This window comes from Eschscholzia californica, unplaced genomic scaffold (assembly GCF_041429995.1).
Source record: "Eschscholzia californica isolate CP2 unplaced genomic scaffold, dmEscCali1.0.p SCAF_5, whole genome shotgun sequence".
NCBI lineage: Eukaryota > Viridiplantae > Streptophyta > Magnoliopsida > Ranunculales > Papaveraceae > Eschscholzia > Eschscholzia californica.
Window position 1 is genome coordinate 45,481,810 of NW_028238472.1, and position 226,109 is coordinate 45,707,918.

At 36.0% G+C, this 226,109-nt stretch overlaps 22 protein-coding genes, 1 long non-coding RNA gene and 2 pseudogenes across 48 annotated transcripts; 15 read left to right on the top strand and 10 right to left on the bottom strand.

Moving 5' to 3' along the window:
• Positions 1 to 212: 212 nt before the first annotated feature.
• On the top strand, positions 213 to 5,200 carry LOC147539690 (VIN3-like protein 1). 3 transcript variants are annotated; one of them, XM_086642637.1, is made up of 5 exons: positions 213 to 464; positions 1,135 to 1,193; positions 2,114 to 2,756; positions 3,334 to 3,644; positions 3,774 to 5,200. In XM_086642637.1, exons 2-5 carry the CDS (start codon positions 1,163 to 1,165, stop codon positions 4,943 to 4,945), a joined length of 2,157 nt encoding a protein of 718 aa, XP_086498763.1. In that variant the 5' UTR covers positions 213 to 464; positions 1,135 to 1,162; the 3' UTR covers positions 4,946 to 5,200. The 3 variants fall into 3 exon arrangements, with proteins under 3 accessions (XP_086498763.1, XP_086498761.1, XP_086498764.1); XM_086642635.1 differs by having other exon boundaries at positions 323 to 711; XM_086642638.1 differs by having other exon boundaries at positions 440 to 769.
• Positions 5,201 to 6,442: 1,242 nt separating this feature from the next.
• Positions 6,443 to 13,036, top strand: HCF101 (ATP binding protein). Its single transcript, XM_086641198.1, has 16 exons — positions 6,443 to 6,710; positions 6,807 to 6,923; positions 8,003 to 8,145; positions 8,223 to 8,273; positions 8,426 to 8,581; positions 9,090 to 9,233; positions 9,313 to 9,455; positions 9,544 to 9,613; positions 9,835 to 9,930; positions 10,549 to 10,638; positions 10,755 to 10,808; positions 10,971 to 11,094; positions 11,683 to 11,807; positions 11,906 to 12,028; positions 12,583 to 12,651; positions 12,789 to 13,036. The coding sequence occupies exons 1-16, from the start codon at positions 6,641 to 6,643 to the stop codon at positions 12,792 to 12,794; spliced, it is 1,581 nt and encodes a 526-aa protein (XP_086497324.1). The 5' UTR covers positions 6,443 to 6,640; the 3' UTR covers positions 12,795 to 13,036.
• A 2,203-nt stretch (positions 13,037 to 15,239) lies between these two features.
• LOC147539692 (uncharacterized) lies at positions 15,240 to 24,213 on the bottom strand. The gene is made up of 5 exons (XM_086638839.1): positions 23,870 to 24,213; positions 21,357 to 23,642; positions 16,654 to 18,387; positions 16,164 to 16,419; positions 15,240 to 16,013 (listed from the first exon to the last, which is right to left on the bottom strand). The coding sequence occupies exons 2-5, from the start codon at positions 23,622 to 23,624 to the stop codon at positions 15,418 to 15,420; spliced, it is 4,854 nt and encodes a 1,617-aa protein (XP_086494965.1). The 5' UTR covers positions 23,625 to 23,642; positions 23,870 to 24,213; the 3' UTR covers positions 15,240 to 15,417.
• Positions 24,214 to 34,628: 10,415 nt separating this feature from the next.
• LOC147539693 (2-oxoglutarate (2OG) and Fe(II)-dependent oxygenase superfamily protein) lies at positions 34,629 to 40,470 on the top strand. The gene is made up of 15 exons (XM_086643859.1): positions 34,629 to 34,915; positions 35,037 to 35,114; positions 35,801 to 35,850; positions 35,929 to 35,982; positions 36,146 to 36,198; positions 36,679 to 36,751; positions 37,537 to 37,598; positions 37,805 to 37,873; positions 38,313 to 38,418; positions 38,644 to 38,714; positions 38,929 to 39,029; positions 39,561 to 39,656; positions 39,746 to 39,813; positions 39,932 to 39,977; positions 40,312 to 40,470. Exons 1-15 carry the CDS (start codon positions 34,847 to 34,849, stop codon positions 40,390 to 40,392), a joined length of 1,077 nt encoding a protein of 358 aa, XP_086499985.1. The 5' UTR covers positions 34,629 to 34,846; the 3' UTR covers positions 40,393 to 40,470.
• A 4,765-nt stretch (positions 40,471 to 45,235) lies between these two features.
• On the top strand, positions 45,236 to 49,391 carry LOC147539694 (Leucine-rich repeat protein kinase family protein). The gene is made up of 2 exons (XM_086642639.1): positions 45,236 to 48,590; positions 48,718 to 49,391. Exons 1-2 carry the CDS (start codon positions 46,253 to 46,255, stop codon positions 49,035 to 49,037), a joined length of 2,658 nt encoding a protein of 885 aa, XP_086498765.1. The 5' UTR covers positions 45,236 to 46,252; the 3' UTR covers positions 49,038 to 49,391.
• A 1,908-nt stretch (positions 49,392 to 51,299) lies between these two features.
• On the bottom strand, positions 51,300 to 63,755 carry LOC147539695 (GPI transamidase component Gpi16 subunit family protein). 6 transcript variants are annotated; one of them, XM_086642642.1, is made up of 9 exons: positions 57,774 to 57,957; positions 55,497 to 55,609; positions 55,245 to 55,387; positions 54,969 to 55,071; positions 54,624 to 54,879; positions 52,857 to 54,119; positions 52,356 to 52,505; positions 52,092 to 52,272; positions 51,300 to 51,707 (listed from the first exon to the last, which is right to left on the bottom strand). In XM_086642642.1, exons 5-9 carry the CDS (start codon positions 54,834 to 54,836, stop codon positions 51,523 to 51,525), a joined length of 1,992 nt encoding a protein of 663 aa, XP_086498768.1. In that variant the 5' UTR covers positions 54,837 to 54,879; positions 54,969 to 55,071; positions 55,245 to 55,387; positions 55,497 to 55,609; positions 57,774 to 57,957; the 3' UTR covers positions 51,300 to 51,522. The 6 variants fall into 6 exon arrangements, with proteins under 6 accessions (XP_086498768.1, XP_086498769.1, XP_086498770.1 ...); XM_086642643.1 differs by having other exon boundaries at positions 55,245 to 55,381; positions 57,774 to 57,885; XM_086642644.1 differs by lacking the exons at positions 55,245 to 55,387; positions 55,497 to 55,609; positions 57,774 to 57,957 and adding exons at positions 63,159 to 63,248; positions 63,533 to 63,755.
• Positions 63,756 to 67,251: 3,496 nt separating this feature from the next.
• Positions 67,252 to 74,733, top strand: LOC147539696 (ARM repeat superfamily protein). Of its 3 annotated transcripts, none has more exons than XM_086642646.1 (16): positions 67,252 to 67,367; positions 68,508 to 69,317; positions 69,417 to 69,593; positions 69,675 to 69,799; positions 69,893 to 70,028; positions 70,649 to 70,798; positions 70,881 to 70,934; positions 71,651 to 71,746; positions 71,851 to 71,910; positions 72,033 to 72,107; positions 72,191 to 72,244; positions 72,603 to 72,704; positions 72,794 to 73,480; positions 73,638 to 73,772; positions 73,961 to 74,068; positions 74,375 to 74,733. In XM_086642646.1, the coding sequence occupies exons 2-16, from the start codon at positions 68,916 to 68,918 to the stop codon at positions 74,522 to 74,524; spliced, it is 2,511 nt and encodes an 836-aa protein (XP_086498772.1). In that variant the 5' UTR covers positions 67,252 to 67,367; positions 68,508 to 68,915; the 3' UTR covers positions 74,525 to 74,733. The 3 variants fall into 3 exon arrangements, with proteins under 3 accessions (XP_086498772.1, XP_086498773.1, XP_086498774.1); XM_086642647.1 differs by lacking the exon at positions 67,252 to 67,367 and having other exon boundaries at positions 68,600 to 68,782; positions 68,868 to 69,317; XM_086642648.1 differs by lacking the exon at positions 67,252 to 67,367 and having other exon boundaries at positions 68,642 to 68,782; positions 68,859 to 69,317.
• A 933-nt stretch (positions 74,734 to 75,666) lies between these two features.
• On the top strand, positions 75,667 to 77,749 carry LOC147539697 (uncharacterized). The gene is made up of 4 exons (XM_086642649.1): positions 75,667 to 76,023; positions 76,689 to 76,823; positions 76,991 to 77,098; positions 77,432 to 77,749. Exons 1-4 carry the CDS (start codon positions 75,898 to 75,900, stop codon positions 77,579 to 77,581), a joined length of 519 nt encoding a protein of 172 aa, XP_086498775.1. The 5' UTR covers positions 75,667 to 75,897; the 3' UTR covers positions 77,582 to 77,749.
• A 643-nt stretch (positions 77,750 to 78,392) lies between these two features.
• Positions 78,393 to 82,243, bottom strand: PPD5 (PsbP domain protein (Mog1/PsbP/DUF1795-like photosystem II reaction center PsbP family protein)). Its single transcript, XM_086640786.1, has 11 exons — positions 82,079 to 82,243; positions 81,788 to 81,987; positions 81,449 to 81,572; positions 80,442 to 80,491; positions 80,292 to 80,359; positions 80,107 to 80,205; positions 79,633 to 79,692; positions 79,452 to 79,511; positions 79,320 to 79,374; positions 78,871 to 78,920; positions 78,393 to 78,705 (listed from the first exon to the last, which is right to left on the bottom strand). Exons 1-11 carry the CDS (start codon positions 82,156 to 82,158, stop codon positions 78,607 to 78,609), a joined length of 945 nt encoding a protein of 314 aa, XP_086496912.1. The 5' UTR covers positions 82,159 to 82,243; the 3' UTR covers positions 78,393 to 78,606.
• A 1,127-nt stretch (positions 82,244 to 83,370) lies between these two features.
• On the top strand, positions 83,371 to 84,751 carry LOC147539699 (HXXXD-type acyl-transferase family protein). The gene has a single exon (XM_086643163.1). The coding sequence runs from the start codon at positions 83,372 to 83,374 to the stop codon at positions 84,749 to 84,751; it is 1,380 nt and encodes a 459-aa protein (XP_086499289.1). The 5' UTR covers position 83,371.
• A 1,668-nt stretch (positions 84,752 to 86,419) lies between these two features.
• LOC147539700 (thionin-like protein 2) lies at positions 86,420 to 86,878 on the top strand. Its single transcript, XM_086643164.1, has 2 exons — positions 86,420 to 86,738; positions 86,823 to 86,878. Exons 1-2 carry the CDS (start codon positions 86,420 to 86,422, stop codon positions 86,876 to 86,878), a joined length of 375 nt encoding a protein of 124 aa, XP_086499290.1.
• Positions 86,879 to 92,337: 5,459 nt separating this feature from the next.
• Positions 92,338 to 92,916, top strand: LOC147539701 (uncharacterized). Its single transcript, XR_015226353.1, has 2 exons — positions 92,338 to 92,662; positions 92,770 to 92,916. It is a non-coding gene; the product is annotated as an uncharacterized LOC147539701 (long non-coding RNA).
• Positions 92,917 to 116,351: 23,435 nt separating this feature from the next.
• LOC147539702 (uncharacterized) lies at positions 116,352 to 118,889 on the top strand. Its single transcript, XM_086643335.1, has 3 exons — positions 116,352 to 116,991; positions 117,287 to 117,714; positions 118,204 to 118,889. The coding sequence occupies exons 1-3, from the start codon at positions 116,827 to 116,829 to the stop codon at positions 118,643 to 118,645; spliced, it is 1,035 nt and encodes a 344-aa protein (XP_086499461.1). The 5' UTR covers positions 116,352 to 116,826; the 3' UTR covers positions 118,646 to 118,889.
• Positions 118,890 to 118,966: 77 nt separating this feature from the next.
• On the bottom strand, positions 118,967 to 120,400 carry LOC147539703 (F-box protein At5g49610-like). The gene has a single exon (XM_086643336.1). It carries the CDS (start codon positions 120,366 to 120,368, stop codon positions 119,154 to 119,156), a length of 1,215 nt encoding a protein of 404 aa, XP_086499462.1. The 5' UTR covers positions 120,369 to 120,400; the 3' UTR covers positions 118,967 to 119,153.
• Positions 120,401 to 124,195: 3,795 nt separating this feature from the next.
• Positions 124,196 to 125,410, bottom strand: LOC147539704 (F-box protein At5g49610-like). The gene has a single exon (XM_086643165.1). It carries the CDS (start codon positions 125,408 to 125,410, stop codon positions 124,196 to 124,198), a length of 1,215 nt encoding a protein of 404 aa, XP_086499291.1.
• Positions 125,411 to 129,367: 3,957 nt separating this feature from the next.
• Positions 129,368 to 134,887, bottom strand: LOC147539705 (centromere protein C-like). 4 transcript variants are annotated; one of them, XM_086638761.1, is made up of 13 exons: positions 134,480 to 134,887; positions 134,073 to 134,278; positions 133,905 to 133,993; positions 133,712 to 133,814; positions 133,400 to 133,599; positions 132,599 to 133,308; positions 132,409 to 132,511; positions 131,951 to 132,036; positions 131,720 to 131,819; positions 130,521 to 130,603; positions 130,227 to 130,335; positions 129,982 to 130,089; positions 129,368 to 129,739 (listed from the first exon to the last, which is right to left on the bottom strand). In XM_086638761.1, the coding sequence occupies exons 1-13, from the start codon at positions 134,630 to 134,632 to the stop codon at positions 129,609 to 129,611; spliced, it is 2,181 nt and encodes a 726-aa protein (XP_086494887.1). In that variant the 5' UTR covers positions 134,633 to 134,887; the 3' UTR covers positions 129,368 to 129,608. The 4 variants fall into 4 exon arrangements, with proteins under 4 accessions (XP_086494887.1, XP_086494886.1, XP_086494885.1 ...); XM_086638760.1 differs by having other exon boundaries at positions 133,905 to 133,996; positions 134,480 to 134,843; XM_086638759.1 differs by having other exon boundaries at positions 131,720 to 131,831; positions 134,480 to 134,795.
• An 856-nt stretch (positions 134,888 to 135,743) lies between these two features.
• On the bottom strand, positions 135,744 to 140,318 carry LOC147539706 (E3 ubiquitin-protein ligase At1g63170-like). Of its 2 annotated transcripts, none has more exons than XM_086642593.1 (5): positions 139,946 to 140,318; positions 137,682 to 138,545; positions 136,877 to 137,002; positions 136,498 to 136,792; positions 135,744 to 136,354 (listed from the first exon to the last, which is right to left on the bottom strand). In XM_086642593.1, the coding sequence occupies exons 2-5, from the start codon at positions 138,359 to 138,361 to the stop codon at positions 136,193 to 136,195; spliced, it is 1,263 nt and encodes a 420-aa protein (XP_086498719.1). In that variant the 5' UTR covers positions 138,362 to 138,545; positions 139,946 to 140,318; the 3' UTR covers positions 135,744 to 136,192. The 2 variants fall into 2 exon arrangements, with proteins under 2 accessions (XP_086498719.1, XP_086498720.1); XM_086642594.1 differs by having other exon boundaries at positions 137,682 to 139,632; positions 139,946 to 140,098.
• Positions 140,319 to 149,327: 9,009 nt separating this feature from the next.
• Positions 149,328 to 153,180, top strand: LOC147539707 (palmitoyl-acyl carrier protein thioesterase, chloroplastic-like). Of its 2 annotated transcripts, none has more exons than XM_086640406.1 (7): positions 149,328 to 149,692; positions 150,158 to 150,772; positions 150,899 to 151,032; positions 151,304 to 151,417; positions 151,603 to 151,774; positions 151,872 to 151,940; positions 152,630 to 153,180. In XM_086640406.1, the coding sequence occupies exons 2-7, from the start codon at positions 150,269 to 150,271 to the stop codon at positions 152,903 to 152,905; spliced, it is 1,269 nt and encodes a 422-aa protein (XP_086496532.1). In that variant the 5' UTR covers positions 149,328 to 149,692; positions 150,158 to 150,268; the 3' UTR covers positions 152,906 to 153,180. The 2 variants fall into 2 exon arrangements, with proteins under 2 accessions (XP_086496532.1, XP_086496531.1); XM_086640405.1 differs by having other exon boundaries at positions 149,356 to 149,692; positions 150,176 to 150,772.
• Positions 153,181 to 156,321: 3,141 nt separating this feature from the next.
• On the top strand, positions 156,322 to 157,866 carry LOC147539708 (uncharacterized). The gene has a single exon (XM_086643166.1). The coding sequence runs from the start codon at positions 156,322 to 156,324 to the stop codon at positions 157,864 to 157,866; it is 1,545 nt and encodes a 514-aa protein (XP_086499292.1).
• An 802-nt stretch (positions 157,867 to 158,668) lies between these two features.
• Positions 158,669 to 161,448, bottom strand: LOC147539709 (serine/threonine-protein phosphatase 7 long form homolog). The gene is made up of 6 exons (XM_086638756.1): positions 161,345 to 161,448; positions 160,664 to 160,866; positions 159,881 to 160,596; positions 159,624 to 159,793; positions 159,137 to 159,547; positions 158,669 to 159,055 (listed from the first exon to the last, which is right to left on the bottom strand). Exons 4-6 carry the CDS (start codon positions 159,714 to 159,716, stop codon positions 158,801 to 158,803), a joined length of 759 nt encoding a protein of 252 aa, XP_086494882.1. The 5' UTR covers positions 159,717 to 159,793; positions 159,881 to 160,596; positions 160,664 to 160,866; positions 161,345 to 161,448; the 3' UTR covers positions 158,669 to 158,800.
• A 1,282-nt stretch (positions 161,449 to 162,730) lies between these two features.
• On the top strand, positions 162,731 to 163,916 carry LOC147539710 (F-box protein At5g49610-like). The gene has a single exon (XM_086643168.1). The coding sequence runs from the start codon at positions 162,789 to 162,791 to the stop codon at positions 163,914 to 163,916; it is 1,128 nt and encodes a 375-aa protein (XP_086499294.1). The 5' UTR covers positions 162,731 to 162,788.
• A 3,484-nt stretch (positions 163,917 to 167,400) lies between these two features.
• LOC147539711 (auxin-induced protein AUX22 pseudogene) lies at positions 167,401 to 168,490 on the top strand (annotated as a pseudogene). Its single transcript, XR_015225510.1, has one exon. The product of XR_015225510.1 is annotated as an auxin-induced protein AUX22 pseudogene (transcript).
• Positions 168,491 to 169,943: 1,453 nt separating this feature from the next.
• LOC147539712 (auxin-induced protein AUX22 pseudogene) lies at positions 169,944 to 170,738 on the bottom strand (annotated as a pseudogene).
• Positions 170,739 to 196,585: 25,847 nt separating this feature from the next.
• LOC147539713 (uncharacterized) lies at positions 196,586 to 203,772 on the bottom strand. 11 transcript variants are annotated; one of them, XR_015226458.1, is made up of 9 exons: positions 201,181 to 203,541; positions 200,964 to 201,063; positions 200,140 to 200,249; positions 199,717 to 200,048; positions 199,363 to 199,511; positions 198,527 to 198,583; positions 198,022 to 198,275; positions 197,302 to 197,365; positions 196,586 to 196,672 (listed from the first exon to the last, which is right to left on the bottom strand). XR_015226458.1 is itself a non-coding variant. In XM_086644921.1 (8 exons), exons 1-5 carry the CDS (start codon positions 203,749 to 203,751, stop codon positions 199,472 to 199,474), a joined length of 435 nt encoding a protein of 144 aa, XP_086501047.1. In that variant the 5' UTR covers positions 203,752 to 203,772; the 3' UTR covers positions 196,940 to 197,365; positions 198,022 to 198,275; positions 198,527 to 198,583; positions 199,363 to 199,471. The 11 variants fall into 11 exon arrangements, 2 of the variants coding, with proteins under 2 accessions (XP_086501047.1, XP_086501048.1); XR_015226454.1 differs by lacking the exon at positions 196,586 to 196,672 and having other exon boundaries at positions 196,940 to 197,365; positions 201,181 to 202,700; positions 202,911 to 203,541; XR_015226455.1 differs by lacking the exon at positions 196,586 to 196,672 and having other exon boundaries at positions 196,940 to 197,365; positions 201,181 to 202,473; positions 202,609 to 203,541.
• Positions 203,773 to 214,713: 10,941 nt separating this feature from the next.
• Positions 214,714 to 217,102, top strand: LOC147539714 (auxin-induced protein AUX22-like). Its single transcript, XM_086644438.1, has 3 exons — positions 214,714 to 215,323; positions 215,455 to 215,545; positions 216,779 to 217,102. Exons 1-3 carry the CDS (start codon positions 214,945 to 214,947, stop codon positions 216,888 to 216,890), a joined length of 582 nt encoding a protein of 193 aa, XP_086500564.1. The 5' UTR covers positions 214,714 to 214,944; the 3' UTR covers positions 216,891 to 217,102.
• The last annotated feature ends 9,007 nt before the right edge of the window (positions 217,103 to 226,109 follow it).

Sequence of the window (226,109 nt, forward strand, 5' to 3'; positions counted from 1 at the left end):
ATTTGGAGTTGTACGTGGTGTGCTCCATGGCGGTGACGACGACGGTTTTTCGGTCACGGAGGCGGTTTTCCGGTCAAAGAGGCGGTTTTCCGGTGACGGCGACGGCGGCTCTTTTGATATTTTCCTGTTTTTTGTTGACCTTTAGGGTCATTTCATCTGTGATCTTTACGATCCTTTCATTTTTCGACCTTTAGGGTCATTTATTGAGTCGGTGTCTAGTCTCATTTCTTTCTCTTCATGAGGCACTTTGCATTTAAAGGTATGTAACTCTCATGAAATTTTCAGAGGAGAGAAATAATTATGATCATCCATGTAACATTGTGATTTAATCACTTATCAATCATAATTAGTTAAAAAAATAAAATAAATGGTTGCAATTGAAACCATCCACGTCTCTCTTCTTTTTGTCTCTCTACTTTCTTTCTCTAGGATTCTCTCTATTCGATGGAGCAGCGACTAACAAAGTAAGACGACCTTTTCAGTTGTTCACCACCTACCTATAAACCCCCACATTTCCCTTTTCTCTCTCTCTAAAAAAAATATTTTCATTTCTTTTCTTCCCCTCGACGCTCATAACAATCAAGTAGAAATCTTACCTTAAAAAAAAACGTTCTTAAACTTAGGTGTATATATATATATATATATTTCTAGGGTTTTGTTTATTCCTAAACCTTCAATTTCGTTATTCTTTCCCCTGTTGCATTTTACAGGGTACGTACGTAACGTTCTTCTCATCGATCCCCTTCTTTCTTACAACTTCTTTATTTAGGTTTTCATCTCTGTAGATCCATTTTTCTATTTCTTCATTTTTCCTGAAATTGCTTAACTTGATTTACTCATCTTTTTTGCTGTACTAGTATGATAATGTTGGTGATGATTACGATGTTCTTGATATATTCTGATTTTGCTTTATTTGATTCCTTTTTTAACTTTTTATCGAAATCGATTTTTAGCATTGTTAGGAAGAAATTCATTGTTTGAGCTTCAATTCAGCAGAAACTTGGGGTAGTTGTTAGCTTAGAACTATGAAAATGATCATTCTTGGATTGCCTTTTTGTTATATAAGACATGCAAACCCAGAGTCACTGACTTCTATTCGGCTTTATAGATCTTGATAATGAAATATTGTCACAGGAATGGTAGCTTGAATACCCTCTAGAGAATGGATTCCGAAGATAGAGCTCTTGCTAAAGGTATGGTTAGGTTTTGTCTTCTGTTTCGTTATGCTTTTTTCGTGTCTCCCGATTGATTTACTGATATTCAAAAGCTCTTTTAAGATTCTGAATTGTCTGTATCTTATTATATGGTTAATATGTTTCTCGACATAAATTGAGGTATCTCGCTCTTAATCTTCCCAAGAAGGACTCAATTTTGGGGTGTTTTTTTTGGTTTATGTGACACTATTAGTTTCTGGAGGTAAAAGTCTGTTTAGGATAAATAGTCTAAAGAAGCATATACTGAACTTGGTTGTTTCTCGATAGTATAATATCTCGTTGAACCATGAGTTTGGCTTGGTATATTTACTTGCTTAACTTCTGTTTAGACACAAAGCCTGCAAATGATTTGTCTTGTGCTTCTTTTTCAGTTACTTCCCTTCTTCTTTTTCAAATTATGTTTCCGAAACGATAAAGTGGTGTTGCTATTAGAGTACAGCTTGGCATCATCACATCTACAAGCTTGACATTGCATGATATTACACAATATGGAACTTTGAGACATAATAATGTCTCAAGAAGATTAGGAACCTATGAAAGGTAGAAGTCTACATGATTGGGTCGCTGGAATTACCGAATTAGAGATGGATCAAAAAAACTTATGCTACGTTGCCCTTGTCTTGCTAATTCTATCTTTAACATCTACAAGTGCATAAAATTTAGACATTTACTTTTATTGGTGTTTGACCAGTTATGCGGGATTTTAGTGTATCTTGTGTTAGAACTTAGGAGTAGATTTTGTTCCTTTGAAATTTTCTGCCTCTGCTATTTTACAGTATCCTTACTTCTCATTGAATTTACTAGTTTTTTTTTATTGTTTGTTGGTGAGTAGAGATTTTCCTAATGTACTATCTAAAATTTATCCCATTACTAAGTAGTTTCTTATTTCTCTGGGTTAGTGTTTGGAGTGCAAACTCCTTCTTCTAGTAGTCAAAGCACCCCAGAGGCAAGAGGATGCCAAAATGATGCTTCAAAAGGTGTAGATGTCTTCCAAGAATATATCAAAACTGGTTCAAAGAAACTACTCCGCACGTGCTTTGATAAAGAAAAGAAACAGTCTGTCTCTTCCAAGTTTAAAAGTTCAGAGAAACCTCCAAAAACAAGTAATAAAGGTAAAAATCAGGAAGGCAGAAAAACTTTGAGTCAGTCAATGTCGACCGACCATCAAGTTCCTAAGAAGCAACAAAGGAAGAGAGAGAATCCTGTTAGACTACTGACGCCTAGTGAGCTCTCTTCAGATGTTGGTTGCGCAAATACTTGGATGTGTAAAAATTCTGCATGTAGGGCCATTTTAACTTCTGACAACACATTCTGCAAGAGGTGTTCGTGTTGCATCTGTCACTTGTTCGATGATAACAAGGATCCTAGTCTTTGGTTGGTTTGTGCATCTGAATCTTCTGCAGGGGATTCATGTGGATTATCTTGCCACATTGAATGTGCACTTCAACGCCGAAAGGTAGGAGTTGTGGATCTTGGGCAATTGATGCAGCTAGATGGTAGTTATTGTTGTGCTTCTTGTGGAAAAGTCTCAGGGATACTTGAGTGAGTAATTTGATTCCAATTTCATTATTAAAAGACCATAATAATTACTTCACCGTAGATTCTCGCTATTGGAGGGGAAAAGATTGACCTTCTATTGTGGCGGACTTATTGATTCGAGATAGAGTTTAGAATGTTTGCTTTTCATCTGACTCTGGCTGTTTAGGTTGCATTTAAGCTAGACATGGAATAAGTCTGAAGTAAGAGCCCATTGTCTAAAATAACCTGAAATTACTAATGTGCCCATGACTAAAACAAGTCAGACTCAGTCTGCTAAGATTAAGACAAGTCAGGCTCAGCGATTGAGGTTCAGACAATAAAAAAACAAAAATCACCTTAGATGGTTTTAACAGCGAGAATGATGGTTTAGTTTACCGTATCAGATCAATACCGCAGTCGGGTTATTTTTACCGATATTAAAAACATGCAACAAAATTGCGCCTTGGTCTGTAAAGCTTTTTCTCCACTGTTGAGATTTGGACATTAATGTGGAAAAGTAATTCCAACTTTGGTAGTATAGAGTCTATAGACTGTCGACTTCTTATGTTTTCTCTATTATTTGGGTTTAAATTTACTGCAGATGTTGGAAGAAGCAGTTGGTGATAGCAAAAGATGCTCGGCGAGTAGATATTCTCTGTCATAGGATATCATTGAGTTATAGGCTCTTTGATGGAACTTTGAGGTTTAAAGAATTGCATAAAATAGTAGGAGATGCTAAGGCCAAACTTGAAAGTGAGGTTGGTCTCCTTGATGGAGTATCGGCAAAAATGGCCCGTGGAATTGTTAGTAGGCTTTCAGTCTCTGCTGATGTGCATAAACTTTGCTCTCTTGCAATTGAGAAAGCCGATTCATTGCTAAAAACGTTTTCAAACACCAATCCCTTGCAAAGAGGTGATTTATGAAAACCTTTCTTAATTCTGTTTTTTTTCATTCGCTTGCTTGCTAGTAATTTCTTATACCTTCCTTTCTTGCTGCCCTTTTAATTCCAGAGATTAAAACTGTTTTTTGTTTCCATGCCAGAGGATTCACTTCCTGCTGCTTGCAGATTCCAATTTGAAGAAGTGGCATCTTCATCTCTCATAATTGTCTTGAAAGAAATCTCTTCTTCATCATCAGATGATATCAGAGGTTACAAGTTATGGTATTTCAAAACTAGAGAGGAGTCCTTCCATAGAGAACCTATTAGCATTTTCCCGAAAACTCAAAGGAGGGTTCTGATATCAAATCTGCAACCTTGCACAGAATACACCTTCAGAATAATCTCATATACAGATTCAGGAGACTGGGGTCATTCCGAATCCAAGTGTTTCACCAAGAGTATCGAAATACTCAAGAATTCTAGTTCACCTCCACCCATGGAAGAACGTAAGAATGAAAGTTCAGGCGTTGAAGGAAGTTCTAGTCCCAAAGGATATATGAAATTTAAAGAAGCTATTGATTCTTCTCATTTCAAGGTTCGAGATCTAGGAAGAATTTTACATCTTGCTTGGGCACAAGAACAAGGTTACTTAGATGAATATTGCAGTGATGATATAGAAGAATGCTTTGAGAGGATACCTTCCATGAAACCCAAAACAGCCGACAAAGATCAACACCGTCCATTTGTTGCACGTGAACTCGATCTAAATGTGGCAATGGTTCCTGATCTAAATGCTGATATAACTCCTATTGAAGACTTGGTAGATGAAGACATCGGGTGCAACTCAGCGCAAGTTGATGATGTGATTTATCAAGGGATAGAAAGTAACAGTCTAGTAAGATCAAATGGAAGTGGTAACTCACAAACATGGTCAGTAAAACCAATAACGGAAGTCCCAGTCGTTGAATCTCGAACAGAAATAGGAAAGAAAAATGGAACGACTAGTAACGAAGACTCTGATAGTACTCTAATGAATGGTTCGCCTTTACGAATCTCAAATGGGTCTCGTAAATTGGACGAAAGTTATGAGTATTGTGTGAAGATCATAAGGTGGCTTGAATGTGGAGGGCATATCGAAAAGGAATTCAGAATGAAATTTCTTTCATGGTTTAGCTTAAGATCGACAGAGGAAGAACGAAGAGTTGTTAACACATTTATTCAAACACTGATTGATGATCCAAGTAGTTTAGCAGGGCAGCTGATAGATTCCTTCTTAGAAATTGTATGCAGCAAACGACAACGAATCGGTATTTGCAGTAAGCTTTGGCACTAAATTGAGCAGACATCGATCGTTGTTGCTATTTTTAGCCAAAATATTTTTCTTCCAGAGTTCCAGTATTAGTTATGACTATGGGAACTTTGTACAGGGATTTTCTTATTCGGCTTGGGAATGATTTTTCAGGGCCAGCTCTGGGAACAAGTAACCTAATATAAGTACATGTTAGGATCTAAGGTATTTTATTTGATTTTTAGACGAACTGATTTTACATTGATGATAAGTTTATTAATGCAGATCATTTTACTTCAATTGAGATTAGTCTTGTACAACCTTGTTCACTTTTTCATCTTGGGAACTTTTTGTTTGTGCATAATTGAATCTGTGGAGCTAGGATTCTACCGAAAACAAGTATTTCTTTTTTTTTTCACTTTATGTTGACACGTATGGTCTCAAAGTAAAAATTTGTGGTAACCTGGATAGACAGGATCTGATACAATCACTTCGAGTTTGACTCAGAGACAGAGTAAAACAGTAAGTCTACAGATAGAAGTGGTGCTTATGGGGATGGTCTGGGCGTTAACCAGGGCCTACCAAGCCCAGGTTGAAATACTGTTGGTCCGGGCTGGTCCAGTGAGCCATATCCTAGTCTAGTACCGGGTTGGTTCTGCTAAACACCAGGCTGGCTCTGCCCGTGGGGCAGGCCTAGTCAGACCGTGCAAGGTCGCCCTGGCTGCCGGGGCACTGAACCGGTCCGTTAGTAAATTTAAAAAAAAAAAAATAAGTTAGAAACTTTCAGTTTCTTCTTTAAAACTCCAACTTTCTTCTTTAAAACTTCAAGTTTCTTCGTTAAATTTTGTTATAGAAAGAGAAATGAAAGAAAAGTGAAACGAGTACAATTATTCACAAGAGAAACTTGTCTCTGGATATCACTAAATTTCGTATCGAACATCTCATCCAAATTAAAGGAAAAACAAAGAGACATGAACTTATAAATACATAAATCGGAAAAACAAAGAGACATGAACTTATAAATACATAAATCGTTTTTAATATTATAAGTGTCTGGGAAAAAATTGACGGGTTGGTCGGGCCGACACACTAGGCTTTGCCTCAACTCAAGCTCACTGTCCAGTCACGTCAGACAGGCATGCCAGGTTCAAAGTGAAGTCCAGTATGGGACTGGAATATTACTCGGTTGGCTTGACTCGAGTATTGGATGGGGCGAGGAGACGCCTTAAACGGGCCAGTTTGGGGGCGGGGCAACCATAGATGGGACCATTATGAGTCGGATCGGTCCGACAAACACCACTACCCAGTAGTAGGAGATATTCACAAATACCAATTCTTTATTAATCATTAATCAAGCTAAACGACCCGAAAAATAGGCGGACCACAAGCAGATAGCCCATGTGGACGGTTCTCATTGGAGGGGATGTTTCTCTCTCACCAAGGCCTGCCCGATGGGAGCTTACCAGATCGGTTTTCGATCTATGGCCGACCCGACCTATAGTCGTCCCATCTTTTGGGGCCGTTTAGCATTTTTCATTATTTAGACGGATAAAAAACTTTATTAACGGTCAATAACAGCATCTAAGGGGTTACCATTTGTCTCTAAGAAGATTGGCTTGTGGATGAACATGTCATATTATCCTGACGTCAGACTCAAACTTGAGGTTCAAAAACTCTTCCCACTAAAACCTTTCCATCTCTCCAATTCTCTCTCTCTCTCTCTTTCTCTCTCTCTCTAAAATGCAAATTCTACAAGTTCCATCTTCTCCTAAATTGCAATTTCTTATCTCAAGATCACCTACTAATGGAGGTACTATATATATAATCATCTTTCTATACACTTAAATTTTTGAATTTCCCACTTTCTTGGGTTCTTTTCTAATTTGTTTTTTTGTTTGCAAATTAGGATTTTTCTTACCCAAGAAATCTTCTCTTGTGTCCCAAAAACATGAAAGATTTAACAGCCTCTTACTTAGTAGCTCAGTCTCAAGCTCAATTTTAACAAGAGCAACTTCTATTGAAGGTAACTTTCACTTCCAAAGCCTAACCTAGTATAATTTCAAGCTTAATTAATCACTCTTAATGTGGGTAGTGATTATTTTTTGGTTTTCAGTTCTTGCTTGGTGAACACCAAGCTATAAAGATAAATAGATAATGGTGAAATTATGACTGATAAATGAAAGTTAGTTCTTCAATTCCTATGTGATATACCTTTATGAATTATTATTATTATTATTCTTGAAGGTAGATTAAGAATCAACATTAGGTTCGTCGATGGTGATTTGTACAAACATTTGCTGCACTACTATTATGAGAATAGTCCCACATGGAGTACCCTTGCCTGAATTCCCATTGGCTTTGAGTTGGACGGCCATAAACTTAACAAAGCTAGTCGGTGTGTGAGAATAGTACCACATGGATAAATAATACATTCGTACCCAATAATAAATATCTCGGTCCTCTCCACCCATTTCCAAAATGTATTGAGTTCGATGACCACACACTTAACAACTACTCAAGATATCATGAAGAAGAAGTTTAGACTTTCTGGTTCTGGGTGGCATTCCTTGAAAATTATTAAGCCCCTCTGAGTTGTATATTTAGGTGAACTATATTCTTTAGAAAGCAAGGAACTTGGGCAAAGAAAGTGTGAATATTTTTCGTTTTAAAATCACTGAAATTTCACATACCCTTTTTTGCTAATTCAATGTGAGATAAATAGGAATACGTTCTAGTTGAGGACACAAAACCAATTAATTTTAGCACAACTTGGGCCTTACAGTGCATTAGTGCAAACATGAAACATTTGTGGAAGGATAGTTTTCTTTTAGAACTTACAAGTATTTGATAGTAGTGGATCCGAGCTATTCTTGTGTTAGGTTGTTGATGAATCGGTAAAAATCACGGTTTTGGTACTTTAAACAAGCTAGTAAAAATGAAAATTATTCGCATGGTATGATTTGTAGCAGAAACAACAAGAAATGATAAGTGAGCTCAGGTCAAAGGTTGCTATTTTAGCTACCGTGTCTTTTGATGGTTCGGTATCAGGTTGCTTCATATATTTCTTCACTTTTCTCTAATGTATTACTTCTTCTTTCGAAGCGAACGGTTCATCAACATCAACAGGCACGGCCGAGAAAGATGTATTAACAGCCTTGTCACAGATCATTGATCCAGACTTTGGAACAGACATTGTCTCATGTGGGTTTGTGAAAGACATGGATATCAATGAAGCAACTGGAGAGGTAATTACAAACAATTTGTAGGACATACTTTCCATCATATGTTTCTTATCAAAAGTTTCCTAGTTTCTTTGTCTCAGGTTTCGTTTCGGTTGGAGCTCACTACACCTGCATGTCCAATAAAAGACTTGGTAAGTACATCACAATAACCATTTCTTTGGCTGTAGAAAATCTTTCGTTTCGACTGTTGAAACTTTTTTCCCCTATAATCCTCTTGGTAAATCTGTAATTTATATTTGATTTCATTTTTAGAGACTATTAACCATCTCTTGTGCATTTCTAGTTTGAGAAGCAGGCAAATGAGGTGGTAGCAGCTCTTCCTTGGGTTCGGAAAGTCGATGTCACAATGTCGGCACAACCTGCAAAACCTATTTATGCCGAGCAACTCCCGATGGGGCTGCGAACTATATCAAATATCGTCGCTGTTTCTAGTTGCAAGGTAGATGTTGTAAAACTTTTTTGTATCACAAGCACTAATTTTTGTACTATTGAGTTCTCGCTACTAAGGTTGTGGGCGTCCAACTCAAAACCAATTAGGAGCGGAAACATCTAGGCCATTGTTACTTGGTATGTTGGTCACCAGTCTTCCTTTGTTCACGTCGGACTATTCGTTCACACCCTCGTGTGTGGCATGCTTTATTGCTTTGGGCCTAACTCCTGCCTTTTGCTGGTAAATGTGGAGCACGTGCAATTACGTGTGGGCTTAGCTCCACAACCACCATATCAAGTTTGTGTGCGCCAAACTCAAACCTGATCGGCAATGAGTGGAGAATCAAGGATATGATTACTTGGTCATGACATGTGGGACTATTGTTACACTCACTAGTATCTTCATGTTCATCACATATGCCCAATTCTTAAATCCCTCGCCTCACTATGCTCTGTATCTCGAAAACATTCATGGCTAATGTGTAGCCTTCTCCTAGTTCTTACTCTAAGCTTTTCAGGGTGGCGTTGGAAAATCAACTGTTGCTGTAAACCTTGCATATACTTTGGCCGATATGGGTGCTAGAGTTGGCATCTTTGACGCAGACATTTATGGTCCAAGTTTACCGACTATGGTCTCCCCTGAAAACCGGCTACTAGAAATGGTAATGGTATATGTGCTTAATTGATATCAAATGCAGTAAACAGAAGTTTCAATTATGATCCTGAACAAGTTTCTTATAGAATCCAGAGAAGAAAACCATAATTCCGACTGAATACTTGGGCGTCAAGTTAGTTTCGTTTGGGTTTGCTGGACAAGGACGTGCTATAATGCGAGGTCCAATGGTTTCAGGGGTTATCAACCAACTACTGACTACTACAGAGTGGTGAGTTACCAGTCGTTATTTTATTATTTTGTGAAATCTGATAACTGAAGTGAAGTTACAAGAATCCTGATGATTGTCAAATATGCAGGGGAGAGTTGGATTACCTTGTTATTGATATGCCTCCAGGAACTGGAGATATTCAGCTTACTTTATGTCAGGTGTTTCTTACGTTTTCTCATATTGTGAAATTCTCTGATTTAAAGCATTGATACCCTTCAATCTACGTTCATACTTCAAGATTCGAGAATAGTTCTTTTAGCTTTCTCTTAGAGTAAAACACTCAAATTATGTAAACCCTGTTCTCATTTACTCTTTGGAAATCAAGACATTTTTTCTATTCAATCTTCTTATTCTGACTTGAGTTTGGCATATTTAACAGGTAGTTCCCTTAACGGCTGCTGTCATTGTTACCACTCCTCAGAAGCTAGCGTTCATTGATGTTGCAAAAGGAGTCCGTATGTTTTCAAAGCTTAAGGTGTGCATGCTTTTTGATGACCACCCAAGTTTTATTTGTATATTCAAATCACTCGAGGTCAGGGGTGGAAGGAGAACTATCGAGCCATTGGTTCGGTTCTGGTTTATGTAGACTACTCTGGTAGATAGATTGACCGGGCTAATCAGTATAAACCGGAGCAAAATTTTACCTGTTGAGCCTTTCCAAATAAAAAGTAGCATATGCAGGGTTAGCCTACCAGCGGTTTCGACCATGCTCAAGGCTCAAAGCCTGCTAGTGGTTTCCTGCTCAAACCTCAGACAGTACTATACAATCACCCAACTAGTGGTTTTTGCCCTGCTCAAGGCTCAAAAGCTACTATTGGTTTCGGCCCTTCTCGACTAAGGAATTAAATTTCGAAATATTTCGGCCACTTCCATGCCTACTGAAATTTCATTCCTTGTTCTCAACACTCAAAAGCCTACTAGTGGTTTTGGGCCTTTCAGCTCTACTCAAGGCTCAGAACCCTTCTATTGGTTCCGCCCTGCTCATGGCTCAAATAATATAATACGATAACCGAAGACATTATTGGAAAATAAATTTGTGCAATAACTGTGGTTTGTGAGAATACTTTGTTTGTTCTTCTTTTTTCTTCTTCAGGTTCCATGTATAGCTGTAGTTGAAAACATGTGCCATTTTGACGCTGATGGAAAACGATACTATCCATTTGGTAGAGGTTCAGGATCTCAGGCATGCAAATTATCTCAAACCAAGCAATTTCTTTTCACATCAGAATCATATCAAATTATGATTTATGTGTTTGGATACTTCATGAACTATTTTCTTTCTCTGAATTATCTTTGTAGGTTGTCAAACAATTTGGAATCCCTCATCTCTTTGATATGCCCATCAGACCAACTGTATGTTTCATACTAAATCTTCTTTACATATTAATCGTACAAATGTACTTATCACCTGCGCTTAATATATATATATATATATATATATACACACAATGTGTGTGTGTATAGAGGATGTTTCTCGAAGGTTCATATGTTCATTGTAAACCTTCGTAATTGTAGCTATCCGCTTCAGGAGATAGTGGGATGCCTGAAGTAACATCCGACCCTCAAGGAGAAGTTGCAAAGATATTCCAAAATCTCGGAGTTTGTGTTGTTCAACAATGTGCGAAAATTCGCCAACAAGGTAATTCTGCCTTTATTTATTATTTAATTTTGTTTCGGAAAAGTCAATATTTTGGAAAACCAAAAGACAGCAAAAAGAAAAAAGAAATAACAACTATCTGTCTGTACATACACACAGCAGACATCCAACACCACCCCCAGATGATAAAAAATATAGGTTATTATGATAGAATCACATTGATGTATGTCAATTAGTTTTGAGGGACCCCATTGTGATTGCTTTCATTAAGACTACTGATAGATATGAGAATAGTCCCACATAGACAAAGGAAAGTCTCATGACCAAGAATAAAATATCTATGGCCTCTCCACTCACCCCCAAATGGTTTGGGTTTTGATATCTGCAACCTAATACAATACCAGAGTTAGGCTCACACATGAGGCCTCAACAGCTTCACGTGATCCACGTCACCTGGTCGCGAAAAAAAGGCTACATGTGAAGGTGCGGGTGAGTATAGTTCGACGTGACCAATAAGAATATAATATTTGGTAGCTCTTCAATCGTGCCAATTGGTTTTGAGTTGGTTGCCTACAAACTTAATAGTCGACGAATGTATTAAACTAGTCAAGCTCTTTTTATGTGTTTCAGTATCAACAGCAGTAACATATGATAAATCCGTTAAAGCAATAAGAGTAAAGGTGCCAAATTCTGAGGAAGAGTTCCTTCTGAATCCTGCTACAGTTAGACGGAACGATCGATCTGCTCAAAGTGTTGTATGTAGTTCTTATCACTGTATACATCTATCTGAGTGATGTTCCTGACTTCATTGTTTTCATATATGTTAATGAATGGATCATTCTTGAAAATACAGGATGAATGGACTGGGGAACAAAAATTGCAATATAATGATGTTCCTGAAGATATTGAACCTCAAGATATTCGTCCAATGGGGAACTATGCTGTTTCCATAACGTGGCCTGATGGATTTAGTCAGGTAATTTTATTATAAATGATCGTCTGTGGGGACTAGCAACTAGACTGTCATCGATACAGTTTGTTTTCCAAGGAAAAAAGATGCACTTAAGAATATGAATCAAAAATGCACCTAGGCTGTTAGCCAGTCTATTTTGACCTCGAATCAAATTTCAGATTTGACTTAGAAAAAAGAATAACAGATACAGTGAAAATAGTCTCACATAAGAGAAAGGTGATCTAGTAATCAAGAGTATCTAGGTCTTCTCTGCTCATTGTCAATTAATTTTGAGTTGGTCCTACTAGCTGACATGGAATGTATGTCAGCTACCGTGTCATGCAGTTCTACAATTATTTGCAGTCTTAATATCTTGACCCTCGACACAAAACAATCAATCAGAAATAAATAAATATATACCGTACTTTTCCCCAGTATTTCCGTTTCAATGTTCACTATATATAATCTCAACAAAAAAAACAATGTTCACTATATATAGGTTTAATATTTAGAAAAAGGTTTATCGTCGATTAATTTGTTTAGTATATGCAACTCATACCTTGTGTTTTTTGTGGAAGATCGCCCCGTATGACCAGTTGCAAACCATAGAGCGGCTAATTGATGTTCCCCAACCAGCTCCTGCACAGGTGAAAGAGTTCTCCTCTCTTCTTTGCACGTATTAGTTCGTGAATATCAAATTAATAGACCATTAAAACCGAGATAGTTGTACGAAATTATTATAGATTTTCATATAAAAACATTTTAAATTCTTTCTCTAATACAGGCATAAATCTTAAGCTAAAGTCAGGACCAGATGAAGCTTCTGAAGTGAGAATTCTTGTCCCTTCTCTTCTTTTTTCGTTTTTTTGTTCATATAGAGATAATGTATATACAATTCCATAATGAGTTTATTCTAAATATCATGAAATGCATTTTAGTGTAATTTTAGAACATGAAAGCTTCAAATTCAACTCATCATATCCTATTTGGTTCATGAACAAAGAGTTTATTTATAGGGAAGATCTGTTTTTTATTGTGAATTTGTGATTGGAATTTTGTCCATGGTAATGCGGTAAGAATTTTTTTTGTGTGGAAATAGGGTAGTGGTTTCCTCAATAATTATCTATTATTCCCTTCTTTATTTTGTCTATTTTTACTCTCCAAAAACAACCATTTTTCTTCCCAACAAATATACTTCTTACCTATTCCCAAATTACAGAGAGATATTATCCAAGAAGTCCAAAAATTTATTACTAATGGGTATGCAATGTTGGGATAATCCCACACTGGGAAGGGGCAGGGATTGAGTTAATAACTGTACGAGAAGTCTTACCTCTTGAGCTAGTTTTTCGGTTGGGAGAGGCCCAAGACCACTTAACACTTATATCAGAGTTTGGATATGACGAATCTTAGTCCAATAACTATTGAAGTTAAGAGTCATGTGCGAGGGGGGGATTGTTGAGATAATGCCAAATGGGTGGTGGAAAGGGTCGGGGTTGAGTTTGTGTGTGAATAGCCTTGCCTCTTGAACTAGCTTTTGGGTGAGAGAAGCCCAAAACCAGCCCAACATGCAATCTAAATTTAAGAAAAAACGTGTTGCGAAGTCCAGAAGTTTTTGTTCTCCATTGAAATTATGAAGTTACAAGAGTTTCGTTCAATTACTTTTTACATATGTTCTACATAGTCCTTACTATGGTCTACGTTTTGAGTTGTATATACTTCACAATTCGAAAAATATAGACCATAATTAAAAACGCAATCGACAATCATGAAAAATGTTAAATCTAAGAGAAACGCTTTACAAACATAAAAAAAAAAAAAAAAAAAAAAACATTTTACTTATTAATGTTCACAAATTGTAAAATGTAATCACAAACTAAAAAGGTAGTTCACACATTGACAAATGATATCTATTGACACGTTTTTTTGGGCTTTTCCGGTACATGTCAGTCAAAATCATTTATTTTTAGACCTGCAATTTATTTTTCTTGTATTTTTAAAACCAGATGTCTATTTTCCTTTCTAAGAGCATCTCCAAGGGTGAAGCACCTAATGCCCCTCCAAATTGGCATCTTATCTTAATCTGGGGTCTACTTTCGGAGTTCCACTCTAGCAGCGAAACACTATTCATTATCATTCCTCTAAACCACTTTAACTTGTTAGTTTAATGTATTATTTTAACAACAAATCATTATTATAAATATATTATATTAAAACGACTTGATAATTATATTAAAAATCACAAATATATTAGATTAAAAAACATTACATTGAAATTATATTACATAAAAAATAATGAATTATGTTTTTTTAATTACATTATAAATATATAACTTGAAATGAGACATAATTGTATTATCTATCTAGATAATAAAATTAAGGACTTAAACTCAATTACATAATAGAATAGAGACTTGAAATAACAAAAATAAGAACTAAAATGATAAATTTGGACTTAAAAATTAAGTGCAGAGACTCAACACATTGAAAAAAAAAAACTTGTCAAAGAGAAATCTCCCTCTAAATTTGGAGGGGTGCCTTCAATTTTCTTTCACTTCCTTTTCTTTTGTGTTAGATTGATTTTAATGACAGTTAAAGGTAACTAAGTGAAAACAACATTTTTATAGTTCAAAATTTATTGAAGTGTGATCTTTCCACAACACTGGAACATATTTGTGACCTAGGTACAAAGTATTCCATGATTTAATAACTACAAAAGAATCTTCCACAGTGGTCTTAAAGGACATTGAAGAAGGCTAATCAAGTTTCTTGTACTACTATATAACTCAACCTAGCAACAACATTGTCGTATCCACTATATAACTCAACCTAGCAGCAACATTGTTGTATCCGTGGATTAAAGGCTAAAATAATCATTGAAGCAAAGCGAACAACAAACATTCGTCAGTTCACTCATTCAGAACTTGTTACTGAATACTCTAGATAAGTTCTTGAACTTACTACTAGGACTTCATCAATGTTGATTTAGGGCAGAAAATAGTTTTCTTTGATAAGATCTTGTATATATCAAGTTTTGTTTTATTTCAAACAACTCGTTTGTTGCCTGCCCCTAAAGATTAAAGATGGGCAGCTACAACAAATAAGTAGCATGGGGGGTGTATGTATTCTTGTACAAGAACCAAAGCTCTGCACACATTCGTTCTCCAGCATCCATACACCCAAACCTAAAAGAGAAAAATCTCAAAGCAGCAAAAGGATTCTTTGCACCAAAATATGACATAAGATATGCTTCTTTTTTTTTCTTCAACAACAAACCTAATTCGGAGACAATCCCATATCTACAAAATGAAAGATATGTTGCTACAAATAGTCAAAACTAGTTTTCTTTTTTTGGTTCATTATAATATTTTGCCTCAATCATCTCAGACGATTGAGAAATAGTTCAAACTAATCTATCTGTTGTCTGTCAATTCCTTCACGGCCGGAGCTTTTATTGCTCCAACAGGAGCTTTTATTGCTTCGGCGATCATAAGAGCAACAGTAGCCTTGTGAACTGCAACATCTGCCCGGTACAGTAATTTCTGAGCTCGTTCACGCTTGAGTTTAGCCATGATTGATGCATGTCTTGCTGCTCCTGATGCATCTCTCAACTTGAACTCGTCAAGATCCGAATCATCCAATTTTTCAACTCTTGGTCTCCTGTTTCTTTCATTAGATCCTTCTGATAAGCCCAAAGTGGATGGGTTGATTCTCTTACCTGTTCTTTGGTTATAAGACATTCCCATGCTTCCATTTCTCTTACCTGTTCCTGGATTGTACATTGTCATCATTTCGGATTCGTTTGTGGATAACAATGTGTTCATCTTCCTCACTTTGTTTCTGTGATAATTATAACGCTGATTCTTCTCAGACCCATCACTGCTCATTGATAAGTATCCACTGCCAGATGCATCACGAGGTGATGAAACCCTTCTTGATGTTTGATGCCAGTGAGATGAATCTGAAAAATCATGAACTCCCCTCTCTTCAAGCCCATTTGATCTCCTTCCTGGTACAGCAAAAGAAAGGAAATTAGAACGTATATATCTTCATCTTTTATAACCCTATGTTCTTCCCTGCTTGTCTGGGTGCCCTGAACAAGGACGAACTCGGTTTCTTTTATTCCGTTAACTAAGGGAACAGATGGGGGGAAAAATACCGGTAAAATGGATCCCATCCTGATCTCGAGGAAATACATAGCTTTGACCACCAGATGTGAGCTTCCTATGCGACCTAGGTTTTGAACCCCTGTAGGAAATTCTCAAGCCTCGTGGTTTGAGACAGAAAGCGAACATAGCTGGCTTCTCTAGCGGGACGACTGTGTTCTCCGTGCATCCATTTGGAAGGTTATGGATTTTGTAGTTTGACATTTCCCACTCTTTCAGTTGCTTCTGGTACCTTTCCCAAGCTGGAGGCTGAAAACACAGCAGAAAAGAAACTGAGTGGCCAAGAAAAACATTAGGCGTGAAAAAGAGCACGATAAACAAGAATTCAGTCAAATTCCGAAATATGTCTTTAAGCAATAACAGACTGGACAATGAGTAATATCATATTACACACCCTTATCACAACTTAGTCCCAATATATCATTAATTTCAAAAGCAAGATTGCAAAACACTTGGATCATTAGTCCAGATGTTCATATGTACCTGTAAATGCCGAATCAAAGGCATCCCTTTTGTTTGCCTCTTGTGCTGCCAATGCTCGTGGATAGCTTTAATCACATCAACGGGTCCTAATTCAACCGTGATTTCTTCAATTTCCTCGAGAGCGAAGTCTTCACGATGTTGGAGATATGCAACTCCCTCAAACAAGTACATTACCCTCTCAAACATCTCAACTGAAACCTCTGATATGTTGCTACTGCTGAACTCGGCAGAATTTCTATATCTTGATACCCACTGCTCATCATCACTATCCATGTCATACAAGACATGAGAAGGATCTAGAGCCATCTCTATATCAGTCTCAGCCTGCATATAGTACTTGGGAGCACACCGAACAAATGGTACCCCTAAAGCAACATCATCACTCTCCTCAATCAGTCGAACCCCAGGTATAGGAATGGTTTTAACAGAAGTAGACCGAATATTACGATCATAGCACTCTTCATAAATTTCCTTGAAACGGGCCCATTGGCTCCTATCCGGAAATTCCAAGATCCAATCTTTCTCCCCTTTCCACATCATAGCATGAGTATGGCGGTTCACCGAACCTGGCTGCAGAAACTGATGAGCTTTATGTGAATACTTTGTAACACCTGACAGTTTCACTAGGATTTGCCAATCTTTATGATCGACAAACTCTAACACTACTTGTGCCCCATATTCTCTCCATCCTCTGTCCCCGTTGGTAATCAAGACATTCGAATCACATGATAAAAACTCTGGAAGTATCCGTGGGCTTCTAGAACTGGACACTGTTTTCTCATTATCTTTACGGGTTTTCTTGTGAGACCGTCCATTACGTTGATGACTTCTGGGTTTTGAGCTGAGATCATAACCTCCAATCGGTAATAAACTGGACACACGAGATCGGTGATTTTCAGAACCATTATCAAGGTCATTACAGATCAGATCTGATCTTTCATCTGGCCTCGTTTTTAATCGTGACCCGAAAGATGAAGAACCTAAGTTATGATTGTTACGATGCCACATACTTCTGTGTGCAGTTGGGTTTGGGCTGCAAGAATTACTTTCATTCATGGGCGATACAAAATCGGAAATGGACTGCTGGGCCCTTAGTCTTCCCCTGTCCAATGATTGAGTCCCTGATTGGATATCTTGTGGTATCTGAACAGTGATACCACCAAACTGAGAAAGATGCCCACTTTCAGACTTCTTCCCGGAAGTATGATCATCGGAGGCTGATGGGCACAACTCCATTTTAAACTGCTCGGACCCTGAATGGTCAGGTGACTGACATCCTAAACTGGAAATGAGAACATTCTTGCACTTGCCTAATTCATGGTCATCTGAAGAAACTGTAGTCACATTATGCACACTGTTTAGGCGACTTTCAGAGGACTCTATCCAATTGTCTCTGTTGCTAATGGAGAGATCATCAATCTCTACTTTTGACCTTACTTGATCAACAAGTTCCTCAACCGCGGGATTGCTCTGTGTGAGATGGTCTTCTGAATCCTCCACCAAAGAGATAGAATGGCGTTTCTGAAAGCTAATAGAAGCAACTTTTTTTTCCATCAGCAGCTTGAGGTGCAGGCTGACAAAGAAACTAGGTGCAGCTGCAAATGGAAGAACAAATGAAGGGAATTTTCTGCTCTTCTCGTCAGAATTAGAAGATGAACGGCCTGTACTAATATTAGCAAATTCTTTCGAGAACCCTATATGCATAATATTCTGTTTCAACCTTCTTCGCGAGACCTGATTGACAACAGAGATACGTGGATTTCAATATATATGGCAAACACTGACGAATAAAGTATTAGTTGGCAACTAGCGTAGACATGAGAAATACAAATCGTTATTAAAAGGTGAGGAAGGAAACTAAAAACAACATGTTCTGAGACTACAGAATTTATCCAACATGGTCATAACACTTCCAGAGATTTTTGCCGTGTTAACGAGACAAGTTTGTCAGTACTACCATTAACACCGTCTCGTTATATGAGGTGGCTCATGTATATCTAATTAATAGTTTTTGCATTTTTGTAGGGAAAGGATCTCAAAGCAAAAAAATGGCATCCCCTAGTCCCATAGAGGAAACAAGTGAATTAAACATACTTCAAACATACAACAAAACCAAAATAATTTTTTGCTCAAAATTGGAATGCCCTTCCTAATCAAAATTTTGTTCACCCTATTCATTAAGACAAAAGAAATATAAAGTAACTAATGATGACATCGTGATGATATCAAATCCAATCACGGGGAACGAAGGAGAGTTACCTACCAAAAGAGAACTCCTTTACTTGGTAAAATAGATTTGATAATATTCTACCCCGTGCCGAAATAGATTGTTTAACAACGTGGTTTCCAAATGGTTTCAACCAAATCTTGGATCCATCTGAAAAGAGGGAGCAGCCTAAACTCAGGGGGCGGAACTATCGCTGGGCCAGTCTAAGTTTTAGCTCGCCTAGAAGCTAATACTTGTAAGATTCGGTATTATAGCATGCAATTTAGGTAGCTACGCTGGTATAGCCCCCCCCCCCCCCCCCCCCCGGTAGAAACCTAAGGCACGCTAGGTCGAATCCACCGTGATGCATCATTTCCTTTTATTTATTAACTATTTAACTTTCACACTGATGTGCTTCGTGTGAGGAAATCTATTCTAGTTTGCTATTTTCTTATTAAAATGTTTCACACGCATGTGTTTGGTGAGAGAAGCTACTATAATTTTTGTGGCCTTAAGTCGAACATTCACTTACTCGAGTTTTAGATGGACTTATGAATGTTCACACAAACTCGAAGAGTTATGTTTCTTCTTCTGAGCTCTCAAAGTGATATTTCATCTCACGCTTCAAACCAAATCAGTAGAAGTTCTATTTGCATACAAATGAAGATTGTACTCTCCACAAATAAGTAAATAAAGTTTGGGCATCAATCCCTTCGACTTCCTTTCATATTTAATTATTCTAAATTCTCAATCTTTCCTTTTGTACCAGAATCCTTTTTAGTGGTAAAAAGCAACTAAGACCGTATTTTCAAACCAGAATCTACTATAGTAATAAAGCATCCAAAATTGTAACTTTCTAAACCATCATAATTAGTGAATGTTCGGATTTGAAAGATATGGGCACAAATGTTAGATAATCAAGAGTGTAGTGACAATATACAAACAAAAACACTTCTTAAGGTTATCCCTTGCAAGCACTAGGGATGTAACTAGAACTCGTAACTTACAAAATCTTAACATCATTTAAGCCCTCCCGATATGATATCCTGGCTACTCCCCTGCCTAATGATGGACTAATACGGTAGCCATGAGGTTTTTGGAGGCGGAACTTCTAGAGCAAATTAGGATCAGCCATGAAAGCAAGTTCTGGAGGTTTGAAGTGAGAATTTCACAGACGCAGCGGAATCTTCACCACTTCTATTGTTTTGTTATAGTTTTCCCTCTATGAATTATATGGCAAAATTAATTGTGTTCTGATAGCCTGACTAGCTAACAACTTCCATTTTGTAATGTGTAGACTATAGAGATGAAGCTTTGGTCGTTTGTTCTTAACTTTGATACCATGCTTAGTAACTTCGAATATATATGGTTGGTTTTGATATGCTTAGTATTGAAATGCAATTATTAGGGTACCGTAGCATATAAAGTGGGGGAGTGCTACAATAATTTGGAGTTTCACTCAATGCATTGACCGCAAAGTTTGTACCTTCGATTTTGAATCATTAAGATTTCCAAACAATTGTTGATCGAAGTATGCAGTCATCAGCTTCTAAGTCAAACTCGGACTAAAACTCTAAGGGAAAGAAGCAGTTCTGTTCCATGTGAAGTTGTTTACTGATTGTAGACTTGTAGTATTAAAACAATGATTTTCAATGTTTTATCTTCGGAATATTGGAGATCAATGCTACCATTTTTTGAGTGATAAAGAGAAAGATAATAATAATAATAATAGTAATAATAATAATAATGTTAAAATTAAACTATATATGATTGCTAAGTAGGATTCCGATGCCTTAAGACTTTCCTCCCACCACATTTATTAAAATAGTAGTTTTTTTAGCTTTAAATATTTTTCCTATTTATTCTTAGTTGACAAAAATATTTCCAACAATTCGGATATTATCTTCACTAATTTATGAGCAACTGTAGGTTTAGGTTTAGTTCCGAACAAATTCTCGACTCTCGAGGATCTACTTCGTGACATGTATCATATTTAAATACTGTTCATGCGAGTATCATGATTTGAGTCTGAGCCAATTAGCCTATCAATTAGTTTGGCTACATTTCATAACAAAGTTCTTGTCCCGATGTGTGTATCAGACACTTGACAACATTAACACCTCACTACCTACATCAAATTTAGTTGTACAGCCGCGTTAAGATTTTTTTCCGTGCTAATATCTTGAATGTTGTCAAAATACTACTAACAATCAAAGCACAAAACAGTTAAGAAAATAACAAATGATACTACTCTATTGTGCCATTGCCTATCATGTTGTGTAACAGAAAAAAAAAAAACATATTATAACAAAAAATGAAGAAAAATAAATTAGACAGAAGAAATAAGTTTATAGCATTGGCTCTGTTAGTCCGTGTTTTGGACATTGTAATCTCGCTAAATCTGACATAATTATCAACATCAACACTGACAAGGAATCAATGTTATGTAGAAATTAAACAATATAAGAGTGAAAAAAACAGACGGAAAAATAAATACCTGAGTTGTACTTGGTCCCAAAAAGAGTGAAGAAGCACATAACTGATTGCTCCTACTTTGGATGACCTTAATATTATCAAGTGTGCAATCGTGAAGTGGGAGCTGCTTCCTGATAGAACAATATCGATTCAGTTTCTCATCAAGTTGCTCCCAATTTGAATCATCTAACTCCAAGAAGCTGTAAGACACAAATATAAGATGCCTTTCCAGGTTCCCAAATCCTGAAAGTTTAAATCTAATAGATGTAACTGGCAACTGCAAATCAACAAATTTTTCGCGGCCATTAGGTTTGTAAAATATTGCCAACACAGAACAGACAAGAGATACTGCCTGCATCATGCAACCTTCAAACAACATAAACCTCAAACCGACAACATTATCAACAAAAAGCATTTCTAGTCGAACTTTTGGCCACACTGTCATCATGACAAGGTGGTGCTTCAGTAGTAGAAGCTTGTCGAAGCACACGGAGTCGGCTCCAAAAATGACCCAGTAGGCACATTTGAGCGAGATTCGCAAGTTCACTCTCACTTTTTCCATATCCACCAGCGAAAAACAGAATCTCAAACACCCAAGATCTTTACCAGTCCAAAATCCATAGTTATGGTCCGGACCATAGCCACAGAGAGAAGTATCAAATTCTTCGAGCACATTGTCCAGAAAGGTATCAGAAGACAAATGAAATCCAGCAATACTTTTGCCCCAAGAACTGTCCTTGGATTTACAATCCAATCCATGTGGTTTCTTGCGCAATCGCCTCCTGGAATAGACAAAAGGAAGCTTTCTGTCCTTCCATGATGTGTTATGACTGATCAAAGATTTTTCAGCCATATTTCCATCCGCTGATATTTCTCGGGTGACATCCTCACCAGATAAACAATCTGCATCTGCTGCAAATGATCCAGCAATTAAACAACCACTTGGAGTAGCAACTGAATCATCATAAGAGATTATTGACTTGTTATTTTTAGATCCAGATAAAGTTTTCTGTCTCTTCACAACATCAAATGGAGAAGACTTGTTCCTATGAGTTAACCGAGACAACCATGTGACGATGGGCTCTGAGTCCAGCAAACCACAATCATCATCCTCGACATCCATGTCACCTTCTCCATTTACCTGTTTACCTTCTGCTGAAGTTTCTAACCAAGACTTATGAGGAACTTCACTTGGGAGTAGCAAAAGCTTAAATCTTTCTCTTTGGAGGTCAATCCACTCTTCATCACGATCGTCATACTTAATATGATGCAACTTTTTCTCTGGATCATATTCTTTTACAATACCAAAATACCAAATGTTATCCAACGGCCAAAAGACCTTGATTTTCCTGTTTACCACCCAACGTGCATCCAAGTCTTTGAAGAGGAGCTCATAAAAGTGGCGCCTCTTTCTCACATGACCCTTCTCTTTGTATTGCATTCTAGGTCTCAACACTCTTCCAGCAGCATCAATAGAGTTGGACTCTGAACCAGCAGAAAGGTCTACCCTTGTACTAACAACTCCAGAAAAAGAGGGTTTCATGGAATTATCATTCCCAGATGGAGAAGCACTAAAATTTCGAGGAGAACCAGAGAAGCTTGGATCAGCACTATGCGCAAGGTTTCCTTCATCATCTTGCACATTCGAACTAGTATTTCCGGAGTCACCAACAGAAGAATCGACTTCCTTCACAGAATTTCGACCTAGTTCTTCCTTCCCACTATTTCTACAATTCCTATTCTTCGTTGAATCACCGTTTGCAGTCTTACCAGAGCTATTCCTTAAACCTTCGGACGAAACTAGAGAAATCACAGACTCACCAGTAAACTTAACTATCTGAGCCTCAGAAGAAATGTTTTTAGAAGATACAGCGGTATCGTCTAAGACAAAAACATTTTGTGACTTCTTTCGCCTCGACGTACCCCGAGGCCTCCTTGGAACAGGTACGAGATTATCGTCCAATTTTAAAGAGAAGTTGTTCTCTTTAACATCACTAAACTTGATCACATCAACTGCATTTGGATCATCTTCAACCTTTTCCGGAGTTACTGAATCAAAACTACTGAGACATACTTGCTTTCTGTGCTTCCTTTTGGTCTTCCATTTATTAAGATTCTCCTCTGTCTCTGTTTTCTCCTCCACTAACAATCTTCGTTTTCTCCTCAGAGCTTTGCTCTCGCGTTGCCCTAGCGAAATCATTGATTTCTCATCATGAACACTCTGCATGTCCAATGACTTCGATCCTTCAGGAATTTCACATGCATCTGACTTCCTTACGCTATTTTCCATCTACAGTGACTCGATCAACTGAAAAAAAACCAAATTCCCCAAATTTCATCTCCAATTATGCATGTTTCTCAACTCAAAACCCTAATTTCAGATCTGAACCAAAATTTCACCATAAAATTAACCAAAAAACGCCCCGAGTCAAATCAAAACCAACACAAATCGTACTAATTTTGTTTTCCTATGAAGATCCTTACTCTTTTTGATACCGAAATCAAAACTGTCATGAAATGGAAATAAAAACTTACCTGGATCAAATTCACCAACTATGGAACAGATCCATCAATCCAACTTCCTCAATTTCAAAGAAATTACTTTCTGATCCCCTTAGGGTTTCTCCTAAAATCGAATTGTTCGTCGATCTAGTTAGGGTTTTTTTTACCGTGGGACACGATGTGCTAGGTTTGTTTGGTTTCACGAAAGTTAGGGTTTAGACTTCACAAAATTGAAAAGAAAAAAACTGAAACATTGCGAAAAAACACAAATTTGTGCATTTTGATATTATCCGTTGGATCTTGATCTGACGGTTTAAATACTTCTGTCATATTAAGATCCCGAACAACATTTAGTGGGACCTCAAATATTTCGGAGTAAGCGAGGAAGATATGGACGTCTGATATTGTTTGAACGAATATTTAGACGGCTGAGATCAAAATAAATTTACTAAAATGCCATTGTCCTTTTTTGAAAAAGTATATACTATTCCTATCGCGCCACCAAACTAGGTAAAATTGAAACTATTATGGGCTAAAAAACAATAAAGGAAAAGTTAATTAGTCATACGTCCCTTTAAGGGATAAAACTTCCTAACGGCCATTAATTCTTACAAGAATTCTATTGATACCCCTTTTTATATTATATTTTGGTTTAGATCCTGTTTGACTTTTCAAATTTGTGATCTTGCCTTTAAATAGGTCGAAGAAGGGGACTTGTCTTTCACCAGTTGGACCCCTATGTCTGTTGTTTTTCTCTAAGACTTGTTTGATGGAGGTCTTAACCATGGGAGAGAGGCGTAAAAACGAAGAAACACGAAAAAATAAAACAGATAAAAGATAGAAAAAAAAAGAGAGAAAATAGAATAATTTGACAAAAGGTATGTTTGAACAAGAGAGAATTTTAGATGTGAAATTTTTTCCAATGCGAAAGAAAAATCAAAATTTTCATGTCTGAATGAAGTTTTAAAGTGTTTGGTGGGGTTTTATGAAAATGGTGGAGTGCCTTTAAAACTAGTGGTCTTTTCTTTTATTCACCAATTCACTAAAGGGTGTCTTTGGAAAAGTCGTGATTGATTATTTCCTGGTGGTAGGATGCACGAATTCCCCACAAATGGATGTCATGGTTAAAGATGAAGATGATGATCAGTAACAAAATTATGGAATTCAACGAATTCTCACATCATGGTACAAGTCTCCCTTGCGTGCAAATATCACATGGTGATCGTCACTATGTTTGGCTAATTTCACATTCGGGTTATACAGAACCAAATATGGAAGGTCGGCATGAGCCTCCTAGACACATTGAACCCTTCTCTGGCTTAGACGCAAGCCAATGAGAAAAATCAGGTCTAGTAAGAGCTTTGTCATGGGCCTCATAATAGAGAGAGGGAGAGATTAGCGGAAATCAAATTAGCAACTTGAGCCACGTAATGTCTCGAGGCAAGTGGAAAGGTGGATCCAGGATGAGGTTTACCAAACATGAGCCTCAACCAGGTCAGAGTCTCGGAAGCATAGAGATCCTTTGAAACGCATAGAGATCATCTGAAACGAGTTCGGTTCTCCCGAGCTCATATAAACCTAAACTGAAGAACCACTAACGTGGAAGGCCAGATAGAGCAACTGATCTACTTTTCAATCGATAAATGACAGAGGATTTGTTAAAGTCAGAAGATACAAACTCATCAGAAATTATCCTCCAAACGGTCATCGACATGTGGCTCTCACCAAGATCGGTGTCTTACACTGCATCGTCTCAATCGAGTAATGTTACTGCTCATTTAAACTTATATAAGCATATCAATTTTGTCTCTGTATGGGGATTGAAGATCATCTTTTAAACTCAGACTTTGAATTCTTTCCTTAAACTGCAAAAAACATCTCGTTGTCTTGAGCGTCAGAGTATTTTCTTTGCTTTTTGAAGCCTATGTTTCACTAATTACTTAAGGTCCTCATCAAAAAAACATATAGACCATAAGATATTATCCTCAAAGCGACCATAGTCATGTGGCTCTCATCAAAATTGGTGTCTTGCCACCGCATCAACTTAGCCGAGCAATGCTACAACTCATCCAAACCTATATAAGTTATTACGGTTGCCCTACAAGGAGATCGAATATCATATCTTAAACTTAGACTTTGGAATTTTCCCTTCAACTGCAAAAAACGCTTCACTGAGTTGAGCATCAGAGTATTTTCTTTGTTTTTTGCAGGCTTTGTTTCATCAATTACTTAACGGAAATTCACCGTCTGACCTTAGTTTTGATAGTCGAAAAGATAACTAACAAAACCATTTTTCGACATTATCATGTTCACTCCCAATTTCAAATTAGGGTATCAAATTATCCCAATTCCATATTATACTTCATACTTGGAAGCAATCTTAACCCTGGATTTTAGCCTAATTCAGCTTCTTTAATCTCTTGTCATTATCCCTAGTTAGATAGGAGAGATGATCTTCAGCATGGTGTTAATTTGAATTCTCATATTATGGGAGTTTTATGTATGGTACAAAGACGGAAATGATAATCATCATCATGGTGATGAAAATTTTGAAGTAGATGCTGGTGAAGAAGATGTATTTGATATTGATGTTGATGCTGAGGATGACGAATTTGCACTAGAAGTTGCTCAATCGGCCTATAGAAGTGAGTGGCTTATGTAAGAACTCTCAGAGAGGCCAACTGAGTAAAGGAGATGGACCTAAGTTATAGAAGATTGAGGGGAAGGGGGATGAGGGTCACTTGCAGAGAGATAGAGAACGAGAGATACGAGAATAGACAGGGATGAAAGAGAGAGGAAAAAAATAACGAGGAAGATAAAGAACGAGAGGAAGAAAGCGAAAAATTAATTTTACCACCTTTTTGGTGATAAATTTTTTAAAGTATTCTTCCCACTTCTATTTTACCACTTGAAAATGATTTTCGCATTTTTTTGTCCAACTAAACGGCAGAAAATCGATTTTTCTGCAATAACAACTTTTTGATCCTAGTTTCGACGTAACAAACAAATCTTAAGGGAAGGGTAATTCTGAAAAGCAAAAGTTAAGTTAAAGCATCCCTAAAAAAGGGGTTGAAAATCATACTTGTCACGCATAGATGGACATATATTTATCCTGCTTTATATTCTTGCGACCCATATCATAAGTTATTGAAATCAGCCGAAAAAAAAAATCAAATTGTTGAACCAAAAATGAAGTTGTCGATTCTCCTGAGCAATGGAACGTCCCAAAATTTTTTTATCATGGAGGGTTTTTGTTTGGTTATGCTAGTTTTTACGATCTGGTGGTCTATTTGGAAGAAACATAATTACAAGATAGTGTTTTCTCCAATTGATTAGGTGTTACAAGTTTAAATTCTTCTATTATTTTTACTAGAATAGTTCCAGATCACGTTCTATATTTTACCTTTAACACATATTTCCCGCGCTTTTCAAAAAATTTGAAATCCAATATCTAGATATGTAGTTACCCAATTTCAATCTAACTCTTTAGATCTTCATCCTTGTAGTTTTGTCAATCTTGATCTTACAATTTTGTCTAAGAAACAATTTGTAGATAGATTCGAGAAAATGTTGGATCTGGAAAATTGCCTAATAATTACATATTTGGATTCACCTATTATTTTTACTATAATAGTTCTAAATCACGTTTTATATTTACTTTTAACACATCCCGCCCTTTTCAACAAATTTGAAACCTAATATTTGGATCTACAGTCACCAGATTTTGATCTAACTCTTTAGATCTTGATTTTCATAGTTTGTCAATTTTGATCTTACAAGTTTGTCTAAGAAATAATTTATATATCTAAAAAAATGTTAGATTTGGATAATTGACTAATAATTACAAGTTTAGATTCACCTATTATTTTTTTCTATAATAGTTTTAAATCACGTTTTATATTTTACCTTTAACACATATTTCCCGCGCTTTTCAACAAATATGAAATCCAATATTTGGATCTATAGTCACCAGATTTCGGTCTAACTCTTTAGATCTTAATTCTCATAGTTTTGTCAATCTCGATCTAACAAGTTTGCCTAAGAAATAATTTGTTGATAGATTCCAGAAAATGTTGGATCTGGATAATTGACTGATAATGACATGTTTAGATTCACCTATTATTTTACTAGAATAGTTTCAGATCACGTTTTATATTTTACTTTCAACACATATTTCAGGCGCTTTTCAAAAAATTTGAAATCCAATATCTGGATTTATAATCACCAAATTTTAATCTAACTCTTTAGATCTTAATCTCATAGATTTGTCAATCTAGATCGCCAATTTGCCCAAAAAAAAAATGAAATCTTCCGATTCAAATGTCTTTGACTATGACTAGTTAATTGACTTTGAAGAAATATTGTATGAGAAAATCTAGGAACAAATATAAAAAGGTTCAAGAGAGGAAGAAATGATTAAAGAATAGGAAAAGGGGAACAAGAAAATACTACCTGAAATCTCAGGGGGTAACTTGTGCTGGTATTGATGTGGGCGTCTTCCCCAATGCGTCTGCTGCCTCTCTTATTTGAGTTTCCGGGACAACTTAAAAGAACGTGAGAAGAAGAGGCTCACTAGGGTTTTTTATAACGTTACATTTATGGGTTGGTGACTTGGTGGAGAAGGGTCCACCATCCACTTGGCCGAATCGGAACCAAACCGAACCAACCCGATTGGTCTTCTGGCTGAACCACATGTAGCCTCACATGTTAGGTTTGGGTTCAACTCAAAACAAGCTAAAAGGTGACCCTTAGACCTTAGTTTAGTTTAAGCAGAACCAAAGCTCGCCTAAATTGGTCGGTCTTTTAGTTCATAGATTATAGGGTGAGACATGTTCTGATGGGGACTATATGGTGGATCATCTCCCTCTCTCTCTCTCGTGGGAAGTGGTATCTACCCTATAAATTACCTCTAACTGTCCCTAAATACTAATTGCCTATCAACAATTATTTTAGTGATTGTCTTATTGATATATCTCATGTTACATATATCAATTTAAAGATTGATCTGATTTAAGTTTATGGCGTTTCATTAATTCCTATTATGTATTGTTTACTTCCAAAGGTTTCAGTTCATTTGGAACACGATTTTTTGGAATATATGATGATCCACATATTACAGTAGTTAAACGGTTTTAACGGCCTACTGCATAACTGGCAACATCGTTAAGTTCAATTCATGCATGGACGCTACTGAGAACGTACTTCAAATGTGTGTGGATAAATAATTAATACGTAGAATTGTGTTCCAAAATAGAATTTAGAATAATCTTTTGGTTTTCAAGTAGTGACGTGAAACGGGTGGATCGAAAAAAAAAGTTTCTTCGCCTTATTACTTGATCGTTACTACATTTGCATAAGTTATAAAAACATAATATTCTATTTTGAAAATAAAAAATAATTCTTTTGGCCCTCTAAAGATGACCGTTCTCCAAAATGTCCCCGTAAAGATGACCAAATGTCTATGTAAAAATGATGAACTTCTATTTTAGCCCCTTTTTACATTTTGCTTTAGCCGACGATCCTTCTCAGGTGAACATAAAAAATAACGGATAGATAGAGAAGAATTTATGAAAAGAACGGTAAAAAGGTAAGCAAACAATCAACTCGTAAGGTTGATTTGTCACAAATGAGACCAAAATAAAAGTTTGGTCATCTTTAGAGCCATTTTATGTGAGTTTGACACATTAGAGCATCTCCAATGCAAGACTCAAATAGAAAAACTTAGAGTGCCACCTAGGATTTTTTGAGTTTTCTGTAAAAAATTCTCTCCAATGCAACACTCAATTTAGATCTCAAAATAATGTGGCATCATTTAATATTTAGATATCTCAAGAAGAAACTCAATATTTGAGATTTCTTTTGAGGATCTCAATTGGTCACTCAACATTAAAACCAAATCTAACCATCTAGGAAATGACACCTAAGTTATTTTTAGGTTTTTAGAGTGTTGCATTGGAAATGTCTTTTGAATTGAGGATCTCAACATTGACATCTAGGAAAGAGAAACTCAATTGAGCTTTGACACATAGGACTATTTGATTTTTTTTTGAGTTTTGCATTGGAGATGCTCTAAATAAAGGAAACAACATTTAATTCTATAATTGATTAAATAACAATTTTTGTGAATTCAATATGGATCAAATCCCACTTTATCATTACGAGACTTTATATACCAATTAACTTATGACTTATTATTTTGTTTAGTCTGCCCTTTCTAATCAGGGTGAAGTAAAATATACCTTTCTTTAGAGCATCTCCAATGGGACACTCTAATAAACACTCTAAAAATCTAGTTGTCAGGTGTCAAATAAAGATCCTCTTTCCTAGTGTCAATATAGAGACAATCTACATTTGTTTGGTCTCCAATGAAGATCTCTAAAATCTCTTACTTAATACACTTGTCCCTCTTCAATTTAATAGATAAAAAGTAGTTGAAAAAGCAAAGTTTTTTATTGGTTGGAATTATAAAGTAACACTTAGAGAGTCTCAAGTAGACACTCTCATTTTAGAGTTTCTCTCTCTAGACACTCTATAATAAATGTGTCCAACTCATAATAGAGTGTCTAACAAAGTGTTCCATTGGAGATGATTTTTTAACAAAAACCCCAAAAAGTCATACGTGGCACTCTAAGTGTTAGAGATTGAGTGTCCCATTGGAGATGCTCTTAATTTAACTATTTTTGATTTCAATGAAGATTTTCTAATTAATTAAGAAACTTAATTATAGACTTATCAATATAAGAAAATTATATATGATTTAATTAAAATCTAAGTAATTAAGGATATATCTTTATGCTATTAAATTTCAAATAAATCAACTCGATGATACCGCTCTGCCTCCAAACTTTCTGTCAAACTTCACATTTGCCCTCCTAATTTATAAATTTTAGATTCACCCCTTATGTTAGTGTTAGAAATAAAAGTTTGCGGAAGCTATCGAACCTATTCTAGAAATTGATCCGACTACGAAAATTAATCGAGAAGCTATGCCAAAATTAAATATGTAAACAGAAATCTAACGAGGTTCGGCCTAAAGCCTACGTCCTCGGGCGAACAAGAAATCTTTATTGAAGGATAGACGAAGACGACTCACACAACCCGCAAGTTCGTCCCAAGATGGTACCGTATAGAAATTAACCTTCTATACTAGATCTTCGACGACCGAGAACTTAAACACCGCTCAAAACTATGAACAAAATTTCTCTCTCACTTGCTCTCTCTTTAGCTCTCTCTAAAGAAGAGTTGTTGTGTTTTTTGTTGATGTTGTGTACAAAGCACTCAAACCTTTATTTAAATATATTATAAGCCGACCATAATAGGGACCAATTCAAGAAACCGCCTACAACTAAACCGCCTCCAATTGAAAATTGAAAACCGCCACAAGCCATCTTCTTTCTCAATTTGGAAACTGCCCTCTTACAGTTAGTGTTTCATCCAACTTTTCGGAGTTTTTCTTTGGTCTAAAGAATTACTTATATATCTTTATTTATCTCTTTAATTTATGTTCCGTCTCTTCTCTTATCAACGTTGCCTTACCATCTCCTGCTATTGTGTTTCTTTCATTCTCTCTTGTCTTTTTCATTAGACTTCAGTAAAGATAAATACAAGTTTCAACTTAAGAACAATCACATTCCCCCTCTATATATGAATTGGGATAGTCCTCTTCCATGAACGAAGGATATTCTCTCTTTCGTTAGAGAAAGTGATTGTTTCTCATCAGATTTTTTTCTATTTTAATAGAGAACTAGGGTTTACGGCATGAACAAGAGAACGAACATTTTATTTGTGGAAGAAGAGAGTGCAACAAGAAAAGAAATAGCTGAATTAGGGTAATAGGGACAAAAAATAACTCTAACAAAATTTGGACAAAACCCCAAGAGATGATGGTTTAATTTGAATTTACAAAAAAATATAGAGTGAAAAGTAATTGGTTACAAAATAATGGTTAGATCCTTGTGTAAATAGAAATAAAGGTTTGATCCCAAATTAGTTATGGCTTTTCCTTTCATTTGTGCTGATTGATAGCAAATGATAAATCTTCAATTATTTCTAATTTTAACCATGAAATTTTTGAAATCCTTATAAGCAGTGAACTATTTAACATTTATTTGGCAATAGAAATAATTTGTGATGATTGAAGTTATATATTGAGAAAACCCATTAATTAATATATCATTTGGACGGCTAGATATTTTCCTATAATTGTTTAGAAATATTGTTTACTTAAAATAGAGTCCAATTAAAAGGCAAATGGATGATTAAGAAAACAAATTTGCAGAATTAGGAAAATGGATGATTTAGAAATATTGTCCTATATGACCCCTGCATGGTCCTTTATTTTTCACAAAATGCCCATATGCCCATTTTTATATTATATTAAGGCTAGGTAATTTTACTTCCCAATATTACCCCTGCCTTTATCTTATCCTATTCAGATCGTCTCCTACTATAATCTTCATCACATAGATCATCATTCACAAAAATTCTACAGATTTATATTTCATCCCGTTCTTTATCCCACATTCATATTCATCTTCTTCCAAAATCTTTTTCTTTCTCCCATGAAACCTTCATCCAGATATGATATGGGTAAGAGAGTTGTCATTTCACTATAAGAGAAATCGCAATTTCACCCATATCTAGGTGAGGGTTTCATGAGAGATGAATATACGAGGGAGAGAGATTTTTGATCGAGGAGGAAATTTTGATTAGGATGAAATTAGAAAAAAAGAAAATGGTAGAGAACAAAAGTTTGTGAAAGTCCTTTTTTAAGGCAATGACGCAGAAGATGACAGAGATGAAGAAGGTGATTAAGATGATGATGATGACAGAGAGAAACGATAGATGACAAGATAAAAAGAAACCACAAATTTAGAAGGGGTCATTCTGGAAAGCCAAAACTTAATTTGACTACCGGAAAACATATTTGCAAAAAAGAATAGGGTTAATTCTATTTTGCCCCTTAAAGATGACCAACTGACCAAAATGACCCCCTAAAGATGTCCAGCTTCTAATTTGACCCCCTTTTTCATATTTCCGTCAATTAACTGTTAGTCAACTTTAACATCAGACTTTGTTTTTCTTTTTTACCCTTCTATTCAAGATTAATTACCTCATTGTCCTTGATCATTTTTATTGCCGGAAAATTGTCTCCGAGGGTTGGTCGGTCGGTCGGCCACCTGCCGGCGAACATAACTGATTTTTTTTCCTTAGCTTCTCTTCTTCTTCCACCAGAACCATCACCACCACCACTAAACTAGTTAAATAAATCTCTTATTCTCTTTCTTTGTCAAAAACCAGTTTATTCTTAAGAAATATATGGTAGAGATAAATTAATCTCTCTCTTTGTCTCTCAATCACTCTCTCTCTCTTACACAACCAAATTCAGATATGTGATTTGGTCCCAAATTTTTCTTGGATTTGGTTGAACTAAATTCCAGCGGCGATTTGGTTGAACCCTAAATCTCAGACGCGGGATTTTCATCAGAAGGGGTGATGATTCAAAATCATAGTTCAAGTTTACAGATTTTACCTTGGTGTGATGATCATGACGACGACGACTCCTATGATGATGCTACGATAACATCCATGGATGGATTTGAAGCAGATCGAGTTGTAGCAGGGAAGATAATATGAATGGATTCAATCAATTCAAGATTTCTGAGTTTGAAATTTGATTTTGGCTCAACCAAATTCCAGACGACCTAGAGAGAGAGAGAGAAAGGGGGGGAAAAAACATGATAAAATTCCCAAGAAATTGAAACAACAACATATCTCTTCAACTCCATTAAAATCACTATAACCAACAAATATTAAACTTCAATTCCACTAAAATCACTTTTCTTTACCTTCTTCAAACTCTAAAAATATCTCTTATTCGTTAGAACAACAAAACTCGATTTCAATCTTCAATCCAAATTTAAACCAACCCAAATTTAAACCAATCTGAATTGTGAAATGGAACACTTGATTGATGAACTAAGCATTTGATTCAACCGAATCCCACCCAGGTCTAGAGTGAGAGAGATGAGGTGATAAAGTGGTGGTGGTGGTGATGATGGAGGATTTCCACCCAAACCTCACAAATTTTGTCTGGGAGAGGGACTTCCACCCAAATTTCAGATTTAGGATTTAAGAGGATTTTGAATGAAAGATAAAAATGAAGAAAGATTGGAGAGAGAAAGGAGAACAGTAAAATCAAAAGAAAAGAGATATGATGAACTTAACCGAGGAACTTGTAGAGAGAGAAAAAAATTTTAGATAGAGAGAAGAAGATAAGGTTGTGTGGTTATGGGTGGAGGAAGATGATTCTTACATGAAGCAGAGAGAAAGTTAGGGGTTGGAAAAAAGATGTCAGAATTGAAAGGGAAAGAGAAATTGTTTGGAAAAAAAAAAGTTTTCTTTTTTTTATTCTGGTAGATGGGTCGCCGACGAGGTGTCTTCTCGTCGTCGCCGGCGATCCTACTCCGACCACTAAGAAAGAAAAGATAAATATGAAATAATATGTGAAAGCAGGGTACATACGGAAAAAACTTGTCAACTGTTAAAGTTGACTGAATTTGACTAACGGACAAACTCAAAAGGGGGCTATATTGGAAGCTGGTCATCTTTAGGGGGCCATTTTGGTGAGTTGGTCATCTTTAGGGGGCCAAAATAGAATTAACCCAAAAGAATAAAACCGGAAAAAGTATATAAGAGAATATGTGGGCATTTGTGGAATTATGCCAATAAACTAGGGGGTCAAAAAGAAAATAAGAAGAACCAAAATTAAAAAGGAGTTCCAAATTGTTCCACTTCCTAAATAAACGGATAATTAGATCGAATATATATTCTCGCCTTCTCGGAGATGGGCGGGAAATTAGAGGGAAATAGAAAATCTTCTTCCTTGTTTTCTATCGAAACCAAAATCACAGAAAACCAGTAGATAATTTTCTCATAATTCTCTTCCTTTCCTTCGTTTATTCTCCTTTCTTTCTGTGATTTTCCCGCCATATTTTCGCACTTAGAAAGATGTCTTCTGCTATTGAAAATGTTCTTCTAACAAGGCCAACTGTCACTATCTCCTATTCTGAACTCATAGTAAGTTTTAGTTTGATTCTGGGGTTTTGTTTATCTTTGATTTTGACTTTTTGGGTTTTGCTTATTTATTTAATTTGAATTCTGGGGTTTTGTTTATATTTGGTTTTTGATCATTTTTCAGGATAAGGATGCGGATTTGTCTATGAAGATTGAAGAAGGGTTTGGATCAAATGGGTTGGGAATTTTATCTATTTCAAACGTATGGTTGGTTCGAATTTCTCACTTAGATTTTGTTTTCCTTAATACTGATCAACAAAAATGGGTTGTTATTTGTGTTTATAATGAGTTCTTAAATAAGGATTTCGTTTTTGTTGGTAATGGAAAGGAAGGTTTTTGTAGCCCACAAGTGAACTTTGTGATTTTAAAGGAATTCAGTAATAGCTTTTGATGTACAAAGTTTAGGTTAGTAAATAAAATGGAGCAAGTATTTGTCGATTTTGGGGCCAACTTCTGGCTTAGATAGTTAATCACTCATTGGTTTTTCAATTAGGGTTTTTTCAGTTCATGCATCCAACAGAAAGTTTTTATTTAAAAAAACATTAGTTTACAGATCAAACTATATGTATCTACAAGAATAGATATGCCACGATTTTGAATCAAAGAACTTGTTGTTGGCGGTATAAATATTGTTTTGTGTACTTCTTGGGTCTTTATTTGGTGTAAACTTAGCTCCATATTTTGTTAATTGTAGTTTTTCCCACAACTTATTTTGTGATTCTCATTCTAAGTCTATGTTAACGATTTTTCGTGTTGGGTGTTTGTTAAAGAGAGAATAGGTTATTGTTTTCCATTTTCATTTTTCGCTGAAAAACCACTGAGATTCTTTTTTCTTCCTCCAGTATCCTTTATGAATTTGGTGCCAATTTCTTGTTTCTTTTATTATAGGTACCTGAACTTTCTTCTCTTCGCCAAAATCTTCTTCGTCTTGCTCCTAGGTATGAGTCTCTAGATTGATATGTAGAGTAGGTTTGTTCAGTTTTATAGGGGAAGTTGATGCACTCTTTTCTATTTAGATTAGCGGGCCTTCCTGAAGAAACGAAGAAGGAGCTTGAAGATCCTAACAGCCGGTAATTGGTTTTGCTTGAATAGCTTTCTGTTTTAGGCATTTATGGTGGCCTCTTATTTCTCAGTGTTCAATTTCAGTATTGGCGCTCCAATTTTACTATATTGGTCACAAAATTACCTATTATCATATCAGTATTCCAACTTTTTTTTCGTTCCCCGTTACAGTTATAATTTTGGGTGGAGTCATGGGAAGGAGACGCTTGAATCTGGTAAACCTGGTAAGTTCTTATGCCTCAACTTCGTAAGATTTACATTAATGAACTTTTGTTGAAGAATGAAGTCAAAGATATCCTTAACTAACACATTTAACAGTTAATATTTCTACGAATTATATACTATTAAAGAAAGGGAAAATGGTTATTTTATATGACAACTCCAACAACCTTTCGTATTGAGAAAAGTGACAGTGATTAATCCTTAATAATCTGGTAATTTTCGAAAGACTTGTCAAAGTGATGCTATGACGCTTGCCACTAAATGTCGTGTTGAAATATGAGTTTCAATAATCCAATTTACGTGTTTTGTTTCTTCGCAAAAATGGAGAATTGAAATAAATATGTTTTTCCTCTCCTGGTTAGTTAATCTATCCTATGGTTTGAAGGCATTTACGCTTGAGCTCTGCTTTGTTGGTTCCTTTATTCCAAGTCGCAGATTTACTTTGTTGTGTTTACCAGCATCTCTTGCTTTCAACTCTGCAGATATGATGAAAGGTTCTTACTATGCAAATCCAGTGTTAGACTCACCTACAACGGATGATTATCTTATCCGGAGGTAATATAATGTTGCATATGTTTGACTTTGTGAATTTTCGTTGAAACATAGTGGGCCATTTCTCAAAGTGCTTCCCGTTAAGATTTCTTCTACGGGCCTATATTCTTTTTCATGTTGACTGTCTTTATACTTTTATACTTTATTATAAGAACAATATTCATTTAGTTCGCTTTGTTAGTTCAATAGCTATCTATATTAGGTTATTAGTGAATCCTGACAGTATCTAAAGCTTCAATTCTCAGTTACTCCTTTGTCATCTTCCTTGTCCGAATTCTAGGCTTAGGAGCATTTTTCAACAATACAAAGGCTTACTGTGGGTACAATTAATTTTAGTCAACTTTCTATTTACCTTTCTTCTGTGAGAACACAATCCCCAATTACTGAACCCGAACACAGAAAACAAGTAAAGGGAGAAAGTATATATAAAATGCATCCACACCCTTGTGCCTGTTGCATCTCCTTTTCATAATCCAAACGTGTTTGCTAGTTCTATCTTCTTTTCTGTTTTGCTTTCTTGATTTGGTAAATGTGTTGATAAGTAAGAGTTCCCACTTGTGTGTATGTACATGTTATTTGTTGTATGGATGGTTAATTATTTTGCTTGGGAATCTGGATTTTTGCGCTTCTTTTCATTTTTATATTTTACTTTTGTATATCAAGAGTAGGATAGTTTCCGAATGAGTAACAATGATTCTTTCATACGCATAAATGGTAGTACTTATTATGTATACATTTGTGCATATGCCAAGATTGTATGATATGAATATTGTTTCTCTTATGTCCAGGTATCCATCTTATTGTCAGCCAAATATATGGCCTAATAACGCTTTGCCAGAACTCGAAGGAGGTATGTCCACATCACCATTAGCAAATGTCTTCGTTTGGTTTCTCCGGTGATGACTTTAAATCGACCACACCAATTCATCTGTATTTCTATTTCTTTAGTATTTTGAGATGTTTAATTCTAAGTGGGAAGTGCCTCAGGATGTTTCTTTTCGAATGTTATCGTTTTTTCAACTAACCAAAGTTGTTATGTCGTTGGTAATTATGCAGCTTTCAAAGCTCTTGGGAAGCTGATGGTGGAAGTTGGTCTGATGTTGGCATATCATTGCGACCGATACGGTATGTAATCACCATCTTACAGATAATATTTTACATAGTTGTATCGATATGGATAGAGCTGATTCTCAATGTATTAAGAGCAGATTGGGAAAGCCGAAGTGCGTAAGTCCTGACTAATCATTAATATCCAATAAAAACTTACAGAAAAACAAAAGAAACACCACTTAGATTGTATATGGTTCTCATAAAACCCCAACAGGATCTAGTCTACTGAAATAACGACAAGTCGACAAGCACTTCAAACTATGATCTGGAACCCTGTACAGGGCAATAAAAATAGCAAACACCATGCCTGATTTGATTTCAGTCATAACTTTGTCTGTTGCTTGATTTCTTAACTCATCATTGTAGTTGCGTGATAGAATTTTTCTGCAGTTTTCCATTCATTCAAGGTGCGCTTTTGAGTTATACCACTCATTCACTCAATTATCTTTAACAGTATCCAAGTGTGCAACATTGAACGAAGACGAAAGCCTTGAGAAGATACTTTTGCGTTCTCGAAGCCACAAAAGTCGCCTATTATATTATTATCCAGCACAGGAAAGGTGATTATCGACTAATATATTCTATTATATAATCTTTATCTATATTAGTTAGTATTGCATAGAGTTTGTTCTTTGTTTTTTGTTCAGACTGATACTTGATCTTATCACAGTAATGATCGTTGATTAATAATCTTGATCTTAAAAGAAAGATCAAGTCATGAATAAAGGCTGATCAATTCAAGTATTTCTGAAACCTATTTGAGAAATAAATAGCTTATTTTTCAGTGATTCTACCGAGGATGCTAGCAACATGTCTTCATGGTGCGGATGGCATACAGATCATGGCTCTCTCACAGGTTAAACCCATGTTTCCTTTTTTTCTTTTGTTATTTTCAACTAAAATTAGTAAAACAGAAAGATAGCTAATATATTTAACCGTCTTTCTTAGATCTGTTTTTAAGTTGAAAACATTTTAATTTTCATCCAATATGTTATTTCTTTAGGGATAATTCAGCACTTCATATAATCGTTTTGGAGAGGTATTGAGTTTGTGTTGAATTCCTCGTGCAGGTCTTACATGTGCCATTTTTACAAGAGATGGTGTTGAAATACCTTGCCCTGATAAATCTGCCGGCCTCTATGTCAGAACTCGCGCTGATCAGATAGTGAAAGTATACCTTCTCTCTCTTGACACTTTAGTAACGAGATACCCGATATTTGGAGCCCTTAATGCTCCGCTAGTGTTCATTGATCATCGCATGATCGATACTTTATTTTCTGATTATTTAAGTGGGTTTGCTGTTTCTCGATTACAACTAAAAAACTTATTAGAAGTTCAAATTTGTACCAGATACACGTATAAGATGATCATCGATCTCTGATCTTATTTTTCTACATATTTTGCTTGAGGAACAATCTCAATCAAACATAATCAACTCAGGTTAATCTATAATGTTGATCTTGTTGGTAAAAGATTGTGAAATCTAGCCATACCTGCTATGAAGATGATGAACGTTACAGTTGATAAATATTCAATATAAATGGTTTCTAGGATCTACTTCTAGTATTTGATTCTGCATGCATGGATTTGATTGGAATATGAAATGACGGAAAAGTAGGAGTATTTGCCGATTCATCTCCATAATTTTGATGTGATAAACTTTTTATTCGTGGAGAAGTACTTAACTCCACCATATCTTTAGGTTATCTTTGGGAAAGATGAAATCGCTTACCAAATTGGTGAAACAACTGAAATTCTCTCCGGTGGTCGTCTTTGTGCAACTCCACATTGTGTTCGGGTACTTGCCTCTAATGATCTTATCGTTTTTTCAGTAACATTTTGTGATCCATACTTTTATGCAAAAATATCATCATTGTTGTTTGTTAGGCACCTAAAGGAGAGGATGCTCTTGGTGTCGACCGCTCTACTTTTGCAACCTTCATGCAACCTGACTGGTACGCTCACAAACATAATCTCTTAAAGTTGTTATGTACATCGCTGCAGACTACCCAAGTACCCATGTTTCCTCTCCTCAACTATTTTGCGATATACTAACACTCTGCACTCTATCAGGGACGAAAATCTTAAATTTCCAAGTGAAGTGCATCTACATAAGGAGGTAAGTTCCTGAATCTGTATTGACTATTGACACCTTATCATTATATCGTTTTTGAGCATTCAGCCGAACAAACCTAAAACTTGGGCTCGTTTTAATCAAAGAGAAGGAAATTGATTTTCATATATGTTGAATCTACGTAGTTGGGGACGGGGTTAGCTCGTTCGAGATGGGCTGATCTCTGGTACGGCCGATCTGGCCGAGTATCTCTGCCGAGCTTTCACAAACTCTATTATATACACATATATTCACCCAAGTTACTCGGGTAGATCAACCAATCCCAACTACTTTGAGTTGATTATAATGTTTTACTGAATCTGTTATTCTGTTTCAACAGTTAAGCCCGCCGAGTGGAACACTTACGTTTGGGCAGTATTCAGAGAAGCTCCTCGATAAGTATTATGACCAAAATTCTTAAGTGTTCGATATCATTTTTATGAACTGAACATAAATTATGGACTACAAAATCAATAAAAGTTAAACTTTAACATGCTAAGCTTGATCTTCCTTGCTAATAATTGCTTGTTTTTTATTTTTGTGAACTTTGGATGACCCAATCTGCATAAGTTTTTTGGTTTTTACAAATTTTCATTTCGAATCCAGAACTGTAAATGCTGATGGTGGATGAAGATCCATTTTAAAACAGCTAACTCAGTTAATTGGTATGCTCAACCTAGTGTGGCCGGGCCCGAAAGCAAAAATATACCTAGTGTGGCCGTGTCCGAAAGCTGCCCAACCCAGAGAAAATTGTAAAAATAACTTGGTTTTTTTATTGCAAGTAAAAATAACTCAGTTAATTGGTATGCTGTAAGTTTATTATCTTTTGACCCCATCCTCCCAAGTCCCATCCCCATATCTTGTCCCTCATCCTCCTAAGCCCCATCTCTATATTTTTTTAGGGTTAGTTTTATTTTGGCTTTGTGCGATCAAAATGTCTTTGGGAACAGTAGATCGAGAAACTTGGCTAGGCATTGCTCGAATTACCTCTGACTACTTTCATATTCAGATTATTAACAAACATCTCAGGAGGTTTTCTTTTTTGTTGAAAGAACATCTCACGAGGTTGGTTCATCTACTATGTTAATCCATCAATTGCTACCCATATGGCTTTAACCTCTCGATCGCTGTCAAACGTTGTGTTTCTAGCTTTGTTTCTACCATTGAATCAAGAGAAGTTTTATTCAGATGTCAATTGACACATGGAAAAACTTGATAAAATTTTAGAACGTCCCCTAAAACTCCCAAAAGTTAAAAAACTCTCAAAGATACAAAAACTATTGAAATTTTATTATCTAAATTGAATTTTTTTTTTTTTTTTTTGTAATGGTAAGCGGGATTTAAGGGCCCCCTAAACAAAACCTATAATAGTTACAAGCATTGCAACCATAAGGAGCAACAATCCCACAAACAACAGAACAAAATTACAAAGAAATCAAGTAGCCTTAGGCCAATGTCTTCGTAATCTAATCACCCCTTCACGATCCTCCTTCAGAATGATTAGCAACTCTGAAGGCAAGTGCATAACATCAAGGAGCACTGTACCCGTAGTCTTCATCTTAGAGAGATAATCAGTAGCCTGATTAACCTCCCTATAAGTGTGGTTACAACTGCACTCTTTAAAACCCAACATAAGAGTCGTAATATCCTCCAACAAGCTCTTGATTCGCCAAGAAACAGCACCATTATGAGTCTTCAAAACAGCAACCACAACAGTAGAATCAGTTGCAATAGCCTCTAAATTGAATATTTAAAACTTGTAGAAGAAAAGTGATTAGAGTTTAGTGGAAGCGAAAGCTGTTATAAGAAAACATTGTTTTACATTTACTGTTCGAATTTCATGTAATTCCAATTTTGGTTTATTTATTTTTCTTTATTTTTGTGATGCATCAATCCTACATGATGGACAATGGCCCACCTTTTTCAAAAGGGTGTAATTCTTTGAGAATGTCCGACCAACAAAAAGTAAGATATCATATCATATCCACATATGCAACCTCCATAACTTTAAGGTTTTAACTAGAAGAGTATGTATATTCTTTAACAAGAAAAAGAAGCCTATGTATATATATATATATTTATATATATATATGTATAAAGTACTGCATAAAATGTTATCAATACCACTTTCATGGGTTCAATCTTGCAACAAGAAAAAAGTTTCATTAGTTCAATCTCACTCATTTGCCCTGATTGGTGGCACTGGGTCTTGTAAAGAAATCCAATACAATAATAAAGGCTATGGTTTTAGCCATCTAAGGGAGATTTGAGGGAATATCGACTTCGTCAATCAAAATTGACTTCTTCAATCTGACGATTAGATGCAGGAGATATTTTATTTTTGAGTTAATTCTTATATGGCCCCTTATTTTGTGACCAGCTTTCTTTATGGTCCCTTTTTTTTCGTAAATTCAAATATGGCCCCCTTTTTTGAGGTAAATGTCCTGATTACCCTTCTTATTAATATTTTTTCAACATAAAAAAAAAAAAACTTGAATTCCACCTCACTTCCTACTCCCCCACACATATCTCTCCACATCATCTCTCTCTCTCTCCATCTCACCTCTCTCTCCAACTCACCTCTTTCTCTCTCTCCAACTCATCTCTCTCTCTAACTCATCTCTCTCTCTAACTCACCTCTCTCTCTCTCTCCAAGTCACTCCTTCTTCTCCGTCGAAGGTCGCCGGCCGGAAAATTTTCCGGTCGGCGACCTTAAAAAAAAAAAAAAAAAAAAATTTACCCTCATCTCTCTCTCTAGAAACTCCGGCGAAGGAGTTTCCCCTTCGCCGGAGTTTCTAGAGAGAGAGAAAAGAGGTAAAAATATATATATATTTTTTTTAAGGTCGCCGACCGGAAAATTTCCGACCGGCGACCTTCGTCGGAGAAGAAGAAGTGACTTGGAGAGAGAGAGAGGTGAGTTAGAGAGAAAGATGAGTTGGAGAGAGAGAAAGAGGTGAGTTGGAGAGAGAGATGATGTGGAGAGATATGTGTGGGGGAGTAGGAAGTGAGGTGGAATTCAAGTTTTTTTTTTTTTATGTTGAAAAAATATTAATAAGAAGGGTAATCAGGACATTTACCTCAAAAAAGGGGGCCATATTTGAATTTACGAAAAAAAGGGGGTCATAAAGGAAGCTGGTCACAAAGTAGGGGGTCATATAGGAATTAACTCTTTATTTTAGCCTAAAAATAAATCTGATTGCTTTTTTAGCCCTTTATTTTGATCTTCATCTCACCTCTTTCTACAAATTACACCACCACAACCATAAGTTACGACCACCACCACCGTCCTATTTTCTTTCCTCCTCTTCCTCTCTTTCTCTCTCAATTTCTCATCCACTCCCTCTCTTTCTCTCTCAATTTCTCATCCACTCCCTCTCTTTCTCTCTCTTAAAACCCAACAGATTTGATGGTTCATCTTCTCGGCGAGTTGAAGAAAATAAACCCTCTTCTTTGTTGGGGTTTTTAGAGAGAAAGATAAGGAAAAGATGACAAAAAGTTAAAGGAAGAAAACAAGAAGAAGAAGGGAGAGAGAGAGAGTGAAAGAGGACATAGAGAATAAAATGGTGATGGTGGTTGTAGTTGGAAATTCTGGTGGTGGTGGTGGTCGGAATTTTTCGGTGGAGGTGAGATGAATATAAAGGGGTAATTTACAGCTGTAAGACTTATTTTTAGACCAAAAATAAATATACCTCCTAAGTCAATCTTAATTGACTACGTCCTTATTCTCTAGAGACTATTTTGGATGCTCCAAAGTTGTTGTCATGTTAAATCGTGGCCCCAAAGCCACGACCATATTAAATTGTTGTACCAAATCCTACCGTACGACACCAACCAATAACACTGCCATCAAGATCACAACCTTTGTAAAGTAAATTTGAACAATAAAAGGATTCTAAGCAAGTTAATGGGTGAATTTGAAATTCATAGTTTTGGTGTTCTAAATAGAGAGGTTGGGTCTAGTATTTGTTAGAAGTGGAATCGATTTTGAGTCGGTTAGACTCGTCAAACTCGATATACACACAATTGCGTTTGAGTCTTCGAGTAGGGCCAATAATTACTTAAATCCTATTTCGGATGAATGAAACATTGTTGCTCAAATTTTTGGATTAAAAAAAGGTCTCTCATGGACATTAGATTAGATCTAATGAATGCTAAGAGGAATTGGTTGTAAACTCGATGTCTAACTCGCATTTCTGGTGGAAGTCATGATGATATGACGCTCCAGGTTGATGTCTTCAAAGTGATTCTAAAGTTTGTTAAGATTTAATGGGTGTTCAAAGTGGATATCAAAGTCCGGCTTCCTTCCACCTTGGGCACTTTCCGGACACACTCGAAGATCTAACAACATATGTTTGTTAGCCTATGGTCTTGAAGGTCTAAACATGAATTCGCAACCTACCAAGAATTTGAAGGAAACATCACATTTCTTTACAAGCTGTAACGTTCACAGACACGCCCCTAATGGCAACAATTGTGTCCCAAAGATATGCATCTATTCAATTCCATTAAATAGGGCTCATTTCAACTCCAAATTTAATTCTGTTTTTCAAAGCATTAAGCACCAGTCTGAGTTTGTTGTGAAGGGTCAGATGGACAAAATTTTTGGGAAATTTATAAAAGCAAGTTCTGTTTGAATCAAAATAGAGGCTAGCCTACTTTCATGTTAGGTTGTTTTTTTATTAGACATACTCTACATACTACCAGGGACGGATCCAAGGAGTGCCAAGGTGTGCGGCCGCACCCCCTACATCTACCACCCAAAAAATGTTAATAGTCATTTTAAAATTGAAGTTTTTTTGCTACGGTTCTCATTCGCAGCAAATGAACAAAATCCATAGCGAATGAATGAAATTCCATAGCAAATGATCTTCAGCTATGGCATATAGCTCCTAACCAATACTAACATTGCAAATGGCTTTAACTACAAACTTTTGGTTAAGGAGTAATTTACAACTGAAAAATAGACTCTTTGTTATGACTTTGGTCGTGACAAAAGGTCATATTAATATAATCAATGTTTTTTTATCGAAATTAACAATGCATCAACTTTACTAACATTTCAAAACATAAACTCTCATGGAGGTAAATTGCGTTTATAGTTTTTGATATGTTAATATTCTTAACGTATATAAATATTTTGTGTTTGTGTGTTTTGCAAAAAAAAAAAAAAAAAAAAGTTTAGGTATATAATTTCCCTTCCTCTGAGTCAGAAATTTTAAATTCATCCCTATAATTCTAAACTTGGGGGCACCTAACAATTCACCTTATTTAATTTATATAACTTGATTACAAGTTTTTCCCTGTTACAAGGTAGTTTTGGAAGATATAAAGAAAAATTGTTTTCATGTGATAACTATTAATTATACCTTAATTAATACAGTAGATAGTAATCAAGTGGAAGACCAAGATTTCATTTAGGGTGACTAGTTAATTAATCATCTTCATTGATTACTGCTGTTCATTAATTTCCCATGAAAGGAATTTTTAGCTTAACAAAAGGTACTACTAGCCTAGCCTGCCATGTCTTATTTTATTGAAGAGAAAAGACAGACATACAGACAGACTCAAAAGAAAAAAATAAAAATAAAGTAAACAAAAGAAAAACATCTTGTCTGTCAAACCAAACACTATCTCTTCATCATCTTCACACTTGATGTTATTCATCTTTTCAGGATTTCTTCTACCCATTTTCTTTTAACACTGACCAAGAAGAACAGAGAATAGTAAAGTTTTAGGTTTCTCCTTATCTGGGTTTTGAGTTTTGATGATAATTTTTTTAGTAGTCTCTTTGAAATGAAGAGATGGGTAAGTTTTAAAATGCTGGTTTTTTGAGAAATCTGAAGTGGGTTTCTTTTTCATTTAGGATTTGAAGCTCAAAAACTTCATTTTTATACTCAATAGTATACCAGAACCCAGGTAGTTTTCACCTGAGTTCTGATCCTTTAAGAGTGAGAAGCTTGGGAGTTCAGTTGATGAGCTCAAGTTGTTTGGTGAAAAGGGGCAAAGATAGAAGAAAGATCTAGGCTGTAAAGTTTCAAATTTTCTTCATTTAAAGCTAGAGTTTTGGGAAAACCCATTAATGGTCATTTGGTTCTTCTCCAAGAAATTTTGATATTAAGACATAAAAAGTAAGGGTGTTGCTTTCCTATTCATGCTTAATATACTTTTACAATAATTTCATTGATACCCAGAAAATCAAAATCTAGTTTTCTGGACAATTTCATCTTTCATTACCTAAATCCACTCAAAAAATTGATTTATCTGCTAAAGAAACACATTTAATGGCTCCTTTTAGCAAAATTTCTCTTTGGGTAATGACAATTTTGTGGAGAATTGAGGTTATGGTAGCTCAGAATGGTGATCAGTTGATAATGGTGTCTTTAAAGAAAGAACTTGTTATTTCTGGGTGGAGTTCTAATGATTCTAATTATTGTTCTTGGATGGGTGTTACTTGCAATTCAAATCATTCAATGGTGGAAATGCTTAATCTCTCTCACCGCGAAATCCGAGGTAATGTTACTTTAATCTCTGAGCTCAAAGCTCTGAAGCACTTGGATCTTTCTTATAACAATCTTCAAGGTTCAATTCCTTCTGCTTTAGGTAATCTTGTTGAACTTGAGTTTCTTGATTTGTCTTTGAATGAATTTGGTAGTTCAATTCCTCCTGAATTGGGTAAACTTATAAATCTTAGATCATTGAATCTTTCCAATAATTTGCTTGTATCTGAAATACCCAATGAACTAAAGAATCTAGAAAGGTTACAAGATCTTCAAATTTCAGGAAACAGATTGAATGGTACTATCCCTTCTTGGATTGGAAACTTTAAGAACTTGAGAAATTTTGCAGCATATGAGAATGTATTAAGAGGAAAAATTCCGAACAATCTGGGTTTAGTTTCTGAGCTTCATTTGTTGAATCTTCATTCGAATCTTCTCGAAGGACCCATACCTGAAAGCATATTTTCTTCTGGGAAGCTTGAAGTTCTGGTTCTAACCATGAACAAATTGGTTGGAAACCTTCCTGTTTCTGTTGGGAATTGTAAAAGCCTATCGAATATTCGAATTGGGAACAATAGACTTATTGGAAGCATTCCTAGTTCTGTTGGGAATTTAAGTAGTCTTACATACTTTGAAGCAGATTATAACAATCTCTCAGGGGAGGTTATTCGAGAATTTTCTCAATGTTCTAATCTTACTCTCTTGAATTTAGCCTTTAATGGATTTACGGGAACTATTCCTTCAGAGTTCGGAGAGCTTTCAAACTTGCAGGAATTGATTCTATCTGGTAATAGCCTAATTGGTGAAATTCCAAAATCTCTCCTTAGGGGCAAGAATATTAGCAAACTCGATCTTAGCAATAACAGATTTAATGGCACAATACCTAAAGAAATCTGTAACACGCCAAGATTGCAGTTTCTTCTTTTGAGCCAGAATTCATTAAGAGGGGAGATACCTCACGAGATTGGAAACTGCGTAAAACTACTTGAGTTAGAAATGGGTAACAATTATCTAACTGGAAATATTCCGGCTGAGATTGGTCAGATCAAGAATTTGCAGATAGCTCTGAATTTAAGTTACAATCATCTTCATGGATCGCTACCCTTTGAGTTAGGGAAGCTCGACAAGCTAGTTTCCTTGGACATCTCGAATAATCAGCTCTCTGGGAGTATCCCGTCGGTTCTCAAAGGTATGCTGAGCTTGATACAAGTAAATTTTTCTAATAATATGTTTACTGGTCAAGTACCTGTTTTCGGACCGTTTCAAAGGAGTCCAAATTCGAGTTTCTCAGGAAATAAAGGGCTTTGTGGAGATCCCTTAAGCACCTCTTGTGGTAATACTTTTGGATCGGATCATGTTTACCATCACAAGGTTTCATACAAGGTCATATTAGCTGTTACTGGATCTGGTTTAGCAGTTTTTACGTCGGTATCAATTGTCGTTCTTCTATTTATGATGAGAGAGAAGCAAGAAAAAGCTGTCAAAGATGAAGGAAACATAGAGGAGAAAATTGCCGATCCAGCATTGATAATAGCTGGAAACGTATTTGTCGATAATCTCAAGCAAGCAATAGATTTTGATTCCGTCGTTAAAGCAACTTTAAAAGAGTCCAACAAACTCACATCTGGAACTTTTAGTTCTACATATAAGGCAGTTATGCCTTCTGGTTTGATTTTATCAGTGAAGAGACTGAACTCCATTGATAGAACAGTAATCCATCATCAGAGCAAGATGATTAGAGAGCTCGAAAGATTGAGTAAGCTCTGCCATGATCATTTGGTAAGGCCTGTCGGATTTGTGATTTACGAAGAGACTGCTCTTTTACTACACAATTACTTACCAAATGGAACATTAGCTCAACGCCTTCACGACTCAACTAATAAAATGGAGTTCGAACTAGACTGGCCAACAAGACTCTCAATCGCCATTGGTGTTGCTGAAGGTCTGGCCTTTCTTCACCACGTAGCCATTATCCATCTCGATATCTCCACAAGTAATGTTCTCTTGGATTCAAACTTCAAACCTTTACTTGGGGAGATTGAGATTTCAAAGCTCTTAGATCCATCAAAAGGTACTGCAAGCATCAGCGCTGTAGCAGGATCCTTCGGTTATATTCCCCCAGGTACCCAATATAATTTCGCCTTTTCAGTGCTATTTCATGTTCGGTTCATTTTTAGACATCTTATGAAGTTTGCAGATTTTCTTCATTTTGTTCTTACATGTGTTATGTTCTTATCTCTTTCAATCAGAATATGCATATACAATGCAAGTTACAGCACCGGGAAATGTTTATAGTTATGGAGTTGTTTTACTCGAGATTCTCACAACAAAATTACCAGTTGACGAGTCCTTCGGTGAAGGGATAGATTTAGTGAAATGGGTTCATACTGCACCTTCAAGAGGAGATACACCTGAGCAAATATTGGACGAAAAGCTAAGTACGGTTTCCTTTGCTTGGAGGAAACAAATGCTCGCAGTTCTAAAAGTCGCCTTACAGTGTACTGACACAACACCAGCGAAACGACCTAAAATGAAGAAGGTGGTGGAAATGCTCCAAGAAATCAAGTAAATTACACTTTTCCGAAGTTCACTATATCATGAATCTAGTAACAGTGAGGTTCTTATATCATGAAAGATATATTATATTACGCTATATATGAATGACTAGTAGTTATTTAGGTGTCCATTTCCTTCAAGAAAGGAGTTGATGTTCAAGTGTGATTTTGCCTATTTAATGTTAGTCCCGATAGTCGAACTACTTGTATGATAAGGCTTGACTAGATGAAAGGAAATTGTAGTTCTTATCGAATTGGATAATGAATTCGGAGGTGCTATCTTACACCCTGAATGTTTTCCAAAGTTGAACTTCGCTTGTGGTTCTTTGTGCATGAAAGGGAAGTATCCTAAATGTTTGCTTGATTAATGTTCTCTCACTATATGCATATACAAATCATTTGCATGTTTGCATGAACTAACAAATAGACTCAGAATAGATCTTGTTTCTGCACATTATAGCATCTGATAATGTCAAACAGTGGTTTCATTAGGTCATTTAAACAGATAATACGTATTTTATTGTTCGGTTTGGTCAGGAATAGTAATGGTAGAGATTGATTTTGTTTGGTATTTCCTCTCTTAGGAGGGATCCTTTTTGCTTGGAATGCAATTCTTGATGCATTCAACTGAATTTTCTTTTTCCTATTTTTTTGGAGAAATCGACTACGATCTACGTAGTCGGTACAAGTCATTAATACATCGAGACAATGTGATAAGCACGATAACTGCTGAAATACTACGGAGTCTAAAATCCGACGAATTAAATAGCCTAAAGCCCAACGAATTAAATGTCCTAAAGCTTACATAAACTACTTTATTTTATACCCAAGTTCAATATTCCTGAATTTACACTTCCATGAGATCGAACCTTGGACATCTGCATTACAGAGTATATGCACTGACCAAGTGGGCTAACAGTCGTTGGCCATTCAACGGAATTATTGAATTTGATTCCTTGTATATGTATTTTTTTCGTGGGCACAAAACATGGACTAGGGATCTAGGTTTTATAAGACATTTATTTAGGCAGATTGGTCAACAAGATATCACTTTAAGTTTACTCAATTGAGACACTATGAACCTGGATATTGTTAAATTCTAAATTACAATATTCGCCCGAGTAGTTATTATTTCGGTTACATCCTTCGCTATTGGATATTTGTAAAGTAATACTATTTTATGGGTTCATCTAAGAGGAAAGATCGAATTGAAACTAGGTCAAATTCATGACTCTAATTGCTTCCTAAGTAACCAAGTATTATATCTTTCGTTGATATCATCTTTGCACGGAATGCACATGTAATAGTGCTTGTCGTGTTGTTAAATTTGTGGACATCCAAATTGTGACTATAGAGTACAGAATAACAACACCCTCTCAATTGTTGTATTTTTCGAACCTAACACGACTACAAATTAGCGCGTCGGATGTGAGGCATCTCATGTATTAGTCGGACTTTAACACGGTACTGAGTTTTGGGTTGTAACAAGTTGTATCTGATATATTAGACCAAACATAGATTGATATATAGAGATTGGTTTAGGGAACACTTGTTCAGCTCTTAACTCCTCCCTCCCTGTATCCTTGTTAACTACTACATTAGTTTTCTTCGGTTTCGAGTCATCTCTATCACATCACAAGCAATGCTTTGATGTTAACCTAGCTGCTTGCAGCGGCTGGTTCAGATTCCAATCTTGGTACTCCACCAGGTAGAACTTAGAAGTGTAGAACATGTGTATTTTCGGGTATTTGGACTTCTCTCCCAACTTGTAAATCAACTCCTTCAGGATTCCTTCAGCCAAGATAGATTCTCGTTCCATCGAAGTACCATTATCCATTTCATCACTTTAGAATGGCATATACATCACTCATCCAGGATCTATCTGAAGACTTTCTAGCAAGTCATTGCTCCATTATATAGATCAATTGTAGTCCAAGAGATGGTTTTAGCCTATGCAAATCTTATACCTTTTATTCGATAGTAATGTCCTCCGAATTCATCGCCATTCTATATAAATTGCTTTGCAAAATAAATCACACATTGGCAAGTCATGAGTAGTACGATTTAAGGGTTTAAAATAACTGTTGCTTTTTCTTTATGTTTTTATAGTGGAGCTCTTAACGAAGTTTGAACCCTTAACCTCTAAAAGACAACACCGATTAGTCTTTTTCTAAACATAGCATGTAGACAGTTCTCTTTCTACGGTTCCAACCAACAGCAATGACTTTTTTTGGGTAATCTCGGTGAATATGAACATAATTTGGTTACGCTTTGTGTTTTAGGTAATATCGATGAATAATGAGCATTTCACAAGACAAGAGTTTCCGCAACTACATAATGAATTAACAACTCAAAACGCAGAAATTAACAAAACTACGAACAGAACAAATAGATGCAATGGGCGAGGAAATATTCTTGAAACAAATTGCTAAATTACAATTATGTTCTGTTGAGCAGATATTGTACAGGAGAATACCTGTGTGTCCCTACTTTCGACAGTCACTCAGAATAGTAATGCCAACCAACCGCAGTCCCAGCTACTAATATGATTTTGAGTATTAGCTTAGGACCTAGTAAAGGTGATGATGACGACGGAGATGATTGAGTAGGTTCCTCTTGTTTCCCTCGTAGCTTGGCTGATATCTTAGAAAGGAGATTAGGAAGTAGACGGATTTGATTGGCATCTGCAAGTAGAAAATGAGAAACGAAAATTTAGACATCAAGGCCTAAAGGACGTTGTAGCAGATAATAACACGGAACGGGCTGACATTTATTGTAAGTCTAGTCTTTGTAGTGCTTCTTAGCAATTTATTCCTACTGCTGTCAAACTTGGCATCTACAATGAACTCTATCACTAGCTTCGTTTTCGGACAACCCAAGACATGAGAACCAAATAAACGTGTGCTTAGGACCATAATTCGATAAAATATTTTTCCTAGAAAAGTGGGAGGGGTTCATTGATGTTAAGTTTAAGTCATATGCATATGATATAGAAGAACGGGTTTTTCTTGAGTCGGTCTCACAAGTGACTATCCGATATTTACCAAGTAGGAGATACATTGAATTACCTTTGTTTTTTAAGAACCTTTCTTCTTCACCAACTCGTCTTCTTAATGCATTTAGTAGAGAGCCAAAATATAAAGCAAATACCGTGCATGTAATTGTTATGACATTGTAAGGCATGCTAAAATCAGGAGTAGCCAAAGGCACGAGTAATACTTCCGTGTAGGAAATGATAGGGTTTTTTTCCTGCATACATATTTAACCAATCAAAGGATGAGGGAAACAAAATAAGCAAGTAAACAGTAATTGGCAGTAATTGGAAATAGTACCTGAAATTTTAGCAACATTCCTGACACGTTTGAGGAGTTCTCTTCAACAAAATACTTCCTCGGTTGGAAATCGGGATAGCTAATTGCAGCTGATGGAATATCAAATCCTTGATTAGCATCTGGAGGATATTCATCGATGTGTAAGAAACCCTACAAAAAATGTATAAACAAGAAATTATACATCAAACGATAAGAACATGATCATCTGATTGACCAGGACTTTAATGTGGTTTCTTGAAAAAAAATCCAAACCTAATTGTAGTAGCATACATATAAGTCAAAGTGTTAGATACGAACAAACACCACAGTATTGATGAACATGCCTATGTGGCACAGATTGGATATATTTTGGGTTATTCATGGAAGAGTCGGATTTTAAAAGAAAATTTCTATCTTTAAAGGAATGTAATAAACTGGAATTTTCAAACTTTGCATCAAAATAACTATATATAAAAGAAAATACCAACCAAACTAAAGAAAATTTAGAAGTGCTAAGCATACCTTATCAAAATCTAAGAGTATTGTGGCTGACTTCACACTGCAAGGAAACTTTAGAGCCATCTCCATCACTCCAGGTGATACTTTGTCTTCTGAAGGCGAGACATGCATGTTCTCCATGATATTCTTTAGCATTTCAGGCTGTCCATCTAGAAACACTTGTATAGTATGGAAATATACTTTAACATACCAAGGGACTACTTGGAAAATATCAACGCGCACCTTACACTCATCTTGAGCATTATCCTCACCATTGAACCCTTCAATGGATCCTGACGATCTGAAAGAAATTGCAATTGAGCCCCTCTGATTCCCACTTCCAATTAAGAACCTACTAGTATGAAATGGTGAATGGAGACATGACCAAATCATGGGTCGCTTCCATACAAAACCCACATCCAATTGCTCATCATCATCCAAGTTGCCAACGGAGTATTCATACATAATGGACGTGTGTTTACTATTGAAGCCACCCACCTCCACAATCACTCTATGTGGTTTTACAGACAATTCAAAACCTGGGTTCTGCCAGGAATCTTCTGAGGTTAGACTGTGAACTGCAGCTTTTCCATCCTCCCCACTTAACATACTAAGCTCAGAAACTAAACCACTCTCAAGTTCAAGGAATATATTGCTAGACTTGGCAAGACCACATTTCCCATTGATCTTTCTTCCAAAAATTGAATTAATAGACCAACTTGGTTGTAGAAGCTTCCCATCTGAATACGTCATGCTAGCTCTTGGTGTAGGAGGCTGAACAACAATAGTAAGTGTCTGTTCAAGTACTATGCCAGGTTCCGAAGCCTCCTCCAAACCAATGTCAGTAGAAAGTAATCTTAATCTCTGTGAATGATAGAAACCTTTATAGATAGATGGCCTGTCAAGTATTGAAGCTAGCCCAGCTTTATCTCGACACGGAAGCAACTTTAACCAAGGAGTTAGGTTCTCAGTGCAAACCGCTTCTCGAGGCAATGCACCGTATCTCAAACCGCCTGAAAATTTCCGGAAGCTCCAAGCAGGAGCAGAATAAGCAGCAGAAGACTCTAGGAAATTGATTGAAGCACAGAAGAGACCTGAAAGAGTATGGGTTAAATTTTTCCAGTTTGCATCAACCTGATCAGGTGGAACATCAAAGACAGCCCACAACTCAACTCCGGGAGGCTTAGCGTTGCTGCTCGACATAGGATCAGCACTACCCCATCTTTCGTAGTTCCAGCGACCTTGTGTGAACGACAACTCCATTTCCCGGATACGAAATTTTTGGACCTGGTTAAAGCATTAATAGTTCAGTAAATAGGGTGCAAATTATCTTGCAACTTGCATATGTAGTAGGGGATCTAAGACACTCCATCTACACTGAATAGGAAACCATTCATATACTAGCATTCATACGCAACGGAAAATGAATTTGATTTCGTTCAGAAGTTCTATCAGTCCCAGAGAATTGCAAAATTTAACTTTCCCCAAAATTTAAAATTTAAATTTCAAAAAATAAAAACAAATGCATATGACTAATAATTGTGCTAATGATTTCCTAAAACTCTGTACTTCTAGGAATAAATCCCACCGCAGTCAAGCTCAAACCCCCTACTTCTTAATTCTCAACTTCTAAGTCATTAAAACCCTATGTATGTATGTATGTATGTATGTATGTATGTATGTATGTATGTATATATTGTGTTAAGAGTTCAAACCTAATCAGTTCACAATAAAATAATATCAAAATTTAATCACGGGAATAGCCCCAACTGAAGAAAGATGAATACATACCAGCTGATAAATGGCTTTGGGAAAGAGACGATGGTGATGACCATTGATTGTTGCAGAAGGAGTTCTGCTATCAAAATGAAAATGTGCAAGGAGCTTACGATCTGGTAAAGGTTTCAAAAGTAGTTCCTCGGAGAATTCTTCATCTCCATTTGATCCACCAGAGTAAAATAATATCAGGAGAGCAATTAACACAGTGGATTGAAGAAACGCCATTGATAGACCTTCAGAACTGAATCCTTGAGGGGAACTCAGGATCCTTTGAAAACAAAGGGTATGTTACAAACCGGAAAGATGTAGAGATTGAGATTGATATTGAGAAGATGGGCGAGTTATTGAGATGCTTACCAGTTGTCGTGCTGTTAATGGAAAGTCAGAAATTGAAGCTATAGATAATCCATGTCCAGATTTCGGTATTTTCCGTGGCCAAACACCATCGCAATTCACTGATCTGTTATTCCATCATTATGACATGCCCAATACCATTTTAAAAGTTGAGTTAGAAAAATAAGATATATTTGAGATGAATGATTTAGATGCTATCATATTCACTGAAAATTGATTTTAAATTATAGTTTACAAGTACTACATGCATTTGCAGATCGAAGTTTAAATTCTACTAACTTCGATAAAAACTTTTTAGTAACTCCAAGTCATCCCCCGACTTGAAATCTTGGTTCCGACACTGCTTTCCCCAAAAATTTCCACCAGCAACTCTTTCAGATCATAATCAATATAACATATGTTTCTAAGATGTCATCCTGAACCTTTAACAGTACAAGTATAAGGAAATATTATGAGTTCAATCAAAGCAACAATTGAAGAACCCATATTTTGCCTCTGATTTGTCATTTAAGAGAACGAGTGAGCACTCACAGCTGCTGATGCGTACACCCCTCTAATGTATAGATCGGTGTAAGTTTTGATGTGGTACACCGTACACCTACATTTGTCCTTAAGCCATGTGCATCGATGTGCATCTCATACGCCTTTTTAAACATTGGTGCACCCTCATCAACAAGAGATATGATGGATACTTAAATGATGTATACGCATGCTCCATTTTTTTCATGTATCTATACCGATGATTTAGAACTAAACTACACATGTTGTATTTTATGATGTAAGGATCCTTCAGAGTAGCCTAGTTTTAAACTAAATGTCGAATGAGGGTATGATCTTTCTCAAATAGATCTGTGTCTGCCAATGGATAATGCTCATGATTTAAATCTGTTTTCACTTTTCACTTAAACTATTAGAAATGCATGATCGAAACTAGCCCTTTTTGGTATTTGTAATTCATAATTCTCTGCTAACATTGAATGTTAGAAGCTGATGAATTTGCAAGTTTAACATCCAAATCCAAACATATGAACTTATGTTTCTTGCTATGTTGTATTAGGCATAAGACGGGGCAACAAGCTTCTCGAGTCGCCTCAGGTCGCCTAAGTGAGCGCCTCACAGAAAGGCAGTACCTGCCTTTTATGTATCATCCTATGTACACCAATTCATAAGTGCAAACCAATTCATATTTCGTAATCTCTAATTCATAAGTGCAAACCAATTCATATTTCATAAACAAAAAAAATAAGTGGAAACCAATTCATAAACAATGGGCAATGCTCATTATCTGAATTTGTTTCACTTAAACTATTCGAAATTCATGTTTCTTGCTATCCATATCTATGAACTTATGTTTCTTGCTATGTATTAGGCATGAGGCGAGGCAAGGTAACAAGCTTCTTGTGTCCCCTCATCTAGCCTACTGTTTTGACCGATTAGGGCTAAGGGAAGTGAGGGATAAACGCCTTCAACAACATTGGTTTCTTGTAATTCCAATATCCAAAATATAATCTAGTCAGGTTCTGTATTGTTGAAATAACATCAGACTTCTTTCTTACTTTTCACTATTGTTGAATTAAAATCAAAATGTATGACCTTTGGGGGAAGCTATCATGTGAAACCTAATTCCTAATCTCTTTAACCTAATTGTTAGACCCTAATAATCACTAACCAATTTCCCCAAGACGAGAAAAATAGAAGAAGTGATAATGAAAAAATAGATTGTAAAATAAAATCATCTCAGAGAGAGAAAGCATACCTTTCCTTAAAATGATAGATCGTAAAATGAGATCAGAAGTTCTATCGGAACTGGGATTTCAAGTCGAGCACAACTTAGAGAGAGAGAAAAGCGTGGTTGTGTAGTAATATTTTCTAAGGAGAATTACTGAAATCCCCATGTTTTACAAAAGTCTTTACATAAATCCCATGTTTTATTTACTATTACATTTTTCGCCAACTTTTGTTAGATTTAACTTTAAACTTTCAATATTATTTTGTTGCCCCTTTACATTTTACACCACCTTTTACTAACTCATTTACAGATTACACTAGGTTTTCAAAATGAAGGGACAAGATCAAACCAAAATAGAGTCGTTTTTTGACCGTTTTTTTTAATCCTTTTGAGCCTTACATTTTTCTATTTAAACCTATGAAATTCATTAAGAGATGAGAGAGATACAGGACCAGGTTCGAGAACAGTAGTATAAAATTTCAGACAATTTCAGAGTATCAAATGGATAATATATATAAAATTTCAGAGTGTAAATTTTGAAGTACACAAAATAGAGAAGCCTAGACTAGTGATTTAGAAAACAATTTCAGAGTACAAATTCTGTAATATGAACTCGAATTATAATGAACTCAATCGGAAAGAGATACCCATTTCTCCAAAGTAAAGAAATACTTGAAGTAAAACAATTTCAGAGATGATGAAACTTCAGACACAAATCCAGCTTCATTTGCTACTAAACCCATAACCCATTTTCAGAAACCAAACTGTATCCACCTTTTTCTCTCACTAAAGAAAACAATCTAAACAAATCAACAAACGCCCCAGCTCCAAACATTGCTGCTGGTAAAGGTCGAAATTTTTTAAAAACTGATGTCTCTTTCAGATAAACAGGTAGAATCTGATTAAACCAACATTCAAGTTCATTACTATCGATATTAACAAAACCCATCATTAATATCAAGATTCTAAAAACCCATTTTTCAGAAGACGATTTCCTTTCAAACCCACTAAGGATTTCGATTTCTTTTTCAGGTTCGAAATTTAACCGTTCCAATGGAGTACGAAGAGAGAGAGAGTACCTGGAGAAGAGAGATTCTTCTGATGGAGTCCGAAATTACCCAAGTTGATTCTCGAATGAAACCCTAGTCTTCACACGTTCTTCCCTGTTCTTGATTTGGGGATTTCAGGTGGGGGGAAATCCCTTGATTGCTCTAGCCTCTAGTTAGTAAGGAAGAGGATGATTAATGTTATAAACGCCCCTGCATCCAATCGAAGGCGACCCAACTTTTTGGTGTCCGGAAGAGTCGTTATTTAGCACACTAGGTTTCCGCCGCGTCCTACGGACGCGCCGTAACATTCTGAAATTCTTACCTGCAAATTATCAACATTAATTATATCAGTAATCTTCATACATCAAATTCCAAATTAATAGAGCAAGTTCCGGACAAGAGGAAAGCGAAATAAAACCATATTTAGTGGAGAAAAATATGTGAGGCAGTGAGGGAAAGTGATTTATGTAGTTTTGGGATGTTGTAACCGATTTTCTCTCCACTAATTTCTCTTCCTCCCCACTAGTTTCTGAAATTCTTTCCTGCAAATTATCAACATTAATTATATTAATAATCTTCATATTTGATAATATCTTATACAAATGAGTGTATAGAAGTCTAATGGTAGTTGAAGTTGGAACTTAATTATTGACACTAATACCATTTTGTTTTGATTCGAATTACAAAAAAGAGGATTTTATATTGATCGTCGGATGTGATCTATATCAAACTCCAAACAAAAATGAACGGTCAGACTTATACCTCACGTAACGACTGAGTTGTTTTTAATATATAGGATAGGATGGGCTTGGTATTAGTTCACCCTTCACAAACTGTAATTTTCTATTAAATTTGGCAGAACAAGGAGATTTATGTAATTATAAATAAAACATGGAAATTTATGTAAAGACGTTTTTAAAACATGAGGACTTCAGTAATTCTTCCTTTTCTAAAGTTGGTTTTGTTTGAAGTATCATCAGTTGGTAAGTGACCTTAACTTCCACCTCCCGATCCCCTAGTGGTGCTTATCAAATCAATCCTCATTTCAACCCCCGTACCAAGGTCGGGTTGAAATAATTTGTCCGACTGACCTGTCAATGCATATATTCCGGTCATGCTCATTGAAATAGAAACAAGTTTTTTTTGCCCAATGACTCCCAAGTCTATAACAATTTTTTTTATGTTGGACTTCAAGAGTCATAACATTTAAATGACATACATCGTGATTTTGGATAAGTAATATAACTGTCAATTAAGACATTCTGGACCCTAAAGGCCCATATGACCATCCTAAGGGGCCTGTAAGCCCATTTATTCCTAAATCTACTTTATTTATTGCACAAGCTTAGGGATGTCAACGGGGCGGGTTTGGGACGGTTCATTCCCTTCCCAATTCCGTCCCGTTAGTAAACGAGTTTTACCATAACCGTCCCAATTAAAAATTGCTAAACCATTACCGACCCGCCCCGCCCCGTTTAATATAAAACGAGTCGGGTCGGGTCGGGTTCAAAGTATTTTGTTTCGCAAAAGTTATTTTAGTTTGAAGTAACATAACAATTGTTAGCAAAATTTCGTAAGACTTTGAGTTTATCAATCATAAACACTACAACAACTTAAATAATATAAAACATAAAATAATTAAATTGATAATATAAGATTAAAGTTCTAGAAACATAACCTTAATAAAACAAATATTTAATATATAACATACTAATCGGTTCGGGGCGGAGTTTACTATCTAATACCAAACCCGCCCCGAACCCGATTAGTTTTTTTTAAACTTCATACCAAACCCGAACCGTTTAATTAACGGGACGGTAAAACCCGTCCCATTAGGGGCGGGTTTGGGAAAAAACCCGTCGGTTCGGGCCAAATTGCCACCCCTACATAAGCTACATGAGATATTAATGATAAACTGCTTCCACTAAGACACGATCCCAAAATCTCTTGGGGTTAAGACTTAAGAGGGAGTGTCCAATCACTGCACTAAAGGGTGGTGAACCCTGACTGACTTTCTAATTTACAGAAAATGTCTCTATCACCCATTTTCTTTCGTTTCCCGTCAACGTTAACATTTTTAATCCTATTTTGCTTTTACGTGTAGTCAGCAACCTTGGTAATTTGTATCCAATTTTTTTCTTCCTTTTCATTATTTCTCTTTAAAAATTAGGGTCCAGGTCCGTTTGATACGTGTGAAAATAATTGTCGCGGAAACATTTTTTTTAAGTTTTAAGTGTTTGACAAGGTTGTAGAGAAATGGTGGAGTGCCTTCAAAATATCGTAAATTCTTCTTCCAAAAACCCTAAAGTCCCACATTGTTGATTGCAACTCTAAATCATTTATGGTTCACCTGAAGCATAATCTGAGAAGAAAGTTGATGATATTGGTCGATCTAAAGAGAGAGTTCGTTGATATTAGTCGATCTAAAGAGAGAGAGATTTCTGATATTAATAAATCAGCGAAGAAAGTCATAAAGCATAATCTGAAGTGTACTTCAATTTTCTAATCCCAAAAATATGTTCTTTAAATAAATTTGTTGTTCAAATAAATCTGTTCTTCAATTTTATTATACCCAAGAATAATATTGTTCTTCAAACACATATATGTAGTAGATAATTTCGATCTAAAAATCAACATGAAGTTCCTACGGTTAATATGATAGAGGGAGAGGAGAAGAAATGATTTGGTTAGAGGAGAAGAAATCGAGGGTTATATGAAAGAGAGAGAGAGAGAGAGAGAGAGGGTGAATACGATCAGCTTCCATTTTACACATCACTGTTGCTTGTTGCTGGTCGTGTGTGAGAGGGGAGAGAGAATGTTGGTAAGAGAAAGATTTGTGTTTTCCAACAGTGAGAAATACATTTTACCATCAATTATGTGGTAAAATAATTTGAAATGTTTTCCAACCTTTTTTACTCATCAGAATTTGATTTTCACACTTTGTTCCTATCAAATAGTTGAAATCGACTTTCCACCTTGTTTTTACTAGGTATCAAACGGACTCTTAATCAATTTGGATCTCTTGTAATGGCTAAAAAAACCATCTCCCCATACACTGCTTTCATGTAGTCTATGTTGTCGAATGCGTCGCCCAAGCACGACTAGACGCTCAAAGCGACATGTCCTTAAGGGCGTCGCCTCATTTGGAGACGAATTCTCCTTGCTTGGGCGGACGCCTTTTCTTGCTCAGGTGTCACGACCATATTCTTGGAGATTCATATGGCGTGACAAGTGCTAGGATGGCACGCAGGCATATAAGTCGGAGGGCCAAATATGGGGGCGGAGGGCCAAATATGGGGTCGAAGGGCCAGAAACTTCCTAGAGGCATGCACGGAGGTGCATTCAAGTCTAAGTTAAGAGCGAGTATGATTGGTTGAAAGGATTGATATTTCCTTGTGGAAATAGGCTAAACAAGAAGTTTGCACTATAGGAGGGGGTGGTCTCCCTTCCTCATATGCATCCTGCATATGCCAAGACCTCGTGGATGGAGGCTCGCCCATCTTAGCTAGTGTGCACGAAAGTGAGCATCCTCATGGCGCAACTCATGGGGTCCGCCTAGCATATGTGAGAGAAGCATATTGCACGGGTTCCCTTGTCATAGGAGATGGCTTGGGACAGTACCTGGAGATAGGATATTGCGGGTTCCTTTGGATTGGTTGATGCATGTTCTCATGCCATGTCGAGGCGTGCGACGTGCTGTCCTATTCCATAAGGAGGATTATATTCAAGGGGCCAGACTTTGATGTTCTATGTTGCCATACGGAGTTAAGGTAGCTTATGACACGACGGATGCTCCTATGCCTAATGTCCGGAGGTGAAGCTGAGATGATAGGTGTCGGATGCTTGAGACGATGTAGATGACCATTGATTGTTGCGGAAGGAGTTCTGCTATCAAAATGGAAATGTGCAAGGAGCTTACAATCTGGTAAAGGTTTCAAAAGTAGTTCCTCGGAAAATTCTTTATCTTCATTTGATCCACCTGAGCAAAATAATATCAGGAGAGCAATTAACACAGTGGATTGAAGAAACACCATTGATAGACCTTCAGAACTGAATCCTTGAGGGGAACTCAGAATCCTTTGAAAACAAAGGGTATGTTACAAACCGGAAAGATGTAGAGATTGAGATTGATATTGAGAAGATTGGAGAGTTATTGAATTGCTTACCAGTTGTCGTGTTGTTAATAGAAAGTCAGAAGCTGAAGCTATAGATAATCCATGTCAAGATTTCGGTATTTTCCATGGCCAAACACCATCGCAGTTCACTGAACTGTTATTCCATCATTATGATATGCCCAATACCATTTTAAAAGTTGAGTTAGAAAAATAAGATATATGAGAGATGAATGATTCAGATGCTATCATATTTACTGAAAATTGATTTTAAATTATAGTTTACAAGTACTCATGCATTTACAGATCAAAGTTTAAATTCTACTAAGTTCAATAAAAACTTTTTAGTAACTCCAAGTCATCCCCCGACTTGTAATCTTGGTTTCGACACTGCTTTTCCCAAAAATTTCCACTAGCAACTCTTTCTCCCAACCAGAATTAGAAAGATTATAATCAATGAAACATATGTTTATAAGATGTCTACCTGAACCTTTAACAGTACAAGCATAAGGAAGAATCAGAAAGATCATAATCAATGAAACATATGTTTATAAGATGTCTACCTGAACCTTTTACAGTACAAGCATAAGGAAATAGTATGAGTTCAATCAAAGCAACAATAATGAAGAACCCGTATTTTGCCTCTGATTTGTCATTTAAGAGAACGGGTGAGCACTCACAGCTGTTGATGCGTACACCCCTCTAATGTATAGATCGGTGTAAGTTTTGATGTGGTACACCTATATTTTTGCTTAAGCCATGCGCATCGATATGCATCTCATACGCCTTTTTAAACATTGGTGCACCCTCATCAACAAGAGATATGATGGATACTTAGATGATGTATACGCATATTCCATTTTTTTATGTATCTATACAAATGATTCAGAGCTAAACTGCACATGTTGTATTTTATGATGCAAGAATCCTTAAGAATTGCCTAACTTTAAACTAAATTCCGAATGAGGGTATGATATTTCTCTTAGAGTTCTGTGTCTACCAATGGATAATGCCCATTATCTAAATCTGTTTTCACTTAAACTTTTAGAAATAAATGTTCGAAACTAGTTTTTTTTATGGTGTTTGGGTTCCAAAATTCTCTGCTAACATTCAGTGTTATAAGCTAATGAATTTGCATATTCCAAAATTCTCTTGCTATGTTGTATTAGGCGTGAGGCGAGGAAACAAGCTTCTCGTGTTGCCTCAACTCACTTAGGCTTGCCTTACAGAAAGGAAAACTAAAGTACGAGAAATGAAGAGAAAACTCTAGAAGATGATGAAAACGAAATAAAATAAAAATTACCTTCGATTAAGGCAGCAAATGTAAGAAGAGGATGATCACTTCCTTCTTTCTCTCTACTGTTTTGATGGATTAGGGTAAGGGAAGCGGTTTCTTGTAATTCCAATATCCAAAAAATAATCTAGTCAGGTTCTGTATTGTTGAAATAACATCAGATTTCTTTCTTTCATTATTTTCACTAGGTTTTCACTATTGTTGAAATAAAATCAAAATGTATAACTTTTGGGGAAGTTATTATTTGAAACCTAATTACTGATCTCTTAAACCTAATTCTTAGACCCTAATAATCATTAACCAATTTTCCCAAGACGAGAAAATAGAACTAATAACCAAAATGAAGATTGTGAATAAAATCGTTTTAGAGAGAGAAAACATACCTTTCCTCCAAATTAGTAGATCGTAAATGTGGTTGAAGGGTAGAAACTTCAAAGGAATATAAAAAAAGGTCAGAAGTTCTGCCGGAACTAGTATTTCAGGTCGATACCAATTTCTTCAACTTAGAGAGAGTGGTAAGATTTTTTAGAGTTGGTTTTGTTTCAAGTATCATCACTCCATATCGGTTGGTGAGTGACCTTAACTTTTACCTCGTGATCCACCATTGGTGCTTATCAAGTTTGTCTGGGCTTTAACCCATGCTACTGAGTCCAGGTTGAAATGGTGTCAGGTCTGGTGGGTCTGTTGAATGTTGATACATATATCGTTGTCTAGTCTGGAATCGAGGTCGCCAAACTCTAGTTCGGCCGGTTTGGATCGGGTCATATGTTTAAAAAAGGTCGCGGTTTTGGAGAATAAATAAAAATGTTATCGGGTTATCTATGTTTCTTTATAAATTTTCAAGACATATATTTCTATGCGGAATACAAAAAAATATTACAATTTAGAAAAATTAACTTTAAGTAAAAAAATTATTTTTTTTAAGTCATTTCTTCCCTCTTATCTTTCCCAAATCTCCAACCTTACTACCCTTACTTCTCTAATATCAGAAACAAAGTTAGAGAGATAAAGAAGGAAAAATATTTTAAACCCTATAAATTAGTTAATCCTCTAATATCTCCTACCTTACTACCTTTACTTCTTTAACATTTCTTACATATTCTATGAGACGTCCAACGCAATCCTCTCCAAGAGAGGTAAACACATTTTAAACCCTAGAAATTAGTTAATTTCGAGTCTTAAAAACATATTTTTCATCAGGTGAGAGGCGGTTTCAGCATGAAGAGTCGGTTGGTGAGGATTGGAGTCGGTTGGTGAGGTGAAGAATCCAATTGAAGTTTGGTTTCTAATTTTCTAATTTGGAGTCGGTCTCCAATTTTGGGACATAGTAGTAGTCGGCTTATACTATATATAGGGGGTTTGAGTGCTTTGTAAGCACAACAACACAACACAACACACAACTACTCAACATAGAGTGATAGCTAGAGAGGGAGAGCAACTGAGAGAGAAATTTTATTCATTGTTTTGAGCGGAGTTTAATTTCTCGGTCGTCGAAGATCTAGTATAGAAGGTTAATTTCTATAAGGTACCATCTTGGGACGAACTTGTGGGTTGTGTGAGTCGTCTTCATCTATCATTCAATAAAGATTTCTTGTTCGCCCGAGGACGTAGGCTTTAAGCTAAACCTCGTTAATTCTGTTTGCATATCTAGTTTTGGCATAGCGTTTCGATTAATTTAATAATCGGATCAATTTTTTAGGATAGGTTCGATAGCTTCCGCAAACTTTTAGTACTAAAACATCACTTCTAAATATATTAGGTTTGTTCACCTTGTGTCTTAGGATTTAATTATTAGAAGAAAACAAAGTTTTGGGGAAGAAGATGAAGAAAAGAAAAAACATTTCGAAGGAGTTTAGGGTTTAGATCCCTAGAAAGATTTTTTTAGTTTATAAACGTTTCTTCTAAATTCTTTTATGAGATATTCTAATTCTTTTTTTTAACTCCTAATATTAGCAGGCCTATATGACAAAATCAATCTCATCGACCAATTTTATAGAACATTTTTATTCTCTTTAGATTTTTTTATTCTCCAAAGTCGTGGTCTTAAGAAAATACTAATAATTCACAACATGTCCAAATACATGTTGTGAAAAGATAAAAGAAATATATATTTTTGTGATTTTCTTCACAAAATTATAAGGTCTTCCAGACATTGACTTGACTTTTTTAAGTGTGTATACAGTAATACAGTAGTCACTAATACTTGTAGTTTATACTAAAGTTTTTAATACAAACTTCTAAATACTACTGAGTGGTGTAAACAATTTCAATAAAGTTTTAAATTGTTTTCTTCCTTTTGAAATTACTTCGACACAAATAACATTAAAGTGTCGTGTCGTTCTGCAATCACAAGCATCTTATGCGCCTAAGCCCTGCTCTGGGTTAATTTTGGAGATGTAAATGAGATCGGTGAAATTAGGCCGATATACCTTAATCCCAAAACATAGGGTAGAACTGTGCCTAATATTTTTCCGACTTAAACTTGAGTCTAATCCAAGATTCGAGGTGGAAAATATATTAAGATCGAAATACCTGGAAATCAAGAATTATTGGAGAAGAAGCTTTCCCTACAAAATCTACAAGATCGGTAATATGATCTATCAATTGTGTGGAATAACTCCATACAAGGAAACCTAGTATCTCACGACTACGAGACAGTAGTTTCATTCTTAGACGGTATATCTACGCCGCCTCATCACAACTGCTATCAACATCCAGCAAGACGAGCCAATGTAAAGCAACATGTTCACCATAAACTGGGTAAATACAAAAACAAGCATTAAATCGGAGGTTTAATCAGTCCCTAACTTTAGTTTCCAATTTAATTATTTAACTGTAAGAATCCTTTACTAGCTTGAGAGTCAGACAGGTTTTCGAGAACTTTGCAGATTTTTCCCCCAGATGAGGAGGGACAATTTGAGATTAGAAGTAACGATCTCTTTATCCCAAATGATACCCTAAAAACCAAATTTATACATCATCAACTACTGGTTGAGATTTAAGGATGTGATAATGTAGAATTTCCACCTGAGCAATAATATAGGCATAGGAATCGTCGGAAATCAATTAGAACACTCGCCTTATTCTATAAATGGAAAAGGAAAGCTTCATATTGCGACAGAGTTTATTTCCTATGTACAAACTGTAATATTGGCGAAGGAGAGACTCCAAAAATTAAATGAGGACCACAAATCTCACGCAAACTATGGTAGAAGCCACTTTCAGAGAAGACAAAGAGAGGAAGACAACTATCCAATGATGGATGATATGCAACTTAGTTTCCCAGGTCGAGTGACCATGACTACGAAAAGGCCAAATGACACGTTTGCCTTCCGCAAAGAGTACCCTCACAAGACCAAGGACTGCAGACATTGAAGAGATGCGACAGAGATATATATATATATGAAAATGAAAGTTTGATAAATTTATCAAAAGAGGAGTCAGACCTGAACATATGAGAATTACGATCAAGTTCAGGCAAGCAAGCGAGCAACGCTGCAAGGGTGGGTCAGTTCTGGATTGGTCAGTACGTAGATACACCACACCTCATCTTGTGCTTTGTGCAGAGCCGTGGCTGACAATTTGAAGGCCCTGGACGAAATTTGATTTTGGTTTTTTGTGTACAATAAAATTTTTACAAACAAAATGATTAAAATAATATAATTTGTCCGTACATCGTGTTGTTTAGAGTCTAAGTAATTTTATTAATATGGTATCTTTTACATCATGGTTATCACATATGTATTTATGTATTGTTGGATTTTTTTTAGAAACACTTAAAAAACGGAAAGAAATACATTCAAAACAATAAAATAATTTTAAAAAAAGTATAACTGAACAAAAAGAAAGGCTCCTTTAGCAATATGCCCTGCTCGCCTCCCCTCAGCCACGACTCTGGCTTTGTGTAGCCCAGAGAATAACAACTCAAGTACAACAAAAACAACATCGACAAAATTTTGTAATAAATGGAGGAAATATCCTCACCATACTAAGAGGTAGTGACTGGAAACAGATTTCCAACCACGCCAAAAAGAAGTACACCTGGAAGTCTAGAGGTTCTCCTCCACTAAATAAGAAAGCCAAATTCAAAGCTCCACCAATCATCTTCATTGATGATTGGAAAATGTCGAAAAGGGATTTTCTTAGTTATCTTCTCGACGATCTAGATCTACGACCAGATGTTGAAATTCTCTCAAGTAATTGATAAAATAAAATTGAGTTAATTCCTATATGGCCCCCTACTTTGTGACCAGCTTCCTTTATGGCCCCCTTTTTTTCGTAAATTCAAATATGACCCCCTATTTTCAAGTAAATGTCATTACTGCCCTTCTTAATTTTAAATTTAAAACATTTAAAAAACATTATTTCCACCTCACCCCTCTCTCTCTCTCCACCTCATCTCTCTCTACAACTCACCCATCTCTCTCTCCAATTCACCTCTCTATCTTTCCAACTCACCTCTCTCTCTCTATCCAACTCACCTTCATCTTCCCCGATTAAGGTCGCCGGCCGGAAAATTTTCCGGCCGGCGACCTCAAAAAAAAAAAAAAAAAAAAATTTCCTCTCATCTCTCTCTCTCTCTAAAAGCTCCGGCGAAGGGGGTTTCCCTTCGCCGGAGCTCGTGAACAGACCAGATCGGTCTGTTCACGAGCAGACCACTAATGGTCTGTTCGTGAACAGACCGATCTGGTCTGTTCACGAGCAGACCTTTAATGGTCTGCTCGTGAACAGACCAGATCTGGTCTGTTCACGAGCAGACCATTAGAGGTCTGTTCGTGAACAGACTCTGTTCACGAGCAGACCATTAAAGGTCTGCTCGTGAACAGACCAGATCGGTCTGTTCACGAACAGACCATTAGTGGTCTGCTCGTGAACAGACCGATCTGGTCTGTTCACGAGCTCCGGCGAAGGGAAACCCCCTTCGCCGGAGCTTTTAGAGAGAGAGAGAGATGAGAGGAAATTTTTTTTTTTTTTTTTTTTTTGAGGTCGCCGGCCGGAAAATTTTCCGGCCGGCGACCTTAATCGGGGAAGATGAAGGTGAGTTGGATAGAGAGAGAGAGGTGAGTTGGAAGAGAGAGAGGTGAGTTGGATAGAGAGAGAGAGGTGAGTTGGAAAGAGAGAGAGGTGAGTTGGAGAGAGAGAGATGGGTGAGTTGTAGAGAGAGATGAGGTGGAGAGAGAGAAGGGTGAGGTGGAAATAATGTTTTTTAAATGTTTTAAATTTAAAATTAAGAAGGGCAGTAATGACATTTACTTGAAAATAGGGGGTCATATTTGAATTTACGAAAAAAAGGGGGCCATAAAGGAAGCTGGTCACAAAGTAGGGGGCCATATAGGAATTAACTCAATAAAATTTAAGTTTAGAATTTGACATTCAATCCCGAGGGCCCAGGGAAAAAGTAATATGCTTTTATTAGTTTGAATGAGTTGTAGCAATGCGGGCCGGATCTTGGGGAGGGGTGCTTATATGAAAAATGAAAAGTTAGAGACCAATTGTCCAAACCCAGTCGAACGGACAGACTGAAATCAGTTTCTCTGTCTTCCTTAAACCCTAGTCGATTAAAACAGTAGAGCGAGAGAGAGGAAGTGGTAATCTTCTTCTTCTTCCATTTGCTGCCCTAATCAATCTTCAAGGTAATTTTTATTTTTCCTTTTGCTCATCCTCTAGGGTTCTTCTCTTGGTTTCTCTTACTTTATCTTCGAACTGAAGAAACTCCAGAAGCAGCCAAGTAGGTGCTAGCCCAAGTAGGAGGAAGAGAGACTAAAAATGGCTTGTCATGGCTTGCCGGATTTGAAACCAGAATGGTTAGGTGCATCAGGTAGAAACGGAGAGAAGCTAAGTCTCCAAACACTTCAATCAAAGATGAAGTGCGATCCTGAAGGATATGAATCTGAACTCGTACTTCTTTACCGTCACTTTGATTCTTCTCTTCATCTCTTTCAACAACAATCTGCTTTAACATTCTCTTCTGTTGGTAGTGATCCTACTGTTGCTAAAGACCTTGGGGATATGGCCATGTTCTTAGCTCATGTTACTCCATTTTATCCTTCTCATCTCTCTGATTTCCCTAACAAACTCGCTGATTTACTTCGCTCATCTTGTCGCTCACTCCCTTCTTTTCTTCGTTGTCATATTTCCAAAGCCCTGATCCTCCTCATCAACAGACAGGTATTATTGCCAAATTTCAGTCTTTTATTATGAAATTTCGTATTATTTAAGTACTCGTATAATATTTTTGACATCGTTCGATTTTTTGATTGTTTGTAGTTTGTTGATATTGGAGATACACTTGCTTTGTTCATGGAACTTCAAACATTAGATGATAGAAATTTGAGGGTATTAGCTTTCCACCATGTTATCCAAAGTATTCGGCGAATGAATAAGAAACATAAAAATGAATCCAAGAATCGAGCTCTTCAAAATATTCTGTTTAAGATGTTACAGGTAATTTTATTGTGTTTGCTTCGTTCATGATGACTGTGAAGCTTTTCGTGTTCTTTTCTTCTAAATTGATTGTTTTTACAGGAAGAGGATGAAGCAAAAGCTAAGAGGTCTCTTATTGTTTTATGTGATCTTCACCGAAGAAGGGTGTGGTTTGAGGATAGAACTGCAGACGCTATTTGCAAGGCTTGTTTTCATCCTTCTTCGAGGTAATTTATACGCTGGTTTCCTACTTTCCTTCCGTGTGGAAGGTGGACTTCACTTATGAGTAAATTAGGAATTTCATTATTTGAATCTTGTAGGATAATGGTCGCTGCTCTCTCATTCCTCCTTGGTTATGAAAAGAATGAAGACCCTGATGACAGTGAAGATTCAGACAGTGAGGATGAAACAAATCACAATCCTCAGATCATTCTTAACAGGGAGGCTATCTACAAGGTATTAGTGGCTCTTATCTTTGGTATGTAATTTGTCAATTAGCTTCAACTATTCTCTTTTAATCGTTTAAGTGTTTGTTCTTTTGTACACTTGTTGGTGGAAATAAAAGTGTAAATTTAACATTATTGCCTGAATCTGACTTGTCTGAATGAAACAGACGCAAAATCATCCATTCAAACGAGTCAGGCAAAAACAAACAATCCAAATTTCGACTCGAGTCAATGGAGATCTTGAGTCAGGTTAAATAGGTTTCAAATCAGGCTTAAAGAAATAACATACATCACCAAAGTTTTGCTAAATGTTATATTTGAGACGAGGAATTAAACTTTGAAAAATTTCAGTCGAAAGGACCAAAATATTTCCATTTTCCATGCCTAAATTATCATCGAGACTGAAATTTAACTAAGTTTCTCTTAACAATGCGTTGTCAAGGAAATAAGTTTTGAAATATATTTCGGCCGAAATGACCGAAATGTTTCTATTTCCATGTCTACTGAAATTTCCACCGAAACTGAAATTTCATTCCTTATTGAGGAACTCTTTGTAGTGTTGTCTGAAATATATAAATTCAGTATGCATTTTTGACCTTGTTTTTAATCTTGTACTGTGATTAACTATAGGCACATCATAAAGGTACACTTGCTAGTAAAAAGAAAAAGCAAGCAAAGTTGCAGCGTGCAATTCGCAGCATGAAAAGGCAGCAACGTTCTAGTTCTGAAAATACGACTTCAAATTACTATTCACCACTTAACCATTTAAAAGATGCGCAGGTAGTTTAGTTGGGTTTCATTCACTCCTTCGTGCACACTCCAATTAGATTTAGAGATTTCTTACTCTTAATCTCGTGTGCAGGGATTTGCTGAGAATCTTTTCTCTCGTCTAAACTCCTGTAATGAACGGTTTGAGGTGCGTATTCTTCACTTTCAAGTATTACGTTATGCCATCATTTATCTATGTTAAGGTGACCCCTTTTTCTTTCAATTTAGTGATGACTTTGAGCTATTTATTTTAGCTAAAGAACCAAGTAAATCCTTATGGGGGTGGTAATATACTTTTCTAAGCCTAAGTAAGCTTACCTATGCTTCTCTAGATATGAATCTTAGTCTTCCACGATGAACCAAACTTATGTAAAACTTATCAAGCTTGAGATTAATACCAAATCGACCTTTGTGATGAGTTCTCTTTATCGTGAAACATGTGTCATTGATTTAGCAAATATCTAAGTAGTGAAGTTCTCATCTAAAGCTATCTTTACATTTTAAAGAGCTTGACAGTAGGTAGTTACTGCTTTCTTTGTTATAAGAATCAAGAAAGAAGATTTTTTTAGTAAAGGTCTTGTGGCTAGTGGATATCTTCCATAGAGTGTGAAACATTGGCGTACCTATTGTATGTACACCATCAAATATATATAATAATATACAAGAAAGGGTTCAAAACATAGCATGACTCAATTTTAATTGTATCCTACATAATTCACAACCGTCTACAAGACATAGGATTTCCACTTGATTTAACTCAAGCTGCGTTTTTTATCGAAATGTGTGACTCCATCGTCCAATATTATGTATCATAGCTGATTAGCGCTATCCCATTTCTATTAACATTTTCTTTCCCCATTTCAGGTTAAAATGATGATGTTAAAAGTAATTGCTCGAACTGTTGGACTTCATCGCTTAATCTTGTTGAGATTTTATCCTTTTATTCAGAATTACATCCAGGTATATATGATGATATTAGCGTTGCACTATTTAAAACATTGTTTCGTAATTTAAATCAAGAGTCACCGTTTGCAAGTTGACTGTTTTCTGGTACACTTTTGCAGCCTCATCAACGTGATATAACTGAGTTGCTTGCAGCAGCTGTTCAGGCTTGCCATGATATGGTATGTAGGGGTGAGAACGAGCCTGAACGGACACCTACAGGCTAAATTTCATGTCTTAGTTATTAATCATACTTACTGTGATGTGCTTGTTTTTGTTATTCAAACTGATTCTTTTATAACAGGTCCCCCCTGATGCTGTTGAACCATTATTTAGACAAGTGGTAAACCAATTCGTACATGATCGTTCCCGTACAGAGGTACTTATGTTTTCTTTGCCTTTTATTTCTATTGAGATGGATTGACAATAAATTGGTTTTTAAATTTTCTTTCCTTTTGCTAGGCTATTGCGGTTGGACTAAATGTGGTGAGGGAGATATGTCTACGTATGCCGCTGGTACGATTTTCTATTTTGAATAGTACTATTGGATATTTACTGCTCATGTTGAATTGTTTCGGGTGTAATGCTGGCTTTGATTGAGGTTGACGTTGTTATATATATCTTGAAGCATGTCCGTCTTGAATTGTTTTTCTTTTATGTTTGACAATCAATTAATGGTCCCCAGTGCTTTTCTGAACGAAGACTAATCTATGCTAAGTTGTCAATTCCAATTGTTAGATAATCTTACTACTTCATTCTTATTTTGCTCTTTTTCCGGTTGGTTATATGTAATTTGAACTGTATGCTCTTTCCAACTCCTTGAATTGCCCTAAGAAGCTCTAACTCAGATCTTGGTGTTTCCTTTGACTTGTAGTTGATGACAGAGGACTTGCTTCAAGATCTTGTCTTATATAAAAAGTCTCATGAGAAAGCTATTAACACAGCAGCTCGTTCATTGATAACCTTGTTCAGAGAGGTATTGTGACTTCCCATCCTATATGTTCTTTTCTTCCGATCCTTTAGCAAGTCAATGTTTAAGTTGGCTTAAGCATATTTTTCTTGCAGGTATGCCCTTCTTTGCTGGTTAAGAAAGATCGAGGTCGCCCTACAAACCCAAAAGCACGGCCGAAGGCATTTGGAGAAGTTAATATTTCTAGCAATGTGTCCGGAATAGAGTTGTTACAAGATGACGATGATGATGATGATCAAAGTGATGCTACTAATTCGGGGTCGGATATGTCTGATGATAACGAGGAGACTCTCGAGAATACTGAAGGTGAAAGTGTTGAGTTCAGTAAGGACGAAAATGATGTTCTTGATGAGGACAATGATAGTGATATTGAAGAGGACGATGAATCTGATAGTGATGATGACAATGAGAATGATCATGATGAGGAAGAAGAATTGGATAGTGATGATGAAGATGACGATGAAGATGATGACGAATCTAATACACGTAAAAGAAAGTTCGAAGATTATGATGAATTAAATGCTGCTGATACAAGTAATCGGGCTCCAAAGAGGTTAGCTGGACCGAAGATGGATAGTGATGATGAGGAAGAACACCAAGAGATTGAAGAATCTAAGGGCCGTAAAAGGAAACTTGTTGACTATGATGATCAAATGAATGCTGCTGATACAAGTCTTCGGGCTCTTAAGAGATTAGCTGGATCGAAGACAGAAACTGTATCATCAGATTTAACCGATGGTATACTTTCAAATGAAGATTTCAAACGGATAAAAGAGCTAAAGGTAAGTTAATGGATTTGGCATCTCGTTTTCGCTAATGTATCCAATCATGGTCCCAATAAAAGTTATAAAGCTACTTTTGTTATAGAAATATCTTACATTGTCAATACACATCTAAAGTTGCATATGCGGTTGCTTATTTCATGACATGATTTATCAGGAGAGCAAAAATGCAAAGCTAGCTTTAGCTCAACACGGATTACTAAAAAAGGGTGCAGATGCGAAGTCGCCTAGATTCAAGATCCCCAGTTCTGAGGAGCTGAGTCTTAAGCGAGTGGATCCTTCCCAACTCGAGGTTTCTTTTCTATCTCCATATTAGCTCTATTACGACATTTTTTTTAATTCGCGTAAAGTTCCAAATCAGCAATTGTATGGCAATGAAAAATAAAGGATATAAGTTCAGTTACTAGTAATCCTCTTTTGGGGTATTCATTATAAGATTTGTAGTCAAGTTCTCTAAAATATTGCACTTGTTTGTTCTAGATTAACATAAAAAGGAGGATCAGCAAGGAAGAAAAATTATCTCTAGTTAAGGAAGGCAGAGAAGATAGAGAAAAATTTCAAGCCCGAACAGCAATGAAACAGAAAAAGGTAGGTTTTTTAGTTCTTATATGGTGTTAGTTCCCGAGTACGATCTATTTTCTTTATTACACATTATTTGAATGATAAGTTCTTGTTTTACTTTTCCTGTCCCAAATTTAATTGGAAAGATGGATTGGATAGAAATAATTATGTTGTTGAGTGAAGCTCTAAAACTATTACACTCTGTGTCATACCCATGTATCCACTGATCGATGAAAATGACTACTGAAATCGAGTTCAATTGGTAGGTTATAGTCGAAGACATACATCTTGTTTTGTATTTCTGAATGGTTTTGATTGATATTGTGGAATCAGACTGGTGGCAAGAGCAATAAGCAAAAGGAGCACATGAAGGCAATGCCTCTTGCTGCAAAGAGAGCCAAGGTTGCACGATCTCGACAAGAGAAGAAGAGGCAACGAAGAGTATCTGCCAAACAGTTCCGAGGAAAGAAAGCATGGAAATGATTATTCATATTCATCATTCTTCTGATTCACTGAAGATGCAAGTTTTGTTTCTGGATTTTAGAACATAGCTTGTCTAATAGGCTCTTTTGCATTTCCCATCAATAATTTGAGTCCAATTTGTTTCAAGTTTTGAGAACAAATTTACGCAGTATTCATTAATGTATTACACTTAGAACCTAATTTTAACTAAATCGAGTTAAATTTTGTCACATTTTTATTCTGCTGGAAGAATGGACCGGAATTCTACAATGTTGGTATTGATATTCACATGTAAAATGGAACTCGATCTTTATGTCTTATCCATTGATCTGTTAGGCCAAAGATCAATCAGGTTATGAAGTAAATGATTTGACTGGCTTCCTTCAACTTCACAGGATGACACTTTTGGTTTAGAATCTGTTTGGTTCATTAAAAAGAAATTCAGGTGTTGGTGTTTGGTAAGGTTCTGGGAGGGGTTTTAGGTTGAGGTAAAGAGTTTTCGGGGGAGATCTGAGAGAGAGTTCACCCACAAAAAGTTTGGGGAGAGAGTTCAGTTCAGTCAAGAGAGGTGAATAAAGAATTAGTGCAAGAGGGTCCAAAGAGAGATGGTTTAGGGCAAGAGGGTTCCACGAGGGAGAGCATTAGAGCATCTCAAATGCAAAACCGTGAAAAACTCTTAATGTTCTATAAGTCAAAAACTCTTATCGTTATATATATCAAGTTCCAATTGGACTCTCTTTTTTAAATGATTATCATTGAGATTATCCATCTAATACAAAAACATCTCTAATGTTTAACCACCAACAAGTAAACCCTTCGCAAAAGAAGCCAAATTTGAATTTACAAAAATAATTCGACTAAAATGAAACTAGTCTTAAAAAATTATCTTATATCCAAATCCATCTCTATACGGAACCCAGCCGACTCTGTGACATCCACTTTGGCATTCGACAATGGTTATTTTCGGTTAGTGGTTTAGGGTCCATTTGGCATTCGACAATGGTTATTTTCGGTTAGTGGTTTAGGGTCCATTTGTTACATTGTGCAGTATTTGGACGTGAAAACCAATTTTTGACGATGGAAAAGAAAATCAAAATTTTCTTATCAGATATTCAAGAGATGAGAAAATTGTATGAAATTCAAAATCACACGGTGCTATTGCTGTTGGCACTCTTTATACACATAAAAAGGGCGCCAATGACACTATAAGAAAGGGCAACTTCCCAAATTAAGTCTCCAATTCCCAAATTTTCCCGCGAAACAAACGGGCCCTTAGATTCCCCTAGAATCAAATTAGGGTCTGATTCCTCTAGAAAAATAACCATATTTAGGGATTTGGGGTTCTCTAGGGTTTAAATGAGTAGCCAAACCAGGGAAGAGATTGAAGACTAAAGATGGAAGAAGAACAAGTGATACAAGAGTCCAAGGGCCATAAAAGGAAGTTTGTTGATTATGATGGGCAATTGAATGAAGATGGTATACTTTCAGATGAAGATTTTAAACGGATTAAAGAGCTCAAGGTAAATTCATCATGAAATTAACATCTTCTAATAGTATTAGATTAAAGTAGTTGGCCTTTAGGGTTTGTTTTCATGTCCTTTAGAGGCCAATTGTTGTTTCTATGGTTGTCAATGAGTTTATTCTTCCATCATCTTCATATACCAATGTCACATTACATAACTATGTTTCATGGCTGTTATATGCTTATGCTGTCCTCTGATATATCAATTCAATTACTATGTAATGATTCTTCGTGTTATGTAGTTGGGATTGTCCGATGGAACCAACTAACTTGGGGATTTGGTTTGGGGAATAGACCGAGCCGATCCCATACCCATTTCTAGATTCAATTTCATATAATGTATGCATAAAACTGTATATATATACACAGAGTTTGAAGGGCGAGGCCTTCCGAGCTGTTCTCCTTATGGGGGAGCGGGATACTCGACTAGCCGATCTCAAACCAATCATGTTTGTTATAGTTGTATGCTCATTCCATCCTATGATGTATTCATGTCATATAATGTGATCAAATTGTAGTTAATCCTCTAAAAAGAAGATTCGAGAACAATTGCAAACTTATGCTCTAAATATTCTCGTTTGATCAATATGTTTCTAGGTTCATGTATAAATGTTTGCTTGTTATGACATATTGAAATGACTCTATGTATACATCTTTTTATAGGCGAGCAAAAACGCAGAGCTGGCTTTAGCTAAACACAGGCTACTAAAAAAGAGCACAGAAGCGAAGTCATCTGGATTCAAGATCCCCAGTTCTGAGGAGTTACGTCTCAAGCGACTCGATCCTTCCAAACTCGAGGTTTCTTATCTATCTCTATATTAGCTTTATTAAATTTTTTTTATTCGCCCAATGTTCTAAATGGCATGGCAATTCTATAAAGAAAAGTTCAGACAGCAATTATCCTCTTTTGAGAATTCCTTTTCTGATTTTTAAGTTATCTAAAATATTGTATTTCTTTCTTGTAGAGTAACATAAAAAAGAAGATGAACAAGGAAGACAGGTTAGCACTAGTTAAAGAAGGGAAAGAAGATAGAGGGAAGTTTAAGGCGCGGACTGCTATGAAACACAACAAGGTGCATTCTCTAGTTCTTATATGATGTTAGTTCCCGATTAAGATCAAATCATTCGGATCAGAACTTGATTTTGTTTTATATTTTCATTGGTTCAATTGTATTTACTTGGTCTAGCATAATATTTCTTGCAATCATAGACCTTTTTTTACGGTTTTGTTTTCTTCATTTTATGGGTCATTCCGATGACTATCAAAAATCTCATGTTGCTATTGAGAGAAAAAACGAGTACCCGTAACCATTTGATTTTAGTGTAGATCGAAGATCAAATCATTCGGATCAGAACTTGATTTTGTTTGTATTTCTGAATGGTTTTCTTTAATATTGTGGTAACAGCCTGGTGGCGAGAGCAATAAGCAAAAGGAGCACAAGAAGGCAATGCCTCTTGCTGCAAAGAGAGCCAAGGTTGCACGATCTCGACAAGAGAAAAAGAGGCAACGGCGAGGATCTGCCAAACAGTTCCGAGGAAAGAAAGCATGGAAATGATCGATGTAGTGTTCAACTCTCTGATACTGAGATCCTGGGTAAAACCCATACAAGTTTTTTCTTATTTAATGTAAATTCATCGTCTATCAAGTTGCAAAAATATATTTTCGGAGCGTTTGTTGAAGTCTGTGAACCTAATTTTTGTTAGATCAAGTCAAATTTTGTCTACATTATCATTGTGCCAAAACTAGCAAGTACTGTTAGATGTTCTGCAAATGTTGGTAGTGATTTTGACACAGTCCATTTAATCGGCCCGTCCAAAGTTCTGTCAGACTACGGAGTGGACGATTTGTTGTCTGAATAGTTAATTCTTCAACTTTGATCAGAGTCACAAATTTTGGTTAGGGCCTGTCTGGTTCGCCTTAAATAGAAATTCAGATGTTTGCGTTCAGTAAGGTTCTGGATAGGTTGCTGTTACCCAGAGTAAGCTGAGGCTAGAGTTTGACATAAGAGGGCGTAGGCGAGAGATCCCAGGCAAGTGAGAGGGAATGGTGGAGTGTTTTGTGCGATAAGGAGAGGGATCAACGTTAGAGAAAGAGCTCACTGAGGCAAGAGAGGATTTGAGAAAGAAAGAGTTCAAGCGAGTGAGGTTTCGATGAGCGATGGAGAGAGTTCGACGAGCAAGGGGGAGGGTTTGACCATAGAGATACAAAGAGAGTTCATGGGAGATAGAGACAGTTCAACGAGGATAGAGTTGTGATGGCCATGAAAAAGAGCGAGGAAATGCACGCATAATTATGCAAACCGAAAATTAAATAGCAAACTAGAACACCAAGGGATTTCCCCATGTATCAAACTTGCCCTCAGTTAATTTCTTCCAAGATTTTCAAGTTCTTATTCTTGCAAAAGACTTATGGTACAGATTGAAGGTGAAATTTGCTGGAGAAAAGACTCACAATATTTGCATAAAACTCAGAAAAACTGCAAATTTGAAGGGAAATAACTATTCCGATAAACAAAATACAAGACCATGAACACTTTTACATTAGGAAAAATGATTAGTATTTATTAAACAAAATTTCGTATCACCAAAATCTCCAAGGATCTTTAAACGGAGGAACGTAATCATCGGTTGGAGGAAGAAGCCGAAAAGAAGCCACTGTCTTTTCTAATATCGGTCCCATCTACATCACAGACAAAGGTATTTCTTCGTCAGGAACAAAATGTAAATATTCACTCTGTTATGTCTAAATTGAACTAGATCTCTTATTATATTCGAGTAATACCTTGAAATGTTGTGAAAACAAAAGAAAAAGAAAATCTTAAGATTTTGAGCATAGAAGACTTACAAATTCCCATTTCTTGCCAAGAGTAGATGCATTCAGAGAGTAAAAATAACCTGCTCAAGATTATGGAAATTAGTATTCAGTTTAGGCGTTATGAATAATCATGGTTTGCGGCTAACCAATACCAGATATCATTTTCGAAACCATAAAATGCTCAAAACCATGAATACTTCAAACCCATTTTGGTGTTTTTTTTTTCTTTTGACAGTGACTTCTAGATATGCTCATCATGTAGAGTAGAAGAGCAAACCATCCTCAATCTGTTCATCATCTAAGAACTCGCTGCTTCATCAAAAACGATGATTCTAACCCCTAAATGCTTGATTGAGTCCATATATTGTTAAAGGGGTAATTGACCTTTAAATAAACCTTCATAGAAAAATACTCGACCGGAAACACACTTAAATACACTACGATTCTTAAATTTAATATATGAGAGCACAAGAACGTACCATCTCGTTCTGCTGTTGTGGCTATATAGTGCCGGAATATATTTGATTCTTGAGCCTGCAATGTTTGAAAGACCATAAAATTGTGATTCATCTCAAAGACACTCATAAATCTGCAGTTTGAGGGAAACTTACCGAGTTTGTAGGCGACTTCCGAACAAGGTATTCATAGTACCAATAAGGTTCACCATCAATCTGCCAACAAGTTCAAGGGTTTTCATTTACAATTCGGGCAAATACATAGAGTTGTGATAAATCATCAAAGACAATATTCTTTAGTTGAAAGCCCAGGCAAAGGAAGTAAGCAAGAACTTACGTTGCTAGAATGTGTATCGAGAACTTGACTCTCTGCCTTCCGTTGTGCAGACGTGATTCTCTGCATACACAACTCAATAATTAAGCTAACAAGGAAGACACACACACGCACACGCACACGCACACACACACGCACACGCACACGCACACGGGCACGCACGCACACGCACACACACGCACACACACACACACACGCACACACGCACACACACGCACACACACACACACGCACCCACACACACACGCACACACATGTTTATACAATGTGAAGGAGTGCTGGGTCATGGTCCATGGAGATAAGTGACCTATCCTCTACCTACAAGTTTGATTTCATATATCGAAACTTTCCCACTAATGGACTGTTTAAACATGATGGTTGTCGGTTCAAAGAAAGGACACTGACTAGGATAGTTCTAATGAGGGAAATCATGCTAATCTAAAGCTTGATAAAGTAAACGGATTAGCAAGAGAATACCAGTGCAGATTTATCAGATAAAACAGAATCAGCAACATCTTTTGCATTCCATGTATTCTTGTCTTTCGATTTTATGAATTGCACATTCGGAGGACCTATCTGAAACAATTTCGGAGTTATAAACCTTGAAAAAATGACCAGAATTTTGCATTTTTGGTTGTATATAAAGGTTTCGTTGAATTTACCGAAACCGAAAGGATGATATTATCGATTATGTCAACGCGTTCAGATACTATGCGCTGTCGGGCATCAGCTGTATAAGATAACGTATAAACAACAAGGGGATCAGTTTCACATTCTTTTGTCTTGTCTAAGTGATGCTCCAATTAACTTACGAGATAGTGGAGCAGCTGATGAATAACGCTCCGGTTTTCTGGATTCCACCCTAGTAATAGATAAAAAATAGTAAGTTCTGAAACAACGTAGAAAGATAGTCATATTGTACTAATTATGTTGACGCCCAATTCAAAATCCAACTGGCAATGAGTGAAGAAGGCCTAGACAATATGCTAAATGTTTTGTGTTTCATTGGAGCCGAAACATTCCAAGGGCTAAATATAGATCGTTTTCGGACATAGTGGGGAATTGGGGGGCTTTTATTTCATCGATGTAATCTCGCTATTGTCGGGTCTTGTTTTTTGTTTTTTGTTTTTTTTTCTTTTGGGGCGTCGGCTTGTGGGCTTTGCCTCCCCTGTCGTCGTTTTCGCCTTTTAGGCTTGTACATTCCTTTCCCTCTTCCTCTTAATTTAATCACCTTATTAAAAAAAAAGGCCTAGTCACCTAGACAATATTACTTGGTTGCAGGTCTTTCCTTTGTTCACGTGGGACTATTTTCACATGCCTTCTCATGTGTGGTTCCTTCAGCCTATTACATGTTTTTTTATTTCTTTGGTACTAAGTTCGTGGGCATCCTATTCAAAACCAATTCACTACGAGTAGAGAGGCTCTCGACGTTGCGAGTTCCTTTGTCCATATAGGACTGTTATCACTCTTCCCGTCATGTGTTGGGTTCTTTGAGATTAACACGTGTCTGTTGTTGCATAATGTGGAGGATGTGTTACCATTGGGCATATCACATGTGTGCCTAATCCTGTAACCATATTAAGTTTGTGGAAATCCAATTCAAAACTTGTTCGTAATGAGTATATATGCCCTAGATATGATTTACATGATTACGACGAGTCTTCCTTGTGTCATCCTCAGATATTTGTTCACTTAGAAAATGTATAGAGTGCAACCACGAAAAGGAAGTTCGATGAGCAGTTTGTCTATTCAAGAGATGTATAAATGTAGTTAAACCCATGATTATACTCAAAAGGGGGAAGGAGTTTTTTTTACTTACCATTTGAAAAGGAACTTTTTTGATGGCAACTCAAGAGGGTAACTAAATGAATAAGCATTTATCTCATCAACCATTAAAGCCATCTTCAAATCATTTTCACTCTCAGCAGCTGCCAAGTTCGAACCTATCATAACAACAGAGAAGTTTTTCTTATTTGAACATTCATAAACAACAAATTGATTCTGAAACAGAAACAACAAGTCATCTCTTTGAAAATTGAGAATGACCCTTTTCAGTTCTATCATTCTTAATGTTAATTCATCATTTCTTCTTTGTATTTTCTACTTAAATCAATAAGAATTTATTAACTAAAGAAATGGGTTGATTTAGTTAGGTTACCTGAAGATGGGAATACCAGAGAAACTGAAGAAGAAAGACCAAATAACATGAGTTCTCTTTTTCCCAATTGACTGTTCTCTCTAAATTTCGACATTGAAAACTCATTATCTGAAGTGGGTATTGAAGAATTACAAGAAATGTGAAATAATTTCACTGGATATTTATACACTTTCTGGTTCAAGAAACTTCTGTTCTGGTTTCTGTTCATGAGAGTGAATGAGTTAGAGAGAGAAACAGATAGTTAGAATGAGAGAGAGAGAGAGAGAGTGTGTGGGGTTTTTAAGAAATTACCTGAAACTTGGAAGATTTGAAGGGGAAGAGTGATTGAAATTAGAGAGAGGAGGTGGAGAGAGAAGAGAAGTAGCTGCCATTCTTTCTCTCTTCTTCTTAGCTCATCCACTCAACTCATCTGGTAAAATGAAGAATAATTTCTTAAAGCCACTCTAACAAACGTATAATCTACAAAAGCATCCTTGGATGTATATACAGTTACCTATAGCCCCCTAAAGAAACTTTACCTACAAAAATACCTCTCACTAGTCATAATAAGAAATAAAAGATCTTACCGCCTTACTAATCAAGGTTGAAGTAAAAGAAGAATTTCCGAAAAGAAAAGGAAGTAAAAGAAGAAGTTAGAGGATATAAGTGTCGTCTTTGTGACACACTAAAAAATGTTTAAGACATCTAACTATCTAAGTTCGGATGGGGAAATTTTGGATATCCACTAGCCTTCTTCTTTTACGTCGACGATGGCCACACACAAACAACTTTTAGTTGCGCGGTTGCGCCCTTTCAAGGCAAAAAGTTCTTCTTCCTGTTCTCTTCCTACCACCGTCACTGGTCGCCACAACAACCACCACAAGTTTCCATTTCTTCCTTTCTTTCTCGTTTCTCCTTCGTTGTTCCCGTTCCCTTTGATAGAACATCCTTCATCTCAGATGAAGGGAAGGGTTTTACCGCCATGGAGGCTTTTAGACTCTCAATCGAGAGTTTCAGGCGTAACCATCAATAATGCAGAAAGATAGGAAGAGAGAAGAAGAGAAAATTAGAGTGAGATAGAGGAGTGGTGGTGGGAGAGAAATAGAAAAAAGAATAATTTATTTTTTTTATGTAAAGGGTCGCCGACGATGGTAGTTTGTTGACGACCCTTGCCAATGTGAAATAAGAAGAGGTGGTGGGGGCATCCAAAATTTTCTGCCCCATGAGATTTTCTATGATGGCCCCAAGCTGCAGCCAAGCATAAATATTATACTAACTATTATGATGTACTTTAATCAATAACAATATTCTTCTAAGAAACGGATAATATCTCCAATGAATGGAAGTTTTAAGTAATCATTAGTAGGTAAAATGTGAAACCTAATCTAACAAGAAAATTAAAATAAAAAACACAAAATGGTATCAACATGAACATCATTAAAAGATAAGAAATCTAATAAGAACCTTTTCATGTACAAATTCACTCTCATCTACTACCAACCAAAATTTCCTAATTATATCTAATGAATCTTTTCATGTTTTTGCATAAATTCACACTAATCTTATCTCACTAATCTTATCCCTCTCTCTCTCTCTGTCTCTATCATGGCTTCATGGATTCAAGAACTCCAATTCCCTCACCTTGACATTCCTGTAACACTTGAACAAATCAATATAGTTGAACCAGCACAACCAATTCCTGTGGCTCCAGGTGATTCTCTATACCTTTCCAATCTAGACGACATGATTGGAGCTCGAGTTTTTACACCGACACTCTATTTTTATCATTCAAATAACTTCAATTCTGATCCAAAGTTTGTAAACAGAACTCTACGTGAAGCTTTAGCCAAAGTTCTAGTCCCTTACTACCCACTTTCAGGTAGACTTAGAAATACTAAAAATGGGAAACTTGAGGTGTTCTTCGGATCGAAACAAGGTGCTCTTTTTGTCGAAGCTAATTCGAAGATGAAAATATCTGAATTAGGATCGTTAACTGTTCCAAATCCAGCTTGGGTTCCTCTGATTTTCAGGTTTCCTAATGAGGAATTCTATAAGGTAATTGACATGCCATTAGTGATTGTTCAAGTTACTAGCTTTAGTTGTGGTGGTTTTAGCATCGGTTTACGCCTTTGTCATTGTATTTGCGATGGTTTTGGTGCGATGCAATTTGTTAGTGCTTGGGCTGCCACAGCTCGAACAAATACCATTGTAACTACCCCAGTACCATGTTGGGACCGAGAGTTCTTTCGACCGAGAGATCCACCAACTGTGAAATTTAAGCACAAAGAATTCACAAGGTTAGACGACCTTTCGAGTCTTACAACCACGTTATGGCAAACAAAACCGATACAAAAATGTTATCGTATCAGTAATGAGTTTCAAACTATCATTAAGAGTCAAGCTCAGCCACACGATGGTGAACCTTGTACTAGTTTCGATGCTATGTCAGCTCATGTATGGAGGTCTTGGGTCAGAGCCCTTGATGTAAAACCTCTAGATTATGAACTAAGACTTACATTTTCTGTGAATACTCGGTCGAAACTTACAAAACCGTCGCTAAAAGAAGGGTTTTATGGAAATGTAGTATGTATAGCTTGTGCTACAACTACGGTATCAAAGCTTATCGATGGAGGACTTCCAAACGCAGCTCGATTGGTTCGCGAAGCTAGAAAAACTGTAACCGAAGACTATCTGAGATCAACTATCGATTATATCGAAATAAATAGGCCAAAAAGACTTGAGTTTGCGGGAAAATTAACAATAACACAGTGGACTAGATTTTCGATGTATGAATCTGCCGACTTTGGTTGGGGCTTGCCAGTTTATGCAGGTCCAATTGATCTAACACCAACACCACAAGTATGTGTTTTCTTGCCAGATGGTAAAGAAAGTCTTGCTCCATCTATGGTGGTTTGTATTTGCTTATCTGAATCTGCTTCTTCTAGATTTAAAGATTATTTATCTGAATTTACTGCTCTTAGCTAATAAGTCCGATTTTCGAATATTATGTTTTCACTTTTAGGGTTCAATCTATTCTGGTTTTATCTATGATACCACCTATATGTGTAAGTACTTCAAAGAATTTATGTAATTGGTCTTTATGTGTTAAACTTGAGAAAAATTTTCATCCCATTTCTGTTAATGAATTCAAGAAGCTAAAAGAATTTATCTAAAAACCAAACTGAAGGGGAACCAATTTTTGTGCTCAAATATGTTTTTGTATTTAATTGACTTTTATTTCCTTACAGTTCCCGTTCCGCTCGAAATATAAGGAATACCCCTAAGCTAATGACATTCAAATTTGATTTAGACTACTATTGAAAGAGATATTTGTATCAAATGCCATCGTCTAAAATTTTCATTACTACTATTCTGGTCGCGCCTTTTCTCCAATGGTCAAATGAATTCTTTAGATACCGTAAGATGCGTTTTACATTTTGAAGATGCACAATGGTGAAAACGTGCATGAACTGACAAACTTGATTGACGAAATAGGAGAAGTAAGGTTTGGTGAGAGTGAGGTACTGAAGAGTGCCAACAATGCTATGGTAGTCCTAAATTATACATCATTGATAATAGTTCACCTAGCCAAATTCCTTGTCTCACCTATGTCCTGGCCACCACACCCTTCATTGTGGCTCCCAAAATCTTCTGCCTTCACTCCTATACCCTCTACAACTTCATCTTCCTCTCCTGCTACTTCATCTCTTCTGTGAGAATAGTCCTATATGGGAGAATGGGTATCTAGCAACCAAGAATATAAGGTCTAGGTCATCTCTACTCATTGCCAATAGGTTTTGAGTTGGATGACCACAAACTTAACATGGTATCAGAGTTAGGCCCACACGTGATAGGCTTAAAAGCCACACGTGCTCCACGTCGTCCAAAGAAATACACGTGTTAGGCTCAAAGAATGTCACACGTGAGGGGGCGTGTGAGAATAGTCCCACATGGAAGAATGGGTATGTAGCAACCAAGAATATAAAGTTTAGGTCCTCTCCACTCATTGCCAATTGGTTTTGAGTTGGATGCCCACAAACTTAACATCCTCAATCTCCTCACCTAGCTGCCTCACCAACCACACTCCCAGCCCAACCTATTCACCCTACAATAACTAGGTCTAGGTCAGGGATGACTCAACCCAAGGTAGAACAGGGAAGAGGATAAATTCTAACATAATCAAATTTTTTTTTTTCTTAATGTCATTATAGATACTGGAATAGAATATCATGTAGGATTGTGTAGTATGCACTAAAAGAGGGACAATCAATTAGATTCTGACTATAGTCTTAAAGAAAAAAAAAATTAATATCACAATCTGTTTTTTGATTTTATATCATCTAGATTTTTTCGAAAAACAACTAATAAGATGTCAAATATCTGCTTCTTAATTAAACTCTAGGTAAAAACTATAAGACAAAGAAGCATTTCTCACTAGATGTATATAAATTTATGATCTATAAAGATTATGAAAATCTTTCTCACAAAAGCCTATTGATTTTGTTATTATGATTTTGCCATATTAACATCATAGATAAACAGGCTTGAAAACCTATAAAATGGGATCCTTATTTTACTTTTCTTCACCAACTGGTCTAACATCTAGGAGTTCCTTACAAAGAGAAAAAGTTGTCAAAAGGATAAGTTTTATCCATGGAGAGTAAGAGAATTTCTGTGATGCTTATCATTTGTGTGTTAGTTTTGGGAGTGTCTGTAGAAGAAACTTCAGCATTTAGGTTTACGATGCCGCCTCCAGCCGGATTTAAGCGTGGTTTTTGTTACGGGTCATGTTTTGTATCCTGTGTTAAGGAGGATTCGGTTCCTTCATGTGCCTTTCGTTGCATACATGAATGTTCTCACCATAAAAGTGATGATCTCCATGCTGAACCTAATAGTGATGATCTCCATCACTACTGTCAAATGGGTTGTGCTTATTCTACTTGCACCAATATTAGCACTCTTCATGATCCAAGTACTCTCTCTTTCTCTCTCTTTCTTTCTCTCTTCAAGACTTTATGTATTTACTAACATGGGTTGTTTAATTTTTGACTTGCAGATGCATATGAAGTGGAAAATTGTGTGAATTCTTGCTCTGAGAAGTGTTCTAATTAGCTTTAGTCATTCTGAATCTGATTCCTGAATAACTTTACTTTTACCCACACTACCTGAGAACCAAAGGTCAATGTAATAATCAGGATGGTTTTACTTTATTAAATCATATAAGTGATTTGCTCTATTCTCTCCTTTTTTTTTTTTTTTGTTAAAGCTCTATTATCTTCACTGAATAATATAATTTTATTGCATATGTTCTTTCGTAGTTGGATCGAACTTATATTACCTATAATTTATCAATATTGTGTCGTTACATTAAATGGCATGATACATCAAAAGATTCAGGGTGCGGCTAAAAGCATCCGCCCAAACTACTGTAGGCATCCGGTCAAACCACAAAATTGTGAATTACAATTTGACATTGATAATACACTATGAGGTTGGAATAAAGTCATAAATCCCAATAGCAGCCATAGGCTCTTGAAGTGGGCCGAGGTGTCCATCAAGCCCACAACTTCCTAATTTTTTTTGGTATAAGGGTGCACATCCAAGGGACGCTCCAAAATATTGTCCCGGTTTAGATACCCAGACCCAAGAGGCACAAGCTCCACCAGCTTACAAGAATATCCTTGACGCTCATTAAGCGTAAGTGCGCACCTATAGCACAGGCTCCGTACTTTTTCCCAAGCAATGAGGGACTACTAGACAAATCAATTTAGTTGAACCAACACTACCAGTGCCTTCCGCTCCAGGTAATTTTGTGTACCTTTCCAAATTCCATTATTGACAACATGCTTGGAGCTCGAATTTCACTCAAACACTCTATTTTACCATTCAAATAACTCCAATCATCCAAAATTTGTAAACAGAACTCTACGTGAAGCTTTAGCCAAAGTTCTAGTCCCTTGCTACTCATTTTTTGGAAGACTTAAGAAACACTAAAAATAGGAACTTGAGGTGTTCTTTTCGTCCAACCTAATTCAAAGATGAAAAATATGTGATATTAGGCTCATTAACTTTTCCAAGTCCATCTTGGGTTTCTCTGATTTTCAGGTCTCTTAATGAGGAATTCTATACGGTAAATGACATGCCATTAGTGATTGATCAAGTTACTAGCTTTAGTTGTGGTGGTTTTTGCATCGGTTTACGCCTATTTCGTTGTATTTGTGATAGTTTTGGTGCAATGCAATTTGGTAGTGCTTAGGCTGCCACAACTCAAACGAATAGTTATAATTACGCCCATGCCTTGTTGGGAACGAGAGTTCTTTCGACGGAGAGATCCACCGACTATGAAATTTAAACACGAGGAATTCACAAGAATAGACGATAGTTCAAGTTGTACAATCACATTGTGGCAAACAAAACCGATACAGAGATGGTATCGTATCATGAAGGAGCACTAAAAAAGCTAGAGTATTAGCGACGGTTTTAACTATCACTAATAGGGGAAAAACCGTCGTTAATACCTCAACGCAAACACCTTGTTTTCTTCTTTTGCTCTTCTAACTCCGTCGTAAAATAGGGTTCTTGTGGAGGAATTCGTCCTAAACCTTATAAAAAAGGACATTTTCGACGGTTTATAAGAAACTGTCGGCAATTGCACTTATAAAATTTGAGTATGCAAATGGTTAAGAAATCAGTAACAAATAAATAAGGAGTATATTTCAACAAAAAATAAATAAATAAGGAGTATTGTGAGCAAATAGATTATGCCAAAAACATAGATGATATGCAAATAAGATATGTAAAAGTGTGCACAACAAGCACGCGAATGTTCCAGCAACTGAATTTTTCTCAAAAAAGAATTTATTTGTTTGTTCTCCGTTACATACAAATGTCATGAAGTCAATTGTTGTGCTTAGTGAATGAGAGATAGTGCAATAAACAGAGTGGTGCATGTTAAGAATTTATAAAGCATCATGCTAGCAGATGAGAAATAGCGAAAACAAATAAAAAAAAAAATATAAAATATAGTGTTTAATGGTTAAGATGAACATGTGAGTATGTTCTATAACCATATATTTATTTATTTATTTATTTGATGAACTAACACCTTGTGCTGAAAACATATAAGAGAACGATTTGAAAACAGTGTTTTCTATTTTATTTTTTGCAAAACGTTACAAACATAAAATGATGAGAGCGAACCACGGAAGTAAGATAAAAATGTATGAGTGTTATGTTTAAACAAACCAGAAATGTCAATAAAAATGAAATAAATAAAGTATTTTCTGATGATACATAAAATGGTCACCCGTTGACTGTTGTCAATAAGTCAAGAAAACCCAAAAGCCCAACGTGTCAACTGTCTCAAGGCGCTGATTCCGAAGAGGTCTGCCACCTAAGCTCAGAATCGGAAGGTTGTCAAGATCATCTGAAGAGCTCCAGTCCAGTCCTACCTCAAATACAACCAAGTCTGCCATGGGATTCGCGAGAAGAGTAAGGGGTCCGCATAAGCAAGATCGATGCCTTAAGCCCTGAACATGTGAAAGAGAATGGAGCCACACGCTTACCGACTTAATCTCGAATCTTCCCAAAGATCTCAGTCGACGAATATCTTAAGTATTTAAGTAACTTGGGCTTCAAGAATCTCATAGGAGGAAACATCTCCTGGAAAATCTATTAGCTCGGCAAGATATCTACGAAGGATCCTTGGAAATAGGAACTTCTAAATATGCGAGATACAAGATAAGTTAAAAAGGAAATCCTAAATCTACTAACTACCGCTTCATCCACATCGTGTATCAACGGTCAGTCCAAAGCAACCGAAAATGGAATCACATTACCTTCAACAAGGTACGTTCTACAAGGAGCAATCAATACTCAATACTTCAACTGCAAAGGAAAATCTGACTGTTTCGAGTGTCGAAGAGATTTTTTAACTCTTTGCAGATTCCCCCCCTCGGTTCTGAGGAACATAAGCGGAAATCAAGAGGTAAAATCATCAATTCAAACGTGATCTAACATCAAGTCTCATAAGTCCAGACTGATAACTTGATTAACATTTTTGACATCAACACTTTCGAGTTTGTTGGCTGTGGCAACATCGTTCCTACCACAAAATTAAAATGCTGACCACACCAATCAAATTCTGTAAGACATAAAATCTAGGTGTTTTAGTGGTAACACCTATAAATATAAATAAAACATTTTTGAGTTTGCTAGCTGTATCAACATCGTACTGACAACAAATTTAAAATGCTTAACACACCAATCAATTTGTCAGCTAAAAATCAACATCTACTAAAAACATGATCCCTAGAGAGAGAAACCTAATTTTTTTTTTTACTAAAAACACCAAGAAGAACCTCATTAATGAAGTTTTAAATAAGTAGATATAAAATTTAAAAATTTCTTTGTCTAAAACACTATGCAAAGCTCAAACTTAAGAGTGTATGAAGATGAAGATCAGAAATGAATACATTTGGGAATATAAAACATTAAAGAAGATGAAGATGTAATGTCAAGAAGATGAAACATCAAGAAGATGAAACATCAAGAAGATGAAGATGAAAACGTAAGACCAAGGAAAAGCTCCATTGAGATTTTAGATATATTCTTAGCAATATGAGAGAATATGAAAGTTGAGAAAGAAGTATGAGTGTACTGTTTGTTTGTTTTTTTAAGGCCGCGGCTTTGGGGAATAAAGAAAAATCTCCGGTGCATAAAGACTTAGTCAATTGATATTGACATAGGGGGCATATTTATTTTTCAGTCCAAAAATTCACTTACTTGAACTCTGCCGCCTAATCTTCATCTCCTTCCCTCTCTCCTCTCTTCTTCTCTTTCCTGCAGTCCTGCTCATCCTCTCTCTTAGCTTTCCCTCTTTCTTGTTGAGTATCTCCTTCTCTTTGTAGTGCAAATGCTCAATATCTCTCTCTAGTAATCATTATGAAGTTTCTGTTTAATAGGAGTGCTCGGGAATAAACAAAAAAACATATATGTATAAAGTGAAAGATAAAGAAGAACTGTTCATTACTAGTAGACCTCATTGAATAACTCCCTCTTTCTCTCTCTACAGTGATTAGGAGCATCTCTTCAGTTATATTTCTCTAAGTAAGTAAGTAATACTATCTCTTGTTTAAAGATGAAAGATTTTTTAAAAGTGCCGGCCGTTATTGATACTTTTAACCTTTAGAGAGAGAAAGAAAGAAAGGAGAGAGAGTTGTCAATCTGTTAGTTGCCCCCCTCCATCTTTGGCTACAAATATATCCGAGAGGGACGTCTTTTCTTTTCTACACGATTGAAGATCACTAGATCAGTAAGAAAAGGACATTTTTTCTCTCTAACTTCGACTACTAAAGTGAATGAAGCCCTACCTCTTTGGTACAGCGGAGAGAAAGAATAACAGTGAGAGAGGGGCGAAGTAACAGTGAGAGACAGGTGAGAAAGAAAGAATAATAGTGAGAGATATTGAGAGAAACGTGAGAGAGGGGCGAAGTAACAGTGAGAGACAGAGGGTGAGAAAGAGAAAATCATGAGAGAAAGGGAGAAAGAGTGAGAGAGATCGGGTAGAAGAGATAGAGATAGAGAGAGAATAGAGGAGATAAGAGAAGAGATGAAGATTAGGAGGCAAAGTTGAATCATGTGAATTTCAGGACTAAAAAAAATATGCCCCCTAACTCAATATCAATTGATTAAGTCTTTATGTCCGAAGATTTTTCTTTATTCCCCAAAGCCGCGACCTTTTTTTTAATGAGAGGGAAGTTGGATAAATAGGTGACTAGGGCAGAATTGGTATAGAGAAAAATAATGTGTGCCTCCGGATGGGATCCATAGGGATCCATATTTTGGCTCAATTTCAGTTTATTTTGAAAATTTTGGAATTTTGGTATTTTCTTGGAGTAGGTCTTATTTGAGATTAAATTCCATTTTTGGGCTTTTGATTAAAATACTTCCAACTTATTCATCTTACAATAACTAAAGCACTTAAAGAGGAAAATCACCTAGGTTATGACTATAGTCTTGCACAAAATATTAGTAGCGCAATCTGTACTTTGATTTTGTATCATTGAGATTTTTCAGAAAACAATTAATAAGAGTGTAGTCATCAAGATGTCAAATATGCTTTTTAGTCAAACTCAAAGTAAGACTATAGGCCCAGACAAATTTCTCAGGAAGAAGTCCCTAAATGCATAGAAATTTATAATACGTAAGGATTATGAAACTCTCTCATCAAAATCCTTTTGATTTTGTTATTATGGTTTTGACATATTAGCATCACAGATTAAATGGCTTGTGACCTATAAATGAGATTCTTATGTTGCTTTTCTTCACCATCTACTCCAGCGTGTAGGAGTTCTTTAAAATTATAAAAGATAAAAAGTGGTCTTTTCTTTAACAAAAGATTAATAAGGGATATTCAAGTCAAATATTCCTATTCAAGAAATTAAAAAGAAATATTCTCATATATATCTCTAAGATATGGATGCAGTAGCATTAAGATTATTTCTAGATTTACGTTATTTATTTCCATTTATTATAATTCTCTTCTAGTATAAATAAATATGAAGGTATATGGTTTTCCTCAACCAAAACCTAAATCTTTCAAAGATAAGTTACCCATGGAGAGTAAGAGAATCTTTGTGATGCTTATAATTTGTGTGTTAGTGTTGGAAGTGATTGTACAAGAAACTTCAGCACATATAAGCAAAAATCCGAAATACGGTGTATGTTATTCAGAGTGTTATTCTGACTGTATTAAGCACCATTCAGATTCTTCATGTTCCTTACATTGCTTCCAACAATGTGCTGTTGTACCTGATAGTGATGATCTCCATCACTTATGTCAAACAGGTTGTGTTTATTCTACTTGCACCAATATAAACACTCTTCAAAAGTCAGGTACTCTCTCTCTCTCTCTCTCTATATAGTATATATATATATATCTATCTCTCTATCCTAGATTTAATGTATTTACTAACACAGATTGTTAAAATTTGGACTTGCAGATGCATATGAAGTGCAAAATTGTGTGAATTCTTGCTCTGGAAAGTGTTCTAATTAGCTTTAGTTGTTCTGAATCTAATTTATGAATAACTTTACTTTTACCTAAGAAGGAATGTCGATTAAATAAATAAAATAATTGATTTGCTCTATTCTGTTCCCTAAATAGTATAACTTTATTGTTCCTTTCATATAGTTGGATTGAACTTTTATTAATTTATTTTTTTGTTGAGAGACACTGAGCTTATATTATCTTTAGTTTCACGTATAGACCGTTTAAGATAAATGCTGGACTCTTATTTATATTATTTATTTAACAAAAACCCGAAGATGATTGCCTCATTACGGCAGATGGCATGATGCACCAAAGGATTCAATAGGCACATAAACCAAGATAATATGGTTGTATAATACAATATGACCTTCATCCATTATGAGGTAGGAACAAAATCATAAATCACTATAGCAATATTATTTAAAAAGTCTCAACACTTATTAAGCTTAAGTGAATAACTATTCCCCAGGTTCCGGAGCGATGTGGGATTATCACATCTCCCACCCTTAACGAAGGACAATATTTGGCTCTGATACCATTTGTGCCTCAAGGCTTAACTGTTATTGATATTGTCCCGTTTTAGATACCAAGGTCTAAACACAAAATGTACGTGCTTTTTTCATCAAGGCTCCACGACCCACTGAGAGATCTGAACACTGACTAAGCTTAAGCATATTGGTAGCACCACAAAGCTGTTTACCCAAGTGTAGCTGAGTGAAATAATAACTCGGTAAACCCGAGGTCGATCCAGAAAGATTGAACATAAAAGGGTTTTCATTTCTAAAAAGACCAAAATGTTCCTAATATTTTTTTGTCTTCTCTTTTTTCTCTAATTTATAAAAAAATCAAGATCTTCAAATTTTTCTAAAAAAGACCAAAATTGGCTCCCCCGCTGGAGCAAAGTGTTTTAGCACTGCATGTACCCTAAAGGAAGTAGACTTTAGGCTCTCTCCAAGCCCTGTGGGAATATCAAACTCCCACATGCCCAAAGTTTTTATATTTGGAATTCTTATTAATATCTAGGAGCATCTTCACAGCAAAGCTCAAAATATCTCTAAGTGTTATGTGTTAAGTTTCAATATAGGATCTCTAAATGCAAATCTCTATTTTCAACAAAAAAAAAAAAAAAAAAAATGCAAATCTCTAAGTTACTTTATTTAGTTACATATTTCAAAGACTCAAAATATCTCTAAGTGTTATCTGTGAAGTTTCAATATAGCATCTAAATGTAAATCTCTAAAATTACTTTATTTAGTTACATATTTTAAAGATTTATGAATGCGTGTAAATATTGATTTAAATATTTAAAAAAAAGAAAATCAAGTATAAAAAAAAAGAAAATCAAGTTCGGACAATTAGAGAGCGAAAGGACAATCTTATGGGGGCAATTAGTGTTTCTTTTTATTAAACCATAATTTCATTCATACGAAGGAATACAATCCAATACATTATATGATTTTGAGAGTTTTGATTCCTTTGAGTACAACATGGATTTACTAAAGTAAATAACAACATGAAATTTACAAAAGTAAAGACAACATGAAGGAAAATGAGTACAATATTGCTAAAATAAAATAAAACGACCCTAAAAATCACAAATTAAAGATCCTAAAGATCACGAAAGAGACCCTAAAGGTCGTGAACGTTATTATACTTAATGAAGAATAATGAACAAGTAGAGACGCATGACACTTGTATCAAGAACACCACAGGACCATGGTGATCAAGAAGTTGATACTCTGCGTCTATTGTGACGTCAGATCCCTTAAGTTGGTGATCAAAGAGTTGATACTCTGAGGCAAGTTCCTCTTCAAAAACCGCACAACCATGACCATAATCATTCAAAGATCTCTATGAGTCTCAGACCATCAAGTCCTGGCACAAATTTCTCCTTCTCTCACTGATGACGAACACGCCAACAATGAAAGTGATGAAGGCCGACAAAAGCACGCCGGATCGCACCACAACCGTCTCTCTCGCACTCCTTGCTGATTTTTTTTTATCTATAGTCAGCCACATGGAGGATTGGTTTCTCTTGTCCAAAAGAAAGAGATGATCGATCAACGTCGAGGGAACCGTTATCCATACCACCGTCCTCGTCTCCGTCTCTCTGTTTTACTCCAGCATGATAATATTGGATCTTAAAGATAATAGTATACAAACAAAGAGCAACAACTGGCGTAGGGATCCCTCCCTTCGTCAGAAAGACTTGAAGATCACGAACTCTCTCTCTCTCTAGAACTTGTGGAGGAGTTAAGAGTGAATGTTGAACCCAAGATGCTTTGAGATTCTATTATTTAATGTGAGCATCATACCAAATGAAATAATGACAAAGAGATGGAATTTACTGTGGGAAGTTTTATAGGCCCCCTCATTCTTGTTAAAAAGGCCCCTCTCGTGAATTCGGTATGACTCCATCGAACTCACAATTCGGTACGAGCCCACCGAATTCACAAAAATGGCTTGTGACCTATAAATGAGATCCTTATGTTGCCTTTTTCACCATCTGTTCAAGCGTCTAGGAGTTCTTTAAATTATAAAAGAGAAATAGTAGTCTTATCCTTGACAAAAGATAAGTTATCCATGGAAAGTAAGAGAATCTTTGTGATGCTTATAATTTGTGTGTTAGTGTCGGGAGTGATTGTACAAGAAACTTCAACATTTAAGTTAGAAAAAAACAAAAATCTGAAGTACTCTGTTTGTTATGCGGCTTGTTATTCTGACTGTATTAAGAACTATTCGGATTGTACTAGGATGATGATTGTACTAGGATGACTTGGGTGTGTTTGATGAAATCTTAAAGTGAGGTAAAGTTATTGTTTCAGAAGGTTCATAAACTGTTTAATACTCAGTACAACGCAAATGTACAAATACTTCGTAGTGACAATAGAGGAGAGTATATGGATCATGAACTTCAAACTTATTTGGATTCACATGGTATTGTTCATCAAACTACTTGTCCAAATACCACTCAACAAAATGGGGTCGCTGAAAGAAAAAATTGTCACTTGTTAGAAGTTATAAGGGCTATGTTGATCGAAGCACATATGTCATTATCTTATTAGGGAGAAACACTTCTTGCTGCAACCAATTTAATTAATAGAGTACCTTCTAGTACTATTGAGTTTAAAACTCATTTTCAAGCTCTATCAGATGTTACATCCTCTCCGGCAGTATCACATTTACCTCCCCGTGTCTTTGGGTGTGTAGAATTTGTTCATCTTCATGAGCACTAACGTGCAAAATTAACTCCAAGGGCATTAAGATGTGTATTTGTAGGGTACGTTGCAAATCAGAAAGGGTACAAATGTTATCATCCTCCAACTATACGAATGTTTGTCACATTGGATGTTATCTTTCATGAAGATTTTAAGTAATTTTCACCTGAGTCTGAACTTCAGGGGGAGAAAACTAAGCAGGAAGTTCTGGCTCTTGATTATGAAAGAGATAATCATGTAGAAGATAACAACATTGGATCTAATATTGAAGTGAATTTGATTCCTGAAGAAATAATTAGAGTTGAAATTGAAATTCCAGAATTACCATCACCTGAATCGGTAATGGAAGAAAGTGTTAACAAAATCGTTGAACAAATTGTGGATTTATCTTCAATTGAAGTCGTTGAACCAAGGGTTAGTAATACACCTTCTGAACCACCTAGAAAAATATTACCGTTGCGTCAAAACAGAGGTATTCCTAAACCGACATATGAACCTGAGTTGTCTAGTAGAGTCAAATATCCTATGAGCCACTATGTGTCAGATAATCGGTTGTCAGAATCAAATAAGTCATTTGTAAATCAATTATCTACTGTATATATTCCTAACAATGTGCAGGAATCCTTATCTGATTCAAAATGAAAAGCAGCTATGAATGAGGAAATGAAATCCTTACAAAAGAATGACACTTGGAGCCAGTTTATCGTCCAGTTGATAAAAATCCAGTGGGATGTCGGTGGATTTATTCAGTGAAGTATAAAGCAGACGGTACAATTGAACGTTACAAAGCGAGACTAGTGTTAAAAGGCTACACTCAAACTTATGGAGTCGATTACACGGAGACATTTGCTCCAGTTGCAAAAATCAACACTGTTCGTGTCTTGTTATCGTTAGCATCAAATTTAGATTGGTCAGTACAACAATTTAATGTAAAAATATCTTTTTGCATGGGGAACTATTAAAAGAAGTTTATATGGACCTTCCACCAGGATGCAAGATACCAGAGATGCATAACCAAAAGGTATGTAGATTGAAAAAGTCATTTTATGGATTAAAACAATCATCAAGAGCGTGGTTTGGAAGGTTTACAAAGGCTATGAAGGAATTTAGATATCGCCAAAGCAATTCTGACCATACCTTATTTATAAAAAGGCAGAAAGAAAAACTCACACCACTTATTGTATATGTTGATGACATGGTGGTTACTGGGGATGATCCTGAAGAAAGGAAGGCTTTACAGAATTACTTATCTAAAGAGTTTGAGATGAAAGACCTTGGTCCGTTGAAATACTTTCTTAGAATTGAAGTATGTCGATCTAGTAATGGAATTTACATATCCCAAAGAAAGTATACTTTAGATTTGTTACATGAGATGGTTATGTCAGCGTGTGAGCCGATTGATACACCTGTCGAAGAAGGATTAAAGTTGTTCGTGGAGTCTAATCAGATACCGGTTGATAAAGGAAGATATCAACGACCTGTTGGAAGGTTGATGTACTTGGTGCACACGAGGCCAGATCTTGCATATGAGTTAAATATTGTTAGCCAATTTTGCACAATCCCAGTGAAAAATATATGAATGCCGTTTTACGCATTTTGAGATATTTGAAGGTGGCTCCTGAAAAAGGTATTTTGTTTACTAAAAATTCGAGTTGTTAAACTATCGATGTATATACTGATGCAGATTGGACCGGGGAAGTAAACGGTAATCGATCAACTACTAGATATTTTACCTTTGTTGGTGGAAATCTTGTTACGTGGAGAAGTAAAAAACATAACGTTGTGGCACGTTCGAGTGCAGAGTCTGAATTTAGAGGTATGGCTGATGGCATATGTGAAGCATTATGGTTAAGACTCCTCTTGAATGATTTAGGATATCCTTCTGAAAGACCAATTCAATTATATTATGTTGTGACAATAAAGCAGCATGTGATATTGCTCACAATCCAATCCAGCACGACCACACAAAGCATGCTGAGGTGGATCGATGTTTTATTAAAGAAAAGTTGGAAGACAACATTGTAGAGTTACCAAAGATCTGATCCGAAGATCAATTGGCTGATGTTCTTACCAAAGCAGTTTCAAGTCGAATATTTTCGAAATTGGTAGACAAGTTGGGCATGTGCGATATCTATGCACCAACTTGAGGGGGAGTGTTGAAATATCTTTTTATATTGGGATATTAGGAAATATCAAATATTAGAAACTAATAAGATATTAGGAACTAGTAAATATATTAGCATAAACTATTAGAAACTAGTAAGATATTAGGAACAAATAAAATTAGAAACTAGTAATATTGTAACTCTATAAATAGAGTCTTATATTTCTTTCGTAAACCATCAAAGAATAAAACAAGTTCTTTGATCAATTTCAACTTGGCAGTCCAAATCTACGTTGGCAACTAAGTTGTTTTCGTTGCCTATGAAACATATATACTTTGTCATTACCAAATAAATACTTGGTTCTTGGTTATCCAAACACCATGGGTACTTTGGTCGCATTTCATGTACCAGTGGTCAAAATCTCATTTTAAGACTTAAGGGCAGCATATAAGTCCGAATTTTTTTTTTTCCAGAGAGGTATCAGATCAGTAGAAAAGGTGAGTGAAATTAATTCATAGAAATTTATGATATGTAAAGATTATGAAAAATTCTAATCAAAATCCTCTTGATTTTGTTATTATGAGTTTGACATATTAGCACCATAGAAAAAATGGCTTGAGACCTATAAATGAGATCCTTATGTTGCTTTTCTTCACCATCTGCTCTAGCTTCTAGGAGTTCTTTAAAACTATAAAAGAAAAAAAGTGGTATTTTCTTTCACAAAAGATAAGTTATCCATGGAGGGTAAGAGAATCTTTGTGATGCTTATGATTAGTGTGGTAGTGTTGGGAGTGATTGTACAAGAAACTTCAGCACATATAAGCAAAAATCCGGAATACCCCTCATGTTATGCAGCATGTTATTCTGAATGTGTTAAGAACAATCCAGATTCTTCATGTTCCCTACATTGCTTCCAAGAATGTGCTGTTGTACCTGATAGTGATGATCTCCATCACTTCTGTCAAACAGGTTGTGTTTATTCTACTTGCACCAATATAAACACTCTTCAAGTATCAGGTACTCTCTCTCTCTCTCTCTCTATATATATATATATATATATCTATCTTTCTATCCAAGATTTAATGTATTTACTAACACGGATTGTTAAAATTTGGACTTGCAGATGCATATGAAGTGGAAAATTGTGTGAATTCTTGCTCTGGAAAGTGTTCCAATTAGCTTTAGATGTTCTTAATCTAATTTATGAATATCCTTACTTTTATCCACACTACTTGAAAACGAATGTTAATGAAATAAGCTTTATTTCATTATCATTGTCCCTTTCATAGTTGAACGGAGCTTCTTTATTTATTTATTTACTTTTTTTAAAAGAGATTGAGCTCATATTATCTTTACTTTCACGTACAGACAGTTTAAGAAGCTACGTAAGAAAAGTCAAAAATTTGGGTCCAAATACGAAAAAAAAACCCACTCGGGAATAATAATGTAAAAAAAAAAATCCAATTTTGAAATTGTTGGCAACACTTTTAAAACTGTTGGCAACACTTTTGGAACTGTGACAAAATATATATAATTATGTCCTTAATTATGTGTGAACAAAAACAAATTTGTTCATATATTTACAAAATTGTTGAGAGCAAATACAAAATTGTTGAGAGCAAACTGTGTTTTGTTCAGAAATTTTCAAAAAGTGAGACATGAAAAACTGGATGAATTCGAGACCCTTCTGGTGGTCTAAGTTTACAAGCCACCGCTCCAATCTTTTCTGTAATCTGATATGGCCCATAAAAACGACTTGTAAGTTTTTGATAGGCTCTTCTGAACACTGATTGTTGTCGATAAGGATGGAGTTTTAAGAACACCCAATCACTCACTTGGTAATCTATGTCTCTCCTCTTGCAATCAGCCTGTTGCTTCATTCGATTATTTGTTGTGTTTAAATGATCCTTGAGTTGTCGAAGCAAGGCATCACGAGCAGTCAAACTCTGATCAACTTCATGTACAGGACTGAATCCTTTATTGTAGTAAGGAATGGCTGGCGATGGTCTTCCATAAAGAGCTTCGAAAGGAGTCATTCCCGTTGAAGCATGAAACGTTGTATTGTACCAAAACTCTGCCCAAGCCAAGAAAGAATGCCATTTCCGAGGTTGTTGGGACACCAAACAACGAAGATATTGCTCAATACAATGGTTAACCACTTCTGATTGTCCGTCAGTCTGCGAATGATAGGCATAGCTCATTTTCAGTTGAGTGCCTGAAAATTTAAAGAACCCGCCAAAAATGACAAATAAATACCGGATCTTGGGCACTGATTATAGAATGAGGCAGACCGTGAAGCTTGACCACTCCTTCGATAAATTTCTCAGCTACTATTTTCGCAGTGTATGGATGAGATAGTGGCAAGAAATGAGTTGATTTGCTTAATTGATCAACAACCACAAGAATTGTATTTTTGCCTTGTGAAGGGGGGAAGACCTTCTATGAAATCCATAGTTATGTCATCCCAAACTTGACAAGGGATTGTCAAAGGTTGTCACAGTCCAGCTGGTGACAATGTTTCAGCCTTAGATCTCTGACATACGTCGCATGAAGCAACGTAGTTCTTCACTTCTTCATGCATGGAAGGCCAAAAGAATTGTTGAGCAAGTCTCTTATACGTTTGAAGTACGCCTGGATGGCCACCAATTTGTGAGTCGTGGTATTCCCGCAAGAGTTGTTGTATAATGCTAGAATTAAGGGTACCACCACTCGATTTTTGTAAAAAAAAACTAATCCATTACGCCATGAATAAAGGTCTCCTGGGTTTTCAGTAGCCATTTTACTGATTTTCTTCATATAAGGATTATCATGAGTTTCCGCTTTAATTTCCTCCCAAATCTGAGGTCGAGAGACAAATAAAGAATCGAGGATCGGACTACCTGGCAATCGCGATAGTGCATCAGCAACATTATTTTCACAACCTGGTTTGTATGTGATTTCATGATCATAGCCGAGCAATTTAGACAACCAACCTTGTTGCTATGGTGTTATTATTCGTTGTTCCAACAAGAACTTGAGGCTGCGCTGGTCAGTTTGAATGTAGAATTTGCGACCCAGCAAATATGGTCTCCATGTTTGGATGGCTTTGATAATTGCAAGCATTTCTTTGGCATATATGGACCAAGATCGTTTTGTGATTCCCAAGGCTCGGCTCATGAAGGCGATAGGTCGCCCTTGTTGAGATAAAACAGCTCAAATGCCTTCACCAGAAGCATATGATTCGATGGTGAAAGGTTCGTTTAAATTTGGCATGGCTAAAGTAGAGGTACTGGTCATAGCATTTTTGAGTTCCAAGAATGCTTTTTCAGCCTCCCCTGACCATCCAAACTGCCCCTTCTTCAAAAGATTTGTAAGAGGGCGTGCTATGATGCCGTAATTGCGAACAAATTTCCGGTAATAACCTGTCAGGCCTAAAAATCCACGCAGTCCAGATATATTAGTAGGTCGAGGCCATGATAACATGGTCTGAATTTTCGATTGATCCACTTTAACTCCATTTGGAGTTATTATATGACCCAAGTATTCAAGTTCTTGTTGTCCAAAAGCACATTTGCTGACTTTGACATAAAATTTATGATGCCTTAATATTTCGAAAGCCTTCTTAACATGTTCAGGATGAATGGTCCAATTAGGACTATAAATTAAGATATCGTCAAAGAAAACTAGTATAAACTTTCGAAGATAAGGCCGAAATATGGAGTTCATAATCGCTTGAAAGGTAGACGGAGCATTAGAAAGACCAAAAGGCATTACTAAATATTCATAATGGCCATTACGAGTGCGAAAGGTTGTTTTATGAATGTCAGTGTGATGGACTCTAACCTGATGATATCCTGCCCGTAAATCAAGTTTGGTGAAGTAGGTTGCTCCATGGAGGTCATCTAACATGTCGTCGATGGTAGGAATCGGGAATCGATCTCTGATTGTTACAGCATTGAGAACTCTATAGTCTGTGCAAAAACGCCATGAACCGTCTTTCTTTTTCACCAATAAGACAGGAGATGAATAAGGACTAGTGTTGGACCGAACGAAACCCAATTTAAGCATGTCTTGAACCTGCTTTTCTATTTCAGCCTTTTGAAAGTAGGCATACCTGTATGGTCGTACATACGGGCTCAGTCCCCTCCTTTAAGTTAATGTGATGTTTAACCTCTCTTGTGGGAGGGAGTTGTGTCGGTTCTCGAAACAAATCCTCAAACTTTTGTAGTAGTTCTTTCATTTCCGAATGAACTTCTAACGGTGCTTAATCAACATTTTTCTGTATACAAATGGCAGACATCGAGTTACCTTGTCGAAACTTCTTAGAAATGGTTTGCATTTTGCTGGTTGTATTTCTTTTGAATCAATGCCTTGCAATATATGCTCTGATTGTTCCACTGGAATTCCATGGTCAACTTCTTCCAGTTACACGCCACTGTCCCCAATCGCTCCAACCAATGTATACCTAACACCATATCCAATCCAACTAATGGCAAGGCATAAAGAGTAAGGTTGGAAGGAATACCTTGTAGCAGGATGTGGACATTTTCAAACCTCCCTTGACACTTTAGTCGTCCCCCATTAGCCAATTTAACATCAACATTTTTCGTAGGGATGAATGGTAATTGCAACAAATTGGCTAACTTGGCACTAATGAAGTTGTGAGTAGATCCACTATCGATCAAGACAACCATTTCACGCTGTTTGATTTTCGCCATCACCCGCATGGTCTTGTAAGATGTACAACCTGAGATTGCATGTAGGGATATTTCAGGTTGAATTTCTTCAATTTGTCCTTCCACCGAATCATCAAGGTTACCTTCTAATAATAAAAGATGTGGCCCAGAACATTTATGACCAGGTGTAAATTTTTCATCACAATTAAAGCACCGCCCTTGTGCCCTTCTCTTTTGCATCTCATCCCATGTGAGTCGCTTCATCATTGTTGGTGCTTTTGGATTTTGTAGAGGAGTTGAACTCAGCCACATTAGGGTTGCGCATAATTTTCCGATTTTGTGTAAGCTGTTCATCTCGCATTCGGTCAAGGCTAATTGCTTCTTTTAAAGAATTAGGTCTGAACATCCTAATGCCATCAGCTATCTCAGGCTTTCAGCCTCCCATGAAAGTCACTACATGAGCCTTTGGCGTCCATCCTTGAACCCGATTACCCAATCGTTCAAATTCTTTTTGATAGTCCCGTAAAGAGCCGCATTGTCTAACTCTTGAGAGGGCTTTATCAAAGTTTTCACATTCAGTAGGACCAAACCTCGCCCATAGCTCTTCCTGGAAATTAGCCCAGGTTACTTGCTTACCTTCTTCTTCAAAAGCCTTTCTTAACCATTGCCACCATTGCTTAGCCTCACCGTCAAGGTGAAAGGAGGTTAATCCCACCTTTTGTGTTTCATTAGTGCCTTGTGTAGGGATTTAAACCCTTATACTAGTGTTTATAGCGGAAATAAGACATCTAATGTCTACACTAGTATTCCCAGGATCACATGCAAAACTAGTAATTAAACTAATGGAGATAGTAGATTACCTTAATCGCTTTTCCCTCGAACTAGTTGAATTGATTGAAGAAGACCAAGAGCTTCAAGTGTAGCTCCTCTACTTGGGACACGAGCAATAAATTTGATCTCCCACCTTGTTGTATAGCTAGCACACCAATGGTGGTTGGAAAGAAGAACACCTTCTTCTTTGACTAGATAGATAGTTAATGGGAATTAGCTCACTTTCTCCTCTCTACTTGATGTGGTAGAGTAAGAAAGCTTAGAGAGAAATTCCACACCTTATTCTCTGCCCTAAGAGTGTTTATATAGAACCCTAATAAGAATCCACCTCCTTTTAGGTTTCTTAAAACACCCTTTAGAATAAGATTTAGGGAAATAGTCGAAAATAGCAACTATTGGTATTTTCTCAATTCCCTAAGGAGATGACGTACAAACCCAGCCAAAATTGGCATATTTAATGTTCATAACATAAGGAAACGTCCCTCCAAAAATCAGCCCAATCCGAGCCCTAAAAGTGCCCGAATCGGCTAAGGCCCAAAAACCCTGTTTTTGGCCTTTTTGTACTATCTTTGCCTAATTCCTTTTTAGGCCTATGAGATATGTTTATGGGACACTCCCATGATTATATCTCACTCCCACTAGTCATATCCTAGATCAATTTGTCACTCTTATGTGTAACCCATTGTAGGATCCGATCGAAGTTAGCCGCGAATTACTTCGTAATTCGACGATCGTAGTTGGTCTCTAGCTACAACTCTACGATCCCTAAATCAATCGGACTTGATGATCTTCCACATCAATTATCCTATCCGACAAATTGTTCGCATTGTCACCTTGGTCGAAGGACATCTCCTTCAACTCCTTCACCTTGATATTCAAAAAATTGTTCCACTTTCGAAAACCATTCTGTTGGGTCATCTCCAGAGAATCGTGGAAACTCCAACTTAGCTGTTTTCGATGAGTACGTTGATCGCCCTCCTTCGAAGTTGTCTCGTGTGTCTTCTTTATTATAGTGAGTACGAGCATTTCGGTTACTGTTGTTGTTGTTGGACATCTCTTTATGAGATAACAAATTTTCTGAAAGTATACTAATAGTAGATTCCATTTGGTTTAGCTTGTCAGCAATACCAAGTTCCATTCGGCTAAAATTGTCTTGGAGTCCTCCAAATCCAGCCTCCAAACTTTCAATTCTTTCCTTGTTAGTTGTCACTGAATAAAGCTCTGATACCAATGTTAGGTCCCAATCAGAACAGAGAAAATAAAGATTGATAAAAGAAACAGTATTCTACTTAGAACTAGAATCAACCACTATTTGATTTCAATTTCAGAATCCCTTCTACGTAGACAGTACATAAGTTTAAATCGAAAGAAAACAACTAGTAACTACATGCTACTCCCTACTTCTTAGGTCATATCCCAAGTTGTTAGGATACAATAAAAGTCTACTACTTGAAAATAACTACCCACTTCTTGACTTATTCTACTTTGAATAGGAAATACTTCTGATCAGTTGTAACTAAAATACTTTGGACTCTTCTTTGCCACTCTCTTTGACTTTCTTGGCTCATCACATACTTTGTCATTACCAGGGAAATACTTGGTTCTTGGTTATCCAAACATCATTTGTTACTTTTTGGGGCATTTCACGCACCAGTGGTTAAAATCTCATTTGAAGACTTAAGGGCAACATACAAGTCTGATATATTTTTGGGATATAATTTAAAAAACTTCAGACTCAATCATAATATTTGAAAAAAAAACATTTTATAAAAGTACGACTTTATCCCGAATCAAAGTGAAAAACATTTTTGAAAATTTCTGAACAAATCTTTAGTTTTCTCTCAAAAAAGTTTGTACATTTCTGAACAAAATTTTTTTTGCTCAATAATTGGTTTGCAAAAATGTTTTGCATTTTGTCTTTTGCATTTGACAAACATAGATAGACTGCCATTAAAATTTTGGCTAAAGAATTTTTTATTTGTCTGGTGAAGAAAGAAAGAAACGGTTTCCGCATTTTTTTGTTTTGCTTCCGACATAAATATTTAGACCAATGCATTCTTTAGCTTGTTTTTTGCAAAAATTAAAATGTTATACATATTATCTTTTCTATTTGACGAACTCATTAACGAACAAATAATATTTTGACTAATGAGTTATATATGTTGTTATCAACATTTTATAACAAATCAGGTCAATTATATATGCTGCCAACATTTTATAACAAGTTAAAACGTTATTACATATGTTGTCAACAGTTTGTAACAACACAATTATATATGTTGTCTAATTTTTATAACAACATATTTATATATGTTGTCAACATAGAAGGGTAAAACGGGGATTGTAAGAAAAATAAGATTGTTTTGTTAACAACATAATTATATATGTTGTCAACCGTTTAAAAAATGTTAAAAAAGAAATTTTTTTTTTTTTACAATAAGTTTTTTGAGTGATTTTTTCCCCCTATTTGGACCCATTTTTTTGGACTTGTAACTCATAAATTCAATCTTTTTTAAGGGTGGCAATTGGCCGGTCGGGTTCATGTCATTCATCGGGTCGGGCCGGACAGGCTTTCAAACTCTCTATCCATTGGGGCTTTCGGATTTAATCGGATGGTTTATTTAAAAAATTCTAGTGTCCAAAACCCGTCCAGGTCCGTCAAATTTTTCAGGTTTCTCGGATATCGGGTGGTCGAGTATCGGGTTTTCACCAAAGTTTCAAAATATCTCGGTCGAAATGATTTAAATATTTCTATTTCGATAGTACCGAATTTTCTATCGAAACTAAAATTTAATTAAGTTTCTCTTTTGTTGTATCAAGGGCACTCCGCACTTGGACAATAATATATGTACATATATCTATATTATACACTTCAAATACTTTAAAATATATATATATATATATATATATATATATATATATATAATACATGCATACATAAATACATACAAGCAAACATACATATAATGTGCATAGGTATTACGTATAAATATGACATGATTAAGCGGGTTATGTCGGATTGTCGGGTAAAGATTGTCGGACGGGATGCCGGATAGCACTTCAAAACCCGTACCTGACCCGTTGATTTCATCTGATCGGTCGGGCTAAACCTGCCTCGGGTTATGGGTACCCGCAGACTCTAACGGACTTGGGTACCCGTGACGAATTTCGAGTTTGTGGACTTTTTTCCTAGCCCTAATCTTTTTTCTAGAGGGATATCTATTATATTAAAACAGCTCAGTCAGTTATTCAGGGGATAAGTCTGACCGTCCCTTTTAGTTTAGAGATTTGGTTGGAAACACATCCGACGGATGATATAAAATCTAAAATTGGTTAAAATATCCCTACAATAACTACTACCCACTTATTTCTCTTTACCCACGTGTTTATCTCCCTATTTATAAGTTCGTTGATATTTTTTTATCCTAACAAAGTTTTGGTATCTTTTTAAAAAAAATTCACCATTTTCGGTTATATCCTTCATCTGCTCTATATCTCTCGGTCAACTATAGAGAAAAAAAATGTAGAAATTTTTCTTCAATCTTCATTATTTGTATTGATTTACATTAGCTGTCATCTATGTCTTTAGAGAAATTTATTTTATGTTATTCCTCTCTTTTGATTTAGTTTATTTTTGTTGTAATTATCTGGATAAGTGAATAGTAGTCTTTTGATTTATTTATTTTGTAATATATTTTTGTTGTGATTTTTGTAATATATTTTTGTTGTGATTTTTGTTGGGATCTTCATTATAAAAATTTATTTATTTTCATAATCTGATTTATTTTGTAATACATTTTTGTTGTTATTGAATACCTAGTCATATCCCTCTTAACAAAAAAAAAAAAAAGAATACCTAGTCATATCAATAACAAAAAGTGATTGAAATCAATACAACAAACCACAAAAAAAATCTGAGTTTTAATGTCTAAGAGTTGTTTAGGAACACAAAAAGTTAGAAAATAACTTGATTGTTAATTAACCATATTATTTTAATTTTAAGTATCTTTATACATAACATTTTTGCAACTTTTAGGTTTTTTTTATGAGAATTTGCAACTTCTAGTTAATAAAAAAAAAATATTTATTTTTTAATTACTAAAAACAAAATTTTACCCACACAACAGCTTTTTTTTCTAGAAATTAGTTGGAGTCAATTTTTTTTGACCCAAACAACTACTCTTTGCATGTATAAAAATTAAGGTAGATCTGTATGCATCAGATTATGACAATCTTCCCCCAAAAGTCCAATTGATTTTGTTATTATGATATCAACCTTTTAGTTAATCATAGGTTAAGAGGCTTGGTACCTATAAAATGTGATCATCGCTTTGCTTTCTTCAATTCATGGTGTAATCTGTTTTATATCATGATGTATTAATGGGGTCGGTGGGTATATAGACCAAAATAATGTTCAAAAAAGGTTTATGATCCAATCTTCTCAAAATATGGATATTTAGTCCTTTTACATTATGGACATAAAAACCCTCACTTTCTAAACACATTACCATCAATGTCCCACGCTCAAATTTGACGTGGAGATTTATTAGCAAAAATTGTGGAGATTTATTAGCAAAAAATATGGAGATTTATTAGAAAAAAATGGATAGAAACAAATCATAATTTCTCTCTCCTCTAAACAGATTTGGAAAGCAAATTTTCTCTTTCCTATTATCCGAATCAATCAGAAACAAAAATCCTAACCAAAACGAAACGTCATCACCACGGATATTTCCAAATCAATTTTCTCTCTCTTCTTTACAGATTTATAAACCAAATCAATTTTCTCTTTCCTATTATCCGAATCAATCAGAAACAAAAATCCTAACCAAAACTACTGTAAAGTATGTATAATTTATTCACAAGTTTTTTTTGCATGGTTATTTTTCATCATAAAGAAGTTTGTTTCAACGTTATGGTGAGATTTTGGGTTGATTTTTATGGTTTTTTCTGTTGTGACATAGTTTCTGATGTTCAAAGCTTCGTCATAAATCAATTTTTAGAGATCTGTTTGATAAATTATGTCAATTTCTGTCTGGTATAACTTAAACTACTGTAAAGTATGTATAATTTATTCACAAGTATCCGTGATTTACCACAGGATTCGATAATTTTTGATAAATAACCAATGCTAACAGCAAAAATTTAAAAGTTTTTAATTGATCAAACCTTGTAATTTCTGATAGTGGTCATTTATATGAAGGAAATTTATATTGTATACTGATATACAATAAGTATGTTTTACAATGGGATTTAATGATGTACAACAAATTCTGATATACTAATGATAAAGTATAATTTTAAACGTTATATATCTAAACTGTAAATACGATATTATGTATAATTTACAATAAATTATGCAAACTTTATGAAAAATAATGAGACATTTATCACAAATAATGAAATCATGTTTCCTTTCCATGTCTTTCAATATGAACATAGAATCGCATTTCAATGGTGACCATCCATGCACTATCCATTTGCAATCTTCAACAGGACACACAGCAGTAGCACGCTTAGAATCATTCTTTATGAATTTGAAATCATGCCCGGTGTTGATACTATATTGCCTAAGAGCATATCGAAAAGTTTTTGCACCCCCAGGAAATAACTGTCCTAGTTCTGTAAATATCTTATCCCAACCATCTGATTTCAGTTTGATTTCCTTATTTTGATTTGATGATTCTGCCCGAAACTCCATCTGTGATAACAAAGTGAGATAGATTAATTCAAATAAATTATATATACAAGTATATTATTTGCAGTAAATTATATAAACATTTGAATAAATTACATGTACTATACAGAAAAGTACACAGGATTTACATATGTAAATCAAAGATGTTCTAATAATGAAACGAGAACTGTTTTGATATTAAATCATACATAATGTTCCATAAATTACGTATGATTTAAACAAAATAATATAATGTTATTCGTGAAAAATTTGCAGAACCAGAACATATATCATGTTCTCAATTTGATAAACATCGCAGGGAAAAGTTTATATAATTTACGTTACATTATGGTAATTTATTCTAAAGTATATATAATGTTAATTCTGTTATGAGTAACCGTGCGAAAGAATCACGTTTCATCAATCTGTACGGAAAAAAATCAGATCTGGAGAAAATTTGAATATCATACTTTGCATAAACTCCAAATCTATTGATAACTGATATGACGATTGATTGCAAACAATAAGTAAACTCGATTTGTAAGATTTAGAAACGAAGTTCTAATCTCATGAAGATCGTGATCATTAATACAAACTTTAGAGAGAGAAAGACAATAATAACTTTCTTGATCTGAAACGGAATCATCAAATAAGAAAATTGTTTACCTGATTAACAATTAAGATGATGATTTTTAATAGCTCTAATGATAATGAAACAAGTTAATGGAAGATTTTCAATCGAAACATAATCAGAAAACATAAAATTTGGTTTGAGTTTTACCTGAACTTAGAAACTCAGTTTTCTGTTTTAATGGAGGATAGTTTCAGAAGATGAAGATGTAGAGAGAGAGAGAGAGAGAGAAAGATAGGACGAGAAGGTTTCGGTTACAAATTTAAGGAAGATAATGATTTCTTTCTTCCTTTAGAGTCGGTAATTGGAGAGAGAAACAGGGAGATAAAAAAGGGAAACGAATATTGGTTGATTTGAGCTTAAATTAGATCTTATATATATGGAAGGTTAGTTTGGGTATTATAAATTATTTGGTATTCTAGGGATTTGTGTTTTCTCTCTAGATGACACCAAATGGACTAGATATCCATTTGTATTATTTTTTTGGTTTTGAAACCCTTTATAGGATTAGAAAGGACTAAAAGTCCTATTAGGGTCCGTTTTTTGGACTATAAGCCAAAAATTCTGTATTAATGTCATGTAAATATAATGACTTTTTAAGTTCCATGGCAGAAAATTGCATATCCTTGCTATTTTCACATAATTCTTTTTTAAGAGTTCTCCTTCGTTTATCTAAATACCTTCAATAACTATTCGTTTTCCCATATTACTTTTATGGTACTCGTGTTTCATTTAGTATTAACAAATACTTATTTTGGGGTGGGACCAGTGAATTAGGATATAAATAAGTAATTCAGATCTTAAACTTTGAAAAGATATCAATTGATCACATATTAGAGCCGGGTATCAGACATCTATCAAGTCAGTGTTGGATATACTCAATTAGTATTGAAATATTATCGGTTCCAATCAAGTGATACCCGTCGGGTATAAAATCATTAATTATCGAGTATGAAAATGAGGATCAAGAACCGACATAAACAGTTCCAATTCGGTTCGCAGTAAATGGGATATCCATTGCCACCCCTACTGACTGGACACTTTTATTCTATAGATTCACCCGGGTTGCACGTGTCAGTGTCAAATCGCACATGATTAAACCCTGGATAAAACAATTGGTGGGATGGGTCCAACAGGACTCTACCATCTAAGTCCAATTCTACCAAAGGAGATTGTGGGGAAATTATAATATAAATTCAATTCATGATGTATTATATTCTGTATCACGGTGTATTAGTGTCATGTAAATATAATGATTTTTTAAGTTCCATGTCAAAAAATTGCATATCAGTTCTTCTTTAACCGTTCTCCTTTGTTTGTTTAAATACCTGCAATAATTATTCATTTTTCCATAGTACTTTTATAGTACGTGTGTTCTTTCATTTCTTCTTAACAAATAGGGAGAATTACTGAAATTCCCGACTTTTGATAATGCGTTTGCTGAAATTCCCGAATTTTATTAGTAATTACTGAAACCCCCAACTTTCGTCTCACTTCCGTTAGATTTAACGGTGTGATGTTGTTAGAGAGAGAGAGAAATGATCAAAAGGCCATTTACTAAAACTGGACCTGTTGGAGATCAGAAAACGTGGGCGCCTTAAACACAATACCGGGGCGCTTATATCAAAAGTCTTTCTTCTCCAACCAGTAATGACACAAAAATTTATAAGCTTTATGTATTGAGAGAGAAAAAAAATAATGAAGTAAAGTGGAGTGGTGGAAAGTAGAGAATGACATTCACTAAAGATCCAAGTTTCCAACTCCAAATTGTCAAATATAATTCTGATTTTTCTAATATCTTGGTTTTATGTTACTACAATGGTGATGAAAAGTAAGAACCTAATTGTTGAAAGAGAAAGATATTTAGGGGTGTTTGGAAACATGGATTGGGTTGCACCTTTCATTTTAAAAGTCGAGAGTTTCAGTCAGGGGCGGATCTATGGGGGTGCGAGGGGGTGCGGTCGCACCCCCTGAATCCTCCCGAAAAAAGAATGTAGTAGTAGTAACAATTTTTTTCTATATATGTAGAAATGTATAGATATGTATATAATGATGTCTGTTAATGACATGAAGATGACTTTGGCGTAATGGTTAAAACATGGAGTTCAAATCAACTTGACCGTAAGGTCATCAGTTCGAACCCACAGTTAGCATTTTTTTTTTTTTTTTTGAAATGTGTGTGCCTTTATGTTTATATTTAAATGAGCGTGTATAGCTACAACCGAGTAAGAGATTGGCCGGATGGTTGAGCGGATTGTCTTTTGGACAGGGTACCTAAGTGGCAAGGGTTCGAGCCCAGCCTCTCCCAATTTTTGTTTTATTTTTTAAAATATAATCAATTCAACTATCAACCTATATAAAATCAATTCATCTACGCTAAACCCCTACAAACTTCAATTTATCTACCCTAAACTCTATAAATTTCAATCATCTACCGTAAACCCCTACAAACTTCAATTCATCTACCCTCAACCCCTACAAACTTCAATTCGTCTACGATAAACCCCCTACAAACTTCAATTCATCTGCCCTAAACCCCTACAAACTTCAACTCTAAACCATAAATCCTACAAACTTCAACTCATCTACCCTAAAGCCTAAACTCTATAAACGTCAAATCATCTACCATAAATCTTATAAAATTCAATTAATCTGCCCTAAACCCTTATAAACTTCAATTCATCTACCCAACCATCCAACTACACAATTTTCTACCTCTATATATATCTCTCATTTTTTTCATCTCAAACCACACAAAAATCACTTCTCCTCTACTACTACTTCTTCTTCTTATTCATCTAATCAAGTATTCAAGTTCAACTAGTAACTATGGAAAAGTATTTTAAAAGAAAATTTTCTTCGGGTTCATCAAGTTCAACACCGGCAGTTTCGGACTCGACTCCAACGTTATTTTCCATGCCAACACCGGGACCGACTCCAACACCGGAACCGACTCCGACATTGGTAAGTCCTGTCGAATTTAATTTATAATCTTTATCAATTGATCCGGGACTTAGACTACCAATTTCAAGTTATGAATCCAAATATAGAGATGAAATTCGTAGACATTATTTACAACGTGGTCCATTTCAACCAAAGGACCATAATCTAGAATCCAATATGTACGGGACCATGAGTGGTCATCATTGGTCTGGAACGTTTGTACTTTTTGTGAAAAACGTAATATTGAAGTTGTTGATCTTAATGGTTCGTACCTAGTCCAAGGGAGAAGCAGAAGGGATGCACAACAAATTACAAACATGTATCACTATCAAGTGGAGATTTTCAATGCCGTTATTGATATGCAACTTCAAGAATTAAATGCTCGTTTCACTGAGAAGAATACCGGGTTGCTTCGTTGTATGGCATGTTTGAGTCCATCAAGAGATTTTGCCCTTTTCGACAAAAGTAAATTGATGCGTCTTGCTGAATTTTATCCGTCAGATTTCAATAGTCTTAATATTATGCTACTAAGTTCTCAGCTTGATAATTACATTTACGATATGAGACAAAATGATGATTTCTCAAATTTAGATGAAATTGGAGATCTTGCTAGAACATTGGTGGAAACTAAGAGGGATTCATTTAGTTTATTTGCTTATCACTTTAGCACTAACTTTGCCGGTTACAACTGCCTCTGTTGAAAGAGCTTTTTCAGCTATGAAGCTAGTTAAAACACGCTTAAGAATCAGGATGAGTGATGCGTGGCTAAATGATAGTTTAGTAGTCTTTATTGAAAAAGAAGTTTTTGGTGAAATTGACAATGAGTCGATTATGTGAACATTTCAAAATATGAACTCTCGTAGAGGTCAATTGCGTTTGTAATCGTTGATGTATCAATATAATTAATGAATATAAGTATTTTATTAATTATTGTGTTTGCAAAAAAAAATTTATTTAGGTGTATAATTCCGCACCCCCTAAGTGAAAATCCTGGATCCGTCCCTGGTTTCAGTAATCTCAATTAGTAAAGGTTAGAAAAATCGGGAGTTTCAGTAATCAAATTATCAAAAGGTGGAGATTTTAGTAAGAGGGCAAGAAAGTAATGTTGAAAATATGAAAGTTAAATCTAACAGAAGTCAGAAGGTTTCAATAATTACTAATAAAAGTCAGGGGTTTCAGTAAACGCTTTATCAAAAGTCGAGGATTTTAGTAATTCTCCCTAACAAATATTTATTTGTGGCGGGGAGGGGGGTGGGGTACTAGTGAATTTTATAACAGTACACTACACCATGTCAGCATCTTAACTTGATATTTTGATGTACATATGAAATGGTATAAATCATTCCTGAAATGAAATCTTTAACAATAATACTAATGAGTCAGCTAATATCTTTTTGGTGGCTTGGTAAGATTAACCTATGGGGTCATTATGGATCTTATTTAATAATGAAATATATATCTCAGTCTATCCATCAAGATGATAACTATGATTAGGCAGGTATCACTTAAATGGAAGAAAATAAACTTTGATGCAATTGGAATTATTTCAGTGAATAACAAAATCCATCCAATAGTAGAAGAACATTAGTGGATTTATCATTTCAATGTGTTAATCCATATCAATTATGTGGTTATGATGTATTCATTATCTTGTAAAAGAAATAAATCTTTCAAAATAAGAAACAAGAATGGGTTTTCCATTATTTTTCACTACAAGACTTTTTTTTTACCTAATTAAGGTAGATTTTCCCTTGAACAAATTACAAAAATCTTTCCAAAAAAACCCTGTGATATTGTTATTAAGATATCTTGACATTTTAGCACATCAATATTGAATGACATAACACCTATAAAATGAGATCCCCATTTTGCTTTTTTCCATCATCTTCTCTAGCAAGTTTTTGAGCATTGTGAAGAGAGAGAGAGAGAGAGAAAGTAACTACTGTTCTCATTTGTTGTTTTCCATGGAGGGTAAGAGGATGAGGATGATTCCATTGATGCTTATTTATGTTTTAGTGTTGGGAGTCTTTGTAGAAGAAACTTCAGCAAATATTTTAAAATTTCCAATTTGTTACGCAAAATGTTTTGCTATTTGTGCTCCTACTACTCCTCTTACGTCATGTGCCCTAAAATGCATACCAGAATGTCTTTTTGGAAAATCTAAAACTCTTACAAATTTGAATGGCGATAGTAATGATCTCCATAGTTACTGTGAATTGGGTTGTGCTACTTCTACTTGCCACAATATTAGCACTCTTCATGATCCTCGTATGTTCTCTCTCTCTCTCTAATCTATTAAATATATGTATACCTTAATGTGCATTTGATATATAGAATTGATATGCTAATATAAATTTTTTACTTGCAGGTGCACATGAAGTCGAAAACTGCGTGAATTCTTGCTCTGAAACATGCGCAAAACGTTTCTAGTCATTCTAAATATCGTTCATAAATAATTTAATTAGATTTACCCACATTTCACGTGGAAAGTTTTATGTAATAAGCAGGATATTATTTATTTCAATGAACATTTTAGCCTATTTTGATAGTTCCATTTTCCCAATTGCGCTTTTAGTATTATGTATGTTCATTTTTATGTTCGCTAGAGTTTTATGTTACTTGTACTTTATGGAAAAATCCGACAGAATGTCATTAACTTAACTCGGTGGCTCTTTTTTTTCTGAAAAAAAAAAAGAAAATCTCCATTTCGTTTTAAATTTAGATTGTAAGCAATATACCAGATTACACTTTTCGAAGTCTGATCAGTATCCCACATTTCGTTTTAATTCTATTTTATGAAAGCACAAGTGAAGCGAGCTTATGAGCAATAAAGTTACACCTTCAATAACAAAAGATAAAGTAGATAGAGACAAGTCTATATTCATAAGCAAGTGTCTCCAACAGTCCAGCAAGAATGGCCAAATCAACTTTCTTGCTAATACTCTAAATCAGGGTGAGCGCATCCCTTCATGATAAAGAGCCTGTGATCCATTTGGATTGCAACTTTGAGGCCTAGTAGCACTGTGTGAGCCCCTGCCATGGCTGCCAACTGATATGCTAAACATTTTGTTTTGCCTTGAATAAATCCACCACGATGAGACCCCTTGCCACCGTTGAGTAAAGGGACCGTCTACATTTCTTTTTATGAAGCTTTTAATTGGTGGATTGAATCGTCTCTGTAGTCTGTAGATGTCAGACTGATGGGACTTGAGTTAACCATTGTATTTTCCAAAACTACATTATCAAAATTGAGCGTTCCTTCTCTCCACAATTGGCAAAAACATCATTCTTTGTTCCAACGAACGAGACCGAATCTCTCTCCCCTCCACAAAGAGAGTTCCCCTTCACTCCAAACACATTCTTGTATTCCTCCCGACGAAAACAGTATGATCGAGCCGACCCCCAATTACAGGGGAGTTAGATGTTTGGGCATCAAGTTGGAAAAAGAATAGAATGTGGGGTGTAAAAATCCAAAACACCAATCAAAACAAACACAAAATTAATATTTTGACAATGGACCGTGTGGCCTTTCTGTCACTAATTCTCCTTAATTTGTGATTCTTCAATTAAAAAAAAACCCAAAAAATAAAATGTCTCTCATCTCCTTCTGAAATTGGAAAATCAAATGATCTACAAACAGATAATTGCTAAAATTTGAGCTGAGTTAATCAAATACTTCAATTTTAATTTCTGGGTTGCTCTTGAATTCCTCAATGTTTCATTGTTTTCTGATTTCAATTTGGGAGATTTTCATAGAATTGGGTCAATAATAATTTTAGAATTCTTGAAGGATTTGAGAGAGAGAGAGACAAAGAAAAATTAGGAACTTTTCATGTCTGAATAAAATTTCTAATTGATAGAAAGGTCAAAATAGATTAGATTTTGAAATTTTTGACAGAGCTGAATTTTATTATTAGGGTTAGTAGTTTTTTGTTGAGGAATTGAAGATGGGAGTTGATTACTATAACATATTAAAGGTTAATAGAAATGCAACAGATGAAGATCTGAAGAAATCATATAGGAGATTGGCTATGAAATGGCATCCTGATAAAAATCCAAACAATAAAAAAGATGCTGAAGCCAAATTCAAACAGATTTCTGAAGCCTATGAAGTAAGTTCTTTGCATCCTCTCTTTCTTCAATTTCTTTCCTAATTTGGCTATATGAATCTTGAATTGAACAATTTCTGGCAAAAATTATGATGATCCCTTGTTTCTTTTTCATTTCTGAATCTTGGGTAAGAATTTTTTTATGTTTAATGTTTGATATCAAAAACTCACTGGGGGGTTGAAAAGAAAATGTAATTGATTTGGATCAAATTTAGTCAAAGTAACTAGTTTTTGCTTCTTCTAGAGTTGAATTGGGATTGATCCTTGTTCACTTATTCTTTATGTGAATGTGGTTTAGGTATTGAGTGATCCACAAAAGAGAGTTGTGTATGATCAATATGGAGAAGAAGGTTTGAAGGGAATTCCACCACCTGGTTCAAGCAGTGCTGGTGGTAGTGGATTTGGAGGCTCCAATTCTTCAAATGACTTTAGATTTAATCCTCGAAATGCCGAAGATATATTTGCAGAGTTTTTCGGGAGTAGCCCTTTTGGGTTCGGGTCAATGGGAGCAGGGAGATCAATGAGGTTTCAATCTGATGGAGGGATGTTCGGAGGGAGTAATAATGTATATCGAACATATAGTGAAGGAGGAGGTGGTGGTGGTGGTGGAGCAACACCACGGAAGCCACCACCTGTTGAGAGCAAGCTACCATGCAGTCTTGAGGAGCTCTATACTGGCTCGACAAGGAAGATGAAGATCTCTAGAAATGTCGTCGATGCTAATGGGTATTTTATTCGTTTATTATGCCAATTTATCTCTCAATAATTTAAATCATGATTGTCATATGTGTTAATTTAGGAAACCAAAATTTGAATGCTCTTTCTGATTAAGTTAGTTGACAACCACGCATGGTTAGCTACAATCAAGAAAATTCCAAACTTAATCAATATCGATAGCTATTGCAGTTCCATTCTGGTTTAGTTTCTAGATTATGATTTTGTATTAATCTTGTTTACACATAGGCCCATCTTGTCCCAACTGTCGACGTCTCGTCCTAGCTACCGGCACAAAAGAATCACCCTCTCGACGAATTTAGCGGGCCATAGTTAGGCCTGCACACACTTTGTGCTTGCCCATTCACTTTGACCTTTGGATGTATTCCTGTTCACTTCTATGAACCTCTGGTTTCAGCAATATATGGGTGGTTGTCTCTTGAATCAATTTTTCTTTCTCCGAAAACAAAATTTGAAGTGAATATATACTTTATTTTGCAGACGATTAGTACCCGAAACAGAGATATTAACAATAGATGTGAAACCAGGGTGGAAAAGAGGAACAAAGATAACTTTCCCAGATAAAGGAAACGAACAAGCAAATCAACTACCTGCAGATCTTGTATTTGTGATCGATGAGAAACCACATGATATCTACAAGAGAGACGGAAATGATCTTATCGTAAATCAGAAAGTCTCGCTTGCAGAAGCACTGGCAGGAACTACTGTGAACCTCGCAACACTGGATAGGCGTAATTTGTCAATTCCAGTATCCGATGTTATAAGTCCCGGGTATGAAGTTGTGCTTGCAAACGAAGGAATGCCGATAGTTAAAGAACGAGGGAAAAGAGGTAATCTTAAGATAAAATTCGAAGTGAAGTTTCCGTCAAGATTAACTTCTGAACAACGATCTGGTCTCAAGCGAATCCTGGGAGGTGGATAATCGACGAACGTATGAATTTTAGTCCTTAACCACTGTTTTGATCTTCCTCCCAAACCCACTCTGTAATTTCTTTTTTCTTTTTTCTTCATAATGTATTTCTGGTGTTTCATATATTTCTGTTTTCTTCCTTCCCTAGTCTTTGTATTAACTCTCGATTGATATTGTACTATTCTTTTTTTTTTTCTAGTATCAATGTAAAATGGATCTTTGATCATATTTTTTAATTGTAATGTGAATTATCCTCCTTATTGGTCTTGGTTTTAAGATGATTTTAATGAAAATTGAAGAGCAAACAGAGAATTTATCTTATAATGCTACTAATAATTAAAGAACTCATATATAATGACTACTTCAAATAAGAAAGTTATGAAAACATAAACTTTAACCTAAAATATGCTACCCTAAAGCACACAGACTCAAAATCGGCATGACACACCAAAGTTTGTTCCGACTAAACCAATGTACACGTAAGAAAGTTACGGAAAATGAACTTTAACCTAAAAATATGCTACCTTAAACCACACAGACGAAAATCAGATTGACAAAACTCGGATTGGCAAACAATAGTTTCTCCAGTAGAAAAATCTGCAGCACCAGAGAAGGCATTTTTGTTGCAACTGTACCATATGAACTTGTCGTTATCCTTCATAATCAAAGTATCGGTTGAGTACATGTCGCACGGATAACATCTTCCTCTTATGGGGCTAACATTTATGCAGTACTTCATATTCCATATTTTATTTCCCAAACTATTATTCTCCAAGACCCATAGTTCATGTATGAGATCCTTAGATGCTGATTCTATAGTTGGATTAGCCCAATACCTATCATCATTAAAAGCAGCAAACACCCCGAGCTCTCCTTCGTGATCGACTAACTTCATATTCCCTATCAAATCCTTTTTCGTATGAAGTTCGTTTGAAAGATTAAAAATTCTCCATTTATTTTGATCAATATAAAACACAAATATTCTGAAATCTGAAGTCAGGCAGTAATAACTTCCCTTAATAGTAATAGTACTATTATCCCAAGGTTCCAAATACACATTAGAAGGAAGTTTAATCTTTCTAAATATCGTCCAAACGCCTTTTTTTGAATCAAATATCTGACAACCATAACCAGAAGAAATATGAAGAATTTTGTAATGAAGAGATGGGTAAGCTTTCTTCACGACTATCGCCATCTTATGTGTATTACCATATTGAATTCTTGGATTAGGTATCTTCTTCCACTCCCCGGTCGTTGGTTTACATACATAATAGCTATAAACCCGATTATACGACTCATGAACACAACATAGTAAACCACAAGGAGATGAAGCTTCTATTTTGGTGTTTTCGGGCAAGAAACTAAGAGAAGGAGGGGAAGGAAGTGTTAGAGAATTAGAATTATTAATATTATCTAGAACGAATGGGACGTATACATATTTATACGTTAAACCTTCGCATAGTCGAATATAGCAACCGTACATAGTTTTAGTATTTTGAGAATGTTTCAACTTGAAATTAGTATCATAAACTAATGCCTTCCAATCTCTACAAACCTTTGAACATACCAATTGAAGAGAATTCAATGCAACTCTGGTTAAAATTTCAGTGATCATTAAATCGGATGAAGAGTGAAATTGATCAATTGATAACTCTTCATTATTACCTTCTTCTTCCTCTTCTTCAAACAATACTGCAAACTTGTTTTCTAAATATTCACTCTTAGACTTCACCATCTCTATAAAACTAGGTTCACTGTTGTGGGATGTCCAACAAAAGTACCCACACATATATATATATATATATATATATAGATAGGGAGCCGATTTGAGTCAGGAAAGTAAAAAAAAAAGAAACTCCTATTCTTTAAAATATAGAAGTTTCTCTGGACAGTAAGAAGTTATAGTTGAGAACAACTCGGATTGCTAGAAAGAGGCACCGGTAAAGAGGGAATCCTTCTAAGGTTTATATTTAGTCCACGAACTTTACGTAATTTAATTTAGGTCCCTGAATGTTTTGTAATCTGGACCGTTCAAAGGAATAAACGGTCCAGATCAATACCACTTTTTCTGTAGTGGTTTTAGAATTTCAGATATTAATACAAAATTTCTGTTTGTTTAGTTGAAATCATTAATATAAATTATCTGATATAAGCAAATATACACACACTGTATAAAAATGGTTGAAAAAGGTTTTATCAATAGAATTACTCATAATTAAGGAAGGACACAAGATAGTGATAATTATTGATGGTGTGTATGGCGGAGGATTCATGATTTCACGGATTCATGAATCCAAGTAACATTTTTTGGTTTGTTTGGCAACTAATAAGAATCCTATGATTTATTATTATTTGAGTATTTTCAAACGCTTCTTTAGAAAAATTATTGAATCAACTTTGTTCTCGAAACTCGTTTTTTCAAATCGTTCCACTCGAAAGCTCTCTGTTTTCTTCGTAAATTTTTTCCAGAAACGTTTTTTTATTTCGTATACATTTTTCAAAATAGTTTTTCCCGAAAGGCGTTTTTTCTCAAAAAAATTCTCCATTTTTTTTCCCAAAAACTATTTTTTTCGATAACCGAAAAGCCTTTTTACGAAAACAATTTTTGGCGAAAAACGATTTTTTGAAGAAAAAAAATATTTTTGGTGGAAAAAATAATTTTCGGGAAAAAATGGTTTTTGGGGAAAAAATTGATTTTCGGAGAAAAAAACAAATTTCGGCAAAAATAATATGTTAAACATAATAATTTTGTAGAAGAAAATATTTTTGGGTTATTTTCCAAATGGCTCCCAACTTTGTGACCAACTTCCTGCCTGGCCCCATAGATTAGCAAAAATACCCATATGGTCCCCTTTTTCAGTTATCTTTAACTTTCCGTTACTCTCTTTCCTCAATCTCTTTTTCTCTCTCTGCCACATCATCTGTTACGCCACCTCATCATCTTCTCCGGTGAAGGTCGTCGGCCGGCCAATTTTCCAACCGGCGACCTTCAAACATAAAAAAAAAAAAAAAAAAAAAAAAAATCTCTCTCCTCTACATTTAACGTTCATAAATAATTTAATTAGGTTTACTCACATTTAACGTGGAAAGTTTTATGTAATAAGCGCGATAATATTTATTTCAATGAACATTTTAGCCTATTTTGATAGTTCCATTCTCCCAATTGCGCTATTAGTATTATGTATGTTCATTTTTATGTTTGTTAGAGTTTTATGTTACTTATACTTTATAGAAAAATCCGACAGAATGTCATTAACTTGGTGACTCTTTTTTTTTCTGAAAAAAAAAATCTGGATTTCTTAAATTTAGATTGTACGCAATATACCAGATTTCACTTTTCGGAGTCTTATCAGTATCTCACATTTCGTTTTAATTCTACTTTATGAAAGCACAAGTGAAGCCCGCTTATGAGCAATAAAGTTACACCTTCAATAACAAAAGATAAAGTAGGTAGAGACAAGTCTATATTCATAAGCAATTGTCTCCAACAGTACAGCAAGAATGGCCAAATCAACTTTCTTGTTAATACTCTAAATCAGGGTGAGCGCATCCCTTCATGATAAAGAGCCTGTGATCCATTTTGATTGCAACTTTGAGGCCTAGTAGCACTGCGTGAGCCCCTGCCATGGCTGCCAACTGACATGCTAAACATTTGGTTTTGCCTTAAATAAATCCACGACGATGAAACCTCTTGCCACCGTTGAGTAAAGGGACCGTCTACATTTCTTTTTATGAAGCTTTTAATTGGTGGATTGAATCGTCTCTGTAGTCTGTAGATGTAAGACTGATGGGACTTGACTTAACCAATATATAGTTGTCAAAATCATACTATTGTATTTTCCAAAAGGCCGCGGCTTTGGGGAATAAAGAAAAATCTTCGGGAAATAAATTTTCTAAGGAATCTATGTTTTTTGTGAAATCTCTGGGGAATTTTTTTTTAGGGGGAACACAATTTTTTTTTATAACTTACACCTCTTTCTTCTTCCCCTCTTCTTTCTTCTTCTCCGAAAAAAAAACTTATTCATCTCATCTTTTTTCCTTCTCTATCACTTCTCTTACTTATCTTCCCCAAATCTCAAATACATACTAACCTTATTTCTCTAAAATCAACAACAAAGTTAGAGAGATAAAGAGGAAAAAAACATTCTAAACCCTAGAAATCATCAAACAAAATATTTTGAAGTTCTTAATACATCTTTCATGGGATGTCCAAAGCAAGTTTCTTCCTCCATTAATCCTCCCCAAGATAAACACATTATAAACCGTAAAAATCAATTAATTTTGAAACCCTAAAACATATTCACTTTTAAACATATTAGGTTGTTCTCCTATGTTTTTAGGGTTTAGTGATCAGAAGAAAACAAAGCTTTGAAAAATAAGATGAAGAAAAGAAGAAACTTGAAAAGAGTTTAGGGTCTAGAACCCCAGAAAGATTTTGCTTAAATTTATAAAAGTTCTTTCTAAATTCGTTTATAGAATCTTCTAAAAATTTAGTTTTGTTTAACTCTAAAATTGGGAGCCCTATAACAATAAATAGATATAAAAAAAACGTCAATCTCGGTTAACCAATTTTGAAGAGAATTTTTATTCCCCAGAGATTTTTTTTTATTCCCCAAAGTCGCGGCCTTTCCAAAACTACAGTTATCAAAATTGGGCGTTCCTTCTCTCCACAATTGCCACAAACATCTTCTTTGTTCCAACGAACGAGACCGAATCTCTCTGACTCTCTCCCCTGCACAAGGAGAGTTCTCCTTCACTACAAACTCATTCTTGTATTCCTCCCGATGAAAACAGTCTATCAATCCGACCGCCAGTTACGTGGGAGTTAGATGTTTGGGCATCAAGTTAGAAAAAGAATAGAATGTGGGGTGTAAAAATCCAAAACACCAATCAAAACAAACACAAAATTAATGTTTTGACAATGGACCGTGTGGCCTTTCTGTCACTAATTCTCCTTAATTTGTGATTCTTCAATAAAAAAACCCAAAGATAAAATTTTGAAGTGAAGTTTCCGTCAAGATTAACTTCTGAACAACGATCTGGTCTCAAGCGAATCCTGGGAGGTGGATAATCGACGAACGGATGAATTTTAGTCCTTAACCACTGTTTTGATCTTCCTACCAAACCCACTCTGTAATTTCTTTTTTCTTCATAATGTATTTCTGGTGTTTCATATATTTCTGTTTTCTTCCTTCCCTAGTCTTTGTATTAACTCTCGATTGATATTGTACTATTCTTTTTTTTCCTAGTATCAATGTAAAATGGATCTTTTTTTTAATTGTAATGTGAATTATCCTCCTTATTGGTCTTGGTTTTAAGATGATTTTAATGAAAATTGAAGAGCAAACAGAGAATTTATCTTATAATGCTACTAATAATTAAAGAACTCATATATAATGACTACTTCAAATAAGAAAGTTATGCAAACATAAACTTTAACCTAAAATATGCTACCCTAAAGCATACAGACTCAAAATCGGCATGACAACCCAAAGTTTGTCCCGACTAAACCAATGTACACGTAAGAAAGTTACGGAAAATGAACTTTAACCTAAAATCATGCTACCTTAAACCACACAGACGAAAATCAGATTGACAAAACTCGGATTGGCAGACAATAGTTTCTCCAGTAGAAAAATCTGCAGCACCAGAGAAGGCATTTTTGTTGCAACTGTACCATATGAACTTGTCGTTATCCTTCATAATCAAAGTATCGGTTGAGTACATGTCGCACGGATAACATCTTCCTCTTATGGGGCTAACATTTATGCAGTACTTCATATTCCATGTTTTATTTCCCAAACTATTATTCTCCAAGACCCATAGTTCATGTATGAGATCCTTAGATGCTGATTCTATAGTTGGATTAGCCCAATACCTATCATCATTAAAAGCAGCAAACACCCCGAGCTCTCCTTCGTAATCGACTAACTTCATATTCCCTATCAAATCCTTTTTCGTATGAAGTTCGTTTGAAAGATTAAAAATTCTCCATTTATTTTGATCAATATAAAACACAAATATTCTGAAATCTGAAGTCAGGCAGTAATAACTTCCCTTAATAGTAATAGTACTATTATCCCAAGGTTCCAAATACACATTAGAAGGAAGTTTAATCTTTCTAAATATCGTCCAAACGCCTTTTTTTGAATCAAATATCTGACAACCATAACCAGAAGAAATATGAAGAATTTTGTAATGAAGAGATGGGTAAGCTTTCTTCACGACTATCGCCATCTTATGTGTATTACCATATTGAATTCTTGGATTAGGTATCTTCTTCCACTCCCCGGTCGTTGGTTTACATACATAATAGCTATAAACCCGATTATACGACTCATGAACACAACATAGTAAACCACAAGGAGATGAAGCTTCTATTTTGGTGTTTTCGAGCAAGAAACTAAGAGAAGGATGGGAAGGAAGTGTTAGAGAATTAGAATTATTAATATTATCTAGAACGAATGGGACGTATACATATTTATACGTTAAACCTTCGCATAGTCGAATATAGCAACCGTACATAGTTTTAGTATTTTGAGAATGTTTCAACTTGAAATTAGTATCATAAACTAATGCCTTCCAATCTCTACAAACCTTTGAACATACCAATTGAAGAGAATTCAATGCAACTCTGGTTAAAATTTCAGTGATCATTAAATCGGATGAAGAGTGAAATTGATCAATTGATAACTCTTCATTATTGCCTTCTTCTTCCTCTTCTTCAAACAATACTGCAAACTTGTTTTCTAAATATTCACTCTTAGACTTCACCATCTCTATAAAACTAGGTTCACTGTTGTGGGATGTCCAACAAAAGTACCCACACATATATATATATATATATATATATATATATATATATATATAGAGAGAGAGAGAGAGAGAGAGAGAGATAGGGAGCCGATTTGAGTCGGGAAAGGACAAAAAAAAAAGGAAACTCCTATTCTTTAAAATATAGAAGTTTCTCTGTACAGTAAAAGTTATATTTGAGAACAACTCGGATTGCCCACTTTAGCCGAAACAGTCTTTTAGACAAGAAGAACAAAATCATGTCAATCCTAGGAGTTACAGAAATGCTAGACTCGGATAAGTATCTGGGACATTTTTTACTGAAGCCGAAATACTTGTGCCGCTCGTATGATTTTCTTATTCAGAAAGTATCGAACAAACTGTCAGGTTGGAAGCGCAATACACTATCTCATGCAGGACGTACCATTTTATTGAAGAACGAACTAGCAAGCATTCCAGTGTATTTTCTATCCTCAAATATAGCGCCTAAAAAGGTACTTGATGAACTGGAAAAATATCAAAGATCATTCTGGTGGGGGCATGAAATCGATCAAAGTAAGATGCACTATGTAGGGTGGCATAAATTGAAGAAGAATTTTAAAGAAGGTGGGCTTGGAATCAAAGATTTGAGTAGGGTAAACATGGCATTGGTTGGTAAACTTGTATGGCGATTCTTAAACGAACCTACAGCAATCTAGGTTAAATTGTTGAAGGCAAAGTATCTAAAACAGGACAACTTTTGGGAGCATAAGAGTCCATCATTAGCCACTAACACATGGAAAAGCATGATGAGTATGAGAAGCTACATTGAGAAAGGAAGATGCTTTGCTGTGGGTGATGGTAAAGATATAAAAGTGTGGAGTGACTCATGGGTTCCCACCATTTTAAACTTCAAGCCAGGAAGGAACTTAATTGATGAGGAAGCCCCACAAGTATTCTGGGTCTCAGACCTTATTGATCAAGACAGTCATAGTTGGAACCACAATTTAGTTAGAAGGGTGTTTGATAATATTTCGGCGCGGGAAATACTCAAGATCCCTACATCTAGAATACAACAAAAAGATAAAGTCATTTGGACTTTAACAGAGAAGGGAGAATTTTCATCAAAATCACTCTATAGAACAATCACGGTCGAGCAAGCATCGTCTTCCAACCAACAAAGCATCATTGTAGACTTCCCATGGTGTAAATTTTGGGAAATCCAGAGCTTAGTTCCAAGGGTACTGTATTTCATATGGAGAGTTTTACACAATGCAATTCCAGTGAAGACCATATCAATGAAATTCAACACATCAGAACCTAAGCTTTGTGCATTTTGTTTCGAGCATGAGGAAACAATTGACCACCTCTTCTTAAGGTGTAAATTCAGTAAAGAAATCTGGTTTAAATCTCCGTTGGGACTACGGACAGAGGAATATCTTTCAGTTCAAGAAATGATAAAAGATTGGTTGAATAAAAAATGGAACATTGAAGGGATTAAATTGGGCATGTATTTGTTATGGCAGATGTGGAAATCCAGAAACAAAATTGTTTTTGAAGGAGCAAAACTAGACGAGTCGTGGATATTAACAACCACAACGAAAATGTATCTTGATTATGAGGAACACCGGGAAAAGGAAGGTGAGTCATTAAATCCCATTGAACAACCTTTCATCTCAGAAACATGGGAATCACCAAATGCGAATGTAGTGAAGATTAATGTTGATGGCGCTTTCTCAGCAAATCAGGGAGCAGCAGCATGTATAGCGAGAAACCATCAAGGAGAAATATTAGCATGTGAAACAAAAACTTTTCTAGCAAATACATCTATGGAATCAGAGTGTAGATCAATAATACTTGGGATAGAGCTAGCAATTCATTTAAGCTTAACATGTAGTGAAATTGAAGATGATGCAAAAAACGGCGTTACAAGCTTGTTCGACACACTTGGATCACTCCCCTTGGAAAATCAGAGCACTAATTGCCGATATCCATGATATGAAGAAAAATTTTGAATCCATCGTCTTCAAATTTATACCTAGAGAAGGCAACAATGCAGCCCATTCTTTAGCAAAATATGCTTTTGAGAACAATGTAAGTAAATTATGGATGGGACTAACCCCACCTGATTGTATTAAGGATGTTATCCAAAAAGATAATCATCTGATGCCAAATTCTATTGAATGAATAAAATGCAAAAGGCTATTTCATCAAAAAAAAAAAAAAAAGAGAACAACTCGGATTGCTAAAAAAAGGCACCGGTAAAGAGGGAATCCTTCGAAAGTTTATATTTTAGTCCACGAACTTTACGTAATTTAACTTAGGTCCTTGAGTATTTTGTAATCTGGACCATTCAAAGGAATCAACGGTCCAGATCAATCCTACTTCTTATGTAGTGGTTTTAGAATTTTAAATATTAATAAAAAAATTATTTATTTTTTAGTTGAAATCATTAATATAAATTATCTGATATAAGCAAATCATTAAGGACACAAGATAGTGATAATTACTTGATGATGTGTTTGGATGGCGGAATCATGAATCCAAGTAACATTTTTTTGTTTGTTTGAATAAGAATCCTATGGTTTATTATTATTGGAGTACTTTCAAACGCTTCTTTAGAAAAATTATTGAATCAACTTTGTTCTCGAAACTCGTTTTTTCAAATATCGTTTCATTCGTAAGCTCTCCGTTTTCTTCGTAAATTTTTTCCAGAAACATTTTTATATTTCGTATACATTTTCAAACATAATTTTTCCCGAAAAGCGTTTTTTTTTCAAAAAAAATTCTCCATTTTTTTTCCCCAAAAACAATTTTTTTCGGTAGCCGAAATTTCATGAAGCCTATTTTTTTACAAAAACAATTTTTGGCGAAAACGATTTTTTGAAGAAAAAAAATATTTTTGGTGGAAAATATAATTTTCGAAAAAAATGGTTTTTGGGAAAAAAATGATTTTGGGGGAAAAAATTGATTTTCGGAGAAAAAAACAAATTTCGGCAAAAATAATATGTTAAACATAATTATTTTGTAGAAGAAAATATTTTTGGGTTATTTCCTAAATGGCCCCTAACTTTGTGACCAACTTCCTGCCTGACCCCCTAGATTAGCAAGAATACCTATATGACCCCCTTTTTCAGTTATCTTTAACTTTCCGTTATTCTTTTTCTCTCTCTGCCACATCATCTGTTACGCCACCTCATCATCTTCTCCGGTGAAGGTCGCCGGCCGGCCAATTTTTCGACGGCGACCTTCAAACATAAAAAAAAATTCTCTCTCCTCTCTCTAAAAAAAAAATTTTTAGATCTGGTGAACCAGATCTAAAGAGAGATGGTTTTCAAAAAAAAATTAGAGAGAGAAAAAAAAAAGTTTTTTTTTTTATGTTTGAAGGTCGCCGGTCGGCGACCTTCACTGGAGAAGATGATGCGGTGGCGTAACAGATGATGTGGGAGAGAGAGAAAAAGAGATGGAGGAGAGAGTAACGGAAAGTTAAAGATAACTGAAAAAGGGGCCATATAGATATTTTTGCTAACCTAGGGGGTCATATGAGTATTTTTGCTAACCTAGGGGGCCATATGGGTATTTTTGCTAACCCAGGGTGCCAGGCAGGTAGCTGGTCACAAAGTTGGGGGTCATTTGGAAAATAACCCAGTATTTTTTTGTTGATTTAAGTTTGAAATTTAAGTTTATTAATCCAAAATCCTATCAAATCTTAGGGGGTAGGGTGGGATTTTAGTCCAATACAAATTTTGGAATTATGAATCCTTAGGATTAGGATTCTTGGTAGCCAAACAGACCAAGGATTCATGATTCCTACCAAATCTCACTTTTGATAGAAATCCTAATTAGGAATCCTGCAACCAAACACACCAATATAGTACGTATAACTAATTGGCTCAGAGAATGCTAGGTGAGTTCACGGATAATATGATCCAGCATGGAGAACTTACAAGAATAATCAGCAAATTGGAATGCAAAGAGAATTTGATTGAAGAAAGTGTTCAAAATTTCTACCACAAACATAAGTTTTACGAAAGAATACCTTATGGATCAGATAATAATCCTTCATTTAACAAAGAAATAGCTCAATACATAAGCCATATATCGATTGCAAAGCACATTACACCAGTAAATACATGTTTGAGAGGTTGATAAAAACGAAGTATTTTGACAACCCGATGAGGAAATCAAGATGAAGAACAAAATCTCAATGAAAAGCTATTTTGTCAGCTAGATCTTTATATTCGTCTGAGACAAAAGACTTCACTCTGAAAGCTGGTTTTCCATTTTTGCTCTTTGCAGGAGATTCGTACTTCATTCCAAGCACCGTTAAGTGGCCTGCAACAAAAAAAAAGCCGTTTCATTCAGTCTAGAGAAAATATGAACCAACATAAAAGTTGAGACAAGTTGTAGAAGGATTCAAATAACTTTTCAAGCAAGTTGGCTGTAGGAAAAAAATGGCGAAGTACAAGAGGTGACGGATATCAAAAATCCTAAAATGAATCAAATACCAGTAAGATCTATAGACAAAACCTTAGTAGTAGTCGAGTAAGCGAAGAAAAAAAAAAGGTACTACTTACTTTTGTGTACTCTTGCAAATAAGAATCGTTCCCCTTTCCAGTATTCTAATGGTGGTATCCTGATTCTGGTACTTCGTCTCAAACCCAACTCCATTTTAGTCCCAGCATCTAATAAACAGCAATTAATAGGTCGAAGAAAATAAGAGTCGGTCAATGAAGAATATAAGTTATAGTACAACCAGAAACCGATGCATAAAAGATAGGATAGAGTTGTTCAAAGTGCACATAATGCAGGAGTAAAATACCTTCGAGACTTTTCTCTGGAGAAACTTCTGTCTTTCTAGGTCTCTTACGTGCTGGTGCTTTTCGTTTTCTTTGTTCTTTCGGAGATAATGCAGAAGGTGGCTGAGACACCTAATTATATTACAGACAGTTATTGAGATTGATGAAATAAAACTAGCCAAAACATATAAGCACGAAATAAAAAATGACCGAGATAATTTACACATTCTTCTAATATAGTTTATCAAATATATTAATATTAGCCATTTTTGGTAAGGGCAACGAGAAATTTAGGTAGTGCACTTCTAGTGGGCAACCTCATTATTTTGTTCAGGAAGGACTTCCGCAGCTTGTGAGTGTCCAACCTCTTGGTGCTCATTTTCGGTAGAAATGGATTCATCTGTCATAGAATAATAAGCATGTATAAGAAAAAGGAACAAATTTACAAAATGCTAAAGCTCCATTCGGAATAACAAATAAATGAATTGAAACAAATTGAAGCATTCTTATCAGTTCAATTTCAATTTGTTTGTATCTGGCTAATTTGGTAGTTGATGCGCTAATCCATTTTATAGGTGAAACAGAACTTGTAAATACAAATTGAAGGAAGAGATGGCATAATAATTTCTTATCAGAAAAAAAATTCTTAAACACAAGTAAACAGTAGTAATTCAAGAATATATATGTATATATATATATATATGTATATTTGCTTCACTGTAACCGTAAATCACACGTCATCTAAGGACTCGGAGTCTAGTACATCTGATTTCAACCATGAAGTGCCAGAAATTTTCTCAACAAAAACACAACTGCAGAAGGTGAGACATCTAGGGAAAACTATATTAAGCCATCTAATCCACCCTACAAAAACCTACCATTTCATTAAGAATGAAATATGACCCTTGGAAGTTATAGAAGCAGTAATTGCAAGTTGAGTATTAAATGGTTACAGAAGTTGCACATCTAACCGAATTTAAGGAAGCATCTCAAATGTGAAAAGTTACAAAAGGAAAAAAGAAAAAATGCATAACTTAGGTTCTTGCTCTCCAAAAGAACTAATCTGTGTCTAAGAAAAGAAAAGTCTAAGTTGATCAATTGAAAACTATAATCCACGTAGTGCAAAACTGAAAATGTTTAGTTGGTTGTATACGTTTAAGCGTGGGGACGTACGGATGAGTCTCGAGTTTGACCCTGTTTCATACCAAAGTTGAGCGCTAATCTTAGTCATGGTCTGTTACTACTGTTAGACCTGCCTAGTCCAATATATCAAGGATTTTAATGTGGTGAATCCCTATCGGAAGTGGATATGTTACAGGGTAAGTACCTCAATGCCAACAAGGAGGTCCCGGGATATGGTTAAGATTTTATCAAAAATAGCCAAACAAACACCAAAAAGTCCTCGACCAAAAGATGTGAACGTTTTCAACAAAGATTGGGAAGCCTCTAACTCAGATAAATTACACAGATATTGTAAATACTATATAAGAATAAGTGAAGAACCCCAACTACGTACCCAAATGAGTTCCGCCACAATCCATATTCCCTACAGGTAAATCTTCAAGACCAAGTTCCTGCTGTCCTGAAATTACTTCATCATGGTGCGTCTCCTCACCCTGCAGCTCACATTAAAACATCACAAAGTAGCGATATGAGTACTACAATCCTACAAAACAGAGTTTAAGCCAATAATCTAACTTTTTTTCACCAAGTTCGGAAGCATTCACATTAAGAGAAGGTAGTGAACCTCGTTATTTTTTTCATGAAGGGCATCTACAGTCTGTGAATGCACATCCTCTCCTCTGTCCTGGCGCGTAAGAGAGTTTGATTCATCTGTCATAGAACCAGAAGGTACAAAAGAGGCTATGAGCAAGATGTTATAAAGTCCATGAGAAACAAAGAAAGTAAAATTTGAGTGTAACTTTTTATCAGTCTCTAATTTTTTTCTAGCTGACTTAAAGAGTTGCTCCGTTCGATACATTTTAGAGAAACTGAAACTCCAATATTCCTTTCAGTCTCAAAACCGAGCAAGTGATTTCTTGTATAATGTTTCAAAATTCCCATTAGAGCTGGAGGAAATGATATGATTATTTTTGTGGCTTTTTATGTTTCTGAATTACTACTTGGTAAAGAATGCAAGAATCCAGACCAGACAGATATTAAGGTAGACATAGTCAGGAAATACATATGAAAGTGCTAGCATACCTAACTGACTCTCACAATCATCCATATTTCCCATAGACACCCCATTAAGGCTAAGTTTTTCCTGTTCAGGAGCTACTACTGTTTCCTGCTGCATATTTTCAACCTGCACCTCACATTATAAACTTAAAATCTGGAATATCAGTATTAGAACCCAAAACATATCTTTCAATGAACATCTTAGCACAGTTACCTTTCCCTCCGAGACAACATCAGAAACACTCAACCTACTATCCATGCCAGCATTCGATAGATTTGGGTTTTCATCCACAGGAATGTCGAGTGGACAGGCCAAATTATCCACATCATGGTTCTCCGAGATCATATCAATGACTTCATTGTTATCCTCTTCTGGCATTGGGGACTGAAACTTGCGAGAGTTACTTAAGCCTTTCTTGTTAGGCTTTGCAGTTGGCGCATCGTCCAGTGGAAGTTCCTCCTTGTCTCTGCCTTCAATAGGAGAAGCATAACTACCTGATGATACATCAGTATCACAAAATGACAAAGGATCCGTAGGCGGAACCATCTGCGACATTCGCCTTTTCAATAAAGACATTGAAAATAATGGACTCCTTGGTGGGGTTGGTGACTCCAGTTGAGAGGTGGAGTTTTCTGCCACATGGGGTCCCCTTGTAGATGATTTGCTGATTACTCTACTTACATTATTATCTATATCTGATAACGCTTTCCTTCGCTTACGTGACTTCTCAGCTGATGCCTTAAGATTACTTTTGCGAGGATTCTTCAAATCAGGGAGACATAACTTGTCCACAGTTATCCGTTTTATCTGTAGGCGTTCTTGTAAGAAATTGACAGCTCCATCCCCATCTAGTTCAGTACAATCAGTGGATAGAAGTTCATCTAGTATACTATTTACTCTTTTTCCTGCTTCAGATACTGAATCTGTTCAAAAAGGCAAACCCTTGAGTCAGTAAAATAATGAAAACAGGTTATTGGAAAGAGAGAGCATGCTTGTAAATGGTGGTTGAACTACCTTTTTCTTTAATAGCATCCATATGTTTCTGACTAAATTGTTCATTTTCCTTTGTTGGTTCGTCACTCTCTGTTGCTTCAACATTTCGTATCTCACTAGATTGGCTAAAGACGTCATTATCATATATTTCTTGTGAAGAGAGGGCATCATCACTAACGGTACGTACTGAAGAATAACGATGTTTATAACCAGCAGTCTTCCTGACATGAATCACAAGGACAAATCCGCAGTTTTTAGAGGAAAGAAAACATAATAGTAGTATAATGGTCTAGATATACTAGTTAAGGCAGAAAAAGAAAACACAAATCATACCCCAAAATTCCAGGACGGCGACCTCGAGCTGCGGTGGGGAGATTAATCTTCGTTACATCTGCTGAAAAATCACCCCTTTGTTTCTGTAGTTCCTTTTTGGCATCTATGATCAAATCATGCAAGATAGAAGAATAAGAGAACAATTTCAAAAGGGAAAATGAAGAAGAACAAGAAGAAGTAAAAGAAGGATTACTTTCAAGCTTTTCGAAGGCAGAGAAAAAATCTGCAGGATCTTGCAATTGGTCGATGTTCAAACTCACATTATCGTTCAACTCTGGCTGACTGCTATAACATTACAAACACAAATTAATAGAGTATCCCGAAAAACTAGTAATCAGAGTTGAAGTAAAACTTCATTTACCTCTTATTAGGCTTTAAAGAAAACTGAGCTCGTTTACGACCCAAAGCTGGCCTTCGCTCTTGAGGACGACCCATTGCCTTCCCATCAATTGCTTTACCCTTGTCATCAGATGGTAATGTATTTGGAATCTCAGGGTTTTGAGGCAATGGGTTACCTTTCAAAATGTTCTTAGCTTGTTCTAGAAGCTTAGTAGGGTTTTCAATTGCCTGACATTAATAACACAGATTCAAGAACAAAAATTGGATTCATTCAACAGAATTCAAGTTACCCACTAAAGGAAACATCCATAAAAACTTATAGAAATTGTAACTCCAGAAAAGGTTTTTCCTACTGTTAAAACCCTACGAATTGAGCAAAATAAACCTAATTCAAGTTCAGTTTAAGGGGAAAAAGAATATGTAAGTTACCGTGGATTTGAGATGACTATGGATGATTTCCATGTCACCTAGTTCATTTTTCGAAGTTGTCTTCAGATCCTTAAAAGTTCGAGGAAGCAACGATAAGATAGAAGATCCAGTAAAAGGATCGAAGAGGTTAGGGTTTTGAAGTTCAGCAACCATTTAATTACACGAAAATGAACAATCAGTATGTCATTGAAGAAAGCAAAGTAAAAAAACCCTAGGAGAGAGAGAGAGTGAGAGAGTGAGAAAGTGAGAGTGTGAGAGAGAAACTGTGTCGATTTGAAAAACAGAGCGGGACGGGAGTACCTGTCTTATCACTTGTAAAAGCGTCGTCTTTTTTAAAAAGCGAGGTCGTTTATGAAAAAGTGTCACTAACGATAAGTTGGGAAATCTAATCATATACACTTCGAAATGAGTTTGAAAAATATAATATCAACATTGGGGATAAGTTTTGGATGTGTAATCTAGCCATTTAAGATTACTGTATATTGTGAAAGAGATACCCTCCTCCCTTATCATTTAGTTTGAAGAGGGGATAATTTTGTCTAAATTTAAAGATGGATTATTTTCCAAATGGCCCCCAACTTTGTGACCAGCTTCTTGTCTGGCCTCCTATTTTAGCAAATATTCCTGTATGACCCCTTTTTCCGTTATCTTTAACTGTCTGTTACTCTCTCTCTTCCATCTCATTTTCTCTCTCTCTGTCAAGTCAACTATCACGCCACATCATCATCTTCTCCGGCAGTGGTCGCCGCCCGGAAAGGGGGTCATACAAGAATATTTGCTAATGTAGGGGGTCAGGCAGGAAGCTGGTCACAAAGTTGGGGGCCATTTGAGAAATAACCCTTTAAAGATAAATTCGGCATATATAATTGGAGATAAGTTTGAGAAGCATATCTTAGGGGCCGTGTTTGAGAGGGAGCTTAGGGGCCGTGTTTGAGAGGGAGCGGGCGAGCAGGGCGTCCAACCAGGCCCCCCAACTCCAAAGGCCCATTTTCATTGGTTGTTAAACATAAATGCCTATTTTATAACATTTGTTTTTTAATATATAAGCAAAGGTAACTACGCAAATAAGTTATGTAGAATAGTTCGGTTGGTAATGAATTTAATATCGTGTCAGTGACTCGAGTTCGGCTCTCTCGCGGCCCTAAATTTTGCACTCTTGTTATATAGATAAATAAAGCTTATTTTATATTTTACCCGAAACTTCATTTCATTAATATGTAAATAGAGAGTGAGAGAGACTCGTACCAAAGGAAGATTAAAGTTGTTTCACAGCAATAATCTAGAGATCTTATATAACTCCTGTAACATTGATGGATCAACTATTACAAAACCCAGTTCTATTTCAACATCAGAACGGGCGAAAAATGGTCCAACAACACAACAAAAAGTCAAGACAGTTTTACCTATACAAAAGAAAAAGCACAGCACTTTCATAGGGCCTGTATAATTAAACAACCATCGTGGATATCTTTACTCTTCGCTTTTTCTTCTTCAATAAACGACCTAATGATACGATTGGTTGCGTTCGTAAATGTAAGTTGTTCCGAATCTCTAAATTTACAGCACTTCTCTGACAGGAACTCTACAGATGGGCCTCCACAGATGCCGAATAATTACCTCAAGATAGAAGACGACAATAGGGCTTCAAGTTTTCCCTTTAAAAAGATAGTGGTTCTATATGCAATGCAGCTGGCTGAAATTCGCTGCAGTTGCCTAGGAATCCCCACTGTTCTGCACAATCTCACTCTTGCAGAGAGGGCATGATGCGTTGATCTTTAACCATTTATCGACACACTCCACATGGAAGAAATGGGTGCAGGGAAGTTCTCTTAGTTCTTCGTTTTCTGCATATTTTGCCAAGCAGATGCAGCACACCTGAACGGAATAGTCATTCAAACATGGTTCAGAAATGAGATGAGAGAGAGAGGGAGAGAGATTGTGTTTGCGGTGTCCACATTTTATTGTAATCACAAACCAGAATACTTGTCTAAAATTTTTAAACCTAGAAGTAAACTTACTGCGTCTTCTCCTGATATGACACGTTCTTTTTCAGTTCCAGAGGCTAAGACCCCATCCTCGTCAACTCCATCGGTGTCCATTTCTTGATCATTTCGAGTACTGTTGTTCTTTAATTTAAACTTATAAGTTGGTAATACATTAATCAATTCAGGGGTCGCTCCTCTATTTTGATTCAGATCCTCTCGGAAACCCAGGATGGAAATTATACAAGGCAAGCAGCAGCAAATCGTCGCACAGAGAATGAAAGGCATTGCATACCCAATACAGCTGAAGGTAAGAAATACTATACATAACCTGCAAGGGGACCCAGAATACGTTAAGTGATCAATACAAGATCAAAGTAACGAGGATGTTTCTAAAGGCTATTGAGCTCTCTACCTGTACAAGTTGGGAGCCTCGGAAGAAGAAGAATGCCCACCAAATATCCAGACATTGCCGACAACAAACCAGACAGCAAAAAACCCATCCAAGGCCATCTTTAGATGGGTGACCATCACACTTACCCTGCTTAATGTAAAGCAATTTTAATAACAAAACAAACATATATATGGTGACGTTTCATATTCTAAGTTCATGAGCAGCTAACAAACACTTCCAGAAGGAGGAAAGAAAAAGGGTCGTAGTCAGCTTGTATGTTACTGAATATGGAACTTGGGGCACTCACAAGAATGGCTAGACCTACATTCATGTGTCTTTTGTTTTGAAAAAGTGCAATTCAGCAACAATTAGCATGGCCCTGAATTTGCTCTAGGAAAACTTAAAGTAACGTCTATAGCTAGAAAATGGGAATCATATAAATTAGTAAAAGCACAATTAAGATAATTCAGGAATTTAGCTTTTTCGTTCATTTGAAGATACCACTATACCAGAGCGTTATCACAGAAACTATGGAACCAGTACTTGACCGAATTAACAGGTATCATGATACTACTTCTTAGGCAACGAACAGAACAACAATATGGCGGACTTGGATTTTTCTTAGGCAAACAAAGATGATTATGGTGGCTTAAATTCGATAAATGAGACTGTTAGTTAAGAGTATCGAATTAGCTGTAGTTCCAAAACAGTAGTCTCATAGACAAGGTAAACATTGAACTACTGTATACTTAATTAACTAACAAGCAATTAACAGAGGTACTTTTTGACTATACTCGGTCAATATAAGACAGCAATGAAAACATACCTTGAACTTAGGGTTCTCCCACTTTGACCATTCCTACTGCCTATAACTGCAGTTTCGTGATGATCCTCGTCTGAGGGCCGTAAAACTGAAATAGCTGCAAAAGGAGAAGGTGCAGAAAGTGGGTTACTCTGAGAAGAACCTCGATCTTGCTGTGCCGAATCTTGCTCGGTCCCCTGGTTGCGGTGAAGAAAACGCCAACATAGAAGAGGTAGCGTAGCAACACAACCAGATGCATAACCAACGACCCAAGCAAACAATGGGGCTTTCGGACTCTCATGTTTTGACAAAGAAAGAACAACAATGGAGGCAATAATCTGGCTTATAGTAATGAGTAACTCAACGGAAATCCAAAGCCCGGAATTTAGTGGGCTTACACGGCGACGACCATACCCATCATTTCTCCTTGCGAACGAGTTGCTTCTGGAATTTGTTTCGTTAGATGAAGCCAAAGATGATTGAGAACCCGGGACCAATGTACTACTTGAAGGTATTTCTTCGTGCTGCAGATAGTTAAGGCGCGGAGAATGATCATCAAGAGATGAGCTAGATGATGAAGAAGTCCCACACCTCCTTTCAATGTCAATAATGTGCTCAGGGTCACGATTCTCTGAGTGCACCATTAGCAAAGGGTGTAAGTCAGTTTCGTCTTCAGTGTGTGATTCCGATGGGGTTATGGCCATTTAATTCCAACCACAAATTTGGTAAGAAGAAAGCATAGAACATAGTAATGAGATCCACCCTTACGAGAATTCCGACATTCCCACTAATCTCCCGAGACAAATATATAGACAGATGATGGTGCCAAAAGAATTGCAACTTAAATACCAAAGAACTTGACGAGTTCACTTAGAAGAATCTAAAACTCTGCTTAAGGACAAAAATCAAGAAACAACATATCAGCGAGAGCGAATTAATTAAGAAATCGACAAGTCAAATTATATAGAAGTCTTCAATTGCAGAATGGTCCTTCCACACATCAAAAACACATGTTATCTTTGAAATGCTATTACGAATCTTACAAAGTAATCTCCCCCACCCATCGGAATATTAGTACTCAGACAATGTTGAGTCGATGATAACAAAAATTGACAAGTAATAAATGAGAACCAATTTTTATATTTATATAGATCAATCAAGAATATATATAACCTAACAGTGGGACAAATTGGAACAATTTGACACAAACAAAAGGAATTGATCAAAGAAACCTCAAATTCAATATCCAACAACAATAAGAACACCCAAGAAAGCAAAATCATGATTCACCTACAAAATCAGTAAAATATATATCAACGATTAGAGTCAACTAGAGTCAAACAACTCTCGGCTACACCACACTTACACTCGGTGGAACTAGTCAATTAACTAATTGGCCATAATATCTTGATGTATCTTTTACTTAATCTTATGTAAATCTTATGTAACCAAACCTATATATACTTTTGTAACAACATTGATTTGATAATAGAGAATTGAGTTTGAATCTCAACTTTCCCTCTCTTCTCATCTTCCCATACTCGGTTCTCTCTCTCACTTTCTATCTCACAGAGACTCAACCGAGTCTCCCTCTCTCATCTCTTCTTATTACTTCTTATGGTATTAGAGCAAATCACGATTTTTTTTTAAGCTATGAGTTCATCCGACGTCTCGGGCACCACTGTCAACCCTCACCAAACCACCACCACCACGTTTGATGTTCATCATTCCGACTCCCCAACAACCATTTTGATCACTCCTTTGCTTTCCGGCGACAATTACCCTTCATGGTCTCGTGCCATGAAGATGGCTCTTCGCGCCAAAAGCAAGTTCGTCTTTGTTGATGGAACTATTCCTCGTCCATCTTCTCCCACCGAATTGGAATCATGGGAAAGATGCAATGACTTAGTCACTAGTTGGCTTCTGAACTCCGTTGAACCGGACATTCGTCAATCAATCTTGTATGATGAAAGCGCTGCAGAAATATGGAGAAATCTTCATGAACGTTTCCATCATACAAACGCTAGCCAATTTACAGAAACCCAAACTCAGTTCGAACAATACCCTAATCTAAGGTATATAACCCAAACCCTAACTTCCTATACTTTGATCAAAGAACCTGTATGACTTAACAAGTGATGAAAGTCTAAAACCCTCAATTCATACGATTACCCTCTACAAAGAAAAAAGGGAAAAAGGTTTCATACTTTCAGAAAAATGGTTTCATCTATCTACAAAATTCAGAAGAAATATACCAAAAAGAAAGACAAAATGAGATTTTTACTAACCGTTTGGGCCAGAGAGAAGATAATCTTGGAGGAGAAAATTGCAAAAAGGGTTTTCGAGTCTCTTGAATTTCTTAGCTTTTGTATCCACCTCCGTTCTTTCTTTCTCTTTCTCTCTCTAAATTCTTCGTTTTTCTTGAGAAATAGCTTCAACTCTATAGGCCTGTCTCTCTTTAGTCATCTTAGATGGTGGTGGCCGGTGGGGTTTTTTTTTAGAGAGAGAAGTTTTTTTCTTTTAAGAGAGAGAAAAGAGACAAAAATCTTGTTATTATTTTTAGTCAACGTTAGGTAAGATAACCCAAGAACTTATATTTTGAGGTCAACTAAACTTTTTCTTTTTTGTTTAAAGAAGTAGACTCAAGAAAACCTAAAATCCAAAATTTTGAAGTTTATTTCAATACTTTTCAACTATTTGAGTAAGCCCTTCATCAAAAAAAAAAAAAAACTATTTGAGTAAGCTCTCAACAAAAAAAAACTATTTGAGTAAGCAAGTTGACTTTTTTTTTTTTAATGTAACAAATAAATGTATAAAAACGTTTTACTGGTCGAATTACTAAATTATTTTAGTTATCCATTTAATATCGTACTTACATTTTATTGGAAAAATAATTTGTTGGGTTTGAAAATTATTTACGAATAAATTACTGGATAGTCTAATTGTGTCAAAATGAATTTATATTTTCTTGCTTTAACAAGTAAAACTTAAGGTCTTAAAAAAATAAAAGGTTTCTTAGATATCCAGTATATTTTGTAATTACAACAATAAGAATACCAGAATACTTCATTCAAAAATATGAGTTTTGTTCACCCATGTTATAAGCAGTTTAATGGAGTCCATTCAAGTAACAACATTAGCTTGATTTATATGCAACTACTAGATCATATTTATTTATTTAATAAAATTTTGCTCGAAAATATTTAAGCCAAAATGCAAGATTTTAGGAGATAAGACATGACTTAGGAGACAGAATCAAAATTTCATGGATATTATAAGTATTTAACATGTGTGAACATGTCAAGCGGTCCCCATGTTGTCTTCCAATTGTACCTTTTTTTTTTTTTGTTAATAAGTCTTCCAATTGTACCTACTAGTCATATAACTAAGAATAAAGAATCAATTAGTTACTTTTCTTTCTCTGTGTATATAAAGATACACAAGCATACAAATCTCATTTCTTTTGAAATTTTCGTTCTCTTTCCTATGTAACATGTTCATCGATAATTATATAGTTACAAGACATCAGTATAAGAATAGAACTGTTTAGTGAGTGACGAAAAAAAAAAAAATCAAGTATTTGACGGGAATATTCGAGTGTCTTATTCGTAGTATATCTAAATACCTTTGAATGATATTTAAAAAAGTTAAGTGCAAATTCTTATAAATATCATCCAACTTTTTGTTTTTGTTTTTTTCTTTTTGACCTTTAAGGAATGCATTATTGAGTTTCTTCGTATCAAAAAAGATAAATAAATAAATAAATAAAAAGTTGAAGGATAAATTAAAGAGAAGGTGAGTAGGACTATAGAGAAACAAAATGAAAAAGAAAAAGGGAAAGTGAACCATTTATTAGGGCCATACTATTCATATTCAAGTGGGATGTTGCCTATCAAACTGTGTGTAAATTTGCCTACATAAATTTGCAAACTCATGTGCAACTTGATTGGCTGATCCAGGGGTGTATCCAATTGCTACCCAATCTAAAGCTGCAGCTTCACTTTTTATTTTCTTTACTGCATTTGATTATTTAATAGTTACAAGTACTTATAATGGACGGACACGAGTCAGGTGTTCGTTCCGAGTCGTGTGTTCCATGTCTTGGTTTGGGTAAAATATAGTTACATTTTTCTTAGGAAAGCAATACAAGTTTTTGTTCCTGGACCCAAGATTAAAGTTTGGAAATCAACTTGGTAAGACTTGATGTCATTCTTGAAAAATCATGATTGGAGCATCAATTAACGATTTTACAATGATACTATTTCAGTACTTCGATCTGCTTATTGTTCTGCTCAGGGATGTGAGTGAGGGGGTGCAGTCGCACCGGACCCCCTCTATACAGGACCCCCACTTCAGAAAGTGCTAAAGAAATGAAATTTTATAACATGTCGTTCTACGTAGCAACATGGTATATAGCTCATTTGCTGAAAAACTCATCTTAGGCTTTTGAGATCTCAACTTTGAGTCTTTTCCCTTCACATCCTAAATGTATTGTCTATTTAAGTTACTGAGTTCTAGCCTCTATAACCGCCCTCTGCCATTTAAAGCTTTATTGGTTCCCGCCTCTACAAGCGCCCCATATACAAAACAAAAAAGCGACTTCGATGATTTCATGACCCTCATAGATATTTAAAGGCAACTCCAGTCTCTAGATTTTAGCCTCTACCTTTAGTCTCCATGCCATTCAAAGTTTTACTGTGTTCCAACCTCTATAGGCACCCCAAACCCAAAGTACAAAACCCACTTTAATGATTTCTTGACCCTTATAGGTATTATAGAGACCTCTATAGTCCCCAATTTCTAGTTTTTACTTCTAGTCATCTCTCTTCCTCTCTAATATGTTTTTTTTGTTGAAGACTCTTCCTCTCTAGTATGTAGTAGGGCCTCTATGACTTTTCTCCCACATATACATCTTATTCTATGTTTTCCTAATATTTTCTCATGCAAAACAATATTATTTTCGACTTGTTGCATAAGAATTTCTATGTTAGATTTATTGTATGTGAATATTTCTTTTAAATTTATAAAATTGAAATTTTCAAATAGTGAGTTAATTTGTGTTCTTAAACTTATATAATTACACTGAGTATAGTTTAAATATTTTTAATGGAGTTAGTAGGCAAGTCCAACGTGGGGCTCGGGCTCACAAAATTGGGAGCCCCTGAATTTTGGGACCTCCGGGACTTTTCTCAATTCCAACGTCCGACTCCAAACTGGGATTCCCAAATCAAAATAATGTATGTGTGTAAAGTACGTGTGCGAAATTTTGATTTCAGATTTCGACTATGAATTATTAGATTTCGATTATGAATTATTAGATTTTCGACTATGAATTAAAATATGATATTACTCGAGAGAGATAATTTCAAAAAGATAAACACGTATACAAAAAAAAAAAGGAAAAATTAAACAGAACTAGTTCAAAACATTTTAAGAAAATTAAAAAAAAAAATCAATTGAATTTTTTTTAAATATATATATATATATATATAAGTGGGGTGGATCTCTTTTTTGGGGATCCACCCCATTTGTTACCGTTGGGAAACTCCCAACGATAACAATTGGGGTTGGGAGCTCGGGAGCATGGGGCTCCTAGACCCACCGGGAGCATGGGGCTCCTAGACCCACCGGGAGCATGAGGCTCCTAGACCCACCGGGAGGCCAACCCCAGGGCTCCAGGGTTGGAGCGGTGGGGCACCCAAAATTTAAATTTTGGGAGCCCACCCCCCACGTTGGAGATGCCTCTAAAATCTGGGTGATCCCTCTGATTCAACTTAAAATGGGCTTCAAAGTTCCCCAACGAAAATATGGAGATAGATTCCTTAATTTGTATATACGGTATACCAAAAGAAGTCAGAAATACTTTCCCTAGTCCTTCAACATTTATAAAATCTCCACCTGTGTTTTGAGAAATCGGTAGTGTTGATGAGGCACTAGAGTTACATGCACTATGAACAATAAGGAGATTGTTAAGTTTGTGGTCATCTAACTCAAAACTAATTGGCAATGAGAGGGGAAGACCTACACATTATATTTTTGGTTGCTAATTTGCTACATATTTGTCCCTTCTCCCATATTGTGAGACTATTCTCACAAAGACAAAGTTACATATTAAGAATTCAAAAACTACATTTCTATGAATGTGTATCTTCTTCTTTAGGAAGTCTCTTAAAAAACTACATTTCTAGAAATGTGTATCTTCTTTGATATAAGATCTAAGAACCTGTATCTTCTTCATTAAATTAAGTATTAGTTAGTTCTCTGTCAACTTCCCAATTGGTACCAACTACTAAACAACTCCTAATTTGACATACGGAAACAAGGAAGTGATGCATGAACCATACATAGGAAAAATAATGATCGACCCAGCTGATGATTTGAGTTACTTCCATCCACAAAAAACTCATTTGTTTCACTCCGTCCATTTAGCGAAGGAAAGCGCAGGAAAATGAAATGCGTGAAGCCAATACGGTTGGACCACTTCCCATTTACGTAAGAATTGTATTAACTTATCGCCTTCCAAAGATCTCAAGTAATGAATTATCTGCTTTAAAAAACAGGTTTGTATAATTAATTCATCAGCAACCAAAGATAATTATACTATTTATTTTGATTTCGATCTCTCAACCATCTAATTCAATGTGTATGGCCGTATGGGTATGAGTATCAAATTAGATTGAAGTTAACTAGGCATGGTTTTCGAGTGCTTCAACACCTTGGGTCCTACATCTCATGGCAATAATAGTAGTTGGAGTCACTTCACCCGTTAAAGAGTCATATCGAAACACTTACATAAAGAAAATTAATTTAAGTAATATAGAATGATAAAAGGAAAAAGATGTCACCAACCATTTTCTTATTATCTAACAGTAGGGCGGACCGACGGATGCCCTTTCTTTGAGGACATTTAATCGTATATTATATACGTCACTATAATTTATATCATATGATATGAACAACTCAAAAAGATAGGATAAGTTCATGATAAACTACTATATGAACAACAAGAAAGTTCACAAATCCTAAAAAACGTGAGAACAAATCCCTCTGTAGTCATCCTGAGATACTCTAAAGACAATCACATGAAGTGATGGGAAAAAGATTAAACCTAATAAAGCACTCACTTCCATTCATGTAAGCCCATGCTTAACTATTAAAGTGACATTGAAATCGAGGGCGTCACTCTAATGCATGAATCTAATTTATAAGGATGAGATTCACTTAAATGTTGACTATTGGTCAACTCTACGATAACCATGCATGTAGAAATTTTTTTGGGTAATGGAGATAGACTACTTAGAGTATCTTATAATTTGTTTAGAAAAAATTAAGTCAAATGATAAGTTTAAGAGGAAGTAATAGTTTATTTGATTCCTTAAGAGCAACAATAATTTATCTTTAACTTGTATTATCTGACTTGAGTTGGATTCCATTGGGTTTTGCACATGAGTGTGAACAAAAATGATCAATCCCTTTCTGAGCTAGGGTCAAGAGACAATGATTAAATAGTTTAAGTAGGACCATATAGTTAGTAAAAATGGTCATAAGAGGAAGGAATGCGCCACTTCCATGGGGAATGGGATGATACATGGGCTCCTTGGTACACTAGCTCCCCCTTAATAGGACAAAATAATTTAGTCTTTCTTGAGAGAGTGAAAAGATTAAAATATCCTTGTGTTATTAACCATCTAAGTAATGAAGCGTACCAGAAAGTGCACGAGGAGGGTCATTTATTATTTTTCGTGGACTCCATGCCCTTTACGTTAGGAGGGAGGGCCCAACAAATGAATAGTTACCAGCTAGATAGTGATATTTCTACAAGAAGTTTTGTCATGAGTTGGGACAGTGGCCCCTTTACCTTTAACAACATAGGGTTACGAATTTTCTGGCAATAACTTGTACTCATTTGGCTATTTTAGCCCAAATTTTATTTAGAATTTTTTTTCATACCTTCAATATTAGGTAGTAATTTTTAATTTTACTCTTCTTTAATTTGTTATTCATTTCGCCGATACATTTATAATTCTCTCGTCTTTTTTCTCTCTATTTCTTTCTCTTTCATGTATTTTATATTTGTCTGTCGACCACTTTCTCTCTCTTCTCATATTCTTACCTTTGTGGTATGAGGTTTGCAACTAGATATATATGAGATCCACGATGTGAAAGCTATTTTATTGATAAGAAACTTTCTGCAAATTATATTTTGCACTTGTACATATACTACAAGTAGATATTTAAGTTACATTTTAGTAGTGTTTGTAATTGTGTATCTGAGCATTACACTGTACATTCCTAAGATCATCTCCAATGGGACACTTAAATTCTAAAAATTAGAGTGACTTATAACTTTTCTGATTTTTTGTTAAAAATCATCTACTCTATTGGACCCTCAATGACGATGTGTAAGTAGTTATTTTAGAGTAACTCAAGAGGAGATTCTAAGGCAAGGGGATCTTCTTATCTGTTTTGTAATGCCAACTTATCTAACTTTAAAATCTAAATCAGTAGATTTCTAACTACTTTTTCCTGTAAATTTAGGATTTACAGGTGTATCAAATATAATTATTTTTAGAGATTTCTGTTGGAGACAAAAAATTAAGAGATTCTCTATTTTCCACTTAAGAAATAAAATTTTGAATAGTTGGGTAAGAAAAAGCAAAGTCTGATGTTAAAATTGACTAACATGTAACTGGCGGAAATATGAAAAAAGTGAGTCAAATTAGAAGTTGATCATCTCCAAGGGATTATTTTGGTGAGCTGGTCATCTATAGGGGGTTAAAATGAAATTTACCGTAAAAATAAAGAATTGATCAAAATAATATTTCAAACAAAATGAAAGTAGAGCAGCTAGGGGTGGGAATCGGGCGGGTATGGGCACCCGTGGGTAATTCTAAGTCGGGCTCGGGCGGGTCGGGTAAGTTTCTCCTCTGCCCACTCGGGTTCTCGGGCGGATTCGGGCGGGCTTTTCTAAAATCTCCTGTGATCAAAGCCCGCCCAAGCCCACTAAAGCATCGGGCAAGTCGGGCTTCGGGCAAATCGGGCATCGGGTTTCTTTATCTGATATTTTTCTACCAGATCAGGAAACTCTTGAAATTTGACATTGTTCAAATAAGCTTCTCTAAACAAATTGATACCAAATCTTTACAAAACTTATAAATCAAGAATGAAAGAAATATTCAGATTCCGTAACATAAGAAATCAACAACTGATATAGATCTATATATGCAAACATGAGACTTGGTTGTCTTCCACTTTTTTTCTTGTCTTTGTATTTTCATTGGTTCTTCTTTGTTCTTCCTTCACATCAAAATAATCTTAAAATTTGACCACTACATAGAGATGGAAGATGATCCCAATAACTTATTTAATAGAGAAGAAGGTTGGCATAAGAAGGTCTAGTAAATAAGAGAGAAACGGCTAGAGAGACAACGTAGATTCTTTTTCTCTCTCTATGCTACCGAATTTTTCAGATTCAATGTGGTAAACTATTAGGGTTGCTTCAATGTGTAGTTTATATATCTTGGGAGAATCCTTAAATCTACTTTGGACTTTATAGTGAAGTATAATCGACACTCAAAGTGATTGGCATCTATAGGCACCCGTCGGGTGAGCATATCGGGCTCGGGTATGGGCGGGGTGGCTGGCAGAGCTTTTCACCCGAGCCCGCCCACGAAAAATCATCGGCCTGGGCGGGTAGTACCCATCTTCAGGCGCGGGCGTCCATGAACATTGTCGGGCGCGGGTAAACGTGACGGGTATCGGGCTTTCGGGTAGAATTCCCACCCCTAAGAGCAGCTAGATTAGTTAAACCCTAATCAGTCTGGGAATCATAACTTTATTTACAGGTTGTAAGACAACCACGTACTAAAGAGGATTTGATTTAGATATTAGGCCTTTAAAAGTTATATAGCCAACTATGATATTCCAAGGCCTTTTATGTTCAAATAACCACTGTCACCACTTGTATAATTTACTATCTTAACCTCAGCTTAGTCCATATAACAATATTGCCAAATTTATATATTACCATTTTTAGGATTGTTGAAAGCAAAAGCCTAATTTTATTTGGTTCATAATAGTTGATTAACAAATTTATGTCAGTCAGATGTGAAAGAAAATGAGCCAAATCAGTAGCTGATCTCACTAGTTAACCGTCTACTATACCTAACTCGGGTGATGGCTATTCTTGAAACGAGGATTTCCCATTTGACTGACTCTCCTTCTTCAAACGAAAGAGTTTCGAAAAAGATAATAACTGTGCTTTTCGCCAAACAAGAGAGGAGGAAAAATAGAGACAAAAAGACCAAAATAGTTGGTAGTGATAGTGGTAATAGGCGGGATAATGGTGTTGGTGGTGATGAAGATGACGAAATTAAGAAGAATCTTAAAAGTAAGATTTACACGTATTAATTTGAGGGCGAGAGTGCTGTTATCCTATGCGTCAATTGAAATCAACTTTGATTGAGCAAAGTCTACCTACGTGGCTACATACTCTCAAATTAAAAGTGGATACCCCAAAGATATGGGCATAGCAAAAACTTAAATTTGATAGCTAATGACAGTTGACCGACAAAATTAAGTAGGTCAAATGTGAAGAGAAAGAAGCCAAATTTGTAACTAGCCAACTGCCCTCTACTTAAGAAAAACTTTTGTTGGTCGGTTACTTGCACCTTACCAACATATATATTGGATTTGCATCCCGTGACTATACGAAAATAACAACCCTAACTTGTATCCGACAACCTTCACCCAACAAATGTGCACCTCATTTTAGCATCACAGAGATCGTGGATTTGTTTCTGAATAAGCATTTTGTCAAGAGTTCACGTCATTGAAATATTAGTAATTGAAAATTACGTCACCAATGACATTATCTCTTCTTATTTAATTGCTTTTCTTAAAAAAAAAGATACGAGTGACTGAGAAATATTAAAAATAATAAAACTATAAATACTATGTTGTATAAAGTTAGTTTTCTAGACGTTGATATAATAATCAAACTTCTAGATACATAAAGGCTTTTGTTTCTAGTGCCTAAATAAAACAAGGGATTAACAAGTAACTAACCTATAAATGAAAGGTATATCATTGAGTTTTGGCTCTAATGTTGCCTTTTTACCAAAGGGTAAGAAGAGATAGTGAAGGAGATGTTGTTGATACTACATCTATGTCGAGTAATAATGTGAGTTAGACATTGGATACCGCAAAATGGAATGACATGAAATCAATGTTGATGGAGCTTTCTTAGGAAAGTTACTTTGGGAGCCCTTGTCAGAAACTCACTCGGGAGCGCTTGTCAGAAACACATTTATTAAAAACGATTGGGAAACTCCCTGACATACTCCATAACTGAGTTGGCTATAAAACAAGAAATATTTTGATATTTTCACAATCAGAATAGAGCAAAATACCCCTTGCCCTGTTAGGGGAGTACACCATAGAATCCCCCTATCAGCATAGTAAACTCATAAAGGTGAACAATAAGAAGCCAAAATTTGTAAATAATCTTTGGTTGAAGCCGTTACCAACTCAGTTTCCAACTTCCATCCTCTAGGTCAAGGGTTGGAGACACGGAATGATATTCTCTTAACGAGAAACTCTAATAATTCTTTCAAAAAAAAAAAAACTGTAATAATTCTTTCAAAAAAAAAAAAAACTGTAATAATTAAAGAAAACGGAAGGGATGTAGAAGTAATTTAGAAAGAAAACAAAGGGGAATTGAATCTTGAACGAGGGAAGCGGGAGGCCAGGTGGATAGTATATAAATGTAGACAACCGTTCTTTTCTACACCATTCAGAAAACCGCTGGCCCTAAAAGCTCTCAATACTTTTTTTCTCTCTCTACTTTCTTCTCTCATCCTCTCCCTCTATCGTCGTCTCCTCTCAAACACTCATCCCAAACCCTAAAATAACTAAGGAACGCCAGATTAATTCGGTAACCCTAAAATCTGTGGCCAAACACAGAGAAAAAAACTTTTCAATCTCTGAAACTACAACCTCTTTTTTGATCCGACGAGACGAGTTGTTCTATCAAGGTATTGTAATGTTAATGTCTTTCTCTCATTCAATTATCTCGAATTTTTTTTCTCTCTCTCTAAAGTTCCTAGAAAGATGTTATTTTAATTGTTAGTTTCGTCCAGATCGGAATTATTTTATGGTTTTTAGGTTGCAATGAAGTAGAATTTGTCTCATTTTAGGTTATTGACTTTACACATAGATCTAGTGACTCAATTTTCTTTATATAAGAAAGTTGTGGTTTTTTTCTTATGTTTGGTAGATTGATTAATGTTTTCTTTTAGTAGCTTATCTGATTCTGTAAATTTCTTAATGTTAATGTAAGTTTCAAGTTATGCCCTTTTTCTAATTTTGGGGAATTTTTTGGTACAGAAGAAAGATTATTTTTGGGTAACTTTCAGTTTGTAGCAAAATATCTTAAATGTCAATCAGGAAAACGATGATGGAGTTGATTCTGTTGTTCATTTGTTCTAATAAATTCACAGTATTTGATATAATTGCAGTTGTTAGAGGGTGAAGAGGGGTTTCCACTGGGCTAGCTTTGGGATCTGTCTGATGTGCCTTAACTAATCGGACGTTCCTTATTTCTTCTAATCATGGTTGCCGCTGCTGCCGCCTCGGCATTTTTTCCTACCACTTCTCAACCTTCGGCAAAGACTTCGATGATGCTTGGAGGAGGTTCAGAAAATTTGGATACCCGGGGAATTAAATCTTCAAAAACTGGTTCATCTGGAGGTATGAAAGTCAAGGTGAACGCCCAAGCTCCTCCCAAGATCAACGGTTCGGCTGTCAGTTATGCCACACCTGCTGAAATTGTGAAGAATGAAGATTCATCATCACCTTCACAGAGGACATTTATCAATCAGTTGCCTGATTGGAGTGTGCTTTTGACTGCCATTACTGCAATGTTCTTGGCTGCTGAGAAACAGTGGACACTTCTTGATTGGAAGCCAAGGCGGCCGGACATGCTTGTAGACCCGTTTGGTTTGGGGAGAATAGTTCAGGATGGACTTGTTTTTCGTCAAAACTTCTCAATTAGGTCATATGAGATAGGTGCTGATCGGACGGCGTCTATAGATACGTTAATGAATCATTTACAGGTATTTCCACTACTTAACCTTCCTTTCATACTTGCCCTGTAGAAAGAAAATCTCTTTATGATTGAAAGAAAACTTTATAAAATGAAGTGAAGTGGAAAAATCTAACAACTTACATGGTTATTTCAGGAAACGGCTCTTAATCATGTTAAGAGTGCGGGATTGCTTGGTGATGGGTTTGGTTCGACACCAGAAATGACTAGAAGAAATCTAATATGGGTGGTTGCAAAGATGCAGGTGCTTGTGGATCGCTATCCTTCTTGGTAAGCAGATGAGTTCCATATCACAGGAAGGCATTTTAATTTTGAAATTCAGATTTCTCTTGTAAGCTTTTAAATTCACAATTTTTCTGAAGTGCTTTTGCTACGAACCTTGACATTTATTTGTATGTGATGATATACTTGCACTTGGAACTTCTCATAATAGCTGGGATGCATTTTGGTTATGAAACTCTCGTATCTATCATATGCCTTTGTCGAAAGTACTTTATTGATGTTGATTACTAACGTTGATCATATCTATCTGTCTTGACAGGGGTGATGTTGTTCAAGTAGATACGTGGGTTAGTGGATCCGGGAAGAACGGTATGCGGCGGGATTGGCTTCTCCGCGACTCCAATACTGGTGAAACACTCACGCGAGCAACTAGGTTTGAATTGATGGCTGAACCTTGCAATAATAGAAGATATTCCTGTAATTTATTTAGTTTTTCATTGAATTTTTGACTGACCGGACTTATAGTTCAATATTTCTCTTGCCGTATATCTCTCCTTTACAAATTTCTTAAACTTACTGAATAATTGATTGGAACGTCCTTTTGATTTTTGAATGAAGTGTGTGGGTGATGATGAATAAGAAAACGAGGAAATTGTCTAAAATTCCAGATGAAGTTAGAGGCGAAATAGAGCCTTATTTTATTGATTGTGCTCCCATCCTGGATGAAGATAGCAGGAAACTCCCAAAGCTTGATAATGATACAGCTGATTTCGTCCAAACTGGTCTAACTGTAAGTATAATGGGAAATGCTATAGCTTATTTAATTTTCTTTACTACAACCACTGCCATCACCTCTAAATTCATAACACTGTTTCAAAAATATGCAGCCAAAATGGAATGACTTGGATGTCAACCAGCACGTAAATAACGTCAAGTACATTGGATGGATTCTGGAGGTAGTACTTCTGTTAATCAACTTATTCTTTTTATCTTCTCAAATATTTGCTGTCAATATTTATTTGCACTTATGTTTGCTATTAGAATCTTTGGTTGGGTTCTGACTGTTAGTTACTACAGTAGCTATCATATGCTATGTGATAAATGAAACGGAGTCCTATTGGGTCCTGCTTTTTTTTTTTCTTTTTACGTCTTTCACCTTTCCCTACAGACTATAGTTTGAGTTCTCTGTATCTCAATGCCTTATGGTTCTGAAAGTTTAACGCCAATACAGCCATAAAGTTTTCTTCTTTCCTAAGTGGCGGACTACGTTTATTGTCAAATATGGTGGTACGTGTCCTTACTGCCCTATAATAAGTAGCCTAGGTATACTAAGTACCCTATCTGAAGGGAGGGAGAGAATATTTGGATTTGCATCATGTTGTTTCAAAGTACACAAATCAATTCATGCACATATATCTTAATCTGTTGAGAAAATGGTGGAGGAATATGCATGTGCTTAAACATCTGTAGACGTCAGCCGAAGCTTAAAAAGATTGAGTTGGGTATCACGTAAGACCATGGGATCAGATTCGGCTGAATTGTAATCAGATTAAATAGTTGATTCTTTCTTGTTCTGCACTTTTTAAGAACACAATTCTTTCTGTGATTTGTATAATAAAGTTAACAATGGTCATTGTTGTTGCAGAGTGCTCCTCCTTCCCTCTTGGAGAGTCACCAGCTTTCCAGCATGACTCTGGAGTACAGAAAGGAGTGTGGGAAGGACAGTGTGCTTAAGTCCCTCACCGCTGTCACTGATGGTGCCGGCGGGGGCATATCATCCTTGAACAGTGATGAAATCGAGTGTGAGCACACACTCCGACTTGAGAGCGGAAACGAGATTGTTCGAGGAAGAACTGAGTGGAAGCCGAAGAACTTGAACAATTTCGGGGACGTGGGTCAGATTCCGGCCCAGAGGGTGTAGTAGTATTAGTTACTACTACTGCTTACTGTTGTTGTGGGTCAGAGTCACGCGGTCTTCATATTGCTCTATCTCATCTTGTTTGTGTAGAAATCCTGTATCCCTCAGATATGCTTTCTTCTTCTTCTTGTTCTTCATTCTTTTTTCTTTCTTTCTATATGCTTTTTACAGTTCCTTGATTATTTCTTTTCTTTTTTTCAACTTAAATTGGAAGCCTGTGTAATTAGTGTTTGCTGTATTTACATTCATAATGGGGATGACATGTTTATTTTGGTCAATATGAATGAAGAGAGAGAAAGAAGTGAGAGAAATGGTCAAAGTCCTAGAGAAATTTCTTCAATATTGAATTGTTATTCATGGGTTCTCCTTTTCTGAGGGAGATTCATTATATTTTATATTGATTGATGTAAACAAAAGCCCTACCAAAAAGTGTTAATTTAAAATAGGGGAATCATGTGATGACCATGTGATCTTCACGTTATGTGTTGCTTTCTTCATTGTATTGGGATTTTTGAAATCAATTGTGATTGGTACTACTATTAGCTAGGTAGGGTAAACTAGGGTTAGGTTTCCAACCTTCACCAAACCCTATCTGTTTTGATTTTATAAGTTGTTTTAAGTATTCTTCCAACCTTATCGTGTGGGTATTGTAAAATACAGGTGAAATAAACATGGATGCCAGCCAATTTAATTTGCATGCATTCAAAAAAAGGTTGTTATTTGTCAACATGATTATTGTGACGACATTTTATTTGTATTTTATTTTTTTTTGTTGAAAAGGATATTTTATTATAATGCCATTGTCAACCTAGTCTGTAAAATAATTATCTGCAAATGTTATTATTAAAGAAATACTATGTTTCAACTAAAAAAAGAAAGAAAAAAAGAAACTAGGTCTACAATAGGGAGTGACTAGAACAAAAGACATTTGATAATACATTAACTGTGGGGACTACTGTTTAATATTTGACTTCCAAAAGAGTTCAAACTAGCAAGTTGTTTTTTAGTGTCGAGGAATCGACTAGGATCAACGTTAGTCATTACAAGACATTAATTGATACATCATTAAGATGTGATAAGCACGATAACCGTTGAAATTAAATCAATAGTTAAAGAGACCCAGAGTCCGACAACATCTACTTCCTTTAGTGTCTAAATTAGGTGAGATAAATCTTGATGATAAACTGCTCCACCGAGATTCGATCCCAAGACCTTATGGACTTGAGAGGGATGTCCAACCACAACTTCAAATGGTGGTGGACAATCTAGCAAGTTGTTGAATATGGATCGGTAAGAATTGTTGAATATAAAATGTATCTCTTTAATATGGGGTGCCCTAAAAGAGGCTCAACCAAGGCCTCACAACAAGAAGAGAACCACGTTGGTGTTAATATTAGAGGGGTTATTTCCCAAATAACTCTAACTTTGTGACCAGCTTCCTGCCTAATCCCCTTTTTCAAAAGGCCGCGTCTATAGGCGCCTCTCCAAATTGCTTTAGGGGCCTCCCAGGAGAGATTGACTATAGTCAATTTCGTGGTCAACCCCGACACCTATAGGCGCCTCTCTTGACATCTATTTGGAGGCGCCTACAGAAATTTAAAGAGGCGCCTCCTTCTTCTTCCGAAATTACAAACCCTAGAGGATACCAAAACTTAGTTTTTTATATGGAAAAAAAAACCTAGGGATCACAAAACTCATCCAAGATTTCACCGGGAGACTCACCGGCAACCCCTTGATATTCCGCCACCGACGTGTTCCGTGTACCTTCACCGACCACCATCTTTATCATCCTACATTGTGGGAATCATCTTGAAAGTTGAAAATAACATGGATGAAGAAGGAAACTCCAAAAAATTTGGGCATATATGTAGTGGGACTTCTCCACCTATTTCTGAGCATGGATTAACCGAAAAAGAGGTATATAAGCTTTTCTATACCCATTTAATGAATTTTCAATTTGTTTTTTACGTCCATTATTTTTTTTCAGAGAAAGCTCGATCGGGTCGGACCTAACCAGTCCGAATTTTAACGGATCATCCCCACCGAAACTGTTCGGTGTTACCAGTCCGTTACGGTTCGGATCATCCAAACCGGAAGTTAAATATTTCTGATTTCCCCACTTTAATGTGTTTCAGGTCTTTGATTTAAATAAAAGTCCGTGTCTTTCACCATGTTCTTTAGACCATTGGGATTTCGGAGGTCCCCATAGGGAGGACGAGTGGCATGCGCAAGTAGAGGGTACATTCCCATATTTTTTAAACGAAGGCTCATCTCGAACCACGGAGGAGAACAACCACAAACCAAATGATTCAAGTGACAATGTACACTCAAATGATAACGTAGATTCAAAAGAGGGGCAAAAAATTAGTATTGATGTTGGTGAACATTTTGTGACCGAAGATGTGTTTGAAACTCGAGACAAGCTAGTCGAATGGGCTAAGGAAATTGGAAGAAAGCTTAATTTCGTGATTTTGATAGGCAAATCACAAAATAGAATTTGTGGGAAGAAACCAAAGTTACATCTAAAATGTGAAAGAAGCGGTGAGTATCGATCACATATGAAGAAAGATTTGGTTCCAAAAACAAATCCTCCTCCTGAAAAGAAAAGGAAAACTAACACAAAAAAGTGCAACTGTCCATTCTATCTCAAAGGGATTCCGGGTGATGGTGATACATGGAAGGTGGAAGTTGTGTCTGGAATTCATAACCACGAATTAGCTGTAAGTCTTCTTGGTCATGCATATGCTAATAGGTTGAGTTGCAAAGAACAAGATTTAGTTAATACGTTATTGAAAATTGGTACAAAACCGCGTGATATACTTTCACAAGTGCGTGCCACATTTAATGATAATACTTCCACAATGAAAACCATATACAATGCAAAGGCGAAGATACGCAGTTTGAATCAAGAAGGAAGAAGTCCAATGCAACAATTGATGAAGTTGTTGGTGGAAAGCAACTATGTTTATCATTTCTCGAAAAATGAAGAGACGGATGAAGTCACTAACCTATTTTGGGCACACCCCGACTCAATCAACATATTGAAATGCTTCCATACTGTATTGATGCTTGACTGTACCTACAAAACAAACCGTTTTAAGAAGCCGTTGCTTCAGATTGTTGGGATTACATCTACTGTGAAAACTTTCACAGCGGCGCTTGTTTTTATGGATGGAGAGGTGACAAATCAATACGCGTGGGCTCTTAATCGTCTGAGAACATTGTTTCCTCCTGACTCAATGCCAAAAGTGTTTGTAACCGACCGTGAACTTGCTCTCATTAATGCCATTGGTGAAGTATTTCCACATGCCAACTGATTGTTGTGTACGTGGCATATTGACAAGTGTGTGGTAGCAAAAGTAAAAGGTAACTTCAAACATAAAGAGTTCAAAAATTTCATGTCAATGTTTCACATGATTATGTATGCAGAGACCGTATCTGACTATAATCAAGCAGTGGAAGAATTTGTGAGGACATGGTCACGGTCAAATCTAAACGATGTAACCTATGTCCAGAAGACTTGTTTGATACTTAAAGATACATTTGTCACAGCATGGACGAATCAGGTGATGCATATGGGTAATAATACAACCAATCGTGTCGAGGGGGCTCATGCAAAGTTGAAAAAACATTTAGGCAACTCCAAAGGCAACTATGTTACATGTTGGGAATCTATACATGCCATGAACGAGATAGCTATTCGAGAGATCAAAGCTTCATTTGAGTATAGTCGTACAAAGGTGAAGGGTCCTCACCAAAGCAAGTTTATGAGAGATCTTAGAGGGTATGTTTCACATGCTGCCTTAGACCTAATGGTAGATGAGATGCACCGTGCAGATGGTATTACCATTAACGTCAAAAATTGTGGATGTGTTCTCCGATCTGTTTATGGGCTTCCTTGTGCACACGAGATGATTGATTTAATGAAACAACAAAAGGTATTTCCATTAGATATCATTCACCATCAATGGACTCAATTATCAATTAATCCCATTCCGGAGGAGTACAATGATCTTGACTCATCACATGAAATGGAACTACTTCATATGTTGTGGGGTAGGTCGACCGGTCCTGAGAGGAAAGCAATACTTGAAAGGTTGAGGGACGTTGTCTCGCCGCTTACGACCAACTTGTCTAAGCCATTACAAAAGACCATAACTAAAGGTGCTCCAAAGAAGAACAAAATGAGCAAAAAAGAGAAGGAAGCCGCAAAATCAACGAAAAGAAACTTATCCGCTTTCGAATATGCCAAATGCATTGATGAAGATCTTCCATCACCTCCCATCGTACGTACACGTAATACTCGGGCTACCCGAGGGAGTGGAGACTGTTATTTAGATCAAATGCCGGTTATTATTTATCCATTTATAAATGCTATAAATGACGTGCCGGGCGATGGTCATTGTGGGTACCATGCCGTAGCTCAAGGACTTGGCTTTCCTCTAAGTACTGGTTGGAAAGAGATTCGGAAGATCGTCATCGAAGATCTTCATAATCACAAGGATTTCTGGGAAGAGATGTTTAATGATGACTATTATTCCACCTTAGCGGCAACTAACAACTTTGATCCAGGTGTTGACAGAGATTGGTACTACAGTCACCCTTATACTAATTATGTCGTCTCCACTCATTACAACTGTGTATTGGTTCATCTCACTTTAGCAGGTTCAACAACTTTCTTACCCTTGCGTTATGGTCCCCCAGTTTCACAGTTAGGTAACTTGTCTCAAAATTATGAAATGATATGCATTGGGTATGTCAACGACTGTCATTTTGTTTCTATTAAACTTGGGAGAAATGCTATACTTCCTCCACTTGCATTACAATGGCAGAGATATGCAACTAATGAGGTCCGAGGTTGGTTCGATCTTGTTGGAGACAGAATTGACAACGAAGGCGCGTTCTACCCTCCACGAAGCGAGTCAAATGAACCTTCAGAGTTCGTAGTTAATCTTGATGATTGAAAAAGATATATGAGATTGTTTTGAAGTAAAATTTTTTAATTAGAAATTTTTGAGATTATATTAGAGTAACTTAAAGTAATATTGTTTTGAGGTTTAATTTTAATTATATTAGAGTAATTTAAAGTAATTTTTGATATAACTAACAGAGAGAGAGAGAGAGGGAATAGAGAAAAGAGATTAACTTACTGGACGGACTGTCCTGTCCGTTTGAGGACGGATGGGTTAACCCGGGACTAAATTTTAGCCCCGGGTTTAAGTTCGGATTGCGACGACCTCCGGGACCTTGTCTTACTGGACGGGCTGTCCTGTCTGTTTGAGGACGGAAGGGTTAAATTGGTACTAAAATTTAGCCCCGGGTTTAAGTTCGGACTGCGACGACCTCCGGGACCTTGTCTCACTGGACGGACTGTCCTGTCCGTTTGAGGACGGATGGGTTAACCCGGGACTAAATTTTAGCCCCGGGTTTAAGTTCGGACTTCGACGACCTCCAGGACCTTGTCTTACTGGACGGACTGTCCTGCCCGTTTGAGGACGGAAGGGTTAACCCGAGACTAAATTTTAGCCCCGGGTTTAAGTTCGGACTGCGACGACCTCCGGGACCTTGTCTCACTGGACGGACTGTCCTGTCCATTTGAGGACGGATGGGTTAACCCGTGACTAAATTTTAGCCCCGGGTTTATGTTCGGACTGGACGACCTCCGGGACCTTGACTCACTGGACGGACCGTCCTCTCCGAGCAGAGTACTGTTTTTTTTCATTCTTGTTATCAACTCAAATTCAAATAGTTTTATAAACATGAACATTTACACGAACCCAAAAAGTTTATCACATTCCACATTAATAATATCCAAAACGAACCGAACAAGTTCATCACATCTATAATATCCAAAAAGTTTCATAACATTCAAAAAAGATTCATAACATTCAAAAGGATTCAATATCCAAAATGTTTTTTTCCATATCCACCCGTTGTCATGCATTTTTTCTTGGCCTCTTTTACAGCGGGTTTCCTTCTAGGTCCGTCCACTAGCTGGGAAGGATGAGAGGGTTCAACTTGAGAGGGTTCAGCTTGAGAGGATGTTGGAATATCGGGAAGCGGTTGTTGAGCGATGACCATCTCTAAAGTTTCACGAACTGTTGTATAGTCGGTCCGATTTAGTGCCGCAAGGCACCTCTTCGCTCCATCCAACTGAAAACAGACACACATGGAAAAAATCAAACTCATGATAGTCGAAGAAGATAATATAAGAACATTTGGTAAAAAACTTACAAAGTATCTCACTGATCCCAAGTATTGTTTTTCACCAGATTTTCGAAAACGAGTATTTTGGACCCTGGGGTGCGAGACTTTGGTGAACCACTCTAAATAATTGGGTACGGATTCCCATTGAGCCAGGTGACAAATTCTTGATCTATCTTCGGGGTGGAGTAGGTGATCCTCCCAACGCTTCCAATACCAAGTAGTATTACCGTAATTTTTTACTTCACCTTTCTTCAATACCTTCTTCGGTCTAATCGGCGCCTTAGGAATTGTCTGAACCAACCCCAATTGCCTTAAAGCCCTATCTGGGTTATACAACTCGGCGATGTCGTTAACCACAAGACATCCCGTGTAGTATGAGTACTCGGGTGTATCTATTACATCTACGGACTCCATGGGCCGATATGGATCCCAAATCACCTACATGATACATATAAATATGAAAGATATGAACAAAAAAGGAAAATGAAATAAAAGAAGATTTAAATATACTTACATCTCTCTCCGTTAGATCATCTAACTGCTCCCGGAGGTTGTATAATGCACTCTTTTGGGTTCCTTTCATAATGTGCTCCTCCCATTTATGCATACGGGGAATGTTAGGGCTAGCCACATATGAATGGTTCGGAACGGATAAACCAAGATTAAAATGATCATCTATCAAATCTTACAAAAAAAAGTAATGTCTTAGACATGAATATTTTAACTAAAACTAAACAAATCTATAAATAATCAATATAAATCAAGTATTACCTGCAAAAGTGTCAGGTAACCTGCCATCTGATGAGCACCATTTGTCGAGGCTAACCCAAGTTGCCTATAAAGAAAGGCAAGCACAGCGGTACCCCAAGAGAATTTAGGAATCTCATCCAGGTGCCTCAAGTACTGTAGGAAAATAACTGGGACCTTGGAACCACTTTTATCAGCGAACAGTGTTGACCCTAACAAATGCAGTAAGTTTCATCGTGCACAACAGATCTTTCTTTCTTCAGTGTCATCGTCTTTCGAACCGTTGAGGTTTTCTCTCAACCATCTCAACCGGATACTTCTCGAGGAACCCATTTCTTCTTCGGCAACCTCGTACTGAACACCTAGATACCAAGAAACCAAATTTAAGTCTTCTGTTTCATCCTCTTCTTCTACAGCGACCACACGACCTTCAATCGGAAGTGAACAAATACGATTTACATCGTCTAGTGTGATCGTCATCTCTCCAAACGGCATATGGAAACTGTTTGTATGCTCGTACCACCTCTCAACAAATGCAGAAATTATAATCCGATCCAACTTCTGGTACGAGTACTTGGCAATGTGAGCCAGTCTGGTGCTCTTAACCAGTTCTTGAACAAAAGAGCACTCCCGATCCAAGTCCCATATTTGTGTTTTCTTTTCATCATAAATTTCTTGGACCGAAAGAGACCCAGTAAGTACAGCAGGAGCGTGATTGTGTAGTTTCAGCAACGCTCTCTCTTGAAAAAAAAAAATCAAACATAACAAGAATATTTAATCACAAAGTTAATTCAACACCACACTTACCGGTTTATTCCATATTTGGAATGCTATGTGTTTCTTGAATCCTTTCAACAAGGATCGATCAGACGGACCCCCTGAATAAGGGTCTGAAGGATCTGCATCAACTGGTTCTTGGGTTTCATCGACCGCCATTCGACTTTGAACTCTACGAGCCCTAACACTCCCGGTAGGATGCACACGTTCAGCCATGATAAAATTAAGACGAGCTATTAAGAAATAAGATAACCTCTTATAAAATAAAAGGTAAATTCGAAGGAAATAAGAAATATTATTCAGTAATCAAATACTTTATGAAATTTAATCATGTAGATTTGTCAAATTGATTGTCAAACTAAGAAAGATGATCAATTACTCATGTTAATTGGATAACTAAGTTTTTTATGTCTGGTTTACTAGATTGTGCTTCACATAAGGACTGTCCACAAATGTTCGGACTGTCTACGCCGAAACGTTACGGACTGTCGACGCCGAAACGATTCGAACTGTCTACGCCGAATTATTTCGGACTGGTTCGAGTCCGAATAGTGGCAGAATTACATCCGACCAGTTTCTCTCCAAAAATCTAAGAAAATACAATATACTATCAACCGAAGTAACAAATATTCATTATAATAACTACCATGGTTACCATTACCACATTAAAACGAAAAACATTAAAAATGAACAAGATTTCAAAACAAAAACCTTAAAGATTCATGGAGTTCTTTCCAAGGACAAAAAATAGTTAAGAAGTTACCTAAGATGAAGAGAGGAAGTGTTGATGTTGCTGATTTGCCCTAGATGGAACCAACCGTGCCCTAGGAGAGAGAGAAGTTTTGTACCCTAAACCCGTTTCCCCTTTTTCTCCCAATTCGTTTTCAAAACAAAAGATGCCTGCTGCCTATGATGCCCTAATAATGGTCAAGGAGAGGGGGGGCGCTTAGAGGCGCCTAAAAAAAAAACATGTCCGTACGGGGTGCGCCTATAGAGGGAGGCCCCTACAGCATTTTGGAGAGGCGCCTATAGACGCGCCCTTTTCAAAAATACCTAGACGGTTCCCTTTTTCAGTTACTGTTAGATTTCCGTTAACTAGTCATCACCTTCTCTCATCCATCTCATCACCTCTCTCTGCCACTTCATCTTCTCGCCACTTCATCGTCTTCTCCGGTGAAGGTCGCCAGTCGACCAATTTTCCGGCCGGCATCGTTCAAACATTAAAAAAAACATTTTTTCCCTCTCTCTCTCTAAATTTTTTTTTCTATCTTTCCTTTCTCTCTCTAGATCTGGTTCACCATGATCCAGATCTAGGTTTGGTTCGAACATACCTTTGAAGGTTAATCCACAACTTCTGAAAGAAAAAAAAAACTTTTTTTTCCTCTCTCTAATTTTATTTTTCCTCTCTTTCCTTTCTCTCTCTAGATCTGGTTCTAGGTCTGGTTCGAATAGACCTTTGAAGGTCAATCCACAGCTTCTATAATAAGTAGGTTAACCTGGCCCTTTTCTTTTAAGTCGGTTGATCTAAACCACTTAAATAATATAAATTGTTGAGATTTATGGTGTGTTTGGATGGCGGAATCATGAATCCGCGGATTCATGATTCCTTGGGATTCATGATTCCACGGATTCATGAATCTAAGTAATATCTTTTGGCTTGTTTGACAGCTAAGAATCCTATGATTTATTATTATTTGAGTATTTTTAAACGTCTTTAGAAAAATATGATTTTTGAAAAGAATAATGATTTTGAAAAAAATACTCCAATGATTTTGTAGAAGGAAATATTTTTTTGTTGATTTTAAGTTTGAAATTTAGGTTTATTAATCCAAAATCCTAGCAAATCTTAGGGGGTAGGGTGGGATTTTGGTCCAATACAAATTTTGGAATTAGGAATCCTTAGGATTCAAGAGTCCTAGGATTCTCGGAAGCCAAACAGACCAAGGATTCATGACTCCTACCAAATTCCACTTTCGATAGGAATCCTACTTAGGAATCCTGCAACCAAACACACCATTAATGGTTTTTTCCACCTTCCTTATAACCGTATATACTATGAATACCTTAATCAGTTTAATAGTAGTAGTAGCAGTTTTACTTGACAAACAATAATATTCCAGTAGTAGAAGAAGATGATGACGTATCAGAGATAACAATGGAGCAGTTTCATTCTTCATCCGATTCAATCTTTGAAATCTTAACAAGAACTCCCCTCAATTCTCTTCAGTCTCCATGTTCTTGGGTATGCAAAGATTGGAAGAACTTAGTTTATAATACTGAATTCAAGTTGATGCATTCTCAAAATAGTAATACTATTTATGGTTGTTTTATTCAACTATGCGAGGATTTTACGTATAAATCTAAATTCGTCCCGCTCGTTTTCAATAACTTTGGTAACTCTGTTCCAACACTTCCTTCTCCTTCTCTCAGTTTCTTGCCGGAAAACACCAAAATAGAAGCTTCATCTCCTTGTGGTTTACTATGCTGTGTTCATGAATCGTATGATCGAGTTTACACTTATTATGTTTGTAAACCAACAACCTGTGAACGGAAGAAGATACCGAATCCAAGAACTCAATATAATGTCACAGACACCATGTCGATAATGGTGAAGAAATCGTACCCAAGTTTGCATTACAAAATTATTCGTATTTCGTCCTTTGGATATATCAATGGTTATGGTTGTGAGATATTTGATTCGGAAAAGGAAGCTTGGATAACATCGAGTGATATAAAACTTCCTCTGGATGTGTTCCTAGATCCTATTCATGCATCTATTATTGTTAATGGAAGTTACCATTGTCTAACTAGTGATCGTAGAATATTGGTTTTCCATATTGATGAAGAGATTTGGAAGATTATTGACCTTCCTCACAAAATTAAGATGAAAAAGTATTCGTTAGAGCGCATGAAGTTAGTCGAATATGAGGGCAAGCTATCGGTGTTTTTGAGTTTTAACGAGTACGGATATTCTAAAACAACTATGGAGTATACATTTAAAGAGCTAGTTCATGAATTATGGGTTTTGGAAGATGATGACACTTTGGGAAATCATATATGGAAGAAGAAGTATTGCATAAATATGAAATCACATAAGACCAGAATAAGTGGAAGATGTTATCCACACCACATGTACTCGACCAATATTTTGGTTATGACATATCATGACAAGTTCATATGGTATGATTGCAACAAAAATACATTATCTCCTGCTGCAGTGTCTTACCCGGCCGGCCAAGTTTTCATTTGTCAATCTGATTTTCTTCCGTGTGGTTTGCGTTAGCTTCATTATTTTTGAATTACATTTTTTTTTTGCTCTTTTAGATTGTCATTAGCGTGGATTCAACTTCGTAAAACTAGTGGTGCCTATATTACTATTCTATTAAATTGTTTGGTTCATTATTCGGCTAAGCGAACTTTCATATATACCAGGTCCACACCAAGACTTTAGGAAGTTCAACACCCAAATCACTACGATTTAGAGACAAGAAAAGAAACCTTTAAGCCCCTCCCTTGTAGCTATAGGCACGCCAAATAGCTTTCGCTTTTCAGTTCATATCAAACTATCAAAGTCACCTACAAACACGGCCGCCTTGGGCCCATGAGGCACTCAAATAATGTGGCGGACTGGCGGTGGGCGCTTGCATCCCTAGATGAAACTAGAACCCGTTTAAATTAACAAATTACACAGCGTGAACAACGTCAAAGGAGCTTTGGGAGGTGTATATACTTTCAAAGCTTTTTTTATCTTGTAATCTTGTATCTGGGACAAGCTTTGAGATTGTAGTTGCCCTAGGCGGACATTAGTAGTTGAAAAGATATTGAGCCTGGGCGAATGTGGTTGTTCGCCTAATCGACATATGTAGGGCGTCAAGACAAACGACTGTGTAACACAATAGCCTGGGAATCATATAAATATATAATCAAACATAAGGTGGTTTCTTGTAAGATTATAACCTAAGGCATCAGTGGTCATTCTTGTAATGAACTCAAAGACCTAAATACATATTTGTATATAAAGAGACCGGAGAAAAATGAAAAAGGAACTCTTTGTAATTGTAAAGACACTAATAGTTCAATACCACCTAATCACGAATTACTACCAATTATATACTGTATACTACTAGAATTTACATATCAATCTAAAATCGAGTAACTTTTCTACCATCATTTCATTGACTACATTTATATATTGAGATATCATATGCTTAGACGGATTATATATACACAGATTTCAACAAAAAAAATAAAATTATATATACACAGTGATATTGAAAGATAAAATATGAAAATTTTATTCTCTTGTAGACAGAGTAAACAAATTTTAAAGGGTCATCATCCTTTAATGCATCAAAGAGATGGAGTATGAGATTATATGAATATTTTTTGATTCTTTTCCAAGGCAAATCTTCAATTGTGTTGTTGATACAAGGGAAAGTGTTTTAGTTAGACACAAACGTGTGAAGTTAACCTATTTATGTGGGACTCATTTATGTAATGTCCCATCCAATGGGAACATATGTTGGGTTGAGAAGGAACATATACTTCTATGATTAAAGCAATCAATAACTTCCACATGATCATATGTTCCCCTTATGTTTTAGTAAGAAGTTGGTTAGCCTTCCCTCCGTTAACCTAAATTGGAAATTTCAAAATTTTGGCGGAGAAATCCAACGAGATACGTGAATAACATGACTGATCGAGAAGACGAAGATACGATAATAAATAAAAATTCAAAATATTTAAAGGTATTCCAACATATTTTACGTATCTCATTGGAGTCGTATGCTAAAAACCACATCATTTCATTTTACATTTCTAATTTGTTAGTACTCTCTCCTTGCACAAGAATGAATAAAATGATATCATAAAAAGTAATTTATGTAGAAAGATGGCAAACATTTAACCGCCTTTCCAAATTTTGAAATGGTATATTTGTGTCCATTTTTTTTGCATTCCCGCCGATCAAACATTAATCAGGATAGTGACCGCTAGGAATCACATTCCATTCTCACGTGATTTTCGCGCACTAAACAAGAACTTAAAGTTAAGCTCACTCACTAAAACAATATTTGTAACATAAAGCTCTTTTTGTGATGAAATATTTTAGTCAAAAGTAGCTAATTTTATTTGGTGCTGCCACTAGTTATTATTATGATTGTGTCACAACAGCACATCAATTTCTATGTTTAATCTTAATTTATTTGGATTTCGTTGTTGAAGGATTTTATTTTATAATTCTTTTTCTCTTTATTCTTCACACTAATATCATATGGTCCAGTCTTTACAATGCAACCATATCAATTATTATATTCATGTCTGTTTAATAATTGATTCACCGGTGCTAGCCAGAATCTATATCAGTCTAGAAGTTTACTATATCTATTTCAGTTTTGAAGACTTAATAAAAATTTATATTGGTTGATTTGTTGTTAGGAATTTCATAATTGATATGTTTGTCATTTTTTTGGCGAGTGTACTGACTGTGTTTATAGTTCCGTAAAAAAATAGTTTAATTTGAAGTTCTTGTGACAGTCCGTCCTAAAAAAATCTAGATTTGGTGCGTTGGAGAAACTATGGCTATATGTAGCATTATTCAAATGGCTCCTTAGTTTGTGACAAATTTTCGCCTGGTCCCTTAGTTTACGCTAAATACCCAAAGGTATTTCAATCCATTGGTCAAATTTCCAGTTTCTTATAATACCTCTCTTTGATTGTTTTTCAGTTTTTGTTTACTTTTTCTATTTTGTTCCATCTCCAACCTCTTCACCGCCTTCCACTTTACCCTTTACTACAGTCAAGACGAGGCGGCAATTGCCGGTCTACAATTTTTGTTTGTCTGTCTCTTCTATCTTCTTTTTCTCTCTCCCTCCCTTTCCTCTTTCCCTCTCTCCCCTCTCTACCTGCCTTTGCCCTCTCTCACTTGTTTCTCTATCCGACGAAGGGAACCCCTTTCCCAGACTTCTCGCCTGGATCTGGAACTTCCAAATCCAAACGAAGGTCTGGTTAACCAAAGATCTCTTATCATCTGGTCGCAGAAGAACGATGGGGAACCCCTTTCCTTTGCCAGCCAGAGAAACAAGTGAGACAGAAACAAGTGAAAGAGAAACAAGTGAGAGAGAAAGAAATGGGAAAGAGGAGATGGAGAGAGAAATTCCTTTGGAAATCAGAGAAACAAGTGAAAGAGAAGAGGAAGAGGAGATGGAAAAATAAAATAGAAAAAGTAAAAAAATTTTGCTAGTCGACGAATGACAATATTTGTAGCAAAGGGGAGAAAGGAGACATATGAAGCGGTGAGAGAAAGAAAGAAAAATATAAAACAATTTTTTTTAAAGGGTATAATATGAAACTTTCTGGTCAATGAATTAAAATGACAAAAAAGAAATTATCGGGGTGTTTAGATGGGGGTCAGACAGAAACCTGGTTACACACCAGAGGCCATTTGGAAAATAATCCATATTACGCTTGGATGACATATGACCCCATGTAGAAAGTAACCCACATGTGGTGTTTGTCCAGATATCAGTCGTCAGACGGTCTAGAGTGTGACCTACATAACAATCGAAATCACCAACAACCATATACATATAAGATCTGCTTGGTATTCAACCCCATATACTACAATATCAAGTAGACAACAAGTATCCCCTTTGCCACTCAAACTACCGACCAAATAACACCATTTCATCTGTCATTGAACCCACCATGTCCCCCTCTCTCACTCTTGGTGTATAAAACTAGCAGTCAGCAAGTCATTCTCCCAATCTCAAATCATCAAAACAAGAAGAAAAAAAAAATTCATCACAAACCCAAGTTTCTAAAGAAATGGCAAAACAAGATGAAGTCATGACAGAGTTGAAGTTGGGTCTTCCTTTTGCTCCTCCTTCAATGAAAAGTAGAACTACTAACAAAAGGGTATTTTCGGAAATCAACGACGAAGAAATCGGTTCGTCATCGACAATAACAACCAACTATTGTAGAAAAAATCAAAAGAAAGCTCAAGTTGTGGGGTGGCCACCAATTTGTTCATATAGGAAGAAGAACTTAACTAATGTTCATGAGAAGTATGTGAAAATTTCTATGGATGGTGTACCTTACCTTAGGAAAATCGATATAAATGTTTATAAAGGGTTTTCGGATCTTGTTATTGCCTTTGAGAAGCTCTTCGATTGTTTAGGTCGAATAGATAAGCAAGATTTGGCTGAAAGTTCCGAATTCATTCCAATTTATGCTGACAAAGAAGGTGATTGGATGCTTGTGGGAGATGTGCCATGGACTATGTTTATTGAGTCGTGCAAAAGATTAAGGATAATGAGAAAATCAGATGGGAAAAGTTTTGGATTGTCGTCGTGATTCCCATAACCATATTCGATATAATTTGGCATACCTTATATTGAATTAATTCAAATCACAAGATGAATTCAAAGATTATTTGCTAAAGACCCTCGACTTTCGTAAAGAAAACTTTGAAGTCAAGATATGTGTCACTAATGATTCAAACATCCGAGAAGAATGATAAATTAATCACAAATCTCATGGCCCAAGATCGAAAACTCATTGGGCTGATAGAGAATACATGATCAACTCCTTAATTTGTGAAGAGCAGTGGAGGACCATCCACCAATGTTTAGCTCGATAAATTAATCATTATTGTGGATTCTTTTACAAAAAAAGATCAATACTCGAGGAAACAAATAAATGAATCCATAAACACAAAAAGAAATCATGAATAAAGGAGCATCCAAGTTAAAAAGCTATATGTGTTCAAATATTTTGTGATTTCATGATTAAAGTTGTATGCATTTGTTGATTAATGAGAGAGTGAAAAAAGATTATTCAATTTTTTTCTTCTCTTAAGCTCTCTATGGTATTTTCTCAGTTTAGTATAGAAGGAACCAAAAGAAAAAACTAAAATACCCTTGAATTTAACTTTTAAAAATTTAATCTGAAAGTGAATATTTTAGTTTCCCTCCTTAACTCGACGAGTGCTTCTTAGTTCTCTCTCTCTTAACATATGCGATGAAGTTTCTCTCTCATACAGACCGACTGCTTCTTACTTCTCTCTCTCTTAACACAAAGTCACAAACCATCAAGTTTCTTTCCGATATATACCTAGAACGGTTGTTTTCTCTCTTTCTTTCTCTTAACAAGTGATCGACAAAGTTCCTATTCTATCTGTCCGACATACCAATTACTGAGAGGCAATCCATTTTAGCAAGCAAGCAACCAAAGTTTTGTTAGTATTTTTAATACTAATGACTGATGTGGACTAATATATGTATTAGTTACATAGTACACTTTATTTCACTTAAGGGGTCCAAAAGGTGATCTAGTTAATTTATACATTATGGACCATAAAATATCAGTTTGAAGTGTGGGGAGCATATTATCAATATGTCATATGTAGAGCCCAAAAAAGTAATTATCAAAGAATAATGGGCTCTTTAATAATTACTTGGGTAACTGCTAGTAACCACTTAGGCAGTTCCCATATTATTCAGGGCAAATCCCTAAACTACAGAAGAGAGACGTGATTTTCCCAACTCCCATTTTTCAGAAATCAGAAACAACGTCCATTCTCAAGGTTTAGAAGATTTTGTCCGAAGTAACACTGAAATCTACTGTATCTTCAAGCTATGAATTCGGGTAAGTGCCTACAACATTTTACATCTCTTTAATTCATCAAATAGAGATCTTGGATTACTTTCATTATTTGTGTTCTTCATAATTTATATGCATGAGTAGTGAAATTTCCATCAAGTTTCTCTTTCTTGGTGAAAAGTAATCATTCTATCATTTTTTCTCTCCTGAAAATCAAAGAGTGGAGCTAGCATTCAAAATGTCCTTTCTCTCTGGCACAAGTCCAAAGGTGCACTAGCTTGTTTACTTTTTTAACTGGTTAAGGTTGATCATTGACCAATATTTGACTTAGCAAAATAAAACTGAAATCTGTAAAAACAATTCGATCCTAGACCATCGATTAGAGTTGTATTCGTTGTGGCAGTAGGGTTCAACTTCCGAATCCATCGAATATGGAATAGGTGGACTTTAGTCAATTTTGTTACCTCCGCTCGAGTCACCGATTTTAAGTCAAACAACAAAATGGGACGTCTATTTTTGGAAGGGCGCACTTTTAACCATTTTTCAAAGTATAGGGATGCCAATAATACTATCTAGAGGCATCTTTAAAACTGCCCTTAGACATTTTTTTAAAGAGATCAATAATTCCCAACAAATTGGGAGAAGAAAGAAAAAGGAACAAAATAAACAGAAATGATGTAAAATTACAAAATGGAATATTTGTTTTGATCTTTGAACTTCTTTTCATCTTTCTTCTTTCTTTTACTTTTATGTTTTAGGTAAACTTTTTTACACATATATCTACCTCTATATGGAGGATAGGCAATTATATCCAGGGATTAGGAGATATAATCAAGATTAGGTCATAACTAATTCCTAACAACAATGTTAAATATCAATCATAATTGTCCTCTTTCATTTTGACACCATCTTGACTATTTTACCATGATAATGAAATTTCAGCAAGATGTCTAGCAACTTCTGGTCTTCTCATTATCCTCAATCTTTTACATGATTCAGTAAACATTGTCCATGGCACATCACCAACAAGTATCCAATCTCCTTCTTTGTCTGCATAAATCAAAATATATTCTGAATTATTGGCCGAATCTAGCTTACTAATTCGTCCTGAACAACCGAAGAGTTTCTCGAGGGCCACGATAAGATCTGAATACCCTTCATGAATTTTAAGATCAATTTTTCGTAGGTACGGTGCTCCGTCCATTGAGATTTTCACATACTTCTCTCGAACACTATAAGTATTGTTCTTCTTCCGGTATGAACAAACCGGTGGCCAACCCACAACTTGAGCCTTGTTTCTAGTTGTTCGAATATCGTCCGTTGTGGTAGTTGATGTTGTGCTATCCTCGTTGTCGTTAATTTCAGAAAATACCCTTTTGTTATTAGTTTTATTCATTGAAGGAGAAGCACTAGGAAGACCCAAACTTAGCTCTGTCATGATCTCACCTTGTTTTGCCATTTCTTATGAAACTAGGGTTTTTTTTTTTTGGATTTTTGGGTGTTGTGATAGATGAGTGTTATTGAAATTTCAGAGATGAATAGACCAGTTTTATATGTGAGGAAAGGGAACATGGTGGGAACATTAACAGGTCAAATGGTGGTAACTTGGTCGGTTATTTAAGTATAATAGCTTGCCCCACTTAATAATGTATAAAGGTAGATCTTAACTTTGATACCCGACAAGCCTTATGGATGTTGCTCTCGCTCGACTATTATATTAGGTATTTATATCTATCTAACTGAGTCACTGTTGGACCTTTTTGTATGAAATATATTGAGCGGAAAGTGCCGAGATGGTATAATTTACACGAGAAACTCTGAAAAGGAAAATAATGAAAGAAAAATGCTAGGGAGGGCGGAGACGAGAGACCTACCCTAGACCTCATCTGACAAATACTTAGAAAAGCAATAAAATCAGGGTGCAAATCGTCACGCATAGCGAGAGATCCCCAAATACAACGAAAGAGATCAGGCAACAGCTGATAGTCAATGGGCCGATCTTCCCACAAGGACATTCTGACTCTATTTATAACCTCAATAGTGACATGCTTCCTACTGAAACTCAAATTGTGATGACGTCGCTCGAGTTGTTTTTTTTTTTTTTTTGTTAAGGTGATTAGATTAAATTAAAAAGACAAAGTGTTATTACAGTACATGGAATTAAGAAAATAAGGAATTCTATGCCAAGATTCTGCTTTATTCTTCTTCCTTGCATGCTTCGCTAGCTTGTCAGCTGGCTTATTAAATTTCCGATTAATGTAATTAAATTTCACGTTGTTGAAATACTTTTTCCTTTCATGAATTCTCTGGAGGTGAACTCTGGATTGCCAGTTAACTTCGTGTTTGGGATTCTGGATGTGGCTAATAAGATTAATGTTGTCACTCTCAATGATGATGTCTTTGTACTCATGTTCCTCTGCCCAGAGAAGACCATTAAGGAGGGCAACAACTTCCCCCTCCTCGCTATTTCTGCATCTGGCTATAGATGTTTGAGCTGCAATGAATTTTGCTCTCTCATCGTGCATAATTAAGCTGATACCTGTCATTTCGTTCACACTGATAAAAGAAGCGTCTACATTAAATTTCATCCAAGAGTTTTCTGGGGGATTCCATTTATTTTGAACGGGTTTTCTGTTCTTAATAGTGGGTATAGTTTTCTTGGGGAAATTGTTAATTAACTTAATAATTTGAGTGAGATCATTTATTTCATATTGAAAACAATGGTCGCATCTAGTTTTCCATATAATCCACAAGATTGTGGAAAGGAGATTCTGGTAGGATGCATCTTTAAGTTGAGGGGTGTGTTCCCAAGAAAAAATCCATTCTTTAATATTTGAAATATTTTCCGATATAATGTTAAAATGGAACCATATGTTCTTTGCCAAAGGGCAGTGTAAGAGCGCATGCTCTATAGTTTCAATTGCATTACAGTTAGGACAAATAAGGTTATTGTTAATGAACTTGCCAATTCTCTCCCTAACTGGGAGAGCGTTATTACATATTTTCCAAATGAATAATTGGACTCTAGGTACGTTGGGGAGATTCCATATAAATTTCCAATTGGGGATAAAATTTGTGGGGGAATTTATACTCGTACATAAGTAATTATATATAGATTTCACAGTGAATTTGCCCGAATTCGTTAATTTCCATATCCTCTGATCTTCGCCTTCCGTATTGATCGGAATAGCTTTAATACGGTTTTGAATGTGTTGGTCAAAGATATTATTGAGTGTTGTGTCATCCCAGCGATTATTGTTTATCAGTTGTGCCACTTTCGTAATATGAGTATTATTAGTGATATTAACCGGGATAATATTATCAGGAATCCAAAAGTCTGACCAGATGTTAATGTGGTTACCGTTATGCACTTCCCAAGTAGTTAACTCGTCAATAAGGTGCATATGTTTATTAATGGTCTTCCAGAGCCAGGAGTGATGTCCTTTGATGGGACCAGGAGAATCTGTTCTGGGGAAATTTTTGGCTTTCAGAAATCTGACCCACATAGCATTAGGCTCAGATTTAAGTCTCCAGGCTAGTTTGCTAAGCATAGCTGTGTTGTCGAGCTCTGTGCGATGAATTCCTAGTCCTCCCATGGCTTTAGGAAGACATATGGACGACCATGATTTCGTACATATGCCTCTAGACTTACCCCACCAAAACGACTTCTGCATCGTCATAATGCCTTTGCTGATGCCTTTCGGTAAGGCAAAGCATTGCATTTGGTATCGGGGTACAGCGGCAGCTATTGTTGAAATAACAATAGTGCGCCCAGCTTGAGAAAGGAATGAATAATTCCATTTCTCCAGTTTATTCTTAATTTGTTGGAGGAGTTCCTGGAAAGCAGCCCGCTTGTTGGCTCCAATGAAAAGGTGAGCTCCCAAGTATTTCTCCGAAGTAGAGGCGTATTTGACTTTCATAGAACGCATAATCATTCGCTTAAACTTCAGGTGGGAGTTTTTAGAGTAGAATATGTTAGACTTATTGTAGTTAATCATTTGACCAGAAGACTCGCAAAAAGTTTTCAAGATACTCTTGAGAATGTGAATATTGTCTAGGGAGTTCTGACCAAAGATGATGCAGTCGTCTGCAAACAGGAGGTGGGAGATGGATAAGTCTGTATTATTGGTAGGGAAACCTATAAAAGTACCTGTATCCTGATTTTCTGCCAATAATCTACTCAGACCCTCCATCGCTAGGATAAACAGGAAAGGAGACAAAGGGTCTCCTTGCCGAATACCTCTTGTCGGGTAGAAGGTGCGACCGGGATGGCCATTAATAAGTGCTGCCATAGAAGAGGTTGAGATACAAGTAGAGATCATATTGATCCATTTTTCGGAGTATCCTAGCTTCCTCATAATGTCATATAAGAAATTCCATTCGATTCTATCGAAAGCTTTGGACATATCTAACTTCAATCCAAAGTATCCTGCCTTTCCTTTCAACTTTTTCATGGAATGTATAATTTCCTGTCCTATAATTATATTATCTGAAATTTGCCTACCCGGAAGATACGCTGCTTGAACTGGAGATACAATGTCAGTAAGAGTTTCTTTGAACCTATCTGCTAGAATTTTGGTGATAATCTTATACGTAGTGTTCAGGAGACTGATGGGCCTAAAGTCCGCCGGTGTTTGAGGGGTTGATGTTTTAGGAATTAAGCAAATATGTGTGTGGTTGGCTTCTACCGGGAGGGTATCAGAAAGAAAGAAATTCTGAACCAGCTGATGAATGTCTGGGCTGACGGTGTCCCAATTAGATTGGAAGAAGAAAGGTGGGTAGCCATCGGGACCCGGCGCCGCTTCTCTTTTAAGCCCCCTGATAGCTTTATTAATCTCATCTTCATCTGGAATGGCCGTAAGCCAATTATTCTGGAGACTGGATATACTTGGGTGGAAGAGGTCTAGAATGGTGGAGGCAGTAACAGTGTGTTCAGATGTATTAATCTCTAAGAGGTGATCAGTAAAAATGTCTTGAATATGTTCTGTGTTATCCTGCCATTCTCCATTTCTGTCTTTAATGGCTCTAATTCTATTGTGACGATTACGCTGGATAGCTTGGGAATGAAAGAATTTTGTATTTTTATCACCTACCGTTATGAAATTATTTCTTGATTTTTCTTTCCAGATATTTTCTTGATAGAGGAACAGTTGCTCAAGCTGTGCATTTAACCTAGTAAGCTCCTCTTTATTGCTACAGTTACTAATTCTATTGGTGAGGTCCTTAATGTTGCGATCTATGTTACCAAATACTGTGCGATTCCATATAGTTAAGTGCTTGCTGAGTTTTTTAAGCTTAACTTGGATATCCTGATTGGCAATCCATTTCTCCGCTATGAAATCATGACATTCAGGGTGATCCATCCAGGTGCGAATGAACTTAAAAGGTTTCGTTTTACTATAGTGATTCCTGTTGTCTGCTAAAAGGATAGGGAGATGGTCCGAACCCACTGCATCAAGATGATTAATGCTGGCCAGGGCGTAGGTCTGGAGCCAACTAAAGTTGGAAATAGCTCTATCCAGTCTCTCTTGAATCAATTTGTCTCCTAATTGTTTGTTACTCCATGTATATGGGTTTCCTTTAAAACCCATGTCTAAAAGTTCCAGCTGACTAATAATAGAAAGGATTCTATTGAGATATGAGTTTGTGGCCGGGGAGCCACCAGTTTTCTCATCTTTGTCTAAGACACTATTAAAGTCCCCTATTACCGTCCAAGGCATATTTTGTTCCACCTGAAGAGTGCTAAGAGTTTTCCACGGCTTCAATTTATTCTTATGGTAAGGACATCCGTAGAAGCCCGTGACAAAGGTATGTAAGCTATTATTCGCATTATTAATCTTGGCGTGTATCATGTTCTGATCCGAGTACATAATAGTAGTGTTTAAATTATGTTTCCAAAACAACACTAGGCCGCCCGCTTTCCTATTTGGCTCTACAAAATGCCCACTATAATATTTTTGAAGCTTTAAGTGTTTATTTATGATGTGTGATCTATTCTTAGTTTCCGCTAGAAAGATGATATCAGGGTTGTATTTGTTGATGAGGTTCAATAGATGTTTTTTAGTAAGAAGTTGGGCCAGGCCCCTGACATTCCAGCTAAGGATGGTAGGACAATGATTAGGTGGGTTCTGCATTATGCCCCAAGCCCACCTACCTAAATTACTAGCGACCCCACCAAAGTCCTACTCGGTTTCTGACTAGCAAACAAAAGAAGAGGCTGGAGAAGGACAGCCCAGAAAAGCCTAACCAACTACCACCACCCAACTTAATAGGTCTATCTAACTATCAATGCCTTAGCAGAAAGAAAATAACCAAAGCCAACTAGTTACAGGCACTCCTAACACAAACGAGATATAAGCACTGAAAATGAACTAATAAGTAATATAAGCATGTAATTGATAATTAAACCAGCAAGAGTAATCTACTAACCTTAATCAAGAAAACTAAGATTACAACCGAGAATGCTAATCAAAATATATAGTTAACTACCAAATAAAACTATATAGTAACTGTTAATACACCACCAAGAGCATCTATCTTATATTAGATGCTAAGCCAAAATTCAAAAACTAACAACCAACTAATAAACAAGTAACAAAATCAACACAGAACACAGAACAACTTGATGAAATTTCCAACCGAGTAAACTAGTCTTTCTCCCCTTCTTCTCTGTTATCATTAGCCGGAACAGGAGATGCCATGAGTGTATCAGTAAAGAGATGACGACGTCTTTCCTCTGGACTATCAATTGACTCCATGGGAGGAGAGAACCAGCTAGGAGGGATAGAAGTGGAGTGAATAGATAATGAGGAAGATTGACCGGAATACCACCCTCCTTGATTTTCTCTCAAGTAAACATCATTCATCTTCTCAAACTCAAAAGCTTGTCTAATATTAGACTTCCTCCTGACATCCTCTTCAATTTTTACCTCCATTATCATGTCTAGGTCTTTTCTCTTACCTCTACCCTGAAAGATCTCATGAGGAGGGATGGGCATGCTCATCATTTCATTAACAACATTAGGAGTGACCACTGAGAGGGCCCAAGAGTCATTGGAGAGGGGAACAGAAGGTTGAGTCTTACGAAAAGTACCAAAAGCTTGAGATTGAGTTGACAGACAGGGGGTAATCGAGTGCTCTACTATACGACACTTATGACATATAGCTTTAGGAAATTTATAGTAGCTAAAGTTCACTGGCTTACCTTTGTCGGTGAAGATGGAATTGAGAGTGGATAGTAATGGAGTTCTCACATCGTACATGAATTGTATTCTGATGGTAGAATTAGATCCTGAACTGAAGTTTCTAGGTAATATTTGGATTATGTAGCCCATGCATGAGAAGATAAGGTCTAGATCTTGCCTGTTTTGGATAGCTGATGGTAGTCCTGAAAAGCTACACCACATGGGCTCTAACATGAGTTCTGGGATGATCTCTTTAAGAGGAAACTCCACTTCCTGCATGATGACCAAGTAACCCCTTATGATCCAAGGTCTACCTTGATGAATTTCGTTCAAGACCGTGAGATTACGAGGTTTTATAAGGAAGTGGTTCGGACCAGTGGCTGAAGGTGTAATCTTACATTCCCTAAAGAATCTTGACTGTCCTGAAAGGTGTTTCCTTATGAACCCTATACCATAGTCGTATCTGCAACACAATCTAGCTAAGAAGCCCGATGAGATCTCCATGAGGTCTTTGTTTTCAGAGGGTTTGGGATAGCAAATAGTGAGGTTACCACCCTCTGAAATGCTAAGCTGAACCGCCATCTTTCTAGTCAAGTCTTCTATGTTCGAATCAGAAGAGTGAATCGACATGAACGTGGTTACTAAGAAGAGGAATGAGAGGGTGGAGAATGTTTTCTTTTTACCCAGAACAGACATGCAGAGGGTAGAAGACAAAGAAGAGCTTTAAAGAATATGATGGGTCTCTTCTGTCTTCTCCTTTATGACACCTTTCTATCTTCTTAGACCACGTGTAAGTCCGCGGGTTACACTCGTCTCGATTAGATGAAGATCTTCTAGAGATCTTCACCACTTGTGAAGAAGAACTGATACACTCGTCCTGTTAATGACCTTAGCAGTCATCTAACTGCGGCGCGTGCGAAGGGTAGTCGAAGAGTTTACTCGGTTGAAGCACTTAATTATTCATGTTATTAAACCTAGCAAAAATGACAGATGTTAATTAAGGAGAGGGTAGTGGATTTACCTTGAGATGCCTGGATGTTCCTCCTTGCTTCTTCCCAAGACGATATTACTTCGAAATTAACTCTATTGGTCCTTTGATCTGCTTGTTTACTTTGGAAGTGGAGAACAAGTATTGAATACTCCGAATCCTAGTAGAGTGCGCCGGCTATATTCACTGTGTTGACCTAGTTATCCTTTGCTTGTGAATTAGGGTTTTCAGTGAGGGAGAAAGGAGGGGGAAGACTTCGATGTGGCTGACGTCATCTCGGAGTCTCTCTCTCCTCAAAAACCCTTGGACCTTCGATGAATTGTTCACTATCCTGTCGCTCGAGTTGTTGACTACACCTTTTCACAACCCCACCTCTAAGACATCTTGGTATGGTATGGAAACCAATCCCCTAGCAGACCACCATATTTATCAACATCAAATTCGATTAAGCTCGTTATCACACCTGCGTCTCCACTTCGATAGAAGAGCTTTACTAGTATTATCTACCAGCCGGGTTCCGCCAGTCTTTTTACACAAGGCTACTTTACTCCAACAACCCCAATGTAACTCGTAGCATTCTGAATTGTAACCGAGAATCAATTATAACTAATATGAAAGAATTTGATTATCAATGGTTTTCAGCGTATTAATCTCGTTCACGTTAGATCATATTTAAAGGTCAACGTTTTGGAGAAATAAGAAAAGTTTCTGGAGAATAAAATCTCAAAGGATGGAAAACTAAAAAAAATTCTCCAAACACACCCCCATTTTATGTCGCAGGTATAGTTATTGGCCGGCAAAACTCGACAGAGTTCCTCATCTTCTCATCTCTCTATCTCCAGGGAAGGGAAGGAGCCCCTTCGACGGATCTCTGGTTTCCAGACAAAAGAAAAACAACAAGAAAGAAGAGAAAAAAAGAGGGAAGAAACTAAGAGGAAGAAGTGTTTCCACAGATGATGGAGGTGTTGTCGGAATCTGAATTGGTGGTGGAGGTGGCTAGAGTTGGTGGTGGTAGTGGGAGAGGGGGAGGAAAAAGAGGCAAGAAGCTGAAAAATATTAGGGTTAGAGCGTTTGGAGGAAAAATATTTCCACCCAAAACTTTGTAATTCGAAAAAATTTCTTTATTTTCCCATAACACCGACCTATTAAAATAATATAAAATATGAAAATATATAAAGATGGAAACTAGAGGTACTAGTAAACTAGACAAACATCAGAAACAAATCTAGGTAATATGGTATAGGGACCTTGCTTAGGTGTATTGGGACATAAATTGTAAAGGGACTTTGACACTTTTAGTATGTAGACATTAACTTATAAACTAGTCTACAAAATATTTCATATTTATTTAATAAACTTTTTTAAATTAAAATAAGTCTTCAATTAAAAGTTTTAGAACCAACAATATCTAAAACCTTAAATCCCTTTCTTCATCTTATGTGAAAACCGAGTTCCCTCTCTCTCTTCCTCCACATCAGGTGACAAACTAAGTTCTTCAAAACGAATTTCTCCTAGTTTTCTTTCACATTTTCGAAACTTTCACCGTCATCACAGTTATTTGGCTATATAAAACAAAACAAACGAATAATTACAAATAATCTTTGCAAAAGAAAAAAATCGATCAACTAACAGAATTTCGACCACAGTGGTCGAAATTTGTTAGATATTTCGGTACCGTACTTTTGATACTTTTCTGATAACGAAATTTGTGATTAATTTCGACCATTATGACCGAAATTTATCATCTTCACCAATTGAAAAGGTGCTCGAAATTATGTCAACGAAGAGATAACGTAAGAACTCAATTTTCTTCAATTAAATATCAAATAAGTATTTTCTTACCTCTTCCGACAAGTGTTCACCAACATTGTCACTCATTGATTGTATTAATTTGTTAGACTGATAAAAATTAATGAGACATCATTGTCTATTAATGAAGCATTATTTTCCATCCATGAAACATAGTATTTCATTAATAAAGGATCATCTATGTCTGAGACATATTAAATGCCTTAAATATGAATAAACAAGGTTAAAGTGGTTATTAGTGGTGTTTGTATGTTGTTGAAAAGGTAAATGTAGGGTTTTATGGTGGAGTTTGTAAGATTTAAGAAAGATGAACAAGGAGACAAAGAAATGTTGATATATTTTTTATTACTATTTTTAAAATTAATTTTGAATCCTTATAAATATTTTTTTTATTTGTTTTAATCTTTAAAAGCAATGTCCCTTTACCAAATTAGAAAAGGGACCGTTTCAACAAAGAAAAAAAAAATTAGAAAAGGGACCTAAAATATGAAAAAGTTGATTTTTAAGAAGGTCCCAATGCTATTTAATCATGTCCCTTTACCAAAGATCAATATATTTGAGTCAAATTCTTCTTCCTCTTTGTTTCTTCCCTTTTTTTTTGGAACATCTTTCCTATTTTAGTACTCTTATCTTAACAATTTCGCGCCGCTGAGTCAAATATTGGTTAGTCTAGACCAGTTTTTTTTTTTGTTAAAAGAAGTCTAGACCAGTTAACCAATTGATTTAGGCGACACATGTCGAATGCCTGAAGATGCACGTACGAAACCTTGACGAACTTAAGGCCTCTTTCATGTTGTTGGGTTTTAAGCCTCTTTTATTAATAGTTGAACTTAGGCAGTTATCGTGTTTATCACATCTTCATAAGTATTAATGCCTTGTAACGACTAACGTAGATCGCAGTCGATTTTTCATAAAAAAAAAATAATGGGTGTGGATTCGAGTGTCTATTTGGCTAGTGTGCCTTTATCCATGTGCAGGCCAACAAAAAATGTCATGTGGCCCATAACCACTTCCAAATAGTGAATCATGAATGGGCTCCATAGGCCATACTAAATTGGCCTAAAGCTAATTTGGGCTTTAGTTTAATAGGCCCATAAATCTACATAGTATTCTTTGAAGTTTCAAGGCCTTTCAAGAAATAATACCCAGCACATTAACATCTCAAATCTCAACATTATAAGGAAGGGGTGAATGCACATAATAAAGACTATTTCCTTCATTGTTGTACTCTTTTTTTCTAAAAAATATCCCACTTTAGCAATTGTCTAGTTATAATGAGTACTGTTAGAAGGTCCACTCCACTCGGCTAAACCGAGTGGATTAGGTCCACTTAATTATAGTAATCCTAGTAAGATTAGGATTCCTATTACAACCAAGATTGATGTAGTTTAGATAAACACATACTTAGATATAGTTTTATATTTCTTAAACACCTTCTTGTAAACCTATATAAAGGATTAGATCCATAATGTAAAACCATGTTATTGTGAATAAAGAAAAGGTATTTACCTATCTCTCTCTCTCACGATTAACACTTTGCTATCATCATCTCTTGGTTCCAACCGAGAAGACTACGATCAACTCTCGGCTTCAACCGAGTTCTCTAACCATCTCTCTCGGTCTCACCCGATTACCTCCATCATCACCCTCTCGGTTTCACCCGAGAGGTCCTGCTGTCCCTCTCGGTTTCACCGAGAGACCAATATCTCTTCATCTTCCTCGGCTTCATCCGAGTCGATCATCAAGAGGTTCGTACCTCTTCACATGGTATAAGAGCTAGAATTCAATTTTTTTTAAGAGATGACTACTCCCGAAACTTCGGAAACCTCTCAAGTTCATCACAACATCAATAGTGGGCCGTTTGATGTCCACCATTCGGATTCTCCCACTACTATTCTTATCACACCGCTCCTAACCGGTGTTAACTATCCCTCATGGTCACTTGGAATGACTAAAGCCTTAAGAGCTAAAGCTAAGTTAGGTTTTGTTGATTGAAGCATCGAAAAACCAACCGATCCTAATGAACTAGAACAATGGGGACGATGTAATGATCTCGTTTCTAGTTGGCTCATCAATTCCGTTGATCCACCTCTTCGATCATCCATCTTATATGATGAAACGGCCTTCGATATATGGCACAATCTCTATGATCGTTTCCATCAACGTAATGCTCCTAAAATTTTCCAATTAAAGAGAGCGATTTCTTGTCTTAGACAAGACAACTCCGATGTTTCTACATATTTCACCAACCTCAAGGCTCTTCAAGACGAACTCAATTCCTTGATTATCACCGAGCCTTGTACATGTGGACATGGTCGTTCCTTACTTGAAAGAACAAATCAAGATAGCGCTATGGAATTTCTTCAAGGACTTAATGATAGATTTTTCATCTATTCGAAGTCAAATTTTATTGATTGAACCCTTTCCTTCGATTCTTAGAATCCATTCACTTATTAAACAAGAAGAGGTTCAACAAAACTTAGTCACTCCTATGAGTATTGACTCCAACAGTTCGGCACTTGCCGTTGGAAAAAATGAGTATAATCAAACTCGTTTTAATGGAACCGAGAGACAACGTACAAAACGTCCTCGTCCCTTTTGTGAAAATTGCAAAATCCATGGTCACGATGTTTCCTCTTGCTACAAGATACATGGGTATCCACCCAACTATGGTCAAAGAGGACGAAACCGTACCCGACAAGAGTCCATCAACCTCTCGGTTTCAGACAAAACCGGTCAGGGGGTGCCTCCGGCAACCTCCTTCACTAATGAGCAATACCAAGGTATATTGGCACTCCTTGACCGCAATAGGCAACCGACCACAACCAATTCTCAAGGCAACACCAACAAGGATCCTCTGATCAACCTTACCGGTAAGTACTACTCTTCTTTTCATCCTCCTTGGGTCATTGACTCGGGAGCCGCCAAGCATATTTGTTCAAATATATCTCGAATCTCCTCTTATTCCCTTGCACCACCGGATTTATACGTCCGTTTACCGGACGGTTCACGGGTAAAGGTTGAACATATTGGTACCGTCTATTTTTCCAATATATTCTATCTTGAAGATGTTTTTCATATTCCATCTTTTCAATTTAATCTCATCTCTATTTCTCAAATCTCTAAATCACTTCGTTGTACCGTCTTATTTGACCGGAATTTGTGTCTTTTTCAGGACCAAACAACGAAGACGAAGATTGGGCATGGTAGTCTTCATGATGATCTTTATTTCCTTCGCACGGAGCGTCCCATCTTTTCAATTTCTAGTCTTACTAAATATAGTTCTAGTAATGAGCCTTTTGTTTTATGGCATTGGCGTTTAGGTCATCCATCTTTTAGTCGTTTTCAATATTTTCATTCTAAACTTCCTTGTTTGAATTTTAAATTTTTATCTAATAAAGTACCGTGCGATGTTTGTCCACTTTCTAAGCAATGTCGTTTACCTTTTCCAACTAGTACCACTTCTTCCTCTCACATATTTGAGTTGGTACATGCGGATTTGTGGGGACCTTTTCCGGTCCCATCCACCTCCGGGTGTCGATATTTTCTCACCCTTGTCGACGATTATTCACGTTGTACTTGGATATTTCTTTTGGATTCTAAGTCCGATTCAAATAGAACAATTATGAATTTTTTTACCTATGTCTCCACACAATTTAATTGTAAAATAAAGACCTTTCGATCGGACAATGGAACCGAATTTATCAATTCCTCTCTACAAAGTTGGTTTATAGAAAAAGGGGTTACCCACCAACGTAGTTGTACTTATACACCCCAACAAAACGGGGTAGTTGAACGTAAACATCGCCACATCCTTGAAGTGGCACGTTCCTTACGACTCCAAGCTCACCTTCCTCTCTCCTTTTGGGGAGAGTGTGTTCTCACCGCGGTTTATTTAATCAATAAATTACCGACACCCATTCTCGATGGAAAATCACCCCATGAAATCCTCATGGGTGTTGCTCCCAATCTTTCCCATCTACGGGTCTTTGGATGTCTTTGCTATGCTCGAATTCCTTTGGTTAAAACCAAGTTGGACGCCCGCTCTTCCGCCGGTATATTCCTTGGATATCCCAATGGACAAAAAGGTTATCGTGTTTACGATATTTCCACACGACGAATTTTTGTCTCTAGAGACGTCACGTTCATTGAAAACGAATTTCCCATGTCTCCCTCCTACTCTTCGGCTACACCGAACCACTCCGATCCGGAACCATTCCTCTCCATCGAAGATGATGACACTTTCAATTTTCCATCGACCGGCAAGAACCCCACTGTTTCGGCATCAAACAGCAGCACCATCACCGATGGAGCTACTGTTCCTGACGTTATTCAGCAGATCACCGATTCAGGGGTGCCTTCAGACACCCCTGCTGGACCGGGTTCTGTTCCCGGTCCGTTACAACCGGCACCATCACTCGAGGTGCCTTCAGAAGCTGCTAGTGACACTCCCCAATCAGGAGCGTCTCCAGCAGCCATTGACAGTCCTATACCCGACGTCCCCTCGTCGGACCCACTACCGCCCGAGGCTAATTCCGATCAGATGGTTGAGATTTTCGGCCGTCCAACACGATCTCGCCGACCACCGTCCCACTTGGATGATTATGTGTGTTCTAACACAAGTTCTGTCAAGTACCCACTTGAAAACTACTTCTCTATCAATTAATTCTCCACATCTCATCAATAATTCCTCTCTTCTATATTGACTACTACCGAGCCTAGCTCCTTCACTCAAGCAATGAAATCGTCTCATTGGAAGGAGGCTATGGCCAAAGAAATTTCCGCTTTGGAAGAAAACAAGACATGGTCCATCACTGATCTTCCACCTGGCAAGCGACCTATTGGTTGCAAATGGGTATACAAAATTAAATTCAATTCCGATGGTTCCATCGACCGCTATAAAGCTCGTTTAGTAGCTAAAGGTTACACCCAAATCGAGGGACTCGACTATAACGACACTTTTGCCCTAGTCGCAAAACTCGTTACTGTCTGTGTTCTCCTATCTATTGCCGTCGTTAAAGGCTGGTCTCTCCACCAGTTGGATGTCAATAACGCCTTTCTCCAGGGCGATCTCCATGAAGAAGTCTACATGAAACTTCCTCTCGGGTTTTCATCTCAGGGGGAGTCTAAAGTATGTCGTCTTCATAAATCCTTATACGGTCTTAAACAGACCTCCCGTCAATGGTTTTCAAAATTCTCCTCCGTTCTTATTGAACGAGGTTTTTCACAGTCTAAAAGCGATTATTCTCTCTTCACTTTCCGTTCGCACTCCACTCAAATCTTTGTTCTCGTCTACGTAGACGACATAATCATCACTGGAAATAATGATAATGCTATTTCCAAGTTAAAATTATTTCTTAACAAATCTTTTTCCCTAAAAGATTTAGGCCGTCTACAGTACTTCCTCGGTATCGAAGTATCTCGCTCATCGCAAGGCATTTTTCTATGTCAACGGAAATATGCTCTTGACATTCTAAAAGATTCTGGCCTAACTGCGGCACGTCCCTCTGAATTTCCTATGGATCAAAAGCTCCGTCTTAGTCCTACCGACGGTATTCCTTTAAAAGATCTGTTGGTCTACCGCCGACTCATTGGCCGATTACTATATCTAACGGTCACACGACCAGACATCACCTTCGCAGTAAATAATCTTAGTCAATTCATGCAGACACCTAGTCAAGTACACTTAGACGCTGCTCACCGCGTTCTACGATACTTGAAAGGCACCCTTGATAAAGGAGTCTTCTTATCAGCAAAAAGCTCTCTTCATATCACAGGATACTGTGACTCAGATTGGGCAGGTTGCCCTTCAACCCGTAGATCAACTACTGGATATTTTACAATGATGGGTGATAGTCCACTCTCTTGGAAATCAAAGAAACAACCAACGGTTGCAAAATCATCTGCAGAAGCAGAATATCGAGCTTTGGCCATTCTCACTTGTGAACTACAATGGCTCAAGTATTTATTACTTGATTTTGGAATTGATCACACAGACCCGATGACAGTTTACTGTGACAATCGGGCTGCACTCCATATCGCTGATAACCACGTATTCCACGAACGTACGAAACATATTGAAATAGATTGCCACATCGTTCGTGAGAAGATTAAAGACAACGTCATTGCCACTCGCTTCATCACTTCAGACAACCAGTTAGCAGATATCTTCACGCTCAAGAACATTATTGGCAAGTTAGGCGTTACTTCCATTCCCGCTCTAACTTGAGGGGGAGTGTTAGAAGGTCCACTCCACTCGGCTAAACCGAGTGGATTAGGTCCACTTAATTATAGTAATCCTAGTAGGATTAGGATTCCTATTACAACCAAGATTGATGTAGTTTAGATAAACACATACTTAGATATAGTTTTATATTTCTTAAACACCTTCTTGTAAACCTATATAAAGGATTAGATCCATAATGTAAAACCATGTTATTGTGAATTAAAGAAAAGGTATTTACCTATCTCTCTCTCTCTCACGATTAACACTTTGCTATCATCATCTCTTGGTTCCAACCGAGAAGACTACGATCAACTCTCGGCTTCAACCGAGTTCTCTAACCATCTCTCTCGGTCTCACCCGATTACCTCCATCATCACCCTCTCGGTTTCACCCGAGAGGTCCTGCTGTCCCTCTCGGTTTCACCGAGAGACCAATCTCTCTTCATCTTCCTCGGCTTCATCCGAGTCGATCATCAAGAGGTTCGTACCTCTTCACAAGTACAACCTTAGATATGATGATAGACCAATACCTTCTTTATCATTAAGACCATGTGCAGAATTTAAGTGTTAGGTTAGAGGAATTCGAATAGATATAGGTTGACTAAACAAAATAATTTCAAGAATTTCAAAATAAAATAAAATAATTATTATAATTTCAAGAATGTACCAAACAAGATCTTTTATCATAACACTATTTATAAGATATCTATGACTCAATCTTAATATATGTTCGGTTCTCGACTAACAAACCTTCTCCCACCCAAAATTATCATATCCTAAAGAAGGATTGACATCTTTAAACTGAATTTAGTGCATGCTATGTTGGAAAATATTGGCGTTTAAGTTGAAATGGAAGGTCGGAGAAATAATTGATGAATAAAATCATGTTGATCACTAGACTTCAAAGCTCGAGAATCTCGATTCTTTTAGACAGTAATTCGCCCCCTTCTGGTATGAAACCACGAGTACACAACGGGTCAGGAATTATGCCTTCAGGATACGATGAAGCCCTTCAACAACTGCTTGGTTCAAAGTATGTACGCTTTGACCAAGACCAGGAACACTCCGAATATAAACTGATAATGCCAAAAGACTTCACTCCGAAATTCCAAATAACTTGATAATGTAAAAACCCAAGAACCTTCTCTGTTAATAACATAAAATAGGAAATGAGAGAGAGAGAGAGATAAAATTTCGTTGGATCATCCTGTCTATCCAAATGGTTGAGCCAATTAGTTTATAAGGCATCAAGAGATGCCATATAATGGATATACATCCATTCACAAGGGATGTTTCCTTTTAATTGAACTTTGCAGCCATACAGATGGGTATCACACCCATTCGTTGACATTGTTGGAGGCTCCCAAAATTTCAATGTTGAAAATTTCCAACATTCCCCTACCATTTTCAAAATTGAAATAAAGGAAATGTATAAAACCACGTAGTATCGAGACAAAAACAAAAAGAAAACAAATAATTTTGGAATAAAATACGGCTTTGGCATTATCGTAGAAACTTGTACATAAATGATAGGTATCTTATGGATTTGAACCTTCACTTAGTGCAAACAACTCAAAGCTTTATCAGAATGCTATGGTGAACGTATCTTGAACCAAGAATCCTTCAATGATAAAACCGGAGTCATCGCACATACTCGTTTCGGAGGACAGAGTGTTCATACTCCGCACGTTAATGGCCATGTGCAATATCCCTTTCATGAGTCTTCTTCAGAAAACGGTCTTATTTTCTTAGGAGACGGCCTGATCTCCATACTCACTTAGGTAAGTCCACTCGAGGTGTTTCCGCGAGGCACCACTTAAAAACTAGGACTTATTAAGGATTATCATCCATCCTTTGTCTTGCAGAAAACCAATACTAGCTCAGAAATGAAAAATATAAAATGCTAGTATTCCATAATCGCGAAAGCTTTAACTTGTTGGTACCCGTTGAACTTTGCCTATCTATTTCAAGACATAAGTTGGGTTTCTGTTAAAGGCGATCAACCTTCATTCACAGACCTTAGCCCATTTCTTTTTTCTTTAGAGATAAGTTCTCTAGATAATTCTGAAATCATTAGAGAATATTTGTCTAGATAACAACATTAGAAAATATTTCTCTAGAAACAAAATTGACTTAATACAGTCAATCATAACTTTACATGAATAACAATTGACAGCATCAGTTTTGGCCAAAACATTTTATGAGTAATAATTTCTCAACCGTTTACTATTTGTCTCATGTAGCTTACTCAAAATAATTCATCACAGAGCTTCTTTCTAGTGCATATGACTAGATAAATAAATAAGTCAATTTTAGTGAATTAAATCACCACTTGTTTCTTGGTTGCCCAAGACAACCACATCTCACAATATGAGGATTTATGTATGGACCTTAAAATGCATCCACCAACTTGTGTAATTGTATTCTCTTAATACAATTGGATATTCTTTTAAAATAAAAAATATCATGTCAGTGGAAAATAAATAGTCCAAAGGAACTATAATTGTACTCTTACTCAATACAATTTCCATTTCATTATATTCTTCACTCAAGAATATGATTATTCATTTCTTAGAGTTTTAATTCTAAGATCACCATTTTTCATCATGTCAAAGACTCAAAGTTAGAATTTACCATTCATTTCTTCCACGAAAATGAATTATAGTTTGACGAGCATTATTAACTACTTGTTAAACATTTTATGCTACAAAATAATGTTCGTTATTCCGTAAACATGAATTTCTCAAATACATATCATCTTCTAAATCTTAATTAGACGGTTTCACATGTCCATAGATAATAAAATGATGTACTCATAACATGAAGAAAATATTTTTGTCTCTCTAAATTGAGCAAATATAACTCACACATGAGATGTACCTCGTGTACCAAAAAATTATATTTCACTGTCTCTTAATTTCACTGTCACGTAAATGACTCAAATGCACTTTCGTCGAACACACCAAAATCACTTTTCTCTAAGGCTCATAATTAAATACCGCTTCAAGTGGTTAACCACTTGGATTCCAAAACCAAATAGTTCTCACGAACAAATAAAATGGACCAACACTAATGTTAAGAGTTCCATAGTAACCACAAAATCACAACCAACCTTTACTATGAATTATGGTTAAAAGACATTTTGACACAAGATGATTAACAAAAGATATCAAATCTACTTCATTTTATCACATAAAATCATGCATCAAATATAACTGAAATACTTACAGGTGTTCCGCTTATTTTTCTCACTCGGTTCGCGTGATCATATGGAGAGATTTACTGAAATAACTTCCATTTCAACTACAGGACTTACTGTCTAAAAATTGTTGGAAAATATTGGCGTTTAAGTTGAAATGGAAGGTCGGAGAAATAATTGATGAATAAAATCATGTTGATCACTAGACTTCAAAGCTCGAGAATCTCGATTCTTTTAGACAGTAATTCGCCCCCTTCTGGTATGAAACCACGAGTACACAGGGTCAGGAATTATGCCTTCAGGATACGATGAAGCCCTTCAACAACTGCTTGGTTCAAAGTATGTACGCTTTGACCAAGACCAGGAACACTCCGAATATAAACTGATAATGCCAAAAGACTTCACTCCGAAATTCCAAATAACTTGATAATGTAAAAACCCAAGAACCTTCTCTGTTAATAACATAAAATAGGAAATGAGAGAGAGAGAGAGAGATATAAAATTTCGTTGGATCATCCTGTCTATCCAAATGGTTGAGCCAATTAGTTTATAAGGCATCAAGAGATGCCATATAATGGATATACATCCATTCACAAGGGATGTTTCCTTTTAATTGAACTTTGCAGCCATACAGATGGGTATCACACCCATTCGTTGACATTGTTGGAGGCTCCCAAAATTTCAATGTTGAAAATTTCCAACATGCTATAATTAATTGAAAGTTGTGAAAAGGTTGTACCTTTGAATGATGAACACACTCGGGTATACCCAAGTGGAGATGAAGTTTAGCTTGTCTCGGTTGAGAGCCGAGAGGAAGAGAGATGTCACTCTCGGGTATAGCAACCGAGAGGTGTTGCTCTCGGGTATAACAGCCGAGAGAGATTGGTTGACAACTCTCGGGTGAAACCAAGAGTGATGTTATGGCTTCTCGGTTATAACCGAGAGTGAAGGATGAAGCTCTCGGTTATAGCCGAGAGAGGTTGATGATGTTCTTGATTGAAGATCGAAAGATGATGATGGCGAGTTGTTGATTGTGTGAGAGAGAGAGATAGGTAAATACCTTGGTTTTATTAACACTACAACTTGTATTTTACATTATGCATGGATCTCTTTATATAGTTTTACATTGGAGAAGTTTTAGAAATATAAAACTCTCTAAACTCTATCTAATACAACAATCCTAATAGCACTAGGATTCCTAATAATACTAGGAATCCTTTTCCTAACTATAGACTAATCCACTCGGTTTAGCCGAGTGGAGTAGACTTCTAACACTCCCCCTCAAGTTAGAGCGGGAATGGAAGTAACGCCTAACTTGCCAATAATGTTCTTGAACGGTTCTGCCCCAAGTGGCTTTGTGAAGATATCCGCTAACTGATTATCTGAACTGGTGAAGCGCGTGGCAATGACGTTGTCTTTGATCTTTTCACGAACGATGTGGCAATCTATCTCAATGTGTTTGGTACGTTCGTGGAAGACGGGGTTGTCAGCAATGTGGAGAGCAGCCCGATTGTCACAGTAAACTGTCATCGGGTCAGAGTGATCAATTCCAAAGTCAAGTAATAAATACTTGAGCCATTGTAATTCACATGTAAGAATGGCTAAAGCTCGATATTCTGCTTCTGCCGAAGATTTGGCAACTGTAGGTTGTTTCTTTGATTTCCAGGAAAGGGGACTGGACCCAATCATTGTAAAATATCCTGTAGTTGATCTACGGGTTGAAGGACAACCAGCCCAATCTGAATCACAGTATCCTGTAATGTGGAGAGAGCTGTTTGCGGATAAGAATACTCCTTTATCAAGTGTTCCTTTCAAGTATCGTAGTACGCGATGAGCAGCGTCTAGGTGTACTTGACTGGGTGTTTGCATGAATTGACTGAGGTTATTTACTGCAAAAGTTATGTCCGGTCTTGTGACCGTTAGATAAAGTAGTCGACCAATGAGACGACGGTAAATTGACGGATCGGCCAATGGTATCCCGTCGGTTGGAGAGAGTCGGAGTTTTTGTTCCATAGGGAACTCCGAAGGACGTGCAGCGGTTAGTCCAGAATCTTTTAGAATGTCAAGTGCATATTTTCGTTGACATAGAAATATGCCTTGAGAAGAGCGAGATACTTCAATTCCGAGGAAGTATTGTAGGCGGCCCAAATCTTTTAAGGAGAATGCCTTGTTAAGAAATATTTTCAACTGGGAAATAGCATGATTATTATTTCCCGTGATAATTATGTCGTCTACGTAGACGAGGACATAGATTTGAGTGGAGTGAGATCTAAAAGTAAAAAGAGAATAGTCACTTTTAGACTGAGAAAAGCCCCGTTCGATGAGAACGGAGGAAAATTTTGAAAACCATTGTCGAGAGGCCTGTTTGAGGCCATAGAGAGATTTATGGAGACGACATACTTTAGACTCCCCCTGAGATGAAAAACCGGGGGGTAATTTCATGTAAACTTCTTCATGAAGGTCGCCTTGAAGAAAGGCGTTATTGACATCCAATTGATGGAGAGTCCACCCTTTAATGGCGGCGAGAGAGAGAAGGACACGAACAGTAACTAGTTTAGCGACTGGAGCAAAAGTGTCATTGTAATCTAATCCTTCGATTTGGGTGTAGCCTTTGGCTACCAATCGTGCTTTATAGCGTTCAATGGAGCCATCGGATTTGAATTTGATTTTGTATACCCATTTACAACCGATGGGTTTCTTGCCAGGTGGTAAACCTGTAATTGTCCAAGTATTATTTTCTTCTAAGGCCGAAATTTCTTTGGCCATGGCTTCTTTCCAATGAGAGGACTTCATTGCCTGAGTGAAAGAGGTTGGTTCGGTTGTCGTTAAAACCGAAGAGAGAAATTGTTGATGAGAAGTGGAAAACGAGTTGATTGAGAAGTAATTTTCAAGTGGATACTTGATTAAACTCGTGTTGGAACATACATAGTCCGCAAGGTGAGCTGGTGGCCGGCGATCCCTTTTGGGTCGACCGGAGTTCTCGTCGGCCGAATCTGAAGCGGGAGGGACGGTCGGTGATGGAGACGACGAGGAGGCGTCGGAAGGCACCGATGATGAAGGCGCTCCCGGATCAGGGAGCTCTTCGGTGGACTCTGCAGGCACCCCCGAAGGAGGGGTGGTCTGTAGAGAACCCGAAGGAGAACTAGCAGGGGTGTCTGTAGGCACCCCTGTTTCGTCATCCTGTCCAGATCCGACAGGAACAGTAGCTTCATCCGAGCTGCTGTTCGTCGTCTGGACAGTGTCCTTAGGGACGTTGACCGGAAAGTCGAAAGTTCCATTGTCATCAATGGACAGATGTGGCGTCGGGTAATGAGAGGACGGTGCTACCGGAGGAGAAGATGACATCGGAAACCGAGTCTCTACAAACGTTACATCTCGTGAAATAAAAATTCGTTTTGTCGAGATGTCGTAAATACGATATCCTTTCTGTCCATTAGGATAACCAAGAAATATACCGGCGGAAGAGCGGGCATCCATCTTTGTTTTGACCAAAGGAATTCGGGCAAAACAAAGGCAACCAAACACACGAAGGTGGGAAAGATTTGGAGGAGATCCAAGTATGATTTCATGAGGAGACTTACCTTTTAGGTTAGGTGTTGGTAATTTGTTTATCAAATAAACGGCCGTTAACACACATTCCCCCCAAAAAAGGAGAGGAAGATTCGCTTGAAGGCGTATGGAACGGGCCACGTCAAGAATGTGGCGGTGTTTTCGTTCAACCACCCCGTTTTGTTGAGGTGTGTAAGTACAACTACGTTGGTGTACGATTCCTTTATCAATGAACCAATTTTGTAAATATGTATTCATGAATTCGGATCCATTGTCCGATCTTAAGGTTTTGATTTTGCAATTGAATTGCGTGGAGACATAATCAAAGAAACTAGTGATGAATTTGCTAGCACTAGATTTGGAATCCATAAGAAAAATCCAAGTACAACGTGAAAAATCGTCGACGAGGGTTAAAAAATATCTACATCCGGAGGTGGATGGGACCGGAAAAGGTCCCCATACATCCGCATGGACCAACTCAAATATATGAGAGGAAGAAGAAGTACTAAGTGGAAAGGGTAGCCTAGTTTGTTTAGAAAGTGGACAAACATCGCACGGTACTTTATTAGATAAAAACTTAAGATTCAAACATGGAAGTTTAGAATTAAAAAATTGAAAACGACTAAAAGATGGATGTCCCAAACGGGAATGCCATAAAAGAAAAGACTCTTGACTAGAACTATCTAAACTTGAAACCGAAAGGATGGGACGCTCCGTGCGAAGGAAGTAAAGATCATCATGAAGACTACCATGCCCAATCTCCGTCCTCGTTGTTCGGTCCTGAAAAACACACAAATTGCGGTCAAATAGGACGGTACAACGAAGTGATTTAGATATTTGAGAAATAGATAAGAGATTAAATTGAAAAGATGGAATATGAAGCACATCTTGTAAATAAAATTTATTTGTGAAATAAATTGTACCAATATGATCAACCTTGATTCGGGAACCATCCGGTAATCGAACATAGAAATCCGGTGGTGCAAGGGAATAAGAAGAAAATCGAGAAAGATTTGAACAAATATGCTTAGCGGCTCCCGAATCAATGACCCAAGGAGGATGATAAGAGGAAGAATACGTACCCGTTAAGTTGACAAGAGGATCCTTGTTGGTGCCATTAGAATTAGTAGATGTGGGCTGTTGGGATCGTTCCAAGAGAGCAAGGACGTTTTGGTATTGTTCATTGGTTAATGAAGTTGCTGTAGGCACCCCCATACTTTGATCTAAAACCGAGTTGGCCCTAGGGTCGTCTCGATTGCGATTTCGATTGCGTTGACCATAATTGGGTGGATAACCATGTATCTTATAGCATGAGGTAACATCATGACCGTGAATCTTGCAATTGTCACAAAAGGGTCGAGGTCTTTTTGTGCGTTGCCTTTCCGAACCGTTGTAACGGTTTTGATTATATTCATTATTACCAACGGCAAGGGCAGCGTTGTTGGAGTCGTTATGCATAGGAGTAATGAGATTTTGTTGAACCTCTTCTTATTTAATAAGGGAATGAATACGTAGGATTGATGGGAAGGGTTCAATCAATAAGATTTGACTCCGAATTGATGAGAATCGGTCATTAAGACCTTGAAGAAATTCCATAGCTCTATCTTGGTTGGTTCTTTCAACCAAGGAGCGACCATGACCACATATACAAGGCTCGGTGATTAGCAAGGAATTAAGTTCATCTTGAAGAGCCTTGAGATGTGTGAAGTACGTAGAAACGTCTAAATTCTCTTGTTTGAGACAAGAAATAGCTCTCTTTAATTGAAAGATTTTAGGAGCATTGGTTTGATGAAATCTATCAAAGAGATTCTTCCATATATCGGATGCCGTCTCATCATATAAGATGGATGATCGAAGCGGTGGGTCTACCGAATTAATAAGCCAACTAGAAACGAGATCGTTACATCGTCCCCATTGTTCTAATTCATTAGGATCGGTGGGTTTAACGATGCTTCCATCTACGAAACCTAGTTTACCTTTTGCCCTTAAAGCTTTTGACATTCCTCGAGACCATGAGGAGTAATTATCACCGGTTAGAAGTGGTGTAATAAGAATAGTAGTAGGAGAATCCGAATGGTGAACATCAAACGGCCCACTATTGACATTAGTGTGAATTTGAGAAGTTTCCGAAGTTTCGGGAGTAGTCATGATTCAAAAAAAAAAAAAATTGAAGGCTCTTATACCATGTGAAAAGGTTGTACCTTTGAATGATGAACACACTCGGGTATACCCAAGTGGAGATGAAGTTTAGCTTGTCTCGGTTGAGAGCCGAGAGGAAGAGAGATGTCACTCTCGGGTATAGCAACCGAGAGGTGTTGCTCTCGGGTATAACAGCCGAGAGAGATTGGTTGACAACTCTCGGGTGAAACCAAGAGTGATGTTATGGCTTCTCGGTTATAACCGAGAGTGAAGGATGAAGCTCTCGGTTATAGCCGAGAGAGGTTGATGATGTTCTTGATTGAAGATCGAAAGATGATGATGGCGAGTTGTTGATTGTGTGAGAGAGAGAGATAGGTAAATACCTTGGTTTTATTAACACTACAACTTGTATTTTACATTATGCATGGATCTCTTTATATAGTTTTACATTGGAGAAGTTTTAGAAATATAAAACTCTCTAAACTCTATCTAATACAACAATCCTAATAGCACTAGGATTCCTAATAATACTAGGAATCCTTTTCCTAACTATAGACTAATCCACTCGGTTTAGCCGAGTGGAGTAGACTTCTAACAAAAGTCCAATAATTTGTTTTATCATACTTCAAGCAATATCAATGGTCGTGCATGTGGAATTTACTTAGTTGTATAGGTATCTATTTTAATGGAGTATAAATTCTTTTCACTGCTTTTAGAATTATAAATGAATTATAGACCTATGTTCCTTTAATCCCCACTCTAATTAATCTAGAAGAAGTACTTTTCATTAAGTTCAAATTTCAAAAAAGAAAAGAAAAAGTGCATCTATAAACCTCTTTTTGGAAACTTGTAGTACATACCTTACTACCTAGAGAAGTAGGCTATTGTCTATCTCTTATGGGGCAGAAAAATATATATAGGCTAAAAGGCAAGTAAACAGATTGGCATGTCCTAATACAACTTTTAGATTGTGCCATAAAATAGATAAATTATTGAATTGATATAGACACATAAATACTGATAATGTATAACACGTTACACATCTCTATCTATGTCGAGATACCCTAACTAGAGGGACACTATTTCGTACATTACATTGTTACACCTCTTTAGCCCATCCCAAGTGGACTTCCCTTCAATTATTTTTAACTAACATTTTTCAAGAGAATGATTACGAGGCCGTGTTCTATTGTATTAACAATGTTTAGTGAGTAGGGCATGTTTAACAATGTTTAGTGAGTAGGGCATTCTTGATCCCATTACTTTGTTAAAGTACCAACAAAAAACAGAAAGTTTGGCTGTCCAGCAAAACTTTTATCTTTTCTTGGACTGGACCTTGTTGTGATAGCAACAAGGTCCAGTGAGCCCTATTAGAAGGTCCATTATTACCCATCTTTCTCGTCAAAGTACTCCTTTGTTGGCTAAAGTGGGCCTCTTAGAGTTTGGCCAATTTGTAGATAGGCTGTGAGAAGAAAAAGTGCAGGAGTTTGGCCAATTTAAGTGCATGTGATCTTCAACAAAAAAAAAAAAAAAAATTTAAGTGCATGTGCATATGGTTTTCCTGTGTGGTTTATTACGCCATTTTCTCACCTTATCTGACATTCAATCTTAAAATAAGTATATAAACTTTTTTGAAAGAAAGAATGAGTTTGAGACCCATCAGACTGTCCAAACTTTATACCACATGGCTGGGTCATAGCATTGAATCTTATGTTGAGATATACGAGTTAGAGTGATTCGAAAAAGTAATATATATTTAAGATTTAGGTTTTGGGTGAGGAAAACTCCATACCTCCGTGTTTATTTATAATAGAAGAGTAGTGCGAGTGATGGCAACAAATAATACAATAGAGGAAAACTCCATACCTCCATACTTTCAAGGTCTGGTTTCTCCGGCGAATCGGAGGAGCTATATATAGAGAGAGAGAGAGAGGGTAGAAAGAGAGAGGGTAGAGAGAGATGAAGAAAAAAGAAGAGAGAGAAGAGTAATAGATTAAAAAAAATTAAGTTTGGAAGTTGCCGGAAAAATTGACCGGCCGACGACCTTCGCCAGGGAAGAAGATGAGGTGACTTGAAATTATGTGGAGGAGAAAGGTGAGGTGTGTTTTATGTTTTTAACTAGGGTATAGCCCGTGCCTCCGGCACGGATAATAGTATAAAGACTAACTCGGTTAATTTTTTATTGAAATAAATAAAGAGAAGAAATTTTGAAATATCATAATGGATACTTTTAGAGTTGTTTTTATTGTGGTAGTTGTCCAGTTCATAAAAACTTGCCCAGCTTTCTTCTTCATTTGTAACCTTCAAACACCATATCTAACTTCCATTTTACTAAGCCACGTACCCTAAGCCACACATAGTATTGGAAGTGAAATTCTAAAGAATCACAACACTGTCAAAAATGTAAGATATACATGAACATGAAAAATGATTTCTCGCGACACTTAATGGATACTCTGGATAGCTGATATGCATCAAATTCCACAACTAAGAAATTTACTGCATGAATCTTAACAAAAAAAAAAAAAAAAAGAAATTTACTGCATGAAAGTGTCAGGACTTATATTCTCCTTCATAACATTTTAGTAACAAGTTGGTTGGTTCAATTAAATAAAAAAATTTGAACAAAAAGAAAATTAAATAAAATCTAGAAAATAGTATATGGTTAATGAACCACAAGAATGATCAAACTCTGTTTGCTCTTCATTTTTTGCCAGGGGCTGGTCAGTTATGATATGTACCTAGCTGTTAACAGTTTGAGTTATATATTAAAACATCGCGTATGTCAGTAGCTAAACTATATGGATGACTCTAAATTACACAAATTTTATAAAATATTATTGTACCGGCCTCTGCATTTGGTGTACCGCAGCCCTTCTCTATACCATACTTGTGTAGACCTTCGTATATCAAAACATACATGCATAGACTATAACTGCTAAAAATTCCTAAGAAAATTATAATTGAGTCTTACCACTTCTAAAATAAAGCAAACCCATTAATCTCATTCTTTGTTAAAGATGTCAAACGTTGTATGCCTGAAACAAAAACAAATGAGCATAACATCAGTAAACCCCTAAATCTTACCCATAAAAATCTTCGTAATCCATGAAACAAAAACATATAATTGAAATACTCATATTTTCTGTTTCGTAATCCACACACCCACTCTCCATCATCTGAAGTTTTTTAGCAACATCAAAAACCAATAGACTGGATGTCGCGTAAGTATGTAAAACGATTACCCGTGATTCTATTAAAGGCAGCTTAATCAACACAACTGTAATTTGTTCTCTGGTGTCTCCAGGTTCAGGGGGAATTGCTGTTTTACAAGAAATTCTTGAACATCTTTCTACAAATTTATCGCCTAATGCAGAGACACCATTACTTGGACATCGTCAGTGTTTACAAAATTAGTTTCTCCAACCATAATAAGAAATCATACCGATCAGAAATTGCAGTCATTTTGAAAACATCATTTGGAGCTGTCTGGATAAAGAATGGAACTATAAGGCAGACAGAGCGCAATCCAATGCAATCAATAATGACACTTGGAGTTCATTGCTAGATGTTGTCGTAGGTCACGTTGTGGTTCTAGTCCTAACTTTATCGAAAATGGGTGCTTACTACGACGAACATAAAAAGAATCACCATCTATTTTTAGATGGGTAGGTTGTTTTGGAACGATACTTACTCAATTAGAACTGAATCCAAACCAACATAGAAGTGATTCATCTGTAGAGGAGATTTGAGCTTTCTTTTGAAGTAAGGGTATCTGAACATTCATATCCTACTATAATTTCACTGTTGAGAAATACATCTCAAATTCATCAATTTGCTTTTCTACTCCAACACTTCAAATTGTCTTCATGATAATATTAAGTAAATCTCAAGAGAAGATGATCACTCATGTTCGGAGCCTACCGTTCGACAACTAATTCGTAACTCCTGAACAACAGTAAAAAAATACTGAAATAAGATCATCTCACTTGTTTCTTTTTACAGATACCCATACATAATGACCAAAACAAATCATTCATTTGGGACTCGAAACTATCTTTGGAAACTAAGACCTTTTTCTTCAGATCAAGACATTATACAGTGGATCCATGATGTCATTTCATACACATAATTGTATATATAACTTCCATGGAGAGAATATGAAAGGAAGAGAAGTATTTGGATGCTAATTTACTTACAGCTGAAAGGAATTAATCACTTTGGGCTTCCATGGAGTTGGAATCGATATGCCACAGCTGCACAAACAATATATAACTTCACAAAAATTATTTCCAATCTCAGATTATTTGAGAAAACGACAACATTGGGTCAGTGATGATTTACATCTAACACGAGTATTTCAAATTAATCAAAATGGATGTAAAAACTTAGGTAAAACAACTTTTCCAACTCTATACTTGTGTTTTTTAACCGCAAAAAAGTAAACCATAACCATAATTGGAATACCCGTTTCTTTATCAATGTTTTAGACATCATCACTATCTTTTCTATGAAAGATGATGCTCTAGGGTTCCTGCTTAATCTTCTAACTGTCAATCTTAAAAATTCTTCTCTGATTCATTTTTCACCATTCTTGCGAAACTTCCTACCTTGAAAGTTTATCACATACTAAGATGGTTTAAATCTAGTGGAAGAATGAAAGGAAAAGATACAAAGTGTCAGCATTTGTGTTAAATATGAGATGAAGGAAGCAAAAGAAGAAGCCATTAACACCAATAGTATGAGATTAAATCAACATCAAAACACAACGAAATCTGTGTGAATCAGATAAGTAAAAGTCTATATTTGAGAATGGCAGCTTCCTGATAAGAAGAACATAATTTATAATATTGGACTGTGAAGGACACTAATTAACATATCCGTATATCTCGTGGGATAGTGAAGGACCCTAGTCTCTGAAATGGCAGCTTCCTGATAAGTTGAAATCCCTTCCGATTCTTGAAGACATACAAACTTCAACACAACAATACAAGAATCATAATCAAAAGCAACAACTTTTCAAGAAAGGAATTACCTAAGAGTGACAGTTGCACTGCGGTATCGATTAGGCTTCTTCACTCCACCAGTAGTGGGGTTGATTTACGGGCAACCAGCGATGTGGAAGAGAAAAGAAGGTGAAAAATTTAATAGACCTTGGCTGTCAGCTGCTTCCTCAGAGCCTTTCTGCAATAATTCCACATTTGTTCCATAACCAAATACACAAAAGTGGAGAGAGAGAGAGAGAGAGAGAGAGAATTCAAACCACTGCAAAAATTCCATACACCTCCAATTGAGTTTAATTTCTTTTTTAGTTATAGAAAGTTTCACATGGAAGACTAAGTACTCTAAAGATTTAAAAATGATATCACATGATGTGAAGATGACTTACTTCACAGGATGTGAGGATGGCTTATACAATATTCGTCTATGAGACATTTCATCAAACACTTTGTCTACAATAGTAAGATCAAGCACAACTCTGAAATTGAGTTTTGGAACTCCACAAAACAGAATTTAAAAAGATGAATGAAAAAGATCTTTTCAAAGCTGAAATTGGAAGATTACAAAAAAATAGATACGAAGATGAATCAAACATGAGAAGAACGAAACACGGACCTTGTCGGCACTTACTGAACAAACGAAGCAAAAAATTTCTTAACGAAACACGGACCTTGTCGGCACTTATTGAGAAGATGAATATCCAAACCAAACAGGTGTGCTCTGAACAAACGAAGCAAAAAATTTCTTAACTTGAGAAGATGGATATCAAAATCAAAGAAAAAATAAAACATGAGAAGAAAGAAACACTCACCTTCAGACGTGCAATGAACAAACGAAGCAAACAATTTCTCAACCAGGGGAGCCAGAGCCATCGTTTTAATAAAGTGAGGAGAGATATGTTCGGTGGGAAAGAGATATGTCCTGAAGATGGTGAGATATTGGAATATCAATTCAATTATACTTCAAAACTTAAAATCACAAATTTCTGTAATGTAATTTTTCCTTTCGACGGTGTCAATCTGTTCCAAACATTAACAATAGATGAATAGAAGATCAAAATATATAGATGAAAACCAAAATTGGGCAGCTCTACCTGATAAATATAATAGATAAGAGAGACATAGAAGGTCCGATCGGATGAATCAATTAGTTATTCTTTTTATCTGTAATAGTGACGGAAAAGGGGAGATTTATGGAGTTGTTGGGTATTTGTTGTTCCACACTTTCTTATGATAAGATGGAGATCATGGAGCAACAACCTTCAAGCTATTCATTTACTTTCAACAATTTGGAGACAAATAGCTTTTAGAACTTGATCGGTGGACTTTTCTGCAAATCTATTGTTAAAACATGTTCTTCTATCTGTGAGAATGTGAGCTCATAGCTTAATCTCATACACTAACATAATAAACAAATTTCCTGATCGTTTTCAACTACAAATCTTTGTTTACACGACCCAATGCTTAAATAATGGAGTTATAATGTTATGTTGTTTAATCCTCTAATTCATAAGGAGCATGTAAGGAGAAAGCAATCCTCCTACAGGGCTTCAAAATTTGTTGGGACATCAAATAGTGTAAGGAGAAAGCAATCCTCACGAAGATAAATTAAGAGAATGAGGGAGAAATGATGTACCTGAAAAGAATCGCAGGTTTTAGGGTCAGTGGCTGCATAGTTCTTGTACGAGCTGAATCATTGTTATCGTGGTCAAGTTAGACCGTCTCACTGAAAAATTCTGAAGAAAAGTAAGCATGTCAAATGGTGAAACATATTGTTTTTCCCATAAAGTTGAAGATTTCATGTTGACTACTTGACTACAATCCGAAAAAAAAACACAATTCACCAACCGCACCTCATTAACCATCATGACGTGAGTTACAACTTTCAACATATCCTGCAATCTTCATACTACAATATCTCGTTTTGCCTCATCACCCTCTTTCTGAATAAAAAGAAAACAACTTTCATGGTTTCTGAATAAGATGGATATATATGTATGTATATACATAAGCATATATGAAGAAGATACATAAAGTAGGTATTAGATTTTAATTTCCATAAAGTTGCTCCCATATGACTCCATTCCACAAGCTGCTCCATTTGATTTCATACCGAATGAAATATTAGCTAATGAAAACACTACTGCGTAATATCTGAAAGTGATAGGTGAGAATATAAAATCCGCAAGGCAAAGAGTATATAACATTGATCAAGGTTTATGTGTTAACTGTTAAGAAATTATTAAAAGAGCTCAATTTACTTAGCTTTGAATCAGTACCAAAATCTGCCAATTTCAGCAAAATTTATACAGCGAGAAACTTTTTTGTAACTACATTGCGTAGATCCCTAAATTCATTTGAAATGATCAACAGAAATCATAGACTATATCAATAGGTATAATAAAAGACAATTACCTCATACAAATTTTAGATTAATCTTTGTTCAGCGCGGTCATCTTCACTTGAGTCTAAACTCATCGTCGAAGGTAAATCTTCTTCATCTTCGTCGATATTGAATCATAAGCGGTTTGAACAACTTGGCTAGATTTAGATGAACTGATGCTGCATAGGTTTGCTCAGATTTTGAAGGTAAATATGTCAAGAAAATCTTATGATTCTTATCTATATTTTATTTAAAATAAGGATTACTATTAAAACGGGAATGTTAATAAGTTTGATTTCCAAAACCATCTATGACTGTTTGATGCTGCATAATGTTGCTCTAATTCTTCAAGCATAAGGTGCACTGTTTGGTTCTTCTAATGTGATGAATCTCTGCATTAGGCAATATGACAGGTTCACACATGCATAGCGTGTAAATACAACTCATGAAACTATGGTGGCTTAAAAGGTGAGAGCTTAGTTAGTAAATGGTTACTTACCAATGCAAGGTGTGCATCATGTTCATGTTCTAATTTAAATAAATATCAAGTTAGCCTCCATGATTAAATCAAGTCATGAGTTTAGTAATTCATATATATTAGGTGAAATCAAGAAAAACTACTGAATGGAATGAAATAAATCTTAGATTACCGGTGACTTTTTTGTAAGTCGTCACATGAAAGACTTGATATGTCGGGAACCGATTTTTGTTTCTGATGCATACTCCAAGAAATAGAAGAAGCTACTGGATTTATCGCCTAAAACTAAAGAAGAACCTTTAAGATAATGAAATGTCAAAGTCAACAATCAGGAGTTAACATTAAGAAAGAAATGAAAATTGACAAAACACGAGTTCAAATATTTATGGAGTCACAGAGCTTAAGAAAGTGAACAATTACCATTTGCTCCTGATGTTATTGCCAAAACATATGGCACATACTTGTTGCGCGATTTCCCCTTCCAACGCCTTGGAAGATTTATTATCTGTGAACTTTGATATCGAATTCGAAGAAAAGTTGATTTACATTGCAAGATTAACAGATACTTGTAAATTCTAAAAACAACAATCACTTAAGAATGCAGCGAAAATTTGATCAGTTACAGCATAAACTTCAAAAGAAAATAAAAGTAAAAAAAAAAAAATCATAACCAAAAATCAAAATCTATGTTTATTTAGTTTGATCTAAACTTAGTGACTTACCTTTTATTATGAAGAGGATTGGGATCTGTCTGGGTTCTCCTATTATCATCTTCAAAAACAATTTGATCATCTTGACTAATACTACCACTATTAATTTTCTTTCCTTCAAAAACATCTTCTTCTTTCCCACATTCTAGTTAATTGAAGCATTTTATCAAACACCTTCACAACAAATTCTGGTTTACATGTTTTAATCCTTTAAAACATCTAGTGAAACTCTTATTCTTATTTAATGGGAAATTTATGTTTCTCATGAGCTTTAATTCAGGGAGCAAACAATTAAGAAAACGTATATCTTTCATATGTAGATTTGACGGGAACTAAAAGGTAAAGAAAAAAAACAGAAAAAAGATTAGTAATTGTTTGATGAGCTTTTTACTATTATCTGCTTTGTTGATTCCAGTTCTCTGAATTCCTCTTAAAGATTACTCGTTGGCCAGCAATTTGAATTCCTAATGAAGATTACTCGAAGGAGGACAGTGAAAGATGTTTCAGAAGAGACGAATAGATGAAGTACAGTAAAAGGAGGACAGTGAAACACCTCTAACGAAAGATTAACAACGAAGGAGGGGGCAAATTGGGAGAGGAGCAACCCGGGTGAACTAAATTCCCAATGAAACGAACCAAAAAATCTCTGTACCTTAAAAACCACCATGGTTTTTAAAGATGAGAAGAGATATGTCCAGTATAAAGATGTGTCTGTTGAGATGGACGACTATAGGCACCACTGTTGTGTCTGTTGAGATGGACGGCTATAGGCACCCGTGGATGAATTGGGATTAGTGGTGATTTGAGATGGACGGCTGGATTTATCCAGTGGTTTGTCCCAGTCAGCACCCATCCACCTGTTTTATTATATAGATTTTTTTTAATTGAACCCATTTTGGCCCCCTAGTTTGTACCAAAACAATTAGAATTTTTTGAAAATTAACCATATTTATATGGGGGTCAATTTTGAATTAAAAGATCACTTTTATAAGATGGGTAATTATGAAAACAAAAAAATTAATCATTAAAATTAACTAACGATGTTAACGAAAGGGGGTCAAATTTGAATTTATAAAAAACAAAGGCCAAAAAAGAAGATGGTTAGACAGTAGGGGGGCCAAAAAGAAAATAAATCTTCAATTTATGAATCCTACCAAGACTTCAAAATACCTTCCTAGTATATAACAAGAGAGATTTTGTTTTGCTAAATAGAAAAAATTAATGTTTTCTGACAGAAACAAAATAACTCCTACTATAATAGCACTTCATCTCATCTTTCTCTCTTATTAAATCTGTCCCACATAGACAGTTTACTTTCCCTCATCAATTAAACATAACTCTTTTCATCTTGACTTTGTCTAATTAAGTGAAAAAAAAAGACGTAGAAATTGTATTTTACTTTTTCATTTTTTTTATTGGATTCCAAGAGTCATTCCATTTAGATGACATTGATACATCATAAACATAATATAATATGTAATACATCATGAGTTTGAATGAGCATTGTGACCGCCATATGAAGACGTTTTGGGCCTTTAGAGCCATATAAAAACCATTATTTATTGGTATGGCCTAAGACATTCTGTTGCTTGGAGCACTTTTAGAATGGGCTACTTAAATAGATAAATTAAAGAATTCGATTGATCACTGACACGACATGAAACTTTATCCATCTGTATCCAGGTCCACCAACCTTAATAGAGAGGATTTTTCATAATTCTGGACACTTTTTAGCCCATCCCAAGTGGTTTTCCCTTGAACTTTTTCTTTTATTACTCCCAACATCTTCAAGAGAATAATCAAAAGGTAGGTTATAGTACAATTGTGTTAACAAGAATGTTAGAGCAAGTAGGGTATAGTTTCATTACTTTGCCAAAGTTCAAACAAAAACACAAGGTTTGGTTGTACCCAACAAGTGCTTTTATCTTTTCTTGGACTGGACCTTAATTGCTGTGAAACCAACCAGATCAAAATTGGACCCTAGTAGCTAGTCCATTATTTCCTGTATTGTTTTTCAAAATATTCCTGGGACTAGAGTTGGCCCATTAGATTTTGGCCAAATTTATGGCTAAGTTTGGAGGAGATAAAAGTGCAGGAGTTTAAAGAGCAATATGGATTTTCAACAAAAAAATGAAAAGAAAACAATATGTACATTAAATTGCAATATTGAATACATAATTTATGTGTTTTTTTTTTTTGTTGAACTACATAATTTATGTGTTGATAATTTAAAGTCCATCAACCTAAAGTTAGGTGCTGTTTGTTTTTTTTATTGAGTCTGAATCTGAAAAACTGAATCTGAAATTACTGGATCTGAAAATACTGAATCTGAATTTGCTGAATTATTTTGCAAGTTAGATGTTTGTTTTTTGAATTTGAATTCTTAAGTCTCAATTAATCGATTTACATTTATACCCCTATTTAATATTTTTCACAAACACACCTTACTTCACAAAACCCTATTTTTTTCTCTCTCTAATAAATAGAAAAGCAAAACCCTAAACCACTTCATTTCTCTTTCTCCATTTCTCAGCCTCCCTCTCTTTTCCGGCCAGATCTTTCTCCGGTGAAACCTATCTCACCTTTCTCCGTTTGTTCTCGGTTTTTGGTGGAGGTGGTGGTGGAGGTGGTTCTCGGTTTTTGGTGGAGGTGGTTCTTGGTTTTTTGGTGGAGGTGGTGGTGGTTCTTTGTTTTTTGGTGGAGGTGGTGGTGGATCTCGGTTATTGGTGGAGGTGGTTCTCTATGTTTTGGTGGAAGTGGTGGTGGTTCCCGGTTTTTGGTGGAGGTGGTGGTGGTTCTCGGTTTTTTGGTGGAGGCGGTGGTGATTCTTTGTTTTTGGTGGTGGATCTCGGTTATTGGTGGAGGTGGCGGTGGATCTCGGTTTTTGGTGGAGGTGGCGGTGGATCTCGGTTTTTGGTGGAAGTGGTGGTGGTTCTCAGTTTTTTGGTGGCGGTGGTGGTGGTTCTTAGTTTTTGGTGGTGGTGGTTTTCTGTTTTTTGGTGGAGGTGGTGGTGGTAGTCCGGTGATGGTGGTGGTCCAGTGGTGTTAAGGTGGTAAAATGTTTGAGGGAATATTTCTAATTCATGGGGGCATTAGTGTCATTTATCATAATTCAGATATCATGCCTTTATTTCAGACTTGTTTTGAAGTCTGAAAATTGAAGGTTGTTTTTCAGTCCATTCAGACATCAACTTAATTCAGCAAATATTTTAGATGTCAATAAATAAGAAAAACAAACATCTGAAATCTGAATTGATCCCAATTCAGATCAATTCAGATTTCAGAAAATAAATTGGTATGGCCTAAGACATTCTGTTGATTGGAGCACTTTTAGAATGGGCTACTTAAATAGATAAATTAAAGAATTCGATTGATCACTGACACGACATAAAACTTTATCCATATGTATCCAGGTCCACCAACCTTAATAGAGAGGATTTTTCATAATTCTGGACACTTTTTAGCCCATCCCAAGTGGTTTTCCCTTGAACTTTTTCTTTTATTACTCCCAACATCTTCAAGAGAATAATCAAAAGGTAGGTTATAGTACAATTGTGTTAACAAGAATGTGTTAACAAGAGAATAATCAAATTATCTGTTTGCAGTGAACAGACCTTTAATGGTCTGTGAACAGACCTTCAACAAGGTCTGTTCACAGACCATCTAGAGAGAGAGGGAAAAGTGATTTTGAAAAAAAAAAAAAAAAAATTTAGAGAGAGAAAGAGGAGAGAGGAAAAAGATATATATATATATATATTTTTTTTTTTATGTTTGAAGGTAGCCGGCCGGAAAATTGGCCGGCCGGCGTCCTTCCCGGAGAAGATGATGATGAGGTGGCGAAAAGGTTAGGTGGCAGAGAGAGGTGATGAGATGGAGGAGTCTTTTTTATAACATCTTCTAAAATTAGAAGCCCCTTAGCAATAAAAAGAAACATAAAAAGTCAATCTTATTTGACTAGTTTTAAGAAAAATCTTTATTCCCCGGAGAATTTTCTTTATTCCCAAAGCCGCGGCCATTAGAAAAGGGACCTAAAATATGAAAAAGTTGATTTTTGAGAGACATCTTTCCTATTTTAGTACTCTTATCTTAACTGTTTCGCGCCGCTGAGTCAAATATTGGTTAGTCTGGGCCAGTTAACCAATTGATTTAGGTGACACATGTCGAATGCCTGAAGATGCACGTACGAAACCTTAACGAACTTAAGGCCTCTTTCCTGTTGTTGGGTTTTAGGCCTCTTTCATTAATAGTTGAACTTAGGCAGTTATCGTGCTTATAACATCTTCATTAAGTATTAATGCCTTGTAACGACTAACGTAGATCGCAGTCGAATAATGGGTGTGGGTTCGAGTTTCTATTTGGCTAGTGTGCCTTTATCCATGTGCAGGCCAAAAAAAAATGTCATGTGGCCCATAACCACTTCCAAATAGTGAATCATGAATGGGCTCCATAGGCCATACTAAATTGGTCTAAAGCCAATTTGGGGCTTTAGTTTAATAGGCCCATAAATTTACATAGTATTCTTTGAAGTTTCAAGGCCTTTCAAGAAATAATACCTAGCACATTAACTTCTCAAATCTCAACATTATAAGGAAGGGGTGAATGCACATAATAAAGACTATTTCCTTCATTATTGTACTCTTTTTTTCTAAAAAGTATCCCACTTTAGCAATTGTCTAGTTATAATGAGTAGTGAGTACATCCTTAGATATGATGATAGACCAATACCTTCTTTATCATTAAAACCATGTGCAGAATTTAAGTGTTAGGCTAGAGGAATCCGAATAGATATAGGTTGACTAAACAAAATAATTTCAAGAATGTACCAAACAATATCTTTTATCATAACACTATTTATAAGATATCTATGACTCAATCTTAATGTATGTTCGGTCCTCAACTAACAAACCTTCTCCCACCCAAAATTATCATATCCTAAAGAAGGATTGGCATCTTTAAACTGAATTTAGTGCATGCTATAATTAATTGAAAGTCCAATAATTTGTTTTATCATACTTCAAGCAATATCAATGGTCGTGCTCGTGCATGTGGAATTTACTTAATTATATAAGTTTCTATTTTAATGGAGTATAAATTGTTTTCACTGCTTTTAGAATTATAAATGAATTAAGATCGATTCTAGTGAAAATAGATGTTTAAGTTTCTTATTGGTTTTGAACTTTTGATGATCAGAAAATGAATTTGTGAATTTGATTTTACCTAATCGCGATACAAGAAATTGGGTTGAAAACCTAATTAAATTTTTTTTTAGTTAAAACGACAAGTTATATCTTATTTGAGTAAGAATCTACACATTTGTATTTTGTTTAGTTAAAAATTCCAGCATTGATCTATTTTGTTTAGTTAAAAAAAAAACAAATGCAATTCAAATATTTTTAACCCTTTTGCAACTAGCTGCAAATTACGTTAATTCTTTCTTTTTAGTTGCAAAATTACGTCATAATTTAGGAAGTTCAAAATGAATGGTCTTTTCTTCACCAAAACAAAAAATTTATACAGATTATCTATCATGAATTCTACGTACTTAATACTACATATAGTTTAAGCGTTGTCGGGGTAGTATCGAACCCAAGTACTTCCACAGGATAATCTGTCTCCAATGTAAATTTACAGCACATGCTCCTACCAAAATATGCCAATGATGGAATGACACAATCAAGTAAATGGCAATCTCAACCTATCCTTGGAGAGATGAAAGCTCAAAGTTTTTTTTCTCATTTCCATTTCATTTACTTGTGTCTCTATAAAAATCTAACAATTTAGTAGATAAGTTAGCAAATTGGCATGGAAAGAACACTCTAATTAATCTTTTTTTTTTGATGAAACACTCTAATTAATCTAGAAGAAGTACTTTTCATTAAGTTCAAATTTCAAAAAAGAAAAGAAAAAGTGCATCTATAAACCTCTTTTTGGAAACTTGTAGTACATACCTTACTACCTAGAGAAGTAGGCTATTTCCTTAAAAAAAGAAAAAGAAGAGAAGTAGGCTATTGTCTATCTCTTATGGGGCAGAAAAATATATATATAGGCTAATAGGCAAGTGAACAGATTGGCATGTCCTAATACAACTTTTAGATTGTGCCATAAAATAGATAAATTATTGAATTGATATAGACACATAAATACTGATAATGTATAACACGTTACACATCTCTATCTATGTCGAGATACCCTAACTAGAGGGACACTATTTCGTACATTACATTGTTACACCTCTTTAGCCCATCCCATGTGGGCATCCTTTCAATTATTTTTTCAAGAGAATGATTAGTATGTAGGTGTTCTATTGTGTTAACAATGTTTAGTAAGTAGGGCATGCTTAACAATGTTTTGTAAGTAGGGCATTCTTGATCCCATTACTTTGCTAAAGTACAAACAAAAAACCAAAAAGTTTGGCTGTCCAGCAAAACTTTTATCTTTTCTTGGACTGGACCTTATTGTGATAGCAACAAGGTCCAGTGAGCCCTATTAGAAGGTCCATTATTACCCATCTTTCTCGTCAAAGTACTCCTTTGTTGGCTGAAGTGGGCCTCTTAGAGTTTGGCCAATTTGTAGATAGGCTGTGAGAAGAAAAAGTGCAGGAGTTTGGCCAATTTAAGTGCATGTGCATATGGTTTTCCTGTGTGGTTTATTATGCCATTTTCTTACCTTATCCGACATTTAATCTTAAAATAAGTATATAAACTTTTTTGAAAGAAAGAATGAGTTTGAGACCCATCAGACTGTCCAAACTTTATACCACATCGCTGGGTCATAGCATTGAATCTTATGTTGAGATATACGAGTTAGAGTGATTCGAAAAAGTAATTTATATTTAAGATTTAGGTTTTGAGTGAGGAAAACTACATACCTCCATGTTTATTTATAATAGAAGAGTAGTACGAGTGATGGAAACAAATAATACAATAGAGAAAAATTCCATACCTCCATACTTTTTTCATTTTTTTTATTGGACTCCAAGAGTCATTACATTTGGATGACATTTATACATCATATACATAATATGTAATACATCATGAGTTTCAATGAGCATTGTGACCGCCATATGAAGACGTTTTGGGCCTTTAGAGTCATATAAAAACCCTTATTTATTGCCTAAATTACATATGATAAATCTTGGTGATAAACTGCTCACACCAAGACTAGATCCCAAGACTTCATAGACTTAAGAGGAGAGTGTCCACAATTCCACCAAAGGGTGACGGACTAACTCTTTTCACTTGCTTATTGGACCAAGCAAGTGAAAAGGCGTAGAGCGATGGATGCGAAGAAAAAGAAACACATCCACATCCGTTGGTAAGGAGTTTGTTTCATTTTAACTACAAGAACTCAGAGAAGTTTAAGTAGGAGCTCGAAAAGTTGCAGAATTAAGGTGTCGCTAGTAGTTGTTACGAATTTCTTTTTCCTTTCAGTTTTGATTATCTCAAAAAACAACAAATTGGTTAGTTTTTTTTTTCAGAAAATAGATTGGTATGGCCTTTCTCTTAAAAAAAAAAAGATTGGTATGGCCTAAGGTTGTGTTTGTTTTTTTTCGTAGGTCTGAATCTGAATTGGCTGAATCTGAATTGGCTGAACTGAATTGGCTGAATCTGAATTGGGGGAATTATTTAAAAGTTTAGATGTTTGTTTACTAATCTGAAAAATTAAGTCTGAAATAACCATTTGACATATATACCCTCCCTCTTTAATAAAATAAACCTAAAAAAAAACCCTAACTTCTAAATCTCTTTCTTCTATCCCCATCCTCTCTGCAAATGATGCCGTGAGGGACTCATCTCTCTCTCTCTCTAGTTATTTGCCGCCGGCAGGAACTCATCTCTCTCTCCAGTTAATTGACGCCGGCAGGAACTCATCTCTCTCTCTCTCTGGCTCTCTCGTTCTCTCCCTCTATCTCTTGCTTTCGTGGACACATCGCAGAAAAATACCGACTAAAGAAGAAGTTGATCTTTCAGAGTTTTTGTTCTAGGGTTTTGAATGGATCTTCAGTTTTTGGTGTAGATTTTGAATGAACCTTTTTTTTCAAAGGTTTTTGTTGTAGGATTTTGAATGAATCTAGCTACTGTTTTTGGTTTTAGGTTTGAACTCTAGAATTTTGAATGGATCTAGAGAGATAGACATTAATAAAATATGAGAGGGATAGAAGGGTGGTGGTCGGTGGTGGTCGGTGGTGGTAGCGGCCATGGTCGGTGACTGGTGGTGTGGTCGGCGGTGGTGGCGGAGGTTTTGGTAGTGGCGGTGGTAAGTTGTTAAGTGAAAGACAAGTTTATGAAAAAGTAATTTCTGAGATGTAACAGGGGTATATTTGTCTTTATCACATTTTCAGATGTTAGATTTCATTTCAGACTTGTTTTAAAGTCTGAAATGAGTGGCCACTCATTCAGCCAATTCAGACAAATATCCAAGTCAGCCGAAATTTCAGATTTTGTTAAATAAAGAAAACAAACAGCTGAAATCTTAATTGGGTCCAATTCAGATTTCAGATCTGAAAATTATAAAAAAACAAACAGCACCTAAGTCATTCTATTGATTGGAACACTTTTAGAATGGGCTACTTAAATAGATAAATTAAAGAATTCGATTGATCACTGACACGACATAAAACTTTATCCATCTGTATCCAGGTCCACCAACCTTAATAGAGAGGATTTTTCATAATTCTGGACACTTTTTAGCCCATCCCATCCCATCCCAAGTGGTTTTCCATTGAACTTTTTCTTTTATTACTCCCAACATCTTCAAGAGAATAATTAAAAGGTAGGTTATAGTACTATTGTGTTAACAAGAATGTTAGAGCAAGTAGGGTATAGTTTCATTACTTTGCCAAAGTTCAAACAAAAACACAAGGTTTGGTTGTACCCAACAAGTGCTTTTATCTTTTCTTGGACTGGACCTTAATTGCTGTGAAACCAACCAGATCAAAATTGGACCCTAGTAGCTAGTCCATTATTTCCTGTATTGTTTTTCAAAATATTCCTGGGACTAGAGTTGGCCCATTAGATTTTGGCCAAGTTTATGGCTAAGTTTGGAGGAGATAAAAGTGCAGGAGTTTAAAGAGCAATATGGATTTTCAACAAAAAAATGAAAAGAAAACAATATGTACATTAAATTGCAATATTGAATACATAATTTATGTGTGTTTTTTTGTTGAACTACATAATTTATGTGTTGATAATTTAAAGTCCATCAACCTAAAGTTAGACTTTTTTTATTTTTGATGAGATACCTAAAGTTAAACTATAAAATTTTACTTTTGGTTCGACTTTTATGTGTTGTTTATGATGCTTCTAGGTTATATCGTATCTTATCTTATAAAGTTGTTCTGGTTTATCCTGGATTCTCACTCGCTCCATTTATTCTCTAAAATTGAGTATGTTTGTTTTTCGAAAAAGAATAACCTTTTCCAAGCTAACAGAGAAATAAATGACTTGTATAGTACTGCCACCAGTAACTAATCTTTCTGATTTAGTAGAGATAGATCCGAAAAATTTAGTCGGGGTGAGAATAAATTTTCTTTCCTTAAGACATTTTACATCTCTGTAATAGTATCAACAGTCGGGTGTATGTCTTCCAAAATTTAACGACTTTCAGGGTTGTAATGGTACTTCACAATTTTGAAAGCGTTCGAATGTTTAAAACTAATATGAACTTCTTAACTACTTTTGACTTGATATTCTAGCCTAATTATAATGCTTCAGACTAGTCTATGACTTTAGAATAGAAGAAGATAATGGATTGAATGACTAAGGTCTCGTTTGGTTACATATACATATATATATATATAGCTTATTTTAAGAGATTTTATAGTAACCCTAAACTAAAAGTGTTCATTAAAAATTTGTTTTTTTCTTTTATATTTATATAGTTTTAGTGGCTACGAATATTGTCTCCGACCTTCTTTCGAGCCTTGAGAAGGAGTTGAAAGAAAGTAACTTCCTTGATTGGACTAGGAATCCGAGAATGGTTCTCAGATTCAACAAAGAAAACGTCCTATGACACTCCAATCCAAGTGTTGACTACTGAGATATAAGGTCAAAAGCTGTAACGTTCCTTTTGTAAGCAACCATAGAACATTTCTTTGAAAGAGATATGGATGCATACAAACATTCGACGACTGCATAAGTCAAAATGGAGAGGTACGAGGCCTCTAAGACATTCTGAAAGTCGTCTTGAGAAGGGAAGATTCAGAAGGTTTTCATATTTTGCGATATGATTTGCCTGTTCGAAAAGTTGAAGCAACACAGATTTTTCTTATCGAGAAATTACAAAAGAAGTTATCCATCACTTGGTTTAATACAGATTGAACTCAAGATAGATAATGATGATCCAAAAAATGGTCATCGGTTGACTATGGTCAATGAATGAAGAGAAGGCTAAAAATCGTGGGTCTACCCGCGTCAAGTCAACAGGAAGGTCGAATCCGAAGGAGGTCTGCCGCTCAAGCCCAGAATTGAGGGGGGGGGGGGGGGGGGTCGACATGATTATCCTAGGCGCCTTAAACCCTGCCTGGCTCAAATATAGTCAGGTCTTCCCTGGGATTTACGAGAAGACTATGGAAGTCCAAGTAAGCAAGGTCAATACTTTAGGCCCGAAATATGGGAAAGTAGAATCGTGCATCACGCTTACCGACTTAATCCCGAATCTAATCAAAGATCTCAGACGATGAGGATCTTAAGCATTAAACTAACTGGGGCTTTAAGAGTCTCGGAAGGAGGAAACATTTCCTAGAAGATCAATCAACTCGGAAAGATAAATATCTATATATATATATATATATATATCAAGGATCCTAAAATAGAGCAACTCCTAAATATCAAAAATATAGGATAACCTTACAGGGGAACCCTGATATCTTCTAAACACGGTGGATCTTAACTGCCTTAATCACACTGCTTAACAAAAGTCACTCAAAGCAACCTATAAAAGGTCATCATCTCGCCTTGAACAAGGTATGAACTCCACAGTTCACTCAATACTCAATTCTTTAACTACAAGAGCAATCTGACTGTCTTGAGCATAGCAGAAAAACAAAGCAGTTGTCGCGTCCATGACCAAAATTGTTTCTCATAACTATAAATATTTCTAAGACGGTGGCTAGGTCATTGAAAGAAAACTACCCCAAGTACTTGGAGGACAAAAAAAAAATGAAATTGTGAATTTCGGTTCCAGCATCTTCGTTATCGAAGTTAATCTAGCGAGTATCTTGGACTCCCTTCATTAAGTGTTTAAAACTGGATGTGCATCCCAATATGAGCTTAGGGAAATTATGTACTTCACTAAAGAAATGGGGCATTTCAATCACAAATGGAAATACCTTTCTTTAGGGTTGTTTTTGTTTTACCGTGAAATTTCACAATCAAACAAACCCTAAGATATATCCACTAAAGCAACTAAGAACTTCGAGATGAAGTAACGTTATTATATTATGGAATTATCCTACCACTTCCATGTTACCTTTTCGTCTGTGATGAATGAATAAACAGATGAAATGGAAGGACTTTTCTAGTGGCCCGTTGCGTAGTCGGGTACTGACCTGTAATGGGCATTGGTAGAAATTGGAGAAGACCGGATCGGCCCAAGTACCCTTATGTCTGTAAGCCTAGACTAGAATATTTTGGCCCATGGGATGTCGGCCCAGACCGATTGCACCCCTAGCTACCCACATGTTATGTTTCAGTTGTAAAGATCAAACGATCCAGATTAAGGTTGAACTCTGAGGATCAAAACACCCAACAGCCGTAGGATCTATGTCTGATATCGAACCAATTTTAAACTAATAATATCAAGCTAGTGGACAAGTATTCTTCATCTTTGCCATTCAAATAACCGACCAGGAAACCCTAGTTGACCTGTTAATGCCTCCACCATGTCCCCTAACTTATCTTCTAATGTATAAAAACTAGCCGTTAAGTCACCCTCAAAAATCAAAAACACTATCCACGGACCAAAGGAACCCTAAAAGCATCCAAAAGCACAAACCCAAAGAAGAGAAAAGCACAGGAAATTTCATACCAATTCAAAGCTGAAGAAAATGGGAAAAGAATTAGGGTTAGGGTCTGAGATAGTCACTGAGCTATGTTTGGGTATTCCTGGTAGTTGTTCTTCAGTGGAGAAAGCTGATAAGAAAAGGGTATTTTCGGAAACTATCGAAGACGAAAATGAAGAGAATATCTCCATTATTAGTGATCGGAAAAATCAAAACAAGACTCAAATTGTGGGTTGGCCACCAGTTTGTTCATATAGAAGGAAGACCAACAATAATATTGTTGTTCAAATGAAAAACGAGTCCGATTTGACTAAAATTTACATAAAAGTATCCATGGATGGTGCAGCTTACTTGCGAAAAATTGATCTTGATCTCTACGAAGGATATTCCGATCTTGCCCGTGCTTTCGAGAAGCTTTTCGGTGGTAAGTCATTCATGGATAAATTTTCTTTTTTTATAAATGGAATATGAGATCGTAGTAATACACTTTAAAATGCGACCTATATTAATATTACGGTGCACTTACCAATAAGTTTAATTGTTTTATGTTATCAGGAGTATGTAATGGTACTGAAAACTCTGAATATGTTCCGATTTATGAAGACAAAGACGGAGACTGGATGCTCGTTGGAGATGTTCCTTGGACGTAAGTATTCTCAATTCTTACAAATTTATTTATCCGGACAAAATAGAAATTATTTTTAGAAAAAATTGCTTATATATATTATCTATTTTTGAATAGGAATAATAAATTTTAATTTTTAGTTTCACCAAGTTCCAGCTCGAAACTGGTTTAAATTTTAATCATTTCTGCCATTTGAAATAGATGTCATTTGACGACAAAGTGGGGACAAAATGGTCACTCAAATGCCGTCTGCTTACTACGTAATCCAACTGTAAAATTTTGTATATAATAATGTTGACAACAAAAATAATGGCAAATATGTTCTTGAGTACTTAAAATTATTACTACAACATTCAAATTTTATATATGGTCAAGAATCTATATTCAATTTTATTTTCTTATCATGTTTTATATTGGCCAGCGCTTTGGGGAAAGCTAAATAGTTTCCGGGGTGTGAAGACTTGGGCAAAAATTAGTCAATTTTGTTTGACAAATTTATTTAGGGGGAAAGCAAAATACTTCTCCACCTCAGCTCTCTCTCTCTCCACCTCACCTCACTCTCTCTCCACCTCACCTCACCTCTATCTTCTCCAATTAGGTCGCCGGCCGAAAAATTTTCCGGCCGGCGACCATTAAAAAAAAAAAAAAAAAAATTTCATTCTCTCTCTCTCTCTAGAAACTCCGGCGATTCCCTTCGTCGAAGTTCCGGTCTGTTCTTCAACAGATCCGGTCCTTCAACAGACCGGATCTGTTGAAGAACAGACCGGAACTCCGGCGAAGGGAAACCCCTTCGCCGGAGTTTCTAGAGAGAGAGAGCGAGTGAAATTTTTTTTTTTTTCTTCATGGTCGCCGGCCGGAAAATTTTCTGGCCGGCGACCAAATCGGAGAAGACAAAGAGGTGAGGTGGAGAGAGAGTGAGATGAGGTGGAAATAGATTGAGGTGAGGTGGAGTGTTTTTTTTTTATTTCCTCTTAAAATTTATTTCTTATTTCCCCAGAAAATCTCTAAAATTCTACATATTCCCTTTAAAATTTCACACCCCGGAAACTATTTAGCTTTCCCCAAAACGCTGGCCTTTATATTTATGTTTAGGTTCATCAAAATAATATTTAAGGAGTAAAATAAAGTAATTTTAAATTTTGTCTTTCCCCCTTTAAAAGGGAATGTTTTTACTCAAAGGGTTGATCATGTTATGTGGTTATATTCTTCGAAGTTTAGATTAACTTATTTTTCGTTAATTAACCAATTTTGCAGGATGTTTACTGAATCGTGCAAAAGATTAAGAATAATGAAAAGATCAGATATGGCCAAAGGTTTTGGGTTACAAACTGAGAAATATGAGTCAAATGGATTTAACTTGAAGTGATGTAATTTATTTGATCAATCAATTTAAATATGCAGTGCTATTAGTTACATTTGGTTTATAGACAACCTTATTTTATTTCAAAATTGCTACCATATATGACTTACAATATTTTTATTATTTGAGGTAAGCCTTAATATTATAATGAATTGTGACGAAAATGTTCGACAATTGTTGTATAAATAAATGAAATATATCTTTTTTTTCTTCATCAATAATACATAATATTGTGTTCGTAATCTATTTTTGTTTAACTATTTTTTTTATCATGTTACCAAGTAGCTAGGTTGGTAGGTTCAACAAAGAAAAAAAAAAGTAGCTAGGTTGGGTTCAACAAAAAGAAAAAGTAGCTAGGTTGGACCTCTACCTAATTATTTGTGATTACCTCAAATTAATTAGATTTCCACTTTGTAATTTTACTTGCAAGATATATTATATTCCCAAATCAGGTTTCGTTTTCAATAGGAATTAAAAAGGGTTATTTCGCGAAGGAGCGTACATAGATACCGTATTTTGTGAAAGGGGCATGACTATTTATTATTTTGCAAAGGAGTTGTAGACTAACATTGACCGATAAATAAATGTTAGATTTAACATCATATTACATGAACAGTCAACATCGTTATGTAGATGTAACGGGAGTCACCCGAAGTGAATTCGAGGGACACCAGTCTTCTACTTGGATTAGTATCTATTGATCAAACTTATGTTGTCACTTTTTTTTTGCACGAAGAGAACCCCTTCAGTTCATCTTCTTTTTTTTTTTCTTCCATCTTCGATTTTCATCGACGGAGGTGTGGTTGATTGAGTTTTACAAAATATTGTGGCGATAAAAGAATAACTTTGTTTTTTTTTTATTTTTGTATATTTTTTGGTTATTTTGTAATTTTTATTCTTTTACGAATATTCATCACACTTCTTAAATTCTTTACACTTTCTAACACTTTAAATTGAGTAGTGAGAGTAAAGTTTGGATTTATCTTCATGTGCTTTTAGGTTTTCTCACTCATGTTTATGTAGAGTTGAAATTTTGCTCGTTTTATCTTCCACATAAATATATCTTGTTATATCATTTATTCATCATGTATTAGATTATGAAATTCTTTATTTAAAATGTGTAATGCTAGAAAATCTAGAAAAATAATATTTTTCAATATGGATGTCTTAATTTTCCATCTTTGCATATTTAGTGTCAAAATCGTATAAGTTTCTTAAATGTAACAATATATTTTTTAGTAATGGAGTTAGAATTAACGTTGTTCAAATTTAACGTTGTTAGAATTTAATTGGTCAATATTAGTCCACGACTCCTTTGTAAAAAAATAAAAGGTCATGCACCTTTCGTAAAATCTGGTACTCATGTATGACCCTTTTACAAAATAACCCAATTAAAAGAGACCGAAGATTAAACAAAGAAATAAGGTGAATATAAAATATTAGGAACTCAAATGCAACTTCTTGAAATCAACTCGCCAGACTAATTACAAAGTTCAAAATACGATGTTTGAGATAACAAATTTCCTCAATAATGAAAATTTGCAAATGCATGACATTTAGTATGAAAATGAGTAGGTTCCCACAAAATGGATAAAATTGTCGACGGCTAATGGGAACAACGTGGCAAAAATAACAATACCAAGATATTAATGTCGTCAGCATGAAAGGTTTTGCACAATAAATCTTAAGAAGTCGTTAGAGTAAAAGGTTTTGCTGACTGAATCTTAAGAAGCGGTCAACACGACCTCAATATCCATGACATTTTGAAAATGAGTATCCTCTAAATATTTTTGGTCTGCTAATATCAGTTAGTTGTTGCCTATATCCAATTAACTCGATAACTCTATGGCAAAATTATTTAAGAACTGAATATAGTGTTTTCTCAATAATCGGCGATAATTGAAGTTGATAAGATCCTAGGGTATATATATAATTGTATATAAACATTTTACGAAGAATATGTTTATACCAGTCTGGCGACGGTGTTGTTACATGCTTTTGGTTTAATATTAATATTTTTCAGATAAGCTACTAGTGCGGCAAATAAATTTATGCTAAATTTTGTATATTTAAGCTTTCAAAATGAGAGTCATTAACTAATTAATTATCACCTCAAGAACAATGATCATGTGCATTGACGAAAGCAAATTAAGTCCTAATCCAATTTTGTATGGCAAGGAAGGATGAGTGGGTGACCCATAAATACCGGTAATCATCAAAGCGGAGCCGCGTCCTACCGACAGAAAAGGATCGACAAGTGTCGGTATAATATCCCCGGTGTTTTGAACTTTTAAAAAAAGAAGAAAAGAAATGAGGGAACAAATTCTCGACATAAACCCAAACATAATCACATGCTTTATTCCCACGAGGGACCCATTTAAATGACTTTATGTGCACATGCAGTTCAATTTCAAGTTCATGAGAGGGACCCAGGTTCCAGCTCAGTTCGTCAGTAAGTACTCAAGTACAATACTTCTCCCACGTGAGACCCTTTTCCACGTGTGTATGTTTGAATTAGGCATTTCATAAACAAGATTTTCTTCTTCTTCTTACTTCTTGATCTCTTCACTTTCTTGGAGTCATTATCAATACATTATCATGGAAACAACTTTGTTTCCAAATCCATCATAATCCATCAACAATGGAAAATTAAAAAGATAAAAGAGTTTTAGCGAGAAGATAGAGTAAAATCATCATAGGAATTTCTTTTATTCCAAATCAACATTGATCAATGATGAGGAGTTAGAGAGAGAAAGAACCTAAAGGGTTTTTATATAGCGTTTAGTGCTCAAGATGTCTTAATTGACACGGTTATAGTGCTTATCCAAGTTCATGATGTATTGCATATTATATCCATGATGTATCAATGTCATTGAAATGTAACGACTCTTAGAATCCAATCTAAAAAAAACACCACTATAAATTCTCTCGGGAACCCTACTCTCGGACAGTCGAACTGATCCGAGCTTGAAACCTTGATTTGGATTTCGAATGGATCGATCCGTGCCTGGGTGCCAATAGATGTTTGGGGTCAAAGGAATTGACCTTAGTCAATCTCATCCCCTCGTTGGTAGCAAAAATATTTTAGGTGCTTTTAATGGCTCCTAACGAAGTAGGAAACTAGTTTAGACTTTAGAGCATATCTAAAGTAGAAAGTATTGTTATCAGAACGTCGTGGTGGGGGTGTGGGTCATGCGGTGGAGGTAAGTTGGACAAAAAAAAGTGTATAAAATTTGGGGGGCAAATCGAACTTCCAGACACAATTGGAGACCAAATAAACGTGTTGGTCACAAATTGGAGACCAAAACGGAATTCACCATTTTTCTTAACATAGAACATGTTTTTGTAGACAATTGGGGTCCTCAATGGGGACTAAGATATTGAGTTTTTTTTCTAGAGACTTTTTAAGCACTTCCAATGCATTAAAAAATCCGAATTTTTCTGAAGTGTCAAATCTCAGTCCAGATTCCTTTTCCTACGTGACATTATTGAAATCTTCATTCAAAAGACATCTCCAATTCGACGCCCTAAAAACTTATAAACTATTTAGATGATGGGTAGTTTTGTTTTTAATATTAATTGGACGATTGAAATCCTCGAGAAAAATCTCAAATATTAAGTTTCTTCATTGGACATGTCAGAATTAAATGCTACCAATACTCCAATTGAGCAAAAATCGTAGGTAACACTTGAAATTTTCAATTCGAGTCTTGCATTGGAGATGCACTTAGAATCAAATGTTGCGACGCCATCATAGAAACTAAATATTTCACAAATTCGAATAATCTTAGGTAGATTAAAAATTTTCAAACTGAATTTTGTATTGGAAATGCTCTTAGCAGATGTTTTGGATTATCCAAAGTAAATTTTTTGTAATTTGTAGGTGAAAGAGAGAATATATGAAAAGACAAGATAAATAGTAATAACATCATATGTCTATATTTCAAATAAGAACTAGATTAATTTATTTCTCATCTAACCTCTTTATTAACTTTTTTTTTTTTTTTTGTTGAGGACCTCTTTATTAACTTGTACACATAATGAACAAAGAGGAAGGATTTAGGTTTCAACATAAAATGTTGTATGACTTATCTCTCATCTTCTCAGTTGTAGCAAGTTTTATTCTGTCTAACGTCCCATGAAGTTTTTTTTTTTTTTTGTTGAAAGAACGTCCCATGAAGTTGCTGCCAAAAACTAGTTATGACCATTAAAATATGGGTCAAATTTGAATATATGAAAAGTAGGGGCTAAAAAGAAAATAACTTCTTTTTAATATAAAAATGTTGATGTGGACAATTGATGTCCTAAATGGAGACACCCGATTTTGAATTTTTTCTTGAGGCTTCTTAAAGCATTTTCAATGCACTAAAAAAAATTAAATGTCCTATGTGTCAAATCTCAGTGGAGATTTTGTTTCTTATGCTCTAAAGAGAGTTCATACACAATTGGTGGCCAAGAGGCCAGCGGGTGACAAGTTGGGGTCACGAAGGAACAATTTATGACTGAAGAGTCTGAAATGCGGTAAATTTTTTTTTTTTCATAAGAATAATTTATAACTGGAAAGTCCATATACAAATTTTACGGTACCTTGTCATTCTCCCCTTTGAGTTTCTTCCTTCATTTCTCATACAGGAATTGGGTCGAAGACGTAATTTTGAATTTTTCTTTTAGTTAAAAAGAAAAGTTAGATTTTTTTTTGTTAAAAATCAAATTTTTGATGTTTTTTTTGTTAAAAACTCAAATATTTGCATTTTGTGGTTAAAAACTCAATATTTTTTACAAAAGTGTTGCAAGGCATCACAAAGTTGTTGTAAGATGTTGTAATGCGTTGCAAAGCTGTTGTAAGGTGTTGCAAGACGCTCCTAAGTTGTTGCACATCAACAGGGCCGACCTAGGCCCAAAGCCACCAAAGCAGTGGCTTTGGGTCTCATCTTTCTGTGGAAATTGCAAGGGCCCCAAATTTGTTTGTGCCTTTAATAAGAGAATCATACACATTACAATAGTTGAGGAAATTGGCTCAACTGGTGAACTGCCTTTACACAACTCCAGAGGTAATGAGATTTAACTCACCCTCCTCTTATTTTTTATTACATAATATTCATAAGCTTTTAGTCCATTTTAGTTTCATCCGAAACTCTGTTGATCTGCTAATAACATAAAAACGAAGTGCTTCAACAAAAAAAATTGGTTATTGATCATATTTGTTATATGAAATTATCTACGACTAAATTGACATGACCATTTCTTCTTTCTCTGTGATACTTTAAACGATCGTGACATTGAAGAACATGATATTCAATATTAGGTTGTCACTGTTTCGCCATCTTTTAAAGTGTCATTTTATAAGCTACAGTATATGATTTTGTTCACTTATGCCATGTAACTAAATCAACTAAAAAAAATTAAATCAACTAAAAGTTATTTGTTTGCACCTGATTTCTCTACTATAACTGTATTTCCAATAAAAATGTTGTTCATAATAGACCTAGGACCTAAGCTAGGGAAATTAGATGGCTTTTTCTTTAGAATTAATAAAAAGGCTTTCAACCTGAAGTACTCTTTAGGCTCATCCTATTTTGGAACGATGCTGGTCTATACGTGTCTCAAACAAACTAACCAATCAACAATAAATTATTTTCGGTCTTTGAAGCGCACTTCAAACAACATGATTTTATAAGTAGTGTGTTTAAAAAAAAATCTAAACATACTTCAACACATGATTGAAAAGCTATTGTACTAAAAAAAATCTCGTGCATGTCATTTACATTTATTTCAAATATGAGTCGAAAATATTGTAGCATTAGATCGATCTCTAATTGATATTTGATAATACTTGCTTTCATTCATAATTTAATACTTATAGACTAGTCTGGACTCTTTATTTTTATCAATGTTTTAAGTAAAACTTGTGCAAAGTTTAGAATGTAGCTTAGCTATTAAGAATGAGGTTCATGTTCAGGTGGTCAAAACTTCAATTCCTCTTCAAATATTCTTTTCTCATCACTCATGAAAGGGCCCCAATTTTAACTTCGCTTTAGGCCCCCTAAACACTTGGGCCGTCCCCCTGCACAACAGTTGTAAAGTTGTCGCAAGGCGTTGCAAATGTGTCGCAAGATGTTGCAAAGCTGTCGCAAGTTGTTGCAAATTAAAAAAAATACTCAGGAAGCTGAAGACTAAAAAAAACTGATCGAATCTGTTTTAGCCAAATTCTAAATTTTTTAAGGAGTTTTAGCCAAATTTCCTTTTCTCATAGTCATTTTAACAGTGTGTTATCTTTCAAATTTCATGATTTCATTTTGTTCATAGTTTTTTCTTCATTCCTTATTCTTCTATCTTTATTGTGATTCGGGTGAATTCTAGAGAAAGAAAAAGTGTAGGGGTGCTTTTTGGCTAAAGGAATTTATCTTAGCAAAAATTTGTATTTGTGGCGCCTTTAGAATCAAGGCGCTTCTAAAAAGGGACGCTTAAGAGTAAACTTTGGGGGTGCCTATAAAATAATTGTCTAGGAAATTATATAGGTCATGCGATTTTATTAACCCCCGACTCCCGAATACTCACTGGCACACTCAGTTGGAAGAGGAATGTACTCTGATGTAATTATGGTTTTCCTGTAGTATGTATCTTTCAGCATAAAGAATTCAAGAGACATTAATATTTCTGTATCAGAGGTATTTATATTTCATGTTTTTTCATCTTTATTCGGTCAACTTCTTTATTATGAATCCTTCTCAATCTTTATGAGTTCAATCCTCATTTTGCATCTTGTTGAAATGTTGATAGTAATACCCCTGAAACTCAATCACTCAGAAATCTTACTGTGTGAGAACATTTTACCATCAAAAGTACGAGTCTTAGTGGAGTTGATACAAAAAGTTCGTGTTGTAACCAAAATATTATACTTCTACTATTACAACAATAATTAGATGTGCTTTGGCAAAACATTTGAAAGAGCGCTTACGGGCCAACAAATTTTCAGATCTTGTTCAATCTCAATTGGTTTTGCAAGACTCTATATTGCTCAATTTTATTTGCAACTCATTACATTGAATCTTATTGGCACTTAACTAAAAGAGTCATTGTTTTCAGAAAAATGAAATGGCACCACGAAGGTTACGCCATAGACGAAGTATTCATGTTAATATTGAATGAAGACCGCATAAAGGATAAAATGTATCCCCTGACTTCCCATACTGCTTCTTCATATTATAGAGCGACTGATATCTTCACTAATCGTGAGAAAATGTGACACATATTAAATGTTGTTATGATAATATTAGCTTGATTGTTTAAAAAACATGTGTAGCTATATATGAAGACATTGATATGAATTTTGTCCAAAAAATTTGATGTGTGACGAAATATTCCATGTGTACATGGAGTAGATATTAAAAGTACAGAGAAGTAAGTGAGGCAAATTACATTAAAACCTAGAATACTAAGATTAGATGATAACAAACTTTGAAATTCTACTTTTCTTTTGTTAACATTCTGTCAAGGAAATGAACAAATTATCATTGAATACCTAGAACATTTTGGTGAGTCTTTTTGCAACATATTTAGCAACATGTGACAATGTTACTAGTGCCGGTGTTTATTGTTCTACAACTAGTATTACTATTGATTGAATATATAGTTTTTCAGATGCATTTCAAGAAGGTAGTGAAATGTGAGTTTTCGATAATTTGATTGATAAAATGGAAACTAAATTAAGAAAATACTGGGAAGATATCCCAAAATTTCATACTAGGTCGATAATGGACCCTCTTAAGAAGTTAGATTACACATTTGTAATTCTTAATGAAATTGCGAACAGCTTAGGAATGATACAATTTTCTGAAGATCAAATTAGAAAAGATTCGAATGATATGTAAGTTCATAATGCTTTAAACTATGGAAACCATGCAACTAGTTTACGTAACCCGTATTCTTGTAGGTTTAGGGTTCTAATGCTCCAAGGCCATAGGGAAAAATGTTGCATAAACTTATAACAAAAATGGCTGAAAAAAAGGCCATGTAATTCAAGCACTAGTGAACTATCAGTGGACTAGACTACGAGAAACTTCGTAGCGAAAGATGCGATATTTTCGTTGGGAACGGTGTCGTAGCAGAAAATCCATTGCAACACCCTTTTGCTACGACACTTTCATCACTGAGTTAAGGTTGTAGTAAAAGATCAGTCGCTACAGACGTTTGTGTATCAGCTACGATTTGCGTCTGTAGGTGAAGCTGATATGTTCTGTAGTGTTTAAAAAGAAAAGAGAAGGAAAGAAAATAGAAATAAATAAGAAAAATCAATATAAATAAATAAGTATGAGGACCCAGATTCTAAATGAACAAATTCAAACTCGAAAAGGATCTTTCTGATTCTCGAAAAATAAAGGGGCAAAGAGGTTGATTGAGAAAGATCTCTTGTTCGTATTATAAGTCCATGATTGGATTTGCATATGCTTTGTAAAATTAAGTCTGTGATTGGATTTGCATATGCTTTGTAAAAAGATTAATCTTCTCTTTTGTGGATAATCAAAAATGAAAAGTGTTCAGTTCGAACAAGAAAACACAAATGAATTGGTTCTAGTTACTCTTCGGGACAGAGTAGAAGAAGGGAGGAAATTTTCAAACGAGGAAAGGGATCCAATGACTTCGAAATAGTTGAACGAGGAGTCGTATGAGGTGAAAATCTCATGTACGGTTATGTAGAATGACGGGGTGACTTATCTGTCAAATTTTCCACGATCACCCAAAAAAATCAAATTCTGCCTACGCAAAGTTGTCAGAGTACGATTAACCTCTGGATTTGAAATCACTACTTATACACCTTGCATTGGCCATAATTCACAAGAACATTATGTAGTCTTAGTAAGAGAAGAAGGATTAAGGATTTACTTGAGATATCACATTGCTCGAGGAACCCTAGATGCTATGGAAGTAAAAGATTGTCAACAAGCGCATTCTAGCACGTTCAATCTTCGTCGTATTTGCAAATCTACTTTGTATGTTCTCCCTTAAAATTATCACCAAGATAACACGATCATATTGAAGGATAACCCAAACAACTCAAGAACACAATAAAGCAAAAAAACAATCTATTTGTATAATCTGCAAATCTATGTGCTTCATCAGAAGAAACTCACCTCTTTATTGATATTAGTCACTTCTATGTAAATCTCTATATTTCCATCATTCTTTTTCTTGATCTCACTATGCCTTAAGCTAGATCTGGATCGG

Excerpts from the sequence above, each read along its gene's own strand:
- LOC147539690 (XM_086642637.1), top strand. The coding sequence starts at position 1,163 with ATGGATTCCGAAGATAGAGCTCTTGCTAAAG. Across the intron at positions 1,194-2,113 it reads AGATAGAGCTCTTGCTAAAG|TGTTTGGAGTGCAAACTCCT; the intron begins GTATGGTTAGGT and ends TCTCTGGGTTAG. Across the intron at positions 3,645-3,773 it reads CACCAATCCCTTGCAAAGAG|AGGATTCACTTCCTGCTGCT; the intron begins GTGATTTATGAA and ends TTTCCATGCCAG.
- HCF101 (XM_086641198.1), top strand. The coding sequence starts at position 6,641 with ATGCAAATTCTACAAGTTCCATCTTCTCCTAAATTGCAATTTCTTATC. Across the intron at positions 8,582-9,089 it reads TCGCTGTTTCTAGTTGCAAG|GGTGGCGTTGGAAAATCAAC; the intron begins GTAGATGTTGTA and ends TAAGCTTTTCAG. Across the intron at positions 11,095-11,682 it reads TGCGAAAATTCGCCAACAAG|TATCAACAGCAGTAACATAT; the intron begins GTAATTCTGCCT and ends TATGTGTTTCAG.
- LOC147539692 (XM_086638839.1), bottom strand. The coding sequence starts at position 23,624 with ATGGAAAATAGCGTAAGGAAGTCAGATGCATGTGAAATTCCTGAAGGA. Across the intron at positions 18,388-21,356 it reads TGGGACCAAGTACAACTCAG|GTCTCGCGAAGAAGGTTGAA; the intron begins GTATTTATTTTT and ends GTTGTCAATCAG. Across the intron at positions 16,014-16,163 it reads GGATGGGATCCATTTTACCG|GAAGGAGATCAAATGGGCTT; the intron begins GTATTTTTCCCC and ends TTGCTGTACCAG.
- LOC147539693 (XM_086643859.1), top strand. The coding sequence starts at position 34,847 with ATGTCTTCTGCTATTGAAAATGTTCTTCTAACAAGGCCAACTGTCACT. Across the intron at positions 34,916-35,036 it reads TCTCCTATTCTGAACTCATA|GATAAGGATGCGGATTTGTC; the intron begins GTAAGTTTTAGT and ends ATCATTTTTCAG. Across the intron at positions 39,657-39,745 it reads CAACTCCACATTGTGTTCGG|GCACCTAAAGGAGAGGATGC; the intron begins GTACTTGCCTCT and ends GTTGTTTGTTAG.
- LOC147539694 (XM_086642639.1), top strand. The coding sequence starts at position 46,253 with ATGGCTCCTTTTAGCAAAATTTCTCTTTGGGTAATGACAATTTTGTGG. Across the intron at positions 48,591-48,717 it reads CTTCGGTTATATTCCCCCAG|AATATGCATATACAATGCAA; the intron begins GTACCCAATATA and ends TCTTTCAATCAG.
- LOC147539695 (XM_086642644.1), bottom strand. The coding sequence starts at position 54,836 with ATGGCGTTTCTTCAATCCACTGTGTTAATTGCTCTCCTGATATTATTT. Across the intron at positions 54,120-54,623 it reads CCAAAGCCATTTATCAGCTG|GTCCAAAAATTTCGTATCCG; the intron begins GTATGTATTCAT and ends TGCTTTAACCAG. Across the intron at positions 52,273-52,355 it reads GAATGTTGCTAAAATTTCAG|GAAAAAAACCCTATCATTTC; the intron begins GTACTATTTCCA and ends ATATGTATGCAG.
- LOC147539696 (XM_086642646.1), top strand. The coding sequence starts at position 68,916 with ATGGCTTGTCATGGCTTGCCGGATTTGAAACCAGAATGGTTAGGTGCA. Across the intron at positions 70,935-71,650 it reads CCTGTAATGAACGGTTTGAG|GTTAAAATGATGATGTTAAA; the intron begins GTGCGTATTCTT and ends TCCCCATTTCAG. Across the intron at positions 73,481-73,637 it reads AACGGATAAAAGAGCTAAAG|GAGAGCAAAAATGCAAAGCT; the intron begins GTAAGTTAATGG and ends ATGATTTATCAG.
- LOC147539697 (XM_086642649.1), top strand. The coding sequence starts at position 75,898 with ATGGAAGAAGAACAAGTGATACAAGAGTCCAAGGGCCATAAAAGGAAG. Across the intron at positions 76,824-76,990 it reads TCGATCCTTCCAAACTCGAG|AGTAACATAAAAAAGAAGAT; the intron begins GTTTCTTATCTA and ends TCTTTCTTGTAG. Across the intron at positions 77,099-77,431 it reads CTGCTATGAAACACAACAAG|CCTGGTGGCGAGAGCAATAA; the intron begins GTGCATTCTCTA and ends TTGTGGTAACAG.
- PPD5 (XM_086640786.1), bottom strand. The coding sequence starts at position 82,158 with ATGGCAGCTACTTCTCTTCTCTCTCCACCTCCTCTCTCTAATTTCAAT. Across the intron at positions 81,988-82,078 it reads TCAAATCTTCCAAGTTTCAG|AAACCAGAACAGAAGTTTCT; the intron begins GTAATTTCTTAA and ends TCTCATGAACAG. Across the intron at positions 79,693-80,106 it reads TATCTGATAAATCTGCACTG|AGAATCACGTCTGCACAACG; the intron begins GTATTCTCTTGC and ends TTGTGTATGCAG.
- LOC147539699 (XM_086643163.1), top strand. The coding sequence starts at position 83,372 with ATGGCTTCATGGATTCAAGAACTCCAATTCCCTCACCTTGACATTCCT.
- LOC147539700 (XM_086643164.1), top strand. The coding sequence starts at position 86,420 with ATGGAGAGTAAGAGAATTTCTGTGATGCTTATCATTTGTGTGTTAGTT. Across the intron at positions 86,739-86,822 it reads TAGCACTCTTCATGATCCAA|ATGCATATGAAGTGGAAAAT; the intron begins GTACTCTCTCTT and ends TTTGACTTGCAG.
- LOC147539702 (XM_086643335.1), top strand. The coding sequence starts at position 116,827 with ATGGGAGTTGATTACTATAACATATTAAAGGTTAATAGAAATGCAACA. Across the intron at positions 116,992-117,286 it reads AGATTTCTGAAGCCTATGAA|GTATTGAGTGATCCACAAAA; the intron begins GTAAGTTCTTTG and ends AATGTGGTTTAG. Across the intron at positions 117,715-118,203 it reads AATGTCGTCGATGCTAATGG|ACGATTAGTACCCGAAACAG; the intron begins GTATTTTATTCG and ends TTTATTTTGCAG.
- LOC147539703 (XM_086643336.1), bottom strand. The coding sequence starts at position 120,368 with ATGGTGAAGTCTAAGAGTGAATATTTAGAAAACAAGTTTGCAGTATTG.
- LOC147539704 (XM_086643165.1), bottom strand. The coding sequence starts at position 125,410 with ATGGTGAAGTCTAAGAGTGAATATTTAGAAAACAAGTTTGCAGTATTG.
- LOC147539705 (XM_086638757.1), bottom strand. The coding sequence starts at position 134,632 with ATGGTTGCTGAACTTCAAAACCCTAACCTCTTCGATCCTTTTACTGGA. Across the intron at positions 130,090-130,226 it reads TCCAGAGAAAAGTCTCGAAG|ATGCTGGGACTAAAATGGAG; the intron begins GTATTTTACTCC and ends GCTGTTTATTAG. Across the intron at positions 129,740-129,981 it reads ATTTGCAAGAGTACACAAAA|GCCACTTAACGGTGCTTGGA; the intron begins GTAAGTAGTACC and ends TTTTTGTTGCAG.
- LOC147539706 (XM_086642593.1), bottom strand. The coding sequence starts at position 138,361 with ATGGCCATAACCCCATCGGAATCACACACTGAAGACGAAACTGACTTA. Across the intron at positions 137,003-137,681 it reads GGGAGAACCCTAAGTTCAAG|GGTAAGTGTGATGGTCACCC; the intron begins GTATGTTTTCAT and ends TACATTAAGCAG. Across the intron at positions 136,355-136,497 it reads TCATATCAGGAGAAGACGCA|GTGTGCTGCATCTGCTTGGC; the intron begins GTAAGTTTACTT and ends TATTCCGTTCAG.
- LOC147539707 (XM_086640406.1), top strand. The coding sequence starts at position 150,269 with ATGGTTGCCGCTGCTGCCGCCTCGGCATTTTTTCCTACCACTTCTCAA. Across the intron at positions 150,773-150,898 it reads CGTTAATGAATCATTTACAG|GAAACGGCTCTTAATCATGT; the intron begins GTATTTCCACTA and ends TGGTTATTTCAG. Across the intron at positions 151,941-152,629 it reads ACATTGGATGGATTCTGGAG|AGTGCTCCTCCTTCCCTCTT; the intron begins GTAGTACTTCTG and ends TTGTTGTTGCAG.
- LOC147539708 (XM_086643166.1), top strand. The coding sequence starts at position 156,322 with ATGTATGCAGAGACCGTATCTGACTATAATCAAGCAGTGGAAGAATTT.
- LOC147539709 (XM_086638756.1), bottom strand. The coding sequence starts at position 159,716 with ATGCATAAATGGGAGGAGCACATTATGAAAGGAACCCAAAAGAGTGCA. Across the intron at positions 159,548-159,623 it reads ATGATCTAACGGAGAGAGAT|GTGATTTGGGATCCATATCG; the intron begins GTAAGTATATTT and ends TGTATCATGTAG. Across the intron at positions 159,056-159,136 it reads TGGGATCAGTGAGATACTTT|TTGGATGGAGCGAAGAGGTG; the intron begins GTAAGTTTTTTA and ends GTCTGTTTTCAG.
- LOC147539710 (XM_086643168.1), top strand. The coding sequence starts at position 162,789 with ATGGAGCAGTTTCATTCTTCATCCGATTCAATCTTTGAAATCTTAACA.
- LOC147539713 (XM_086644921.1), bottom strand. The coding sequence starts at position 203,751 with ATGGGTGCTGACTGGGACAAACCACTGGATAAATCCAGCCGTCCATCT. Across the intron at positions 200,250-203,635 it reads TCTCAACAGACACAACAGTG|GACATATCTCTTTCCCACCG; the intron begins GTGCCTATAGTC and ends CACCATCTTCAG. Across the intron at positions 200,049-200,139 it reads TGTTCATTGCACGTCTGAAG|AGCACACCTGTTTGGTTTGG; the intron begins GTGAGTGTTTCT and ends TCGTTTGTTCAG.
- LOC147539714 (XM_086644438.1), top strand. The coding sequence starts at position 214,945 with ATGGGAAAAGAATTAGGGTTAGGGTCTGAGATAGTCACTGAGCTATGT. Across the intron at positions 215,324-215,454 it reads TTTCGAGAAGCTTTTCGGTG|GAGTATGTAATGGTACTGAA; the intron begins GTAAGTCATTCA and ends TTATGTTATCAG. Across the intron at positions 215,546-216,778 it reads GTTGGAGATGTTCCTTGGAC|GATGTTTACTGAATCGTGCA; the intron begins GTAAGTATTCTC and ends CCAATTTTGCAG.